The following is a 288358-nucleotide window of genomic DNA, read 5'->3' as shown; positions in this document are numbered from 1 at the left end:
ATGTGAGTTAGGGACCTTAGATTGTAAGCTCCTTGAGGGTAGGGACTGATGTCAGTGTATAATTGACAGTGCTATTATAAGTAACTGAAATAATAATAATCCTTTTACTGCCCTCCAGCCACCTGTGTCTGCAAGCCCCTAGAAGCCCACTGTCCACCAATGTAAAGGGGCACATTAGGTATGGATTACCAACATGAGTGGTTATGCTGAGCACCAATGTAAGAGGAAGCACTGGGCAGCTAATGTTGTACATAGTCCTAATGCCAAAATTCAATATGCTACCTCAGTCCTGCAACGGATCAAAAAACTCACGGATCGGATCGATCCTCGGATCAGAGTCACGGATCGGATCATTTTCGGATCAGCAAAAAAAACGGAAAAAAAAGACAAATCTTGTTACACCCACCGGAGTTTTAGATTTAAAAGCTATTTTCCACACAAAACGGAGTTTATATGCATAAATACAGTATTTGTAGATCGGACGGACTGTTTAGATGTTAGATTTTAAAAGCAACAGCAAACCTGCTGACCTTACATGGTTGCTAATGTGACAGAACACCTCTGATTTTCACATTTAACATTAAATGTGAAAATCAGAGGTGTTCTGTCACATTAGCAAATACTGTATTTATGCATATAAGCTCCGTTTTGTGTGGAAAATAGCTTTAAAATCTAAAACTCTGGTGGGTGTAACAAGATGTCCGCTTGCCCCCTTCTAACTCTATCATTACAGTACTGTGCAAAGGAGTGTGGGGTGTAGCAAGATGGCGACGACGAAACGTCACTTCCTGACGATACAGCGGCTGCCGCCGGGTGTACCAAGATGGCCGCCGCTCCGGAGCTAGGCCGAAGCCGCGGCCTTTCCTATGGCCGAGGCAGGCGAGCTCTCCGCGGATCGGCACATCCGCGGAACGCTCGCCTGCCTCGAACGGATCATGGATCAGTGACGATCCGTTGCACCCCTAGTCCTGACCTTCATCATTGCATATGCTATGTTATATGACTTAATGAAGAGGGCACACAGCATAGTCCTCGCTGCTCTACTCCTAATGCTCTGTTGTATGTTAAGTAGTCCTGAATACTGCACCATATATATTTTGTACATTATCATGTTCTGACATGTACATTATTTACACTGTTGTATATTGCATAGTATTGATCACTCCATATTCTATTTTGTTTGTTATAGTCCAAACAGCCATGCTGTTTATTCAAACATAGACGGAGAAACACATTTGGCAGAACTAACTCTGTGACGTCATCACGCTGAGGTTCACTGGATGACATTGCGGCCAATCTGCAACAGTGTTTGTGAAATGGCTGTTTCCGAATCTGTGTAAGTGCAATATCTTATGGAATAAATTGAGTATTTTTGTTGCGCTATGAGACTTCTCCCTTTTTAAATTTGATGCATCTGTGTGTTGGAGCTTGTTGCTGGAGTGCTTGCTAATATTTTTCATTAAATTCGGTGGACTTTGCTGCTAATTCTGTTCATTGGGGTCATTGAGCTGTGTGGAGATTCAAGGAAACGTTGGCTCCTCCAAGCCAAACAGAGTTATTACAATTATGCAGCGTACATGCGGCTGGACTTCCCGACAGAAAAATACTTTTTCTGTCTGCATTTCCGACGGACTCAGATATAGGACATGTTCTAAATCTTTCCGTCGGAAATGCCGACGGAGTTTAGCCCATTGGCAAGTCCGGCCGTGTGTACCGCGGCATTAATCTCTATAATTTGAGATAAGGTCTGGTAAGAGGCCCCATTATCTTACTAGCACTCTGTGCGCTAGAGCACTTTGTATACTGGAACACAGAGCACTTTGTTTTGCACGTGGATGCACTCCATCTCCATAAGACTTTTGATTTATAAGTATGAGTGGTTTATGAACGATTTGTTTTATACCAATACATTTTCATTTTTGACACGTTGGTAATGAATTGCATTTTTCACTGATTTCACATTTTTAATTATTTTGCTTGATTTGCGCACTTTTGGGTTATTTTTTTTTTTTTTAAATAATGTCTTTTTTTATATGCATGAAAGTTCAGTTTGATTTTTTTTTTTTTTATCACTTAGGGACAGGGTGGATATAAATCAATGATTTTTCAAAAAAAATCTATAAAATCTGATTTTTTTTATTTAAATGTTTTTTTTTTTTATATCAAATTTATTTAAATAAAATTCTTTTGAAATAAAATCGATCTAAAAAATGTTTTCTATTTAAGATACATGAATAATTTTGTTTAATCAGCATGAAATGGAACTTAGTTATGTAGCATACGGCTGCATATTCTGCAATATTTAACCACTTTACAACCGGCCCTTAGCCGAATGACGGCTTGCAGGGCGGTTGCTTAACTCTGGGATCACGTCATATGACGTCTTCCCAGAGTTCCCCTCTTGCGCGCCCCCTGGGGCGCGCACCTGAACATATCCGTGACCGCCGGGTCTAGAGGACCCGGCGCATCACGGATCCCGGTAAATGGCCGCTGATCGCGGCCGTTTACCATGTGATCGCTCCGTCAAATGAGATGACGCCGGTTTGTTTACATGTGATCGCTTCGTCATTTGACGGAGCGATCACATGGTAAACGGCCGCGATCAGCGGCCATTTACCGGGATCCGTGATGCGCCGGGTCCTCTAGACCCGGCGGTCACGGATATGTTCCTCTCCTCCCCTCCTGTGTACCGATTGGTACACTGTGAGCGGAGAGGGGGATGGATGGCTGCAGCGCTGTGGGCTGGTTGTGTAGTGCCCAAAGCGCTGCACAGTGACATCCAACCATCCATCCATCCATGCTCAGCCATCCCTAACGCTCTGCAATGCCCTGCAATACTCTGCAATGCCCCAGAATAATGTGCAATACTCTGCAATACCCCGCAGTACTCTGCAATACCCCGCAGTACTCTGCAATACCCCGCAGTACTCTGCAATACCCCGCAGTACTCTGCAATACCCCGCAATACTCTGCAATGCTGTGCAATACTCGGCAATACCCCCGCAATACTCGGCAATACCCCGCAGTACTCTGCAATACCCCACACCACTGTGCAATACTCTGCAATACCCCGCCATACCCAGCCATACCCAGTCATACTCTGTGATACCCAGCCATACTCGGCAATACCCCACAATACTCTGCAATACTTGGTGAAACCCAGCCATACTCTGCCATACCCTGCCATGCTTGGCCATGCTTAGCCATACTCGGCCCCTGTATGTGGCCAGGCTGTGGAAGTCTCACACATGTGGTATCGCCGTACTCAGGAGGAGGAGGAGAATCTATTTTGGAGTGTCATTTTTGGTATGTACATGCTATGTGTTAGAAATATTGTATAAATGGACAACTTTGTGTAAAAAAAAAAAAAAATTCATTTTCTTTACACATTTTCCAAAAACTTGTAGAAAAAAATGACAAGTTCAAAAGACTCATTATGCCTCATAGATTATACGTTGGGTTGTTTTCTATCCAAAATAGGGTCATTTTGGGGGCGTTTCCATTGTCCTGGTGCTCCAGGACCTTCAAAAGTGTAAGAGGTAGTCAAGAAATTTGATGTGTAGTTTATGCTCCTAGAACGCCTGATGGGGCTTCCTGCATGTTGGTCCTCTGTATGTGGCCACGCTGTGTAAAAGTCTCACATGTGGTATTGCCATATTCAGAAGGAGTAGTAGAATGTATTTTGGGGTGTAACTTGTGGTATGCATATGCTGTGTGCGAGAAATAACCTGATAATATGACACTTTTGTGAATAAAAAAAAATCCTGCTTTTTCAAAGAATTGTGGGAACAAAATTACAACTTCAAAAAACTCACCATGCCTCTTACTAAATACCTTGGAATGTCAACCTTCCAAAAAGGGGTCATGGGAGGGGGGGGGGGGGGGTATTTGTATTGTCCTGGCTTGTTAGGGTCTCAAGAAAGGAGATAGGCCGTCAGTACTTCAGGTGTGATCAATTTTCAGTGATTGGCACCACAGCTTGTAGACTCTATAACTTTCACACAGACCAAATAATATACACCGATTTGGGTTATTTTTTACCAAAGATATGTAGCAGTATAAAATTTGGCCAAAATGTATGAAGAAAAATTCTTAATTTGCAAAATTTTATAACAGAAGCAAAGAAAAATTTATTTTTTACGGAATTTTTGGTCTTTTTTCGTTTATAGCACAAAAAATAAAAAACCCAGTGGTGATTAAATGCCACCAAAAGAAAGCTCTATTTGTGTGAAGAAAGGACAACCATTTCATATGGGTACAGTGTTGCATGACTGAGTAATTGTCATTCAAAGTGTAAGAGCTCTGAAAGCATAAAATTGGTCTGGTTAGGAAGGGGGTTAAAGTGTCCAGTTGTCAAGTGGTTAACTTGGTTTCTTGCCCTGACACCTTGCTAGGGGTTATCGATGCTGGCTCTGACACATGCTGGGCGTTATTACTAGCCCCTCTCACTTGCTGGGGACTCTCATTGCTGGTCCCAGTAAAGCATGTTTTACTTCCACAATCTCTTTAGTATACCTGAAGGCCCTGTTCAATCTATACAAAGTGGAATTGACTATACCAACGGGGTAAACATGGCACACTATGAGATATAGACTGGGAAGAAACACACTTTTTGGAGCACACCCACATGCAAAAAGTGGGTGGCATCTTGTGCGCATTGCATCAGTTCACCCTCTCATGCTTCTGTGAGTGCAGGTGCATAGCACCCTCAAACGATTTGGTCTGGAGCAACTGTACCTTCTAAAGTGCATTTGGTAGTGCCAGGCCTTCATGGTATGTTGGAAAAACACTTCACTTTCTTCTGGGTTATGTTGCACAAGCCAGAAAATCTCTTGTAAAATGAAACTTTTGGATTCTAGTAATTATAATAAATTTGTAATATTTGTTTTTTAGATTAAAAAAGTTGAACGTTTTCAGCAGTTGATGAAGCAGAACTTATGGATGTTCTTGATGATTATGGATGTCGACGTAAAGTAACATCGACCAGTTACAGAGCTACACTGTTTGAGATAGCACACAAAGAATTAATACAAAAACCAATGTTTGTCATTGATGCCTGGAAAGAGATATTACAGGAAATGCAGTTTATTACAGTCGACCTATTATCACAACAATACACAGAACTCCAGCCAACATGTCAAAAAGTTCTGAAGCAGTTAGAATTCCCTATTGCCATGTCGCCAAAGGAAAATGAGGTATCAAAATATCTTAAAAAATACATTAGAGAACTCACTAAAAGCAATTTGTGTAAGTTTCTGAGGTACTGCACTGGCAGTGATTTAAATATGCCTGGGATCATCTACGTGCAATTTGAAGAAATGCCTAGTTTTTCCAGAAGGCCTATTGCCCGTACATGTGGTAGGGTCCTGCATTTTTCTGAAAACTATGAAAATTACCCTGATTTTCGATCAGAATTTAATGGCATACTGGATTGCAATATTTGGGTAATGGAAATTGTCTGAATGCTTTCCATTATGTCTTTCATTTTTTTTGGTCGTATACATCTAATTTCTGCCTTTTTTTTTTTTTTCGTGATTTTTTTTTTTTTTGGGAGGACTACTTTATTTTAATTGCCTAGCTACTTCGGTCCAGTTTGGCACAATGTAAATATGTATATCTGAGGGACTGCAGGAGAAGAAGACATTCACTGTAGTAGTTGGTGCTACTACAATGCTTGCCACTTCTGAATCCTGTGCCAAATGGCTTTTCAGTTGAATAGTGAACTCAGGGGGGTGCTTGCTAGGAAACAAGCTGCCGTTCACAGAGCACCTTGCTTTTTTTTATAACATGGCATTCTCTGATTGGATTAAGTGCATATTGTGATGTCCAAGACCCAATTCTTCATCTACTCCAATCAGAGAATGCTATGAATTGATAAAAATACTAGCCATTTTATAAATGGCAGCAGTGCCAGTGAGCAACCCCTTGTGTTCACTATGTAGAAGGTAAGCTGCTTGGTACAGGTCTCAAAAGATAAAAAGCAGTGCTTGCTTCCACAGCAGTCCCTCAGATATGAAATATGCATACTTATGTTGGTTCAAGTTGGACCAATGTAATAATGAAAATAAAATCATACCTTGTAGGTGTGTCTGAGCAGTTATGGACCTTTATTTAAGATGAGTGCCAACTCCACTGTTTCAGTTTTCACACTTTAGCTTATTCCTGCAGAAAAATATCCAAATGGCAGTATTCTGCCACCGGATCCAGAATGCACAATTGCTTCAAGATGACTTATTAGTTGGTGGACAGTGAGGACAGGCATGCAATTGCATTGATATGTGCTCAGACAATTCCTGCTTCCTCCTAAACCTCAAGAACCATGGCTGTTTTCCTCGTCCCCTGATTCTGAGTCCAGTGGATTTGATGTGAACAACTTCCACCTGGAATTGCCAATTGGGCAGTTTGAGTAGAACCTGACCCAGCCTTTGTCTTGTGTAAAATAGGTGAGGTGCTTAAGTGCACCAATTATAGAATTACAAAGGCAGATGTTGAGGCCCTGATTCATCAAGTGCATGATTCTTAACAAAAAGGCTCTAATGTAAATCCACAGTGACTTTTTCCAAGTTACTGAAAGACTAGATATGGGAGAGTCTACAACTTCAACGATGAAGTCCAGGATTGTCCCACTAGAACAATTTCAGAGTTCACAAACCGTATATTTGTGCACTCTCCTGCTGCACACTAAGGACTTAGAGGACATAAGTCACTGGAAAAAAATACAACTATGTTCACTTGCTGGAGGCAACTGAAGCTGAACATTTCCAAAACACTACAAAATTCATACTATTTTAACTACTGGACAACACTACAGACACCTTTTAATGATTGACTTGCTCCACAGAAGTCTGTACTCACAGTCACCTGACCCTGCCAGAACATGTGATGTTCTTGGTTGTATCCATTATTAATCTCAGAAAAATGAGATCTTATGTCAGGCATGGATTAAGGGTCTGGGAGAGTTTGATGGTGCACAAACAAATCTTGAGGATACTGATCCTTTAAATCTGACTGACTGAAACCTCTGTTAAATGTTCTAGTTCACCCGAAGCTCTCTGAACCCTGCAATCTTTTAGTTCCCACCTTCTCTTGTTCTGCATACATGTGAACTTTATCCTCTTTAGACTACCATTCCCATCTCACTCCTGAGAGAGATGTAAACCCACCTTTGCCCCTTGTTAACACCTGTAACCCACTCAGAAAAACATGGATGTCCTACATGGAGCTTGTATCGTCTATCCCCCTTTGACATTTTCAGCTTGCCTATACAGACTATAGTGTATAGGGGGAGGCAATCTTTTATTGGAACCCCCAGGATCTGTCAGGTTACCACTTTTACAACCTATTGGTGTTCTTCAAAGATTTTGGTGATGTTGCTATCATTCCTCTTTGGACTAGATTGTGGCTAACATGGTATGTCTTTTACAGTGCTTGCAGATGTATTTTTGTAATACTCTTAACATCTGATAGAAACCTTTGATGATCAATGCTTTAATCACATTAAACAATACACATTGGATTTCCAGGGGTTAAGGAGGGTACTTATGTTCATGCTTTGTGTTATGTGGCTATTTTCCGCCATACATTCAATGTTGGGCTCATAGATGTGAATGTGATCTTTTTGGGGAGATGTACTGATGTTTGTGTCTGGCCTGCTCTGATTTCATGCACACGAGTACTTTGCAGTGGGCCTGGCCTTTTGCCTTGACTGTTTTGGGTAGCATTATGCTGGAAATATGGAGAGTTGTAATTTTTGTTTTGTCCTCTGCAATGTCCTTTTATATGCTTATTTTCTAGCATCAGCAGGCAAAGGTGAAGACTTATGTGTGGTGAATGAGTTTAGGGAGATGTCTTTGCATTTGCAAGGTGTGTTTTGGGCTTTTGGACTGATATTCCTAAGACCGTGGTGCTTCAACAAGCAGGTTCCATCTTTATACCTCAGGGGACCCTTTAATTGCCCACGGCTTCTACCTTTGTTCTTTTCATTGTCAGTTATAAATGTTGTCAGTTGATTTGTTGTTCCTAAGTGTGCTTTAGACACTAGTGACCCTTAGACCCCATACACACCATTAGATTTTCTTGAGGTCAAACATTAAGAGTTTCAATTTGTATGCAGTCAGGCAGGCCCTTGCACTACGGGGTCTTAAGTTGACCATAGTTGATTAGAACCATCTGTTAGCGAGCTGATTGTACCCAAGTTGATCCAGCAATCATCTTGTGTACAACCAGCATGTTTACATCCAGTTATTGCCAGCGGCTATAGCCACTAGCAATAATTACTGTGTATTACCAGCACTGACTGTGTTGGAGGAAGTGAGCGTTTTAATTTACTGCAACCCATGGTTTCAGGAAAGAAAATTGCATCATCTTTGGCTTGCCTTAGTTTAAATGTTTCATTAAAGTTGTATTCTGATAAGATGTCTTGTTCTGTTTTGTTCAGATATTGCTTAAGGTCATTTGTACCTATGATCCTGTATGGAATACTGGGAGGGGGGGAATGGAGAAGGCTAGTTCTTGCTGAGCTCCAAAGCACCCTCACCATAGGTCGTCACCCACAGGGTAGTCCTTTTAAATTTAGTGAAGTGGGAGTAGACTCCCACTTATACCCTGCCCACGTTCCACAGCATTATCCTCTGTTTGAACCCCACCTTTCCTAGATCCCCACTTAACTTTTAGATCATTGCTGTCACTGTTCTGTCCCCCCGCCCCCCAAATCTTACTTTCCCTAACCTTTCACCTTTTCTTCTTTTTAACACATTTCCACCAGGCTTCAGCTCACGTTATTTGCCACTTTAAGTTGGAATTTAAAATCAATTATGCATCATTTTGGTAAAATCTTCTCAATCTGTGTGAAAACAGACTACACTTGAAAAGATGGGGGGGTTGAGAGTTAGAGAAAGGTGTTAGCAAGTTATTTAATAGATCCAAAAGGTTATCTGCAAGGTTCTGTGAGGTAAGCATTTTATCACTGTAACTTGTAGTCACTTTAGAGATATCGGAATGCTATTGCTGAGCGCAAATTGCTTCATCCAGAGCAATACCACACTTGTTACCATGCTACCTGTATTTATAGGTACCATCTTTCTCTGACTGTGCTCCTGTATCTCTTTAGTTGGACCTTACCAACCAACCCATGAGATCATGGAACTGGTGACTTAATTTTTCACTTGTTCAGGATCCTGTAAGTTGAGGATCAAGAGGATTTTCATTAAATGTGGCCCTCTACTTAAAAAAAAAAAAAAAAAGAAAAAAAAAAGGACATTCCAAATAGAAAAACACTTGGGGGATATCCATAACTTAGAGTCTACCCATAAGAAAACATTAGCCCAATCCATTCTTGGTAAAGTAACCATGTTGCAGAAAAGCTTTAGATCGCTTGATTTATATAGTACCAAAGCAAAACAAACAAAATGTAAGGTACTACTAGGAGCATGGTAACAACTGTGGTAAATTGACTACAAGATGGAGGGGATAAAGAGCCTACCTCACAAGATATTGAGGAAACCTTTTGAGTATAATATATGCAGTAACTTGCTAACACTTTTCTCTGACTCTCAGGCATTTCATAACATGTATGTTCTAAACAGTTTTGGACATCTGTTAGAGATATGGTTCTTCTGGTACGGTCTGATTAGGTCCTTTTGAAAGCAGGTAAGGCATATTTTAGGCATATTCATGTTCCAAATGACCCTGCCTTCTTTCTTTAGAATAATACTTATGTAAGGAAAACATATGTAAAGTCAATACTTTCCTCACAGAAAGCAACTAAGAGTTATACTCAAGATTTATAGAAACAACCTTGTCCTCTTTCCATTGCTGTGTGGTTAAAAAAAAATAAACAACCTTTAACAAATGGAAGACTTTATCTCCTATAGCAAAGATAATAAAGAACATTTTGATAGGTGTGGTTCTATTGGTGAAAATTCTGTACTGCCCAGAATACAAATTGCTTCTATAAGACAGTATTCTATATTACTAAATAAATATCCGTTATTGGGCCTTGTCCTACATGCGAGTTGGAGCCTGTCGGAGGAGATCAACCTTCAGCTGTGTGGACCATATTTTTCCCTTGCATTCCTTGTGTTTTTCTTCTCTCTCCTACCTGCCTCTACATTTAGATCCTTTTACCCCCTCCCACATCTTGTTGGGTTCCACCTTGCTTCTTCCTCCCATATGTTGTTTATTTAAAAAAACTATACTGGATTGACATGGTTCATAGAACATTTGCATTTCATGCTTTCCTGTTTGATGGACTAGCAAATACATGTTTTTATGGACTATGATTTATAACTTACTGATCTCAATGTTGTCTGAAAACTATTATTTTTGATTTTGTCTCATTTATCTTGTGAATGTTGTATAACTTTGATTATAAAAAAATTAAAAACATACCTCGAGTTGTAATCTAATGTGTAGACTTTTTTTTTTTTTTATTAATTATTTTAAATTATTAAAATTCATTTGACTTAGTTGACATTTTTCATTGTAAATGGGAATCAGCTAAACTGCCCTGGGTTCATTTGAAACAGTTTGACTTTAAAATGATTTAGGTTGAGCAACTGAACTCCTTTGAAGTTGCCCAATGTTAGGGATTTATCAAAACTGAAGCAGACAGAATCTTGAGCAGTCATGCATAACAACCTATCATCTCCAGCTTGTTAATTTTTGGAAATAAAATAAAAGATGATTGGTTGCCATGCACAACTGTTTTATATTCTGATTACGCCTGTATTGATAAATTCTCCTCAATCCTAGCTGAATCTGTCAAATCCGAAATGCCCATTTTTTTAGGCAAATAGGTAAAGGGCTGTCTAAAAAATAACGTGGTGTGTTGGTAATGCCCTGGAGAACTTGTAGCAATGCAGAATTTTAAAAATACATTGGGCCATTGAGAAGTGTTTTTTTTTTTTTTTTTTTTTTTCAATGCGCCAACATTTACATTTTTTATGTAATTTGCCAGCAAATGACATTTCCCTCCTGGCGTCTTTATTCACTTCCCTACTGGCCTATTGCAGAATGACGTCCACAAGGTGGCTCAGTTATCCAAACTGGGCATCAGATGACATCTAGCAGGATAAGCTGCTCCTGGTCCCCCTCGGGGCATGCAGAGCAGCGATTGGTGTTGCAGTGTATCGATCTGACACACCGCATCTCCGAACTTGGTAAAGAGCATATGACATACAGTAGGCTCTTTATCATGTGATCAGCTGTGACCAATCACAGTGGTAACCAGGAAGTGCCGGTAATCGGCTTTCCTCAGTTCACACTAACAAGACGCGAGCCCAGCCAAACGGCAGCTCTCCTGACGGGGGGTCTGCGCTGATAATCACTGCATTGATTATCAGCGCAGCCCCATCAGTAATGCCTATCAGTGCCAATCAGAAATATGCATGAGGTGCCCCTAAAATTCAATACCAGCCCTTTAATCTGAGCATGCAGTCAAGTTAGCCAGAAAAGAGGTTGACATGCATGCACCCTACCCACCCTGAACCATACTGGGCCACATGCCCTCAACATGGGGAGAGTATCTTGCCAGGGGGAACCCTTGGTAAAGCTCTATGTCCTCATTTTAATGAGGACAAGGGCCTTTTCCCACAGCCCTGGCTAAGTGATGTTGGGGGCTTTTGGCTTCTGGAAAACTTTAACAATAAGAGGGCACCCAGATACTAACCCCATTCACCTATGTGTATATATTATCTCTAATCATAAGGAAAAAAATGAAAAAAGTCTCACAATGTACATTAACAATGACCGAAGAGCTTAACTCCATGACATCACTTGCCAAATAACATCTCCCTGATCGTTAATATACGGGGAAGGCAGTTGCCATATTCAGGCAATGATGTAACACCTCGCATTCCCTGCCCATTTAGTTACTTGGCTGGGGATTCCTGCCCATGTAAGTGAAATGGGCTGAGTAACATCAGTGGTTGGTAAAGATTTGATGGGTGCTAGCCTCTGCTGCTTCCTTAGTAATCATTGACAGCCAGAAGCTGCCACCTTTGTTCAAACTGCCTTAAAGTGGTTGTAAAGTCAAGGTATTTTTTTTTTTTTTTAATGCATTCTATGCATTAAGATAAAAACCTGTGTGCAACAGCCCCCCTAAAACTTGCCTGATCTTCCAGCGATGTACACAAGCTCTTTGGCTGTCCAAGACTCTCCCTCCTGATTGGCTGAGACACAGCAGTGGTGCCATTGGCTCCCGTTGCTGTCCATAAATTCAGTTAGCCAATCATGAGAGGGGGTGGGGCAGAACTGCAACCCCATGTCTGAATGGACACAAAGAGCTTCAGCTCAGGTGCCCCCATAGCAAGCTGCTTGCTGTGGGGGCATGTCACAGTAGGGAGAGGCCAAGAGCCTGTGAGGGATCTGAGAAGAGGATCTCTGCTGCTCTGTGCAAAACCACTGCACAGAGCAGGTAAGTATAACATGTTTGATATTTTTCAAGAAAATAAAAGGAAACTTTACAATCATGTTTTAATTTGTGAAAACATCTGAACACTGAGCTCATCCCTAATTGTGAACAGGTTTCACGTTCAGATCACCGTAACTCATCCACTAATCAATTACCTCTGAGCAAATGTGTTCTTGGACACTATTTAAATAATCCTGATTTGAACTGGTAAAGTTATGAAGCACCAAATTGAAACCTGACACAGTCCTGGATTGAACGTAGCTCACAGGTCATCTCTAAAGCTGCGCATAGACTAACCATAAATTGAAATGATTCTGAAGGGACTGACTATATTTTGATTCAGGTGTCGCCTTCCCCTGTTTGACTGAGGTCGATTGTTAGGTCAAGTTCTGTTGAATCATGTGCAAGCAAAAATGCTGTTTTTATTTTTCCTTGCACGTGATTGGGTACTCTGCAAAGTGAAGCTTTACCTCATTTACTAAGCGCTTGAGCAACTGCACTTTGCAAAGTGCACAGTCCATTTGCCTTCATTAAATCAACCCTGTTGTCTGACCGAATTTCTAAATGTAGTGGTATTGTAAACCATTTAACCCTGTCCATTACCTAATATGCTTGCACAATGAAAACATACCATGAGAACAGGCCATGATTGTCAGGTGACTGCAATGAGGCCCATTAACTTGAATGGGTTGTGTCCTGCACTAGTGTATGTCAAATATTACAGGGGCTATAATTGCTGCTGTGGAGCAGATCATCAAGGATTTTGCATGTGTACTCATTCCTAGCTGCTGCGTTGTCAGCTAAAGAGGGAGCAGTTTGGGAGCCCTTATAACACAGCTCAACCATGTGGTTAAACAGCCCCCCCCACCCCCCAAGTGTGAATGAGCCCTTAGCGTTCAGATAATACTTGCTACAGTTTTTTTTTTTAACCAGTTCCTGACCATGCTATTGCCAAAAGATGGCTACAGCATGGTCGGCTAGTTCTGGGAGGGCATCCATGGACATCTGCTGCACTCTGTGATCGCAGTAAAGGGCCAATCACAGTGGCCTTTTACCATGCGATTGGCTGTGTCCAAACATAGCTGATCACAATGTAAACAAAGTTATCAGTTATCAGCATTTCTTTCCTCACGTGATTTTACAGGGTCAGGCGTGAAGAGCCGTTAACTGGCAATTCTGACAGGGCACATATACCGTATTTTCCAGTGTATATGACAACCTTTTACACCAAAAAAATGGCCAAAAAGCGGGGGTTGTCTTATACGCAAGCCGCCTGCTCGATGACAGCCCTCCAGATGCTTGCTGAATGTGCGGTAATACTGTATACATTATACACCGCTGAGCTAATCCCGGCAAGAGATGTATTCTATTAATGAATACAAAGTCTGCTCGGATTGGAGTAACAACCTCTGCCAATCCGAGCAGACTACATACAGTAGTCTGCTCCGATTGGCTTTGAGAGTCAGAGGCGCGGGCTGATGATGTTACAGCCTCTGCCAATCCGAGCAGTCTTTGTATTCATTAATAGAATACATTGCTCGCCGTGATTGGCTCAGCGCAGTAGACTTTGAGACAGTATGTTACCTGTTACCAAAGCTACTGAACATACGGCATTACTGCACATCCAGCAGGCTGACAGACTGGTCGGGAGGGGGTCGTCTTATACGGCGAGTACAGCAAAAAGACAATTTTAAATGGAAGATTGGGGGGGGCGTCTTATACGCCTACCCGCCTTATACGCCGGCAATTACGCTACGTTGATAATCAGGATACCGGTTGTAAGTGCAGCCTCAACAGTACACATCAGTGAAGGAGAAAAATTGCTTGTTTGCAAAAAATTTTAACATAAACTGAGAAAAAAATAAATAAAAATTTTACATTTTTGGTCTTTTGTTTATCAAAAAAAATGGTGATTAACTACCATCAAAAGAAAGATCTATCTGTCTAAAAAAAATAAAATAAATATGAGTACAGTAAATATGACCGCACAATTGTCATTCAAAGTGCAACAACGCTGAAAGCCCAAAATTGGACTGGGCAGAAAGGGGGTGAAGATGACCAGTATTGAAGTGGTTAAATGTGCTGCCCTCAATGAATGTGGAAAACCAGCAGATGCTGCCCACTGAAGTAACAAAGACGGCTGCCCTGTGTGTTAAATCGTACACCCGCTGCCTGTTGAGTGCAGGCTCCATGCCACTGAGCTAAGCTCCTTGCCGGACCTCTGCGACAGGCAGCTGTGGCTGCACTGTACCTGCCATGAATGCTGTCACAGAGACCACTCCAAGCAGTTGGACAGGGGACTCAGCTCAGTGACATGGAGCCTTAACTAAAGCATTGCCCTGATTCACCATGTGAAGCCGGTGTTCTGTCAAGATGTGCCTACCCATCGAATAGTGCCCGGGACGAACTGCGCATGCGTTGTACGTCGAAGCACAACAGCTGTTTTGCCTATCAGCTGGGCTGACGTAACCATGGCGCATGCGCACATCGTAGGAGGTATTTCTCGATGGGAGATACCACAATTTAAACCTATACAAACAGCAGGGGTAGACAGAGGTTCTCAGATTGTGCATCGCTGCTGCTGGAGGGTGGCATGTGGCTGTGTTGAAGAGCTGGTTTTGTCTGTGTTGCAAACCACCGTTTCACACAGGCAAAACCGGCTGTTCAACACATGCAAACCCGCCCTGCAACATAGACAAAACCAGACCATCAGCACACTGTAAAGCCGCCCCGCGAGGCACAATGTGAGAACTATGGTCTCCCCCCCCCACTGTTTGTATAGGTTTCAATCATGGCAGTGAAATGGTATCTCCCATCGAGAGAGACCTCCTAAGATGTGCACTTGCACCCTGGTCACGTCACTCCAGCTGATCGGCAACTCAGTTGGAGTGCGGCTCTGTCCTGCGCATGCGCGGGCACTATTTGATGGAGGCCACTTCTTGACAGAACACCGACACTTGAAGTCACCTTATGGGAATTAGGCACCCCTGACTTTCACAGAAGTTGGTTGAGTCTAGATATACAGCTCTCTGCATGACAGGAACACCACTGACACAGATGATTTCAAAATAATAACTATATTATCTCCACATTTTTCAAATCTTGAAAAAGTGACATATTTATATACCAGTATTTGATTTGGGTAACAAATCCAAATTCTAATTGTATTATTCAAAGGTTTTGAAGAATGTTATTCCTCAACTGAAGGTATAGATCAACAGCTGAATATGGGTCTTCTGGTGCATTCCAGGAATTCTCTTCCATAATGAGACAACACAACTCAAAAACAGTTTCATCACATGAGTATCGACCTTTTGGGAGGCATTCCTCCTTGCATATGGCTACTTCATCTGCATCAACAGGCATTATTCTATTCACTGTGCCACGAGTTTCTGGATACAGATATAGTAAAATGGGCCTTCCACCTGAGCTGTCCTGTCTTTTGCATTTTCGCATATTGTGAGAATTCCAAATGTATACAACTTCATCAAGTTCAGCCTGAAATAACAATACTGAGAATTAGGGTCTACGAGGGAAATAAGAAATATTAAACAAAATGTTCCCATACTTCTTCATTGAAGAAAATTACATTGCTAGCTTGTCAAAGAGATCTATACCTAATTGTGATGGAGCAGTAATTCAAAGGTCCTGTATATATTTTAATTTAAAGGATAAGTTCACATCACATTAAAAAATCAATAAATACATTTTTTGGCAGTTAAAAAAGTGTATTTAATGTGTTTTCCATAGGAGCCTGAAAACATTGCACCCGGGATCAACAGATCAAGGGTGCAGTGTCAGGCTCCTGCAGACTGTGTAACTATCTGCCCATGTCTTTAATATGGACAGGCATACTCAGTCCAAGAAGAATCAATAAACTCCAAGGATGCTCACCAGCTCCCTCATTGTGCACTAAAAGCTATCAGCTGCAAAGGCTGTTGGTGTTTGGAGTTTATTTGTTCACAAAATGAATGATGTGACCGTGTGGGCGGAGCCCTGCATGGCTAGGTTCTTTTCAAATTGTAAAATTAAAAAAGCTGCGCTAAAAAAAGGTTTCAATCAGTGAGTCCAATTAAACTTTAAAAGACAGGAAAGTCAATATAAGCCACTTGGAATTCTTGATATCACCGCAATGTGCACACACAAACAAGAAAGTGCCCGATCACCGTATTTATATAGTCTGCTTACCAGATGGCAAGCATAAACGGCAGGTGGCTATAACCCAGCCATGGCCTTTAGCTTGTAGATGATAACAATGGTAGAGGTAAACCGGATCATTCAGATCACTCCCTCTATTCAACTATGATGTCCGTTATGGCTCAATGGATAGCGTAATTTAGTCTAGATAACAGTTTATTAAAATGAGGTATTGCACAGTTAGGAAGAAATGGATATGCATATAAAAGAAATGCCGGCCAGCACAAACACATGAAGCCCGTCCTCCTAGTTCAATCGTGTGGTGACGCCACTACGATGTCACGCTTTAAAATTGCTCACACTTGTGGTATGACGCAAAAGTTCAGTACTCAAAAATCTTCATAGGTGACGCTTTACATTTTTTTACAGGTTACATTTTTATAGTTGCAGAGGAGGTCTAGTACTAGAATTGTTACTATCGCTCTAACGTTCATGCTGATACCTCACATGTGTGTTTTGAACATTGGTTACATATGCGGGCGCGACCTACGTATGCATTCGCCTCTGCGTTCAGGGACAGGTGCGCTTTAATTTTATTTTTATTTTTTTACACTTTCCCTTTCAAAAAAATGGTTTTGATCACTTTTATTCCTATAATGTAAACATGCCTTGTAATAGGAATGGTGCGTGATCCGTCCTCTTAATGGAGAGATGTGGGGTCTATAAGGCTGGAAAGCATCAGATCAACAAAAAAACATGAACGATCTAATGCTTTTCTGCCGTGTCCCAGGCTTTTACTTACGCCGGACTGGACATGACGTCATGTCACGCCCGGGCCCCCGAGAGTCATAGAGATTGCCTGGGACCATCTATCCCTCAGCGCCAGATTCTTTCTCCGCGACGCCGATCGTACGGGTGACCCGGGAGAAGCACCGGAGGGCGACGGGAGGGGGGGGTCATCCCCTCTCGCCAGCTGTAAGAATGATCAAGTGGCTGAATAGCCGCTATGATTTTGCTTACGGTGAAGGGAATCACCGGCAGGAAAAACAACATCTGAATGATGGTTGCAGCTGCAGGTATCATTCAGATATAGGGTTGCCACCTGTCCAGGATTCACCTGGACAGTTCGGCTTTGGAATCATGCGTTCGGGTTTCAGACTGCCTGAAACCAGGACACATTATTTAGACTGGACTATTACTTCCCAGCAGCTCCCCCCCCCCCCCCCAAACACTCCTACCCCTCTGTGTCTGCCCACACTCCAATCCCCAGCGCTGTGCCTCAGAAAAGGAAAGTGGGGGCTGGAAATTTGAAGTCCAGCAGCCTCAGATACATCTGGATGAGAGGTGCCGACTGCCAAGGGGTGAGTGAACTCACCATCCATCCCTGTCTGTGTCTGAAGTCTCCCCCCTTCTCTCTCCTGCCTCTGAGTGAGTACACTAAGGCAAATCAGGGTTCTCAGAGCACCCCTTACATCAGAGTTCCCCTTTACACCAGAGGCCACAGTGTTTCCCCTTACATCAGAGTCCTCTCTGTACATCAGAGTTCTCAGTGTTCCCCCTTACATCAGGGTTCCCAGAGCATCCCTTATGTTAGAGTCCCCAGAGTTCTCCCTTACATCAGAGTCTGGACAGTTCCCCCTTAAAGTGAAAGGGGACTCTGCGAGTTCAGATGTAAAAGGGGAACTCTGTGGATTCCGATGAAAAGGGAAACTCTGTGGATTCAGATTTAAAAGGGGTACTCTGTGGACTCTGATGTAAAGGGGGACTCTTGTTATTAACTTCATATGAATAGAAATATTTAATAGCAAAATATATGTATAGTTTATACTATAAAAAAAATTGCTGTGCGGTGCTAAAGTGTTTGGGTTTGAAAAGGTGGCAACCCTATTCAGATATCACCACTGAAAGACCAGGACGTCATATGATGGCCAGCCGTCGTCAAGTGGTTATAGACAGCTTACACATTTAATTGCATGTATGACATCCTGTGTCACTAAAATGTAACCAAAGAAGTATGTTTGGATAAATATGCTAGCTATTTTACATTAGGAATGAGACAAACATACCCAGGTTGGATTCGATGGCCATTTGGGGAGCATGTCATACATTCTGCTGAAAAATCCGAACCCCTTTTGAGTTGATGGGAGTCAAATCTGTCAAACCAAGTATCGCCATTTTAAAAGCTAATGGCAAAAAGGGCATGGGGGCTGGACTCTGCCCTGGGGGACATGAACCAATGGAAATGTATTTAAAAAAAATTAAGAGTTTATTGGGAAAATTGATTTTAAGGCCTTGTTTACAAGGGCTCTGTTTGCCTGCACAGGGATGCACAAATGTTCCATGCACAGCCACTGCTCCCAATGTCACAGCCGTTTAGGTGCGGGTGTGTGTCCCTGAAGAAACACACACACAATGTCAAAATGGAAGCAGCAGCTGTATCCATGCAGCTAATGTGTCCCAATTGACATGAACAGAACTGCCTGCATAGGAATGCACAGTACGCCTGTACATCCCTGTGTGGGCAAACACGCCCTCACACAGGAATATACTTAAGTACACCCGTGTGAACAAGGACTAATAATGCATAAAGCAAAAATAAATAAATTTAAATAACATGACTGGGGGTGGCCTTAAAGCGGTAGTAAATGTAATTAAATAATTAAAAATCCAGGCCCCCTGCATGCTAATGTCATAATGTGCTAGTTTGCATCACACACTAGCACATTATGAAATACTTATCTTAAAGCGAAGCCCTCCTGGTTTGCGGTCTCTGACCATTTGGCTGAGCCGCTATGATGGCACTCCTGTGCGTGCGCACGGGAGTCATAGCCGTGACACAGAGCTCTAAAGGGACGGCATGAGCATGCTGTCCCATCAGAGCGCATGTACCGGTGATGTCATCAGCCGCAGAAACAGTGAATATCTCCAAAACAGTGCACATTTAGGCGATATTACTTGTATCTACAGGTAATCTTTATAATAAGCTTAACTGTAAGTACAAGTATCCCAGTGTTTACTATCAGTTTAGCCTGCCTGTGAGCAGTGTTAATTTTGTCGACTAAAACGACTAAAACCTTTTAGCCGACTAAATGAATACTATTTTAGTCTACTAAAATACGACCAAAACTAAAACAACTGAGATGACTAAAATACGGCTAAAACTAAAATGGCATTTTAGTCCTAAGACTAAGACTAAAACTAAATTGAAATTTGCTTCCAAAATTAACACTGCCTGTGAGGTGTTGCATCTGTATGATGTATAGAACCTCCTGCAGCAAAACTAATATTTGCAGCATTGCTGTATGGTGGTTTAAATTGCAAGTAATTTACTTTTTAATGCCAGTTACCTTTATTTTAAAACAAAATGCATAGATACCCCACTAAAATACATTTCAAACTGTCAAGAGACATAAGGGTCTAGTATGCATTTTGGGGGGTTCCTGTGCACCTTTTTTGGGTACGAAATAAAAGAGGTTTACTGTGAAAAGTAAATTACCCACTGATGTATTTTTATATCTAAAAGGGGGGGGGGGGGGTTGTCACAGAAAATCTATACTAGACCTCTCAGAACAGATTTTAAGGGGGTAGCCTGTGCAAAGTACAAGAAAAGAAAAATGACATAGGGTTCCCCCAACTCTATACAACACCCTTGATCCTAGCACACAGCCTGGCAGGCCAGGAAAGGGGGGATGAGTGTGCGTTCCCCCTTCTGAGTGTGCGTTCCCCCTTCTGAGTGTGCGTTCCCCCTTCTGAATCCTAACAGGCACCTGCCTTCAACATAGCAAGATTATGTTGCCAGGGCTATGATTGACCAATGCAATGATGGTTCTAGACATGCATTTTTGGGACAAGTTATTCCCCCAAATGTCCCTAAGGTTCGGATCAGTATCAAAATTCCAAACAGACAATGTTCATCTCATCCCCATTACACATTACTGAGGTTTTTTATTATCAGCTACTGCAGTCAAATTTAACATGTACCTGTTTTGTAATTCTCAAGAATAAGCCAAAAAACCAAGCATGCATGTGACAATCATGAATTTAATTGGCTGTAAATACTTGTAGAATATATGTAGTCAATGAGCAACTCTTCAATGGTAATTTTATAGTCCTGCCCTGCTTCCAGTGGTGTACCTAGCACACCTGACACCCGGGCTAGACATTTTTTTTCACCCCCCCAAGAAAAATGGTATGTGGCAATATAACCAAAACTGTGGGTGTGGTCAGATTGCATCAACAGTGGGAAGGGTTTAAAGGGCCATATGCTTTAAGACTGTGCCACAAGCGAGTATGTATCAGACAGTACAAACCTCAGTATACTCATTTTAATAAAAGAAAACTGTTCTATTGCATATCCTTTACTACACACAGCTAACCATAAAGTGATATTATAGTCTTGATTTTTGTTTGTTTTTTCTAAATAATAAACATGTTATACTTACCTGCTCTGTGTAATGGTTTTGCACAGAGCAGCTTGGATCCTCCTCTTCCTGGCCCCTGCCTCTTTCTGGGTGCCCCCACAGCAAGCACCTTGTGTCTATTCACACACAGAGCCATGGCTCGACTCCACTCCCTCCGTCTTCTGATTGGCTCACTGGCTGTGATTGACAGCAGTGTGAGCCAATGGCTCCCGCTGCTGCCAACAGCCAATTAGGAGTGTGAGTCCCCAGACAGCCAAGGCTCTCGTAGACATCGCTGGATTGAGAGGGTTGGGGAGGCTGCTGCACACAGAAGGTTTTTTACCTTTGTGCATAGAATGTTGCACCTTTACAACCACTTTAATAAAGAATGCGCTGTACTTAGAATGCTGTAGTCAGGATAGGGTTGCCACCTTTTTTTCAAGCCAAACCCGAACACTTTTGCGACGCACGGCAATTTTTTTGTAGTACATGCTATATGATTGTAAAATACCTTCTGTTACCCAAAGAGAGTAGTAATGAGGTGTGCTACAGTGAACAGTGGCTGTGGCCCAATTGCATTAACAGTGGGGGGGGGGGGACTTAAAGGGGCATGGTTAAATAAAACAAAAGCATTAGTGTACCCATAAAATATGATTCGATTAATAAAAGAAATGTCAGTTAAAATATGAAAATAGCCTACCTTAAAAGAGGACACTGTCAGCCAGTAGCACAGTGGATGGTGTCAGTAGAGCAGTGGACGGTGTCAGTATGGCAGAGGACAGTGTCAGTATGGCAGAGGACAGTGTCAGTATGGCAGAGGACGGTGTCAGTATGGCAGAGGACGGTGTCAGTATGGCAGAGGACGGTGTCAGTAGGGCAGAGGACGGTGTCAGTAGAGTGGATGGTGTCAGTAGAGTGGATGGGGTCAGTAGAGTGGATGGGGTCAGTGGGGCAGAGGACGGTGTCAGTAGAGCAGAGGACGGTGTCAGTAGGGCAGAGGACGGTGTCAGTAGGGCAGAGGACGGTGTCAGTAGGGCAGAGGACGGTGTCAGTAGGGCAGAGGACGGTATCAGTAGGGCAGAGGACGGTGTCAGTAGAGCAGTGGAAGGTGTCAGTAGAGCAGTGGACGGTGGCAGTAGGGCAGTGGACGGTGGCAGTAGGGCAGTGGACGGTGGCAGTAGGGCAGAGGACGGTATCAATAGAGCAGAGGACGGTGTCAGTAGGGCAGAGGACGGTGTCAGTAGGGCAGTGGACGGTGTCAGTAGAGTGGATGGGGTCAGTAGGACACTGGACGGTGTCAGTAGGGCACTGGACGGTGTCAGTAGAGCACTGGACGGTGTCAGTAGGGCAGAGGACGGTGTCAGTAGGGCAGAGGACGGTGTCAGTAGGGCAGAGGACGGTGTCAGTAGGGCAGAGGACGGTGTCAGTAGGGCAGTGCACGGGGTCAGTAGAGTGGACGGTGTCAGTATGGCAGAGGACTGTGTCCGTATGGCAGAGGACGGTGTCCGTATGGCAGAGGACGGTGTCAGTATGGCAGAGGACGGTGTCAGTAGGGCAGTGGACGGTGTCAGTAGGGCAGAGATTAGTGTCAGTAGGGCAGTGGACGGTGTCAGTAGGGCAGTGGATGGTGTCAGTAGAGCAGAGGACGGTGTCAGTAGAGCAGTGGACGGTGTCAGTAGAGCAGTGGACGGTGTCAGTAGAGCAGTGGATGGTGTCAGTAGGGCAGTGGACGGTGTCAGTAGAGCAGAGGACGGTGTCAGTAGGGCAGAGGACGGTGTCAGTAGGGCAGTGCACGGGGTCAGTAGAGTGGACGGTGTCAGTATGGCAGAGGACTGTGTCCGTATGGCAGAGGACGGTGTCCGTATGGCAGAGGACGGTGTCAGTATGGCAGAGGACGGTGTCAGTATGGCAGAGGACGGTGTCAGTAGGGCAGTGGACGGTGTCAGTAGGGCAGAGATTAGTGTCAGTAGGGCAGTGGACGGTGTCAGTAGGGCAGTGGATGGTGTCAGTAGAGCAGAGGACGGTGTCAGTAGAGCAGTGGACGGTGTCAGTAGAGCAGTGGACGGTGTCAGTAGAGCAGTGGATGGTGTCAGTAGGGCAGTGGACGGTGTCAGTAGAGCAGTGGATGGTGTCAGTAGGGCAGTGGACGGTGTCAGTAGAGCAGAGGACGGTGTCAGTAGGGCAGAGGACGGTGTCAGTAGGGCAGTGCACGGGGTCAGTAGAGTGGACGGTGTCAGTATGGCAGAGGACTGTGTCCGTATGGCAGAGGACGGTGTCCGTATGGCAGAGGACGGTGTCAGTATGGCAGAGGACGGTGTCAGTATGGCAGAGGACGGTGTCAGTAGGGCAGTGGACGGTGTCAGTAGGGCAGAGATTAGTGTCAGTAGGGCAGGGGACGGTGTCAGTAGGGCAGTGGATGGTGTCAGTAGAGCAGTGGACGGTGTCAGTAGAGCAGTGGATGGTGTCAGTAGGGCAGTGGACGGTGTCAGTAGAGCAGAGGACGGTGTCAGTAGAGCAGTGGCCTGTGTCACCCGGTGAGAACTGTATATATGGATGGTGTATGGGGGGGGTGGAGTACTGTATATATGGGGGGGACTGTATATATGGAGAGGACTGTATATATAGATTGTGTATGGGGAGAGGACTGTGTATATGGGGGGACTGTATAGGGAGAGGACTGTATATATGGGGACTGTGTATATGGGGGGGGACTGTATATATGGATGGTGTATGGGGGGGAGAACTGTATATATGGATGGTGTATGAGGAGGAGAGAGAGAACTATATGGATGGATGGTATATGGGAGGGGGCCGGCAGAACTGTATATATAGTGTATGGTGGGGGGAGGGGGGTGTACGTATATATGTATAGTGTATAGTGGGGGGAGGGGGGGTGTACGTATATATGTATGTATATTGTATGGTGGGGGGAGGGGGGTGTATGTATATATGTATGTATATTGTATGGTGGGGGGAGGGGGGTGTATGTATATATGTATGTATATATAGTGTATGGTGGGGGGAGGGGGGGTGTATGTATAGTGTATGGTGGGGGGTGTATGTGTATATATGTATGTATAGTGTATGGTGGGGGGAGGGGGATGTATGTATATATGTTTGTATAGTGTATGGTGGGGGGAGGGGGGTGTATGTATAGTGTATGGTGGGGGGGAGGGGGTGTATGTATATATGTTTGTATAGTGTATGGTGGGGGGTGTATTTATATATGTATGTATAGTGTATGGTGGGGGGGAGGGGGGGGTGTATTTATATATGTATGTATAGTGTATGGTGGGGGGAGGGGGGGTGTATGTATGTATGTATGTTTGTATAGTGTATGGTGGGGGTGTATGTATATATGTATGTATAGTGTATGGTGGGGGGAGGGGGTGTATGTATGTATAGTGTATGGTGGGGGGAGGGGTGTATGTATAGTGTATGGTGGGGGGAGGGGTGTATGTATAGTGTATGGTGGGGGGAGGGGGTGTATGTATGTATGTATAGTGTATGGTGGGGGGAGGGGTGTATGTATAGTGTAAGGTGGGGGGAGGGGGTGTATGTATAGTGTATGGTGGGGGGAGGGGGGTGTATGTATAGTGTATGGTGGGGGGAGGGGGTGTATGTATGTATAGTGTATGGTGGGGGGAGGGGTGTATGTATAGTGTATGGTGGGGGGAGGGGTGTATGTATAGTGTATGGTGGGGGGAGGGGGTGTATGTATGAATGTATAGTGTATGGTGGGGGGAGGGGTGTATGTATAGTGTAAGGTGGGGGGAGGGGGTGTATGTATAGTGTATGGTGGGGGGAGGGGGGTGTATGTATAGTGTATGGTGGGGGGAGGGGGTGTATGTATATATGTTTGTATAGTGTATGGTGGGGGGGGAAAGGTGAGAGTACTTTGAAATCCTGACATGGATGGTAAAAACCTACCTTACAAGCTGGGCTCCAGTCCCAGCGTGATCTGTGCACACATTCCAGCAGGGAATGGGGAGGCTCCGCCCACCTCCTTGTCCCTTCTGCTGTCAGCCAGAGGATTGGAGAAGAGCACCCGGCCGGTAACATGGAGGCTCCGCCTCTGTGTCCCGACTCCGTCCTGCACTCAGAGTCAGACAGTTGAGCACTGCAGGAGCAGAAATCAAGCAGCGCTAAGGCGGCGCTACGGAACGGAACTCCACGGTCGCACTGATGACACAGCTTCGGCACAGGGAGCCACGGGTCTGAGATGAATAATGTGTCCGGGTCTCAGGCGGGCAGAGACCTGGGCACATGTTTCAAAACCCATACTGTCCGGGTGAATCCCGGACAGGTGGCAACCCTAAGTCAGGAGTAAGAAATGTAAAACACAGTGAGGGGAATTCATCAAAACTGGTGCAGTCAGAATCTGGAACTGCTGTGCATGGCAACCAATTAGCTTTTATCTTCAGCTTGTTCAGTTTTAAAAATGAAAGTTATGAGCTGATTGGTTGCTATGCACAGCTGTTCCAAATTCTGTCTGCTCTAGTTTTGATAAATTCTCCTAAGGCCTAATCAGACTGGTCCTGTATGCTGAGCCACTTTTTGATGCATCTGCGTCTACCAGAGAGCTTCACCTATTGAAGTGGGTGCACAGATCCGAATTCAGACACTGTGCGTTTGGATACATGCATCCCTTCCTATCTGCATGTCAAATTTTGATACTCGACTGTCCATGCAGTTGCTGCATCCCGATTGACTTTGACAGGAACTGCCTACACAGGAATGCACAGGACACCATGCATCCCCATGCGTTACACAAGGCCATCACACTGGGCATGGATGCATATGCTCCATGTAAATGAGGCCCAATTGCCATGTGGGCCAGATAGCAGGAAAGATGATATGTTGGGTAATTAAAAGAGAAGTACAGGCAGTCCCCGGGTTACAAACAAGACAGGGACTGTAGGTTTGTTCTTAAGTAGAATCTGTTTGTAATTTTGAACTGGTACAGTTTTTTTTTTAAAGTGTAGCTCCAGCCAAAAAATCTATTTTTAAGCTTTTTGGAAAACATAGGGAAGGGTTATCACCCTGTAACATTTGTTTTGCTGTCTGTGCCCCTCTTCAGAAGATTTCACCTAACCTAGGTGGATGCTGCATCTGTCCCCCACTGGCTCTAAGGCTGAGAAACAAGTAACCAAACAACCGATCACTCAGTTCTCAGAGATACCTAATCAGAGAGCTGGGGGCTGCCAGTCTCTGGCTCTGCTCTGCCACCCCCGGTGCTCACTGAAACACTGGGTTGTGGAGGGGGCTGGAGTGGCCAGCTCAGGCTCTCAGCAGCTTGCTGAGAGCCAGAGCTGGGTGCCGGTCCAGGCATGTGAGCAGATCACAACCATATGGTTGCGATCTTTCCCCAGCACCAATTCTGTGACATCATCCGACAGCAGGCTTAAGCCAGATGAAAATGGGTCACAGGAGTGCAAAACAATCTGCACTGCTGTGATCGACAGAAGAAGTACAACCAAACAGGCTTTGGCTGTACTTCTCCTTTAATAAATCTATCACACGACCTGTCTCTCTGGTCCTGTTTGGCATTACTTAAAACAATTGATACATTTTGCCATTTATGTTGTGAACTCACCCTCCAGGGCCCAGACAGGCTTTTCCTCAGCCCAGGCTTTAAGGCCCCATTCACACCTGAGCTTGGTGTTTTCAGGCAGAAAATCGCGCAACTTTACAGCGCTTTTACGGTGTTTTTTGCAGCGTTTTTATACAGCGATTTGCGGCGTTTTTTACCACGATTTTCCAGCGATTTTGTGCAGGGCAAAAGGTCACCAATGTAAAAAGCAGAAAAACGCCTAAATCTGCCCAATTTGCGTGACAAAAAAGGGTCCAGAACTTGTTTGAGCTTCAGTCGTAGGGCTTCAGGCATTTTGGAGTGGAGATGTGAACTATCTCCATAGAGAATAATTGATTTTTTCCCCTCCAGCGTTTTGTAGCTTCAGGCTTCAAGCTACAAAACGCTCAGGTGTGAATGGAGCCTAAATCCAGTCCTCTCTCTCCCTGAAGCTGGAAGGTCCTTTAGGCACCCTCTTTCCTAGTCCAGAGGTCCTCCACGATCCCTCTCTCATAGTCCAGGGCCTCCATATACCCTCTCTCCTAATCCGGGACCTCTAGGCACCCGCTCACCTAGTCCAGTATCTCCCTTGTCCTCCACCTAGCCAAGGGCTTTTGCCACACCACCCCCTTCCTAGTCGGGGGGCCTCCTCTGCTAGTCCAAGGCCTCCTTTACAGCCTACCCCAAAATAGGAGCCGCCTCTGCACCCTGCTCTCCGAATCCAGGTCCTTTATCAACCCCACTTTTCAAGTCCAGGGCCTCCATTGTACTCCCCTCCTAGTCCAGGGCCTCCTCTGCTAGTCCAAGGCCTCCTTTACAGCCTACCCCAAAATTGGAGCTGCCTCTGCGCCCTGCTCTCCGAATCGAGGTGCTTTATCAACCCCACTTTTCAAGTCCAGGGCCTCCTCTATACCCCCCAGTCCAGGGCCCCCATTGTACTCCCCTCCTAGTCAAGGGCCTCCTCTTTATCCTCCGGTCCAGGGCCTACTCTGCACCCCTCAGTCAAGGGCCTCCTGTGTACTCCCCTCCTAGTCCAGGGCCTCCTCTACACCCCCCACACTCCTGCACCTCCCTCCTATTCCAGCACCTCCTCTGCACAACCCCAGTCCAGGGCCCCCTCTGCACCCCCCAGCCAAAAAGCTCCTCTGCATCCCCCAAGTCCAGGGCCTCCTCTGCACCCCTCAGCCCAGGGCCTCCTCCGCACTCCCCAACCCAAGGCCTCCTCCGCACCCCCCATCAGCCCAAGGCCTCCTCCTCACCCTCCATCAGTCCAGGGCCTCCTTAACCCCCCCAGCCAAGAAGCTCCTCTGCATCCCCCAAGTTCAGGGCCTCCTCTGCACCCCCCATCCCACAAGGAACTCCTCTGCACCTCCTCTAACCCCCCCAGTGTGGGGTCTTCTCTGCACCCCCTCAGCCCAGGGCCTTCACTGCACCCCCCAGCCTGGGGCTTCCTCTGCACCCCCCCAGTAGAGGGCCTTCCTTGAAGCCCCCCCTTCTCTGGGATACATCACGCAGAAAAGACATAGGCTGTTTGGGGACTGGGCAGGAATAGGAGGGAAACCGGCCTGTCCATTACACTTGATCGGGTGGCAGTGACACCCTTAGAGCAGCGGTTACCAGTGTGGGTGGGGGCAGCACCCCCCTAGATGTGTCACCCGGGGCAGGCGCCAACCCTGCACCCTCTAGTTTTGGCCCTGCCTGCTTCTGACATGTTTTGGAAGTAGAGTGGGAAGAACATTTTGTTAAATAGCAGTAAATGTATTCTATTAAAATTGCATTTTACAAGAGCTTATAAGGTAATCACTCTCATATATTTAAAAACACTTACCTGTATGATGTTTAAGAAGCAAAACTGGATGAGGTTTTTATCGATAAAGTCTCCAGTAAAATAGCCATCATTCTGAATATTTCTTAAAAGGTTAATCCAGAACTGCACATTCTGTTTCCTCAGTACACCCCACCATCTTTCAATTCTTTGATTTGCTGTACTTCTTCCATACAAAAAACTTTTCTCTGCAGCCCAATTGTCTGAGTGTGAGCGCCTTAGAAATTTCTGCATTTGTTCCATATGTCCATTCTCTGTGCCAAGATCAGCACGTATCCTTTCTGGGCAACCTCCAATCATAGATACAGCATCAATAAAATAATTAGCAACTATTTTGGGGTTGCTATTAGTAGTAAAGGCTTCCATCCATACAATATAACGACTGTAACCATCAATGCAGCCATTAATTGCAATGCCATAGGGTTTTAATTTGTCATAAGAATCTACATGCCAAACTGCATTTGGACCTTCAGTATGGTAGCGCCGTCTATGCAAGCGTCGAGCTGTTCTTAATTGAACTCCTTCTGGGTCAAGGTATTTTACCATTTGCCTTATCGTTTTCTGTGTAACAACAAATCCTTTTTGAAGTGCCCTTAGATGTAGCCATCTATATCCCTGCATTTGCCCAGATTTGAAAATTTCAGCTTGTAGAAAGCTAAAAACTTCAGGCAAGTTGGAAAAGTTCTTCTTTCTGTAAAGACTAAATTTGCTGCAGATTCTCTTCAGTGTTCGATAACTAATAACTATGTTATGACTGGCTAAAACTGCAAGTATTTCCTTATTATTAAATCCAAGTCTAAAATAGAATTGAACAAGTTCTTCTCTATTTGCCATGCTTCACTGACAGCCACTGAAGCTAAAGAAACCTCTACTGGGCTGAGTCTCCTGTAACATTCCTTTTATACTGTGTAATCTCAGAATTCTGACTTTTAATCTCAGAATTTTGTTTAATACATTTTAGGATGGATAAAATTTTAAACAAAAAAGTTACTTCTGTTGTTTGCAGCCTCCTCCAAATCTACGGCCCTGCCCTTATACACTGCTCACTGCAAATGAAATACTGTTCCTTGTCACCAAACACTGCTCACTGGTAGATATTAGGTAATGCCATTTTATAAAGCTTCCTTCACTGACACAATATAAAGTTGCATTGCCAGACATCCCAACCTGCAAAAACTCATTTCAGGGAGGTGGCAAACCCATTTCATTCTCACTCGCTCCTGGACTCACTCCTCCCTCTGTTTGAATCCGACACAAGCTCCCTCCACACAGCTGCTGCTCACCTCCCATTGGCTGCCCTGGCTAACTCTCTCTGAGCTGGATTGGCAGAGGGCAGGCGCTCAGTGATTGGGGGAGCTGGAGGGTTATAAGAGGAGGGCGGAGTAACAGTCTGGGACACATAGGAAGTCCTATACTGCACCCGCTTTCATACAATTGATCCCCATAGCGATGCCACTGCCACCCCTGGCCCGGAGGAGGGGGTGACTCGGGCTGTTGTGGTTGACAATCGGAAGATGATGCTGCACTCGCAGGTGTCTGTGAGCCCGCCGTCAATTATGGGAGACTTGGGATGTCAGCATTGCCATCATATACTGCTGATTGAACAGAACTGCTATTACACTCTGCTCACTGCCCTGACACTACATTGTGTTTAATCATCACCCTGACACTGCCAGTACATACAGCTCATGGCCTGCACTGCACTGCCACTATATACACTGGTTACTGTGCCTCCTCCCCCCTCTCAGGTGGGGATTCTGGGAAAATAGTGGCATGCAGAGCAAAATACTGTATCTGTGTGTATATATATATATATATATTTGTAGTATGTTAGACCCCTTTCACACCGAGGGCGATTTGCAGGCGCTATAGCGTTAAAAATAGCGCCTGCAATCTGCCCTCAAACAGCTGCAGCATTGTCTCCAGTGTGAAAGCCCGAGGACTTCACATTACTCTACCTGAGGACTTTCACACCGGAGCGCTGCGCTGGCAGGACATCAGGAAAAGTCTGCGCTATTGCGGCGCATTGCGGGCGGTTTTAACACTTTCTTGGCCGCAGGCGGGGGGGGGGGGTAAAAGCACACCGCCAGCGGCCGAAATGTGCCACTAATCCGATGGTAAAGCACCACTAAAAATAGTGGCGTTTTACCGCCGACGCTATGGGCGGCTCGGTGTGAAAGGGGTCTAAGAGTTTAAAACTGGTGCACACATAAGGGACTAACAGTAGTGAAGAAGAAAAATGACCCTGCATCGGTGGTGTCACTGGATGAAAACAAAATGACCCTGCATCGGTGGTGTCACTGGATGGAAAAACGACCCTGCATCGGTGATGTCACTGGATGTAAAAATGAACCTGCATCGGTGGTGTCACTGGATGGAAAAAAATGACCCTGCATCAGTAGTGTCAATGGATGGAAAAAATGACCCTGCATCAGTAGTGTCAATGGATGGAAAAAATGACCCTGCATCTGTGGTGTCACTGGATGGAAAAATGACCCTGAATCGGTGGTGTCACTAGATGGAAAAAAATGACCCTGCATCGGTGGTGTCACTAGATGGAAAAATGATCCTGCATCGGTGGTTAAGTTATAAGACGTGATGGTTATCATGCAGCTTCCAGGGACAATCTCCTGAAATTTAGAACTGGCCCCATGTCACCAAAATCATCCCAATATATACACAGATTTGTAAAAAAATCCCTACTCTCTAATTTATAGTAGTCAGCTTATATAACAATTTTATCAATATGTCTTTGTTAATATGCCTTGAAATCAATTTGGATATATCAATAAAATACAATTTAAGTTCTCAGTAACGTATAGTTTAAAATATGTTTAATATAAAATCAATATATTGAAAATACATATATAATTAAAAACGTGCTCTGAACTGGATAAGAACCAGAACTTTCAACACCATAAGCCTGGTATTCTACCCACTATACTATCACTTAAGGGTTTTGAATGGTTCCTTTCTATGTTTAATATGAGGTTAATTCTCTGTGAAATTACTGTTTTAATCCAGACAAGTGATTTATGATCGATTCGTTATGACCAGTCTCCTAAATTGTGAACTGCCCCCGGGGAAACTGAAGATGACACCCTAATGATCCTATCTGATCACCCTAATAATATATACACAGTTTTTTCTTTGAAATCTCTACTCTCTATTTTATAGTAGCCAGCATATACTACAACTTTGTGTGCTCAATATATCAGTGTGTCTTTGTTAATATACCTTGAAATAAATTTTGGATATATTGATAAAATAAAATTTAAGCCCTCACTATCTCATATTTTAAAATATATATATATAAAAAAAATTCCCACACCTGGATTAGAACCCACAACTTCACCAATACAAGTCTACTGCTTTAACCACTAAGCTATCTTTCAGTAGTGGTCAAGAGCTGCTTTTATGATTAATATGAGGTTAATTGTATGTAAAACACCTCTATTAGTCCAGACGAGTAATTGCTATGATCAATCCGTTATGACCATAGACACACATTGTCCTGCTGCCTTCTAGTCATTCACAATTCCCCAATGTAGGGGCAATAGTGCAATGTGTCCTACAAGTTGGGGTGCAGAGCTGTGCTGTGCTGGCCATTGTGTTCTATTGGGATCAGTTTGGATATATTAATAAAATACAATTTAAGCCCAAATACAATTTAAGCCCTCGCAAATCTCTTATTTTAAAATATATTTAGATAAAAAACATAGTCTCACCCAGATTAGAACCCACAACTTCACCACTGTAAGCCTGCTGCTCTAACCACTACACTAACTCTCATTAGTTGTTTGAACATGCTTTTACGTTTAATATGAGGTTAATTGTGTGTGAAACACCTCTATTATTCCAGACAAGTAATTGCTATGATTAATCCGTTATAACCATAGACACACATTGTCCTGCTGCCTTCTAGCGATTCACAATTCCCCAATGTAGGGGCAATAGTGCAATGTTTTCTACAAGTTGGGGTGCAGAGGGGTGCTGGCCATTGTGTTCTGTTATCTATGGAAGCTGTGTCCCCCCCACTCACACACAATACACGTTTTCAGCATGGCTCTTTATGTTAGAGCAGATCACAGAGAAGAAGGATAAGACAGCAAACAGAGGAACTATTAGTACAGTCATAGAACCAGAGAACCCAGCACTGCCTGCTTCCCTGTACTGTGTGCTGTTAATAAGATAGATTTACATATCCATATACAGAGCAGAAGACATGTATGTCTGCAGAATGATGATCTGTGGGTGTTACTACATTATTGCTCATTGGTCCTAAAATCTTCTTAATAGAGACTACTATATTTATAAACTCAGAATTCTGACTTTAAATCTCAGAATTCTGACTTTAAATCTCAGAATTCTGACTTTAAATCTCAGAATTCTGACTTTTAATCTCAGAATTCTGACTTTAAATCTCAGAATTCTGACTTTGAAACTCAGAATTCTGACTTTAAATCTCAGAATTCTGACTTTAAATCTCAGAATTCTGACTTTAAATCTCAGAATTCTGAATTTAAATCTCAGAATTCTGACTTTTAATCTCAGAATTCTGACTTTTAATCTCAGAATTCGTTAGATTTTTTTTTTAAACTCACGATTCTGACTTTGAATCTCAGAATTCTGAGTTTGAAAGTCAGAATTCTGACTTTGAATCTCAGAATTCTGACTTTCAAACTCAGAATTCTGACTTTGAATCTCAGAATTCTGTTTTTTTTTTTAAACTTACAATTCTGAATTTCAATCTCAGAATTCTGAGTTTCAAAGTCAGAATTCAGTTTTTTTTTTTTATGATGGCCCCAGGGCTCTTCCATACACGAGTGCATGATTTAAGAATATCTTGTTTGGGATTTGTATATGGGCCTTCTGGAAGGCTGTCTATTTCTTTTTCAAGTCCACATAAAAGCAATTGTCTCCCCAGACAACTATAAAAAGATAAATGTGATCACAGGAATTCTTTAGTTTTTTCATTTGCTTATTATTCACTGTTTACATTCTTCAAAGCTAGCTGCAGTACTTAGATTTGAAGACAGTAGTTCTCAAGTCAGTTTATAGGAATATTCCGTACTTAATTGTCAGTCTTGTTTTCTGTCAAAACAAAAGACTGGGTTATTGTATGTATAATTCTATAAATTCTAAGGTATGTTTGTGGTTCCAATACAGTGAAAAATATTACATTTTTCAAAACAAAGAACAATTTTTATATAGTATTTGTTTACTTTTGATATAACATTTTATGTTACAGAAATTGTCCCCAATTCGTTAAGCTGCAATGGTAGTTAAGGTGTGGCAATAATACTTAAAGTGTATGTAAATTCCAAAAACAAATGTTTTTATTGTATTGCAGTTTACCAATCCTGGTGAAAAAAATAGTTTTCTTTTTTCTGTTTCAATATTTTATTGACTTTTCTAAGAACTATAGATCAACAGAACTATCAGTGCAGAGGCTATATCAAACTGTCAAGACCATACAGAGCAGTATAAGGAAAAATGCCTATGAGACATTAGCATGAGTAGTTAAAAATAATGCAAAACATTTGGTACAATAGAGGAGTGACCCGTGTTGCCTACCCAGCGTGCCATCTTTTATGCAAATAGTAGGGGCCCCATGGTGGCAAAGGAGGAGGAGAAAGGGGAGGTATAGAAGTGAGTAGTATGTAAGAAGAAGAAAAAAAAGATCTAATGCCCCAAAGGGCCCAGAACAAAAGACAAATAATACACTTATAATCAACTGAGGCTAGATAGATAAGTTCAAGGTAGAAAGGACATAGTCAACCCAGTATCATTGAGGATACTAGAAGCAGCACTTTCATAGGTGTTTTACTTTCTTGCAAGGCAAGTGTTAAAAAAAACAATATGGAGGTTCCCCAGATTGCATAACATGCCCTTCAGGTCTGGTATGAATTTTAAGGGGGACTCAACACTGAAAAGTGCCAAAAAAAGTGTGAAATTCCCCCCAAATCACCTATCAGACCCTTATCCGAACACCCCAGGATGTACATCAATCACAAGGAAGGACACCCGCTGAAAAAAAAAAAAAATAGATGCCTGCAGAGATATGTTCAGTACTGCTTCCTCCTTTGTGCTGATTGACATCTCCAGGTCCCCATCACTAAAATAAACAAAGGGATGGGATCACCAAGGGAAGTCATTGCCCAAATATTGACCATATGTCGTGGGGGGCAGAGGCCCTTGTCTTCATCAACATAAGGTATGTTGAAAGCAGGTGGCCTGCTATGGTTCAGAGGGGGTGCACTTTCACGTCTCCTTTTTTTTTCTGGGGTCTGGTATGAATTTTGGGAGGCATATCACGCCCTTTTTTTTGTCTTTTTTGAGGATAAGTCCCCCCTAAAATTCATACCAGAGGACCTGATATGGACCCTATGCAATTTTTTTATTTAGCACTTTCCGCCTCTTTGTATACATTCAACTGTCAGCCAGGAATCCCTAGCTGACATCTGAACGTGAGCAGGGATGAATCACTGGTTGTTAGGATGTTGGCAGGTGCCAGCTCCCTGACAACCAATATCCCTGAGCTGGAGCTGTCACATTTAGCAGTGGTAATGATACTGCTGCTAAATATATAAATTCCTCTTTTGTATGTATATTCGTGAATAGTGACTGTCCAGACCAGGAAATGATTAATGAATGTAGTTTTTTTTTGTTAATCAGCTTTTCGATGTTTACCACAGGTAATTACCGAATTTCTGGTATTTACTGCAAAAACAATGTTTAAATGTATCACATATTTGTAGAAAACACAGATATTGCATGCGATAAATGTTAGTCAATTGAGCCCTCTATGTTTAATCAGTAGGTATCTATAGTACCCCTGAAGAACACTGTGGTGCTTTTGTAAGTCCAAATGGATGTGGGAAAAACAATGGTCAATCCACCAAGCAAAGAATCAATGATGCCTGGTTGTAAAAGTGGATTGTTGACTATCGGCAATAGGGTTAATAAAGGAAACAATAATTTGCAGATGTATCACAGCAAATCCCATTCTTTTAAACTATGAAGCATCAGGGGGCTGAAAAAGGATGTAAGAGCTGAATAGGGGAGCCAAAGCAGGGCTGATATCAGGATTTGGTCATAGCTCAAAAGCCTTAGAAATACCCAAAGTGGAGTGTCCTTGGTTGAATGTAGCAAAAGTAAGTTGGGAAATCCAAGCATCCTGATAGTATTTTTCTATGTTACTGATGCTTAAACTGCCCTGCAATTTATGTGTGCGGGGAGGGGATCATGCAAACCTCAGATGTTTATGAACCCAGATAAATGTAAGATGCGCCTCTGAAACACTTGCAGATAGTGTGGTGGAACTCATATCGGTAATGTCCTAAAGCAGTTGATGCAGTCTATCTATAATAGGGAAGGGAAGTCCCGGTTTCTCAGGTGAAAAGATAGGAGTCTAAGCCCCCAATCACACCGGTGTGACTTGTCATGCGATTGTCGCATGACAAGTCGCACCCTATTGTCCGCAATGGAAGCAGTCAAATTGGTGCGACTCCAACTCCATTGGAGTTGCACTGATTTTGAAAGTAGTTCTTGCACTATGTTTTGAAAGTTCAGGTGCGACTTGCATAGACATCTGTGCATGAAGTCGCAAAGATATCTTCCAAGTCGCACCTGAAGTCGCACTGACATGCAGCTTAGAAATCATGCAATTTTAAGTGATTTCAAAGCATTTGGTGTGTCTGAAGTCTAAGTGAAGGTTGAAATTTTTCTTAGAAAATGGAGGCATAATGCAGTTGAGCTTGATCCCTTAGTAGTCCAGTGATAAACTTGCTCAGGCAAAAGGAAATTGCAATTAAATATGATATATGATTTCCAAAGGAAGGGAAACATTTACAGCAGTGGATTTGGCCTGATTAATCTTAACCACTTCAATACCAAGCACTTTCCCCCCTTACTGCCCAGGACAATTTTTATCTTTCAGCGCTGTCGCACTTTGAATGACAATTGCACGCTCATGCAACACTGTACCCAAACTACATTTTTATAATTTTTTCCCACAAATAGAGCTTTCTTTTGGTGGTATTTGATCACCTCTGGGGTTTTTATTTTTTGCTAAACAAACTAAAAATTACTTAAATTTTTGAAAAAAAAAGTATTTCTTTGTTTCTGTTATAACATTTTGTTATCTCCTTCACTGACAGCACTGATGAGGCAGCACTGATGGGCACTGATGATTTGGCACTAATAAAGTGGCACCGATGGGCACTGATGAGAAGGCACTGATATGTAGAATTGATGGGCACTGATAGGCGGCACTAATGGGCATCAATAGGTGGCATTGATATGCAGCACTGATGGGCACTGATAGGTGGCACTGATGGGCACTAATAGGTGGCACTGATGGGCACCAATATGTGGCACTGATGGGCACTGACGGGCAGCACTGATGGCCACTGACAGGCGGAACTGATAGGCACTGACAGGCGGCACTGATGGGTACTGATAGGCGGCACTGATGGGTACTGATAGGTGGCACTGATTGGCACCGACAGGACACCAACTGGACACTAATAGATGGCACTGATGGGCAGCACTGATGATGAGATACTGACAGGTTTTACTAATGGGCACTGATTGGCACTGTGACGGGCAGTAATTTGCACTGTCCTGGGCACTGATTGGCACTGTTGTGGGCACTGACAGGTCATTTCTGATGGGGCACTGACTGGCAGCTTATGGGCACTGATTGGCATTGTTGGTGGCACATCTGATGGGGCTGTGCTGATAATCAATGTGCTGATTATCAGCACAGAAACCCCCCCTCTGACAGGGAGAGCCACTGTTTGGCTCTCCCTGTCAGAGCGAACCAAGGAAAGCCGGCACTTCCTGGTTCACGCTGTAATCAGCTGTGATTGGTCACAGCTGATCATGTGGTAAGGAGCCTCTGTCAGAGGCTCCTTACTACAATCGGAGATGCAGTGTGTCAGGGTAACACACCATGGCTGATCGCCGCGCTGCACGCCCCTGCCGGCGCGCCGGCATTTTATCCTGCTGGACGTCATATGACGCCCAGTCAGGATAACTGAACCACCGCCCGGCTGTCATTTTGCTATAGGCCGAAGGAAGTGGTTAAAGTGCATGAAGTTCCACCCTAAAAAAAAAATGTCATTAATGTGCATGAAAAAAATAATAAAAAAAACATTTGGAAAACATTTTTTTCTAACTTACCCTTTTATGCCTGTTGCTATGTGGTTCCTCAAAATCTGCCTCCTTCAGGGCCTGGGCCCCTGACGTCACTTCCCTCGGCGCAGGAAGGAGATCACCTCTCCCCCCTCCCTCTAGGCAATCATCTGGGACACGTGACAGGTCCAAGACGATTGCGCGGCCTGTCGCTGCGTGCATGCGCAGTGGGTGCCTGGCTGTGAAGCCACAGCCGGGCGCCCACAGTTAAAATGCTGGCGCCGCGAGACGAGTGGGCTTCAATCCCCCGCATCGCTGGACCCTGGGACAGGTAAGTGTCCGATTATTAAAAGTCAGCAGCTGCAGTATTTGTAGCTGCTGACTTTTATTTTTTTTTTTTTAAGCGGAACTCTGCTTTAAAGAGGAACTGCAGTCTGCTCACATAATTTGTAATAAAAACATCTTTGCCAGTCTGAAGTTTCCCTCCAACCACTTTGCTTATTATTTTATATATATTGTGATTCTGTACTTGCCAAATATGCTGCAGAAATCTCCCTCCACTAAGTCTGACTGCATCCATTTTAACTGTAGGCAGCTGAAGCTGCTGCCTGTTCACTTCCTGGATTTACACAGACACACATAGAGGCACACCTCCAGCTCTGAAGCCCTGCAGCTCTCATTGGCCCTCCTATGACTCTTCCCTCCACCCTTCCCGGCAAACTCTCATGAGAGTGAGAGAGAGAGCTGTGCATGATGTCATAACCCTAGGCTAATGACCAGACAAGAAACAGGAAGCGGGCTGTATAAGGTATTTACTGGCAGAAAAAAAAACATGTTTTCCTATCCAAAGTTAAACCAACAAGAAGATTTAATAGATGGAAAGTTGAAAAAATGCTTGAAAGTCTGCTTTGAGGTATGAGACCAGCTTCTGTTAAACAGACAGGGGTACACATATACCAAAGTTTGTCCAGTTCCTGCTGAACTGGCTGTACCTGTAGCTTAAAGGAGTAGAAAAGAGGGAAGAAAACAGAAAGGGAAGGGGGAAATGGGGAGAGAGTCCTAAGACATAGGGAAGAAGGAGGGTGTGTAGAGAATGGAGATCTAGGTAGGTAGTGAATGGCTGGGGGGGGGTCGAGTGGGGGGCTGCTGCATACTGAAGGTTTTTTTTGCCTTCATGCAAAAAATTCATGAAGGTAAAAACCTTTCAGCTTTTACAACAACTTTAAAGGGATAACCCCATTTGCATTTAATATGGTTGGCAAGTTGGACTGTAATAAAGGAGTTTTTTAATGTGATTTGAATTAAAAGGGGTGACAATTCTGCATAAAGTTGGTACTGATGGCCCTGGAAGCAAAGATCCAGTTTGTCCCAGGCTGCTTGGTAATAAATACAGGTGGACCTTTTGATTTTTGAATCCCAATGCCCTGTAAATGCGGTCACATTCCAGATGTTTATTGAGGATAACTCGAACAATTTCTTAAAAGAGGGCAGTGACTGCCAAGGTCAGGTCAGAAATGGTTTTGGGGAAACCTCACAGCCTAATGCCACGTACACATGATCAGATTTTCCAATGGGAAATGTTGGCTGTGAGCTTGTTGAAGGTAAGTCCAACCATGTGTATGCTCTATCGGACATTTGTTGTCAGACTTTCCGCCAACAAATGTTGGCTAGCAGGTTCTCAAATTTTCCATCAACAAATGTTTGTTGTCAGACTTTCCGATCGTGTGTACACAAGTCTGTCGGACAAAATTCCACGCATGCTCGGAATCAAGTACGAGCCAGATGTGTTCGGTCTAGTAAAATTAGCGTTCGTAATGGAGACATCACGTACTTCTTGTACGTCACTACGTTCATAATTGTTGCCCAACATTTGTGTGACCGTGTGTATGCAAGACAAGTTGGAGCCAACATCCTTCGAACAAAAATCCACGGTTTTGTTGTCGGAAAGTCTGATCGTGTGTACGGGGCATAAGGCTGTCCCTAAGTGAGCAGTTACTGGCACGGTAATGCTTGGTCAAGCTTGCTTTTTAGGTTATCAATAAAAGTGATAGTGTCATCCATCTTACCCTCTAGGGCAGTGATGGTGAACCTTGGCACCCCAGATATTTTGGAACTACATTTCCCATGATGCTCATGCACTCTGCAGTGTAGTTGAGCATCATGGGAAATGTAATTCCAAAATATCTGGGGTACCAAGGTTCGCCATCACTGCTCTAGGGCTTCTGTGTGGTTGCCAGCTGTCTGATTTCCTGCATAAGTTGAGGAGTGAGTCTGTCAGTGGCTGGTTTCAGTTAATTTTGCAGCATTATTTTACATTTCTTTTAAAAGGAGTGGCATCTTGGAGCAGTGGTGCCTTATGATCCCGCAAAGATGAAGATGTATTCTCACCTTCTGAGGATGGGTCCAGATCCTCAGTAAGGTTGAACGGAAGGTGTGATGCGATAGGTTGGTGTCCCAAGCACTGAATGGCCATATGGTGCGACCAAATTTTTGCTTATTTGCTTATGTTCAGGTGCTTTAAATAGCCTTGTAGGATTTAAATGACATTTTTGTATGTGTGCTCTATAATATTTTGTTCTGTTTGTTTGGTCTTATGGCGGCACCATCTTTAATGCGATGCATAGTTAGGGTGTGCCCCCCAAGTCTTTGTCTGTTATATGTGTCCTGACCAGACCCCTTGGGATGGAGCACCCCATCATCCCCCACCAGTACTTGTAATCAATGTTTACCTGAGTTATTGGAGGAGTCCTTTTAGTTCTCCCATAAAGAGGAGTGTATTTCTCCCATGGTTGAGACGTGGGATCTCTCATTCTATGAATAGTGTAGGACCCACTGAAAATGGGGTATTTTGACGCAGTAGTGGGCTTAAGCACTGTATGGACATATGGTGCAACAAAATACCCATATTTGCTTATTATGTTCAGGTGCTTTAAATAGCCTTGTAGGATTTAAATGACATTTTTGTATGTGTGCGATATAATCTTTTGTTCAGGTTGGTGTCCCAGGCGCTATGTCCTCTGCGTAGGCTGCCCCACATACGGAGCTTGCATTCCAGGCCACAGAATGGCACACAGGCTGCCATTTCTTGCCCATTTCAGTCTCAAAAGTTTAGAGAGGCTGAAAGAAAGTAGTAATAAAGCTTTCAGTCTTCTGTGGAAGATGTGCTCACAAGCACTCCCATGTTTTTTCTTGGATTTAGCGAAGGTATACTTAAATGACATGCTATAATCTTGATTGAGAAGTCATTTAAGTTTGTCTTAAAGTGGTTCTAAAGGCTCAGGGTGCCCCAAAGCTTCTCCCCATGTTGAGGACATGTGGCCTGGTATGGTTCAGAAGAGGGGGGCTTCTCGCTCTTCCCCTCCTTTCATGACCTGCCAGGCTGCGTGCTTGCATAAGGGTCTGGTATGGATTTTGGGGGAACCCCACACTATTTTTTTTTATTTTGGCATGGAATTCCCCTTAAAATCCATACCAGATCCAAAGGGCCTAGTATGGACTGGGAGGGGGGACCTCACAACGTTCTGTTCTTTTTTTTTTCAGTACCTGGGTTCGGCAATTGCAACCGCGATTCATTTTAAATGTGATTTGACTCATTTTTTTTCTTTAGAAATGTCATTTTTGCTGCAGCATGTTCTATATATGCTACAGATGTGCCACTTTACAGGCAGACTAAGGGGACCCCCCAGGCACTATATTTAATGGATTTTTTTGTTTTTATTGTTGCACTTTAAGCATTAAAATCACTGCTCCTGAAAAAACTATAGTTTTTAATTTTGCATTGATACATGTCCCCCAGGGCAGTACCTGGACCCCCATACCCCTTTTATGGCCAGTTACTTGCATATAAAATTTCAAAATGGGCAGTTTTGATTTTTCCTGTTCGGCTCCCATAATCTTCATTGGGGTTCGCTGCTCGGGTTAGAACTTTTCCCCTGTTCGGCCCATATCTAGTGGGGACAAATTACACTAATACAGTTATCAGTGCTAAAAGTATGCACTGTCACTGTACTAATGACACTGGCTGGGAAGGGGCTAAACATCTAGGGCAATCAAAGGGTTAGCTGTGTGCCTAACCTGTGTTTTTGTGTCATGTGTGTGCTGCTTTTACTCAGGGAAGTGATTCATTTTATTCCCTGCTTTGTAGGGACACAAAATCCATCCCTTCCTCCCTTTCAGAACAGAGCTCTGCCCTGTTTACATAGGCAGAACTCTGTTCTGTGTCTCTGCCCGACGATCAGAGGGTGCCAACGGAATCCAGTGCCCGGTAACCCGCAAATCGTCTTCTGCTGTAAATATTCACAGTAAAAGCAGCCGGTGGAGGCGTGCGCGTGCCCGCTGTAGGCGGAAGTGCAGAATCACATGTATATATATGATTCTGCACAGGAGGGCCGCCCTGTAGCAATAATTCTGTCCGTCAGTAAGTGGTTAAGACACGCAGTCTCATTGAAGCCTGCGAAAAACTGAGAAAAAGAAGTCTAAAGCAAAGTCCAAAGGGTGAACTTAAAAAACTGAAGCACAGTCCTAAAGTCAAATATCCAAGTGACAAAGGTTAGCCAGTAGGTTATCATATAGATGTAGAGACCAAAAGCCAAAGAAAGATCCCTCCTCCGGAAAGTTTTACACCCAAGGTGAGCATGTAGTCTCCTTACCGACTTAACCACTTGATATCCGCGCTATAGCTGAATGATGGCTACAGCGCGGACCTGAATTCCCAGGAGGCCGTCATATGACAGCCTCCCCTGTGCACGCGCCCCGCACGCCCTGTGGAGCGTGCGGTGATCACCGAGTCACTGAGACTCGGGTGATTACCGATCCAAGTAAGGGGCCGGTCCCGGCCCCTTACCATGTGATCAGCTGTCAGCCAATGACAGCTGATCACATGATCAAAACAAAAGCTCTGTGCCATCTGACATTGCCACCTGACAGTGCCCACCAGTGCCACGTATCAATGCCCATGAGTGCCACCTATCAATGCCTACAAGTTGCCACCTATCAATGCCCACAAGTGCCACCTATCAATGCCCACCAGTAGTGCCAATCAGTGCCACCTAGCAGTGTTGCCTATCAATGTACCAGATCAGTGCCCATTATTGCCACCAATCAGTGCCCATTACTGCCACCCATCAGAGCCCATCACTGCCACCTATCAGTGCCCATCAGTGCCGCCTCATCAGCGTACATCAATGGAGGAGAAAAATTACCCCTTTTAAAATTTTATAACAAAATATAAAAAAAAAAAAAAAAAAAAAAATTTTTGAAATTTGGTCTTTTTAAAATTTTTTAACAAAAAATAAAAACCGCAGAGGTGATCAAATACCACCAAAAGAAAGCTCTATTTGTGGGGAATAAATGATAAAAATTTTATTTGGGTACAGTGTTGTATGATCACGCATGAAAATTGGTCTGGATAGGAGAGGGGTTTAAGTGCCCGGTAAGCAAGTGGTTAAATGACCACCTAAGCGGTCTCACCAAGCCCAGGGAATTCGGTCTCCCAAAAACCAGTAAGGACGTTTTTTTTGTTTTTCTGTGACAGCAAACAGCGAGCAGAGGAAGCTCGAGGAAACGCCGCTATTTTGGCACACCGCGCATTTAGACGTTTCATCCTGTAAGTGCAATTCAGCGTATTAAACTTTACTTAAATACCACACTATGGGAGCCTTTTCTGTTTATAGTTTTGAGTGACATGGATATAGCAGCTTCAAACATCCTTATTGGTTTTTCAGGAGACCAAATTCCCTGGGCTTGGTGAGACCGCTTATGCCACGTACACATGGGTGGACTTTTCGACCGGACTGGTCCGACGGTCTTTCCGACTGACTTTCGATGGACTTTTGATGGACTTCCAATGGACTTTTGAACGAACGGACTTGCCTACACACGATCACACCAAAGTCCGACGGATTCGTACGTGATGACGTACGACCGGACTAAAATAAGGAAGTTCATAGCCAGTAGCTAATAGCTGATAAGGGATAGAAGTAGATATGGCGCTGTTTCCAAGCCTGATGGATTCAGGTGTGCTACTCCCTTAATGGGAGAGCAATATAGAGTGGGGAAGATGTAAAGGTGTTGCCTATTCAGTGAATGTCTATACAATGAAATTGTGTGTAAAGGTCCTAAATGTGCATGACTCAAATTGGTTACCTGACTTAATAAAGTGCAGTGTGTGCTCTAGCTTAATCCATACAAATATCTATATATATATATATATATATATATATATATATATATATATCCATGAAAATGAAAATAAAAAATTTAAAGTTAAAATTAAAAATTAAAGTGCAATATTCATATGATTAATAACATAAATCGATAGTATAAATATAAAGTGAACAGACGAATGAACTAATAAATATATAATTAAGTGCTTTCAGTGCCGCTGAAAAAATGCCCTGGATTCTGGTGGATATTCCAATGAATAAAACATTCAATGCGTGGTTTAATCCGTGCTCTAATAGTGATTGCACTCACCAGATCCTTCACCCCCTCTTGGGGTCTTACACTTCCACAGTATATGCCACTGTGTAGCACTGCGGGATAACACAGGGTACCTCTGTCCTGTAATGCTGAATTGCTATGATCAGTGTTGGGGTCACAAGCCAAGGTCGGTACAAGAAAGGGTTTTTATAGTCGACATCACAAGCCAGCAGGAGGAGAATTTCGTAGTCAGGGGCTACCGACCTTGGCTTGTGACCCCAACACTGATCATAGCAATTCAGACTTTCCTATCTCTCGCAGACCTGAGAATTGAGCTTGCCTGACGTTGTCAGCCATTGGTCTCCACTCATTACAGGACGGAGGTACCCTGTGTTATCCCGCGGTGCTACACAGTGGCATATACTGTGGAAGTGTAAGACCCCAAGAGGGGGTGAAGGATCTGGTGAGTGCAATCACTATTAGAGCATGGATTAAATCACGCATTGAATGTTTTATTCATTGGAATATCCACCAGAATCCAGGGGATTTTTTCAGCGGCACTGAAAGCACTTATTTATATATATTTATTAGTTCATTCGTCTGTTCACTTTATATTTATACTATCGATTTATGTTATTGATCATATGAATATTGCACTTTAATTTTTAATTGTAACTTTAATTTTTTTAATTTCATTTTCATGGATATATATATATAGATATTTGTATGGATTAAGCTAGAGCACACACTGCAATTTATTAAGTCAGGTAACCAATTTGAGTCATGCACATTTAGGACCTTTACACACATTTTCATTGTATAGACATTCACTGAATAGGCAACACTTTTACATCTTCCCCACTCTATATCGCCCTCCCATTAAGGGAGTAGCACACCTGAATCCATCAGGCTTGGAAACAGCGCCATATCTACTTCTATCCCTTTTCTCATATCTTACTCCACCTAGTGGAAGTAATCGGTAGTGGCAGCAGTTCCAATAACACTTTTATTCCATTGCATGCATCCCATTGCACGGGTGTTTCTTCCTCTCTTTCAGTAGCTAATAGCTGCCCTAGCGTGGGTTTTCGTCCGTCGGACTAGCATACAGACGAGCGGATTTTTTGATCGGACTCGAGTCCATCGGAAAGATTTGAAACATGTTCCAAATCTAAAGTCTGTCAGATTTTCGACCGAAAAAGTCCACTGCAGGTCCAATGGAGCCCACACACGGTCGGATTGTCCGCCGGATTCGGTCTGTTGGACCAGTCCGGTCGTGTGATCCTCTCCAGTCCTGTCAGGTTGGATGGTAAACGTTGGTGGACAGCCATTTTTAGGTCTCTCCAGAGATGCTCAATTGGGTTTAAGTCAGGGCTCTGGCTGGGCTATTCAAGAATAGTCACGGAGTTGTTGTGAAGCCACTCCTTCGTTATTTTAGCTGTGTGCTTAGGGTCATTGTCTTGTTGGAAGGTAAACCTTCGGCCCAGTCTGAGGTCCTGAGCACTCTGGAGAAGGGTTTCATTCAGGGTATCCCTGTACTTGGCCGCATTCATCTTTCCCTCAATTGCAACCAGTCGTCCTGTCCCTGCAGCAGTGCCTGGTTTTCTCCACACATACCGCTTAGAATTAAGGCCAAAAAGTTCTATTTTGGTCTCATCAGACCAAAGAATCTTATTTCTCACCTTCTTGGAGTCCTTCAGGTGTTTTTTAGCAAACTCCATGCAGGCTTTCATGTGTCTTGCACTGAGGAGAGGCTTCCATCGGGCCACTCTGCCATAAAGCCCCAACTGGTGGAGGGCTGCAGTGATGGTTGACTTTCTACAACTTTCTCCCATCTCCCGACTGCATCTCTGGAGCTCAGCCACAGTGATCTTTGGGTTCTTCTTTACCTCTCTCACCAAGGCTCTTCTCCCCTGATAGCTCAGTTTGGCTGGACGGCCAGCTCTAGGAAGGGTTCTGGTCGTCCCAAACATCTTCTATTTAAGGATTATGGAGGCCACTGTGCTCTTAGGAACCTGAAGTGCAGCAGAAATTTTTTTGTAACCTTGGCCAGATCTGTGCCTTGCGACAATTCTGTCTCTGATCTCCTCAGGCAGTTCCTTTGACTTCATGATTCTCATTTGCTCTGACATGCACTGTGAGCTGTAAGGTCTTATATAGACAGGTGTGTGTCTTTCCTAATCAAGCCCAATCAGTATAATTAAACACAGCTGGACTCAAATGAAGGTATAGAACCATCTCAAGGATGATCAGAAGAAATGGACAGCACCTGAGTTAAATATATGAGTGTCACAGCAAAGGGTCTGAATACTTAGGATCGTGTGATATTTCAGTTTTTCTTTTTTAATAAATCTGCAAAAATGTCAACAATTCTGTGTTTTTCTGTCAATATGGGGTGCTGTGTGTACATTAATGAGGAAAAAAAATGAACTTAAATGATTTTAGGAAATGGCTGCAATATAACAAAGAATGAAAAATTTAAGGGGGTCTGAATACTTTCCGTCCCCACTGTATATATATATATATATATATATATATATATATACATATATACAATCAGTGCTCTCAGAACTCTCACCTCCAAAACAATAATGAATTGCGTGAATATAAAACCACTAGGGTCTCTTAACTCCTTAAATTGGATACATCAAGGCCTAGGTAGAATCAACAATGCCTCCAGGGAATAAAGGGTGTGGTCTCTTTATATCTCTATAGTATTTATGTGGCCATTTGCCTTGCTTTTTTGTGCCTTTCCATGTTGGGATATCCTTTAGTTTGATAAAATCTTTTACGCCATAGTGCTCCCATCTCATCTTCTTGAGACCTTTTAGAAAGTCCGCCGAGAGGGTGTTACAGGCACTCATCAGGAGTGCACAACTATGCCCAACCATTGAAGATCTCCTCTTTTACTCCATTGCCCACGGCATCTCCTCAGAAATCCTCCTTAGCAACTGCTCCTTCTTTTTCACTGTCCCTCGGTGCTACTATTCCATCAGCTGCGCCCCCTCCTCACAGCCCTGCAATCACATGCAAAGCTTCAGTGGCTAAACCCAAGAAGAAAGGGAAGTTTTTTCCAACTTGCACAACTCTGCCACTATCCACTCCTGCCTCCACACCAGATGATCCGCTCCAGTCTGCTTCCACACCAACTGATTGCTCTAGTCTGCTTCCATGTCAGCCGATCTGCTCTAGTCTGCTTCCATGTCAGCCGATCTGCTCCAGTCTGCCTCTACGCCAACCAATCTGCTCCAGTCTGCCTCCACACCAGCCGACCTGCTTCAGTCTGCCTCCACACCAACCAATCTGCTCCAGTCTACCTCCACACCAGCTGATCTGCTCCAGTCAACATCCACACCAGTTATTCTGGTCAAGCCTCCCATGAGGCCTGTTAATCCGATTCAGCCTATACCAGCTGAGTCTTCTACTTTTTCATATTCAGGACTTTCAATAACCTGGTCTTAGTCTACTGCAATGCCTTTGTTCAAACCTGAAGAAGTTGCATCCTACTTTGGACAGACTGCCTCATTCAGCCAGGTGGGGCCTTCGTCCTTTTCTCCAAGCATCCAGCCTGTGTTCCAGCGACCCAGCTTAACTTCAATGATATGTCACCTGCTATCCAGCCTGGCATTACTGGTTCTCTGTCCACTGTCCAGTTTGGCTCCATAGACTCTTTGCTTGCTAATCAACCTGACCTCGCTGATTCCCTGACCGTTGCTCAGCCTGATGGTCTGCTGCCTACTGATGGGGTCCAGTCGTAATTCATGCTGGCTGCTGATGGGGTCCAGTCCTCCTCCATTCTGCCTGCTGATGGGGTCTAGTCTTCCTATATGCTGTTTGCTAATGGGGTTAGGCCTGCCCCTGGTGCCCTGCTGTCCGCTGCCAAGGCTGCCACTGTTGCCCTGCTGTCTGTTGTCAAGCCTGCTGCTGGTGCCCTGCTGTCCACTGCCAATCTTGTCTTGCTCGCTTTCTGTCTGATGCCCAGCCTGGTCGTCCTGTTCCTGATACCCAGCCTGGTGGTTCTATTCCTGATGCCTAGACTGGTGGTCCTGTGCTAGCCTGCCTGCCTCTGATGGTTCTGTGCTTGACGATTTGTCTGCCTCTGATGATCTGATTCCAGATGTCTAGCCTGATAGTCTTGTGCTTGATGTTCAGCCTGCCTCTGATCCCATGCCAGATGACCCATCTGCCTCTGGTGATCCTGTGCCTGACAGCCTGCCTGCCTCTGATGGTACTGTGCTCAACAACCTACCTGCCTCGGGTGGTCCTTGCCCGATGATCCTCTTGTTTCTGATGTTCCTGTTCCTGATGACCCGCCTACCTCTGGTGGTCCTGTGCCCGATGACCTACTTGCCTCTGACGGTCCTGTGCCCGACAACCCGCTACCTCTGGTGATTCGGTGCTCAAAAACATGTCTACCTCTGGTGGCTTGCTGCATGATGGCCAGCCTGCCCCTGCCTCTGATCCGGTGCTTGATGTCCAGCCTGCCTCTGATCCTCTGCCCAATGACCAGCCTGATCTTATTAATCCTCTGCCTGCCACCCAGCCAGGTTTTACTGACTTTGTATATACTGCCCAGCAGTATTCCATTGATTCCATTGATCCTATGTCTGCTGCTCAGCTGGATTTTAATGCAAAAGTTACGTGTCCACCTGCTAATGGGTCTGAAACCTCTCAGTCTTCATGTGCCTTATATGGGTTACTTATATAAATGGTTGTAAAGGAGCAGCGCTGTGACAAACCATGTAATACGAAGGCATACAATAAATATTCTCAAAAGTTCATTATTTGTATAATAAACAAAGTGTAAATAGGTATAGAAAGTCCCATTCAAAGGATCCTAGACAGCAGATACGTGGGTAGGTAGATGGCAGTTAATTCTTAGTCCTTCACCGCACCACTGTGATAATAATACAAATGCGCGCTTACCAAACAGCAAGCTTAGGAAGCTTGTGACCTTAACCCGGTCGGGGCCTTTCCAGGAGGGACCATCAAAGGAGAAACAGACCACCTTCGCTTGGGATAAGCACGCTGTTCAGCAGTTATCACTAATAGGAGAAATACCCCTAGCTAGGGATAAGCCTCAGGAGAAGTATGGCAAGAAAAGAAGGAGGGCAACATAGCGTGATCCTGCTTTCAATGTTTAATAAAATCAAATGGAAATACACTTACATTTGGATGATAAAAACAAGCACATAAGCCGGCCGGCTAGAAACAATCGCCCGTCCTACAGACGGTAATGCAGCACGTCAGCACGTCAGCGCGCCCGACGTACGTTTCGTCACACTCTGACGTCGTCTGGGGCACGGACGACGTCAGAGTGTGACGAAACGTACGTCGGGCGCGCTGACGTGCTGACGTGCTGCATTACCGTCTGTAGGACGGGCGATTGTTTCTAGCCGGCCGGCTTATGTGCTTGTTTTTATCATCCAAATGTAAGTGTATTTCCATTTGATTTTATTAAACATTGAAAGCAGGATCACGCTATGTTGCCCTCCTTCTTTTCTTGCCATACTTCTCCTGAGGCTTATCCCTAGCTAGGGGTATTTCTCCTATTAGTGATAACTGCTGAACAGCGTGCTTATCCCAAGCGAAGGTGGTCTGTTTCTCCTTTGATGGTCCCTCCTGGAAAGGCCCCGACCGGGTTAAGGTCACAAGCTTCCTAAGCTTGCTGTTTGGTAAGCGCGCATTTGTATTATTATCACAGTGGTGCGGTGAAGGACTAAGAATTAACTGCCATCTACCTACCCACGTATCTGCTGTCTAGGATCCTTTGAATGGGACTTTCTATACCTATTTACACTTTGTTTATTATACAAATAATGAACCTTTGAGAATATTTATTGTATGCCTTCGTATTACATGGTTTGTCACAGCGCTGCTCCTTTACAACCATTTATATAAGTAACGTGTATCTTACTTTTAGCAGCTGCTTCTGTATATTGTTTTTGATCATTGATTGTTCTATGGTTTCATTATTTTTAATTTGTCCTTGCACAAGTATCATTCACTAATATCCCTTCACAGCGCGGTGTTTTCCTTTTGTTTTCCCTTATATGGGTTACCTGCTTGGAGACTATTTTTATGTTTGCTTTGGGTTGAGTCCCTTTGGCAGTGTGTTTCTCCCATGGTGCTAAAGCCTGGTGCTCCTGACATACCCTTGGTAACTGGTAGCTGCATTTGCCTTTATGGCCCTGGTAGTCCTGAGCTCCCAGGGAATGGCAGAGTACCATCTGTGCCTTGCAATGATCCAGGTGTGACTGCCATGGCTCCAGGTGCACTAGGGGACCCAGGTCGGTTAACCGGTGCCTTGAAGAGACCTAGGTGGCTGATATGTGGATCAAGTCCTGGAAACCAGGCAAGCTATGTGGTTGTGACAAGACACTTCAGTGACAGTGTGCCGGTATTGTCACTTGACCCCAGGGCAATGTTTGCGGAAAACCCATGGGACCCCAGCATTGGGGTACCTGCAGCTGTTTTAAGGGACTAATGCCCCGTACACACGGTCGGACTTTGTTCGGACATTCCGACAACAAAATCCTAGAATTTTTTCCGACGGATGTTGGCTCAAACTTGTCTTGCATACACACGGTCACACAAAGTTGTCGGAAAATCCGATCGTTCTAAACGCGGTGACGTAAAACACGTACGTCGGGACTATAAACGGGGCAGTGGCCAATAGCTTTCATCTCTTTATTTATTCTGAGCATGCGTGGCACTTTGTCCGTCGGATTTGTGTACACACGATCGGAATTTCCGACAACGGATTTTGTTGTCGGAAAATTTTATCTCCTGCTCTCCAACTTTGTGTGTCGGAAAATCCGATGGAAAATGTCCGATGGAGCCCACACACGGTCGGAATTTCCGACAACACGCTCCGATCGGACATTTTCCATCGGAAAATCCGACCGTGTGTACGGGGCATTAGAGTATTGAATGTTGTACATCTCCAAGAATTTGGCCAACAGGACACCCAGCCAGTTTCTTGACCCCAGCGGTGGGGTACCCAGTACCCAGTCAGTCACCTGACCAAGGCAGACACTTTGCCTGTTAATTGATTTTGGCAGCAGGGCAACTCACTTGGAACCTGGCAATTATTCATCCTACGAGGAATTTTTTCTCTGGACTCGTTCAACAGATGGTTATCTTTTATGGTCTTGTTCAGCTATAGCTGATTGAAGTGTCTGGGGACTCCTTAGAGGGGGGAACTGTCAGGAAGGGGTCTCACCTGCTGGTGCCACTGTGGCTCCCAGACCTATAAACTGCAGTTCCGGTATCCACCAGTGGTGTCTCTCAGCAGCCAGAAGTTCATGGTAATTAGTCATCACCTAATGCTCATTGCAGGAAGTGTATTTAAAGCGGAGGTCCGCATGCAAAAAAAGATAAAACAAGAGTCAGCAGCTACAAATACTGCAGCTGCTGACTTTTAAAATAAGGACACTTACCTGTCCAGGGTGTCCGCGATGTCCTCACCTGAAGCCCACCCATCCCTCAGCTCTGGGTGGAGGTGCTGGCATCTTCAGTAAGGGAATCAGGAAATGAAGCCTTGCGGCTTCACAGCCTGTTTCCTACTGCGGGGCAGGACATGGCGTAGTTTGCCGCAGATTCTGCGGTGCTCTTTTGCCAGAAGTGGGAGCAAATACCTGGATTAGACAGGTATCTGCTCCCCCTGAAAGGTGCCAAGTGTGACACCGGAGGGGGGGAGGAACCGGATCAGCAGAATTTCCATTTCTGGGTGGAACTCCGCTTTAAGCCCTGCCTGTGCTTCTCCTCTTTGCCTTGGTGTTTGTCCATGTGTCTCTGACCTGTGTTCCTGCATCCTGGTCCTGAACCTGCAGCCTGATCCCTTACCTGTCTGCCTGTGCTCTCTCCTGTTTACCCTCTCCCTGTCCTGGCTCGCTCCCTGTTTCTTCTGCCTGATCTCCCGTATATGACCCTGGCTCTGACACCGACTACACTTCTCATATCCTGCTATCTGTATATATTTGGTTTGGGCAGTTGTTTATTGTGTGTTTACTCTCGTATTCGATTCTCTGGTTGATTTTTGCATCTCTGGTATATTGGAGGTGCGTTTATATGTTTGTTATCCACTTATTCTCAGTCAATTACATTATTTTACATTATACTTGTGCCTGGTGTTCTTTGTGCCCACACATTTCTGGTCATGCTTGTTTCACAGGATACCAGCACTTGGTATCCCTGCCATACAGCTACTATGAATGAAACAGGATCTATGAATGCAGGGAGGCGGATCTATCAATCATCTGCACATCCTCTATTCATAGATCCTGTTTCAGTAATAGAAGCTGTGGTAATTACTGCTATAAATAGAGCAGCTGGTCAGAAATTGCAGGCATAGTCAGCTACTGTTGATGAGTGCCTGTCACAGCCCCTTAGTTCTTTTAACCCTTGCGAGGAGATTTTGGTGGCGAGGATGGGGGGGGGGGGGGGCATTGGAGGAGAAAGATTTTGGCAAAAGGAGGATAGAGCAGCACAAGGGACACATCTCACTGAAGTTAAATAATTTCCCTTTGTCAGTACCTGGCTCACCTGCCGGTGGTACTGTGCTTCTCAGAGACAAACGTTGTAGATCCACTGTCCATCAGCTGGTGCCTTCCAACAGCCAGCAATTTCTAGCATCAGTCTCCACCTGATGCTGGTTGCTATAAGGGTAATTAGTCTCTCCTTTGCTAGTAGACTTCATGTCAGTGTTTTTGCTTTACTGTGCTAAGTCAAATATTGCTTGCCATTTATCCTGATCTTGCTTTTGACCTGCATCCTGTACCCTGCACCCTGCTGCCTTTTATCTGCTGCCTTGTTCCTGATCCCAGTCCTGTCCCCCCCCTCCCTCCCTTGCATCCCTGGTATTTCCTGTGACCTGTGTTCCTCAACTTGTCTTGTATATATTGTATTGTAGTTAGGTGGTTAGTTATTTTTTAGTTAATAATAATAATAATAATAATAATAAAATATGAGTTTATAGAACATTTGTTTAGCTCATTATATGAAAGTAAGGTTAATAATATAATTTAGATTACAAAATCTTCAGTTTTACTCAAATTAGTTGATGCAAAAATGAATACACACCATAACAAAAACCACTATATCTAGTATTTTGTATGACCTTCATGATTTGTAAGGACAGCATCAAGTCTTGTAGGCATGGAATGAACAAGCTGACAACATATTGCATCATCTATCTTTTTTTAATTCTTCAAGAACAACTTCTTTTAGAGCCTGGATGATGGATGGAGAGTGATGCTCAACTTGTCTCTTCAGAATCCCCCATAGGTGTTCGATTGGGTTCAGATCAGGAGACATACTTGGAAATTAAATCGCTTTCACCCTGTTCTTCAAAAATGGAACAGTGGCCTAAGATGTGTGTTTTGGATCATTGTCATGTTGGAAAAGTGCGCAACGACCAAGGGCATGGAGTGATGGTAACATCTTCTCTTTCAATATAGAGCAGTACATCTTTGAATTGGTGATACCATCAATGAAATGCATCTCTCCGACACCAGCAGCACTCATGCAGCCCCACAGAAGGACAGTGCCACCTACATGTTTCACTGTAGGCACCATGAATTTTTCTTTGTACTTACTCCTTACCTTTGCAACGCCATACAGTTTTGAAGCCATCAGTTCCAAAAACATTTATCTTGGTCTCATCACTCCAGAGTACAGTTCCAGTAGTCTTCTTCTTTTTCAGTATAGGCACTGGCAAATTCTAGATGGGCTTTTTTTGTGCATGGGCTTTATGAGAGGCCTCCTTCGGGAACGACACCCATGCATGCCATTCCTCTGCAGTGCACGCCGTATTGTGTCACAGGAAACAATCACCCCAGTTTGGCTTTCTACTTCTTTAGCTAACTGCAGTGAACTTGCATGGCGATTTTCTTCAACCCTACTCATCAGAAGATGCTCCTGTCGAGGTGTTAACTTCCTTGGATGGCCTGGACGTCTCTGTGAGTTGTTACTTTTTTGTGTGTGCAAATTAACAAATCTTGGTTGCAATTAATGGCCCGCATTTGTGGGAGTATTTTGTAGTAAAGTAGTATATAGTGTAGTGTCCCATAGAAAATATTGATTCTGAAAGGAAAGTAAAGTTTTTCTGACTTTCTGAAAAATCTGTTGGGGTGTACTAATTTATGCTGAGCACCATATAGTTTTGGTCTCAGTTTCTAAGTGTAGCTTTGCAGATCTAGTAACCTCTGCTGCCGATCCTGACACCATTGTGCTGGTTTTTTTTTGTTTGTTTCTGAAAACTTAGGCAATACATAACATGCTTGGGAGATATCGTACTTTTGAAGTGGTGCATCTTTATAATCTATCAACCAACAAAACCAACAGTGAAATCTAGAGAAAAAAGCTGTTTAAAGTGATTGTAAAGGTTTTTTTTTTTTTTTTAAATAACATGTCATACTTACCTGCTCTGTGCAAGGGTTTTGCACAGAGCATCCCGATACTCTTTTCCTGGGGTCCTCAGGTAGTGCTCCTGGCTCCTCTTTTTCATCGAGTGCCCCCACAGAGAGCTGCATTCCATCGGGGCACCCGTGCAAGCGCACTTCTGAGTCCTGCTGCTGCGCCCATTGACGAGGACAGCAGGACTTGACCCCGCCCCCGGCTCCCATGTCACTGGATTTGATTGACAGCAGCGGGAGCCAATGTCTCCTTCTGCTATCAATCTATCCAATGAGGACCCGAGACAGCGGCTGAAGCTGTTGGGCTTGTGCTCATCGCTGGAACGATCAAGTTCAGGTAAAAAAAACAGGGGCTCTGGAGGGCAGCTGCAGCACAGAAGGTTTTTCATCACGAGACTTTACAACTCCTTTAAATTCCTGCTAAATGATGTTCTGTTTGCTAACAAACGCCCAGGGATTGCCTTCATCCATACCAGACCATTATAATTGATAATGGGTCTGGTATGGATGTGAAAGGGACCTCCTGAAAAAAACAAAACGATGTGGAGCCTTCCACATTTCACACCAGACCCAAAGAAAGAATCCCACATAAAACAGCATGCCCCCAAAAATCCATACCACCCCCCCAGATGTCTGCCCTCCCATACAAGACAGAGTAAGGGGTACATTTTCAGTGATCTACACAAGTTTGTACACCTGTGTTTTATCTTATGTTTTCAGTCAAAATCTTCTCAGTGCTCCAGACTACAATTAAAAATCTGATAGAGGCTCTAAGCCTTTCCCACTTTATTTCAAATGAAATTACATTTTCTCTGGAGCTTTTTTGTTGCAGTCAGAAAAAGTCAGGTAAGTAGTATTTTCAAGAAGCCAGTAATGGAAGTATTCCTCCCAGTACAGGTTTCTTTTAAAATGCAATGTTGCATTTCCAGCTATTTTCCTGAATCAGGCTATTTTTTTTTGCTTGACCTCTCTATCAGACATTTGACAATAATTGTAATATGTTCTTTGATTTAAAGCTCAGCCCCAAAAGATTTCATATCTTTTGCTTTTTTTTTATTCCCAGTACCATTTAATTTCCAAAAAATATTTTACACTGCAACATACTGAGATTTTTAGTCATTGTAGATTTTAAGACTTACTTTAATACCAAATTGTACAATTATATGATCATGGCTTTTTATGATTTTAAGATTGGCACTTAAAATTCTGATGAATTAATGAAAGATGTTGAGTCAGGAACACTTAGGCATAAAATTTATGGAATCAAAGATATTGCAGTAACTTGCGTGGGTTTTTTTTTTTTTTACAACCAAGAGTTCTCAAGATTCTGCTGATAATGAAAATCTAAGAAAACATCTTACAGCTCAGTTCTATCAAATGATGTTACATGAATTGTCTATCATTAATTATCTTCATACATGTGGAGACACTTTTGGACATATTAATGCTTTATGATCATACAAAGATTTATAGCATGTATTTGGTAGTTAGCATAAAATAGCTATTCTATCAACTGTTGTCTTTCTATTTTTTAACACTTATGTCGCGTACACACGATCGGAATTTCCGATGGGAAATGTTCGATGTGAGCTCGTTGTCGGAAAGTCTGACCGTGTGTATGGCTCCATGGAACATTTGCTGTGTTAATTTCCGCAAACAAATGTTTGAGAGCAGGTTCTCATATTTTCATACAACAAAACTTTGTTGTCGGAAATTCTGATCGTGTGTACAGAAGTCCAACGCACAAAAGTCCACGCATGCTCAGAATCAAGTATGAAATGGAAGCGATCGGTCTTTCAAAACTAGCGTTCGTATTGGAGATAGCATATTTGTCACGCAGCAAATTTTTAAGTCTTTCAATGCAGCGCATTCTCTTCTTCTTTATAATGCTAGAATAATGAAGTTGCTTTACTGCTGATATTCACACAGAGTTCTGACAAACTGATTTTTTAGTATTTCTCGTGATCTCATGAATAATCTTTGTTTTTGTTTTTTTTTTTTTATCAAAATCTCCAGAATAATCTTTATTTACTTTTTATAGTGATCTTTTTTTTTTTAATTTCTCCAGATCTCCAGAATAACATTTTTTTTCTAGTGATCTCCATAATATTTTTTTGTCGTTTTGTGTGTCAAGTTACCACAACACCATTATTATCTTGTATTTTTTTACCTCAAATAGGTTGGTTGGTGTTGGTGTCCCTTGTTAATTTGACATTGTATTTTTGAAATGTACCTGCCTACTCACTGTCTTTTTTGAAGTAAAACACATAGTCAAGTATTTGTCTAAACCAAAAAATGTAATTTATTAGGTGTCCTAACAAAATAAAGAGGAAGGCAACGCTGGAGAAACAGTTGGAATTGGTGAAGTCTTTGTACCCCAGGGCAGACATCAATTATTTGACAGGCCAAATTGGTAACCTGAGGAGTCCATTTAATAGGGAGCACAATACGGTCCAGGACTCCGAGAGATCGGGAGTAGCAGCAGATGACTTATATGTCCCGAGGCTGTGGTCTTCCAACAGCCTGCGTCTTTTGCCAGACCACACAAAACCCAGGCCATCACTCTCAACACTTCCTTCCACGCTTCCTTCCAGGCTGCTGTGGTGGGTTGGGTGACTGTGTTGTTGGAGGTGTTACTGGAGGTGGTGGAGGAGTAATATGGTCCAACTCACACAGATGGGTTTTAGTTGTGAGTTGGCCCCTAATCCCCTTGTTTAGGGCCTGAATTATTATCTCTTCACACATGAAACGTTGGCTCGCCTCCATTTTTTACAGTTTACTGGCTGTCAGACAGCCATATGACTTGCCACCAGGGGTTGTTATGAGGACCGCAGTAGCCTGCCGAATCAAAACCGAATCAAAACAGTCGCTGACTCCTCCAGGTTCTTTGCCTTCCTGGTCCTTTTTGTTGGAAGGCAGAGGGGAGGAACCTGGGATTTGGTCAGGCTGCTGGGCACGGCCACCTCCTGGCTGCCACTTTCCATGGCCACCTCCTGGCTGCCACTTTCCACGGCCACCACCTGACTGCCACTTTCCATGGCCTCCTCCTGGCTGAGACTTTCCTGTGTATGAAAATTGTACATAGTTTTAGTTTTTTGGTCATCAATCACAGACAATTTTGAGCTCATTACTGTTGCAAATTGAACAAATAGAAAAGACTATCATTCTGACCCCAGCATTTTTCATTCTTGTCCCAATCATTTTTGGCTACTATTATCTATTGATATGTAAACCACTTTGTTAAATCAGAAATTAGTGATCAATAATAATATCTAGGTAACATCATTCAATTTTTGACAAAAAATATGTTGAACAATGCTATACCTGGCTCAAGCTGGGCTCCTCCACATCTTCTTCCTGGGTGGAAGGCCCAGGTTGGACTTCGGAAGCCTCATCTGATGTGGAAGGAAGTGTGGAAGGAAGTGTAGATAGTGATGGTCTGTCGTAGTACCAGAGCCTGGGGACATAAACGTCATCTGCTGCTGCTCCTGATCTCATGGAATCCTGGACCTTTTTGCACTCCCTATTATATGTGCTCCTCAGGCCACCAATTTTGGCCTTCAAATAGGTGATGTCTGCCGTGGGATATGCAGGCTTCACCAATTCCAACAGTTGCTCCAGCGCTGCCTTTCTCTTTAGCTTGTTGGAGTATTCCCTGTGTTTGACATGCCACAGACTTGGCAGCTCCCTGTACATGTCTATGAAGTTTGGCAGGAAGTCTGGGTCAGTAAATTTATCCATTTTCTCTGCAAGACACAACACAAGACAAACCCTAATGACAGGCTCAACTCTCCTAATCGTGTCCCAATATAGGCCTCAATCTATAAGTAGTATAGGCTACTAACCACTGATGCCCCAAGTTAAAATTGTACCTTTGTTTGCGCGATCGGCACTTACGCTACTCCGTCCTCCGCTCACAGATCATACATGTGAAGCACGCGTGTTATGCTTTATATACACTGCACATGCGTGAAACTCTGCCCCTGACCTTCTTTCTAGTGTATTTCCTGCCCCTTCTCTTTCGGCGCAGTTGGAGAGCACATAGCGGAGAGACAGCAGGTGCGTGATAATAGCAGCAATAAGGAGGACGACGAAAGCCTGGAGCAGTTCCCGATCCATGAGGAGATATAAGGCCTCAAATATGTCCTTTGTACAGATGGAGGAGGTGGTGGACATCTTCAAGTGGGACGACTATGATGGGAAGTATGGACCGTACAGCAACCCAAATGTGAGAAAGGCTAAGATCATGACTAAAGTTGTGAGAAGTCTGCACAGGAATTTTGGGGTATGAAGATCCAAGGAGCAATTGAGGAAACGCTGGTCAGACCTTAAATTGAGGGAGCACGATCAGTACTGAAGGATCAAAAGAGTGCTGCAAGAAAGTAAGTATTTGTCATGTGTTCCTATTATTATTATTACATTAGTGCTGCTCCATGTGCTTTTCTTTACTGTTGTACAGTTTAAAATGGCAAGTTTCAGGTTCGTGGGCACAGTAATCGTTCGTAGTAAACATAGTTGGTTCGCCCACTAATACAATGTTTTTGGCAGATGCAGGTTAACTACATTTGTTCATGCCTACTTGTATTAAAAGAAGTTTAGTACATTGTTGTCTAGATGGGTTTGTAAACTAGAATGAAATGAAAACTAGATTCAGTGTAAGGAGAGGACACTTAACAGCTGTTTACACATCTGGTCCGTAGGAGTACTAGAGTGGGACACCAGAACACCCTTTTTAGGGTATCCCACGCAGGTGCTCCAGTGGATACTAGGGGTCTCTCCATGTGTGAAACTTTAATAACAAAAAAGGTAAGTATTCCAGCTTTAGAAAGGGAAAAAACATATTTTCAGCTTGAAACGCTGCCAAAACAGACAATTGTACGACACTTCCAAGCAATGTTTCAAATTCCAATTTCTTGCCTCAAATATCTGTGTGCTAAGTATCATTTTTTTTTTTATTCACATAGGGGAGAAAAGAATCGGGACATCTGAGGACACCACGAACCCCACTACTCATGAAGAAGGGGAAATCCCCACACACTATGAAGAAGATGTGGAGGGAGAGATTCATAAAGTGGGCGAAATAGTGACCACAACAGGTCTGAGACTACAGCTTTAGGTAATAGATGTATGCCTGCATATTTATGATACATGGTGTGTTTTTGTATTTTTAGGTGATGTGGATGTTGTGGAAGAAGAAACTCATTTCAACAGTGCAAGTGCACAGATCCTCGTCGCTGAGATCATGGTGTGCAATCAGGATTTAGAGAGGTCAAGCAAAACATCAATGATGTCCAAAAAAAAAAAAAATGACCAACACCATTGATGTTTTAGGCAGAATCTAAAAACAACAAAAATTGTAAATTTGCTTGTTGTATTTTATATATTTTTTTTTTAAATTCAGTAATTTGAAAGTCAAATTTTGAAGATGCACATAGTGTGTCAACATGTGCTATCTGCCAATACAGGATATCAATGTATGCGTTTTGTGGGTGCAACCCTTTCCTTGCAACTAAAGTAGATGAGAGGAAGGGGTTGCACCCCAGAAACACGTCCATTGATCCCCCATGATGAGAGCTAGCACATGTTGTTGACATTAGGCATGGGATCAGGAGGAAAATCCACATTTTGACTCTAAATTTGTGTGTATCTTCAAAATTTGCTAAATTTACAGGGGTGAGATCACCTCATCTGATGAAGGCAAAATCAACACTGTTATGACATACTAATGTCACATATTGCCTTCACTTTATCAAAGTTGAACTTTGTAAGTTCCTGAGTTGTGTATGTTATGGTTTTAAACATGCCTGTTTAGCCAAAACAAGGCTATATCTACTGTCAAACATAAATGTTACAAAACAAATGTTGGTTTGCAGACCCACAACATAATACCCTGTTTCCCCGAAAATAAGACCTAGCGTGATTGTCGGTGATGGCTGCAATATAAGCCCTACCCCCCCAATAAGCCCTAGTTAAAGTCCTTGTAGGTCTTATTTTCGGGGTAGGGCTTATTTTTGGGGAAACAGGGTAGGGTTTATTTGGGGGGGTAGGGCTTATATTGCAGCCATCGCCGACAATCACGCTAGGTCTTATTTTCGGGGAAACAGGGTAGCTGAGGAAGAGATTGTCACCCCATGTATCAAATAAGTAACATTTGCACTATTGAAGAAACTGGCCAAAAATAAAAGGCCATTGGAAAACCTAGGAGACAGATAAGAAATACAAGCAGTAAATCAAATGAAGTATGAGTTCAGTTTCTAAAAAAATGTATTTTAAACATGTTTATAGATTCTCTGGCATATCAATGGCCCCCCTTACCCGCAAAGTACTCTAGATACTTTTGGTGAACTTCACGGGCGCTTTGGAGGGGGGCAAGCCAGGATGGCCAGGTTCAAGAGCCATCAGAGTTGTTTGATCCGGTAATAAGCTGGCCTCAGTCCCAACCGAGGCCACATAGTTTGATGCATTTTTTCGCAAAAAGTTATGTAATATGCAGCATGCAAGAACAATGTGATTGATTTTATATTTCGCCATGTTGATAGCTGTGAGAAATAGGTGGAACCGGCTGGTCATTATTCTAAAGGCATTTTCCACCACTCTTCTGGCTCTGGCCAGCCGGTAATTAAAAACCCTCTGGTCCGGGGTGAGGGTCCTCATTGGGAATGGCTGCAGAAGATGATTCCCCAGCGCAAAAGCTTCACCCGCGACGAAGACGAATGGGAGTCCTGCCACATTATCTTCAGGAGGTGACAATTTCAAGCTGCCATTCTGGAGCCGTCTGAAGAACTCCGTCTGGGAGATAACTCCACCATCTGACATCCGGCCATATTTTCCCACGTCCACATACAGGAACTTGTAAGTCGCCGACACCACCGTCAACAACACAATACTATTATACCCCTTATAATTATAATAGTATGACCCTGATTTGGGGGTGGGATGATGCGGACGTGCTTCCCATCTATTGCACCACCGCAGTTGGGTAAGTCCCACTGCTGGGCAAACTGGGAGGCCAGAGTCTGTGGGTTTGAAGGAAAGTGTGGAGTCAAACAAGAAAAAAAAAAAAAATTGTACTTTTGCACATAACACATAACATTGCAAACAGATTAAACACAAACATTCTTGGCCAACATGAGTATAACATTTCTTGAAATGAGTATTTAAAGACAAAAGTATAAAGTACACTTATCAGATCCCCCCCACCCCGATGGCCCATTGTAAAAATTTTAGGGGGGGGATGTTTTGGACAGGTAACGGTCTCCACTTCATTGAGAGCTGAATGCATAAATAATGTGTGTTACTTTGGCCAGCCCCTCCTTACTTACACAATTCTTACCTGCCCACTGGACAGGTAAGAAGTGTCATAATACAAAATTATGAATACACACTGTACAAATTGAAGCACATTTTTACATTCTTCAATTACCTATCAAGATAATAAGAAAACAAAACTTTAAACAATACCATTTGAAAGTATTCAGGCAGGCCCTTGCACTACATGCTTTGGTGAATTCATCCATAAATATGAACACAAAAGAACACAAAAGAGGTAGGTATAGTGTGTATGGGTTTGGCAAAGTCAGCAGATAGAGGATTGGTATCGGCTGACTTAGTGGTTGGGGGGAGAGGGAGGGTTCCAAATGATTTTGGGCCCAAAAAAAAGCCTCTTGCGCTCTGCCTGAATTTAAGGACAACAATAAAACATTTGTACACATTTTAAGGGGTGTTTAGGGTAAGCACTACAATGGAGGTGACAAAATACATTGTTAAGTGACTAGGCTAGGTGTGTATGGGCCCAGGATAGCATGCTGGGGAGGTTAGTGAAAGCAAATATGAATGAAGGAAAAAAAGGAGCATTAAAAGCTTCCAGCATGCATGAGGACAAAGAGGACATTCACAGCATATTACTATCATGGTAATTAGGGAATGATGACATTAATATAATACATTAGCAAACATTAAGTACATAGAATGTGATGTTAAAGGATAAAACTTACCTTAATATAGTCCTTCTGCAGGAATTGTATGATGGCAGAACAGGTCTCTGGAATAATGATTTCCAGAGCCTGGGGGGAGATTCCAGTTGTGAACTTGATATCCTGGAGACTTCTCCCTGTCGCTAAGCAACGCAAGGTGGCGACGAGCCTCTGCTTGGGAGTGATGGCTTGCCGCATGCAGGTGTCCTGCTTCATAATATAAGGGCACAGCAAAGCCAACAGACGGTGAAAAATGAGGTCCGTCACCCGGAGATAATTCCTGAAATCAGGATTATGCTCCTGGATCTCCCGCAGCAAAGGCATATGTGAGAATTGGTCACGCTGGAGCAAACAATTCTTCGTCCATGAACTCCTCCTCGCCCTGTTAATGGACCAGACTTGGGTCAAAGCAAGAAATACTGTAGCTGTTGACTTTTAATATTAGGACACTTATCTGTCCACAAATCCAGCAATGTCTTCACCCAAGCCGATTTTTCAATCAGCTCTCGGGTGCTGCCGCCGCCATCTCAGGTAAGGGAAATTGTCAGTGAAGCCTTGCAAACTTCCGGATGAGTTTGAAGCGGCATAGTCAGCCGGAAGTGGGAGCGGGTACCTGTCAAAACCAGGAGGAGGAGGCAAATAAGTGGAGCTTCCCCTTTTGGGTGGAGCTCCACTTTAAATGGGGATCATATAATCATCTCAAGCTTATCTCAGCATCCTCAACTTTATTGCAGGAAACTATGCCCATGTTAGAAAAACAGATGGCATGACATTTGTAATAAGATATTCCATTGGCAAAAGGGATCTATAAATCATAAGGATAACAAGTTCTCTGAATAATGAATGCCTTTTTATCACCATGGGATGTTCCCTAAATGGGAAAATCAAGTGAGCATATTTACCGTACATGGAGGATGTCATGTCAATGGAGTGTGATGGAGAAACTTTGTCGATTGGTAAGTCCCCATGGTGGCAGGTTAACATTGTCAGGCAGTAGGTTGTCATGCTTGACCATAGATTTACATGTTGGATTATGAATTTACATGGGGGGCACTATTTACATTTCTGCTTTAAATCTGCAGGTTGTACCCCCGTTGCAACTCATTTCAAATCTAAACAGCTAAAACCTAGCAATATTTTGGGGAATTACATCTGAATTGGCATAGTGAGAAAGCCCCCTTAAGCTCCAGCCTCTGCATATATGCATTTTATCATGACTTTTGTAAATAGGTATGTTGTGTAATTGTTTGATTGTATTGATAGTGATGCTCTGCAAAGACTTAACTAAAATATTCCTAATCTTAGTTCTTAGCAAGTGTCATGGCAAGAAGCATAGAGACACCTAGGTCAAGAGTAGATCCTAAACAGGACACTGTTCAAATATACTAAAGCATTCATTATTGAAGAGCCCAGTCTTGTATTTCTCTACTTTGTACTGTAGTTACTTCTATATCTTGCTCAAGAGATAGTGAAACTATGCTCCAGCTTTGCAAACATCCAAACCTTATTGACTGCATTGAGTTAAGTGATTACCTTATGGACACCTTTTACTTGATAAACTACTGATAGGTAAAAAATATACAACTCTATCAGGTACAGAGCACAAAAACTGGTATTGTTCAAAACCTCTCTTCTGGACCAATAGTTCAAAGAGGAATATATTCAGTTCTAATATAATTTTTTTAAAAATCCAGGGGCTTCAAATGTTATAAAAAAAAATGTAAAAATTAGTCCAATTTAAATACATCTGTAACCTATTTAATATAATTACATTGCTTGTAATGAAGTGGCCATTTTCTCATGAATACACAAATATCTGTAATTAATTTGCACTTCTCTCTTTGAAAACACATAATAATATATATAATTAAGAGGTCTATTTTTCTTTCTACATAAAAAGCTAGCTCTGTAAATGAATAGGACAGCTAATCCTTGAATTAAAAACAAATAATGTCATAAATGATTTCTTAACATGATTAAAATCAGTGATAAAAGGCTAAAGAAACACCTTGACAAAATCAATATTAATTAGTAATAGGCCAGGATAGAAGCTACTCTAGAATTCTATCAAACTTAATGAGGTCAGTAAAAAATGCAATATGTTTTAACTAGGAAGAGTATATTGTAAATTGCACAAGCATTGACAGGCTGGACTAGACCAAGAAATTAGTGTTACGCTGAGGAAAATAATTAAACTCCTGTCTGGCAGTTTTGAACATTCTTTATTTGTATACAGTCCGCTACATTTTCTAAAGTATTAACCATCTTGAGCTTATTTGTTTGGTTATTATGTGTTTACCACTGACATGTTTCTAGCACATTCAAACAGTAAGCAGGTTAGTCAGATACCCTAATGCCGCGTACACACGAGCGGACTTTCTATCCTACTTGGTCCGGCACACTTTCCGACGGACTTTGTCCGCCAGGTGCGCCGGACTTTAAAACGGACGGACTTGCCCACACACGCCGGGACTTTCCGGCGGGCTAAGTCCGCCCGTCTTTCCGACGGACTTTCGCCGGAGTTCCGGCGGACTTTCAGAATGAACGGACTTGCCCACACACGGACAAGTCCGTTCATTTTGAACGTGACTCAGGTGCGACGGGACTAGAGAAGGATGTCAATCTTGCCGCTTTTATCGGCGAGATTGACACCTTGCTAGCCCCGTCGCGGGGCATACCAGGCCCTTAGGTCTGGTATGGATTATAAAGGGGAACCCCGCTACGCCGAAAAAACGGCGTGGGGTCCCCCTAAAATCCATACCAGACCCCGATCCGAGCACGCAGCCTGGCCGGTCAGGAAAGGGGGTGGGGACGAGCGAGCGCCCCCCCCCCCCTCCTGAACCGTACCAGGCCGCATGCCCTCAACATGGGGGGTGGGTGCTTTGGGGGAGGGGGGCGCCCTGCGCCCCCCCCCCAAAGCACCTTGTCCCCATGTTGATGAGGACAAGGGCCTCTTCCCGACAACCCTGGCCGTTGGTTGTCGGGGTCTGCGGGCGGGGGCTTATCGGAATCTGGGAGCCCCCTTTAATAAGGGGGCCCCCAGATCCCGGCCCCCCACCCTATGTAAATGAGTATGGGGTACATGGTACCCCTACCCATTTACCTAGGAAAAAAGTGTAAGTAATAAAACACACTACACAGGTTTTTAAAATATTTTATTAAACAGCTCCGGGGGGGGGATCTTCCTCCGGCTTCGGGGGTCTTCTTCCGGCTTCGGGGGTCCCTCCGCTTCATCTTCTCCCGGCGTCCGGTTGGTTCTTCTCCGCTCTCCGGCCTCTTCTCCCGGTGTCGCAGGTCTTCGGCCGGCCCCTCCGCTCTCTTCATGTAGCTCTATTGCGAGCGGAGGTCCGGACTTCTGGGCTTCTTGGCTTCTCTTCTCTTCTCTTCCCCCAGATGTTGACACGACGCTCTCTCCGGCTGGACTGGTCTCTGAGGGCTGCGTTGTGACTTATATAGGCGGAGACCCCGCCCCCATATGATGTCACAGTCCTTGGGCATGCTGGGACTGTGACGTTTTAGGGGGCGTGGTCGACCACGCCCCCTAAAACGTCACAGTCCCAGCATGCCCAGGGACTGTGACATCATATGGGGGCGGGGTCTCCGCCTATATAAGTCACAACGCAGCCCTCAGAGACCAGTCCAGCCGGAGAGAGCGTCGTGTCAACATCTGGGGGAAGAGAAGAGAAGAGAAGCCAAGAAGCCAAGAAGCCCAGAAGTCCGGACCTCCGCTCGCAATAGAGCTACATGAAGAGAGCGGAGGGGCCGGCCGAAGACCTGCGACACCGGGAGAAGAGGCCGGAGAGCGGAGAAGAACCAACCGGACGCCGGGAGAAGATGAAGCGGAGGGACCCCCGAAACCGGAAGAAGACCCCCGAAGCCGGAAGAAGACCCCCGAAGCCGGAGGAAGATCCCCCCCCCCGGAGCTGTTTAATAAAATATTTTAAAAACCTGTGTAGTGTGTTTTATTACTTACACTTTTTTCCTAGGTAAATGGGTAGGGGTACCATGTACCCCATACTCATTTACATAGGGTGGGGGGCCGGGATCTGGGGGCCCCCTTATTAAAGGGGGCTCCCAGATTCCGATAAGCCCCCGCCCGCAGACCCCGACAACCAACGGCCAGGGTTGTCGGGAAGAGGCCCTTGTCCTCATCAACATGGGGACAAGGTGCTTTGGGGGGGGGCGCAGGGCGCCCCCCTCCCCCAAAGCACCCACCCCCCATGTTGAGGGCATGCGGCCTGGTACGGTTCAGGAGGGGGGGGGGCGCTCGCTCGTCCCCACCCCCTTTCCTGACCGGCCAGGCTGCGTGCTCGGATCGGGGTCTGGTATGGATTTTAGGGGGACCCCACGCCGTTTTTTCGGCGTAGCGGGGTTCCCCTTTATAATCCATACCAGACCTAAGGGCCTGGTATGCCCCGAGCTCGCCGCAATAGGAAGATTTGTTTTTCCTATTGCAGCGAGCGCGAGATGCAATACCATCCCCTCGTGTCGTATTTGGTCTGTCGGACCAGCCTACACACGAGCGGGCTTTCCGTCGGACCAGCACACACACGAGCGGACTTTCCGCCCGAAACTGAGTCCGACGGAAAGATTTCAAACATGTTTAAAATCTAGGTCCGGCGGGCTTTTGGGAAGAAGTCCGCCGGAAAAGTCCGCCGCCGCCCACACACGGGCGGATTGTCCGGCACACTCTGGTCCGCCGGACCAAGTATGCCGGAAAGTCCGACCGTGTGTACGCGGCATAAGAATTACAAACCTTCTTTCCTCTCCATAATGCTGCACCCCTATACCTTCTCTGAGTGCAGGACATTGGGGCTCTATGGCAGAAATGGCATTTGAAGTTCATAACAGAGTGTAAGAATAATAAATAGAGGATTGAACTTTAAAGAGCAACTAACTCTGGACGTGATGACAAAAAAGACAGGCAAAATGCAAAAGACTAGTCAACAGCTGATCTTTCCCCATTACTGACTTACTGTGCCTTGTTTCATACTGTGTTTCTGTGTTGAGGCAGCCATCTTAGTAGAGGCAGGGCTTTTGCTTTCTTATGTCAGAGTCTCCAGCAAAGAGAATAGAAGCACAGTAGTGACAGTACCAAATCTGACTCCAAGGGGTGGATTTACTTAAGACAAGGGAATTTTCCACAGAGCTTAGTAAAAGTAATTGCATTTCATTTGGCACAGAATACCCAATCATATGCAAGGTAAAAAAACAGCATTTTTGCACTTGATTGTATTTATGGAAGTTAGCAGAGCTTTAGAGACAAATATATCTATATTGTTTTACAACGTAGCAGAGAAGTAGAAGGATAAAAGCCACGTCATGGTATGAGAAGGTCACAAATAAGATGTACAATCAAAATGGACAAAATACACGAGTAAAGAACATTGGACTGAAGATGGTAAAAAATATTGGTATGACTTAAAGAAACAAAGCAAAAAGTACAGTGGCTTAAAGAATATAGAGGGAAGAGGGGGAAGAAAAAGAGGAGAAATAGAGGCAGGGGACCAAGGATAGTCGAAAGAGCAGGGAAGAAGAGAAAGGGGTGAAAGACTAAGAGAAAGAGACAGGTCAACAGAGCTTTAGTTAATTCACTAAGCTCTGGGTAAAGCTCTGGTCACGTAACCCCTCCATAAAGCCAAGCCTGACCACATAACCCTTGAAGTGCAAAGGCTAGGTCAAATAACCCTCCACAAACTTATGCCTAGTTATGTAACAGCTGGAGAAATTGATTGAATAGAAAACAGACCTGGTTTTGTAACAGTTCAGAAAAACATGCTTAGTCAAGAAGCCTTCCGTGAAAATGACTACGGTCATATAAAGCTGAAATAGCACAAGTCTGGTTAGGTAACCATCCAGAAACACAGACCTAGCCTTCTGGGAACAGGTAGCTTTCTGGGAACATGGTCAGGGTCATGTAAAGTTGCAATAACACAGGTCTGGTCAGGTAACCAACTAGAAACACAGACCTGGTCATATAACAGCAAAAAACCTGGGTATGTACCCTCCAGTCGCATAGCCTGAAAATATAACCCTTCAGAAGCACAGGCAGCGTAATGAAGAAATGAAACCTGGTCATTTCACAGTTCAAGAATATGGGTCTGATAATATAAATTGTGCAGGAACGCAAAACTGATGATACAACACTTCAAGAACATAGGTCTGATCATATAGCATGTATAAGAATCGAGGTCTGGTCATTTCACCTTTAGGCCTCATGCACACAGGACGATTTTACAGCTTCTTTTACCAGCATCAGATGTTTTTTTGGCAGCTTAAAAATGGCATCCATGTCATTCTATGGCCTCATGCACACACAGGCTTTTAGGAGCTGTAACTGGCATAGGCGTTTTCAAGCTGCAAAAAAACCCGAGGGCCAGCGCGTTCTGAGGACCGACGTTAAAGCTATAAAAATGTCTGAAGCTGCTAAAGGCTGCTAAATGCAGCACATGTCAAAATCAATGGTTCCCCATGAGAGCCCATTGATTTGAATAGAAGTCACATGCAAGTCGGATCATCATCGTGGTGTGACTTGGTGCGTCACCGCCTGGGGCATGATGGGGCTGTGACGTCACAGGGGGCATGGTCTCTGGATGACATCACTGGATGGCCACGCCACATGGCTATATAAGTAATGGCACACACCTGACCTAACACAACAGTGGGAGCTAGAATGGGGAGAAGACATCAAGAGGAAGAAGAACTGGAGGCAACAGAAAAATCAGAGGAAGAAGACAGCCAAGGGAGAAAAACCGGAGGAAGAAGACATCACTGGAGAGGGGAGAAGACTGGAGGGAGAAGACACTTTGGAGCTACTTTAATAAAGGACTTTGTCAAAAACCTGTGTACTGTTTTTATTTATTTTTGATACTTCTTTGGGTGAATGAGTAGGGGTACAATGTACCCCGCACGTTTTCATATAGGGTGGGGGGCCAGGATCTGGGGGCCCCCTTCTTAAAGGGGCTTTCAGATTCCGATAAACCCCCTACCCACAGACCCCCATAATCACCACCCAGGGTTGTGGGGAAGAGACCCTTGTCCCCAGCAACATGGGGACAAGGTGTTTTGGGTTGGGGGATGCAGAGCACCTCTGCCCCAAAGCACCCACCCCCCATGTTTAGGGCATGTGGCCTGGTATGGTCCAGGAGGGGGAGCACTCGCTCGTTCCCCCCCTTTCCTGACCTGCCGGGCTACATGCTCACATAGGGGCTGGTATGGATTTGGGGGGGAAGTCACATCGGATCATGATAATCTTGAAGGGGAACCCCATGCCAAAATGAAAAAAAAAAAACAGCGTGGGGTCCCCCCCAAAATCCATACCAGACTGAAGGGTCTTTGTATGGTCTTGGGGGACCTTACGCCATTTTCTTTTTTCATTTTGGTGTGGGGTTCCCTTTCAAGATCCATACCAGGCTCAAAGGGCCTGGTATGGATGATGGGGGGGACCCCACGCCTTTTTTTTTTCATTTTGGCATGGGGTACCCCTTCAAGATCATCATGATCCGATTTGGATGCGGATTCTATTCAAATCAATGGGCTGAAAGTTGGATCATCTAAGACTGCTCTCATAGGGAACCATTAATTTTAAATAGAGGCAGAGAAACACTGCTAAAAGGTAATGTGGCTAAACGCACATTAACACCAATGCAAAAAGCTACTAAAAGCACATTTTTACAGCCACTTTTTCCTGGTTTTGGTAGTGGCTTTGTAGCTTGTTTGTTCTAATGCCCTGTGTGCATAAGGCCTTAACCCCAACAGAAATCCATTACAACCCAATGGTCAGTATTTGCTTGATGAGCAGGTGCACCACATTCTAATTTAATCAGGAAAATTACTTGCTGGAAATTTTGTAATTGTCTGTCTTGTCTTTTGTAAATGGTGTTTTATTGACAAAAGGGCCACCATCTTCAAAGGGTTTGCATTACCATGGGCTTCTTTCAACAGAGGTATGTTATTTGGCTTCTACCTTCTTAGATTTTAGACTGTACAGTATATACAATACAGTATATGGACATATGATAAGCGCCGCAGGAACTAATTAATTCCTTTTCATTTTCTGTACATTTTGTATGTAAGCAACACATGTAAGTAGTAGTATTTGGATTATACATACTTTACTTTCAATTACAGTACCAATAGCATTTTTACTTGCCATTTAACTAGAGTTTTGTAAGGCACACAGAAAAAAAAAAAAAAAAAGAACGTGTTTTACTTGATACTGTGTCCATACCATGTGCTTATTTAGAACAGTGTTCTTCATTATCAATTCTCAATGCATTCCTCTTTTCAAAAACTGAAAATAAAACAACCAGCAGCATATTGCCCTGTGACATTAGAGACAAAATTGGATACAGTTTGTAAGAAAAATACAATATCTTTCCACTGTTGGTGGTCTTTACTTCATTCAGTAGTGAGACTGATAGTGTAAATCAGTAATCCAGTTATGTACAACTTCTACATGATCCTCATTCCACAGTTTGCAGATGATGCCTATTATTTGCCAACCATGTCCAAAGAATATGCTGTATTATAGATTAGTGTTGTAATTAGATAAGTAATGCTTTTCGGAACTTTGTTATGCTATACCAACATTGATTGGAGCCTAAATCGTCTAGTCATAGTTGTAGCAAAGTGTTCAAATGATCTTGTCTTCCAAACTAAAATCCAGGCAAACTCTCAATCTTTCCCATCTCACATATTCTAAATCTTAAAATACTAATATCAAGTAAAATATTCTATTTTGAATTTTAACTAAACATCTTGTCTTCGGTTGCTCTCTATAAGTGGAATCAGACAAATTGTTCCTATGGACATCTACATTACAACACTTTTCCCTTATTATCCAAATGAGTATGTCTATGCGGGATTCTGATGAAATAGAAATCTATTACATGCAGACTAAACAGTGGCCATGAGGGGAAAGGAGGGCACTACTAAAGTACTGTTTAGCCGGCATCTGATAGGTGTGTAAGCAAGCATGCTCTCTGTATTAATTATCTTAATCAGCCAAAGAGAACTTTTTATACTAGACACATGCATTCTACACTATATTGTCAAATGTATTGGGATGCCTTCCTTTACACGCACATGAACTTTAATGGCATCCCAGTTTTAGTCCGTAGGGTTCAATGTTGAGTTGGCCCACCCTTTGCTGCTATACCAGCTTCAACTCTTATGGGAAGGCTGTCCACAAGGTTTAAGAATGTGTCTATGGGAATTTTTGACCATTCTTCCAGAGGCACATTTGTGTGGTCAGGCACTGATGTTGGACAAGAAGGCCTGGCTCGCAGTCTCTGCTCTAATTCATCCCAAAGGTGGGTCGGGTTGAGGTCAGGACTCTGTGCAGGCCAGTAAAGTTCCTCCACCCCAAACTCGCTCATTCTTGTCTTTATGGACCCTGCTTTGTGCACTGGTCCAAATCATTTGGTGGAGGGGGGCTTATGGTGTGGGGTTGTTTTTCAGTGGTTGGGCTTGGCCTCTTAGTTCCAGTGAAGGGAACTCTTAAGGCGTCAGCATACAAGACATTTTGGACAATTTCATGCTCCCAACTTTGTAGGAACAGTTTGGGGAAGGCCTCTTCCTGTTCCACCATGACTGCGCACCAGTGCACAAAGCAAGGTCCATGAAATTGTCCAAAATGTCTTGGTATGCTGACACCTTAAGGGCTTGTTCACACTTGCCTAAATTTCTAACGTTCAACAAAGGCTCCTATAAGGTTTGTATGGCATTAGTATGGGCGTCAGACAGGCGTCAATGAGCTTTAGTATGGGCATTAGACATGCCTTTTTTTTTTAAAAGCATTAATGAGGAATTAAAAATGCTCCCCAAACGCCCTATGGGCAGTTTTGAAGCGTTTGACGAGCGTTAAAACTGCTCCACAAATGCCTACTCCATTACAGTAAATGAGCAAATCTTAATGCCCCGCAACTGCCTGCCAGAGCTTTTGAGAGGCGTTACCATTAGGGATGAGCCGAACACCCCCCGGTTTGGTTTGCGGCAGAAAATGCGAACAGACCAAAAATTTGTGCGAACACGTGAACCCCGTTAAAGTCTATGGGACTCAAACGTGAAAAATCAAAAGTGCTAATTTTAAAGGCTAATATGCAAGTTATTGTCATAAAAAGTGTTTAGGGACCTGGGTCCTGCCCCAGGGGACATGTATCAATGCAAAAAAAAGTTTTAAAAACGGACGTTTTTTCAGGAGCAGTGATTTTAATAATGCTTAAAGTGAAACAATAAAAGTGTAATATTCCTTTAAATATTTTGCCTGGGAGGTGTCTATAGTATGCCTGTAAAGTGGCACATTTTTCCTGTGTTTAGAACAGTCCCTGTACAAAATGAACTTTCTAAAGGAAAAAAAGTCAAATAAAACTGCTTGCGGCTGTAATGTAATGTTGCCCCCCCAGCCCATTACCAGGCCCTTTGGGTCTGGTATGGATATTATGGGAACCATACACCCAAATAAAAAAAAAAGGTGTGGGGCCCCCAGGCCCTATATACTCTGAACAGCAGTATACAGGCGGTCCCCGGGTTCCAAACAAGATAGGGACTGTAGGTTTGTTGTTAAGTAAGGATGAGCTTCAGCGTGTTCGCACAGCCCACGTGCAGAACCCGCCAGGAAGTCGTCACTGCGCTGCGCTAATCACAGGCAGTGAGACATTTCCTGATCTCTGCAGCCGTGCATCGGGACAATGTCTCACTGCTTGTGATTAGCGCAGCACAGTGCCGACTTCCTGGCAGGCTCTGCACATGGGCTGTGCAAACACACCGGAGCTCATCCTTGTTGTTAGGTTGAATCTGTTTGTAATTTGGAACAGGTACATTTTTTAAGTGTAGCTCCAGCCCAAAAATCTAGTTTGAAGCTTTTTGGATAATATAGGGCAGGGTTATCACCCCTGTAACATTTTTTTGCTGTCGTTGCCCCTGTTCAGAAGATTTCACCTCACTTTCTGTCCCAATGACAATTGGATTTTGAAAATTTTGGGTTATTACGGAAACAAGGATTGGTGATAAAGCATCAGTGGAGACACTTTTTTCCCATATTAACTCTTACAGGAGAGAATTTCCCTTCCTAGGGGTAGATTTCCTCTCACTTTTTGTTGTCTCCCTCCATTTGTAAGTAGGAGTCATTTGTAAGTCGGATGTTTGAAAATAGGGGACTGCCTGTATATACTATACGGCCTGCCCTATACACTCTGCGGAAAATTGGGCCTTAGGTGTTGGTGGTACCAGAACACTATAAGTTACTCTTGGTGAGTGCTGGAACGGGCCCTGCTGTGAAATATTATATCAAAAATTGTAATTACATGCCCCTGTTAAACAGGGGAAGAAAAATTGGGCCTTAGGCGGCGATGGTGGTGGTGGTGGTGGTGGCACAACACTGTAAAGCCTCACAGATACTTTTGTTGAGTACAGGAACAGGCCCTGCTGTGAAATATTAGATCAAAAATTGTAATTACGCGCCCCTGTTAAATAGGGGCAGAAAAACTGGGCCGTGGTGGTGGTGGTGACACAACACTATCAAGCCTCACAGATATTCTTGTTGAGCGCAGGAAAGGGCCTTGCTGTGAAATATTAGATCAAAAATTGTAATTACAATACAGTGCAGCCGTAGTGCAGTTGCTACTACTTTTCTGGTGGTGTACACAGTACACAATACAGTGTAGTGCGGTGTTGCAAAACAAAATATACATCATGTCCAGAAGGCCACCAAGGAGAGGCAGACGCTCACAGGCCACTAAAAGAGGCCAAGCAGGCTCTGTGTCTACAGTCAAAAGTGCTGGTCATGGACATGGTGCATCCTCTGCCGGTGGCTGTGGGGCACACTTGTCCTTTTTTTTTGCTATAAATATATCAACAGATCCACGCTTACAGACTAATTTACACCTGCAGCCCCCCTATGTGTGAAGGGACACCTAAGTGATCCCCCAAAAAAATGAAAATCAAAGTATAGGGAGTGGCGCTGTGTTAAAATTAAGGGTGTGGCTTGTAAATTAAACAAGTGCTCAAGTGTATAATATAATTACTATTTAGAAGTGAAAAAAAAAATTTTTTTGCTGCTGGCCGTGTTATTAAGCCAGAACATGCAGAAGAGTTGGTGGAGTGGATAACAAAGCCGTCCTCATCCTCCTCATCCTCTGTCACTCAGGCTAAGAGTAGTTTTCCTTCCTATGAGCTGCCAAAGTGGCCTATTCCACCGGCTCCATGTCCACAGTCACTCCTTCCGTAGCCCAACCATCAGGGCACAGAGGAGTCCCCCGAACTATTCGACCACAGTGTCGGGTACATGCTGATGGAGGATTCACAGTGATTTGAAGGCTCCAATGTTGGTTCCCAGGTTGAGGAAGGGAGTAACGTGAGCTTAGAGAGAGGGGGTGCCCAAGAAGGACAAGAAACTGGAAGTCATGTTCCCCCAGCTGCAGCATAGTGCCAAGTTTGCTCCAGTGACGAGGAAGGAGGGGATGATGAGGTCACTGACTCTACTTGGGTGCCTGATAGAATAGAGGAGGAGTAGGCACAACTCCAACGAGGCAGGATGTCCTCTAGGGGGCAGCTTAAGGGCAGCCACCCTACTGCATCACACCGCAGAGCTCCGCAGGTGCAGGGCACTGCTGACTCCCCGCTGATTTTGAAAAGTTCCTTGGTGTGGGCCTTTTTTGGACACGTGTGCAGCAGATCGCACCGTTGCTGTTTGCAACCTATGTCTGAAGCGGATCAAGAGTGGTCACAACAGCAGCCGCTTGGGCACCACATGCTTGAACAGACATATGACGACCTCCCATGCTGTCCTTTTACCGTATACTATATTTGAGATTTAATATCTCTCAGATATGATCTGGTTTAAATGAGAGTTATTTCACCATGAGTGAAAGCTTTAACACAATAACAACATTTATTGGTGAGTAGTTGAAAGTATCTAATACACAACCATCTATCTATAGTCTACACACCAAGGAAGAAAATATTAGGTTAAAATAAGAAAATTACATGAAGGAATACAGAGTATATTCCTGAAAACATTAATCTGAATTTGCAAACATATTTAGTTACAAGTAAAATGCAGACCTTTCCCATAATTACCCTTTGCACCAAGGTTCCATTCTGATGGTTGCTCTCCCATAAAAGTGTGTGTTTCCCTCCCATCTAGTCTGTGTATATCATTACATGCTGATGCCTCATTGGTTGGCATAGCGTGGCTCTGATTGGGGAGCTTCCCTATTCCTGGCTAAGGACTGGCTACATCTCCAATCCCTATACTTTGCATAAGGCAGCCCCCTATAATGCAAATCCTTGTGACTATTCTGAGCAGGAGCTTAACTTGAATTTTACTGGGAAGTTAAGTATTGATTATGGATTGGCTTCCCTTCATTACATATCCCAACATGGGATCCTTTGAAGTAAGTATGTGTAAAACAATTAAGTTTGGATCCCATTGTTTGTATACACAAGCCTAGGCACCGCCTTGTCTGGTCTACCAGAAATTTCTGTGAATATAATATGTTCCGCCCTACCTAGATAAAAGCTAAATTAAATTCATTCATTAAATATAAATATATTAAATATATTCATTAAATATAAATAAATTAAATATAAATTAAATATATTCATAATTACAATATCCGTTGGCAACAGCACTTAAAAGACCCACATCAAAGAAAAAGGCGGACTTCTCCTTGCTCCTCATCTGGGATCTCCAACCCTACTCCAGTCCTCTCGAAAACCTGCACTGAGAGGAATGAAGGTACAGCAATAGGTGTCCCAAGTACTTGCAGCCAATCTGCTAGCAGTACACCACCATCTGATTTTAGCAGGCAAATTTCCCTACCCCAGTTGCTAAACCATAAAAAGAAATTCAGTCCCAGCCATCCACATGCTCACAGTCTGAATGCTAGCTTGAATGCCAGCTTGGCCAAATTGCTAGCACTGCAACTACTGCCTTTTCAGCTGGTGCCCCCTTTCGTGAATTTGTGGAATGTGCTGTACCTCAGTTGCAGGTTCCAAAATGCCATTTCTTTTCACGGAAGGCCATTCCAGCTCTCTACCGGCATGTGGAGGGCAATGTTTTTGTCTTGTTGGACAGGGTGGTCAGCAGTAAGGTGTATATTACCGCAGACTCATGGTATACCAGGCATGGGCAGGGATGGTACCTTTCCTTCTCGGTGCACTGGGTAACTCTGCTGCCAGCTGGGAAGGATGCAGGACAGGGTTCAGTATTGTTGGAGCTTGTTCCACCACCATGCCTCCAAAATGCTAGTGGTGATTCTGCCACAGCTCTCTCCTCCACCCCCTCCTCCTCTTCTTCCTCTATGGCCTCTTCTGCAGATTTGCTCTCTGAACCAGCGGTGCTCCATAAGCATTCAAGGTGCTACGCAAGCACTCAGGCAAAAAAAGATGCCATGCGGTGCATGAGTTACATAGTTACATAGTAAGTGAGGTTGAAAAAAGATATAAGTCCTTCAAGTCCAACCTATGTGTGTGATTATATGTCAGTATTACATTGTATATATGTTGCGGTCGTTCAGGTGCTTATCTAATAGTTTCTTGAAACTATCAATGCCCCCCGCTGAGACCACCGCATGTGGAAGGGAATTCCACATCCTTGACGCTCCTACAGTAAAGAACCCTCGAGGTAGTTTAAGGTTAAACCACTGCTTAGGGGACAGGAGCCCCACAGGGGCAGAGATTATGTCAGCTCTGCAGGGGCAGGCTCAGAGATGGTTGACACCACGCCAGCTTCAGCCAGGAATGGTTGTATGCGACAATGGCACCAACCTTCTCTCCGCCCTCCGACAGGGACACTTAACCCATGTTCCATGTTTGGCACACATCCTGAATTTGGTGGTGCAGCGGTTCTTGAGCAAGTACCCAGGCTTACAAGATCTCCTGAGGCAGGCCAGAAAAGTCTGTGGTCATTTCCAATGGTCATACAATGCCAGTACTTGGCTGGCTGACATTCAAAGGGAATGCAACCTGCCCACCAACCGCCTCATTTGTGATATGTCCACCCGGGTAAAGTCAACATTGGCAATGTTGTAGCGGCTGTACATGCAGCAGAGGGCCACCAATGAGTACCTGTGTGATAATGGCACCAGGACAGGGTCAGGGGAGCTTGGCTTCTTTTCGTCATGCCAGTGGCTACTGGTCAAGGATGCATGCACTGTCCTGTCACTATTTGATGAGGCCACAAGGATAGTGAGCAGCGACAATGCATGCATCAGTGATACTGTCCCTCTTGTCTTCCTGTTGGAGCACACACTTCATGGAATAATGGACAGGGCACTTGAGGCAGAACAGTGTGAGGAAGAGGAGGACTTCCTTACCTCTCAAGGCCCCTTTATCCAGATATTATTCCTGCTGGCCCGCCAAACACACAGGAAGAAGAGGAGGAGGAGGATTGTGTCAGCATGGACGTGGAGGATAACACTCAGCAGCAGTCTTCGAGGGATGGTTTTCAGTCCCCAGAAACCCAAGCAGTTGTACGTGGCTGGGAGGAGGTTGTTATGGATATGTGATCCTTAGCGACCCAGAGGACTCAGAATCAAATGCCTCTGCAAACTTTCGCTATGCAGAATCAGGGAGACCATGCAGCGTAAGGACCCTAGGATTCGTGGTATTAAAGAGAAGGAATCATTTCTGGCTGGCAACCCTTCTTGATCAACGTTACAAGGGTAAGGTTGCAGAACTCATCCTGCCTTCGCAGAGGGAGCAGAGGATGAAACATCTTCAGGAGGCCTTGAAGAAAGGTTTGTGCAATGCATTTCCAGACCCTGTGAGGTTACAATTTCCTGGTGCTGGACAATGTGTTGCTGAGGCTTCTCTCAGGTCACCTGAGGCCAGGTGACAGATGCACTCCGTTGGGGTCAGGAGTATTGTGTACACCACCATAAAAGTAGTAGCAACTGCACTATGGGTGCACAGTATTGTGTACACCACCAGAAGTCTAACAGAAACTATGGGTGCACTGTATGTATTATATACTGTGTACACCACCGGAAAATCAGTAGCAACTGCACTATGAGTGCACGGTACTGTGTATACTAACAGGAGTGTAATAATAACTATGGGTGTACTGTATTGTGTACACCACCAGAAAAGTAGTAGCAACTGCACTATGGGTGCACGGCATTGTGTACACCACCAGAAGTCTAATAGCAACTATGGGTGCACTATATGTATTGTGTACTGTGTACACCATCAGAAAAGTAGTAGCAACTGCACTATGGGTGCACGGTACTGTGCACACCAACAGAAGTGTAATAGCAACTATGGGTGCACTGTATGTATTGTGTACTGTGTACACTAAGAGAAAAGTAGTAGCAACTGCACTATGGGTGCACGGTACTGTGTACACCAACATGGTCATGGACCACTTAGAGCTCTGCCCCGGACTGCGGAAAGCCCCAACCCCACCCCCAGACCTCTAAGAGCGGGAGGTGAGCCCGCTGGCCAATACACACTGCCTGTAGAATCACTGTTATGTTAAACCCTCCCTGACAGTGTTGTTTACCCCCCTGTATAGCTGTGCATTGCTGAAAGTTAGAATTTTAAAAATGGCTACTTGATCATCTCCTGTAGTATGTCGCATCTGCAGTCTCTGGTCATTTCCTGTAGTCACAGCCGCAGTCACTGGTAATTTCCTGTAGTCGCAGCCTCAGTCTCTGGTCATTTCCTGTAGTCGCATCCGCAGTCTCTGGTCATTTCCTGTAGTTGTAGCCGCAGTCTCTGGTCATTTGCTGTAGTCGCATCTGCAGTCTCTGGTTATTCCTTGTAGTCACATCCACAGTCTCTGGTCATTTCCTGTAGTCACATCCGCAGTCTCTAGTTATCTCCTGTAATCCATCTGCAGTCTCTGATTATCTGTGAATTTGGCTTGTGGCTGCGGCTACTGTGATATCAATGGGCAAGTTTAATGGTGGCACCGTGAAGCTAAGCATTGATGTCATGGCAATGCAGCTGCTATTTTCATTTAGAGGTAGGTGGTCAAGGGGTAGTTCTGTTAAATCATCCCCTTTATGTCCCCGTTCACATTGACTGCGGCTTTGAAATCATGCAACTTCATCTGAAATCACATGATTTCAAAGCCTCACTTCAGGTGTGACTTGAAAGACATCTGTGCGGCTTCAAGCACAGATGTCTATGCAAGTCTGACCTGAAATCACCATAAGTAGTTCAGGAACTACTTTTTCAAATCAGTGCAGCATTTGAACATGGCCATTGCCAGCAATAGGGTGTGACTTATCATGCGATTTGACAGGTCAAATCGCACAAGTTGCTCCAATATAAATGGGGGTTTAGGCCATTCTTATACCCAATCTGGTCATGCTCACTACTTTCTGGGGCATGCTCAACGGAATTTGTTTTTCAACTGTATCCCAGGAGGGCTGGCATTTTGTCACACTGATGTAATCTCTAGCAACCAATCAGTGTGCGGTAATGATAAGCAGTAATCTATCACTACCAATCAGTGAGCAGTAATGTGCAGTAACCTCTAGCAGCCAATCAGTGAGCAGAAATTATGTGCAGTAACCTCTAGCAACGAATAAGTGAACCATAACGTGTGCTGTAACTTCTGGCAACCAATCACAATCGCTGCCTGATCTGTCGCAGTAAGCTTATTTTGAATATGTTTGCCCAGGGTCCATTTAATTTTAAAGAGGGTCCTGGCTCTCGCTGCTCTGCCTCCGCACCTCAGTGCCTCCAAGCTCCTTTATATGAGATCATGTCTTCTTGAATTGTCAAGCTGCAGCCACCAGGACAGAAGGAAGCACTGAGCAGAGTATGAGCGACTGGCACCTACCCGCCCACCGGTCCTCTCTATTTTCATTGGCTCTGCCTCCTTGCAGTGCCACTTCCCACCTTTGAGTGCCGCTTGGGTGAGGAGCTGGACCCTCAAGCGTACTGTTAGCTGCCAGCCTGCCACGTGGACATGGATGTGGATGATGTTTTGAAGTAAAAATATTAAATATTGATGCGCTCTAATTACTTCTTAATCAGTGCACAACTCACTCCAACTTATATTCAAATATGTGCGAATATAACCAAAATAAACGTGCATGGAGTGCATGAGAATATGACCAGTGATAAATCCACTAAAAAAGTGCTTAACTGTGCATTTTAAATAGTGCCAATAAAAATTAATTACATAATTAGCATACAATTACATGTGATAAATGCCCTAAAATTAAAATCAATAAGTGTGTGTTAGCAATTGCCAGCTATTAACATTTACATGAGCCATACACATTGGAAAAATGAAGAAAATTAATTAATCACAATTTCTCTAAATAAGACTGATAATATTATTAACCCAACAGTCCATCCATCATTGACAGTACTGTAAATTATAAACAAATATATACCGCACTGGCTCAAAAAAAAAAAAAAAAAAAAAACTAAAGCAGCCAGCACAGCAGTGGATAAAGTTGCAAAAATGACAAATTGGGTGAAATGTGCAGCGCTTATGTGATCATTTAAACCATAACAAATAATATGAGTACAAAAAAACGTGAATAATAAATGATGTGCTCAAAAATACTCCAAGCAGTCCTCTATTATGACATGTGATGTCTATAAACAGAGGAACTTGGACGTGTGATGTCCAAAAAAGAAAAAAGTCAGTGACAAGCTTCAATCATGTGTGATGATAATCCTCAACCACATGTGGATATAATATAGTGACAGTCTTTAACTTCAAATATGTATGATGTAATAACAGTTAATAGTAGGTCCACCACCAAAGACACCAGAAGCTTCTTACCAGAGGGACTGAACTCAAATAGGTGTACACCTACTGAGTCAATCAAGCTTTGTGGTATAATATACCAGATATGACCTCCAGATGGACCTCCGAACAGGTGTAAGGTATGGATGGACTCAGTAGATATGGGTGGTCAGCCCCATCATTAAAAGAAAGAGGAAGGCACATAGTGTAACTCCGTATGGAAATTTTAATACATAAAAAGCAAAGGAAATACACTCACGTGCAGTAAAATCAAGCGCTTGTATAAAAGAAGACAGTGGTCTCAGCATATCCTCCCGATGCGTTTCGACTTAGAAATCATCATCTGGGGGGATAAGCTGAGACCACTGTCTTCTTTTATACAAGCGCTTGATTTTACTGCTAAACACGTGAGTGCATTTCCTTTGCTTTTTATGTATTAAAATTTCCATACGGAGTTACACTATATGCCTTCCTCTTTCTTTTAATGATGGGGCTGACTGCCTATATCTACTGAGTCCATCCATACCTTACACCTGGTTTGAGGTCCATCTGGAGGTCATATCTGGATAGAGCATCTGATCCCCTTGGTATATTATACCACAAAGCTTGATTGACTCACTAGGTGTACACCTATTTGAGTTCAATCCCTCTGGTAAGCAGCTTCTGGTGTCTTTGGTGGTGGACCTACTATTAACTATTACATCATACATAGTTGAAGTTAAAGACTTATGTCTATTAACTTATTACATCATACATAGTTGAAGTTAAATACTGTCACTATATTATATCCACATGTGACTGAGGATTATCATCACATATGATTGAAGCTTGTCACTGACTTTTTTCTTTTTTGGACATCACACGTCCAAGTTCCTCTGTTTATAGACATCACATGTAATAATAGAGGACTGCTTGGAGTATTTTTGAGCACATCATTTATTATTCACGTTTTTTGTACTCATATTATTTGTTATGGTTTATATGATCACATAAGCGCTGCACATTTCACCCAATTCATCCATCATTGAGACAATGGGGTTAAATTATGTGGCAATTAGCAGTCCTTTTAGTAACTTCAGGCATCGGGTCTTTATTTCCAATTCCCTTCCCAGATAAATAAGTGATGAATTGCGCTTTGTTTCACTATATGTTAATCTCAGCAGGAGATGGATATGCAAAACAAAATTAAAAATGTATCATTGCACAGTGAACTAAATAAACAAGAGAAGAATAAGCACCATAGTGATACACTCACAAAGGCCCGGTATACGTGCGGCACAAAAGGTTGCAATCAGCCGCTGTGAACAAAGCTCTTTCAGAGAGCCGCTGCTGTCATACTGTTGAGTCGTAGCAGCAGTTTGCGTCACTAGCTCCTCCCACGCGTTACATCATAGACATGTGACTTTCTCAAGTGCTGCTGGCTGCTGCTGCTGTCTGTTGACCCAGTCCACCTTGAAACACTAGGTGTGTCCCTCTTTCCCTTGTGTCCTCCTCAGTCAGGCTAGCTTAGAACTGCAGTGCTGCAGAATTTTTTACTGTCATTCTACTGGTATCTGATATTGTGGCAACTGCTGGCAAAGTTGGTGATTGAGGCGCTGGACTGAGTCTTCCATAATTGCTGTTGTGTTAGCCTGTTAGGAGCATGTAGCGATTTAGGATCATGGGCAGAATATTGCTGTGATTCTGCCCGCCACCACGCCCTGATTCCAAATCACACTGCAATGCTGGCAAAACACAGCCCACAGGTTTGTGGTCCATTCATTTTTACTGGCACCACAATGTGGTGTCTTTTTGCTGTGATTGTTGAGCGACTTATCGCACATCAAGCATCCAAAACCACACTGTGTTTTGGTACCACTAAAAATTAATGGAACACAAACACATGTGCTGCGTTTTGCCAAAACTGCAGTGTGATTTGGAATTGCGGACAGAATCACAGCGATTCTGCCCACGATCCCAAATCGCTACATATGAACAGGCAGTGCCTAACAGGCTAACACAACATAAATTATGGAAGACTCAGCCTCAGCATATTTTATGGGTACAAGGAAACCCAGGTTTTGTTTAACCATGTCCCTTAAGACCCTCCCACTATGATATTTGGCCACACCCACTTTTTTGCAGCGCCGCAGGACACTGCTTTCCTTTCATGCCCTTCATTCTCAAGCTCAAAAGTTTATAGGTACGTTCTGTATGTATGGACTGTGCACAGTACCACTTCTCTTGTCTAGTATCCTGGGTTAACAAAAAAATCAATGAGTGTGCTGCCTTCCACAGGATGGTGCCCTTTGCACCTGCCCAGTAAGATTGGCTGTTACAGTGCACCACCCTGTGATAGGCAGTCCAATGGCAGAGACCACTGACCGCTGTCTTCTGGGGGAATAGAATACAATAGCACAGCAAGGAGATCACTGTACTAACACCGACTGTGTTTAGTACATTGATCCATCAGGTTTTTTTTTTTTTTTTTTTCTTTTTTCGTTCAGCCAGTACCAGGTTTTAGACTGGACAATAGCCAACCTCACTGGGCAATGTTCATAAAAACTGTAAGAAGGGACAAATGAAATCAGGTTCGGTTTTCAAGAGGATCTGAGAAAATAGAATTAAGGATGTGATTGCTTACTATGAGCAACACATAGCTTTTCCTTTTTCCAGTCTTTATGAATTTGGCGCAATTTGTTTTGTTCAAAAATATTTTTACTTATTACCTGCTGCTGACCCCCCCCCCAGAGCAAAAATATATCTACGGCCCTGCATACAAGACCCCGTTTAGTAAGTGTTTCTGTGCACAATGATCATATAAGTAAACCTTGACAGGGTGACTTGGTACCATCAAAAGGGGTGCTTCTACTAAATACTGAGCAAAGGGTCTGAATACTTAGGACCATGTGATATTTCAGTTTTTCTTTTTTAATAAATCTGCAAAAATGTTAACAATTCTGTGTTTTTCTGTCAATATGGGGTGCTGTGTGTACATTAATGAGGAAAAAAAATGAACTTAAGAGATTTTAGCAAATGGCTGCAATATAACAAAGAGTGAAAAATTTAGGGGGGCTGAATACTTTCCATCCCCACTGCATGTTGCGGTAGAACGGATGAACAGCAGCCAGCCCAGCGCGGCCCCCTTAGGAACATTTCTTGAAGTTATGCTATGGGAATGGCCAAAAGCAGGAAGGGAGGGGAAACAGAAAATGTCCATTTGCTGAACTTACCTAACTAGAAGGTACACAGAGACAGACAGAGAGAACCTGCAACAGCAAAGTGCTATTTTTGGTCCACTACATGATAAAACACATTTAGTGAAATTAAGTGTCAAAAAATTAAAGTTACACCCAACACTTTACAATCCCCCCCCATGGGGTGGTCAAAAAATTGACCACCCCATGTACATGCACATATGAATGGAAATACGTTTTGGGGATGCCCACATATGAAAAGGACAATTCTGCAACACGTTACATGTCACCACGCACGCAGTGAGAGCAATAAATCTAAGGTCATTAGGCCATTATTAACAGTTAACTCAAAATTTATAACCTGTAAGAGCTTTTAACCACTAGAGATCCGCGCTATAGCCGAATGACGACTACAGCGTGGACCTACTTTGCCGGGACTATGTCCATTGACGTCGTCCCGTGCACGAGCAGCCTGCGCGCCCCCTGCAGGGCGCGCGCAGCGTGCTCTGTGATCAGCGAGTCTTTGAGACTCGCCTGATCACAGATCGGAGTAAGGGGTCGATCCCGACCCCTTACCACATGATCAGCTGTCAGCCAATGACATCAACAGAGCCTGTAATCGGCTATTTTTTCTCCTCGGGCTGACAGCGTGAAGAGGAAAAAAAAGACGATCACCGGCGGCCGTGAGAGGGACATCACGGCGAGCATCACCAGATCATCACTGCCCACCTGTGCCCTCTGCCAGTGCCACCTAACAACAGGCAGCAGTGCCGCCTACCAGTGCCCACCAGCGCCACCCATCAGTGCCCACAGTGCCACCCATCATTGCCCATAGTGCCACCCATCAGTGCCCACAGTGCCACCTATCAGTGCCCACAATTGGTGCCTCAACAACAGTGCTGCACATCAGTGCCACCTATCAATGCCCATCAGTGTCACCTACAAGTGCCCATCAGTGCCGTCAGTGCCACCCATCAGTGCCACCTATCAGTGTTACCTATCAGTGCCCATCAGTGCCACCCATCCGTGCCACCCATCAGTGCCACCCTTCAGGGCCCATCAGTGACCATCAGTGCCGCCTTATCTGTGCCCATCAGTGCCACCCCTTCTGTCCCCATCAGTGCCGCCTTATCTGTGCCTATCAGCGCCCCCTTAACTGTGCCTATCAGTGCCGCCTTAAATGTGCCTATCAGTTTGTGCTTGATAAACCACTGTCAATTTTTATGACATAAAAATTGGAACTACCCCCATTTTATTCTCCAGGGTCTTTGCTGTCAGAAAATATATAATGTTTAGGGTTTTAATTGTTTTTCAAGCCTGAAATTATTTTCTAAACATGTGTGCAAAAATAAAAAACAGCTCCGTCACCGAAAGGGTCAAACCATTCTCCCACCATGCTTTTTTAAGGCAGACCATTATGCCGCATACACACGACCGGACTTTCCAGCAGAAAAGGTCAGACGGAATCATTCCGTCGGACATTCCGATCGTGTTTGGGCTTTTTCTTTCTAAAATTCTGACGGACCTAGAAATAGAACATGTTTCAAATCTTCCCGGCGGACTCAATACCTATCTGGAAAACCGTTCGTCTGTATGCTAGTCCGACGGACCAAAAACGATGCAGGGGCAGCTATTGGCTACTGGCTATTGAACTTCCTTTTTCTAGTCCCGTCGTACGTCATCGCGTTCTAAACGAACAGACTTTGGTGTGATCGTGTGTAGGCGTGTCCGTTTCAGCGGAACTCCATCGGAACTCCGTCGGAAAGACCGTCAGAGTCTACTCTGATGGAAAGTCCGGTCGTGCATACGTGGCATAAGAGATTATACCTGGATGCAGACACTTTTAAAACACAACGTTAGTCTGATGGGCAGCAGGAGCTCTTGTGTAATGTGCACATATGCACGGCATGCCTGGACACTTTATTTTCCTTTTGCCCTCTCTTTTTCTCTTGCCCTCTCCTTTCCTTTTGCCCTCTCTTTTTCTCTTGCCCTCTTTTGCCCTCTCTTTTTCTCTTGCCCTCTCTTTTGCCCTCCCTTTTTTACTTTTTCTGTTTGCCCTCTTATTTTTTTCCCCTCTTGCCCTCTTTTGCCCTTTATTTTTCTCTTGCCTTCTTTTGGCCTCTCTTTTTTCTCTTGCCATCTCTTTTTCTCTTGCCCTCTCTTTTACCTTCTCTTTTTCTCTTGCACTTTTTTGCCCTCTCTTTTTTTTCTTGCCCTCTCTTTTGCTTTCTCTCTTTTTCTTTCCTTCTCTTTTTTGCTTGCACTCTTTTTCCCTTTCTTTTTTCCTCTTGCCCCATTTTGCCCTTTTTTCCTCTTGCCCTAATTTGCCCTCTCTTTTTCTCTTGCCCTCTTTTGCCCTCTCTTTTTCTATCGCCCTCTTTTGCCCACTCATTTTCTCTTTCCCTCTATTGCCCTTTCTTTTATTCCTCTTGCCCTTTTTTGCCCTATCTTTTTCTCTTGCTCTCTTTTGCCCTCTCTTTATCTCTTGTCCTCTTTTGCCCCCTCTTTGTCTCTTGCCCTCTTTTGCCCTCTCTTTGTCTCTTATCTTCTTTTGCCCTCTCTTTTTTTTGCCTCTTGCCCACTTTTGCCCTCTTTTTTTCCTTTTTGCCCACTTTTGCCCTCCCTTTTTCTCTTGCCCTTTCTTTTTTCCTCTTGCCCTTTTTTCCCTCTGCTTTCCTCTTGCCCTCCTTTACCCTCTCTTTTTTTCCTCTTGCCCTCGCTTTTTTCTCTTGCCCTCTTTTTGTTTGTTTTTATCTGACCTACCTCACACTTTGCTCTTATCCAGTGCTGACAGTTTTGTTATCCCTGTCATTACTATATTGCTATCTCTGTCATCTTCTCTGACACTTCTTCCACAACTGCCATCTTCTCCCTATGCCCACCGATAATATAACTCGCATGCTTGGATTCACATTGTCCTGACACCTGGCTCCATTCTTGATATCTTACACATGCCTGGAGTGGTCAGGAATGTACACTGCACTGTGCATGCACTGCTAGCAGTGTACATAATAAGAAAGAAAGAGAAAGTGTATTCTGCCAAAAAAAGCTCTTCTGTCTAGCAATTATTTTTCCCCGACTTTAGTACTGCTTTAAGCACAAGAGGTCAAATTTTAAAAGGTGATATGTTTTTAGATCAGTGTATCTTAGGCCAATTATATCAGAATGGATGGTTGCTAGGGTTAAATTGTCTGAATAGAACCAGCAATGGTGAGAAAATAATTGAATGACAACAATGAATGGGAAATGGTAGTATCTTTCAGAATTCATAATACCAGATTATCCACCATTTTACCCTCTCTCAATTGGTGTTTCCCACATCTATACTCCCTCATAATGTGGAAGAATGCCAGCCATATACCGTATTTATCGGTGTATAATACACACTTTTTCCCCCTGAAAAGTGAGAGAAAATATATGGAAAGAAAGGTAAATCCGCTCTTAGGGTTCATTCACACCAGCTCCCATGCTAAGACAATGTGGGCTGGTGTGCGTTTTTGAGGCTGCAAGAGGTTGTGCAATGTGATGCTTTACTTTTTTTTTAACTTTATTGAAGTGTCACAAAATGACACTTCATTCAGCATGCTGTGATGCATTGGGATGTATTGTGGTCAGTTGTGCTGTGTAAAAATGCAGACATGCTGCATTTTTATGCAGCATACCGCACCTTACCTCACCTCAGCATTGTGGTGTGAACGGGGCACACAGAAAACAAGTGTTTTCTATGGGGAAGATTTACAAAAATTGGTTTACACAGAATCTGGTGTAACCGTGCATAGTAACCAATCAGCTTTTAACTTCAAATTGTAAAATTAGGCTTTGACAATAAAACCTGATTGGTTATAATACAAAGTTGTACCAGATTCTGTGTGCACCAATTTTAGTACATTTCTGCCTATGTGTCCTAGCTTTGAGCCTGTGTTTTCTGTGCAGGCTCACAGATGGTCTGAAGGCACCCTAAGCCTAGATTCACATTGGTCCGATTTGGCATGTGATTTGACATGTCAAATTGCATGGCAAATCGGCGGCTATTGCCGGCAATGGCACTGTTCGAATCGGTACGACGCTGACTTTGCGGTGCCACACCAATTCCCAAAAGTAGTTTCTGTACTACTTTTTGCTAATTCGGGCGGCGATTTGTATAGACATCTGTGCAGGAACTCACACAGATGTCTGTCAAATCACCCCCAAAGTCGGACTGCATTTCCGGTTTGAAATCCTGCGAGTTCGGCTTACACAAATGCAATATAAGTTACACAATTCATGTTACACACTAATGGAATTAAATAAATATGTAAGATATGTTTAAAGTGTTACTAAACCCACAACAGTAAAATCAGTCTGTATATGCAGTACAGCATGCTTGTTATACTCATTGTGAAACCTAAGGGGTAATCCTCTGCATTGAAAAAAACCTTTACAATCACTTTAATATAATTTTGTCAAATCATGAAAACAAAACATATGCTAAACAGTAAATGGTAAATGGACAACTTACAATAAAAAACTTTGCTTCATTAATCCTTTAGCATTATACTGAAGTTATAACACATACACTATTGTTTACCTAATGTGTGCAGTGTTACTTTATGTGCATAACATAACATGGGTTTCATGTATGGTTCTGTATCTTGATTGTGTAACAAAGGACACAGCAATGAAGTAGGTCTGCAGATCCAAGTGAGGACATGCTATCCGATGCATCTGAAAGCGTCAGATATCAGCATTGCCCAGAGCTATGCAAAAGAGCAAAGTCTTAACACTGCCAGAAAGGTGAAAAAAATTACAGGATTTTTACAGGATGCTGCAGTTTATCTTTTTTATGATGACGAGGTTGGTTTAGTAAGGTTAAGGGTTCGATGGTAAGGCATACAGTATTTTAATGACTACATGATCTAAGTGGCTAAAAATAATAGTGTATCTAAACACAAAAATAAAACATTTATTTGTGACAGCTTATCCTTCACTGCATCTGTTTTGTATATTGCTTTGCCTGGTAGCTTCAGAGCCATGTATGGAGCATGCAATTTAAAGCTTAATACAGTGCTTTAAAAATCAGTTTAGGTTAAAGGTTCAGGTAGGGATAGGGTTAGTTGTTAAGGGTTGCATTTAGTTTAGGCACACCTTACAGCAGAGTGACACTTAGAAGTTGTTCACAGCATTGATAACTCTGCACCCAGCAGAGGTGCTGCCAATAAGATAAAATGTTCCAGTGCGGCTGGGATTTACCAGAAGCAGGGTTGCTGTGGGAACTTAAAAGTGTTTTAATAAGGATATACACCATATAACAACAACAGGACTAATGGCTTAAGTCTTGTGTTTTCTACAATATAACATCTTTAAATCTGTATTGCATTTCATAAAATGATCATTTAAAGCTTAGGGAGTAAGGAAAATGTGTGCATGTATACAAAATGTGTGTATAGAAAATGTGTGTGTATATATACAGTATGTATATACAGTAAAACCTTGGTTTGAGAGTAACTTGGTTTGAAAGCGTTTTGCAAGACATGCAACATTTTTTTATGAAATTTTGATTTGATATACAAGTGATGTCTTGATATACAAGTAGCGTCATGTCACAACTGAGTATAAAAGAGAAGAGAGGCACCTCTAAGTGTAGCATTATGATTACATTTAATGAAGGTACAACAATTAGCAACTCACATGGTTGATGATTAAAAAAGGGACATCTAAGTATGCAGGCAACCGGGGTACAGCTGTCCACATAGACTGTCCTCCTCACCGCCATCGATGTCATCCCTTCCACGCTGCACCCCATGAGTGCTTCAAGCCTCGCTTTCAGATCGCTCTACTGCGGTGAGAGCCAGCGGTGCGGGGGATAGTCTATGTGGACAACTTTACCCCGGATGCCTGCATACTTAGATGTGCCTCTTTTAATCATCAACCATGTGAGTTACTAAATGTTGTATCTTCATTAAATGTAACCATATTGCTACACTTAGAGGCACCTCTCTTCTCTTTTATATTCTGTAGGTTCTGCTGGATTTTGCTTCTAATCCCCTTGTGGAGGCTTCCATTTGTGGATGGACATTTTATGGTTACACAACCGTCACATTGCTATAATATTTTTAAGTGGACTATAAACTGAAGGACTTATGAATAAATGGTTGTAGAGCAAATCATTTGAGTTTCCATTATTTCCGATGGGGAAATTCTCTTTGATATACAAGGGCTTTGGATTACAAGCATATTTCCGGAACAAATTATACTCGCAATCCAAGGTTTTACTGTATTATAGCAACAAAGCATAGTGATCAAATCTGTTACAGCTGCAACCTGCAAGCAGGACTACAATGATTTTTACTATTCTAAACAAAGTACCATCACAATTTAAGTCTATCTCCACCCAACACATTTTTCTGGATATAATGGGAAAAGTTTAGAAAATAATTTTCTTAAAGTGAGACTAAAGTCTAGTTTTTTTTTTTTTTTTAAATCAAAATAACAAGCATTTCATACTTACCTCCTATGTGCAGTGGTTTTGCACACAGCAGCCGAGATCCTCCTCTTCTTGGGTCACTCTTTGGCACTCCTGGCCCCTCCCTCCTGTTGAGTGCCCCTACAGCGGGCAGCTTGCTATGGGGGCACCCAAGCCGAGCCACAGCTCTGTGTGTCCAATCAGACACGGAGCTGTGGCCTGGCCCCCCCCTCTCTCCCTATTGGCTCACTGAGCTTGATTGACAGCAGTGGGAGCCAATGGCGCTTCGCTGCTGTCTCATCCAATGAGGATGAAGAGTCCCAGACAGCTGAGTCTCTCCTGCCACATCGCTGGGCGGAGATGGGGCTCAATGTGAGTATTAGGGGGGCTGACAGGGGCTGCTGCACACAGAGGGTTTTTTATCTTAATGCATAGAATGCATTAAGATAGAAAAAAACTTCTGCCTTTACAACCACTTTAATGTTATCTCTGTAACAATTGAGGATGTTTTCATGTTAGATTTAAATGCTGTTTGTGAGACCATATAGAGACCATATAATGCTGTTTGTGAGACCATCTCACGTATTTTCCTAATAAGGCCATTAGTACTTGGTGGTGTTGCTCCAGGCTGAGGTGTACAGCCTGACACTCAGGATAGTAGGGATGCTAACAAAATAAAAACTCATCTAGTGAGAAATGGACATTTAAACATAGACCTATAAGTTAAGCCCCGTGGGCGGGGTGAAACATGTCAAGGGTCGCAACCAGAGGAGTGGCATTGCCTGAAGCTTTTACATGTATGCTAGGGTTGGCTATGGTGGGCAGCAGTTTTATGTTTAAATGTTTACTGTTTCATCAGACATCATTTACCTTGAAAGGAAGTGAGGGGAAATCTCCCTCACTTAGGGGACATAGACAGCAAACAATGAAATTACTTCCCTGAAATAAATTTTGCTTAGTTCTAAATAATATTGTGTAACCCTCTAAATTGTCACAGAAGCAAATGATGAAAATAATTCTGTGGTAAATTTATCTTCTGAAATATAATATAGATTCAAGTAAGGCATTTAGTGGTTGATTTACCATAGGTTCCAAAGAAACTGTATTGTTGCAGTTAGCTTAAAAAAGATCCAAAGCTATATACTTTCTAAACTATGGAATACAAGGGTTAATTTACTAAAACTGGAGAGTGCAAAATCTGGTGCAGCTCCGCCTAGAAACCAATCAGCTTCCAGGTTTTTTGTCAAAGCTTAATTGAACAAGCTGACGTTTGAAGCTGATTGGCTACCATGCACAGCTGGACCAGGTTTTTCAGTCTCTAGTTTTAATAAATGAACCCCACAGTAACAACTACTAAATTAGATAATCTATTATATAATTATTTCTAATTAGGGCATGGTTACTTAAACATGTAGTGTAGAAAGCTAAACTAAGCTAACTGCCAGACAGTTGGTAACTTAAGATGCCTGACTGTAATTTTTGTTTACCAAAGGTGAACTCTGACGTTCCTGTGCAAGTACAGATATTCAGTATTTAAACAGTAATTGCATACATTTAGGCCTGCCCCCTTCACCTCACATGTGGCAGTGTGTAGGCCTGGCGAAAGGTCTGTAAGGGATCCGGTGCTGCATTGTGGGGTGGGATGTGTGCTTATCTTATTTACATCCCAGAAGCTGGGATATTTCAGGGGCTACAGTAGTGTTGTTAGGAGGATGACTACAAACATTGCTGACACCTTATTGTTCTTGCTATCCAACTGTTATCTTAGTGTGGTGCAGTTTTCCCTGCTGTACCCTTATATTTTAAAACTTTGTAGGTTTATGGTGCCTGTGTACTAAAAATATGTAGCTCTACCTATAACATGGAGTACACCTAAACATACCAAATATATTATGATGTATCACAGTAAAGCATGAACAATTCTATGACATCACAATTCTAGCTTTTTGCTAACTTTAAGAAAGAAAAATAATATAACACATTGGGGTTAATTTACTAAAACTGGAGAGTGCAAAATCTGGTGCAGCTGTGCATGGTAGCCAATAAGTTTATACCTTCACCTTATTCAATTAAGCTTTGACAAAAAAAACTGGAAGCTGATTGGTTTCTATGAAGAGCTGCAGCAGATTTTGCACTCTCCAGTTTTAGTAAAGCAACCCCATTGTGCTTAACGTTTAACTAGTCATTAACTAGTCATTATAATAACAATGTGTTACTTTCCATACGTATCCATAATTCGAACACTACCACCAGTCGCTAATGTTGCATTTACAATAAGTTGCTCCAAGCAGAACATTAACACCCAAGGGAAATGCTGAACATTTTTAGACTTTAAGACCTAGGGCTACTTAGGAATACATAGATGTAACAAGTCACAACTCATTATTTTTGGTATATGGGAACATGTCTTGTTTGAAGAGGGAGGAGTTAAAATATAAGTGGACCAGAACAGAGGCAAAAAGTAGGAGGGAGTGGGATCAAGAGAGCAAGTAGTAGCCAGAGAGGATGATAGCAGCAGGGACACTTATTCTTCTGTAACAGATGGAGCCAAGGAAGGCAGGAGAAGAGTTTGAAGAAGAATGATGGAAAGGAGAACATACAATAATTCACTGTCCTCTGGAACTCCTCTAAAGTTTTAAACAGTAAGTATCCATTTGAGGATTTACAGCGAGGAATTGAGTAGATTGTAGAATCATTTATATAGACAATATTGGGTTACAATTGTAGGCTTTATGGATTAAACATATGAGTTATTTGTAAGGACATCCATCAAAAAAGTTTTTGATAATATGCATATGGAAGGAAATTAGCAGGTCAATAAAGATTCTTTCGTCTGCAGGAACAGACCACGTGAGTTAAGCCAAGTTCTAGACATGGATACACTGAAGCAGTAGGAGAACATGAAGCACAAAGTGTGGACCACTGTTTGCGTGTTTTGATAGTAAAAGGGTTTGTGAATGTTAATGCATACATTATAAACTGACTATTGCAACGGAAATTAGGGAAAGATGTTTAAAAATAAACAAGCCACCCCTTCACAAAAAAGAACAACAATTTAAGTAATGTATGTAACAGGGAAACAATTGATATATTTGTTATGTATTGTCCGTGTTGGTTATATAGCTTTTTAGTATCTTTTACTATATATTATTTAGCATTAATAGAATTTTACATAATATTAGACATTAACAAAATATGTGTTCATTGTGCACCTTTTTGCATGTTCCCTATGTATGGATACTGTACGATTAAATAAATACAAATAACTACATTTTATACATGAAACCACTAAAATCAATTTAAGGGACACAGTCTGAAATACAACATTTCATGTGCTGAAGAATAATTTTGCTCTTTATGGATTTTGCTGTATATTACATAGCAATATCTTTAAAAAAAAACGTTACCATAATGTGTAATGTATACCTATCAATAAATAGACATAATTTAATTTGCAACTGTAATTTGTATGGTCCCAAAGCACAAAATATAACTAAGGCAATTAACAAAAGCTATTTTTGTCTCTAAATAGTAAACTCTAACACTCTTACAAAAATTAGTATGATTATGATTATGATTATTATTATTATTAATGATAATAATATTATATACATAATCATTTGTTTGCTCTATAAATTCATAAATTATTATATTATTGCATTTACCTATATCAGTTCTCCTTTCATTTTTACAAAAGCACAGTTTAAACATCATAAGAAACAGACTACCAATTCCTTAAAAATATCTTAATATCATAATTCAACAGTCTTTTTTTCTAATTTGCAAAAAAAATAAATACATAGTCAGGAAAAATATTTATTTAAATGATACTTTTTGACCTGTAAAAATACATTACTTTAGGCTGAAACAGCCATGCAAGCAGTTACTTCGAGGATTTATACAGGTATAACAAAACTTTTGAATTCAGTTTGAGTAGAGAGAGAGGGAGACAGAGAGAGAGGGAATACGAGAGAGAGAGAGAGAGAGAGAGAGAGAGAGAGAGAGAATACAGGATTTAAACAGTTCATGGAGCATTTAAATAATATAATAATAGTGTTGAATGGTCACTGTGGGTGAGCTTTCCTTTAAAGAATTTTAATCTACTTTTCCTTAACTTCTTTAGTTTGCTACTTCATATCAGCTTTAACTACAGGCTATCAGCCTGTGGAGCTTTAATTCTGGTTGCCTTCTCTTCCATTGTTATGTTACAGCAGTTCAGGCTGCAGTGCATTATGCTTCCATTTAGCCAAGCTTTTATGATATACAGAAATATATTTTCATCCTCTTCACAATGAAACATTGTAGCACATACTGTGTATTGTTTACTAATCCAAGCACACAGCAATCTTATATTTTTCAATGAATTCTAAGCCTCCTGTGTTTCAGCTGTGAGGCCTGCTTAATGGTCTTCTGAACTCTGGCACTATATTTGAAGCCCTCTCACTATGAGCATGGGCAGAAAAGAAAAAATAGTCAAGGTAGGCTTAAAAGTTGGTGGTTCATCATTAAGAAAATGAGATAGGATCAAGCTTCACTTTCCTTTACACCCCTTTAGTCCCATTATATCACTTTTTGTAGACCTGTATTACAAACGATTATTTTTAGGTAGGACAGACCCCAGGAAAGATTAAAATGGGTAAAAGACATCCTGGTTCTTGATCTTCTTTTCTTCTAATCTCAATCTTTACAAAGTCTTTATAGAAGAACACAAGCAACAGCAGGATGGTTTGTTGCAGACCTTTGAGACCTCCTTCCAATCAGATCCCAGGGGAGCGAAAATGGTGTACCTCTGAGGTTCAAAAAAGTCTTTGGACCAGAATAGGGCCCTTTATCTACCAACATATCAAACATATATAATCAGATATTGATCTGGAAAATCACGCTCTTCTTTTGTATGTAGAGGAAATTAAATTAGTACCTGCTGAAGATCTAAAAATGGTGTTCCTCAAGATGATGACAGGGTACCGCAGGCAATGCCACGGTTCAAAGGCATTTATATGGACACCAAACTGATTTAACATTCTCTGTAATGCATGGAGAAAAAAGAGCTACATATCTCCTTGCCAAATGGAATGCATTGGATACGATCTCATGTGGCGAGACCTTGTATCAAGAAGTCAGGTTACGGTTTCAAATTCATCTCATCTTTGACTTAAAAAGAAATAGAATACATTTTATTTCTTCTTAAAAAAAAGGTTTTTATAACCCAAAACTTTTCATAGTGCCCCCTCACACAGTTAGGCATAGCACCCTCTGGCTCAGGTATATTTTATTATTTCTTTTGTGCTTGGTTTTCCTATATTTTTTTGTGAAAAAAATGGATACATTTTTCTTGTGTTTTTTTTAATTTGTAGCTTTTAGTAAGTTGAACATTTCTTGTTATCATGAATAACTTTTTTTTTCTGTCTCTCTGCTTTTATTAAAATAATGAGCAGCCATTTAGAACATACACCATGCAAAGAAATCTGATTCAGTGTTGGGAATCAGGATTTGTATCAGCGTACACTGAAGAGAGGTAACAAATGTAATTCTTTGCGGTAAGTTAAATGATTATAAATGACTTTTTTTATATATAGGGCTTCTGACAAGCACTACTGTGTCAAAAATGTACTATTTAGAAAAAAAAAACATTTTATTTAGAATCATTTAAAAAAAAAAAAATAAATAACAGCTATGAATTTTCTTTGCATTTTTCCACACTCTTCATGGCTAAAATTTTAGAACTATTTGTAAGACCCATCTATCGTAATGTGCAGTGTATGCAGTCTTAATTTGTACACCATTTTGTAATGAAGTATTTATTTTATATAGATTGCATTCAACTTTATACGTTTTTAAACTAGTAACTCCAGTAATGGATTTCTATTGTTATAGGATCATTTGTGTTTTTGTGTGATAGTTGTGAAACTCCAAATATTGTTCTCAATAAAATTTAAATGCGAAAGTAGTAGACTGCTAAAAAAAAGTTTCTGGAAACTAACATGTGGGTTGACTTTAAAGTTTTTTTTTTGTTTTTTTTTTTTTTTTTGTAGTTATGCTCAGCACCATATTTATTTCTGTATATCTTGGCCATAATGTGAAATAAATTTGACAGCAGTATGTGCAGATGATTTATACTTAGTTATCAAAATATTTTATATACATTAACAAAATGTAATTTTTATGTGGTGAAATATGTGCATTATTTTTAGATTGCAAATTTTTGGTAGATTTCTCATTGTTATTGCTTTATATTATTGTGGATGTTATAATACTATTACTACTTCTTGAGTTATAGTTGTCCTTTAAGAAGCATAATGCATCTTATTAAGGATTTTGGTAGCAAATTATATTATTGCTATTTGAATACAATCACTTTTAAAGTGACAGATGTATTTATAATTAAATCTGAATGGTTAAGGAGATTTAAACTGTCTGGGTTAAAACAGAATAAACAGACAGTACCTTTTTGCTTAAGAGTGTATTAAAAAATAAAAGAGAGACAAATAGATAGAATAGCTATTTTACAATATATTTTTTATATATTTATTGTTGAGCATGAATTGTGGTTTATATGAACTTTTATTTTTAAATATTTCTGTTATTAATAATATGTCTATTCTCAAATGAATAAAGTTTGTGTACTTTTATTATTTTAAATTCAGCCATAAAAATACAGGAACTCGGCTTCATTATGAAAATAAAAAATGTACTTTCATTTTGCTAACAGAACAAACTCTGCAGGCTTAGAATAACTAGTCTGTGTGTTATAATACATATTATAGTGTCTTCTTTGTTATGTGCATTGCGTATAATGCATTCTCACTTTAAAGAAACTCACAGTTACACAGCACATTATGTCTCTTATTTTATTACATTAAACAACTCCAAAGATTATGATACCATTTTAAGAAGTTGATGAAGCTTAAAAAAATGGTCCCGTCATAAAAGCATTGTATATTAGCTATTAACATTTTATAGTACAACAGAAACATGTTTTTTTCTAGTTGACTATACAGAATGGAGAGACATTTCATCCTAAATGGATTGCATACTTGATAAATAACAATATTACTTCATGGCATAATGATGCCACGTGTGTTACTTTTAATTGTTATCTACCATTATGTGGAACAATTAAACTTGATCTTACCCAAGTTGTGTACTTACAAATATAAAGTATCAGCATAAATGTAAAATGCATTAGTATAGCTGTACACTATGCAGACTAATTAATCTACCTTACAGCTTTAGTCTAACCATATCAAACAATAAACTATAGTGCTACAGAAGAAACTGTTAATGTGTCTTTAAATGTTTTACATTGTGTTATAGATATACCTAATGAACTGTAATAGTTACAGTAAGTGATAAAAAAATTCAGAGTAATGTTTGTATCAACAAAAAGTTGTGCCATTCAGAGCAGTGAGTTCACACCAAATACACATAAGACCTCAGGACTGTTAGATCTAATCACAAAACTTTTTGCTTTTGAAACCAGTACTTTAGGCACCTTATCAAGGTAAGTGTAGAATTATAGGAATTACTTTAAAGTTAAAGATTAGGCTAGTATTAGGTAAAAATTAAGGCTATGACCAAGAGCTTGGAAATTAGGGTCAAATTTTAAGTTTTGGATATAGCAAGGATCACTTCTATTTATATATGTTTATGTTGTTGTTTTTGTTCTCCATTTGGGAGATTCCACTTCATTGGTTATTGACAGAATGGGTTTCCACATTAGAAGATTTTTTCCTCACCTCCTGTTCCTGTGACAGCATAAAAATTGCATTTTTCCCATTACATTCTGTAATAGTCAATGGTCACCAATACCAATAGTAAGGGTAAATCCCTTCAGCGGGGAACAGACAGACATTAAAACCTGGCATGGGTTTTGGGTTTACATACATTTTAGGGTTAGGATTGTTTTAATAATAATGTCTAGTTGAAGGGTTAGGTTATAGGTTGCAGGTTAATTTAAATGGTAAAGTTAACTTAGAACACCATGCCTTTGATCATTCTCAAAAGCTTACACTGGATCAGTCTATATCTAGACTGCAATATACAGGACCCAATTTTTTTTTTAGTTTTAGATTGGGGGAAGTAGTGTTGAAAGCCCTCTTAGTTTTTTTTTGCTGTTTACGTTCCATTAGCAAAATGTAACCTTCTGTTTGCCCAGGTGACCATTGTCAAAAATGTTATAGTTGTCATTGTAACAAGAATAAAAGGGCAATCATCCAATGAGGAAAGTTGTTTTGGTGACAACTGTCTAAAACTGGGGTTTTCCCCCTCTCTCTTCCTGCTGTGTCTCTGGGGCACAAAGTGCCGTGAAATCTCCCCAGCTGAACACAGTAAAAAAAAAAAATGACAGGGTTAATGGTTAATTTTAAACAAGAACAATTTATTTTTTGTTTTGTTTTAGTTTTAGATGGTATGTGAAAGGGTTAGAACCTATGTTAGAGTTTTTTTGGTGTCTGTGTCCCCATTGGTGAGATCTTCCTTAATTTGCTGTTTAAGCCTCCATTCTCACAGGTTGCTACTCGTGAGAATCTTGCAAGTGGGGAAACTAGCCCCTTGCATATGTAAGTGCATGAACAGCCAGGGCTAGCAGCTGCACAGCCAGATTTGTACCCTGTACAAATCACTGGCTGGCGAAGCTGCTCTTCATATAGTCACTTTCATTTTCATTTTCACTTTATTTCACTTTATTTTTTTATTCTTATTTTCATACTTATTATTATCATTTTATTTTAATTTCCATTCATAATTCCATACTAATTTTATTATTATTTTTATTTCCCATTTAATTTTTAGTCTTTATCTTCATCTTCATTCTCATTTCTATTATTAGTCTCTATCTTCATTTTTATTTTTATTTTAGTTTCATTTTCATTTTTATTTTTCACTTTTTTTTTACTCCCCCCCTCCTCTTTTTTATTTCCTCTTTATTTCCTTTTTCTATTTCCCCCTTTATTTCCTCTTTTTTAGTTCATTCTTTCCTTTTCCCTTTTACACTCCATCCTGTCACTTTATTCACTCTTAATCTTAATCAAACAACAAGAACCAGCAATTGCACACACCCGTCAGCCCTTTACATATTTGAGTGATTACCAATGATGTTCAAATACTCCCCACATGCATGGGATCTCCATCCCCATGATTAGGCCGGGGGTGTCGAGTGAAACATGTTGGAGTTGGAGTATGGCCTGCTTGGAGTCCAGGCTGAGGTTGTCACTCTCATCACCACTATAGGACTACACGGATGTGTGGCATCAGGGATTACCTATTCCTTCTTCTTTGCGCTCTTTGCATATTACTGTTCATCTGAGCAGTTGCATGCAAACTGAGGTTCTAAATGGCCCTGGGCGCAGACAGTGTGCATCCAGGGCCAGCTTTTCTAGCCACTTACAAACTGGCCAAAGCTAATCATCCAGTTTTATAGTGGCCATAGCACAGAGTACTGCTACATCAAGATGCGCTGTTTAGCTGTATCTGAACACTGCAGCCTATTTGTGCTCATCTCCTATCTAAGTAAGGCCTTAGGGATGGTAGTCATTGGGACAGGAAATCATTTCAATGGGGACACTTCAAAATAATTAAAACCTTTGTCCAAGAGGGAAAAGGAATATAACTTCTGCCATACTTTTACTCCTGTGCACTTGTTGGAAGGATTGCTGGGTGACAAAGAGCTTCAGGACAGTGAGGGACTAAAAATAAAAACTTGACAAAAATTCCTTTTCCTCCCTACTCTCTCCTGGAATTATGCTTTAAAGGGTATCTCTAACTAAAATATTTTGGGGTTAATCTAGAAAGTAATAGAGTATGTTCACTTTCAAAGTGAATTTTCACTTATCTTACAAAGGGAGGTGAAACAAAGTGAAAATGTACAAAGAAAATTAAAAAAAGATTTTTTTTTTGTTTGAATATTATTAGATTCATTAACTGAATATTATTGGATAGCTTCACCCCATTCACTAAGCAATATGTATTTTCTCTGAATGGCACCCTGACTCAACTTGCCGATGAATGCTTGTTGCAATGCACTGCCAAAAATACTACTAAAAATGTACTTTTTCTGGTGTATTAGGTCCCTTTAAATACATGATATGCATTAACAAAACTTAAAGTAGAAGTTTCACTCTAAAAGTAAAATCTCTGCATCTATAGACATCCATGAGCTAAGACTAACCTATCTAGCCCTGTAAAGAAAAAATCATTATAAATACCTTTTTTGATGCCACTCTGACCCTATTCCACGCTGAGCTGTCAGCCAAGGCTTCGCTGTGAAGGCGCGTGCAAAGGACACATCCGACAACGGAAGCCCCATAGTAACTCTTTGGGTGACGCCACTTCCCATTCATTTCACAGCTGTTGTCAGCTGTGTCCTCTATAGAGGTTCCGCCACTGGAGATCGATTTGGATCGTCTTCAAAAAAGGTATGTTTACAGATTTTTTTTTACAGGGCTAAAGTTAGTGTTAGCTTGTGGATGTCTATAGATGCAGGGATTTTAGTTTTAGGGTGGACTTCTACTTTAATTTAAGGTGTAGCACAAAGTGTGTTAATACAGCAATACAGTATGAATGGTCCTTAACCTCTCTGGCGGTATGATTATTTCAGATTTTAGGTGCTGAAAGCGGTACCATTATTTTGCATGGAAATTTGGCGTTTTATATTGTAGGCCTGTAATTCTTAGGAATAACTCACTGAAAGGTCTGCTGGAAATTTTTCTGAATAATTTGATATACTTCCCAAATCTTTTTCAGTTTTGGAGTTTTGGAGCTGGATGAAAAGTCTCATCAAATTCTTCATTATTTTGAAAGTGCAGATATTTCGTTAAAATTTGTACTCCGACATGATGGTGCCAAAAAAAGGAGTGGCTAGTAATTTGTTGGTTGTCCAGTACCACTTCTGCAGGGGTTTCCCCACCACTCCCTGAAGAACAATTAGGCCCAGAAACTTCCAGATGTCCTCTTTGGTCACTGGTTCCCACTTTCTGCTCCTTGAAAACCTTTGAGGTATAGCAGCTTGTTGCTCCTGGTACCAATTTGTCTCCGTAACAATTCTTTCTATTACCTCATCAGTCAAAAAGAGTTGGAGGTATCCCAAGGGGTTGTCATCTTCAACCTCCACTTTGTTACCGGGTGCTCCGGTAAACGGGAATCTTGGGGGCGCTGCGTGCTCCGTACCGCAGTCAATCGAGCACCTAGTCCGCACGTTACTGGGCACACTCGCAGGATCATCGCGGAAATCGCTTTCCGTGCCTGATGATGAACTTCCTAAAGAATCGCTATCACTCACTTCTGCAAGCGATTCTGTATCGCTGTTGCTGTTTTCCAACAGGTCATATGTCGCTTTTGAAGTAGAGGCGCGCTTTTTTGATGCCATGGTCGCTCTGCAGTTTCCAGACAGAAAGTACAATAAAACTGCAGGCAGGGGCACTGGACAAAGCACTGGGGGGGCAAACTAAGGTCAATTTTATTTTATTTAGTAATGTAATCCAATAGGATTACAATGTATCAGTGTGTTTGTGCTTTATACATTTTGAATTTGCCGCTGGTTCCACCCCCCTGCGTCGCGACACTCGCAGGGAACGGAAGCCAGAGCACGCAGAGCACACAGTGCATCGGGAGGAAGATTGGGCCACCGTACACAGCGGGAGTACATCGCGGGATCCCGGAGACAAGGTAAGTAACCTCTTCCAGGAGCCAGTGATGCGATCCCAACTGTGGCTCGGGGTTACCGCTAATGGTACTGAAATCTCACCCCAAGCCACACTCGGGAATAACGCCAGGGGGGTAATGTGAAGCATTGTGCACGGGATTGTTAATCTACAGATGGTCACTTGAAAGGTGATGAACTTGCCTACTGGGATGTAACCAACTTTTCTAAATAGAATTTACTTGCAGTACTTGAGCTAGCCATAACAAAAATTCCTACCATTGTGATCAATGTCGGTAGAACTTGTTCTGCTTTTCCAAATTTTCACAGTGTGCTAATATTGTTGAAAAAGCCAGATTATACATATTAACCACAAATCAATTACCTCTTTAGCCCTAACATCCATAATAGTTTTAAAGTCTAGGTGCTGTGCTTGCATACGTTGCTTGGAGTCTAATTAATGATATTCACTTAGGCGGCATATATAGTTTATTGCCTTCACAAGTCAATGTGTCTAGCGCTTGATTGCGATATAGTTCTTTTCATTTCTGCATTTAGTCCTGCTTTTGCCACAAGCAGATTTTCTTCCATCGAGTTACAGAGACATTTCCGTGTTTAGGCCTAAAATTGCATTTGTCTCAAGGTTCATGCTCCGTCCTTATAGTAATTTAATGAAAAGTACTTTAACACTAAATTAACCTTACATGTGGCTAATAATCTATTTAATGCAGGAGAAATAACATGTAGGTTTTGATGCTTCATTGAGGACTCAATTAGCTTTTATACATAAAGAATGAATATTCACACTAAAAACAAGGCAATAAATGAAAATAATCATGGTGGCCATTTAATTGAGCCTAATTAGCGCAAATTTTCATTGCTTGCAATATTTGCAGGATTTATACATGCTTATGACCAACAAACTAAGTTTTAAACAATTAGCAAGTGTGGTTTTGTCTGGTTCTTAGGAAAATACATGTTTATTCCTAATAATGGCTAATGTAGAACTGTTAAAATATGCATGCGGATTTCACTAGCAACTTGCTATTCACTGGGGACATTCAAAGAAGGCTTATTGTTAACTATTTCACATAGCAAAAACATTTGAATAGCAAATGCACTTAAATTCTTAGCATGAAACTAAGTTCAGTGAACTGAGAAATCAGCTACGATCTCAACCAAGGATGTTCTAAAATTCCAACCCTTTTATCCAGCCATAGATTAATGAATAAAATAAAAATTGTATATGAGGTATTAAAAATATTCATTTAAAAGTTACAAGAACATTAAGGCATATTTAAGGAGGTTCTTCAGTTACCTGTACAAAAACTGTAGCTGCTGACTTTCAATAAAGAGACACTAAGCTGTCCCAGTGTCAGAAACCATGAATCAGACTGAGACCGAAGTACAGTTAAATCACACTTGTTTAATAATAATAAAAAAGGTAAACAGCGTAAAGGTAGTCAAAACATAGCCAGAGTTCAGTCACCGGAACGGATAGTCAGACAAGCCAAAACCTCAGGGAGCCAGAGAACAGCGTAGTAGAACAGCAAGCAGGATCTGGAGCCAAAAGGAATGTCAGCCAAGCAAGTCTTTAACAGGAACACAGGAGAGTGTCTCTAGAGATGAGACCAAGGCAAAGGCAGAGATAATCTGGACTGGACGACTTAAGTAGGCAGGACTAACGAGCAGGATCATCAACAGGTGAGTTACTGTGGGGAGAGATAGGAGCTGGCAATTAGCCGACAGCTGAGCTGCCAGCTCAGAGAAGGAAGGGCTGGGCCAAGCCCAGACAGTGCCCCCTCCTCAACGACCCCTCCCCCTTGGAGGACCACAGGCTTGAGGGAAAAACGTCTATGGAAAACACGGAAGACAGAAGCATGTACATCCGAGGATGGGACCCAAGAGCGTTCCTCTGGATCGTACCCTTTCCAATGCACCAGGTACTGTATGCACCCACAGAACCTACGGGGGACAACAATGGACTGTACTGCATACTCCTCATGGTTCTCAACCTGAACAGGGTGAGGACGTGGCACCGAGGTGGTAAAGCGGTTGCAGACCAAAGGTTTTAATAAGGAGACGTGAAACATTTGAGATACACATATTAGAAGGAAGGTCTAATGCATAAGCCACTGGGTTAATCCTGCAAAGAATACGGAAAGGCCCAATGAACCGAGGTACGAACTTCAGAGAGGGAACACAAAGTCGGAGGTTGCGAGATGACAGCCAGACCCTGTCCCCAACCTGGTAGGAAGGTGAGGCAGGCGTCTGCAGTCAACATGGAGTCTGAACCTATCAATAGCATGTCGCAAAGCCTCCTGGACTTGTGCCCAAGGGGAATGAGGACCACAGAGATGCTCCTCTAATGCAGGAATTCTCTGGAACAAAAGAGTCAGGCTACATGGAAGGTTGGAAACCATAGTTCGCCATAAACGGGGACAATCGGGAAGCAGAATTCAAGGCACTATTGTAAGCAAACTCTGCCCACTGTAAGAGGTCTGACCAGTTGTTATGATGGTCAGAAATATAGCAACGTAGGAATTGCTCCAAGGACTGATTGGCTCGTTCTGCAACCCCATTAGACTGCAGGTGATACGCAGAGGAGAAAGCAACCTGAATTCCCAACTGTGCACAAAAGGTTCGCCAGAACCGGAACACAAACTGACTACCCCTGTCTGAGACAATCACCTTGGGTAGCCCATGTAAGCGAAAGATCTCCTGAGCAAAAATGAAAGCCAGTTCCTTAGAAGTGGGCAACTTCTTAAGTGGAATACAATGAGACATTTTCGAGAACCGGTCAACCACCATAAAGAAAACTGTGTTGCCCTGGGAGCTGGGTAACTCCACAATGAAATCCATAGACAGGTGGGTCCAGGGCCTCTCTCCATTGGGTATGGGTTGTAGGAGACCCACTGAAAGGTGTTGTGGAGTCTTACTCTGAGCACATACGGAACAGGCAGCTACGAAGGCGGTTACATCAGCACGTATACTAGGCCACCAGAATTGTTGGGAAATGGCCCAAAAGAGTTGATTTTTCCCAGGGTGGCCAGCAGCCTTGGGAGAATGGTAAGTCTGGAGCATGGCAGTACAGAGACTCACTGGGACAAAGCAGGGGTCACAAGGTTTCTCAAGAGGAGCATGGACCTGAGCAGCAAGAATTTCATCACCCAAAGGAGAAGTGAGACTGGTGCGAACCGTAGCCAGAATACGATCAGGAGGAATCACAGGAATGGAACCGACTCCATCTTGGAAGTGGAGGAAAATTTCGTGACAAAGCATCAGCCCTTACATTCTTAGTACTGGGTAAGAATGAGACAATGTAATTGAAACTTGACAAGAAAAGAGCCCATCGCACCCTTTTGGGAGAGAGGCGTTTAGCCTCAGACAAGAATGTGAGATTCTTATGGTCAGTAAGAATGAGAACCGTCACAGTGGTACCTTCGAGGAGATGTCTCCATTCTTTCAGGGCTAAAATGATTGCTATCAGCTCTCTATGACCAATCTTGTAATTGCACTCCGCAGGTGACAATTTCTTGGAAAAGTAGCCAAAAGGATGCATAGCGCTCTCAGAGGTAGGACTTTGAGACAGACTTGATGTCTGTTTACCTGCGCTGTCTCAATTGTAGGGGCCTCAGAGCATTACTTTGCCCAGGGGCCCATGATGCTATTAAGACAGCCCTGCACTGCATCTGGTGTGAACAAGCCTTGAGCTGGATTCACAATTGAAATGGATGCGGCTGACGGCAGGGATCCGGGGCCTCCCTGTTCTCTGTTTCAGGGATGAATCAGGCCCGAAATTTTGCCTGAATTTGGACCTGAAATGGAGCCAAAGACGCACAGGACTCCTGTGCAAGTTGCTCCACAGCCACTCCGGAGATGCTCCATAGAGAGTCGGTCACAATCTCCTGTCATGCGAATTGGATGCCGGAAACATCCAGTCTCCTCCATTTACGTACTCAATGCCAAAAATGAATGGTCCTTAAACAAAAAGAGAATTCTGGAGTTTGCTTAACTGCTTCCGGAACACCCACCACATATATACTGTGGCAGGGTGGCCCGGCTGCGCAAAATCACACGTATCATAACGTAATTTTGTGCGCGCGGTGTAGGGGGTAAGCGTGCGTCACCAGAGCACCGCTCCCGCTGTGATTGGACACAGCGGGAGCCAATCAGCAGGTCCGGTGGCTTGCGATGGCTGACATGACCTGCCGATTGTTCTGTGAAAAGACGGAGCATCGATGTGCCTATGTAAACAAGGAAAACCGCTGATCTGTCAGGGAGCAAAAGAAAGATCTTGTGTTTTCCGCTAATCTGAAACACAATCTCTTTTTTCCTCCTGTGTATCCACTCCCCCCAGTGTTAGAAAGCACCTCCTAGGCACGCACTTAACTTCTTGATCGCCCCTGGTGTTAACCCCTTCCCTGCCAGTGTCATTTATACTGTGACAGTGCATTTTTTTAGCACTGATCACAGTATTGATGTCACTGGTCACCAAAAAGTGTCACTTAGTGTCCAATTTGTCCGCCGCAATGTCGCAGCCCCTCTAAAACTCGCTAAGCGCTGCCATTACTAATAAAAATAATAATAAAAATGCCATAAAAATATCCCATAAATTGTAGACATGATAACTTTTGCGCAGACCAATAAATATATGCTTATTGGGATTTTTTTTACCAAAAATATGTAGCAGAATACATATTGGCCTAAATCGATAAAGAAATTTGATTTTTTACATTTTTTATTGGGAATGTTTTATAGCAGAAAGTAAAACATATTTTTTATTCAAAATTGTTTGTCTTTTTCTGTTTATAGTGCAAAAAATAAAAACCGCAGAGATGATCAAATACCACCAAAAGAAAGCTCTATTTTTGGGAAAAAAAAGACATCAATTTTATTTGGGTACAGCATCGCACAACCGCGCAATTGCCAGTTAAAACAATGCAGTGCTGTATTACAAAAAATGGCCTGGTCAGGAAGTGGGTAAAACCTTCCGGAGCTGAAGTGGTTAAAAATACAGTGTTTGTGAACTCATGGATACAAGACTATTTACCGGTATTTATGGTAGCCACTTGTGTCTTGACTACATTCTAGGAAGGTGACTGCTGAATACCCATGAATGCTGGTTTAGGTCAAAAATGGAGTTTAGGTAAAAGATTTTTTAATTTTAAGAGGAACAGATAAAACAGGAGCTGTACTGTCACTGGTCAGTTATTCCCCATATAGGAAAAGAAAGCTAGCCATGACTGCCCTGGACCTTGGTACTTCAACAAGCCAGCAATGGAGACTCCCAGAGCTCTGTACCGTCAAGTTTGCTTTTGAAGCACGAATTTATGAACACTGAAATACATTCAAAGTGGTTCTATGTTCCACTCTTTTCACTCCAGTTTATATAAATCATTCTCAGTCTTTTTCTCCTAAAGCAAACTATCATAACAGAAGGCAAGGCACACAAATCTGTACAGAAGACATCAAAATGTGCTCATTTCTCACTTTACCATTCTGTCCGGTAGACATGTGGAATTCCTTTTGTTCCGAATTTGTTTTTTAAAGAATCTCGACAAATTTGTTAATTCGTAAATGTCCGAATTAACGAAAACCAGTTTAACAAACTTTTTAGAATATTCGTAAATTCAAATATTCGAAAATTTGTAAATTAGAAAAATTCTGAAAAATTCGTGACTTCGGGAATTAGAAAAAAAATCGTAAATTTAAAAAAATCGTAAATTAAAAAGAAATCACAAATTCGGAAATTCAAAAAAATTCGGAAATTAAAAAAAAAATCGTAATTTCGGGAATTAGAAAAAAATAGTAAATTCGAAAAATATCATAAATTTGGGAATTCAAAGAAAATCATAAATTTGAAAAAAATCATAAATTCAAAGAAAATCGTTAACTTAAATAAAAACCTAAATTCGAAAAAATGTCATAAACTCGTAAATAAAAAAAAAAACGTAAATTTGGAAACTGGAAAAAATGTAAATTTGGAAATTTGAAAAAAAAATCGTAAATTCGGGAATGCAAACAGAAACCGGAAAGGTATTGGAACTTCCTTTTAAATTTGGCTGTTAGTGAATGTAACGAATACGAATTTATCCAAAGTTACAACTGATCCAAAATAAAGAATGCCTCATTTAAACGAATGGAACGTAACTAATTACAAATAATAAATTACAATAATAATAATAAAAGCGTTTTACTATTATTGATTTGTTCCGTTCCATTTGTTTATATAAGGCATTCGTTATTTTAGATAATTCGTAACTTCGGATAAATTCATATTCATTACGTTAGAAAACTCTGTGGGGTGAACTTACTCAGGTCCCCCTCCTTGCCCCCCCAGTTCTGCTGACCTGGACTGCCACAATCTCCAGTTCTAAGCCCCGGTATATCCCCGTCAGGAGTCCGGGGCTTAGAAATCCTCTCTGCAGCCCTTACCCTTTAATAGTAGTAGTTAAGTTATTATTAGTTAGTTATTATTTTCGATTTTCAAATTTTCAAATTTCCAAGTTTTTCGAATTACCGATTTTTTTTTAATTTCCGAATTACCGATTTTTTTCAAATTTCTGAATTTCTGATTTTTATTGAATTTCCAATTTTTTTTAATTTCCGATTTTTTTTTTATATTTCCAAATTTTTTTTTTTTTCCGAATTTCCGATTGTTTTTCAATTTCCAATTTTTTCCTGAATTTCCGATTTTTTTTCACATTTTTTCAAATTTCTGGGTTTTTTTTTGAACTTACAAATTTTTCCAAATTTTTTCAAATTATCAATTTCTTACGAATTTTTTCAAATTTCTGTTTTTTTCGAATTTACAAATTTTTCCAAATTTTTTCAAATTATCAATTTCTTACGAATTTTTTCAAATTTCTGTTTTTTTCGAATTTACGAATTGCGATCATAATGAATGACCCAAAAAATGAAAAACAAAAAAAATGAATAAAACGAAAACAAACGAATTTTTCGGCAGTGCGCATGTCTACTTTCTGGTTCCCCAGTGGTCTATTGGAGCATAAAAACCTGGACTTATGGGTATGGGTTGCACATGTCTAAACATCTGCCCTCCAATCTAGGACTTGGGGCCTGAGACCCTAATATAATTTCATGTAGAGGAAGTATTTATTTTGGACTTTTGGTGCATTCATTTGCACTTGATAAAGGGTTCAGAGACCACAAACTTGAGGCTGATGTTTACTATGATGGTTTTACTTTTTTTTAATGTAATGTAACAAAAACCTTTTAAAAAACGTGACCATAAAATGTTGAATGCATATATTTTAGATTGAGGGTGTGTATCAACTGTCTGGTGCCTTCATTTCTGAAGGAACCTTGCCATTTTTGTGGATGACTTCAACTTGTCTTAATGCCTAACTGATAAGACAGCCCCACGTTTCTGGTCTGTTGGCCAATTCTCCAATATATTCAGTATATCTCAAAACTTTTAGAGGAAGGAGGGAAAAAAGAATGCAGAAAGTAAGCTCTGTCCAAACTTCTAAAATGTAGCAATTCTGAATCCAGCCTCATGGAGCACAAACACAGTCATAGCTTTGCTCAAGCTAGCCATCTATCAGTAGAATTTAATTTGGACCTTTGTAAGAAAAATTAGCAAAATTGTTTGTCAGAGTATTTGATGGACTCAATAAGTTTTATATATTTAATTCGACTGCCATGCCAAATTCTAACCAAATGGTCTTTCATATATTCCTATAACATGTACAGTAGTTTTAAGAAAGTAACAAATGTTCATTATAATGAAAGTTCTACTTTCAAATAATATTTTCCAAGCACATTCTTGGTTGGGAACCACATTCACAGTTATGCCCCGTACACACGGTCAGATTTTCAGACGGAAAATGTGTGATAGGACCTTGTTGTCGGAAATTCCGGCCTTGTGTAGGCTCCATCACACATTTTCCATCGGATTTTCCGACACACAAAGTTTGAGTGCAGGATATAAAAAATTCCGATCGTGTGTACACAAATCAGACGGACAAAGTGCCACGCATGCTCAGAATAAATAAAGAGATGAAAGCTATTGGCCACTGCCCCGTTTATAGTCCCAACGTACGTGTTTTACATCACCACGTTTAGAACGATCGGATTTTCCGACAACTTTGTGTGACCGTGTGTATGCAAGACAAGTTTGAGCCAACATCAGTTGGAAAAAATCCTAGGATTTTGTTGTCGGAATGTCCGAACAAAGTCCGACCGTGTGTAAGGGGCATTAGAATTGCGTTCATTCAAGAGAAATTTTCCATCCATCTCTGTGATTTTCACTATGGTCAAAAATGATTGTCAATTTGTCCCCCATTTAACCCTTATGCCGCGTACACACGATCTGACTTTCCGACAGGAAATGTTCGATGTGAGCTTGTTGTCGGAAGGTCCGACTATGTGTATGCTCCATCGAACATTTGCTGTCGGAATTTCCGCACACAAATGTTTGAGAGCAGGTTCTCAAATTTTCCGACAACAAAACTTTGTTGTCGGAAATTCCGATTGTGTGTACACAAGTCCGACACACAAAAGTCCACGCATGCTCAGAATCAAGTACGAGACGGAAGCGCTCGGTCTTGTAAAACTAGCGTTCGTCATGGAGATTTCACATTCGTCACGCTGCAAATTTTTAAATCTTTCAATGCAGCGCATTCTCTTCTTCTTTATAATGCTAGAATAATGAAGTTGCTTTGCTGCTGATATTCACAGGGTTCTGACAAACTGATTTTTTTATTATTTCTCCTAAATAATATTTGTTTTTGTTGTTTTTTTCCTCAAGATCTCCGGAATGATCTTTATTTTAATTTTTTTATAGTGATCTCCTTTTTTTTTTTTTCTGAAGATCTCCCGAATTTATATATTTTTTTATAGTGATCTCAATAATAGTTTTTGTTGTTTTGTGTGTCAAGTTACCACAACACCATTATTATCTTGTATTTTTTTACCTCAAAGAGGTTGGTTGGAGTTGGTGTCCCTTGTTAATTTGACATTGTATTTTTGAAATGTACCTGCCTACTCACAAACAAACTGTCCTTTTTGAAGTAAAACACATAGCCAAGTATTTGTCAAAACAAAAATTTAAAATTTATTAAGGGTCCTAACAAAATAAAGAGGAAGGGAACACTGGAGAAACAGTTGGAATTGGTGAAGCCTTTGCACCCCAGGGCAGACTTCAATTATTTGACTGTCAAAATTGGTAACCTGAGGAGTCTATTTAATAAGGAGCACAATTACGGTCCAGGACTCCGAGAGATCAGGAGCAGCAGCAGATGACATATATGTCCCAAGGCTGTGGTCTTCCAACAGCCTGCGTCTTTTGCCAGACCACACCAAACCCAGGCCATCACTCTCAACACTTCCTTCCATGTTTCCTTCCAGGCTGCTGTGGTGGGTTGGGTGGCTGTGTTGTTGGAGGTGTTGCTGGAGGTGGTGGAGGAGTATGGTCCAACTCACACATGTGGCTTTTAGTTGTGAGTTGGCCCCTCACCCCCTTGTTTAGGGCCTGAAATATTACCTCCTCACAGATGAGACGTTTTACTGGCCGTCATACAGCCAAAGGACTCGTGGACACTAGGGGTGGTTGTGAGGACCGCAGTAGCCTGCCGAATCAATGTAGTTGCTGACTCCTCCATGTTCTTCGCCTTCCTGGTCCTTTTTGTTGGAAGGCGGGGGGAGGAACCTGGGATTCGGTCAGGCTACTGAGCACGGCCACCTCCTGGCTGCCACTTTCCATGGCCTCCTCCTGGCTGAGACTTTCCTGTGTATGAAAATGGTACATAGTTTTAGTTTTTTGGTCATCAATCACACACAATTTTGAGATCATGACTGCTGCAAATTGAATGTTAACAAATAAAAAAGACTATCATTCTGACCCCAGCATTTTTCATTCTTGTCCCAATCATTTTTGGCTACTACTGTCTATCGATATGTAAACCACTTTGTTAAATCAGAAATTTGTGATCAATAATAGCATCTAGTTAACATCATTCAATTTTTGACAAGAAATATGTTCAACAATGCTATACCTGGCTCAAGCTGGGCTCCACCACATCTTCCTGGGTGGAAGGCCCAGGTTGGACTTCTGAAGCCTCATTTGATGTGGAAGGAAGTGCGGAAGGAAGTGTAGATAGTGATGGCCTGGGTTCACTCTGGTCTGACGAAAACAGCAGTCTGTCGTAGTACCACAGCCTGGGTACATATATGTCATCTGCTGCTGCTCCTGATCTCATGAAATCCTGGACCTTCTTGCGCTTCCTATTATATGTGCCCCTCAGGCCACCAATTTTGGCCTTCAAATAGGGTATGTCTGCCGTGGGAGTCACCAGCTTCACTAATTCCAACAGTTGCTCCAGCGCTGCCTTCCTCTTTAGCTTGTTGGAGTATTCTCGGTGTTTGACTTGCCAGAGACATGGCAGCTCCCTTTACTTATCTATAAAGATTGGCAGGAAGTCAGGTCAGTAAATTTATCCATTTTCTCTGCAAGACACAACACAAGACAAACCCTAATGTCAGGCTAAACTCTCCTAATCTTGTCCCAATATAGGCCTCAATCTATAAGCAGTATAGGCCATTAACCACTGATGCCCCAAGTTAAAATTGTGCCTTCGTTTGCACTCCGTCCTCCACTCACAGATCATATGTACAATGCACGTGTGTTATGCTTTATATACACTGCGCATGTGTGAAACTCTTCCCCTGACCTTCTTTCTAGTGTATTCCCTGCCCCTTCTCTTTCGGTGCAGTGGGAGAGCACATGGCGGAGTGACAGCAGGTGCATGCAGAGAGCAGCAACGATGAAAGCCTGGAGCAAAAAACGCCCCGATCCAGGAGGAGATATAAGGCCTCAAATATGTCCTTTGTAGAGATGGTGAAGATGGCGGACATCTTGAAGAGGGCCGACTATGATGGAAAATATGGACTGTACCCAAACCCAAATGTGAGAAAGGCCAAGATCATGACTAAAGTTGTGAGAAGTCTGAACAGGAATTTTGGGGTACGACGATCCAAGGAGCAATTGAGGAAGCGCTGGTCATACCTAAAATTGAGGGAGCAAGATCAGTATCGAAAGATCAGGAAAGTGCTGCAAAAAAGTAAGTATTTGTTGTGTGTTCCTATTTTTATTATTACTTTTGTGCTGGTCCATGTGCTTTTCTTTACTATTGTACAGTTTAAAATGCCAAGTTTGAGGTTCGTGTGCACAGTAATTGTTCGTATTAAACATCGTTCGTTCGCCCACTAATACAATGTTTTTGGCAGATGCAGGTTAGCTACATTTGTTCATGCCTATTTGTATGAAAAGAAGTTTAGTACATTGTTGTCTAGATGGGTTTGTAACTAGAATGAAATGCAAACTTGATTCAGTGTAAGGAGAGGACACTCAGCAGCTGTTTAAACATCTGGACACAGGAGCACTAGTGTGGGACACCAGAATAACCTTTTTAGGGTGTCCCACACAGGTGCTCCAGTGGATACTAGGGGTCTCTCCATGTGTGAAACTTTTAACAAAAAAAGGTAAGTATTCCAGCTTTAGAAAGGTAAAAAAAAATGTTTTCAGTTTGGAACGCTGCCAAAACAGACAATTTTACAACACTTCCAAGCAATGTTTCATATTCCTATTTCTTGCCTCAAATATCTGTGTGCTAAGTATACCTTTTTTGTATTCACATAGGGGTGAAAAGAATCGGGACATCTGAGGACACTGGGTACCCCACTACTCATGAAGAATAGGAAATCCCCACACACCATGAAGAAGATATGGAGGGAGAGGTTAATGAAGTGGGCGAAATAGTGACAACAGGTCAGTGTCCGAGACCAGGGATTCAGGTAATAGATGTATGCCTGCATATTTATAATACATGGTGTGTTTTTTTATTTTTAGGTTATGTGACTGCTGTGGAAGAAGAAACTCACAGATCCTCATCGGTGAGATCATGGTGTGCAATCGAGATTTAGAGATGGTCAAGTAAAATATCACTGATGTACAAAAAAAAATGACCAACATCATTGGTGTTTTAGGCAGAATCTAAGACCACCCAAAATTGAAGTTGCTCACTGTATTTTTTATTTTTGCTAAAGTTTTAAAGTAATTTGAAAGCCAAATTTTGAAGATGCACACAGTGTGTCAACATGTGCTATTTGCCACCACGGGATATAAATGTACGCGTTTTGTGGGTGCAACCCCTTCCTCGCAACTAAAGTAGATGAGAGGAAGGGGTTGCACCTCCGAAGCACGTCCATTGATCCCCATGATGGAAGCTAGCACATGTTGACATTAAGCATGAGATCAGGAGGGAAATTCACATTTTGACTCCCAATTTGTGTGCATCTTCAAAATTTGGCTTTTACAGGGGTGACATCACCCCATCTGATGAAGGCAGGATAAACACAGTTTTGACATACTAATGTCTCATATGACCTTCACTTTATCAAAGTTTAACTTTGTAAGTTCTTGAGTTGTGTATGTTATGGTTTTAAACATGCCTGTTTAGCCAAAAAACGGCTATATCTACGGTCAAACATAAATGTTAACCGGTTCAATACAGGGCATTTTCACCCCCTTCCTTCCCAGACCAATTTTTAGTTTTCAGCGCTGTCGCACTTTAAACGACAATTGCGTGGTCCTGCGACATTGTACCCAAACAAAATTGACGTCCTTTTTTCCCCACAAATAGAGCTTTCTTTTGGTGGTATTTGATCACCTCTGCGGTTTTTATTTTTTGTGCCATAAACAAAAGAAGAGCGACAATTTTGAAAAAAACACAATATTTTTTGCTTGTTGCTATAATAAATATCCCAACTTTTTAAAAAAAAAAACTAATTTTTTCCTCAGTTTTGGCTGATACGTATTCTTCTATATATTTTTGGTAAAAAAAAATCGCAAAAATCAGATATTGATTGGTTTGCGCAAAAGTTATAGCATCTACAAAATACGGGATAGATTTATGGCATTTTAAAAAAAAAAAATATTTATTTATTTTTTTTACTAGTAATAGCGGCGATCGCGATTTTTCTTCATGACTACGACATTATGGCGGACACATCGGACACTTTTGACACAGTTTTGGGGACTATTCACATTTATACAGCGATCAATGCTATAAAATTACATTGATTACTGTATAAATGTGACAGGCAGGGAAGGGGTTAACCACTAGGGGGAGACGAGGGGTTAAATGTTTCCTAGGGGAGTGATTCTAACTGTAGGGGGTGGGGACGCACAAGGGGAGGAGACCAATCTGTGTTCCTCTGTACTGGGAACACAGATCGGTCTCCTCTCAACTGACAGGACGAGGATCTGTGTGTTTACACACACAGATCCAGGGTCCGGCCCGGTTAACGGGCAATCGCGGGTGCCCAGCGGACATCGCGGCCGCCGGGCACACGCACCGGGTCGGGAGGATGGGAGATCCCATCTGTGGACGTCATATTACTATGGCCGGGTAGGGAAGTGGTTAAATACATCAAAGATGTTGGTTTGTTAAAAAACCCTTTTATAACGCACATGAGAATGTGCTTGGACTAAAATGTTTTATACTCAACATTGTGTGGCTTCTTCTTTCAATGCTCAATACCAGTTTTTGGAGTAAGTTGGTGTAGTTACAGTGACAATGGGGGTTATTTACTAAAGGCAAATCCACTTTGTACTACAGGTGCACTTTCTGTGCAGTTTCAGTGCACTTTCAAGTGCATTTGCAGTGCACTTGTATTGCAAAGTGGATTTGCCTTTAGTAAATAACCCCCACCGTGCTCTAAAATTTGACCCATTCAGGCCAATTTAGGGACTCAAAGCAATTAATTCATGGAGCTGAAAAGGATAATTATGTTTAGCATTAATGCATTACATACATTAACAACAAAAACAATGTGTGTGTGTGGCAGACCCACAACTTAACATAATAGTTAGCTGAAGAAGAGATTGTCACTTCATGTATCAAATAAGTTATGTTTGCACTATTAAAGAAAATGGACAAATAGAAAAGGCCATTGGAGAACCTAGGAGACAGCTAAAAGAAACACAAGCAGTAAATCAAATGAAATATAAGTTCAGTTTATAAAAAAATATATATTTTAAACATGTTTTGATATTCTCTGGCATATCAATGGCCCCCCTACTCACAAAGTACTCTAGATACTTTTGGCGAACTTCCCGGGCGCTTTGGGGGGGCAAGGGAGGACGGCCAGGTTCAAGAGCCATCAGAGTTGTTGGATCCGGTAATAAGCCGGCCTCAGTCCCAACTGAGGCAACATAGTTTGCTGCATTTTTGCGCAAAAAGTTATGTAAAATGCAGCATGCAAGAATTATGTGATTGAGTTTATATTCTGCCATGTTGATAGCAGTGAGAAATAGGCAGAAGCGGCTGGCTATTATTCCAAAGGCATTTTCAACCACTCTTCTGGCTCTGGCCAGCTGGTAATTAAAACCCTCTGGTCCGGGGTGAGGGTCCTCATCGGGGATGGCCGCAGAAGATGGTCCCCCAGCGCAAAAGCTACATCCACAATGAAGATGAACGGGAGTCCCGCCACATTGTCTTCTGGAGGTGGCAAGTCCAAGCTGCCATTCTGGAGCCGTCTGTAAAACTCTGTCTGGGAGATGACTCCATCATCCGACATCCGGCCATTTTTCTCAACGTCCACATACAGAAACTCGTAAGTCGCCAACACCACCGCCAACAACACTATACTATTGTACCCCTTATAATAGTATGACCCCGAGTTGGGGGGGTGGGACAATCCGGACATGCTTCCCATCTATTGCCCCACCGAAGTTTGGGAAGTCCCACTGCTTGGCAAACTGGGAGGCTACAGTCTGCCATTCCTGTGGGTTTGAAGGAAACTGTGGAGTCAAACAAGAAAAAAGATAGTACTTTTGCACATAACATTGCAAGCAGATTAGACACAAACAATCTTGGCTAACATAAGTATAACATTTATTAAAATGAGTATTTAAAGACAAAAGTATAAGGTCCACTTATCAGCTTCCTCACCCCCTCTGATGGCCCATTATAAAAATTATATGGGGGGGGGGGATGTTTTGGACAGGTAACCCTCTCCACGTCATTGAGAGCTGAATGCATAAATAATGTGTTACTTTGGCCAGCCCCTCCTTACTTACATTATTGACAGCCCACTGAACAGGTAAGAAGTGTCATAATCCAAAAATATGAATACACACTGTACAAATTGAAGCACATTTTTACATTCTGCAATTACATATCAAGATAACAGGAGAACAACACTTTAAACAGTACCATTTGAAAGTATTCAGGCAGGCCCTTGCACTACATGCTTTGGTGAATTCATCCATAAATCTGACCACAAAAGAGGTATAGTGTGTATGGGTTTGGCAAAGTCAGCAGATAGAGGATTGGTATTGGTTGACTTAGCGGTTGGGGGGTAGGGAGGGTTCCAAATGATATTTGACCCCCCAAAAAAAGCCTCTTGCACTCTTCCTGAATTTAAGGACAACAATAACATTTGGACACATTTTAGGGGGTGTTTTGGGTAAGCACTACAATGGAGCTGACAAAATACATTGTTAAGTGCCTAGGCTAGGTGTGTATGGTCCCAGGATAGAATGCTGGGGTGGTTAGTGAAGGCAAATATGCATGAAGGACAAAAAAGGAGCATTAAAAGCTTCCAGCATGCATGAGGACAAAGAGGATATTCACAGCATATTACAATCATGGTAATTATGGAATGATGAAATAAATACAATACATTAGCAAACATTAAATACATAGAATGAGATGTTAAAGGATAAAACTTACCTTAATATAGTCCTTCTGCAGGACCTGAATAATGGCAGAACAGGTCTCTGGAATAATGATTCCCAGAGCCTGGGGGGAGATTCCAGTTGTGAACTTAATATCCTGGAGACTTCTCCCCATCACCAAGTACTGCAAGGTGGCGACGAGCCTCTGCTCGGGAGTGATGGCTTGCCGCATGCAGGTGTCCTGCTTCGTAATATAAGGGGACAGCAAAGCCAACAGACGGTGAAAAATGAGGTCCGTCATCCGGAGATAATTCCTGAAATCAGGATTATGCTCCTGGATCTCCCGCAGCAAAGGCATATGTGAGAATTGGTCACGCTGGAGCAACCAATTCTTTGTCCATGAACTCCTCCTCGCCCTGTTCATGGACTGGACTTGGGTCAAAGCAAGAACTCCAACACCAAGCCCAATCACAGCACGAACTCTACGACGAGTACGTACCCGCAACATGGCTTGAAAATGGTCGGCTGGTCAGAACGAGCTAACAGAATGCAGTGAGAATCAGAAAGGACCTGAGAAGAACAATCTGAAAATCAGAAACGAGCGGACAAGAACGCACTGAAAAACAGAAGTGAACTATTAAATGGAACGCACTGAAAGACAGGAACGAACTGACAACACGCACTGAAGAACAGATACGAACCCACAAGCACAAACTGAAAAGCACGAGGCTAAAAAGCACGAATCGTCTCTCACCAAACTTCTACTAACATGAGATAAACATAAGATTAGCAGAAGGAGCCCAAAGGGTGGCTCACTGGCTATTGAACTTCCTTTTTATAGGCCGCCGTACGTGTTGCACGTCACCGCATTCTTGACGTTTGGAATTTCCGACAACATTTGTGTGACCGTGTGTTCCTTCGGAAAAAATCCACGGTTTTGTTGTCGGAAAATTCGATCGTGTGTACGGGGCATTAGATATCAAACAGATGTTCTGAAAATGAAAGCTTTCAAACACAATTCTACTGGTATATGGCTAGCTTAAAGTGGATGTAAACCTGATTCATGAAATTTAAGCTAGGCACATATATCTGCAGTGTTTTCTTATATTTTCTTATCTCTCTCCAAAGCACTCTGTCCAAAGAATCCCATGGCTTTCTCCTGCTCCGTAGCTCTGCCTGAAATATGTGTAATGGGAGGTTGCTATAAATAGATTAGCAGACAGCTTGACTTGTCAGAGCACAGCTCTGCACATCTCTTTCTTCCTTTGCCTATGTGAAGTGGGGGTGTGTGCCTTTCCTCCAATCAGCTGTCTTGGCTGTTTGCCAATAATCCACTCCCAGTGCTGAACAGGAAGAGAAAAATCTGTAACACGATGCACACTTTCTAAAGGATATATACAGCTAAGACAGCAGATATACATGTAAAACTTATGTAGGGAGATTTGTTTTATCACTGTGTATCATCTAGGGCTGTTCACTTTACTGGGTATATGTGAGGATTTACTTCTGCTTTAAGGGTTTACCTGTTCACAAAAAATTAAAAGGTGTATCAATGTGGTTGTAATCCTAAAAATAAAAAGAGAGTTCCTGTTCCCTTATAGCAGATTAAACAGTACAGTTGCTTGTGCTGTTTAATCTGTCCCTTTCTAAGCTGTAAAAAGCCTGGCTGATCCTGCCAGTTCCTGTGCCCCCCTTTCTGTGCTGACCACGGTAATCAAGGCTGCTGAGCCCTGATTACCGTGGTCAGTTTATGTGTTATAGGGATGAAACTTGTGCGTTACTATGTATAATCTAAAGTGAAATAGAACATTAAACTACACTGAATATAGTTACAATATGGAAATAAGTACAGCGCTGCGCCAAACAATATTAAAAAAGAAAATTGTAGCATACAGTTAGCAGCTGACACCTCTAGACACAGGTAAAGGCAAAAAATAGTAAAAAATAGTGTAGCGCTATGTGTATATATAGATTATAACATAAATAAACAGTGAATCTGTTCTTCCTTTGCAGGACAAAAAACGTTAATAAAACACTAGGTGATACAAATTAGCATTTAGAAGTGGCTACAGTAAATAAGTAATGTGAATCAGTAATATAAAAATAAGTAGTAGATCTAAGAAAACGTACATATGTGACAAATCAAATAATATAGTCCATGAGAAATTGACAATTATATTGGTAGTGACTAGTGGAATAGAAAACCACCACCAAAAGTCTATAAGAGTTGAGTGCTTGAAAAATAGAAAACTCCAAGGGTTTCCTCATAAACAAAATTGTTCACTTCTGGCAGATTAATAAATAGGTAAGAGATCACAAATGGGTAGAGGGTCAAAATAAGTGGCAGGACCATCACCGGAGCATCAAAAGAGGCTTACCAGAATCAGATGACTTGTAAAGACATACGTCTTACAAGTCTAGGAAAGCTTAATGATCACCAGGTCTGGCGAGATGAAACGTCAGGTTATCCTTGGCTTCCAAAAGGGGGGAGGGGTCTCACCACAGCTTCAAACGTCCCCAAGACAGTCCAACAGGCCCAATGGATGTTTCAAATATCATGCGAGAAGAAAAACTCACATGGCATAATAACGTTTAAAAAACATCAATTTATTAAAATAGTAAAAAAAGAACACTCACATGGTAGGAGATCAAAAAAAGCTCATATAGAATCAATCGCGGTAATCGTGAGGGGTCCACCCGACATGTTTCGGCTACAAAGCCTTCATCTGGGGTATGGAGCCCCCCCACCTCACCGCTATTTAAACAAGAAATTACCCCCACTGGGAGTGTCACAATACCGGAAGTAACGAAATTGATGTCACTTGGTTATTCAGAATAATAATATTTAGCTACATATATATACAGAGTGAAAGGGGCAGTAAGCGGTATTATACCGCTATCACTTGACATGAGATCCTGTCATGTTTGTTTTATTGTCCATTTTGTTATGCGATGCCCCTCACTGGCAGTGTCATTCTAATTTCTATTCAATACTTCCAATTACTATTTGGTCATGATTGATGTCCTCTTATTACTTTAACTAGTCTTGCCATCTATTTGACGATGTTGTGACATCATCTAAACACCATTTTTATTTAAATCCATCTTTGCTGACACTTGCATTGTGGTTTCAGATCATCATGACCGTTCCCGGCCCTCTCCAGCCTATCAGTGCCTTGCTTTCTATACTGGAAGTGTTGTGGTTGCTGATGTGGGAGAGAGGCTTGGTCTTAGGAGTGGAGCGCACTAATACAGCGGATGACGTCATTGCGCACACTCGGATCACGACGCCGGATCTATTGGGCGGCGCGTGACGGCGCTTCGGCCAATGGGTACCGGCTGTACCGAAAGAGAGGCTTGGTGCGCACTCGGTTTATTTCCGAACCAGCTGATCAAGTGGCCAGTCTAACCTTTATCATACGATCTTGATTTTTCATCTGCTAGTGATAGCGGTATAATACCGCTTACTGCCCCTTTCACTCTGTATATATATGTAGCTAAATATTATTATTCTGAATAACCAGGAAGTGACATCAATTTCGTTACTTCTGGTATTGTGACACTCCCAGTGGGGGTCATTTCTTGTTTAAATAGCGGTGAGGTGGGGGGGCTCCACACCCCAGATGAAGGCTTTGTAGCCGAAACATGTCGGGTGGACCCCTCACGATTACCGCGATTGATTCTATACGAGCTTTTTTTGATCTCCTACAATGTGAGTGTTCTTTTTTTACTATTTTAATAAATTGATGTTTTTTAAACGTTATTATGCCATGTGAGTTTTTCTTATCGCATGATATTTGAAACATCCATTGGGCCTGTTGGACTGTCTTGGGGACGTTTGAAGCTGTGGTGGGACCCCTCCCCCCTTTTGGAAGCCAAGGATAACCTGACGTTTCATCTCGCCAGACCTGGTGGTCATTAAGCTTTCCTAGATTTGTAAGACGTATGTCTTTACAAGTCATCTGATTCTGGTAAGCCTCTTTTGATGCTCCGGTGATGGTCCTGCCACTTATTTTGACCGTCCACCCATTTGTGATCTCTTACCTATTTATTAATCTGCCAGAAGTGAACAATTTCGTTTATGAGGAAACCCTTGGAGTTTTCTATTTTTCAAGCACTCAACTCTTATAGACTTTTGGTGGTGGTTTTCTATTCCACTAGTCACTACCAATATAATTGTCAATTTCTCATGGACTATATTATTTGATTTGTCACATATGTACGTTTTCTTAGATCTACTACTTATTTTTATATTACTGATTCACATTACTTATTTACTGTAGCCACTTCTAAATGCTAATTTGTATCACCTAGTGTTTTATTAACGTTTTTTGTCCTGCAAAGGACGAACAGATTCACTGTTTATTTATGTTATAATCTATATATACACATAGCGCTACACTATTTTTAACTACACTGAATATAGTGAAAATAGAAACTCAGAATAAAAAACAATCAATGAAAGTGAACAGCTGCAATCACTGCATAAACTAATGAAAAAGAAGGGGGGAGTGGTGCACTTATTCAATATAGTGTGCCATTAACACACAAATCAAAAATAAATAAAGTGCAAAAAAAGTCCAAGTAAAAACAAATTGTAGAAATCAGTTTATATATAAATAGATGTCTCATAGAACAGTAGCCTGATAGAAGGAAAACAATGCATCAGTCCGACATCGATTGTAAAATTTATATATTGGCCGCTGACCTCCAACAATGACCTAAGGTCAAACAAGGCTCATCACATAGCAAATGGGGAATACTGCTGGTGGATCTGCGGAGACATTCCGGTCCCAAGCGAAGACGAGATGCTGCATGGAATCTTAGCCCCAACACATCCTGTGCTCACCACTGGATAGTTCCATATATAGAGAAAAACTTGCTCCAAAAAATGACTACTTCTTGTGTAAAGGGCACTCAAAAAACAACCATAGTGCAATATTGCCAAATAAAGTAAAACTTGTTTGATAAAAAAACTGCTTACATCAAGTAAGAACAAAATCCACAATATAAAATGAGAGTAGTGACACACTCACTTCCTCACCACGCTTCCGCTCTCAATAGACACCGGAAGTGACGTCACAAGGCTCCATCTGACATGTTGCATCACTGGTCACGTGACTTCCTCAGGGACTTCCTCTGTCAGTCACTGCTCCATCCGACGCATTGTGTCACTGGTCACATGACTTCCTCAGGGACTTCCTTCGTCATCCACTGCTCTCCTCTTTCCCTCTGCCCCCCCGCTACTATTAGTATGTCAAGTAAAAGTAAAGAACATTACAGCCAGCTCCTCTGTCATAGTACTCTCTCCTAGACTGTATAATTGTTTTTTTAAAATGAAGCCTGCAAATACCTTATCTTTTATATCTTCTGGCCTCTTACAGTGGTCACGTGACCTTCCCAGTTGATGTTGAATAGAAGAGCCAGAGGTCACTTGACAGGCCATAAAAGAGCAAAGATAAGGTATTTACAGGCATTATTTTAAAAAAGCAATTACACAGTGTATGATAGATTAAAAGACTACGAGGAACTGGCTGTAACTTGTTCTTTACCTTTGCAATCACTTTAACTCCAAATATCCTGGTCACCCCTCTGGACCTCGCTGCACATAGCAGCCATGTTTCCCTGTGCTGCCAGTTCCATACACAGAAGCATGGCAAATTACTCTCACAAAAGCACTAAAAATGTTAAATAGCTGGTGAAAGGCAGAGCCTTTGTGTCCTCCAATGGTGGTAGAGTTTTGGAACTTTCAAAAAGATTTGGTTATTATACATGATATGATCTTCAGTGTTGAACGCTTGGAGAAACAGGGTTGGTAACTTCTAAATTATGGACACCTAGATACTACATGGTAACCCCCCCCCACCTTTTTTGTGGTTAAGAAGAGGAAGGCAATCCAATAGAAAGACTAGAGCTATAAGTCAGCCTTCAGGCTAATGAAGGCTATTAGGCATGCTGAACATCATATTGCAACACAGAATTCTACGTCTAAAATTGCAGGTGCTAATGAACACAGAAAAATTTGTATTTTAAAGTGATTGTAAACAATCACCTGTAAAACAAACCATTCAGTTTAAAATAGAAGTGAAATGCAAAACATCTGTGTATAGATACATATAAAGAAAAATTATATAAATACCTTTATTTTCCTTTTTTATAACAAAATAAATCCCTTTGTTCCTTCTGTTCTCAGCTGCATAAGAGCGGGGGTCTTCCCACTGAAAGACTGTGTGTGTGTGTGTGTGTGTGTGTGTGTGTGTGTGTGTGTGTGTGTGTGGGGGGGGGGGGGTCATGTCAGGACAAAGTCTGATCATTGGAGGAGAGCACACTGACTTTCCAGCACAGCTAGAGAGTTGACCATGATGTGTTCTCCTGCTCAGTGTGGTCAGTTTTTAAGAGGAAAACAGAGGGACTGTCTGGAACATCCGGGATTTCACACAAAGGAAGCAATACAAAGAGAACAGGACACTTTTTCATACAAGTACATGGTACAGTAGGCACATATCAGGAATATGAAATGTTGGGGTAAAAAACACTTTAAGTAAGAGCTTAGAAAAGAAAATACCTTTAACATCTTATAAACATTCCTTTTTGTGGGATGTGATTGTTCTTCATCAATCTATATTGCTAAAACATCGACAGTTCCCAACAAGACTAATTAACTTGCCCTTACAGGTTTGGTACCTTGTATTATCCAAAAAGGTAGGTGTTCCCTGTTTACAACAACAGGAGGAACACATTTGAATGATGTGCTCCCTAGACCATTCTTCCATATGCCTCACATAGTTCATATACACATTGCTTTCTGCATGTTTTTCTATGTTTTCCCTAAAGCTGAACTCTGGACACATATAAAAGATACACATTAATGCAGATTTGTAATTATTAAAACATCATTGAATGACTTTTTTTAAATGCAGTGTAAGGGCCTGGATTTCACCTGATATCAGCCTTTCAGTCCATGTATAGCAGAGCTGGGGTGTGTGAGATAGAAGCAGTCCAATGAGCCAGTTAGTTCATGTGCTGACAGGTTGACAGCAGCAAGATGTGAAGTGAAAGGAAAATGATCAATGGTTTTCAAATTTTTAAACAAATAAATATGTGAAAAGCATGGCGTGCATTTGTATTCAGCCCCCCTAAGTCAATACTTTGTAGAATCACCTTTTGCTGCAATTACAGCTGCAAGTCTTTTTGGGTATATATCTCTACCAACTTTGCACATCTTGAAATTTTGCCCATTCTCCTTTGCAAATGGGACTTCTTATGGCTTTCTTTCAACAATGGCTTTCTTCTTGCCACTCTTCCATAAAGGCCAGAATTGTGAAGTGTACGACTAATAGTTGTCCTGTGGACAGATTCTCGCACCTGAGCTGTGGATCTCGCAGCTCCTCCAGAGTTATTATGGGCTTCTTGGCTGCTTCTCTGATTAATGCTCTCCTTGCCCGGACTGTCAGCTTAGATGGATTGCCATGTCTTGGTAGGTTTGCAGTTGTGCCATACTCTTTCCATTTTCGGGTGATGGATTGAACAGTGCTATATGAGATGTTCAAAGCCTGTAATATTTTTTATGACCTAACCCTGCTTCAAACTTCTCCACACATTTATCCCTGACCTGTCTGGTGTGTTTCTTGGCCTTAATGATGCTGTTCACTAAGGTTCTCTAACAAACCTCTAAGGGCTTCACAGAACAGCTGTATTTATACTGAGAATTACACACAGGTGGACTCTATTTACTAATTAGGTGACTTCTGAAGGCAATTGGTTCCATTAGATTTTAGTTCAAAGTAAATGGAGCTGAATACATTGTGTTGGTCTATCACATAAAATCCCAATAAAATATATTTAAGTTTTGGGTTGTAACATGAAAGATATTGAAAATTTCAAGCGTTTGAATACTTTTTCAAGGTACTGTATGTAACTTCCCCTCATTCACTAAGCTAATAGACATTTCCCTTGGCTTACTGATTAAGCAGAATTTCTGCTAACTTTATCTGTAAAAATAATACAAACCTTTTTTGTACCTTATTCACTAAAATCACTTTATAAAGTAAACATGTTTTACTCAATAAATGGATCATTACCAGCAGGGGTGAGGTTACAATCCATGGTGCCCCATAGCAGAATTATGATGGAGCTTCACACCATCTTCTCTGGTTGAAACTTAGCAATGTCAATAGGTACAATAGTGTAATTTACCCTAAAGTGTATGTCCAGCAGAATTTATTTTGCTTTAGTTTGGGATAAGGTGGGCAAAGAATTTGAACCTAGGCCTGGTTTTACTCAGTTGAAGAGATTTCACCTCCACTCCTGTCCTGCTGACATTTTAGCAGATAAAAACTGAGACAAACAGAAACAAATATACAAAATAACAAAAATAATTTCCTTTAAGATAGTAGGAGAAGGATAAAAACACTGTGTGATTGTTTTGTTTTTCTTTGTGTATTCCTGTTTCAGATTTTATTCTTATTGCTTGGTAAAAAGTTGTAAGCTAAGCAGTGAGAGAGATGGCATCTTAATGGAGACTCAGGTAGCAGTAGAAACCACTAAGAAGTTTAAATGCGTCTTCACTCTATCCAAAACTACAAAAATATGTCTTTCCTTGGCATACATAAAGTAGGTAGCAGTCAGTCTGCTATTAGGGATTATTGCTGTGGATAGAAGTTCCAAGGGAAGATCAGGAGAGCAGGAAATCAACTTAACAGCTGAAAGCCTGAAAAAGCAAATCATGTCAAAATACAAGGCTGTTATGGCTGTAGCCATGCCATGTGGTGAACAGGGACAAAGAATTTAGAAAAAGAGTAGAGGTTTGTAAGGGAGACACTAGTGGAGTAGAGCAGCGTGTTCACTTGGAAAATTGATTAACTGATTAGTGATTGTCACATAATTATTCACATGTAATCTCCAAATATATAAAATAATATACAATATACTAACCACGCCAGCCCCGGAAGAATTTACCCCCCTCCTGACCAGGCCATTTTTTGTGATATGGCACTGCGTCGCTTTAACTGACAATTGCGCAGTCGTGTGCCGTTGTACCCAAACTAAATTTATGTCCTTTTTTTCCCACAAATAAATTTGGTGGTATTTGATCACCTCTGTGTTTTTTATTTTTTTGCGCTATAAACAAAAAAAGAGCGACAATTTAAAAAAAAAAAAAAAATTTACTTTATGCTATAATAAATATCCCCAATTTAAAATAAAAAAAAAACGAATTTCTTCCTCAGTTTAGGCCGATATGTAATCTTCTACATATTTTTAGTAAAAAAAATTGCAATAAGCGTATATTAATTGGTTTGCGAAAAAACTTATAGCGCCTACAAAATAGGTTATTGATTTATGGCATTTTTATTATTATTATTTTTTACTAGTAATGGTGGCGATCTGTGATTTTTATCGGGACTGCGGACAGATCGGACACTTTTGACACTTTTTGAAACCATTGACATTTATATAGTGATCAGTGCTATAATTAGCCACTGATTACTGTATAAATGTCACTAGCAGGGAAGGGATTAACACTAGGGGGCGATCAAGGGGTTAAATGTGTTCTCTCACTGTGTGTTCTAACTGTGGGGGAATGGGACTGACTGGGGGAGGATACTATATACTTATATACGATCTGTCTTCTCTCCCTTGACAGGATGTGGATTTGTGTGTTTAAACACACACATCCACGTTCCTGCTCTGTCACCAGCGATCGCGGGTGCCCGTCGGACATTGTGGCCGCCGGGCACATGCATTGGCTCCTCAGTGACGCGGCAGGCATGCGCCCCCTATACCCCTTAAAGCGCCCACTGTACAAATACGGCGATTTGCGCAGGGAAGCCATTGTGCCGCCGTCAAACGGCGGTGGGCTGTTGGCATGTGGTTAAAGGATAAGTTCACCTTTGTTAACCTTTTTTTTTTTTTAAATTCCAGCTCCCCTATGTACCAATATACCATTATTGTCTTCTTTTGCAAAAATAAAACAGCTTTCCATGTATTCTACGCACGCTTACCTCACTGGCTTTATGGCTGTTTCAAAACACTGCTCGATTACTTCTGCATTACTCCCTGGACAGACTTTAGTTCATGACACAAGAAGGAGTTGATCAACTGATCTCATTAGCACACATCCTGCATCATCTACCCTCATCTTGAAATCAATGGGCAGAGCTGCCGAAGCGCCTGCAAAGCCTGTTTCACCGTTAACTCGGCCCGCACCCAGTGTGAAATGGGTCTAAATCACTTCTGACGTTGCATTCTGTTGTACAAGAATTTTCTGTAACTTTGGTAGCTTCTTAATTTTCGATATGAGACTAGCATGCAAAAAAAAGTCTACAAAACCAATTATTTTTCCTGCTCCTAAACGCTGAACCTTGAAAAACGACTCTAGCATAAAATAATGTGCATGGAGACATAGGATAACACTATTAGCTTCTAGGAGCGGAAAAAAATGCTCATTATAGTTTCTAGGAGCTAAAAAAGGAGTTCCGACACTTACCTGTCCAGGGTTCCCACGATGTTGGACCCCAGCTGATTTTCTGATCGGCTCTTGGTTGCTGCCGCCACTGTTCATGATAAGGGAAACCGGCAGTGAAGCCTTTCGACTTCACAGCTGGTTTTCTACTGCGCATGCGTGAAGCACGCTGTGCTTTTTAACTGGCCCGGCAGCAGGGGGAGGCAAACTTCTGAGGGTCAGTGCCATGGCTTAATCTCCCAAAAGTGGGGATGGGCACCTTGGTACCCGTTCCCCCTTCCCCCCTGAAAGGTGCCAAATGTGGCACCGGAGGGGGGGGGAGAAGGTAAGCTTTTGGGTGAAACACCGCATAAAAAAAAAGCTAGTGTGCATGGAGCCTGAAGGTTTACAAAGAAGAGAAGAGAGCAATAACAACTTCCCTTCATTAACAAGAGCATAAAGTTATATATGTATTAAAAGAAATACCCAACAACACAGTATGAGTATTTTGTAAAACACAAAAAACCCACAATAGTAGTGGCCATAGCAGTATTAAACCCAAAAACAAACATTTATTATATTGCAGCTTACCAATTCTTAGATGTGATGCCTGCATTTGTTTTCTTTCTTTCACACGGCAAGCCTGCTCGGATCCGCCTGTCCGTTTTTCAGGGGGATCCGAGCGGCCATCCATTGACTCCTATGGGGAGACGGATATCAGCGGAGATGTGTTCGCTGATACACGTCTGCCATCCGATCCGCTAAAATTAGATGTATGGCGATACGTTCGCCATCCATCTTGGCAGATCAGATCGGCTGAGATCTTATGAAAACGGACATGCTGTTCTATGGTCCGATCTCTCCATAGGAATCAGCTGCGCTCTGACAGGCCCCTCCACATTCAGTTAGCAGAGACGCACCTGTCACCCCCGGCTTAGCGGAGATCAACGGAGAGATCTCCTGCTGAGCTGGCGAACTCCGCTGAGTGGATCCGCCTCATGTGGATGAGGCTTAAGGCTTTCTTTCATTTATATTCACCTGGTGATCCATCCAGTAAGTCTGTTGTTTTTTAACAATATAAGCTGTCCTGCAGATGTCGAAGTTAGCGGGTTGAGACACACCATTTAACACTGAAAGGGGTGCTTACAATGATAAGCTTTTATTATTTATGTAAAACATGTATGCCAAAAGGAACAAAACTGTTTCTGTGACTGCCTAAAAAGTGTTACCTGGAATTCATCTTCAATTTGTTTAGTATATCCAAATCTGCTAGCCCATCTAACACTAACCTGCCCCCAGACTGACAATGCTGCTGTCCAAACGTGTCTCTGCTGCTCCTTCACCCAGTGTGTAGACACGCTAATACAGGGAGGGCATTACTGGCCGGATTATCAGGTGAAAACAGAGGGAAGAAAGCGTAAAAACAGAAAACTAATACAGCCACTACATCTAATGATTGGTAATCGGCAATATATGAATTTTGGGTTTTGGAGGCTTTTGCCTCCCAAGCAGCCCTGACCTGTCAGGGCATGGACCCCACTAGACCTCTGAAGGTATAATGTGGTATCTATCACTAAGCTGTCAGTAGCAAATCTTTTAAGTCCTGTAAGTTGTGAGTAGGGATGAGCCGAACACCCCCCGGTTTGGTTCGCACCAGAACCTGCAAACGAACCGAAAATTTGCGTGAACTTTAGAACCCCATTGAAGTCTATGGGACTCGAACGTTCAAAATCAAAAGTGCTAATTTTAAAGGCAAATTTGCATGGTATTGTCCTAAAGAGGGTTTAGGGACCCAGGTCCTGCCCCAGGGGACATGTATCAATGCAAAAAAAAGTTTTAAAAACGGACGTTTTTTTCGGGAGCAGTGATTTTAATGATGCTTAAAGTGAAAAAAAAGAGAAATATTCCTTTAAATATCGTACCTGGGGGGTGTCTATAGTATGCCTGTAAAGTGGCGCCTGTTTCCCGTGCTTAGAACTGTCCCTGCACAAAACTACATTTTTAAAGGAATAAAAGTCATTTAAAACTGCTTGCGGCTTTAATGTAATGTCGGGTCCCGGCAATATGGATGAAAATCAGTGAAAGAAACGGCATGGGTACCCCCCCAGTCCATTACCAGGCCCTTTGGGTCTTGTATGGATATTAAGGGGAACCCCGCACCCAAATTAAAAAAGGAAAGGCGTGGGGCCACCAGACCCTATATACTCTGAACAGCAGTATACAGGCGGTGCAAACAAGACAGGGACTGTAGGTTTGTTGTTATGTAGAATCTGTTTGTAATTTGGAACTGGTACATTTTTAAAGTGTAGCTCCAGCCAAAAAATCTATTTTTAAGCTTTTTGGAAAACATAGGGAAGGGTTATCACCCCTGTAACATTTGTTTTGCTGTTTGTGCACCTCCTCAGAAGATTTCACCTCACTTTCTGTCCCACTGAAAAATGTTTTTTAAAAATTTGGGGTTTTTAGTGAAACAAGGATTGGTGATAAAGCATCAGTGGAGAAGAGACACATTTTTCCCATATTAACTTTTACAGGAAAGAATTTCCCTTCCTAGGGGTAGATTTCATCTCACTACCTGTTGTCTCCTTCCGTTTGCAAGTAGGAGTCGTTTGTAAGTTGGATGTTTGAAAGTAGGGTCCTGCCCTATATACTCTGCAGAAATTTGGGCCTTAGATGTTGGTGTTGCCACAACACTGTAAGCCCTCGCAGTTACTCTTGGTGGGCGCAGGAACGGGCCCTGCTGTGAAATATTAGATTAAGAATTGTAATTACATGCCATTGTTGAACAGTAGTAGAAAAATTGGGCCTTTGGTGGTGGTTGTGGTTGTGGTGGTGCTGATGTCACAACACTGTAAGTCCTCACAGTTACTCTTGGCGGGCACTGGAATGGGCCCTGCTGTGAAATATTAAATTAAGAATTGTAATTACATGCACCTGTTGAACAGGGGCAGAAAAATTGGGCCTTTGGTGGTGGTGGTGTTGCCTCAACTCTGTAATTCCTCACAGTTACTCTTGGTGGGCGCTGGAACGGGCCCTGCTGTGAAATATTAGATCAAGAATTGTAATTGCATGCACCTGTTGAACAGGGGCAGAAAAATTGGGCCTTTGGTGGTGGTGTTGCCACAACTTTATGAGTCCTCACAGTTACTCTTGGTGGGTGCTGGAATGGGCCCTGCTGTGAAATATTAGATCACGAATTGTAATTACATGTCCCTGTTGAACAGGGGCAGAAAAATTGGGCCTTAGGCACTGGTGCCACAACACTGCAACCCCTCACAGATACTCTAGTTGGAGTGCAGGAATGAGCCCTCCTGCAAAATATTGCATCAAAGATTGTAATTACACGCCCCTGTTAAACAGGGGCTGAAAAATTGGGCCTTTGGTGGTGGTGTTGCCACAACTTTATAAGTCCTCACAGTTACTCTTGGTGGGTGCTGGAATGGGCCCTGCTGTGAAATATTAGATCAAGAATTGTAATTACATGTCCCTGTTGAACAGGGGCAGAAAAATTGGGCCTTAGGCACTGGTGCCACAACACTGCAACCCCTCACAGATACTCTAGTTGGAGTGCAGGAATGAGCCCTCCTGCAAAATATTGCATCAAAGATTGTAATTACACGCCCCTGTTAAACAGGGGCTGAAAAATTGGGCCTTAGGCACTGGTGCTGGTGCCACAACACTGCAACCCCTCACAGATACTGTAGTTGAGCGCAGCAATGAACCCTCCTGCAAAATATTGCATCAAAAATTGTAATTACATGCCCCTGTTAAACAGGGGCTGAAAAATTGGGCCTTAGCCACTGGTGGCGGCGCCCAGAACCAAAAATATTCTTACAAGCTATCAGCATGATCATTGAGGAGGAAGGGGATAGTCACTCAGCATAACAGGATAGTCACTCAGCATCAGCATAGGCAGTCTTGAAGGGATCTGACATTTCAAAAAAAATTATTCGGTTACATCAGCATCAGGTGCTTGGTATCTGGTGGTAATCCAAGACTGATTCATTTTTATGAAGGTCATTCGATTGACCGAGTCGGTGGACAGGCGCACCCTGTGATCGGTTACAAAGCCTCCAGCAGCACTGAATGTGCATTCCGAAAGAACGCTGGATGCAGGACAGGCCAGTAGCCCAATTGCATACTGTGCAAGCTCTGGCCAGTGATCCATCCTCGAGACCCAGTAACCAAGAGGATTTTCGGTGGGAAAGGTGTCCAAGTCAGATCTTGCCCCTAGGTATTCCTGCACCATGTAAAACAGATGCTGGCGATGGTTGCTGGAACCGATCATACCTTGGGGTTGCGGACTAAAAAATTGTCTGAACGCATCGGTCAGACGGCCACCTTCTCCACCACTCCTTCTTTGACTGACCGAAGCCTCAGCAACACGTCCAGGAACAGGAGTTTGTAACCTCCCAGTCTCTGGGAACGCGTTGCACGATCCTTCCGCAGGCTTTGCAGGATCAGGGAGACCATGCAGCGTAGGTTTGCTGAGGCATTCGGTTCGGAGTCCTCTGGGTCACTAAAGACGACATGATCCGCAGTCACCTCCTCCCAGCCACGTACAAGTCCATGGGTTGCTTGGGACTGTAAATGATCCCTTGAAGACTGCTGCTGATGCTGAGTGCCAGGCTCCACCTCCATTCTGATACAATCCTCCTCCTCCTCCTCTTCCTGTGTGATCGGTGGGCATGCAGGAACACTGTCTGGATAAAGGGGGTCTTGAGAGGTAAGGAAGTCCTCCTATTCCTGCCTCTGTTCTGCCTCAAGTGCCCTGTCCATTATTCCATGCAGCGTGTGCTTCAACAGGTGGACAAGGGGGATAGTGTCACTGAGGCATGCACTGTCACTGCTCACCATCCTTGTGGCCTCCTCAAATGGTGACAGGACAGTGCATGCATCCCTGATCATGGACCACTGGCGTGGGGAAAAAAAACAAGCTCCCCTGACCCTGTCCTGGTGCCATAGTCGCACAGGTACTCATTGATGGCCCCCTGCTGCGTGTGCAGCCACTGCAGCATGGGCAACATTGAGTTCCACCTGGTGGGCATGTCACAGATTAGGTGGTTCTTGGGCAGGTTAAATTAGTTTTGGAGGTCAGCCAGCCGAGCACTGGCATTATATGACCGGTGGAAATGCACACAGACTTTCCTGGCCTGCCTCAGGACATCCTGTAGGCCCGGGTACCTGCCCAAGAACCGCTGCACCACCAAGTTAAGGACTTGAGCCAAACAGGGCACATGGGTCAGTTGTCCCTGTCGGAGGGCGGAGAGGAGGTTGGTGTCTTTGTTGCAAACCACCATTCCTGGCTGAAGCTGGCGTGGCATCAACCATCTCTGAGCCTGCCCCTGCAAAGCTGACAGAATCTCTGCCCCAGTGTGGCTCCTGTCTCCCAAGCACACCTGCTCAAGCACCGCATGGCATCTTTTGGCGTGCATACTTGCGTATCCCCTTGAATGCCTACGGAGCACCGCTGGTTCTGAGGACAAAGCACAGGGAGAGGCCATGGAGGAAGAAGAAGAGGAGGGGGTGGAGGAGAGAGGTGTGGCAGAATCACCAGTAGTAGCATTTTGGAGAAAACTATTACCGCTCCAGGAGCATTTAGCAGACCAAAAGTGAATCGATCTTGGTTCGGAGGTCGTAGGTGCTGGCTAATGCTGATAACCTTGGACATGAATGAATTTCTGGACAGCCACACTCATAGATAGCCTTGTTTATTCAGAAGGTGCACATCAAATACAAAAATCACAGCAGACAGGGAAGAGCTGACGTTTCGCACTAGCATTAGTGCTTACTCTGAATAAACAAGGCTATCTATGAGTGCGGCTGTCCAGAAATTCATTCATGTCCAACAGTAGCATTTTGGAGGCGTGGTGGTGGAACAACCTCCAACACTACTGCACCTTGTTCTGCATCCTTCCCAGCTGCCAGAAGAGTCACCCAATGCACCGTGAAAGATAGGTAATGTCCCTGTCCATGCCTGCTGGACCATAAGTCAACGGTAATATGCACCTTACCACTGACTGCCCTGTCTAGCGAGGCCAAGACATTTTCTTCCACATGCCGGTAAAGAGCCAGAATCGCCTTCCATGAGAAAAAGTGGCGTTTGGCAACCTGCCACTGAGGAACCGTACATTCCACAAACTCACGGAAGGGGGCAGAGTCTACCAACTGAAAAGACAGCAGTTGAAGTGCTAGCGATTTAGCCAAGCTAGCATTCAATCGCTGGGCATGTGGATGGCTGGGAGAGAACTTCTTTCTGCGGTGCAGCAGCTGGGGCAGGGAAATTTGCCTGGTACAATCTGACGTTGGTGTACCGATAGCAAATTGCCCGCAAGTACTTGGCTGTGACACACCTAATTCTACACCTTCATTCCTCTCAGTGCAGGTCTAAGAGAGGACTGAAGGTATAGTGGGATTGGAGATCCCAGCTGATGAGGAGCAAGGAGAGGTCCTCTTTGGTGTGGGTCTTTTAGGTACACTTGCCAACGAACTGCATGGCAGGTCAACATATGTCTGGTCAAGCATGTGGTGCCCAAGAGGGTGATGTTTTGGCCACGCGAGATATGCTTGAGACATATGTTGCAAATAGTAGCAATGGGATCTGATGCACTCGTCTCAAAAAAGGCCCACACCACAGAACTTTTAGAATAACGCTCAGAGACAGCAGCGCCCTGCACATGCGGAGATCTGCGGTGTGATGCGGTGTGCTGCCCTTTAGCTGGCCCCTGGAGGGCATCCTGTGTCATGGGTGATGTTCCTCCTCCTCCTCCCCTCTCCTATCAGGCACCCACATGGAGTCAGTGACCTTATCATCCTCTCCCTCCTCATCACTGGAGCAAACCTGGCAGTATGCTGCAGCTGGGGGAACATGACTGCCAGATTGCTGTCCTTCTTGGGCACCCCCTCTGTCTGGGCTCACGTTACTGCCTTCCTCTAGCTGAGTACCATCATCGCAGCCTTCAAAACACTGGGCATCCTCCTGGAGCATGTACCCAACACTGTGGTCAAACAGTTCGGGGGACTCCTCAGGAGGACATGGTGGGGCTAGGGAAAGAGTGACTGATGCCATTAAGCCGAGGGAAGAGGCCGCGTTGGCAGCTGCTTTGCCAGACAATGTACCCTGAACCTGGGTGGGAGAGGATGAGGAGGATGAGGACGACTTGGTCATCCACTCTACCAAGTCTTCCGCACGTTGTGGCTCAACGCGGCCAGCTGCCGAAAAAAAGGACAAGCATGTCCCACGGCCATGTGCTGATCAGGATGCACCATCTCCATGACCAGCACTGTTGCTTCTAGACACAGAGCCTGCTTGCCCTCTTTTATTGGCTTGTGACTGTCTGCCTCTCCTTGTTGGCCTTCCAGACATACTAATGGCCTGCACTGCAGTGAGGTGTAGCTGCACAAAACTGGGATGTATATATATACTGATTATACAGCAGGTAGCAGAATGCCTGCCTGTGGTATTAATAGGATCAGAAGAAGCACACCAGCACTTGTCTTCAGGTAGCTATAGGTGCAACTGTGCAGGGTACACAGTACACTAACTGTAAATACTTCAAGAGCCTGCCTGTGCTATTATTTGGATCAGAAGAAGAACACAAGCACTTGTCTTCAGGTAGCGATACTGTAGGAACAACTGTGCAGGGTACACAGTACACTAACTGTAAATACTTCAAGAGCCTGCCTGTGCTATTGATAGGATCAGAAGAAGAACACAAGCACTTGTCTTCAGGTAGCTATACTGTAGGAGCAACTGTGCAGGGTACACAGTAGACTAACTGTAAATACTTCAAGAGCCTGCCTGTGCTATTAATAGGATCAGAAGAAGAACACAAGCACTTGTCTTCAGGTAGCTATAGGCGCAACTGTGCAGGGTACACAGTACACTAACTGTAAATACTTCAAGAGCCTGCCTGTGCTATTAATAGGATCAGAAGAAGCACACAAGCACTTGTCTTCAGGTAGCTATACTGTAGGAACAACTTTACAGGGTACACAGTACACTAACTGTAAATACTTCAAGAGCCTGCCTGTGCTATTAATAGGATCAGAAGAAGAATACAAGCACTTGTCTTCAGGTAGCTATAGGTGGAACTGTGTAGGGTACACAGTACACTAACTGTAAATACTTCAAGAGCCTGCCTGTGCTATTAATAGGATCAGAAGAAGCACACAAGCACTTGTCTTCAGGTAGCTATAGGTGCAACTGTGCAGGGTACACAGTACACTAACTGTAAATACTCCAAGAGCCTGCCTGTGGTATTAATAGGATCAGAAGAAGAACACAGGCACTTGACTTCAGGTAGCTATACTGTAGGTGCAACAGTGCAAGGTACACAGTACACTAACCTGTAAATACTTCAATAACCTGCCTGTGCTATTAATAGGATCAGAAGAAGCACACAAGCACTTGTCTTTAGGTAGCTATAGGTGCAACTGTGCAGGGTACACTAACTGTAAATACTTCAAGAGCCTGCCTGTGCTATAAATAGGATCAGAAAAAGAACACAAGCACTTGTCTTCAGGTAGCTATACTGTAGGAGCAACTGTGCAGGGTACACTAACTGTAAATACTTCAAGAGCCTGCCTGTGCTATTAATAGGATCAGAAGAAGAACACAAGCACTTGTCTTTAGGTAGCTATAGGTGCCACTGTGCAGGGTACACAGTACACTAACTGTAAATACTTCAAGAGCCTGCCTGTGCTATTAATAGGATCATAAGAAGAACACAAGCACTTGTCTTCAGGTAGCTATACTATAGGAACAACTGTGCAGGGTACACAGTACACTAACTGCAAATACTTCAAGAGCCTGCCTGTGCTATTAATAGGATCAGAAGAAGTACACAAGCACTTGTCTTCAGTTAGCTAAGGTGCAACTGTGCAGGGTACACAGTACACTAACTGTAAATACTTCAAGAGCCTGCCTGTGCTATTAATAGGATCAGAAGAAAAACACAAGCACTTGTCTTCAGGTAGCTATACTGTAGGTGCAACTGTGCAGGGTACACAGTACATTAACTGTAAATACTTCAAGAGCCTGCCTGTGCTATTAATAAGATCAGAAGAAGCACACAAGCACTTGTCTTCAGGTAGCTATAGGTACAACTGTGCAGGATACACAGTACACTAACTGTAAATACTTCAAGAGCCTGCCTGTACTATTAATAGGATCAGAAGAAGAACACAAGCGCTTGTCTTCAGGTAGCTATACTGTAGGAGCAACTGTGCAGGGTACACAGTACACTAACTGTAAATACTTCAATAGCCTGCCTGTGCTATTAATAAGATCAGAAGAAGCACACAAGCACTTGTCTTCAGGTAGCTATAGGTGCAACTGTGCAGGGTACACAGTAGACTAACTGTAAATACTTCAAGAGCCTGCCTATGCTATTAATAAGATCAGAAGAAGAACACAAGCACTTGTCTTCAGGTAGCTATATTTGGAACTGTGTAGGGTACACAGTACACTAACTGTAAATACTTCAAGAGCCTGCCTGTGCTATTAATAGGATAAGAAGAAGCACACAAGCTTTTGTCTTCAGGTAGCTAAAGATGCAACTGTGCAGGGTACACAGTACACTAACTGTAAATACTTCAAGAGCCTGCCTGTGCTATTAATAGGATCAGAAGAAGCACACAAGCACTTGTCTTCAGGTAGCTATATGTGCAACTGTGCAGGGTACACAGTACACTAACTGTAAATACTTCAAGAGCCTGCCTATGCTATTAATAAGATCAGAAGAAGAACACAAGCACTTGTCTTCAGGTAGCTATATTTAGAACTGCGTAGGGTACACAGTACACTAACTGTAAATACTTCAAGAGCCTGCCTGTGCTATTAATAGGATCAGAAGAAGCACACAAGCACTTGTCTTCAGGTAGCTATAGGTGCAACTGTGCAGGGTACACAGTACACTAACTGTAAATACTTCAAGAGCCTGCCTGTGCTATTAATAGGATCAGAAGAAGCACACAAGCACTTGTCTTCAGGAAGCTATTGGTGCAACTGTGCAGGGTACACAGTTAACTAACTGTAAATACTTCAGGAGCCTGCCTGTGCTATTAATAGGATCAGAAGAAGCACACAAGCACTTGTCTTCAGGTAGCTATAGGTGCAACTGTGCAGGGTACACAGTACATTAACTGTAAATACTTCAAGAGCCTGCCTGTGCTATTAATAGGATCAGAAGAAGATCACAAGCACTTGTCTTCAGGTAACTATACTGTAGGAGCAACTGTGCAGGGTACACAGTACACTAACTCTAAATACTTCAAGAGCCTGCCTGTGCTATTAATAGGATCAGAAGAAGAGCACAAGCACTTGTCTTCGGGTAGCTATAGGTGCAACTGTGCAGGGTACACAGTACACTAACTGTAAATACTTCAAAAGCCTGCCTGTTCTATTAATAGGATCAGAAGAAGAGCACAAGCACTTGTCTTCAGGTAGCTATAGGTACAACTGTGCAGGGTACACAGTACACTAACTGTAAATACTTCAAGAGCCTGCCTGTGCTATTAATAGGATCAGAAGAAGAACACAAGCACTTGTCTTCAGGTAGCTATATTTGGAACTGTGTAGGGTACACAGTACACTAACTGTAAATACTTCAAGAGCCTGCCTGTGCTATTAATAGGATCAGAAGAAGCACACAAGCACTTGTCTTCAGGTAGCTAAAGGTGCAACTGTGCAGGGTACACAGTACACTAACTGTAAATACTTCAAGAGCCTGCCTGTGCTATTAATAGGATCAGAAGAAGCACACAAGCACTTGTCTTCAGGTAGCTATATGTGCAACTGTGCAGGGTACACAGTACACTAACTGTAAATACTTCAAGAGCCTGCCTATGCTATTAATAAGATCAGAAGAAGAACACAAGCACTTGTCTTCAGGTAGCTATATTTGGAACTGTGTAGGGTACACAGTACACTAACTGTAAATACTTCAAGAGCCTGCCTGTGCTATTAATAGGATCAGAAGAAGCACACAAGCACTTGTCTTCAGGAAGCTATTGGTGCAACTGTGCAGGGTACACAGTTAACTAACTGTAAATACTTCAGGAGCCTGCCTGTGCTATTAATAGGATCAGAAGAAGCACACAAGCACTTGTCTTCAGGTAGGTATAGGTGCAGCTGTGCAGGGTACACAGTACACTAATGCCCTGTACACATGGTCGGACATTGATCGGACATTCCGACAACAAAATCCATGGATTTTTTCCAACGGATGTTGGCTCAAACTTGTCTTGCATACACACGGTCACACAAAGTTGTCGGAAAATCCGATCATTCTGAACACGGTGACGTAAAACACGCATGTCGGGACTATAAACGGGGCAGTAGCCAATAGCTTTCATCACTTAATGTATTCTGAGCATGCATGGCACTTTGTGCATCGGATTTGTGTACACACAATCGGAATTTTCGACAGATTTTGTTGTCGGAAAATTTTATAGCAAGCTCTCAAACTTTGTGTTTCGAAAATTCCGATGGAAAATGTGTGATGGAGCCCACACACGGTCAGAATTTCCGACAACAAGGTCCTATCACAGATTTTCCGTCAGGAAATTCCATCCGTGTGTACAGGGCATAACTGTAAATACTTCAAGAGCCTGCCTGTGCTATTAATAGAATCAGAAGAACACAAGCACTTGTGTTCAGATAGCTATAGGTGCAACTGTGCAGGGTACACAGTACACTAACTGTAAATACTTGAAGAGCCTGCCTGTGCTATTAAAAGGATCAGAAAAAGAACACAAGCACTTGTCTTCAGGTATCTATACTGTAGGTGCAACTGTGCATGGTACACAGTACACTATCTGTAAATACTTCAAGAGCCTGCCTGTGCTATTAATAGGATCAGAAGAAGCACACAAGCACTTGTCTTCAGGTAGCTATAGGTGCAACTGTGCAGAGTACACAGTACACTAACTGTAAATACTTCAGGAGCCTGCCTGTGCTATTAATAGGATCAGAAGAAGAACACAAGCACTTGTCTTCAGGTAGCTATACTGTAGGTGCAAAGTAATACGTAAAAAAACACTGCGCTCTATAAAGAACAAAGGTGAGTAAGCAGCAGCATACGTTGTGACAAACATCTAGAGATATAAATAAAAAAATGCAGTGCTAAACAATAATACAACTAAGGCCACATACATAAGTCCATGTAGGGGTATTGGTTGAACAATGTGGTGGAAAATTAATAAGTCCAAAATTAAAAAATGGTAAGTGAATCGAGGGTTAACTCATGTCCATACATAATAAGCAGGATGGTAATGGATAGTCGGAGACCCACAGGACTCGGTGAATGTAGTGTAGATCCGTAGGGCTGAGCTGACATCAACAATATTAAACATCCAAACAATAAAGAAGATGGGTACTCTTACCGAAAAAGGTGGACTCCCCTGTCAGCGACATGGAGTCAATCAGGCAATGAGCCCCATTGGGCTAGGAAAGGAAATCCAAGGCGTAGAAACAGGCCAGAAGAACTTCCGTCACCAGGAACGCCAAGGAACACACGGTGGGTGCCAAAGATGGAAGTTTCCGAGTGTGGAATGGCTGGACAGCACTGGTCATCCAAAAAGAAGGTAATCTTGTCTGAAGATCATGTAAGAGAAAAAAATCACTGCTTCCGCATGGTGCAGGTAAAAACAAGGGGATTTTTATTGCTAAAAAGCCACAAACAATAAAAATAGTGATTACAAATTTAAGAACAAAGGCAGCATGGAGTAGGGGTACCGTTCAAAGCGTTTCGACCCAATGGTCTTCAACTGGGGCATGGACAACCCTCTCCACACTGCTCATATTTATAAAATGAAGGTAAATTACAAAATTAGCGAGAAGGACGGTCAAATCGCATCCCATTGGACAAGGAATAACCTACAACACCAAAGTATATAATCAAATCTCCGATCACCTGACAAGAGACACTCTCTGTGGCGGGCTTTCCACCGCTACATCATGTCCTTTTTTTGACATGTGGGTGGAGGATCCCAGAGAGTAGTTCTCTTCTGGTCATCCTTTGATTGGATAATATACTTGTCAGTCTTTCCACTAAGTCATCTGATAGGTCATTCAGGATTTGATTATATACTTCCGGTGTTGTAGGTTATTGCTTGTCCAATGGGATGCGATTTGACCGTCCTTCTCGCTAATTTTGTAATATACCTTCATTTATAAATATGAGCAGTGTGGAGAGGGTTGTCCATGCCCCAGTTGAAGACCATTGGGTTGAAACGCGTCGGGCGGTACCCCTACTCCATGCTGCCTTTGTTCTTAAATTTGTGATCACTATTTTTATTGTTTGTGGCTTTTTAGCAATAAAAATCCCCTTGTTTTTACCTGCACCATGCGGAAGCGGTGATTTTTTTCTCTTACATGATCTTCAGACAAGATTACCTTCTTTTTGAACGACCAGTGCTGTCCAGCCATTCCACACTCGGAAACTTCCATCTTTGGCACCCACCATGTGTTCCTTGGCGTTCCTGGTGACGGAAGTTCATCTGGCCTGTTTCTATGCCTTGGATTTCCTTTCCTAGCCCAATGGGGCTCATTGCCTGATTGACTCCATGTCGCTGACAGGGGAGTCCACCTTTTTCAGTAAGAGTACCCATCTTCTTTATTGTTTGGATGTTTAATATTGTTGATGTCAGCTCAGCCCTACGGATTTACACTACATTCACCGAGTCCTGTGGGTCTCCGACCATCCATTACCGTCCTGCTTATTATGTATGGACATGAGTTAACACTTGATTCACTTACCATTTTTTCATTTTGGACTTATTATTTTTCCACCACATTGTTCAACCAATACCCCTACATGGCCTTAGTTGTTTTATTGTTTAGCGCTGCATTTTTTAATTTATATACTGTAGGTGCAACTGTGCAGAGTAGACAGTACACTAACTGTAAATACTGTAAAAACACCTGCCTGCCTGTCAGTATATTAGGAAGAGAATAACAGGAATGGATCTAGCTAAACTAAATACAGTGTATATATATATATATATATATATATATATATATATATATATATATATATATATATATATATATATATATATATATATATATATATATATATATCTCTATACACACACACACAACACCTGGGATGCATATACACAATACACTGTAAGTGCAGCTAACTGACACGACCTGCGTACTCTATCTAACTTAAATCAAATGACATTGCCTCTCTGTCTATCTCTCTCTCTCCGCCGCCGCAACACACTACACAAGGCTGCCACGCAGGCGTGTACTAAACCCCCTGAGCCATAATTGGACAAAGCCACCGTGGCTTTGTCCGATTACGGCTTTCTGTACACACGGTGCTGTGATTGGCCAAGCATGCGGTTCATAGTCTATGCTTGGCCAATCATCAGCCAGCAATGCACTGTGATGCCACAGTGAATTATGGGCCCATATCATTCGCAATTTGACGAACGGTAACAGCCACAAGTAACAGCCACCCTGATCTAAACTGTTTTATCTGCCATCTATCTCATAGCCTGACAGTAACATCCACACAAATAGCAGGAGCCAAGGTTTCCCAGCAGCACATGCTTTCCCATAGTGCATCCTGATGCGATCTTTTCCCCAGGTAAGTGACACATACTTACCTGGCTATCCACATGATGTAAAAGAAAATGTAATTCATGAGACCAGGCCACCTTCTTCCATTGCTCTGTTGTGCAATTCTGATGCTCATGTGCCCATTGTAGGCCATTTTGACTGTGGACATCAGTCAGCATGGGCACCCTGATCGGTCTATGGCTACACAGCCCCATACACAACAAACTGTGATGCCCATTTTTTTCTACTTTCAACACGTCAACTTTATGGACAACATGTTTACTTTCTGCTTAATATTTGCCACAGACTTTCAGATGCCAATGTAATGAGCAATTGAGCTTAATGTTATGACTGATTGGTGTAGATCAGTGGTCTCCAAACTTTGGCCCAGGGGCCAGATGTGGCCCTTTGCTTGCTTTTATCCGGCCCTTGGGGTGCTATTTTATTCACTGACACCAATGAAGGGCACAATTCCTCCCAATGACACATACAATGGGGCCCAATGACACCAATGATGGGGCACAAGTCCTCCCAATTACACGAACAATGGGGCTCAATGTGACCGATGATGGGGCACAATTCCTTCCACTGACACCAATGATGGGGAATTGTTTACTTCTACTGATGCTGGGACATTTTGTACTCCTGATTGCCACAGTCCAGCCCCCTAAAGTCTGAAGGGCAGTAAACAGGCCCTTTGTTTAGAAAGTTTGGAGACCCCCTGTGTAGATCAACATTAAAGCGGAGCTTCACGCAAAAGTGAAAGCTCCGCTTATCTGCCCACCCCCCTCCGGTGCCACATTTGGCACCTTTTGGGGGGAGGGGGAGTGGATACCTGTTTTTGACAGGTACCCATCCCTACTTCTGGGTGATCTCGCCATAGCATAGTTCAACCGTCCTCCTCCTTCCCCTGCCTCCGGGCTATTCAGAATGCATAGTGCACTTTGCGCATGTGCAGTAGGGAACCAGCTGTGAAGCCACAAGACTTCACTGCTGGTTTCTATTAGAAGCAATGGCGGTGGCAGCACCTGAGAGCCGATGGAAAAATCGGCTGGGGTGCTGACATCGTGGGATCCCTGGAAAGGTAAGTGTCCTAATATTAAAAGTCATCAGCTACGGTATTTTTTCTGAAGGTGGCTGGACCTCCTCTTTAACAGCTTCTGGACCACCCACTGCACATTTACTGCAGCAGGGCAGCCCGGCTGTGCGAAACAACGTACCTGTATGTTATTTCCTGATCGTGGTCCTGGGTGCCCGCACGCGCTGTCGGCGACTGGCTTCTGCTGTGATTGGACACAGCAGGAGGCAATCTGATCATTCGCTGGAGAGGCACAACAGTAGTCTGCCTATATAAATAAGGCAGACCGCCGTTCTGTCTGAGAGGAAGAGAGAGATCTTGTGTTCTGCTAATTAGGAACACAGATCTCTCTCTTCCTCCAGTTAAGCCACCCCCCACACAGTTAGAAAGCATTCCCTAGGAGCACACTTAACTCTTTGATTGCCCCTGATCTTAACCCCTTCTCTGCCAGTGTCATTTATACAGTGACAGTGCATTTTTTTTTAGCACTGATCACTGTATTGGTGTCACTAGTCCCCAAAAAGTGTCACTTGGTGTCCAATTTGTCTGCCGCAATGTCGCAGTCCCGCTAAAAATCTCTGATCGTTGCCATTACTAGTAAAAATAAAAATGCCATAAAATATCAGATAGTTTGTAGATGTCATAACTTTTGCGCAAACCAATCAAAATACGCTTATTGGGATTTTTTTTTTACCAAAAACGTAGCTGAATACATATTGGCCTAAATTGATGAATAAATTAGATTTTTTTTTACATTTTTTTATTGGGTATGTTTTATAGCGAAAAGTAAAATATATTGTTTTTTTTCAAAATTGTCCGTCTTTTTTTGTTGATAGTGCAAAAAATAAAAGCTGCAGAGGTGATCAAATACCACCAAAAAAAAGCTCTACTTGTGGGAAAAAAAGGACATAAATTTTGTTTGGGTACAGCGTCGCATGAATGCTCAATTGTCAGTTAAAGCAATACAGTGCTGTATCGCAAAAAAATGGACTGGTCATGAAGGGGGTAAAACCTTCTGGGGCTGAAGTGGTTAAGGAGGTAAGCAATGGCATAATGATCTCATATAGTAAAGCTAAAAGTGATTCTAAAATGAAAAACCACCATTTGAACAAATAGAGGTCTATAAGACTTTCAAATCAAAAGATAAAGCAAAGTATTAAACAAAAGGCTTCCACAATACCTTTTTTCCTTCCTTTAGTTCCAGGTCACATAAACTGTTTGCCTGCCAGCCTGCCCTGCTGAGAAAGGCAAAGATGAGATGAGCTGCTGTCAATTAATCTTACTTGTCCCATCAGACTCCGAGCTGCCTACATCACCACCAGCACCACCTGATGGGGCAGGTAAGAGTCTTTGATTGGCAGCAGCTCCTCATGCTTTAGCAATTCACTGCAGGGCAGGCTGGTCCTGCCCACTTTTCACATCTGAATAGAGCATAGGCACAGTAAGCTGTAGACATGGGTGCAGGGACTAGTGCGCAAAACCACAACCTCATCAATAAAAAATCCAACCTAAGCATTAAAAGATGGTACCAGAGGGGGTTATACGGTGTTATTTTTAATATATATGCACTGGGCACTTGGAAGTAAGAAGTCATAGGGTAATTTTGTGGTAGCAATCTTTTTTCCGGTATTTGGAGTGGTCTTAAGGCTTATTGCTACACACTTGTATTTGTAATAAGAAGAGTGTATTCAAACTGATTGGTGCAACATTGGTGATCTTGTTTCCGTAATTTGGTACTTGAGGATAGATCAGCGCCACATACTATACCTGATTTCAAGCTGTAGACATGGGTTTTGGAGCATCTGCACACTGCACAGGGTAGATGAGCCTACAGATCATTGCCACCACTAACAGCAAAAAGAGGCCACTGACAAGATCAATTTTTTTAGCTTTAGGACACTTTGGGACCACACTCTACAAGAGTAAATTATATCCATAAAGGCCATACAATTTAAATGACAGCACATGATTTTGCCCTCAGGAACACCCTGCCACCCGATAGGCTTAATCAGCTGTCATGTTTGTCTAAAGGAAACATGAACACTTGCACTCCTTTAAATAAGATGGCTGTGACTGTGCTTTACAGCGTTTGTCAGAAAAATACCTGGTGAAAGACGTAATGATGCTAATCCAACGCCAACAGTGCTTAATGAGCTAGCCACATGCTCGTTTTGGGAATAAACTTTTTTTTGTCTTGTTCACAGCCTACATTTATTTGACATCATTTGTGGTAAATTATATGATTCATAGGCCATCACACTATAGATTTAGGCACATGTGTACAAAAAGTGAAAGTATATCTAAAGGCCAGTTTTATTTATTTATTTTTTTCTTTTATAGATTTGGTAATGAGGTTTGTATTGCTGTCTCCCTAGGGAGATTCACTCACCAATTGTCCTGATCATGGCAATAAACTCAGCAGGAAGTGGGAGCGGGTACCTGTCAAAATCAGGTACCCACTCCCCCTTCACCCACAAGGTGCCAAATGTGGCATTGGGGTGGGGGGGAGGGAGGAGGCAGACAAGTGGAGCTTCCCTTTTTGGGTGGCGCACCGCATTAAGCCTACATGTAAGGATAAAAGCAAATCTCATAAATGAAGCACAGTTGTCAAAAACAAAACAAAAACATGACAGGTGTTTTAACCAATCCACTCTCTATCTAAAAAAGGAAGAACAAAATTGTCTTTAGATATACTTGGATATCATTTTTAACACTCCAAAGTGGGCAGGGTCTACCTATTTATATACTGCCATGAAGTACTCATAAGAGTTTTGTCAACAAAAAAATTGTAGCCGGGTGCCCCTGGCTATGGTTTTTTGCTCACCTTTCCCACCACTAGGGACAGAGTACAGCAGCAGTGGGCGATCTGTGTGTGTAAAAGTCCCCCCTATTCTCTAGCAGTGTTACCCTGGCCAATCAGTAGAAAGAGGAAGGTGTGACTGTTGCTCCTCACCCTGGGAGATGTAGTTTGAAAGGACAAGGATCACTGCACTGTGTGGGGCTGAAAAACTATATACAGGTATTTTTCAGAGCCCTCACAGACTGGTGCTCCTTCAGGGGGTTGTTAGGCCTTGAATTTTTTATGCCTGGCAGCCAAAAGTCTTTGAATGAGCAGGAAATTCATAGCTTTGTGTGAAGAGTATCATATTCTCACAATCATGAAGGATTAGATCACTAATGGATGAAGAAAATATTGTTATCTATAAATAAATTATTCAAATGATCAGTAATAATATTCTAATTAGAATGAGTTGTTTCAAAACATTTCCTAACACTTTTAAGGAATGTAATTACAGATATTGAAAAAGGCACCATATTTAAAATAAGTAGTTTAATCAATTATGCAGATAATGGTGTCATCAAATTAGTTCAACATAATAACGCTGTTAATGGTAAACACTGCAGTTACCCCTTGTATACTATGAATGTGAATTTGATAACTGAATTTTTAGCTAGACATCTGACAATTGCTGGGAAATCTCTTTAATCTGAAACTCAAGCAAAACTTTTTTTTTTCAGTTTAGAACCTTACCTACTTTAATTTTTCTTACTTCTGGGACTAGAGAGGAAGTAAGAGGATCTCCCCAAGGGCAATAAAAACTGAGAGGTTCTTAGGGGGGCTAGGTATAAAAAATCTGCTTAGAACTTTGCCCAGTAAAAGTGTGTGCACATTCATTCTGTGTGAATTGGTGTGAAAATGAACATTATTAGGCTATTTCCAGTGCTTGTTGAATGTTTTTCATGTACCGTATATACTCGAGTATAAGCCAACCCGAATATAAGCCAAGGCACCTAAGTTTACCACAAATTACTGGGAAAACGTATTGATTCGAGTATAAGCCTAGGGTGAGAATGCAGCAGCTACTGTAAGTGGAAAAGAGGGTCAACAATGCCCATCTGCAGCCTCACTGTGCCCATTTGCCACCTCATTGTGCCCATTGCATGCCTCATTGTGCCCATTGCAAGCCTCACTGTGCCCATTGCAAGCCTCACTGTGCCCATTGCAAGCCTCATTGTGCACATGTACCTTATCTGCTGTGTCAGTATTGATGCAGAGGGAAGGAAAGCCATATTATGCCGTACATTGTCCCCTCCGATTCACAGCAGGGGAGGGTAGTGGCAGCCCACAAGTATTTTTTGTAAATATCACAGTTTCATTGATTGCATGCCGTAGCAGGAGCTCAATATAACTATCAGGGTCCTCTCACCAATGTGAAAATGAACTCCAACAATAAAAAGCACCAGGAGAACAACTGATTTCCATAATTATCCCCTTAATTCATATTATAGCATCAAAACAGCTTCAAGGTATGAGAGTTCACAATGCTAATGTGCAGCTCTGAACAGACTTCTGTAACTGGTTCTACATTGTAGCATCAGAGGTATGCATACACTTGTAATAACAGAACTTAATCAAAGAATATCTAAACTCTAAAAAGTGGGGGCCATGGCCAAGCTGCAGATGTGAGTAGGTGCTAGCCTCTGACCTGCCGCCAAACATCTGCTATCAGCTTTGGACATATCTTCTGAGGGCTGCTCTTCTCTTACCTGGCTGTATAATCGGTGCACCTCCCAGTTCACGCTGCACTGCCTCCTGGTCACCAGAACCGCGCCGTCCACTGTAACAAAGCTCCGCCTCCTCCTCATCACGGACGAACGAGGAGGAGGAGGCGGGATGGCGCAGACTTCCTATACACACAGCCCTGCTGTGAATCGGAGAGGACAATGTATGGCTTAATATGGCTTTCCTTCCCTCCTGGTCACCATAACCGCGCCATCCACTTTCCTTCCCTCCTGGTCACCAGAACCATGCCGTCCACTGTAACAAAGCTACGCCTCCTCCTCGTCATGGACGGATGAGGAGGCGGGATGGCGTGGACGTCCCAGACTTCCTATACACATAGCCCTGCTGTGAATTAGAGGGGACAATGTACGGCGTAATATGGCTTTCCTTCCCTCCACATGAATACTGACACCTGATAACCTGACTCGAGTATAAGCCGAGGGGAGCATTTTTAGCACAAAAAAAGTGCTGAAAAACTCGGCTTATACTCAAGTATATATGGTATATAAAACATAAAATACCACATTTAGCCAATAGCTGGCAGAAAGTACAATAGGAAATTACAATTATACTATTATATTATGGCCAAATGCAATATTTTCTGTTTGGAAAGCCTGAAGGTTTTTTTTTTTTTTTTACTTTCATGCATTCTATGCATGAAGGTAAAAAAGGTACTGCATGCAGCCCCCCCCCAACCCCCCCCCCCCCCAAATACTTACTTGAGTCCAATCTTGATCCAGCGATGTGCACAAGATCTTTCGATCTTTCAGAACAAAGTCTGTGCCATGTAGGAAAAAATTACCAATACTAGTAATATGCAGCTGTGGCCACTCATAAAAATGAATGTTTAAAATCTTACAAATAATATTGTGACTGTGCTATAATTCAAAGATAACCATGTGAATTCATATATGATTCAATTAATAAATAAAATAATCCTCAATACGTTATGTTATAAATAACTAAAATATACAATTTATTAAAAGTTTCTTCTATCATCCAATGCATTTAATGCAATTAAATTCATCCATCAGTGTCCAAATTCATGATTCAGTGTATAAAGAGAACCATGCAAGAATTGTGCAATACATCCAGTGTTCAACACACATAAAATGCAATGGTGTGACAAAAAAAAAGTGCACAAAATTACCTCCTCGCCACTCGTTTTCACTCTAACCATTCACCAGATTTATAATCCATCAGCCTTTACTCTCACACATGTTCCCTGCGAAAAAAAAAGCCATATACATACAGTTGTGCTCAAAAGTTATATACCCTGGCAGAATTTATGATTTTTTGGCTAGTTTTCAGAGAATATGAATGATAACACAAAAACATCTCTTTCACTCATGGGTAGTGTTTGGCTGAAGCCATTTATCAACTGTGTTTACTCTTTTTAAATCATAATGACAACAGAAACTACCCAAATGACCCTGATCAAAAGTTTACATACCCCAGTTCTTAATATTGTGTATTGCCCCCTTTAACATCAATGACAGCTTGAAGTCTTTTGTGGTATTTGTGAATGAGGCTCTTTATCTTCTCAGATGGTAAAGCTGCCCATTCCTCTTGACAGAAAGCCTCCAGTTCCTGTAAATTCTTGGGCTGTCTTTTATGAACTGCATGTTTGAGATCTCCCCAGAGCGGCTCAATGATATTAAGGTCAGGAGACTGAGATGGCCACTCCAGAACCTTCACTTTATTCTGCTGTAGCCAATGACAGGTCAACTTTGCCTTGTGTTTTGGATCATTGTCATGTTGGAATGTCCAAATATGTCCCATGGGGGACATATAAAGGGAATGAGAGGGGACATATAAAGGAAATTAAGAAAAAAGGGGGAATGGGGAGGTGGGGGAGCATCACAGAAAGATGGAACATATACCTTCCTCTTTAGGTAAATGGGTTGGCTATTCATAGGTCTAATAAACGCTGGTCAAAATCCAAAGGAATAAATTTGATGACCCATGGGTCCCAGGTTTTATGTAAATTGCACATGGAATTGGTAAACTTAACCGTCAGCTTATCATTTGTGAATATCCAATGTACTTTGGATTTTATTGCTTCAATAGAAAGTGTACTTGTCAGCCAAAAACATTAATGTTTTTTAATGGTGCCAAATACAAAATGCTCCATGCATTATTAATGCATGGCATTATTTTTCCCTTATTATGATTTGATCCCTTATGTGCCCAGATTGGGCAGACATTTGCAATAACATATATGAATATTAGGTAAAGGTTCGGGATTATTCGGGAATCCTGTTAGTTTGAAATTTGAAGTCGCACGTGTTTTTTGTGCAGATTCACCTAGGAGAAGTTTTTAACAAAATATAATACACTGAATGGCCTTTAAACTTTGGCCAATTTGGCCATTTTTGATAAGCTGGCCTCTTTATTATAAAAGGGGGTACAGAACAGCCACAGTGTTAGTGAATTGTAAACTGTTTTAGGAACATCATAGGAAAAGCTGACAAATTGCATAGGGAGTGGTTCGGGTCAACAAAAAAAGTGTAGATTAGAGTCAGGACCACACTACACAGAGGGGACTTGATGAGGAAGTGTAGCTTTCACATACACTGATCAGCCATAACTTTATGACCACTGACAGGTTAAGTGTATAACATTTATTATCTTATGATTATCTTATTACAATGGCATCTGAAAGTCCGTAGGATATATTAGGCAGTAAGTAAACATGTTGTTCCTGAAGCTGACGTGTTGAAAGCAGAATAAATGGGTATTGCAGTGCTTTTCTGGATTAGACATCAGTCCAGAGCAGAGTATTTTTAAATTGTACCAGCCACAGCCTGATCTGTCTGTGCACCAGAGCTGTCAGCTGGATACTACAGAGTGCGGTGAGCCACGGGAGTGATCCTGCTCTGAGTACAGATGTCCTGCCTAATCTTTTAGCTTTACTTGTGAGTGCTGTTTTATTGTTTAAATAACGTAACCTAGATTTATATACAGAGAGCACTATTGGTCTTCTTCTTTTATATCCTTTTATGGGCTATACTTATGTACCTTGGAGCTGTTTGAACTGGAGAAGAGAAAAAAATGCAGCCTATGCCATGATGATATCAATATCCATGCCATTTAGCACTGAGTGGGTACCTTGAGAGGGGGTCACAAAAAGGGGATATCTCTTAAAAGCACAGGTGCCTGATGCCATCATTTTTCAGTTCCAGTTTTCAGGAGAGGATGCCGGCAAGGTTGCTTTTTCTTTATTATAATATATTATTATAAAGGATTTATAACAGTTTATGCAGTGCTTTACAAAACAAAAGCAGACAGTGCAGTTACAATACAATTCAATACAAAAGGAATCACAGCGCCCTGCTTGTTAGAGCTTGCAATCATATGGGGGGGGCAAGGATAAGCTGACAGAGACAGCAAAAAAACCACTTGATTAGAACCAGGATAGATTTCTCTAAAGAGATGGGTTTTGGGGATCATTTAAAAGTGGATAGAGTAGATAGTCAGACAGATTGGGGGAAGGACTAGGGGGTTATGTCCGTTGGACTCTTACCAAGCACATTGTGAATGCGAGTCAGTAAAAACAAAAAACACACATACACGTGAAAAAAATAGATTTAATGTCATCAATTTAATTAATGCTTACATTTCAGATTCCAGATGTGTCTGGTCACTTCCAACGAAAGATCCAAAAAGAGGGAGCATCCATTTCCCCTTTATCATGTCAACCTAAATTAGGGGATCACAGAAAACATAGAAACATAGAAACACAGAAAAGTGATCGCAGAAAAAGACTAAGTAGTCCGTAGAGTCTGCCCATTTTTTATTTTTTTGGGGGGTATGCTTTTTTTTGGGATCCTACCACTACCACTGATCCTACCACTAGGGTGGCTTAATGTGTGCCGGAACTCTGGGGAGGTGTCTCCCCAAGAGTCCCTGATTCACTGCCTAAAATTCCATATTTGGGGTAAGTTCAAATGTGGGAAATTATGTCATTGTGATCAGAATTCTTCTAGCACACTTAGAAGGTGAAATAATTAAATATATTAAAAAAAAAAGAATGGAGCACCGTTTGAGGACTAGATAGAAGACTGTATAATATTATTATGCAAAAATTTCTCCTGACTAAAGAAAAAGATGCAACTGTTTGGAATGATTCATATTTTTTAGCCCTTAATAATATAATAAAGAAAACATGTCCAAAATGACCATAGATCCCCTTTAAATATTTCAGATTGGCCCTGTTTCTTGATAATATATTGGCAGTAATGTGCACTAATGTCCAGAAGGGTCTCTTCTTGCCCTTTAAAATGATAATTGTTGGAAAAACTGTGCACTTTAATGTGAATATTATTATTTTAAAGTATTATTGAATGAATTATGAAGGCTATTGCTACTCCTACTGTATCACCATTTCTTTATTTCTCTTACTAGAGATAATCACTAAATGATATCTAAATGAGTTCAACCTTTCAAAGATTACTTCTTTTTAAGAGAAATATTCATTGAAGTAGACTGCAATATAAAACCATTTTGTTATTTGAATTGCTAATGCAAGTTACATCATTTAATCATAAAATGTATTCCACGGTGTATAATTTCTTTTTAACACTGGATTACTAAGCAGAAATCAGACCTATTCAGGTACAAGAAGAAAATAAACCATGCAGACAGCACTCTGGTTAAACTAAAACAAATCTATAAATTCAGCTGCCAAACTTATTAGACATCATGAAGTTTGGTAGCTTAGGCCCAGTACAAATGGACATCAAAATAAGATATTCAGCAAAGCACGCTATCCCTTTTTTCACCCTTGTTACTGGAAAAAATGAAAACAAAATATAGCATGTGATTAGAAAAATAAAATGATCAGAGGTGTAGATTCATGTTGCCAAAAAATGATAGGGGTCAGGGTTGGTACCTTGGATGCACAATTATTTCTGGCATTATGATTTAATCATGTCAAAGCTTAAAAGGTTATATCATTGTGAAGGAACCTTTTGAGAAAATCTGGAATAGGATCGTTTTTACTGTGCATATTTTCCTATTGCATTGAATGGTTAGACCAAAACTTGAGTTGGAAAAGTACTACATATGGACATCAGAATAAGGTCTTCAGCAAAGCACGCCATCCTTTTTTTCACCCTTGTTACAGGAGAAGATAAAATAAAATATAACATGTGAGTAACAAAATAAAATGATCAGTGCCAGTGGCGTCGCCAGGGGAGGCTATAGCCCCAAATCTCTGACCCATAGCCCCGAGTCTCTTACCGAGTGCAGCGGTCAGGGCCAGACTTGCCTACCAGAATACCGGCAAGGCCGTCTGCCCAGGGGCTGCTTTGAGGGCAGCAGGGCCCATAAAAGATATGTTTGTGGGCTTGGGCTGACATGTCAACTGCACATGCGTCACCGCAGCTCGGGAAAGCCTGTACACACTCGGCCCTTTTCGGGCAAGCGGTTGCATGCACAGTGACGTAATGGTGCCGGGCAGTACCACTTTTAAATGTAAAGCAGCATTGTCCGCAGCCTCTGACCATTTCCTCCTACACCATGTACGCAGCTTCTGACCATCTCCTCCTGCACCACGTCCGCAGCCTCTGACCATCTCCTCCTGCACAATGTCTGCAGCCTCTGACCATCTCCTCCACCATGTCTGCAGCCTCTGACCATCTCCTCCTGCACCATGCCCGCAGCCTATAATATCTCCTCCTGAACCGTGACTCTTGCTTTATTTTCTTCCCGCATATCAGATTTATTTAATTTATATATGGTAAAGGTGGCCAACAGTTGGGTTTCTATATTCCTCAGTCACATATGTGGGTACAGATCTCATTAGTAGAAATGTTAAAATCTGAAGTGAGATATATCATGTAAATATTGTTTAATTTTATATATGTGTATATATATATATATATATATATATATATATATATATATATATATATATATATATATATATATATAGATGGTATTTAATCACTAGTGGGTTTTTTATTTTTTGTGCTATAAATAAAAAAATTTTGTGAAAAAAATGCCTTTTAGTTACTCGGGTACTCTGGTATTTAGGTACTCTGAAGGGTGGTGACAGGTACTCAGGTACTCTGTACTCATATGAGCTGTGACAGGTACTCAGATGGACTGTGACAGGTACTCGGTACTCAGATGAACTGTGACAGGTACTCGGGTACGCAGATGAATTGTGACAGGTACTCGGGTACGCAGATGAACTGTGACAGGTACTCGGGTACGCAGATGAACTGTGACAGGTATTTGGGTACTCAGATGGACTGTGACAGGTACTTGGGTACTCAGATGGACTGTGAAAAGTACTCATATGGACTGTGACAGGTACTCAGGTACTTGGGTACTCATATGGACTGTGATGGGTGGTGACAGGAACTTTGATGGGTGGTGACATGTACTTTGATGGGTGGTGGCAGGTCCTCTTTCTTAGGGGGGGCAATCAGTGTGTGTTGGTGTACACTGTAAGCGGTAACAAGATGTTATGACAATCTCCTTCTCACACATGATCGTTGTGTGAGGAGGAGAACCCGGTAACATCTTGTTACTGCTCTATGTTTACATTTAATGACCGGCTGTGAAAGGATCACAGCTGATCACGTGGTAAACAGCCGCCAGCCAATAGCTGTTTACCAGCGTCGATGACGAGTAGTGTTCCCGGGAACACGCCGCCACCGACGTGATCACGCGCATGCGCCATACAAAGTGGGGGCAGTACCATCTGTGATCAGCCGTGACTTCATCACAGCTGATCACGTGGTAAACAGCCATGCCTAATGGCTGTTCACCCCCCTCGGTGGCGAGAGGTGTCTCCGTGACACGCCGCAACTGAAAGTACAGGGCTGCGCGCACACGATTGCGTGCATGCCCTGTTTAAATGGACGAACGTCATATGACGCCTGCCCAGAACAAGAGCCGCCTGGCCATCATATGACCGCCGGCGGGCGGCAAGTGGTTATACAGTTGAATCCCTCATTACAGCCTACACTCTATTGGCTATCTATAAATAATGCATCAAAAATTTAAATGTTAACTGTACTTTTAAAACACTTAAAGTGGTATTAAAGAGTTGTGGCCCGGCCCCACCCCCACTTTTCCCTCATTGGCTCACTGGCTGTGATTGACAGCTGTGGGAGCCAATGGCTCCTGCTGCTGTCTCTACCAAAGAGGAAAGGGAGTCCCAGGACAGCCGAGGCTCACATGCACATCGCTGGATGGAGAGAGAGCTCAGGTGACTATTAAGTGAGCCTGTGGGGGGAGCAGCACACAGAATGCTTTTTACCTTAATGCAAAGAATGCATGTAGGTAAAAACCTTCAGCCTTTACAACCACTCTAATTCATTTCAAAATATCAAGACCTACTAAACAATTATGCAAGCCAAGTACCTGACAACGAGTCCGAAAAAGGAAGACATCTGTTCCTCATTCCTGTTTAATTTAATGGGGTTAGTTTACTAAAGGCAAATAAGGCTATTTACTTTACAAGGGAATTAGCACTTTGCAAGGGAATTTTCACTTACCGTAGTGGTGAAAATTAACTTTGCAAAGATCACCCAATCATGTGTAGGGAAAAAAAAACTGTATTTTTGCTTGCATATGTTGAATGATGGAAGTCAGCACAGCTTTCCCACATTCACTAAGCTAGGGGAAATGCCCTTATAAGATGAACAGCCTACTTGCCTTTAGTAAATCAACCACAAAGTCTTGACAGAAAACATAATGATGATTTCTATGCTACACTGAACTTATGTAATCCGATGAGACCACAAGCTGTTAATAACAGGCACACCCTGCATAGGTTTAGCTATGCCATTTCTATACTTTGATTAGGTCTGGTTCAAGACAATTTATTGTATAAGGCAGAATGCACATCTGTAGAGAATCATGATCCTTCCTTGAATCAGAGATACGTATTCATAGATTATTATCAGTGTGTGGATCTCATCATGTAGGCCTCCTGGTAGTAAAGAGATTTACATTCACACTAGGAACTGCATGTGAATCACAAAGGTATGCTGTGTGCTGTTCCTGTGCGACTCACATTCATTTCTGTGCAGTGCAATTTCAGCCCACTCATTTTGAATGGGCTGAAATCACACTGCACCGCACCAAAAGCAGTGTATGCACTACTTTTGAAAATGCACTTTAATGCTAATAGGCAAACTATTTTTTTAAAAAGTATGATTAACTGGGCAGTGCCATGCACATGTACCAATACAGTAAAAATACTGTAAAGCGGGGAGTAGGTTTTTACATGCAGCTTCGAGGGCAACATTGAAAATATACAAATACTTTAAATAACATCCTTGAGCAATGCTTGAAATCTTTACAAATCTTACAGAACAGTATGATTTTCAGACACAGACTCTGCAGCAACCTACACTGGCAGAGCATATTTGGCTGCAGGATTTATTTATTTTTTGTTTTTGCTCTGTGCTGCCTCTCTGATTAATGTCCTTCTTGCCTGGTCCGTGAGTTTTGGTGTGCGCCCGTCTCTTGGCAGGTTTGCTGTTGTGCCATGTTCTTTCGATTTGGTTATGATAGATTTGATGGTGCGCCTAGGGATCATCAAAGATTTGGTTTTTCTTTATAACCTAACCCTGACTTGTACTTCTCAACAACATTGTCCCTTACTTGTTTGGAGAGTTCCTTGGTCTTCATGGCAGTGTTTGGTTAGTGGTGCCTCTTGCTTAGGTGTTGCAGCCTCTGGGGGCTTTCGAAAAGGTGTGTATATGTAATGACAGATCATGTGACACTTAGATCATGTGTGCACACGGGTGGACATCATTTCACTAATTATGTGACTTCTGAAGGTAATTGGTTGCTCCAGAGCTTTTTATGGGCTTCATAACAAAGGGGGTGAATACATACACACATGCCAATTATCAGTTTTTTATTTCTGAAAAATAGTGTTATATATATATTTTTCTAATTTTAATTCACCAACTTAGACTATTGTGTTCTGATCCATCACATATAATTCAGATTAAAAAAAAAAAACATTGAACTGAAGGCTGTAATGTAACAAAATAAATAAAAAGCCAAGGGGGTGATTACTTTTGCAAGGCACTGTAATTAGTTTCAGTTTGACTTTTTTCCAGGTAGTTTTGATAACAACACATGCTTTTTATCATATGGCAACAGATGCGTTTTGACCAGTAGATAGGAATTGGCTTAGGAATTTGCTATGACTCTCCCTGTTTTCACTGATGTAAAACCAATTTCTATCAAGCTCTCAAAATTAATGAGGCTGAATTAGCCAAAATGTACAAGAGAAAAAGAGTACAGGGAAGTGTTTTATTACATGAATAAAGAGACTGCAGATAACACACCAGTTTAAAACTGACCAGCTGCAGAACAGGTTTAATCAGGGATAATAGGCCTACCTGTTTTACATCTAACTTTTATTTTATCTATGGTGGTATTGGATGCGATCAATTTATACACTTCCAATTCACTGATACTATGGCTGCTCTGTGCCCCCACCACCACCTTTTATTGTGAAGATGGTGGCTTAACCAAAAGCCCTCTTTTTGGCCTTTTTAATCCTTCTGGCCACAGTTCAAAGACTGTTAAATACATTAAAGCAGAAGTTGGCCCCAACACAAAAATACACAGTGCATGAAGTACTGCATGCCCATCCATGTCATTTGTACACTCAGAATATTTTTTGGCAAACTTACATTTTATTTGTGTACTATTTGGTTTCCCTGAGACACAAGGTCTTGTATAGTGCATATTCCATAGGCATAAAATCAGGTGCAACATCATCAGGGGGCTGGCGATGATGGTGTTATGATCATATGAGGGGAGGGAGAAAGGTCTGTTATAAGGTTTAAGAAAAATTCTCCTGGGCAAATATGCACATACATTCACCACTCAGCAGTACCGCAAATTTCTAATCCACAGGATTTAACTTGAACCTATTGTGGCAAACCCAAACCTAATCCCTAGCAAATCCCTGTGCCTCAGTCCCCAGGAACCAATCATGTGTGATGTAGTAACCATGTGATATTAAGAAACATGCTAACAAGTGAAGAGGTCAGAGTGAGCAGAGGGATGAACTTATCAGTTTGTTTCCACTTCTCCTAATCATAGGCTTGGAGCAACAAGGTTGCCTGTATTTGGAGGGTGGGAATGCTATTGCGCTGTCCGCGACTCATGGGTGGGAAGGGTGTTGGAATCCAGAAAGTGGGAATGGGTATGAATGCCAAAGGGAAACAAAAGGAAGAAGATAGGGCTGCTCCCCTATAATAAGTCCTGAGTTACCCATAGCACAAATATAAAACAGACAGAAGGGGGTATACCCATCTAAATGTAGACTGTTATGTAATGGAATACAATTAAAAGAGTTATGCACTCACTCTGTGTCCGGTGAAGGTAGGCGTATCGATGTGTAAGCAGGTCTCAGTGGGCTGGCTTCTTCTGTAGAGTTGGGCGGGTAGACAGCTGGCCTGTGTGGCAAAAGGTGGCAGTTAAGCAACTGTGTACATGGTGCAGGAGTGGGGTGTTGATCTGCGCAGCAGAGCTGTCAGGCTGTTGCAGCTGTGGTCCCAATGTGTTGGATGCTATTGCAGGGGCCCGCAGGCTAGCAGCTGGTCTGTGCGGTGGGTTGGTCACTGGGCTATGAAGCAGGGACCAGCTAGTAAGCAGATGTGTCTGCGGAGCAGTCCGGAGATGTAGTTGGGCTTGAGCGGGATAGCTGTCACAGGCTGATGGAGCGTGAGTTGGCAGCCGGCCAATTAAAAACCACTAAAAAACAGCCCACTGGGACTCTACAGTTTTTCTACAATTTGACAGGGATGTTCCAGTGTTGCAAGAGCATCCAACACATCGAGACCACTGCTACAACAGCCTGACAGCTCTCCCGCCCAGCTCATCAACACCAGCCATCTAACCGCCCAACTCTGACGGAGAAGCCTTCCCACGAGACCTGCCTACACATCAATATGCCTAACTTCACCAGCAACAGAGGGTGCATAACTCTTTTAATTGTATTCCATTACATACCAGTCTACATTTAGATGGGACTGCCCCCTTCTTTCCATTTTGTTTCTGTATTGCTTAACCCTTTCACTGCCAGAACCACTTTTGCAATTTATTTTCACTCCTGATAAAATTCACATCTTGAGACTGAAGATTAGTTAAATCCAACAAACATTCTATATTTTGTGAAAGCAGAGACCCTGTAGAATCACGTGGGGGTAATTGTATTTTCTATGTCACATTATATTAGCACAGCTGTCTATGAAGCCCAAATTTTCTGTAAAAAATACACAAAAGTTAATTTTCAGTTCACACAAACGCAATGGGTTTGATTTACTAAAACCGGAGAGTGCAAAATCTGGTGCAGCTATGCATGGTAGCCAATCGGCTTCTAATTTCTGCTTGGTTAATTAAGCTTTGACAATAAAACCTGGAAGCTGATTGGTTTCTATGAAGAGCTGCACCAGATTTTGCACTCTCTAGTTTTAGTAAATCAACCCCAATGTGTACCAAACCAAATGTTCTTATATCCACATACTGTATGTAGAGATAGACAGCTTTAATTTATTTTTTCAATTGATTTTATTTAACCTTTTGTTAGGATTACTCTCCTCTTGTGTTCAGTCGAACTCCAGATGTATTGAAAAGCAGACAATTTATTTCAGATGTGTCACACAAATGGATGATGCTTACAAGTCAAAAGATGCAGTAAGAATCATACAAAGAGATGAACATCCCCCCTCCTAATACCTACAATAATATAGGGATAACGCTTCTATTGGCTGAGGAAACACACATAGCGTGCCTGGTACAAAATGGTACTTTATTTGCTAATTAGTGTTTCCTGTACATTCTTGCTACCATATATGGTTAAGCCTAATCATCCTACAACTTACTATGGAGTTAGTTAAAGCAAACGATACAGCAAGTTAATACAACAATGTGCTCAGAAGTCATCTTAAAAATAATCTCAAGGTTATTGTTTTTCTAATAGTTTTTCTAATAGTCACACAATAAACATTTAAAACTTTTCTAACATTCCCTCCTCTTGTGTGACTATTTTATCTCAACACATTTCGATGATAGTCCCAGTGTTATACACTTTCGGTCTGTATGTCATTCAGTTGAGCTTCAATGTCCACAAAGGTCTCCTCAGAGGTAGGAAGGGCTTGATACATCATTCTTTAGACTGCGGTTTCAGTCAGTTTTTGTGAAAGTCCTCGAATACAGGCAATGCAGCAGCATCCGCAAGTGACCAAAACGGCCAAAGCCTCAGCAATTGAGATCAAACATGATGTGATAAGTCCAGTCCACTTACCAAACCATCCTTCAAGCCAGTTTGTTAATGGATCATTAATACCTGAGTTTTCCGCTAATTCATTCAATAGAGCAGTCAGTCCTTCCAAGGCTCTGGTCATGGTCCCTCCAGGAGCTGTATTAGGGATAAAGGTGCAACACATGCTACCAAACATTTTGCATACCCCTCCTCTTTCAACTAGGACCATATCTAAGGCCATTCGGTTCTGCCATGCCATTAGAGATGTGGTGGCCAACTGTTCTGTTAGGCCCTTCACAGCGTCCCTAGTATAGTTTACAAATCGTTGTTGGTTATAGTGTACGTGTGTGTGTGTGTGTGTGTGTGTGTGTGTGTGTGTGTGTGTGTGTGTATATATATATATATATATATATATATATATATATAATCCAGTCAACATTTTTATCTATAGTCACCCACCAGAGAAGAGACTCAAACCCAGCTGTCACCTGATTCCTGGCCCTAAACTCATCCAGCACTCCGCGAGGAACCCCAATCTCATCTATGTAGATCCGAGAGTCAAATGACCCTATGGGGGAGGGGTTCCTTCAATACCGTTGGTGACTCTTAGTCCACGGGTGTTCTGACAGGATCCTCAGGGGCATAGCCAGCTGGACTATAGCGCAATCCCCTCGGGCATTGGCCAGTATCCTAGCTTACAGTTTCTTATCCCCACACATCCACCAGACATCAGCTCTCTGAATGTCATGTTCAACCCAGTCACCATTGCCCATGTTAATCCTCTCCCTACAATAGTCATCGGGTAGCGGCCCAAGATCCACCCCGCTACGGTTCCCTGGGAGTGCAAAACAAGCAAAGTTGCCCGTATAAGCAGTAACCGCTGGAGGTATCTGAGGTCTCTGTACTAGGGAAAACAGCAAACTCAACGTGTGACAGGTAGAATTTGTTTCAGGTTTATAGCTCTTATTATACAATCACAACATACATTTTAAACCTTCTGGATCTGTATTGTGATCTAGAGGAAAAGGAATAGTTGCTAAATGTAGTCTTGCTCTGGCACAAACTAAACAGTTTTCCTTTTTTTTTAAGTTTTAACCGTGTACCTCAACCATTCTAAACACTCATTTTTTCCCCTGGTATCCTGTCTCCAAAGCTATGGCATCTTCTACTGTTAGGTTAGTAAATCTTATAGTTTTACTCAGAACTTCTATTTTAGTATGGCGTCACTTCCGGTCTGAGCGGCGATTGTTGTTTACACAGCGCCGGCTCTTGTTTTATCATGTGAGTATATCTCCTAAACTTTTTAATAAATAAAGCCTTTTTAAACAATATCACACTATGGGAATTACTCTTTCCCCTATGTGACATCTCGGTGGTAAAGCCAGCAAAACGTTTCTCAGATTGCCCAGCAAAACCCAGTGGCTCACACTGTGAAGGCATAACACCCCTGGGGGGTAATGTCATCTGGTGAGTGCAATCACATTATCAACACGGATAATATCACCTGGCACCACTGTCACTTGAAAGAATAATCAGCACCAAAATTTGATGAAGCACTGTTTTTTTTTTTTTAAGCACGTCACTTTATTTATTGTATGGACTTAGCTACTAATAATTTAGTGTTTGCAACAATTTCATCATTTGTTTTGGTTTTGAATGTGGTCTTACTGTGGTGTAACACAGAGACGTATATTGAATTGTGCATTCACATTTTTGTTGTTTGTTTCTTTTTTTAATTTATTTTTCACTTCTGCTTAAAGTTTATCTATTGGCATAATTGGATTTTTATTCACTTACCAGATTTTTGATACAGCAGACATCCATATTTATCACTTTGCCAACTAGGGATTAGATCACTGCATTTCTACAGTTCCAGATATTGTAGATCATGGATTTTAGTTTGCGGACTCCAGAGGGTGTAGCACATCAGTTGGACACCCTATCTGAAGTTCAGCACCTTCAACACACACACTCTGATATCCATCAACAGGGGGTGTAACACTATCACTTGTATAGGTTATTTTTAATTCTTGCCCCCAAGGGGTACAACACAAAAGTGGTTTACTGCATCAGAGGTTTAATACATAAAGTAGTTGCATTTGTTTAGATGTTTGGTACTTATATATATTTTTATCTGTTTTTTTTTTCAAACACATTTTGAGACCAACAGACAGAGGATGTATCACACTTCATTTTATTTGAGGCATACCTCCCCTAATATTTTACATATATATATTTTTTAATTTGAAGGGAAATAGCGCCACGTCTACACTTCCATAATCTACCTTTTCCTGTTGTCAGATTTTATTAGGTGGTAATACCTTGAGGAAAAATTTGCCTGAGGGTCAGTTCCTGACACCCATTCTCCCATAAAGTACAACCGCTGATCTTCCTTCCTCGACTCCTTTAATGTTATCAATAATTGGTTACAGTTCTTACTATGTGTGCAGGGGGAGTTGGCCGCTTTTGTAATTATGAGTCTTTCCTTTATTCCACTCTTTTTAGGCCCTGGTAGATTATACCCCCAATCTTGATGTGCTGTGGTCCACAGGGCTTGATCCCATGCTTGACATCCTGCCCCATCCCAGAGCCAGCAAATGTATTTATCTGCCCATAGAAGTCCTCTAGCCCCAGTTGTATCCCCACAATCTGCAATCTGACAGAAGTCTACCAGTATAGTGCTAGTTATTCCCTCTATAAAGGTTAGATTCAATGCTTTTCCTGTTCTTTCCCAATCCAAAGGTTCCTCTACTCTTCCATAACATCTCCCCCCTGTTATGGACGCCTCTCCTAGAGTCACCAGTAACCCAAGGATAATTACTGTCCCTTTCATCCTAACCAGCTACAGAGTTCCAGCGGATAGGGTAGGGGAGACTTCACCGGTTTGAGACAAGTCCCACCTTGTGCAGGACCTCCCTTTGTAGCCGGACTTTCTGAACCTCTTGTAGCCAACTGGCCCTACTCTACCTGTAAAACCTTTTTGCAATGGGACTGGTGAATCCAGGTAGACCTCTCTGCAATCCTTATCGCAGTAGGGGTAGTTAGGAGGACTTTGAAAGGGCCATCCCACCTTGGGAAGTACCACTGCTTTTTCTTATTACTTTTTGTTAAGACCCAATATCCCACATGCACCTTTTCGTCTTCTCGAATTGGACCTTCTAGAACAGAACAAAAATCATAAGTACGTCTTTGTCTTAACAGCCTAGACATGTATTCTGCTAGTGTGTGCTCAGACTCCTCAGTAGGTGTTTCATTTGGTTGTAAGGGTATCTTATATTGCCTTCCATGTATCATTTCAAATGGGCTTAAACCTTCTTTTGTGGGTGTGATATGCATACTGGTCACAGCTACTAGTAGGCAGTACATCCAATTTTTACCTGTTTCTTCCATAGCTTTCCTCAGTTTGCTTTTTAGAATGCCATTATGTCTTTCCACTAGGGATGAGCTTCGAGTTCGAGTCGAACTCATGTTCGACTCGAACATTGGCTGTTCGCAAGTTCACCGAACAGCGAACAATTTGGGGTGTTCGCGGCAAATTCGAATGCCGCGGAACACCCTTTAAAAGTCTATGGGAGAAATCAAAAGTGCTAATTTTAAAGGCTAATATGCAAGTTATTGTCATAAAAAGTGTTTGGGGACCTGGGTCCTGCCCCAGGGGACATGGATCAATGCAAAAAAAAGTTTTAAAAACGGCCGTTTTTTCAGGAGCAGTGATTTTAATAATGCTTAAAGTCAATCAATAAAAGTGTAATATCCCTTTAAATTTCGTACCTGGGGGGTGTCTATAGTGTGCCTGTAAAGGGGCGCATGTTTCCTGTGTTTAGAACAGTCTGACAGCAAAATGACATTTTGAAGGAAAAAACTCATTTAAAACTACTCGCGGCTATTGCATTGCCGACAATACACATAGAAGTTCATTGATAAAAACGGCATGGGAATTCCCCAAAGGGGAACCCCGAACCAAAATTAAAAAAAAAAATGACGTGGGAGTCCCCCTAAATTCCATACCAGGCCCTTCAGGTCTGGTATGGATATTAAGGGGAACCCCGGCCAAAATTAAAAAAAAAAAATGACGTGGGGTTCTCCCTAAATTCCATACCAGACCCTTCAGGTCTGGTATGGATTTTAAGGGGAACCCCGCGCCAAAAAAAAAAAAAAAAAACGGCGTGGGGTCCCCCCAAAAATCCATACCAGACCCTTATCCGAGCACGCAACCTGGCAGGCCGCAGGAAAAGAGGGGGGGACGAGAGTGCGGCCCCCCTTCCCTCCTGAACCGTACCAGGCCACATGCCCTCAACATTGGGAGGGTGCTTTGGGGTAGCCCCCCAAAACACCTTGTCCCCATGTTGATGAGGACAAGGGCCTCATCCCCACAACCCTGGCCGGTGGTTGTGGGGGTCTGCGGGCGGAGGGCTTATCGGAATCTGGAAGCCCCCTTTAACAAGGTGACCCCCAGATCCCGGCCCCCCCCCTGTGTGAAATGGTAAGGGGGTACATAAGTACCCCTACCATTTCACGAAAAAAGTGTCAAAAATGTTAAAAATGACAAGAGACAGTTTTTGACAATTCCTTTATTTAAATGCTTCTTCTTTCTTCTATCTTCCTTCATATTCTGGTTCTTCTGGCTCTTCTGGTTCTTCCTCCGGCGTTCTCGTCCAGCATCTCCTCCGCGGCGTCTTCTATCTTCTTCTCCTCGGGCCGCTCCGCACCCATGGCATGGGGGGGAGGCTCCCGCTCTTCTCTTCTTCTTTTCTTCTCTTCTTCTCTTCTTCTCTTCTTCTTTTCTTCTCCGGGCCGCTCCGCAATCCATGCTGGCATGGAGGGAGGCTCCCGCTGTGTGACGGCGCCCCTCGTCTGACAGTTCTTAAATAACGGGGGGCGGGGCCACCCGGTGACCCCGCCCCCCTCTGACGCACGGTGACTTGACGGGACTTCCCTGTGACGTCACGGGGAATGCCACAGGGAAGTCCCGTCAAGTCACCGTGCGTCAGAGGGGGGCGGGGTCACCGGGTGGCCCAGCCCCCCGTTATTTAAGAACTGTCAGACGAGGAGCGCCGTCACACAGCGGGAGCCTCCCTCCATGCCAGCATGGATTGCGGAGCGGCCCGGAGAAGAAAATGAAGAAGAGAAGAAGAGAAGAAAAGAAGAAGAGAAGAGCGGGAGCCTCCCCCCCATGCCATGGGTGCGGAGCGGCCCGAGGAGAAGAAGACAGAAGACACCGCGGAGGAGATGCTGGACGAGAACGCCAGAGGAAGAACCAGAAGAGCCAGAAGAACCAGAAGAACCAGAAGATGAAGGAAGATAGAAGAAAGAAGAAGCATTTAAATAAAGGAATTGTCAAAAACTGTCTCTTGTCATTTTTAACATTTTTGACACTTTCTTCGTGAAATGGTAGGGGTACTTATGTACCCCCTTACCATTTCACACAGGGGGGGGGCCGGGATCTGGGGGTCACCTTGTTAAAGGGGGCTTCCAGATTCCGATAAGCCCCCCGCCCGCAGACCCCCACAACCACCGGCCAGGGTTGTGGGGATGAGGCCCTTGTCCTCATCAACATGGGGACAAGGTGTTTTGGGGGGCTACCCCAAAGCACCCTCCCAATGTTGAGGGCATGTGGCCTGGTACGGTTCAGGAGGGAGGGGGGGCCACACTCTCGTCCCCCCCTCTTTTCCTGCGGCCTGCCAGGTTGCGTGCTCGGATAAGGGTCTGGTATGGATTTTTGGGGGGACCCCACGCCGTTTTTTTTTTTTTTTTTGGCGCGGGGTTCCCCTTAAAATCCATACCAGACCTGAAGGGTCTGGTATGGAATTTAGGGGGAACCCCACATAATTTTTTTTTTAAAATTTTGGCCGGGGTTCCCCTTAATATCCATACCAGACCTGAAGGGCCTGGTATGGAATTTAGGAGGACTCCCACGTCATTTTTTTTTTTTAATTTTGGTTCGGGGTTCCCCTTTAGGGAATTCCCATGCCGTTTTTATCAATTAACTTCTATGTGTATTGTCGGCAATGCAATAGCCGCGAGTAGTTTTAAATGAGTTTTTTCCTTCAAAATGTCATTTTGCTGTCAGACTGTTCTAAACACAGGAAACATGCGCCCCTTTACAGGCATACTATAGACACCCCCCAGGTACGAAATTTAAAGGGATATTACACTTTTATTGTTTGACTTTAAGCATTATTAAAATCACTGCTCCTGAAAAAACGGCCGTTTTTAAAACTTTTTTTTGCATTGATCCATGTCCCCTGGGGCAGGACCCAGGTCCCCAAACACTTTTTATGACAATAACTTTCATATAAGCCTTTAAAATTAGCACTTTTGATTATTCATGTTCGTGTCCCATAGACTTTAACGGTGTTCGCATGTTCGAACGAACTTTTTTCCTGTTCGCATGTTCTGGTGCGAACCGAACAGGGGGGTGTTCGGCTCATCCCTACTTTCCACCAATCCAGCTGATTGGGAATGATAGGCACAATGGTATTTCACTTAAATTCCCATCACTTCTCTCAAATGTTGTATAGTTTTATTTACAAAATAGGGTCCATTATCACTGTCTGTGCATCTGCACTTCCTGTCTGGAATTCTCCACCCATTTGGTCAGGGTGTCTATGATTAGCAAACAATATTTCTTCCTTTCACATTCGTCCAATTCAATAAAATCCATGCAACTGTGTTGGAATGGATATTGCGGTGTGGGGAACTTCCCTTTCCGTGGTCTTATGCCTCCCTAAGCATTGCATCTTGCACATATAATCCATTGAGAGCAAAAAGTTTTTTAGTAGTTAGTGAAGCCATAGGGTTTACATACCTTATTTAACATCTCAGTCACCCCCCGTTTGACACATGTGTTACTCCATGTGTCAATACTGCTGCATATCTAAATAAGGATTTTGGCAATACCGGTTTTCAATCAGGTGACATGTAAATGTTATCTATACTTGTGCAACCTTTTGTTTTCCAATATTGTTTTTGTCTCTAAGGACTGTGTAGTCTACATTATTTCATACCTTAATTTAATGTTCTAAACTCTAAAATACCTCTAAAGGTTCAATTTTGTACCCATTCATATAATCACTAGACACCCACCCCATAAAAAGGAACTCGCCTCATTCTTCAGTTGTGTAGAAGGAGGAGGGGAGGGGTGTCATATCTGCACTTGAATTGGGGCTAGGGAAAATAGATACTCTTTATCTAACATGAATGAGCGCAGGATCACACATCAAACTACCAAAGAAAGCCTTCCTTACTTTGGAGTTGTTAAAAACAATATTCTTTCATTTATTCAAATATAAGTCCATAAGTCCACCAAGTATGCAGACATAAAATGTTTCCTAGTGGCATTTACATTATTTGACATATATATTCAATATATATCAAAATATTTTTCTCAGAACCCGATATTTTAGCAGAATTGAATAAAACATGAATCCTCTTTTATATTGTTCTCCTTATTCTCTGGTCCCAAAACATTTTTTTTTTTATTTAACCCAAACACATATTCTTTTTTTTTTTTTTTTTTTTGCCACCTCAGTTAACTTTATCCAGAGACTGTTTTCAGAGTAGTGTTCATATATGTCTCTAATCCAGTCACATCATTGTGGCCTTTCCAAGTTTACCCCTTTTTTTTTTTTTTTTCTTTTTCTTTTTTTTTTTTTTTTTTTTGTGGCTTATAAATATTATAGCGGTGTACATTTCGGTATATATGTAAATACAGTAGTGCCACGTTGCAAAGTGCGTAGCGTACGTCTTGTGTCTCAAAACCGATTAACCGCATACCCTCATATTGCTACTATACATATTATGAATTGGTGCTTTTCTTTATAAAGAACCCACCCCCCCACCCTCCTGTGACCCTCCCCCCTTTAAACCCCTATAGTTCCAAGGCACGTCCGGTAATCGTCATAGGTTCCATACATTATTCTCTCTCGGCTCTAGACTCTAAACTGCTCCTAACTCAGCCTCTCCCCATTAGTGGGAAGACGGATATTCTCAGCATTAGGATAGCACTGATAACGGGCAAGGCATTGTTTGAACCCACAGGTTCCACATTCTCGCAAACTTATTATAGTTGCCGGACCTAGTGTAGAATGTTCTTTCGTTCCACACTGTGGAATTGACAGCTCCTATCCAATCTTCCGGGGTAGGGGGGGTCCTAGATTGCCAAGACTGTGCAATTAGTTTTCTAGCTTGGAACAGGCATCTTGCTGCCACTACCGCCGTGCTACTGTCTCTCGGTCCGTCAGTAACATATCCCAGCACACAGGTCTTGGGGTCTAGCTCTAGGTTAATTTTAAACGTGGTGTTTATTTTCTTTAGGATCTCAGGCCAATACCTGACTAGTTTTGGGCACCTCCAGAACATATGGATCAGATCGCCTGTTTTTCTACATCTGGGGCACTCGTCATTGGTTCGGCGACCGAACGTAAAGAGCTTTTTTGGTGTGTAGTAGGATCTGTGCAGCAGCATCAGGTGGGAGGCCTTTTGTGAGGGAGAGACCGACACCTCTGGTCCAAGTTCCAGAATCCTTTTCCACTGTGTGTCCGTTATCTCCCCCACATCAGCCGTCCACCTGTCCCTGCCCCCGGAGGAGCCCACCTGTGTGTTTATTTTCTTTAATAGCTGGGTATATATCTCTGTGATTAACCCCTTGGAGGTCTCTGATTTAATTATTGTTTGTAGTAGTGGGATCTTACACCATGTGGGGGGCTGCCTTCCAAACTGCTTTCCCAAAGCATGTCTAATCTGTAAGTAGCTATAGAATACGCGATTTGGCAGCCCGTACTCGTGCCTCAGTTCCTCGAAGGGTTTCAAGGTGTCCCCTTCGTATATCTGTATCAACCGGCATATCCCGTTCCTCTCCCAAAGCTTGTTCCTGTCAACAGATAGTAGTTCCTGCAAGTTCTTGTTGTTCCAGATTGGTGAGTATTCTGAGATTCCCTTATACCCCATTATTCGCTTGGCAGTCTGCCAAACCCTGGTGATCATTTTAAGTGTCGGAATCTCTCTTTGTAATGAATCTGCCTCCAGAGCTTCAACTAATGAACTATGTGGGTTTCCCTGTAGGATAACCTGGGCGCTCTTACTGCCCCCTTCATCAATGGCGCATCCCCCAAGTTGTTGTAGCTGGGCTGCCAGGAAGTAGGCGAACGGGTGGGGGACCCCCAGTCTCCCCTCCGTGGCGGGGCGCTGCAGTTTTTGTAGGCCTATCCTGGCCTGCCCTTTTTTCCAAATTAGTTCCCTAAAGAGGGATTGGGTTTTTTGAAACCACTTCTCCCCGATCCACACTGGGGAGTTGTGGAGCAAGTATAACAACTGAGGCAGCCATACCATTTTGATCAGGTTGGCCCGGCCCGCCACAGAAAGGGGGAGTCTACTCCAAATATCGCATTTTTTCCTAAATTTTAATAGGAGAGGGACCAAATTATCCTCAATAAACGCACCGGGGTCCTTGGACAACACGACACCGAGGTACTTCATTTTCCCCGTGACTCTCAGTTGGGGTAGGCTCATTAAGATAGGATTGGCCAATGGATCGACCGGCAGGAGCGATGATTTCTCCCAGTTAATAGTCAATCCTGAGAATTTTCCGAAGTCCTTCACCAAGTGCATTACTTTCTCCAATGAGGAGGTCGTATCCCCAAGGAAAAATAGGACATCGTCCGCGAAAAGCGCTATTCTCTCCTCCTCGCCCTTCCTATGAAAACCCTGCAATTCAGATGATGATCTCACCGCTCCAGCCAATGGCTCCATGGCCAAAACAAACAATAAAGGAGACAAGGGACAGCCCTGTCTAGTCCCTCTTTCAAGGGGGAAGCTTTCCGAATAATCGTTATTTATCTTTAGTCTTGCCTTTGGGTGATTATATAGGATTTTTAACCAGCTGATAAATACGGGGCCGAATCCAAACCTCTCTAGCACCCACCAAAGATATTCCCATTCCAGGCTGTCAAAGGCCTTGGCGGTGTCCAAAGACAATATGGCTCTAGATCCCACCTTCTCCGCTGGAACCTGGAGGTTCAAGTACGCCCTTCTAATATTAGTGCTGGTGGACCGACCGGGGATAAACCCCGATTGGTCTGGGTGTACAAGTTTTGCAATGCACTTGTTTAGCCTGGACGCCAACACCCTTGCTACGATCTTGGCGTCCGAACACAGTAGTGATATCGGTCTATATGAGGTGACTTCCAGTTGGTCTTTCCCCTCTTTTGGTATCACCACTATATCAGCCTCCAGCATTGATGGTGGTAGCCTTCCGTCCCTTGTCGCCTGCTCCAATACCTTTAAAAGCTCCGGGAGTAAAATCTCCCCATACTTCCTGTAGATCTCCAATGGCAAGCCATCCGGGCCAGGAGATTTCTGGCCTGACAGCTCTGCGACAGCCTTTTGCAACTCCTCCAGGGTCAGGGGAGACTCCATCTCACTCCTGTCTCCCTCCGAGAGCACAGGCAGAGCTACCCCTTCCAGAAATCCATCCATATCGCGCCGGTCCGACCCCCGGCGCGACCTGTACAGGTCCCTATAAAACGTAGAAAAGGTCTTTAGGACCTCGGCGGGGTCTGAAGTAATCTCTCCGGCCGGTGTCCTAATTGAGAAAATGGCCGATGGGGATAGGTTAGACTTGGTTATAAGTGCCAACATCCGACCTACTTTCTCCCCTTCGCCATAGTAATTTTGTTTCTGGAAGAGTCTTTTATTTTCTGTTCTTCTATTAATTAATTCTCTGTACTCTTGTTGTCTACTGAGCCAGACCTCCTGTTTCTCAGGGGTTGGGTCCGCCACGTATTGTGCTTCTGATTCCATGGCTTCTCTGCTAGCTCTCACCTCCCATTCCCTTGACGTTTTCTTAATTATAACGACCTGCTGGTGTAGCAATCCCCTAAGGAATGCTTTTAAGGTGTCCCACACTACCCCCACAGGGGCTGTACCTGAGTTAAATGTTACAAACTCTTTTAGTTTAGATGTAACTTCTTCTGGGCTACTTATTAAGTCCAACCATAGTGGCTTTATTGTCCACCTTTTCCGGCTTGGTCTAGCACATAAGTTCAAAGTCAAGGTCAAGGGAGAGTGATCTGAGATACCCCTCAGCTTGTACTCTATATTCCCTATTAGTTGCAAAGCCTCACTGTTGCCTACTGCCATATCTATACGCGAGAGAGTAGAATGTGATCCTGAGTAGCAGGAATACTGCCGGGTTTTTGGGTTGCGGGATCTCCATAGATCGCACCACCCAACCTCTGCCAGAAGTTGGCCTAGTCGGCCCTCCGATAACCTTTCCGCCCGATTCATAGGCGGAAACCGGTCCATTTTATTATCCAAAACTGCATTAAAATCCCCCACCAATATTATCGGTACGTCTAACTTACTTTCCACAAATTCCAACAAATCCAAGATGGTCTCTGTTTTAAACGGAGGAGGAATATAAATGTTTGCTATTACCAGAGGCTTATTTTCCACAACGCAGTTCAAAAAAACATATCATCCCAGCGCGTCAATTCTGGCTTCCCTGCAGGAGAACGAGACACTTCTCCCCATCAATATGCTCACCCCTCTTGAGTATGAGGTGTAGACTGAATGATACTGTTCTTGGAATTTGTGGTTCCGAACAAGTAATTTAGTATCATTAGTAAGGTGAGTTTCCTGCAGGCAAGCCAGCTCAACGCCATGCGCTTCCATTGCCATAAAAACTGCTGCCCTTTTGGCGGGATCAGCCATGCCCCTGATATTCCAGGAGCCTATCTTTAGCGTTTTAAAAGGCATCTAGAAGAAAAAGGCAAGAAAAGTAACGAAAAAAGCCAAAAAAGAAAAAGGGAAGAATGCCCCAAAAAAAAAAAAAAAAAAAAAAAAAAGGGCATTTCCTTAGTGCATTTGTGGATACCAAATTGATCATGGGCGCTGTGGTAGTGTATACAAAAGAAAAAAAAAAAAAAAAAAAAAAAAAGGAATAATAAATAAATAGAGTGGGGAAGGGCGGGGGGCCCCCGCGTCCAGGGACTCCCCCCCCCACGTTTCCTAACTGTGAATGCAAACCACCTGTGCTAGTATACTTTACTTTTGTTATTGTGAACCCGCCCTTCGTAGCTATGTGCGCCTTACAATCACCCCATTGCCTAGCCCTATGACTCGCTGTGAATCCCCCATCCCCCCCACCCTCTGGTTTATGCAACCCCCTTCTTACCACCCTTATTCGTGGCGCCCCCTCCTGCCTACTTAGGCTAGCCCTAGGGGCTGTGCTTGTGACCTTTTTCCCCCCTTCCAACCACACAGAAAATACCTCCCCACACATATGCTGAAAAAATACAATGTGACTCACTGCCATACTCATCCCCCCCTCCCCCCCATCCACTACCCTCCCCCCCCACCCCCAAAACAACACTTAGAACATACAAAACTAGTGGGATCACATTTTTCATCCGTGCGTCAATCACGCATGCCCCCCCCATCCCCCCTCCTCCGTGTCAGCTGCTCATTACTGTGAGAAAGGAAGAAGAAAAAAAAAAATCGCATTTTCCTCCTTTCCTATCCAAGTCTAAATAGCCTTGTTTAACCCCTGGCTCTGCAGGTCCGCTTTGTTATCCTCCAGCCACTTTATTGCCCCTGCTGTTGTGTCAAAAAAATGGGTAGACCCTAAGGCAGTGACGCGTAGCCGTGCAGGATACAGCAGGGCGTATTCTATTTTATAAGTCCGTAGGTTACGCTTTATATCCCTGAATTCAGCCCTCCGCTTCTGGAGGTCTGGGGAGTAATCGGGAAAAAATAAAACCTTGACTCCGTTGTGTAGGATCTCCCCCAGCTCCCTAGCCCTACGCATCAATGTTACCTTGTCTCTGTAGTTAAGAAGCTTCATTATTATTGGCCTAGGATGCCCCCCTGACCGTGAGGCCCTAGTTGGCACCCTGTGGGCTCTTTCGATGACAAAGAGGTGAGAGAAGGTTTCTGTCCCGAATATTCCCTTGAGCCACTTCTCCAAGAATTCCTCAGGGTGGGGGCCCTCACACCGCTCCGGTAGGCCTGCCACCCTCACGTTCTTCCTGCGGGACCTGTTTTCCATTTCCTCCATTTTAACTTTATGCAGACCCATCTGTGTTTTTAATGCCTTAAGTTCTTGCTTCAGTGGGGTTAATTCGTCCTCAGCCTGGCTAACTCTCTCCTCCAACGCAGTTGTTCTAGCATTAATCCCTTGCAATTCTTGGCTTACTATAATTAGCTCTTCCTTTAGTCCCGTCAGCCGGTCGCACAGATCGCTTAGGGAGGCCTTACAGGAGTTAACAGCACATAGAACATCTTTCAATGTGGGTTCCACTTCTGCTGGTGCGTCTTGCGCAGCAGCATTGTTAATTGCTAATCCCGCGGGCTCACCCGCGGAGCTTTTACTGCTTGTCATTTTTACTGTGTGCATTGCTGCTGGTCCTTTTCCAAGGCTCTTCCTGTCCCCTGAACCCCCCGCATGCGGTCTGTCCTGCTGCTGCTGGGTGTTTTTAGATGGTGAAGAGGTGGAGGGGTGCGCAAATTTTTCCAGTTTGGCCGCTGCGGCGGCTGCTGCCTGGTTCACCTTTTCTTTTGAAGTACGGGTCATTTGGGAGCTAGTGTTGTCCTGCTGTTGCAGTTCCTCACCCTTTTTTCTAGTCATGGCTATTTACATAGACATAGATAAAGAAGAGTTGAGCCGCTCGTGGGGTGGTACCTGCCCCCCCCTCTCTTCACCCCTCTCTTCACCTTTCCCTTACTCTTCCTCCCTTCCCCCAGTACCGCCTCAGCCCCAGCAGTACCCTTCTAGTTTGCAGCTGCCCCTGGAGTACTTGCCCAGTTTAAAATGGCCTGTATTTCAGCTCGATTGAGATTATATAATATGACAAAAGATTAACGTCTTTCTCATTAGTGCAGCCCTCCACCAGCCATCAAGGGGTATCTTCTCCCTGGTGGACACAGATCGCTGTGTGTCAGTGTGTCAGGCTGCCCAAGCCTGCCTAAGCCCAAGGACAGATCATTAAGAAACAATGTGGCCGGCTGCCTGGGCCCACCTGTGCCTCCACCCCCCCTCGTCCGTGGCAATAGACTAGACCTTGGGGAGAGGGGATAGGCAGTCCACCTCTGAATTAGCTGCAAGGGTTGATACCTTGATGCTGCCGGGTGCCTGGGCAGCACAGGGACGCTTCTAGTAGCGAATCCTCCCGCTGGTGACACACGCCGCCTCTTCCTGTTGAAGCCGTTGCCGTTGCCAGGGTAACTGCTTAGAAATAGTAGCCCGAGCTCCTCCTCGCCGCTCCGAGGGCTCTTGTCCGTTTCCTTTCCCGAGCAGCTGTACCGAAGCGCCGCCGGCACGCTCCGGGCTGGGCGGTGATGAGGGAGCCAGGCAGAAGCAAACACTGCGGGGGAGAGAAGGCTCGGTCAGCCAGGCCAGAGCATTAAGTTAGCTCCGCTGAACACGGAGGCATCAGGCAGGGGGACGCTCACTCGCCTCTCCTCTCACTCCTGCATCCGGTCACGCCCCCACTTTTCGAATTTGTCTTATCTCACTTTGCTATCCCAAACACATATTCTAATTCAGAACTCAGCCTTTTAATTTTATAAATGTACCTAAATATAAACAGCATTGCATCATTAACACTTTACAGTTGAAAATCTGGGAGTTCTAAAAGACTTTCTTTCCCACCGAAAATCCTAATATTTTTACAGATGCACAAATTAACCTCTGTGTGCTCAAAGGGTTAATGCTGCCCTACTAGTCATCCATCATCATCTCCCTCTCTCTTCTGCTATGTCTGTCAGGCAATCTGCATTTTCTTGTTTCTGAGAAAAAGCATCAAGTCTGTATATTCCCTTCTCTCCTCTCTCTGGACTTCAAAACTACTGCACGCTTCTCTTAGCAAAGCCCATTCAAATCCCTATTTCCTTATGGCAGTAAAATTAGCACTCAGTCACATACTGTCTCTGGACTGGACACATTTAAAGTAATCACAACATTCTCAGCCTTTTTTTTTTTTTTTTTTTTTTTGCCACTTCAGTCAACCTTTTGAGGGGATTGAATCAATTTTGAGGATCATATTCTGAACCATCGCCCTCTCGGTGTCTCATCATCGTAGCCTTTGCCAAAATTTAATCAAGAAACTTACAAAGTATGCATCTCCTGGGGGTTAAACTATCTCAATAACCCCTCTAGATTTCCAAACTTCATTATTATTAACCCCCCCCCTCCCTCGTCCCCCCTAGACCCTCCCCCCACCCCTTCTCTCCAAGGTCAGCTCTATTTTACTCTTACTGGCATTAATCTAGGGCCTTCAATTCTTTCACATATCTCCAAGTTTTTTTAAATTGTTTCCACTGTTCCCAGACCGCCAGAGTCCCGTTGTCTTTCTCTTCTAATTTATTTACAAGTTCCTCATTGTTATATGTTTCTTCTATCGCATCAAACCACTCCCATGTCTCAGGGCTTTCCTTCCTCTGCCATCTCTTAGGTATTAGTCTCTTAGCAGCGTTTAAGAGGAAGGGAATCAATGTTTGCTTGTATTTTTTTGTATCTCCTTCCCATCCATGAAATAACACCACCCATGGGTCCTCTGCCACCTCTATGTTAGTGATGATCTTTATTAATGCAAGAGTCCTCTTCCAAAAAATTTGTATTTTGGGGCAACTCCACCAGATGTGACCCATTGTTCCCAGCCCATGACAGCCCCTCCAGCAGAGTGCTGTTGTACCGGTCTGGTATTTACTTAATATCTCGGGGGTTAAATAACTTCTACTTAAACATTTATAATTCATTTCTGCGGACTGTGTATCAAGTGTTAAGTTAAAAATCCTATTTAATATTTTGCTTATTGTGTTTTTATCTTTTTTTGTGCCCAGGTCCCTCTCCCATTTCTCTATGTATGGCGGTATCTCCACTTTTTCAGCCCCCATCAGAATTTTATATAATTTGGAGATGGTGTTTCTCGAATTTTCTGAATCACATAACCTTTCCATTTCTGTCAAATCCTCCCCAGATCTAATGGGTTGGGGTAGTTTGCTTACGAAGTGTTTCAGTTGTAGATACCGCCATTCATCTATCCCCCGTGATTCCCTATCTTGTCTAAGCTGTTGGAGTGTAATTATTTTTCCATTTTTAATTATATCTCTCACCTGTGAAATCCCCCAAAATGATTCTTTCCCTCCTACTTTTTCAGTGCCTGGTGCAAAATATTCGTTGTCTTTAAGTGACAATAGTGGAGAATTATATTTCCCAATCACTTTTTTATAAACCCCATCCCATACTTTAAATACCATCTGTGTGATTACGTGAGTATTTTTAACTAAAGTTCTACTATGTGGAGGGTTCCAAATTATATTTCCTAAGTGCACTTTACTAATTGTATTCTCTATTTTCACCCACCATTTTTCATTACTTTTTTTAACCCATTCTGTTAATCTTGATAAAACTATGGCCTTGTAGTAATTTCGTATATCTGGTACCGCCAGTCCCCCGTTATCTTTACTTTGTTTTAATATCTGGAAGGGGACTCTTGCTTTTTTATTTTTCCAAACAAAATTCATCATTATTTTATTCAATTTCCTTAGATAAAACTGGGGCAGAGGGACCGGGATCATCTGAAAGTGGTAGGTTATCCTAGGGATGAGTGTCATTTTCAAGACATTTATTCGCCCTATCCATGAGAGCGGTTTGCAGGCTAGTCTCTTACAGTCCGTTCTGATACTATCCAAAAGAGGTATGTAGTTTATGTGGTAAATTTTATCTATAGAGTTTGTTAATTGAATTCCCAGGTACTTAAGCTGCTTAGTCCACCCAAAACCAGATACCCTCTTCACCTTATCTACTTCTGCCTTTTTCAAGTTGATGTTTAATATTTCCGATTTACCCAAATTTATTTGAAAGTTGGATAAATCTCCATATTTCCTCAGTACTACATTCAATTTCTTTAGGGAGGCAGCTGGGTCAGTTATATATAATAACACGTCATCTGCAAATGCTGCGATTTTGTGCTCATCCTCCCCTACCTTAATACCTTTTATCTCAGGGTCTCTACGTATCGTTGCTAGGAGTGGTTCCAGGGATAGTATGAAGAGCAACGGCGACAGAGGGCAACCCTGCCTCGTGCCGTTCCACATCTCAAAAGGTTGGGACATTAACCCGTTAACTTTTATTGAGGCCGTGGGGTGATGGTATAATGTCCTTATCCGGTGAATCATTTTGGGTCCTATTCCCATAGCCTCCAGAGTCTGAAACATGAACCCCCAGTCTACCCTGTCGAAGGCCTTTTCGGCGTCCATCGACAGCAGTAGCCCTGGGGGTCCATCCTCCTTCAGCTTTTGTAGCAAGAGGAGCGTCTTAACTCCGTTGTCCCTCCCTTCTCTTTTGGGGACGAACCCCACTTGGTCCGGATTGACCAAGAGGTTCATATGTTCCTTTAATCTCTCTGCCAAGACCTTCGCGTATAGTTTTGTATCGGTGTTGAGCAGAGAGATTGGCCTATAGCTGGAGCAGAGTGTTTTCTCCTTTCCTTCCTTTGGGATAATTGTGATAGATGCCTGAAGGGCTTCTCTGCTCATTTCATAACTATCTCCTAGTCCATTCATGTAATTACAAAGCCTAGGGATTAATATTTCTTTGAATTTTTTGTAATAGAACAATGTGAACCCATCCGGGCCCGGACTTTTCCCTTGGGCTCCGCCTATTAGAGCTTTCCCAATTTCCTCCTCCGTAATTGGATCCTCAAGAAGGGCCCTCGCTAGATCTGATATTCTAGATAAACTAGCGTTCTTCAAATAAATATTGTTAGTCTCTCTCCAATTTTTAGATTTGGGGTCGTGCGCTTTGACTGAATACAAGTCTTGGTAATATTCCCTGAAGGTTTCAGCTATCTTTCTAGAGGAATGTTCCATAAGGCCGTTTTTAGTCTGAATCTTCTCGATGAAGTTTCTGGCTTTCTTTTTTTTTACTATTTTAGCAAGTACCTTACTAGGTTTGTTTCCCCAACAATATTGGTCTCTTATCCTCCTCCCATATGTAGTTTTTGATTCTAGCTCCAGTGCCTTTTTTAGCTCTATCCTTTTGATTGTCAGCTGTCTATACGTCTTGCTAGATGGCGAGCCTGTTTGTTTTTTGTGTTCCTGCTCTAGCTTATCTACCTCCCTTGTTAAGTTCTGGATGACCTCATGTTTTTCCTTTTTTCTCCGGGCTCCCATCTTAATCAAGACCCCTCTAATATATGATTTGTGCGCCTCCCAGAGTGTGGATCCTGAGACTTCTCCATTATCATTAACTGCAAAATATTTTTCCAGTTCCTTTCTAACTAATACAAAACCTTCCTCCTCCCTTATTAACTCCTCGTTAATGCACCATTGATCCCTGGATCTTATCTCCCCCCTTATTGTCATTTCCAAGACCACAGGGGCATGGTCTGAAAACGTTACATTACCTATCTTGACGTCTACCACCTCATCTATTTCCTTGTGATCTATAAGCCCCACATCTATACGGGAGTACGAGCCATGCACAGGGGAGTAATATGTATAGTCTCGCATATAAGGGTGAGTCACCCTCCATATATCCACCAACTGGTGTAAAAATAATTTTTGTTTCACCATTTTTAATTGACCATTTTTCGTTTCCTGTGTGCGGGCCGTACTGTCTATTTTTGGGTCCATACAGAAGTTGAGGTCTCCCATCAAGATTAGTTGTCCTTTCCTAAATTCTATTATTTTTTCTAGAATTTGGGTGAAATATTTCATAGGGTTTTGGTTTGGTGCGTAGATGTTGGCTAGGGTATACTCCCTTTCGTTTAATCTGCCTCGGAGAATGAGGAATCTACCTTCTGGATCTACCACTCTATCATCTAATACAAATCTTGTTGTTTTTGCAAATCCTATAGCGACCCCTCGGGTTTTACTCGAGATGGTGTCTCCTTGGTACCAGAGCGGAAACTCGCTAGAAAAGAGCTTTAACTTAGACTGATGGGAGATATGCGTCTCTTGGAGGAAGACTACATCAGGGCCCAATATTTTAAGTTCATTAAGAACATTTCTACGCTTTCTTTTCATATTTAGACCTCTGACGTTGTACGTAATGAATTTTAGGGTGGGCCTAGCTATCATTCAGTACGGGTAAATACCTCATCTTTCCTTTGACCTTGGAGAGAATCCCCCTTAAAAAATTACGACCCCCATTCCCCGAACCCCCTCCCTCACACTCCCTCCCACCCCCCCCTCCCCCCACGTGGTCCTTATTGGACCCATATACCATTGAGGAATACCCAACTGTGAGATCCTCTCTTGGTCACCACCTCTGAGGGTGGAGCTCTTGGTGTGCTACTTGGCAAGCCATCACCGGCTCGGTTCCCAGGGAGCGATCTCGCTCCCATTCACTTCTATTGACTTTACCAAATTGCCTCCCACCTCCCCCCCCCCACCCGCCCCCACCTCCAGATAATTATATGTATCCTATTCCCAAATCCACCCACTTTTCACTGGCCCAGTCCGGTAGTGAGGGGGCCTGAATGTCCAGTTTTCCACAGAATTTTTCCAGGTCTCCTGGGAATCTCAGTTTTGCTGTTTTTCCTTCTCTGCTTCCTATCAGACAGGCCGGGAACCCCCATGTGTATTTAATGTTTTGTTCCTTTAGTAGGTCTAAGAGGGGCTTCAGATGGCGTCTTCTGGTTAGGGTATCTCTGGCTAGATCAGGGTAGACTGATATCCTGGCATCTTCATATAGAAGTGGTGTTCTTCCTCGAAGTTTTGCCCATAGATTATCCTTATCTACAAAATACCTGAATTTCACTATAATGTCCCGGCTTCTCTCCGTGCGACTTGTGTCCCGTCTACCTATCCGGTGGATCCGCTCGATTTTGGGGAATTCCCCACCCCCTAGTTCCAGGATAGGACCAAAGATGTCTACCATAATCTTTTTTAAATCTTCATCCTTCCTCTCTGGGACCCCTCTGATTCTCAAATTTTGTCTGCGATTTCTGTTTTCTTGATCTTCTAATCTGTAGCAAATTTTTATTTGATTTTGGTGTATAATTTTAAGTTGTTCTTTTATATCTGAGAGGTCCTGTTCTTGTTTATCTATTATGTCCTCCGTTTTTTCCACTCTAGCAAGAATACCCCCTAGGTCCATCCTTAAAACATTTATTTCCGTTTTGATTGCTAGTTCAAGTGATTTAAACATTTCTATTATCTCGTTTTTTGAGGGGGGTTGCATATCCTGACTACATTCCTCCATTCGGGTAATTTCTAGGATACTATCAACTGAGGAGTCCTGTCTTGAGTGTTCAGGGGTCTGTGCAATTTTTCCAGTCCCCCCCATTTTTTTTCCGGTCATGGTTGACTTTTGGGTCTCGGGGCGGGGGTTTCCCGGGCTGGCTCCGCGATTCATATACTGCTTAATAGTACTCCCAGAGGCGGTACCGCTTGCGGAGCTATCTTTAGGGGTTTTGCGTACGCCCCCCATCCCCATCTTGGGCGTCGCTTTACTTGTTGTTTATTTTCCGTTTTAAATTATTGAGCTTATGCAGAGGTGTTTCAGCCGATGGTACAAAAAGGATAAAGAGACAGGTAGCAAATAATCGTGTATGTTATCTTAAATGGTTCTTACCCACCGGGGATTATTCCAGGACTGGCAACACTTATATATCACAATGACTTTCACCCTTTGTAATTACGCATATAGGGAGAGCTATGCAACACATGTGAAGACAGTTATATCAACCAGGGTATTTGTGTATCAAAGATCAGAAGGGGACATTTTCTTAAGACCCTATTTGATTTTCCATACCTTCCAGCGGTCTTCATCCCTTTTACAGCGGGACTGCTGTTCCACTCTTACCTACACAGTCTTGGCTCTAGGGGTTCCTTTCCACCCTCCCTGAGCTGGCAGGGGATTCGTCTGACCGATTGCCTAAGAGTGGGTAGACACAGGCTGTTTCGCTATTCCCTCTGCACATCCGACAGCAGTGGATGCCGGGGCATCCAGACGCGACGCTCCGACAGCTGCCCGGATAGAAGAGCGGGGTGGGGGCGAGGGGGGCGAGGATGGGGGACGCGAGCGAGGCAATCAGGGGTTATGCCTCCGTTCCTCTCCTGGGACTGCGTACCGCTCTCAGAAGCTCCCGGCTGTTCATCCGGACCAGGGATCCCGTAGCTCTGCAGACGGCGCTCCGTGCTCTATCCCGTCCTCCCGACCTCCCATCTGCAGAGCTGCTTGTTCGTTTAAGCACGCGGCCGCTAACGCTGGCCGGCCAGCACACCTCCTTCTCCTCCCCTCCCGTCAGACGTCCTACGTCATGACCAACTCCCCCTTGGCTGCTTCCCTCAGCCTTTTCTTTTCTCACATTCATCAAACCAATTGACAACTTCACAACATTCTGTTCACTCCACAATGTAATCCACCTCCATGTCTCCCATCTACCTCCTCAAAACCATCAACAATTTCTGCCATGTGCTTCCTTTAACACCATGGCATGCTAAAATAATAAAGCAGCCTGGTGTTATCAGTGTACCTTTTTTTTTTTTTTTTATGCTCCGTTTCAATATTTACAATATAACCCTTCTGTTTTGTCATAGCTGGTCAAGAGTTAACTTTTTTTACAGACACAATCTCTCACACAGGAATTTGAAATGGAGGAGCAATTCACTCCCTCCTGTAATACAGGAGATTCACACGAGGGGAGGGGTGAGAAAAAACTACAGGCTTTAATCTCCCTGTGATGATTTCTCGCACTTATTTATTTATTTTTTACTCAGTCATACTTCGCTATTTTTCTGCTTCTCAAATATTTGATAAACATTTAGATAACATTTGCGTCTGGTCTAATTCTCTTTTGCTAGACCCATCAGTGATATGGCTATTGGATTACCTTTACCTGAAGTTGCAGCGCCAACTGTTTGGTTCCTATGAGTCCGACCGAGGGTTGTCCCCGAGCAGGCGGCCCAGATGTAGCACAGTCTCCCAGACAATGTTGTCCAGTGGTACCTGAGACGGTGCAGTAATCCAAGATGCCGGCTCCGGTCCAATCCCCATGGGCCATATAGTGCAATGTCACCTGATATTTTACATATTTATCTGCTTAATACATTGGCGGCTAGCAAGGTGTTGGCTGCCTTACAGAGCGAAGCCATAAGACAATTAAACCAAGTATCTCTTTAAGCTTTTCTAAAGTTCCCTGCTTCTCTGCCAGCTCCCAATCTGTCACTGATAGGCAAGCAGGCTACAACACAAATTTTACAAACACACAGACCATGAGGTGTGAAGAGAGATTTTTTGCTGGTTATTTAAACTCCTATTATCATCCCATACCTTTGTTGATCTTTGGGTTCTAACAATTTAAATTTAACCATCAAATCCTGACACTTTTACAGTTAGTTTACTATTGAATCCAAACTTCCCTATAAAGCCCTGTGTCCCTAAAGAGCAGTTCCAGTCTCCCACTTGGCACATCAGGAACACAGCAGCCTCATAAGCAGGCACAAAACATTCTTTTACAGAGACTATTCCCCATTGTCAATGCCAGACGGATCTCTCATTTACCTATAAAACACTGGTATAGTGACCCTCAGCCCACGGTAACAATAGGAATACAAGAAGTGTAAAAATATCATCACTCCCCACACTATAGGGAAAATCAAAAAATAATTAACTTGCCTCTGCAGTACTGTTGTTTTTTTGTTTTTTCTTTTCAATAAGGTTACAGCATCAACAGAAAGGTTAACCATGAGAAAGGAGAAACTAAACACACAAAAGAAAGTTAGTCTTGTGATCTACCTAGATCACTTAAGCGCTTACATCGTCGGGCAATCCACCTCCGACGATGACGTCAGGCATTCACCCTCTGACGTTCGGTATACCTCAAATCTTTTTTTTATCTGTCCTGGACAGCGGGTAACGCTATTTTTTACCTTAGACAACGCTCCCAAGTGTCTCTGTCTTCGCACACTGGATTATTAAAATATTATACAATCAATACCAGTGTCGGCAATTACAACACATTAATCAAACAGAAAGAGAAGAAAAGACTCTTAGAGAGTATTAAGAATAAGTTAAATTATCTTACCTCTCAAACACCAGGAGGACTGGATCACGAAGTTCGAAACCAGACAGTGGATCTGGGTCTCAGGCCCCCGCCCCTATTTCACCACTAACGTTGAGTGGGGGGACTTCTAATTCTCAGTGAGCTTTGAGGTCCAATACTCACCAAAGTTTTTGTCGGGACCATCTGACCCGAAATGCACTTGTTGGTTCGGGCTCGGAGGACCAAAGATGTTAGGATTACTCTCCTCTTGTGATCAGTCGAACTCCAGATGTATTGAAAAGCAGACAATTTATTTCAGATGTGTCACACAAATGGATGATGCTTACAAGTCAAAAGATGCAGTAAGAATCATACAAAGAGATGAACCTCCCCCCTCCTAATACCTACAATAATATAGGGATAACGCTTCTATTGGCTGAGGAAACACACATAGCGTGCCTGGTACAAAATGGTACTTTATTTGCTAATTAGTGTTTCCTGTACATTCTTGTTCTACCATATATGGTTAAGCCTAATCATCCTACAACTTACTATGGAGTTAGTTAAAGCAAACGATACAGCAAGTTAATACAACAATGTGCTCAGAAGTCATCTTAAAAATAATCTCAAGGTTATTGTTTTTCTAATAGTTTTTCTGATAGTCACACAATAAACATTTAAAACTTTTCTAACACCTTTTTTTTTTTTTACTTTTTGTTGTAACTTACCTTTGTTGCTATTGCATGGGATGGGGTGGGGGCTGGTAGCACATGGTGGGAAGAGGGGCACCTTCTTGTGTATGGAAGTGATTGGGTGGCTGTAATCACCAGGAATCCATTTATAGGATTTATAGGGATGTGCTGCTATGGACATAGCACTTATGCTTCTCGCAGTGAAAGAGCTAACTGGAGCAGAGAAAGATCAGGTCACAAGGCTGGCTGTACTTCCTATCAGGAGGAATGGGTAGACAGAACTAGAAAACCTTTGACAGGTTAAACAGCTGTTATATTTGCAGCTCAACTGGAAATCATCTTCAAAGTTTAACTAATAGTTACCAATATTATTTAAAGTGGACCTTCACCCTCCCTCGGTACTGTCCTCCTCTCCATCCTGCTCCCTCTCCACAGTGCCAATATCGGGTTTCTTTGTTTTTTTCCCATCAAAAGCTAGGCCCGCCCGCTGGTTTCTTGAATTCTCCTAGGCAAATGACATGGTGCCTCCTGGCGTGCAGTCTCATTCAGCAAAGAGGATAAGGGCGGGCCAAGCAGGCCCCTGCAGCTGCTGCAGAGAGGAGGATCCCAGTGGCTCAATGCTGGACCCGCTGGCGAGGTGAGTATGCTTATTGTGCTAAAGAATGTCAAAGGTAACAAAATGGAGGGGGGGGGGGGGGCGAAAAGGCCTCAGTTCCTCCTTAAGTTAGACATAAAGGGGTTTGTCTAAATTGAGAATACTTATGCATTTTCATGATGCACAGCTCTTTGAATAGGGATAGGCTACTTTTTAAATTAGCAATAATGTTATTTATGTTCTTTCTGTTATTTATGTTCTTTAACTAGATGTGATTTACAGTAATTATGTTGGTACAACTCTGCATACATGGTCACATAAACTACAACTTGGTGGACCATAAATGCATATGTGGTGACCTTGGACCCCAAAGAAAGACTAGTAATGGGGGAAAATGGTTTCTTCTTGTTCTTCCAGCTTTCTTTGCTCCTTGCTTTCTGTGTAGAGATGAGTGAAATGGAGAGTTATCACTTTCTGTATGATTTAGCTATTTTGGCAAAACACGTTGAAGACATGGGGAAGGCAAAATGAAAGCGTTCTTTTAATGTTTTTAAGGGTGCAATGGGATTTTAAAAATCTCCCAAGAGTTAAAGAAACTTGTTTTACCTACCCTGGACCTTTGCTTATGCCAAAAAAGTCTCCTGATTATCTTTATTATTTATGCATCTTTTAGAAAATTACAGAAAGAAAAAGGTAAAATAAAAATATTAAAGCAACAGTTCACAAATGACGATCCAATGCACAATGGTAAAGAAAACAAATAATGAACACCAATACATTAAAAAAAATAAATGGCTCTAAATACACTCCCTCCAAAAAACACAACATTTAAAGCAAATGTCACCTAAACAGCTCAATGAGTGAAGAATTTAAAATTCCAGCATCATTTCACCAATATAGAAATTGGTAATTCTGAAGCGAAATCAGTTATGCCAAATTTATTCCTCTCATCCTTGTTTCTGTGTATGCAGAGAGCAAGGAAGGTCTTTTCTAACACTTTACTCATACCTTGCCCTTTCATAAACATATATATATATATTCTTAATAAAATTAACCAATAAACTTGACAAGAGAAAAAAATAAAATATAAACAATTAGTATTTTTCAAAGCCAAAAGATTTACTAGTTAATTTGTGTTGCTTTAAGATGCATTAATTGTTTAAATATACTTCTATTTTCTGTGTCCTCGAGATAGGAGAACCATTGTGAATTTCATGAGCCTGTGCAACATCAATAAAATGTTGCATGCATGACCTCCTTGATATTAATAGCAAGAATTAAAAGCTTGATGGGTTTTTGGTAAGTTAAACGGCATCACTTTTAATTTTATTAGGCTCAGCATGGGCTTGTTTCTTCTACATATTATAAGTCTTTATGAGGCAGGCAGTATAAAAAGAGAATTTCAGACCATTTTTCGGTCAAGAATTAGGTTTAGCTTAATGGATCAATTCTTTTCTTATTAAAGTGAGTCTGACCAGTGGCAAGTAATTCATTCAGCATTGATCTTTGTCTCACCCTGAAGTAGCTTGCATTCTCTTATGTACATGAAAAATAAGGTGCTTCAATAAAAACAATGCCAGTTTAATACAAATATAGAATTTTTCTCCAATTTACATTGTTCCCAATGCCGTATGTTTTGGTCTTTTGATTTCATCATATGTGTGGTATAGATAAGAAAAATGAAAGATTTAAATTACTTCACTAGTCTTTTATAAATTAATTTAGCTCAGCTGGAACAAGTCAAAACCATTGTTTGGATCACAATCTATTAAGAAAAAATAGAACAAGAAAAAATAGAACAAGAAAAGGTAAATTATAATTAAGTATACAATCTAAATAATGTAAAAATAGAAAATAAACCATGTACTATTAAAATACAATAATTGCAAAGAACAATAAAACATAATGTCTCTTGTTTTTGAAGCACGTGTCATTAAATTAAATATGTTTTTAATATTTTAGTTTCTGTGTGTGCCTTTCTATTACATTTATTATTTTGCTGTGCAACAGGAAGGGGCAGAGCATGGCAAAACATTTAAAACAATAAAGTTAAATGTTGAGCAGCTTAAAGTGAACCTGTCCTTATTTCTGCAAGGATCTAGATTAAAAATATACATTATTTACCCATTTTTTTTGCAAATGTTAGTATTTTGAAGAATGTTCTATAGTGTGTGGACACAAAACATTGTCAATAGCTCTGTGGTGGAATGCCATTTTATTCACCATGTTCGAATGCAGGCATAAGCCTCTTTAACTCTTTTGCTCACAGCTCTCTTGCTAATACCTAGACAAACCTGGGGAAATTAGATTTTTCTGCTTCCCTCACCAGCTCAAGGAGGCCACACCTGATGAAGTAAAGGTAATTGGATTGAAGATCTGCAGCCAGGTGAGAGGACCTCCACTGTCAGAAAAGGCATACAGACAGCCGGGCCAGAGCCTAAGAGCATGCAACATCTTCAAAAGACCCAGCTACTGTGGCAAGACCCTCCACAATTGCTACCAGAGTATACCAGAGTATTCCAGTTCTAATGGGATGGCCCTTTGTCTTTTGACGTTGGCTTCCTCATGATGTTCATTGTTACTAGAGCTGCCCTGGAGTTCACTGTGAGGCATGCTGTCTATGAGATTGCAAGAAACTTTTTTTCTGAACTATCTTATCCAAGTAGGATTCTCAGCTTGGCTCTCTGTTGTTATAGGGACTATGCTATGCAGCCACTAGGGATGGGCCAAACGGACCCCTGTTCGGTTTGCACCAGAACTTTCAAACACCGCGAAAGTACGGACCCAAATAACGAACCCCATTAAAGCCAATGGGACCCGAATGTCAAAAGTCAAAAGTGCCCATTCTGGAGGCTTATATGCAAGTAAATGGGCATACAATGGTTATAGAGGTCCAGGTCCTGCCCTGGGGGACATGTATCAATAAAAAAAAGTTGGTGAAAAACGTAATTTTTAAATGAGCAGTGATTTTAATTTTTAACGTGAAAGCATAAAAATGAAAAAATCCTTCCAATGTAGTGCTTGGGGGGGGCCTTAGTCTACCTGTAAAGTGGCAGATCTGTACCATGTCTAGAATCTGCTGCAGCAATAATTGCAAGCTGCCTTTATTTTGCTCAGCAACAGCTGGGGAGCCAGTGTGTATGATGAGGCCACAATGTAGTGCACTGGGAACAAGATTAGAGATTTTTTTAATACATTCTGGTGTCACTTTGACTTTGGATAGAAGTAATGGGTGCATAAAAATTGGTCTTTGGGTGTTGGCGGCCCCTTCCCACTGTAACCCTATAGAGGTAATCTTGATGAAAGCAAGAATTGGCCTTGCTGTAAAAAATTGCAATGATATGCAGCTGTCAAACAGGTGCTGAAAAATTGGTCTTGAAACCTATACCAAAAACATTGTTCCAGATGAAATGATTAAACGCCCTCAAAGCTAGGCAGCCTTGAAATCCTGCAGAGATTCCACATCCCAAAAAGACTTAATCAGTGACATCGGCATCAGGGGCTTCATAGCTGGTAATCCAGGACTGATTCATTTTTATAAAAGTCAAATGGTCCACGGAGTCTGGATCAGTAATGAATCCTCCTGCAGTACTGAATGCCCATTCTGAAAGCACGCTGGATGCAGGGCAGTTCAACAACTCAGTAGCATACTGGGCAAGTTCTGGTCAGTGGTCTATTTTCATGACCCAGTAAGTCAGTGGATCGTCAGTTGGAAAGCTCTCCATCTCTTTTTTGGCCCAGAGGTAATCGTTCACCATGTGATGTAGACGCTGCCGATGGGATGAAGAAGCTGACAGCCCTGGGCAGCGAGTACTAAAAAAATTCCAAAATATCTCACTTAGGCAGACACCTTCTCCAACGCTTCTCTCTTGACCAACAGAAGACTCAAAACTATGTTTTCCACGACACTGTAACCTACTGGAGTCAGGAAAAATTTTCAATAAAATCCTCTTTAACGTCTCCTCAAGAGATGTTATCTTCTGCACTCTCTGTGGGGACGGGATGAGTTCTAAGACCTTCCCCTTATAACAGTGGTCAAGGAGGGTTGCCAACCAGTAATTATCCTCCTTTATGCCACGTATTCTTGGATCCTTTTGCAGGCTTTGAACCATGAGGTTGCCCATGCGCCTCAAATTTGCTGAGGCTTGAGAAGCAGACTCCTCAGGGGCACTCAGTATGACAGCATGTGGAACTTCCTCCTCTCAGCCACGTACTACTCATAAGGGTCCTGGGGTTGAAAAAGCCATTGCTTACAGATTGACGCATGTCTTCCTCTTCCTCGAAGCCTATGAAAGTGTCAGAATCCTCCTGCTCATCTTCCTCCCCTCTCTCCTCCTGTGTGTTCTGTGACACAGGAATTATGGTGTCTGGATAAAGTGGGCCTTGAGAGGAAAGGAAGTCCTCCTCTTCCCCCTGCTGCTCTGCCTCCAGTGCCCTGTCCATAATGCCACGTAGAGTCTGCTCCAGCAAGAACACAACAGGGATTGTGTCACTGATGCATGCACTGTCACTGCTCACCATCCTTGTGGCTCCTCAAATGGTGACAATACAGTGCAAGCATCCTTAATGATCATTGGTGTGGGGAAAAAAGCTGAGGTGGCCTGAGCTTGTTGTTGTGCCGTACTGGTACAGGTACTCGTTGATGGCCCTCTGCTGCATGTATCGCCGCTGCAGCATTCCCAAAGTTGAGTTCCACCTGGTGGGCATGTCACAAATCAGACGGTTTATGGGCAGGTGGAATTTCCGCTGAATTTCCTGTATATGTATATGATCGCCTGAAATGGCTACAGACTCTTCTGGCCTACATCTTGCAACCCTTAGGAAATGCTGCACTATCAAATTGAGGACATGTGCCAGGCAACTTTCTCTGTTAACTTTCCCTGTCTAAGGGCGGACAGAAGATTTGAACCATTATCGGACACCACCATTCCTGGCTCCAGCTGGCATGGTGTGAACCACCTCTGGGCCTGTCCCTGCACAGCTGCAAGAATCTCTGTTCCGGTGTAGTTACTGTCCCCTAAACACACCAGCTGAAGCACTGCATGGCACCTTTTAACCTGACTCTGGGAATAGCCCTTTGAACGCTTAGGGGTACCTAATGTTCATAGGACAATTCTGCAGAGGAGGGCATGGAGGTGGTGGAGGAGGAAGGGGAGGAGGCGGTAGAGCTCACAGGTCTGGCATCATCACCGTCAGCTGTATGGAGACGGGGTACAACAAGCTGCAGCACCGAGCCCTGTCCTGCATCCTTTCGAGCAGCATTACCCAGTGTGCTGTGAACTAAATATATTGTCCCTACCCATGCTTGCTGGACCATGTGTCAGCAGTAAGGTTGATTTTACGGCTGACTGGCTTGCCCAACAATGCCAGAACATTCCCTTCCACGTGATGATAGAGAGATGGAACGGCCTTACGTGAAAAGTAGCAATTAAGAACCTACCATTGTGGTACAGCACATTGTGTGACTTCACAGAAGGGGGAGCCAACAGCTTTGACAAGCTTGCATTCAAATGCTGGGCATGTGGGTGGCAGGGACTGTATTTTTTTTTCCGCTGCAGCAGATGGGGCAGAGAAATTTACCAGCTACAGTCTACAGCTGGTGGTGTGCTGCTGGCAGATGTGCTGCTAGGACCTGGGATACCCTGTGCTATACTATCATCCCTGTTAGTGGAGGGTGTTAAAAGGTAATGATTCGGTATCGCAGGGGCAGACTGAAGTGGGTAAGGAGGAGGGACAGATTTGTGCCCCTTTTGTGTGGCTTTTAGGTGCTCTTGCCAACAGGTTGAGTGGTTGGACGTTAAATGAATTGTTAAGCATGTGGTACCCAAATGGTTGGTGTTTTTGCCACGTTTGATGTGCCTGAAACACAGTTTGCAGATAGTAACAGTGCGATCTGCTACAGATGTGCTGAAAAAGGTCCAGACAGCTGAGCTTTGGGGAGTGGGCTGGGAGATAACAGCTGTAGAATGTGATGGAATAGGGTGGCTGCTCTCTACTCTTTCTTGATGTCGGCCTCCTTGGGGTTGTGCCGCCTCACCTCAGTTTCCTCCTCACATCAGTGACCTCCTCCTCATCATCATCTCCATCTCCTCCATCCTCATCATTACCACTGGAGATAACTTGGCAATACGCTGCGGCTTGGGGAACATGAATGCCAATTTGTCTACCAGTATTCCTCCCTCTCTCTAGGCTCATGTTCCTGTCATCCATAACCTCAGAACCAACATCTGAATCCAGTAATGGCTGGGCATCATCAAGGAGCAAGTGGCTAACGCTGTGGTCAAATAACTCAGCTGACCTCTCAATGGCTGATGTTGGGGCTATGGCAGGAATAGATGTGGACAAGGAGGCAGGTTTATCCACTCTGGCAACTGCAGGGGACTGCACACTTGTCTCTGCTTGCGTGACAGAGGATGAGGAAGGTTTAGTAAGCCAGTCCACCACGTCCTCTGCATGCTGTAGCTGCATAGCGTGGCAAAATCACTAAACAGAGGAAATTATGCCCTGCGCAAGGACTGACACATTTGTTGCTGACCCCCTTACAGTGCCAAGGGAACGTTTGCCTCTCCTTGTTGTCCTTCCAGACATTATTGGGAGGGAGGGGACAGTGCTTATAAACAAATGTAAAGAAGAAGTTAAAATCTGTATGAAGCACTTACCCCCGAAGGAGCGGCGAAATAATTGTTATATCCGTAATTCACGTTTACCACCCAACCCTCGCAGCCCATAGATTTAAAAGTCACAGTCCTTAGTGCTTTTTCTTAATGCTTTATTCATCAACATAAACTGGGATGGGAGAAGGACTTTCTTTGAGATGCTCTTTGGTTGATTTAGGATCTTTTCCTCTGCTTCACTTGCAAAGACTCACAGCATTGCAGGAGACAGCAACATAAAACTGGATGATGACTTTATCAGGGAAGAAGGAAGTAAATTTCTGTCCCAGAATAAACAACAAGAATCACTCTGAGTGACCTCTCCCGCTTGACTGATTGGAATCCCGGGGCAATGTTGAACCCAAAGTCACAGGCCACAACCACCTGTCTTGCTGACTTATGTACTAACATCCCTCAGCCTCTGGACAGTACCTCTCCCTTGGGCTTTTCACTCACTTGATCAATAGCCTGTGTGCTGCTCCTAAGCGATCAATCACCCAGTTTCCTTTCGCTTGACTCTACTTCTCCCACAAGGATTCCTAGTTCCTCTGCTCCTTTGTGGCCCGTTCCCCTCCCCGCAGGGGCAGCCAACGACATCAGCGACTACATGCTGTAAGATGTCGTCTGTTCCTCCATGAGGACCGGTTCTTCACCCATCTAGGAAGGGTGAAGCTCCGTTGGCTTCCCGGAGGGGAAAAACTTCCACCCCCCCTCTGGGAACCAGGCTGGCTCCTCGCTCCTCAGAGCAGGACTAGACTCCAACTCGAACTCCCAACTCCCGGAACACCACGTGACCCCCTTTTTATATGAGAGTCCCGGGCATTACCAAGCAAATCAATGATTGGTTGAGACTATCACATAAACTACCTGTCACTCAAATGGTAATTTGACAACAGGCCTGCTGTAATATCACAAGCCTGTCTAAATTTACCTAAAAGTAGGTGCCCGCTACATGTACGTAGATGCACTTTAATCAATGTAAAGATGTTTTTGGTGTACTTTAATTTGAGTACTCACACTACACAGACACACTCCACGAATACACTATAATTTACTGCAATATAATGCGCCAAACATACAGTGATGCACAGAACTATATGGCATTAAACTGGCAGTAACGCACACAGAACTATATGGTGTTAAACTGGCAGTAACGCATGTAAAACGATATGGCGTTAAACTGGCAGTAACGCAATCAAATAGACGGTGTTCAACTGTCACTACACTGACACTATCTGAACTGTCCCTACACTAGCTATACACTAATTTCAAGATTACTGGCACGGTCTCACTACACTACACTGAAACTATATGAGCTGTCCCTACTCTAGCTGCACACTATGCAAAGCTGAATGATGGTCCTCCTCACTCCCTGGACTGACATTAAACTAATATTCTACACTGACAATTGAAGCAAAATAGCACAGTATAGCACACTAACTAACTGACAGCACTGAACAAAGCCCTGTTCTATCTCTTTCTATGCCAAAATCACACTGAAAATGGCTGCCATTGAAAGAATACTTTAATACTGTGGGGCGGGAATGAGCCACGATTGGATAAAGTCATGATGACAGTGTCCAATCATGACTCTGACAGTGCTCTGTGCCCTGATTGGCTGGAGCTTTCACTGTTTCAGCCAATCAGGGCTTGCAATGCACTGTTCAGTGCCGCAATGCATTGTGGTCGGTTTGGGGGGGTGGTGAACAAACCGGTTGAACAACCCGAACAACCCCAACAACGAAAGTTCGGCCCAAACTTATGCTCGGGCCGAACCATTCACCCGTCCCTAGCAGCCACATGTTACCCCACTGTGCCACAGAGACATTGCTGTGAACATTGTTTGCTTAACCTCTTAAGCTGTGGAAGGTTTACCCCCCTTCATGACCAGACCATTTTTTGGCGATATGGCACTGCGTTACTGTAACTGATGGTCATGCAATGTAGTACACAAATAAAATTGGTGTCCTTTTTTCCCACAAATAGAGCTTTCTTTTGGTGGTATTTGATCACCTCTGCGGCTTAATTTTTTGCGATATAAACTAAGAAAAAAAACAATATTTTTTACTTTCTGCTATAAAACACATCCAATAAAAAAAAGTTAAAAAAAATCTAATTTCTTCTTCAATTTAGGCCAATATGTATTTTGATACATATCTCCTGTTACACAATGGTGATCTGGCTTGTTTACACGGGCAGACCGCCGTTCTGTCTTCCTCATGAATGATCAGCTGATTGGCTTCCGCTGTGTCTAATCATGGCGGGAGCTTGGTCACCGGTGGCGTGCGCACGCTACAGATCCAGGAAATGAAATCATGTACAGGCACACGATTTTACGCTGAAAGGCCACCCTGCCACATTATATATGCGTGGGGTGGTCTGGAAGCGCTTAACTACCTATTCACCTAGCGGGTCACAGCGCAGGTACAGGGACTAACTTCCAGGCACTGCATTTACCATTGTGCTGTGTTGAGAAATATGAGTGACGATGTAGTTTGTGACTGGGCATCTCCTGCTCCCCTCTCAACATTTTGTATACTATGTTTCATGCTTGGTCAAGTGTATGTTCTTCTTAACCTCTCCCCTCCCTTCACCTCTTTGCTGTATATGCACAGCCTCTCACTTTCTCCCCACCTTGCGTAGCTGTGTCACTCCATCCTCTCACCTCTCCCCCTCATGTGTGGATGTGTCTCTGCAGCCTCTTACACCCTTCTCACTTCTGTGTAGCTGTATCTCTGCGGCCTCCTACCCCCTTCAATTTCCTATATGATTGTGTGGGGCAGCTCAGAGTCACCTCCCCCACTGACATGAGCATGCCAACTAGAGCAAAGAGATAGATGGACCATGCTTACAGACAGATAGCAGAACAGTCTGTAATTATGGCAATATGTTGAAATTCTGTAATTTATTGTCCCTGAAGATGATTGTCTTTCTTTTGTTCAGGTCAATATCTATCTGTTTAATAGAGGACAATTAAAAAAAAATTGTACATTACCCCTTTGTGTACCTATGTTACACTTCACAGAGGTGCTGAATGCGGAAAAGTATTTATTGTCATTTTTAATTATTTAGCACGTTTGCTAGTTGGGAGTCATTCAGTCTGACTTGTAAATGTCTTGTTGGCCTACCAAGGGATGTAATGCAAATAAATAAGCATACATTATGCAGTATGAATAACACATGGCAAGTAATGTTAAAGTCATCCTAATACAAAAGTATAGCTAAGGCTCCATGCACACTGAAGCTCAAAAAAGCTTTTTCTGGACGCCAGATTGCTGACAGAAAACACTGGTTGAAAAACGTGCTTTTAACAGCGTTTATGAGCGTTTTTTAGCCTTAGCGTTTATGGGCGTTTTTAATAAAAATACACAGAGGACACTCCAAAAATCCCACAATGCATTCCAAACTCCCACAATGCATTGAAAAAATAGAACGCCGAAAGCTAATTAACGCACGTTTATGAGCATTTATGAGCATTTATCGGTCTTTGGCGTTTTTTTAGTGGTGAAAAACGGCACTTTGAACGCGAATTTCTGGCATTCAGAAAAAAGCCCATAAACTCCACTGCTCATTAAACCTAAAAAATGTCCATGTGTGCATGGACACATAGGTTAACATAGAGTGGAGTTTATGGGCTTTTAAAAAAAAAACGCCCAAATGCCAATAAACTGCAGTTTATCAGCTCCAGTGTGCATGGAGCCTAATACTTGTATGAGTGATGGTGTGCACTGTTCCCAGTTCACTTAGATTTTTCACTTCAACGTAAGAAGGGTACTGACATGGGGGGCAGTTAGTACACCTTTCCAATGTTAAAAATCTATATTAATCTGAAATATTTAGCAATAGTCTTCGGGGCCATTAGTAGGAACTTTACAAGCTGCAGGTTTCCTACATGTGTCTACTGTAGACAGAAGGGATAACTCATTTTTGGTGCCTAGTTTTTGGTTATTTCCATTAATATTAGGCATTAGACTAAGGGTTAGATTAGTGTTAGTGTTAACCACTTCAGCCCCAGAAGGATTTACCCCCTTCCTGACCAGAGCACTTTTTGTGATAGGGCACTGCGTCACTTTAACTGACAATTACTCGGTCATTCGACGTTGCACCCAAACAAAATTGACGTCCTTTTTTTCCCACAAATAGAGCTTTCTTATGGTGGTATTTGATCACCTCTGCGGTTTTTATTTTTTGTGCTATAAACAAAAAAAAAAGAGCAACAACTTTGAAAAAAAGGCAAAATTTTTTAATTTTTGCTAAAATAAATATCCCCCAAAAATATATAAAAAAAACTAATTTCTTTCTCAGTTTAGGCCGATATGTATTCTTCTACATATTTTTGGTAAAAAAATGGCAATATGTGTATATTGATTGGTTTGCACAAAAGTTATAGCGTCTACAAAATGGGGAATAGATTTATGGCATTTTTATTATTATTTTTCTTTTTTATTAGTAATGGCGGCGATCTGCGATTTTTATCGTGACTGCAACATTATATTGGACACTTTTGACACTATTTTGGAACCATTGTCATTTATACGGTGATCAGTGCTATGAGAGTGCACTGATTACTGTGTAAATGACACTGGCAGGGAAGGGGTTAAACACTAGGGGACGATCAAGGGGGTTAAGTGTGTCGTAGGGAGTGATTCTAACTGTGGGGGGGTGGGCTACCACTGACATGACAGCGATCACTGCTCCCGATGACAGGGAGCAGTAGATCTCTGTCATGTCACTAGGCAGAACAGGGAAATGCCTTATTTACATAGGCATCACCCCGTTCTGCCGCCCTGTGACACGATCATGGGCCCCCGGCGGACATCGAGTCCGCAGGACCCGCGCGCAGTACCTGTACGCCCATTCGCCCAGCCGTGCCATTGTGCCGACGTTCATCGTCGTGTGGTGGACGGCATGTGGTTAATTTGTTACTAAACCCACAACAGTAAAATCAGTGTGTATATGCAGTGAAGCATGCTTGTTATACTCACTGCGGAACCTAAGGGGTTAATCCTCTGCATTGTGTAAAAAGGCTGTTTGACCCTGTCTCCTCTGATGATCTTCTTCGTCCACTGTCTCCAAAAGATTACCTGATATTTACATAGCCAGGAGACAGACTGCACATGCTCAGTTTGGTGTGTATTGCTAGCGAGTTTTTTTTTCCTTGGGAGAGGGCCAATCAGCACTGTCCAGACAGAGGATAAGGGATCCTGCAGCCTCATAGGACAATCAGGGGAGAATGAAAATCCCTCCTACAAGCTTTAACCAGACACTCATAGAAGTCACAAGACTGCTCTAACTGCTGATGAAAAAAGTTATTTAGCAGTTTATTTACTGTTACTGCAGTTTTATATACTGCTTAAAAATAATTTTTAAGCAGTACATGCTTTTTCATTAACTACTTAAAGTGGTTGTTAACCCACTTATACCGCTTTACATAATCCTGCTGGTTCCCTAATGACAGCTGCTCCTATGTGTGTGTTTTATTAAAAAAATTACTCCTTTACCAGGTTTCAGAACAGCTCCTTGCAATCACGTCCCCGACCGCTGACATCAGCCGGGACACAAGGAGGAGAGGAGAGAGAAAGTCGGTCAATCATGTGATCGCGGGGAACCGCTCTGAAACCTGGTAAAGGAGGCATTTTTTAATAAAGCACAGAGATAGGAGCAGTGGTCTTAGGGAACCAGCAGGGTTATATAAACTTTAAACTGTTATGAGAGCATGAGGAGTTGCATGGGGCGGGCACTGACACACTGGCAGACAGGCAGAGAGGGGAGGGGGGAGGATTACACAAGAGCACGTAGGAGGAGAGCTGTGGCTCATGGAGGCATGTAAACTGACCATGGCTAAGCAGCCATGATACACCGTGGTCAGTTTACAAAGGGGAGGGCAGAAACTGGCAGGATCAGCCAGGTATTACAGGTGATACAGGGGGCCAAACAACACAGCACAAGCACTGTGCTGTATAACATGCTTTAACCCCTTCCTGACCAGCTGCCAGAGTTATACTGCAGCAGGTTGGCTCCCCTTGGCGAACCATCGTAGCTATACGTCGACTCGCCTTTTGACCACTAGGGGGCGCGCGCTGCCGCAGCCAATGCGTGTGCCCGGTGCTCGTGACGGCCACACAATTGTCAGTTACAGTGACTCGCAAAAAATGGCCTGGTCATTAAGGGGGTAAAACCTTCCAGGGCTGAAGTGGATAAACAATGGGACCAATTAAAATGGAAGATATAAATTGGCCAGGAGTTTGCTGTTGCTGTTTCTGCTGGCCAATTCCTATCAAGCTCTCATTAAGAATGAAGAGACTGCAGATAATACAGCAGTGTAAAATTGGCCAGCAGCAGGACTAGAGGAAAAGAATACAGGCAAATGGTTTACACCATAAATTAAGAGACAGCAGATAATTCATCAGCAGCAGGACAATTTTAACCCCTTGTCTAAAAAGGTATGTTTATAAACGTCCTGATATTCAAGGGCTTAAAACAATCCCATGGCTACTTCTGCAGCCATAAGCTTGGTATTGTTTTGTAGCTGGCTCCTGGCTTTCATGCATGGCTTTCAAAAGTTACAGATTGGACTTTAAACTACAGCACTTTTGAACACATTCACTAAATAAACAAAATTTACAAAAATAGCGAAAATTATTCATATATATATATATAAGATAGTCAATGCATTTTATAGACATGTGCATGACGAAAACATTTGTTTCGTTTTCATTTTGATTAGTTAAACTAGTTATTTCATTTAGTTAAATTTGGTTGATTCGTTCAATTTGTTTTCAGAATTCGTATTCGGAATTTTCGAATCTACTGTTTTTTTTAGATTCGAAACAATCACATTTTTTATTTTCAAATCAGTCGAAACGAAAATGTTTGTTTTTGATTCGAATGCAGCAAAGTGAACAAACAAAAGAAAAATCTTCATCAAATTATTACAATGACTCTTTAAATTACCTTTGGCTTAACAAAAACAGCATTATTTCGAAATGGTACTCTAATAACCCAGACAGTCTTTGATTTCAGCAATATGTGTAGTGAGAATTCAACTGGAGTTCAATGTAAAATTTGATTCGAATTTCCAAAACTCGGACGAATTTTGTTATGTTATTCGGAGCATTTGGTAAAATTAGTTTATATTGTAATTCGGATATATCCGAATCTCCGAATAACAGAAATTTGTCTGACTATTAATTCGGAATGAAACGAATCGCACATGTCTAGCTTTTTGCGTGCTCCCATGCTTCATCAGGATTGTTGGTGAATTGCATACCCATCAATGTGATAGTAACATGTTCTAGAAAAACAATAAATACAAATAATAAATTTATCTTGCTCTCAATAAAGAAAAAGGGGGAGCGATATAGTAGTCCCCCTGAAAAATGGCCTCCAAGAGAAACATTAAACACAGCTATAAATAGCATATGCAAAAGTACTCTGCAGACTAAGTTAACCTGTATTTTTAAAGTACAGTTATTCTTTAAGTGTGTGAGTCATAGTATTTTTGCTTTCTGTTATTTACAGTATTTTCCAAATGTAATACCATTATTTTCATTATTTTGACAAATTTCATTATAAGTGTATGCATATATAATCTTGACACTTAGAAATATATATTTTAGACAATTATATTTATTACTTAAGCTTGTACCATATTTGCTAACTGACCTAAAGCCTTTCAAAGAGATATCAGTGAATTTGATTTTGAACGCAAATTATATATTTTAAAGAAAAGGTCATACTGAGAAATGACAAATCCATTAGCACTCATATAATTGCATAAAACTGTCATAATCTACCAGTTTAAAACTATAATTAATTAATGTGGCCTATTTCTTCCAAGTTCTTCTATGGAATTTTATTGAATAGACATATTTCTAAATCCAAAATTGTGACATTTTTTATTATAGATTAGAATTTTTTTTTACATTGTGCTACTTCCATACTTAACATTAATTGTCAAATGCATAAAAAGTATGATATTTTAAACAATATGGGAAGTCTAACCCAGTAACTTGACAATGCCACGGACAAAGTACAAGTCATTGTTTTAGTTTCATTTATTAAGTGGTTTTTGAAAAAAATAATAATGTAAATTTTACAGATTTTTACAGCTAGTATGAAACTGTCACTAGAGTAAAAGCAGTTCTTTCAATTATTTATTAATAGCATAATAGGGTTTTAAGAATACCCACTGTTCTTATGAAAGGGGAAAAAAAATGAAGTTTAAAGGCAAATATTAGTTCTTTTGAAACTGGTGTAGCATACAAAACTGTGACTGGAGGGGGGACTATCATCGTTTTGTTTCAATAGTTTTTATTGAAATATCAAATAGAAAGGAAAAAGTACAATTTGCCATTATATAAGCATAAGATAGTCAAGAAATAAAACATTAGTGTGGTAGAATTATGTAACAATCATCTAACCACAAATATTATACATGCAAAGTGCAATTAAATGACTGTAGCAAAGAATCTTGTACTAAAAGGAAAAGATGTCCCTAAAAGAGACATCTCCAACACAAACAAAAGGAGTGGAGAAAAGTTCAATAAAGAAAGAAAACAATTGAAAATAGAGAGTATTGAGAAAGGAGTACATATTAGGGAATCAATACAAAACTGATTAATAGTATATTATAAAAAATCTGATAAATATTCAATCCAGGGTTTCCATATTTTGTCAAAATAATATTGTTTGTCTACTATTATTGCTGAAAGACGTTCACTAATCATTATATATGACAATTTATTTTTAACCAACCAATGGGAACAGTAGGAGATTTCCAGGATTTGGCTATTGCAATTCCAGCAGCAGTAAAGATGAATGCTATAAATTTTCTCGTATGTCCCCGAGTATTTTCAATTGGGCATCCCAATAATGCTTGTTTAGAAGATTTAATAAGGTTAATTTGGGATAAGGAGTGGATGAAATTATAAACGCGTATCCAAAATCTATTTATTATAGCACACGTCCACCAAATATGATACATAGTGCCATCTATGCCACATCCCCTAAAACATAGTGGTGATACCTCCGGGAAATATTTGGCTACTCTAGTCGATACCATATACCACCTCAGTAATGCCTTATAATTAGCTTCTATCAGGGAAGTATTAATATAGGATTTAGAGGCGTAGTGTGCCAATTTGAACCATTCATCAGTTACAATTGTTTCATCTAGATCTTGTTCTCATATAAAATCATTTTTCTGAATTAGAAATCAAAATAGAATACATTTTTGAAATGTGACCAGTATGTTTATTAAAAGATCTACATAAACATTCCCATTGAAGTGGAAAAAGTCAGGTCAAATGAATGTTGTAAAGTCTGTATATAACGCAAAATCTGGGAATAATGTTGCATCTCAGAATCAGGAAGTTGAGATTTCTCTCTGAGTATTTGTATTGTTAAAATACCCCTATGGTCATAAAAATCAGCAATTCGTAATAAACCTTTATTCGTCCACCAAGAAAAAAACAGGGGATTGAGACCCGGGCCAATGTAGGATTACCGGTTAAGGGAGCAAAAGGAACATGGGGAGAAATACAGTTATGAGCTTTACTTAGCCTGTCCCATAAACTGAAAGAAAAGGAAAGTGGACACATTATAGGTGGCCAATTTATGTTTCGTAACCACATTAAATGGCTAATTGGTTTTGATGGATAAAGAGATGATTACATTTTCATCCACAAGGGTTATGGTGTCTGTGAATGAAAACAGATTAGTTGAGCCAACTATGTCGCATGAAAATATTTTACCAAATCCGGTAGCCCCAAACCCCCTTGTAATCTTGGTGTATGTAAAGTGCGTGCATTAACCCAAGGTCTTTCATACACCCAGATAAAGTTTGATATTTTTAGTTGAAGCAATTTGAGATCTGGCATATGGATCAAAATAGGTAATGTCCTAAACAGATATAATAATCTTGGTAAGACATTTATTTTGATTGTGTGTAGTCTATTGCACCATGAGGGTGGAGAACCTGCCCAGCATTAAAGATCTAGTGACAGTTTTTTATATAATGGGGGATAATTGGCTCTATTCAAGGTGTGGAGGGAAGGAGTAAGAAAAATTCCCAGATATGCAAGAGTTTCCTTTTGCCATTTAAAGGGGAATAAGTTTTGTATCATTTGGACAGTATCTGCATTAGGGGGATGTTTAAGGCCTCTGCTTTCAAGTGATTAATTTTAAGACCAGAAATGTTGGTAGAATATTTCAATGTTTGGTATAGATTGGGTAGCACAGTTATCGGGGAGGAGAGGAGCAATAGAATATCGTCTGCAAAAGGGGCACATTTATGTTCTCTGTCACCACAATATATGCCTTTAACATCAGGGCAATTTCTGATTTTTATTACCAAGGGTTCCAAAGCTAAGATGAACAATATGTTAGAAAGGGGGCATCCTTGTTGCATACCTCTGTAAATATTTATAATTTGTGAACTATAACCCTTCACAATAAGTTTGGCCGTGGGTGTACTGTATAAGGTCTGTAGTATAGTCAAGAAATTGTAACCAAACCCATAGTGCTTTCATACATAAAATAAGCAGTCCCAGGACACAGAATCAAATGCCTTATGAAGGTCCAATGATAATAGCATTCCCTTCCGTATGCCATAATTGTCCCAATTAATTAACGCCAAAATTATATTTATCAGTCTCCGTGTTTGATCGGGAGCTTGTCTAGTAGGAGCAAACCCAACTTGGTCCGGATGGATATAATGAGATAAAAATGAGTTCAACCTTGTTGATAAAAATGTAGTCATTATTTTAAGATCCACCTTAATAAGCAAAATTGGGCGATAATTTGCACAGTTGCTATGATCTTTTCCAGACTTAGGGATTACGTGGATAAAAGCCTAATTTTCTTGGGTTGGCAACGGAGAGCCCTTTTTCAAACTATTGAAAAAAGACCATAAATGTGGTACCAATAAATCTGAATATTTCCGATAATAGTGACCAGAAAATCCATCGGGACCAGATGCTTTTGACTGTTTTAAGTTTTTAATTGCCGTCCTAACTTTGTAAAATCACTTTCCATCAATTCTGTATGATCTTTCGTAACTCGTGTCAGGAAAGGTTCCCTCTGCTGGTAATATCTATCATTTGGCGTGCAGTACTAAGGTCCGCCAGTAGGTGTCTCCTGGCAGTTTGGAACTGTCAGAGTTTTCTCCTGCTGGTATTATGTCATCTTTGGCCCGCAGTACTGGCGTCCACCAGCGGATGGATCCTGGCAGTGTGGAGCAGGCATTACCTTCTGCAATTAGGCATCACCTGACTTTGATAGCAGCTATAGTATAAATACCCCGCAAGTGCACACACACCTTGCCCTGGTATTGTCCTTGTGCCCTGACCTGCAGCCTGTTTATCTGTGATCCTGATCCTGGACCTGAACCCTGATTCCTGTATCCTGAACCCTGAACCTGTTTGTTTCTGTTCCTGTATCCCTGGATCCTTGCCCTGCAGCCTGATTCCTTCCATCTTGTTCCCTGTCTGTTTACTCCTGCCCCCCCATCTGCTGATCTCCTGTTTATGACCCTGGTCTGGCTTGACTACAATTCTGGTACTCCCTTTTGCTATATATATATATACTGTATATATATATATATATATATATATATATATATATATATATACTGGTTGGTTTATTATCACTGTTTGGTTGTTCAGTTTGTTCACTCTGTATTGGTGGTGTGTTCACATTTATATGCATTTACTTTAATAAACTTTCATCTGTTTATGTCTGGTTCACTCTGTCGCAGTCACACAGTTCTGGTCGCATCTGGTTTATGACATCTTGGGAGCGAAAGATCCTGAAAGAACTTATCAGCATGGATGGTGGAAAATGAACCCGGAGAAGCATAAAGTTTAGAATAAAAATCATAAAATTCACAACTATAAGCTGCAGATTTTGGGTTGAATTACTATTTTTCAAATATAACTTTGGCATAGCTGGGTTAAATGAACGAGGATTGAGTTTTCTAGCCAACAATGTGGATGGTTTGTCTCCAGCAGAATAGAATCAGTGTCTAGACCATCATAGATACTTCTTCCCATTTGTAGTAAGGCTAAGATTTAGAATAGCACGCGTTGCTTCAATTTTATGTCGCAAATCCAAATGAGAATTATTTTTTTGTTCACGAGTGATACTCTGCAGTTCTGCTTCCTGTTGTAATATGGTATGTTCACAGGTTTGCTTCGTTCTAGAGGCTATTTGAATTAATTTGCCACAAATGGTGGCTTTATGTCCTGCCCAAATAACATTCGGGGAAATACCATGGGAGTGGTTATAATTAAAATATTGTTTGGTGACAGATTCTATTCCATTATAGACAAAAGGATCATTAAGTAGAGAGGCATTTAAACGCCAAGAGGAGGGTTTAGGTTTGAACCATATATCTGATAACGTGAGCCGTACTGGGGAGTGATCAGACCATGAAGCAATGTTGATAGTGTAAATAAATGATCTATTCTTGAGTCATTTTTGTGTACATGAGAATAAAAAGTAAAATCTCGAACTGTGGGGATGAGATCTCCCCAAATGCTTATAAGATTGTAGAAGTATACTTGAGACAAATTATTGCTCTGTTTTTTAAAGTAGGGTGAAGATTTATCAAGGGTTCGGTCTAGAGGCATGTTATCTCCTCCCAAAATAACATGACCATCTATATGGGGCATCAAAGTATTTAGCATAGATTCAAAAATTTTCACCTGTCCTACATTTGGAGCATAATAGGAGATCAGAGTAATGGTCTGTTCATAAATTTTACCAGCTAACATAATGTATATCCCTTCCCCATCCTTATATTTACCGCCACACCTCTTTTCTTCTCTGGTCTATTAGAGAGATAGAAAGTGGGGTATTTGGCATGTAGGTATTTAGGGGTTGAAGATTGGGAAAAGTGAGTTTCCTGAAGGAATAACAAATCTATATCCAACTTATGGTAGTACTAAAATGCTGCAGTGCATTTCGTCGGGGAATTAAAACCTTGTACATTGTGTGTTAATATGTGAAATTTGGAGGAAGGAGCAGTTAACATGAAAGATTTATGTTCTGTACTCGTAATTGGAAAATCTCCTGCATTGTGCATAACATCCCATTACATATCTTGGACACAATAGGTTTTAAGAAGGTACTCAAGTAAAGAAATAACAGAAAAGAAAAGAATAGAGAAAGGTTAGTAAAAAAACAAAACACAGAAATCAATAGTGTATCAAAAGGTGTAAATACAGAGATCTTAAATGTTTGGGAAAGTAATATTCCCATAAATTGGTGTGAGGTTACCACTCTTAATCGGGTAATTGTAAGCTCACTTAGAAATGGCATGCATAGCCACACCAAACCTTTTTCTTCAGAAAATGCATAAAGGAAGCGTACATATTCCCGAAGTAGGCAAAACCTAAGAATCAAAATAATATAACCATTTTCTTTTTTTTTTTTCCATGAAAAAGCTTTACTTAAGAAAATATAGTGAACATGCACAAGTACAGATTAAGGCATAAGTAAATCAAGCATTTAATAAACAGTTAACAAGCTAAACTCGAAAACAATGCTTCTCTGTAGGTAGGTAGAAGTTGTAATTTTAGCAAATTACACAGCAAGTATTGAGGTTCTTCATTTAATCAGAATTATGCCTGCCTATTCCTGTCATCTCAAAATCTATACTTGTCGCGGGATAAAGTGAAGATAAAAGGAAGAAAAGAGTGAAAAGAAAGAGAAAAAAGAAAGGGTAGAGTAAATAAATACGATGGTTATTGTGGTTTGCGATAATGATAAGGGTATTGTTGCGCAGGGAAATATCATTAGCGATAAATCAAAAGCAGCATATCTGAGCTGAACAGATTGTTTCTAAACTTTTATGTGCCATCTAAAGGCGGGGTGACTGAAATGTTCGGTATTATTCAATCAAGTTCTCATAATATTGAGAGTGTCTATACGTGAACCAGGGAGACCATGTTTTGTGGTAGTGCTCCACATTTTCTTCTGCTTGGGCTAAAGTGTCTTCCATCACACATATATAAGAGATCATATGCAGCCAATCTTTCATGGTGGGAACGTTTGTTGATTTTTTCAAAACAATGGGATGAGGGATTTGGCTGCATTTATCAAATGCCGAGACAGAGAGTTTTTGTATCTCTTAAAGGTGAAATTTGAGATGTGGAGTAGGCAGCATGCCGTGTCAAGTATGAGTTTGGTCTCCGTGATATGATAGACAACCTCTTTGACTTTAGACCAGTATGATGCTATACGTTCACATTGCCACCAGATATGCAACATGGTACCTTTCTCTTTTTGACATCTCCAGCATGTATCAGGGGACTGGGGATACCATTTATGGATCTTCTCCGGGGTAGCGTACCATTGAGTGAGGACTTTATAGGACATTTCCTGCATTCTTGTGCTCAGGGAACATTTATGTGCCAGAATGCAGGCTCTTTCCCATTGGGTATCTGTGAATGTTGTATCCAGACTGTTCGACCATCTCTCTCTGAACCTGTCCACTTCTGATTCTTTCAGGTTTAGCAACCACGAGTAGACAGTGCAGGTGGTTTTTAAGGCCTGTTCCCTTTTCAGGCACATCAATTCCAACTCAGTGAAGTCCCTTGTAAAGTGCCTTTTGCGCGTGGAATTATTGACATAGGTACGGATTTGGAAGTAAGACCAAAGGGGTAGAAGAGGCATATTGTTGTCCGACTTAAGGTAGGTTAAATCTTTTATCGTCTTTTTTTGGAAACATTGAGATGCCAAGAGGGGTGTTTTTTTGTCAGGAGAGCTTAGAAAATGATTCCTGATTCCAGGTGGAAAATCAGGATTGTTTTGTAGTGGGGTAACAGGGCTTAGAGGAGAGGAAAATTTTGGGTGTTTAGTTAGATGGTGAAAGATTCCTAGCGTAGTGCCTATGAGGGGATGAGTTCTCAGCTCAAGTGGATATTTTAATTTTGGAATACACGGAGAGAATAGAAGGGGGATGGGACTTAAACTGTTTTCCAGCGCTATCCAGTCTTTAAGATGGGCAAGACAGTGCCAATCAACGATTTTGGCAATGTGTGTGGCATGGTAATAAGATTTAAAGTCGGGAACGCCCATCCCGCCCATTGCCTTGGTTCTCATCAGGAGTGAGGATCTGATACATGGTGGTCTATGGGCCCAGATAAATCTGTTAAGTTGAACCTTAAAAAAAGGACATCAACGCCAATAGAGCTGCATTCGTCTCATGTATGTTTACTTCAGAATACGCACTGTACATACAGAGGATCACATCTTCCAAGGGAATGTGATACAGGTTACAGGGCAGTACAGCTTTTATAGAGAATGATTATACAGTAGTCTATGGCGGGCACAAGCCCAAAGTTACACATCACAAAGTACGTATTTTACTAAATATTTCAACATAACTTTTGGTCAGCTTGACCTTACTGATTTATGGGTGACAGTTAGTTTGACAAAAAGGAAGATTGATTATATCAAGGGATTTAATTTGACTTTTAAACGGGGACTTTACATATCAACATCTTTCCGAGAATTGTGTCATGTCATTGGCAGAACATTTCATGTCAACTGGAGGCCAACCAAAACAGCCACATGTGTTGCAATACCAAAGAATTCAGAAACATTTTACTCAAAATTATAAGAAATACATTTTCATGTTGAAGAGGAACTCTGGATGCATAGCAAGATATAGCTCATACATTTCATATCTTCACAGCCCCTCCTGTGTTTAGAATTCTTTCGGTATCCTTTTTAAGCTTCTTCTGTGTCTTTAGGCTGATCTCCAGGTATACGGACCACCATCTCATGAGCAGTTCTGACTCGAGACCTTGAGGGCTCAGAAGAACCAATATTAGTACAAGCATATGTGGTTATCTTCAAACAGCATTTGAATAACATAGGTGCGCATTTAACTATTAAGATTATGAGGACTATAATTCCAACAATATATAGAATACCATGTAAAATACCAGAAAACCAGTTGAGTGGATTGAGCCAGGAGAGGCAGCCTTCCCAGCCACCCTCAACCCAAGCAGTTTCGGGTATCCTCTTTATGAAAATTAACCTTCATTTGTTGTACCTTTTCAACATGTGAAATGATGGCATCTTCAGGCTTAGTTTCATTTCCAATGTAGTTACAACAAGTAGTTCCTACTATGGTGCATATTCCTCCTTGACTGGCCGTGAGATAATCCAGCACCAGCCGGTGCCGCAGAACCTCTTTTTTGATCATCTTTAATTCTGTAGCAAGAGCTATAAAGTTTCTATCATACAAGGCAGTAATGTTGTCCATCAGGTCTGCCAAATCAATGATGAAACTGAAAGCCTTTTTAATGCAACATCTATTTACCCAAGGAATAGAGAACAATGGTTTAATTTCTCTATCATGTGATTCAATATTTGTAAAATTATTATTTGACTCAGGATAAGATGTAGGCCTATTAGGATAATTGTCATCTTTTACATTAACTTCAGAGTCTTCTTCTTCTTCTTCTTGTCCTAGGGGTTCATCTGCTCCTGGAACTGACTGACCAGTGAGGTCCCTTTTGCTAAGATGCACAAAGTCTTTTTTAAGAAAGTGTATAGGTATTTTGTGGAGCTGTGTTTCTTGAAAGTCATTATCCTCCATATACCAAGTAGCAGGTATGACTCTACCAAAGTAACAAATCCCTTTAGAATTCAAAGGAACCCAAGTATATGCTTTCTTTCCACATATGAAGTAGTAGCCTGGTGGGGCAGCACAAGCTTTATTGAAATTATATCCTTGCAAACACATCAATAGTATCATATTGTTCTGCCGGGAATGTTGATGATGTGTGTAGTCATGTAATTCCTGATATCTGTCAGTACTCCATACAGTATCCTTATCATCAAACCATTACCTGATATCAACATTATCCATGCAATTGGAGTTCCCAATCGGTCGGGTAGTACTCTGATAACCCTGGGAGAGTAACTCAGGTGTATAAGTTCGAGTAAAGTTAATGCAGACTGCTGGTTTTCTCAATGGAGCATTTGTGAACAGTAAAAGTGAAATGGCTCAGTCAATCATTGTTCTACTGACTTCACCAAAGTGTGCACTGTCCTCTATTTCAGTCAGAGTGCTAGGTATTCCTAACAAAGGTATAGTCTTATGAGAAATAGGTGCATGTGTGCATATCCAGCAATTAGTGATATTCAGTTTTTTGGCAGCTTGCAGGTGCATAGATACAAAAGAGTTATGGAAAGGCTCTGCTAGTTTGGCATAATATTTATGTGCTGCTTCCCTCCGTGCTCTTAGGTCAGCATCTGAAACCGGTTCAAGTTGTGACATTTCTTCCATTACAGTAGCATTTAAAAGGAAAGTGTCTTGTATCTTACCCTTTTCCTTCTTGTATGTCCATTCATATGCCATGACTGTAATCCATACCACCGCTCCACCGCAGAGGATAACACGCTAGAGCTTCACATTTGTCTTAGGCCCTAGGAGATTCATTCTGCAGTCTTCTTGCTCGAGCACGAGTCAGTGGAGGAGACCTGAAAGGTAAAAGTACAGAACAATACTTGCCGGTAGCAGACCAGCTTATATTCTCTTTTGGAACCACAGACTTCTTACAGTGTGAACCATGCACCCAATACTTATAGTCTTTCAGCTTCACTGCAGTAGGAGACACAAGAATGACCTGAAACAGTCCTTTCCACTTAGGGGACAAAGTAGTCCGGGGTGTGTGATTCTTGATATACACCCAATCTCCTGACTTTAGTCCGTGAGTTCCTTCACTCGTGTCCACAGGTTGTCCTGCTTTTGCTCTGGAAAAAGTATCAGAAAACACATTTGCCAATTTGCGAACATATTCTATCATGGAATCTTGACCATTTATTAAAGTCACTGTCTCTGGCTGCACAAGAGATGAATGTAGTCTTTTAGGCGGTCGCCCAAACAATATGTCAAAAGGTGACAGTCCATGTTTCTCCTTAGGGGTGGTCCTAATGGTTGCCAAGGCTATAGGTAACGCTTCTACCCATGTGCTTTGTCCATTAGCAGTTATTTTGGCTAAATACCTCTTCAGGGTTTGATTGCTGCGTTCCACCATTCCACTAGCCTGAGGTCTGTAAGGAGTATGCAATTGCTGTTTCATACCCAAAATGTTCACTACTTCTGCCATGAGTTTGTTATCAAAATGTGTCCCTCTGAGGAAATTATTGACCCCATACCAAACCTTGGGATCAATTCCCTCGTTAGACATTTTACCCCAGTTCTGGCATCATTTTTCACCGTGGGCCAAGCTTCTGGCCAACTCGAAAATTGATCAATGCAAACCAAAAGATACTTAAATTGACCACAAGGGGGCATATCTGAGAAGTCAATTTGCACAATTTGAAATGGCTCCTCAGTATGTGGAATATGCTTCATGGGAGTGGGCACTGACTTTCAAATCTTATGCATTTGACATATAGAACATTCAGTAACCTGTTTAGCAGCATATGCAGGAAAACCTGGAGCCCACCAATCTCTGGCTACCACCCGACACATCCCTCCTGTTGAGACAAGGCAAGGCCCATGGCTCAAAGCAAACAAAGAAGGGAACAAAGTCAGAGGAGCAACCAGTCTGTTTTTTAAACTCCATAGGCCATCTGCCCCACAAACAGCTCCCTTTGTGATCCAAAAGGATGTATGAGGCAAGCTTGCCTGTAGGGCTGATAGGATGTCCAGATCCACCTGAAGATCTGTGAGCAGGAATGTTGGAAGCACTGTAGTTGGCTCATAAGAATGTATAGCATCTTTAGTATACCTATCAGCCAAAGCATTCCCAAGCGATATACCATCATCTGCTCTGGTATGTGCTTTACATTTAATCACTGCAACTTTAAGAGGCAGCTGGACTGCTGCCAATAATCTGACAATTAACTCTTTATGCTGTATTGGAGTTCCTGCTGCTGTCAGATAACCCCTCTCTTGCCAGAGATGTGCAAAACTATGCACTATGCCTACAGCATAGGCTGAGTCACTATAAATATTTACAATAGCCCCTTCTGCTTGGGGTTAATAAATTGCTGGCATAAGGAGCAAATCTAAAGTCTCCCTTTACTTCAAGTATGTTTTACTCCCATTCCTTCAGTGGTTAAAACTATAGTTACTCCTATATTTATTAGTATACCTCTGTCTAGCAGACTGCCAGGGGAGTATGGCAATAAAACAAAAGAACATTTATGACACTGACATCCCATTCTTACCTATAGAGGCTCAGTGATTTTGGCAGTCATTACATCATTACTTACCCCGACCAAAACACAGGATAGATAAACCATTAACTGACACATCAATCATTGGTTCTATATTTTGTCCCAAATTCAAGACAGCAAGCTCAGGGAAGGAATTAAATTTTCATTAATCAAATCACCACACTCCACTATCTGCTGAACCCGAGCCCCCACTCTTGGGGCATTTCTAACATACATCTTAGTTCTGCTAGACTTAGCTTGTCTTTCCCTTCCAATTTGAACAGCCAAGACCTACACCTCAATACTTTCCATATGCAGTGCTGCTTTCCCCGGTACGGGAACTTGTTATACATTCATTATTGCTTATTTTTATCTCTATCCTTATTAATCTCTCAGATTCTGTAAAATTCAATATTCATTAGTTCTAGCAATAGCTTCTTTCTCCATTCTCTAACTTCCTGTAACAATCCTCCCATGAAACTGTCAACCAGACCATGTCTTGGACAAAGCAGTTTCATCTAATGGGATCCAATCCGTATGCTTTTGAATAGCATCTTTAAATCTATTCCAATAATCTAACACATCCTCACCTTTCTTCTGAACAACATCCATCAATGATCGCATATCTTGCCCCTTATCAAAGGTGGTTGTTACCCAATCTTTTAAGATTTAATCTGCTAATTTCAATCTGCTAATTATCTCTTCATGCACAACCGGGTCTAGTGGTGGATCTTCCACCTTCATTATCTCTTGATCATATGCTGCCTTATTTCTTGCAAATACATTCCATACATCCACATACTTTTCTGGCACAGCACAATCAATCAAGATCCACATATCAATATATGTAGCTTGTTGCGTTTTCTTTATCCACATCCACTTTTTATACCATTTCTTTGGACATTTCTCTAAGCTGAGTAGGTCAGCAACAATTGCCCTAATTTCATTGGGTTTCCAGGGGACATAAACTTTTCCTATCCTTGCTGTATAATTCTCCCGGGCATCTGCCTTTCCTGGCAAAGCTACCTCTCTCAAGGGCATTTGTCCAAATGGTTCTAATTTGGATTTAAAATATTCCTTTGTCCTCTGTCTATCTTCTGGGGTATGCTGAGGCACTAATCCCAACCGTTTTGCCTGTTGCCTAGTTAGTACCGGTGAGGCAGGATCCCTGGATCCCCTTGCTGGGGGAGTACTAGTATCATATTTACTTAGTTTAAAATCTTGCCAAGGCATCTGCTCTTGCTGGAGTGTATTGCCATAACTCCATCATTTTCAAACGTCATTGTACCATCTGTATCATAGAATGGTTCCTCTCTACGGTAATGTGGGGAATACTGTTTGGAAACAAGCTTACCTGTGTGTCTAAACTTCTGTCATAACACTTGGAGTGGCCTACTGGTAACCAGATGCTTCTCCTATATCATCACTAGCTGACTCCCCTCCTGTAGTTTCCACTTGCTCTACCATAGGTGCAGACGCTGCTGCCAATTCCCTTCTTATTAAGTCATAAGGGGAAGCCCAGGCTCTGGGCATCTCATCCTCTACATGTAAAGCAGCTTTCTCTGAGCACATTTTTTAGGGGGGTGGATTTATATCCTTCCTGGATACTTCTTCCCAGGCTGCTAAACATTCAATCCCCCCACAATCAGACATTTTAAAAAGCAGGTTAAATAATGCATCGATTGTAGGTGTATTAAGGAACCCTCTGGTGGCCACCATTTAGATGGGTCCTCTTCATACTCCTTCTTTGTAAGTCTACACCATTTCACATGATGTTTCAGGGCATCTGGGTCTCCACTCACCATCATTCTGATGATAGGAGCACTTGGTTGTAATTTGGCAATACTTAGCCCTGTTGCCTTTGCTATTTTTAATAACTTTTTTGCCCTATCTTTTGTTAACCCAAATGTATTCATGACAGGTAAAATATTTTTTTCAAGCAAATTTCCCATATTTATCATAATTTCTTGTTACTCTCTTCAGAAATAACAATAATTTGGAACTCCAGGACAGAGTGTTCCAGCCCAGTACAATAATCTGAGATCTCACTTGTTCTATTCTCAGAAGGACGTCTCCTTTCTGAGTGGAATAGACTCGCCTCTATCTAGACTACCTACCCCAAAGAACATACAGCAGGTCATTCACCCATTTGTGGCTATCCGCTGAAGGCAAACCTATCCTCCTTAGGATCACAAATGTTCAAAAAATTATACATACAAAAAATTCAACAACCAGCAACTTCTACTCACTCTTTAGAAATTGTGGTACCTGCATTTATACATCCCTTTACAAAATATATACATTGTCATTTCTGGGGATAAGGAGAAAAGGCAAATGCTTAAAATGATCATTCTTTAGCATGCTTAAATTGTAATAGGTACCTTTAACATTCTCAGTAATCATGCAGAGACAGAATGCAGGCAAAATCAAATAGGAAACGTGTTAACCTTCTGTGGCTGTACTGCCACACCACCTACCACCTGGCACCTCAACACCGCACAGAAAAGACAGTATTTAATATGAGAAAATAAAAGTTTTCTCACCTGAGGCCTCTTTGCTGCTGTCCCTCCTGGTGTGGGTGGAGAGCCGGTGGTGGAGATGCAGACAAGAAGACACGAGTAGGGGTCACCAAACTGTTAATGGGAATGACCATCCCGCCCATTGCCTTGGTTCTCATCAAGAGTGAGGATCTGATACATGGTGGTCTATGGGCCCAGATAAATCTCATTTGTAGATTCTGGAGGATCTGAAAAAGCTTTGATTTGAAAAGTGGGATTTGAATGGGTAATGTGCGTAGCAGATATAAGATTTTGATTAATACTGACATTTTGCAGATGGTTGATCTGCCAAACCATGAGAAAAACTTGGCATGCCAGTTCTGCAAATCTCTCTCAATGGTCTTATGAAGAGGGAGGAAATTGCGGGAGAATATTGAGGCGAGTTTAGGTGTCAACCACACTCCAAGGTATTTAATGGCTTGTGATTCCCACTTGAAGGAACTGTTATCTCTAACTTTATTTAATGTAGGTTCTGATAATGTGATGTTTATTGCCTCCGATTTTGAGTAATTTATTTTGAGGTTGGAAATGTAACCATATAGAGTGAATTCTTTCATGAGGGAGGGGATGGATGTGAGTGGTTCAGTTAAGAAAGAAAGGAGATCGTTGGCGTAGACAGCGATCTTGAATTCCCTCCCCGATACCCGGAAACCTTTTATGGCACTATTTCCTAGGACTAGTCTGATAAAAGTATAAACATAAAAACCAGCGCTCGCAAATAATAAGTGATAAAGTGATGATCAAACTAGCCTGTTGCAGCAGCAGAAACAAAAAGTGCTACACTTTTAGTGATATATATGACCAAAAAAAGACTGCGCTAGCAACAAAATAAATTAAATAAAAAAGTGTCAAAACCAAATGCACTATAAAAAGGAATGTGGTAAATAAACAAAAAATTAAATAACATAAAATGTAGAATAGGATATATATCCAACACAACACACCATGTGCTAAATAGAAGCATGCGCGGATGCACTAACAAAATAAATGACTTATGTTATCATAAAAGGTGTACATAATAAACATGTGCAACTGTGGAGTGCTAAGGAAGAGCCTATCAATGCACTTAAACAAACAAAAAATATTAAATATATAAATGCATATACTCTCCTGGTTTTACAAACGACAATATAGATAGCACTGATGCGGACTACTAGGACAATGCTAGGTGGAATAATAAACGAAAAAAGTCACCAATAACAAGGTTGCAAACTAAAAGTATTAAGTTAGATGAAACTCTTCCATATTGGAGACAATTGGCAGACTACCAGCTATCCAGACCATGTAGTAAGCAGGACAAACGGTGGACTGATGTTGGAAATGCCCGGAAGAAATCTTTGGAGGACCACAAAGACTCGCGTTCTCAGATTCTGGCTGAGTCTCCTGTCTGTCTATGGATGTGCTGTCCTGGCTCCCCTGCTATGCTGTGTACTTCTGTGGGTTTGACAGTCTGACTCTGACTGTGTCTGCTGTCTGCCTTTGGCAATGCTGCCTGAAGCTTCAGGCAGCATTGCCAAAGGCAGACAGCAGACACAGTCAGAGTCAGACTGTCAAACCCACAGAAGTACACAGCATAGCAGGGGAGCCAGGACAGCACATCCATAGACAGACAGGAGACTCAGCCAGAATCCGAGAACGCGAGTCTTTGTGGTCCTCCAAAGATTTCTTCCGGGCATTTCCAACATCAGTCCACCGTTTGTCCTGCTTACTACATGGTCTGGATAGCTGGTAGTCTGCCAATTGTCTCCAATATGGAAGAGTTTCATCTAACTTAATACTTTTAGTTTGCAACCTTGTTATTGGTGACTTTTTTCGTTTATTATTCCACCTAGCATTGTCCTAGTAGTCCGCATCAGTGCTATCTATATTGTTGTTTGTAAAACCAGGAGAGTATATGCATTTATATATTTAATATTTTTTGTTTGTTTAAGTGCATTGATAGGCTCTTCCTTAGCACTCCACAGTTGCACATGTTTATTATGTACACCTTTTATGATAACATAAGTCATTTATTTTGTTAGTGCATCCGCGCATGCTTCTATTTAGCACATGGTGTGTTGTGTTGGATATATATCCTATTCTACATTTTATGTTATTTAATTTTTTGTTTATTTACCACATTCCTTTTTATAGTGCATTTGGTTTTGACACTTTTTTATTTAATTTATTTTGTTGCTAGCGCAGTCTTTTTTTGGTCATATATAGTCTGATAAACGGGTTCCAGCGAGATGATAAATAACATGGGTGATAATGGACACCCCTGTCTTGTTCCGTTGCTTATGGTCACCTTATTAGACAGGGAGCCATTTATTTTGAGTCTGGCCGAGGGGTTCTGATATAGGGAAGATATCCAGGCCATCATGCGCGAGCCTAGGCCTATGTGCCTGCAAGTCTCATGCATGTAATCCCAAGTTACTCGATTGAAGACCTTCTCCGCATCGGTAGACAGGAGAAGGCCCCCGATCTTTCGCCCATGGGCTGCGTGAATAAGGTTCAAAGCCTTAGTGACATTGTGTCTGGCCTCTCTGCCAGGCATAAAACCAGCCTGGTCAGGTCCTATCAAGTCATGCAATAGCAGTTTCAGTCTATTAGAGATGATTTTTGCCATTAATTTGACGTCAAGGTTTAATAAAAATATTAGCCTGTAGCTGGCACAATGTATTGGATCCTTATCAGACTTAGGTATTACTGCGATGAACACTGATAAAAATTCAGAGGGGATTGGTTTAATCGTTGAAAGAGAATTCAATGCGTCTGTGAGGTGTGGGACTAATATATCCAGGAACGTCTTATAATATATGGCCGTGAACCCGTCAGGGCCAGGGCTCTTGCCTGTTTTCAGAGCTTTAATCACCAGTATGAGTTCAGAGAAATCTATGGGATTTTCAAGTTGAGTAATATCCTCTGCCCTGAGAGAAGGAAGGCCTGAGTCCTTTAGAAACTCTTTTATTGCCTGGAGCCTATTGTCGGGTAATTCTGGTGGCTTATAAATGAAAATAAATCAGCGCGTGTATGCAAAAAACAACAAAGCAGCTGTACACCAGGGTCAAACATTCAAATCCCTTAGATCAAATATATAAAAAGAAGGTGCAGCGCTAAATACATAAATAAAATAAAATCTTCCAGGGACAAGATATGAAGATAGCAATATAACACAACATATAGTCCTTCAGTTGATAAGTGAGATAAAGCAATAATATTGTCCAAGTTATTCAGTGAGGTTTCACCAAACGTGACAGCATGCCAGTAAAAGTGACTGATGAGTGTGCCCTTCACCGATAAACTGAGTGGCTTCTCACCTGATGACCAGGACCCTTTAATTACAGAGGGTCAGTAGAGCATTCCCATAAGGGTCAAACAAATGGAGGTCCAATTTCAGATGTTAAGGATTCCGTCAGATGACACTGGGCTGTAGGTCAAGATAACTCTCACATGGCATCTTGCACAGATTTTTCTATTCCTTAAACTTCAGAACACAAATATTTTTGTTTCACCACACAGCAGCTTTGGTTTAAAATGATGCCACCTGTGGCACAACAGCTGAGATGCTCATAGGGCTGGAGATCCAAAGGCTCAGGGAGGGGTCCTATCTTGATGCAAGGCAGACAGGATGAAAGAAGGGGGTGGGGCAGTGCTGTCAGCAGGTCTAACCTATGTTCTGTGCTTGCTGGCCTGTCATGCTGCAGAACCGACAGGCCAGCAAGCACAGAACATAGGTTAGACCTGCTGACAGCACTGCCCCACCCTGTCATGCTGCAGAACCGACAGGCCAGCAAGCACAGAACATAGGTTAGACCTGCTGACAGCACTGCCCCACCCCCTTCTTTCATCCTGTCTGCCTTGCATCAAGATAGGACCCCTCCCTGAGCCTTTGGATCTCCAGCCCTATGAGCATGTCAGCTGTTGTGCCACAGGTGGCATCGTTTTAAACCAAAGCTGCTGTGTGGTGAAACAAAAATATTCGTGTTCTGAAGTTTAAGGAATAGAAAAATCTGTGAAAGATGCCATGTGAGAGTTATCCTGACCTACAGCCCAGTGTCATCTGACGGAATCCTTAACATCTGAAATTGGACCTCCATTTGTTTGACCCTTATGGGAATGCTCTACTGACCCTCTGTAATTAAAGGGTCCTGGTCATCAGGTGAGAGGCCACTCAGTTTATCGGTGAAGGGCACACTCATCAGTCACTTTTACTGGCATGCTGTCACATTTGGTGGAACCTCACTGACTAACTTGGACAATATTATTGCTTTATCTCACTTATCACCTGAAGGACTATATGTTGTGTTATATTGCTATCTTCATATCTTGTCCCTGGAAGATTTTATTTTATTTATGTATTTAGCGCTGCACCTTCTTTTTATATATTTAATTCTGGTGGCTTGTGTTGAGTTGAGAGATTGTAGAGATTAGTATAAAACTCATGAAAATGTTGAGCTATTTTGTCAGTTGTCCTGTCAATTTTACCCCCTTTATTCTGGATTCCCATGATGTTCAGGTGTGGCTATGGTGCTTTTCAGGGCCCTAGCTAGTAGGTGGCCAGGCTTGTCTCCCTGTTCATAGTAAATTCTTTTCCGAAAGAAAAGGAATCTTTTAGTTTTTAATTCTAAAATCTGCTTGAGTTTCTTTCGGGTCTCTAGAAGGGTCGTTGCGGATTGGGTTGTTAAGGATTGTTTGTGGAGGGTTTCTAAGGTGGAATTTCCCCCGTTAGTTGTGTAATTTCTCTATCCTGCTCTCTCTTTCTTTGTGATCCCCACCTGATCAGTTCACCTCTGATGGAGCATTTGTGCGCTTCCCAGACCGTTATTGGGTCCATACCGGGAGTCACATTAATTCTAAAGAAGTCTTTTAAGGCTGTGTTCAATTTGGGGAGTATGACGGGATCCGTTAAGAGGGAGGAATTTAATCTCCACATTTCTGATTTTGGGGGGGCGTTTGCAAGGTTTAGAGCAATGGAAACTGGAGCATGGTCAGAGATTGTCTGAATCCATATATACGCTTCTGAGACCAAATGTAGGTCCCTTTGTGTGATGAATAAATAATCAATCCTTGAGTGTCGATTGTGTGGAATTGAATAAAAGGAGAAGTCTCTGCTATCTGGGTGCAAAAAGCGCCAAGTGTCCACCAGGTCTAATGAGTGAAGAAGGGATTTGATTATCTTGAATATTTTAAAGGTGATGAGGGTCTTCCCTGTCGAGGTGTCTGTCAGCGGGTTTAGAGGGATATTGAAATCCCCTCCTACAATTAAACGGCCTGAGCTGAAACCTTCCAGTTTTTTCACTAATTTTTGACAAAATGAAAGGTGGGAGGTGTTAGGGAAATAAACATTGGCTAGAGTAATGGGGATACCGCCACAAGACCCTTTGAGGAAAATGAACCTCCCCCCAGGGTCTACCAATTTGTCTGTTATTTCAAACGCAGCGTCCCTACTTAGCAAAATTGAGACCCCTTTAGATTTTGATGCATCATTAGTAGCGTGGTGAGCTTCAATGAAGTAGGAATCGGTTAGCCTAGGGACATGATTTGTCTTAAAGTGTGTTTCTTGTAAAAAAAACAAACTTAGGCCTACCTTTTTTCAATTCCCTCAGAAGGGTAGATCTTTTCTCCGGTATATTCAGGAGACCACTGTGGGCGTCCGCCCAAGTGTGGAATAGGCCATCGTTCAGGAGCAGAGAGAGATAATGTCCGTCACCTGTAACCACAACTTCAGGAGGAACTGATTAATTCCAAAAACCAGTATTGCCCCGTACACACGATCGGATTTTCCGACGGAAAATGTGTGATAGGACCTTGTTGTCGGAAATTCCGACCGTGTGTAGGCTCCATCACACATTTTCCATCGGATTTTCCGACACACAAAGTTTGAGAGCTTGCTATAAAATTTTCCGACAACAAAATCCGTTGTCGGAAATTCCGATCGTGTGTACACAAATCCGACAGACAAAGTGCCACGCATGCTCAGAATAAATAAAGAGATGAAAGCTATTCGCCACTGCCCCGTTTATAGTCCCGATTACGTGTTTTACGTCACCGCGTTTAGAACGATCGGATTTTCCGACAACTTTGTGTGACCGTGTGTATGCAAGACAAGTTTGAGCCAACATCCGTCGGAAAAAATCCTAGGATTTTGTTGTCGGAATGTCCGAACAAAGTCGGATCGTGTGTACGGGGCATATGAGTTTTACCACTTAAACCAACAGCAATAGTAAACAGAGTGTAGAAAATAAAGAGATTGGGATATAGAGAATAGACAGAAGTAAGAGTGGAGAGGGAAGTTAACTACCCTCCTAGATGGCAGTACCGTCCGAGAGGGTCAAGTCTTAGTGAACGGGAGTGGGTCCAAAATCTCCAAACCTGCCCACACTGTGGGAATGAGGGAGGCTCCCGACAGAGTTGGGAACCCCTACTGCTCCAAAAGTGAATAGGGTAAAAACATATAAAATTTTATAGAACAATCAGACCACAACCCTTATGAATAGTATGATAAGTGCTGTAGAGTCTGTACTGCCATTTGTGAGATTGATATGTGTCTTAAACCGAAAACATTGAACAAGCAATAACTGTAGTAAATGTAAAAAAAACAAATAAGGTGAGATCTAGGTGAAGAGTTCAACATTAGAATAATAATATAAATGAGAAGCTGCGCTGACCTAAATAAAACTAAGTGAACACAGTAATGTGTAGCAGCTAGCACACAAACAAACCAAGTTATATGAAATATATAAAAATAAACGTGCAGCGCTAACCAAAAAGGAAAAATAAAACTACAACAATAATAAAAATGAATACAGTGAAAAAGCTCAACACAATATACACCTGTGAGGTATAGCAAAAAGTCCAAAGTGAATACACTAAGTACAAAAAGTGTCCAGAAAAATTCAAACGTATTAAAGCCCAGAAAAACAGTGTTAATAGGTGTGCATGGAAGGAGTCTTCTCAGACGAGAGAAATACTGGAAAATAAGATGTTGACTGAAGACTGGATATCACATCAATCAGAAGTAAAACGGCATACACTTGTAGAGTAAACACTCTTACCAGATCACGTGGGACATATCTGCCATACGGCAGTACATCTATCCGAGCTTGTGGGAATGGTCTCCCATGTATTCTCCCCGGAGGTTCTCCCTGGGTCGCGATCTCCAGTGGGTGAAGTTGGCCTGAGTCACAGTCACCGATAGCCAGGGCAGTCGCCGGTGGAGGTGATCAGCTCACTCGCACACTCTCCCGCTCTCGGCAGATTCAAAGGGTCAAAAACGCCCCATCATAAAAGTATTCATGGAGGAAAAAGAAAAAAAGGAGGCTCCACATGGCGTAGGTCAAAAATTTTTTAAAGGGATTTATTGGATAAAAACCTTACAAATAAAAGTGATCACTGAATAAAAATCAATGGCAATGTGGGAAGCTCAAACGCCCTACGCGTTTCGACTCAAAAGCCTTCAACAGGGGCATAAAACAGCAACCCCACATTGCCCATATATATAGACTGTAAAACCCCATGCCAGGTAATTAGGTCCGCCCCCATCATGGCGGGACCGGAAATAGAGGATTAAATGTTGTAAACACTCTAAGCTGGCTTAAACTATGATTGTACCAGTATAAACTAGAACATATCCAAGGCCCTGAATAAACCATAAGTTGGGAGTTATATCTACAAGGTTACCATGAGAGGGGATCGTGTATATTAGATAACAAACTCGGCTTGCGTTCCAAGCCTCAAGTTCATACCAGGGCTTGCGTTCCACATGCCGGAAACACGTGACCGGGGAGGGACACAGCCGGCGAGTACTACGCCGCTGCGGCCACCCACAGCCATCACGTGAAGCGTGCGTCCCGAGCCTCGGGATTGCGTGTAAGAAACCAGCCTACATCCAATGCGCCGCTGGCTTCTCTCTCAAGGAGCATGCGCTCCAAGCCTCTGAGTAGAGAGGGGCGGGTGGCCACTTGAAGCCCAACTAATCAATGATCAGGGCCAGCCGAACCAATCATAAATGCATTAGGTGTCTGGCCACTCCCCTCCTGTCATTGCTACGTTCCCCCTATAATACACATTACCATGGCAACAGCCAATGTCCGTGCCAGGATAACGTAACTACAAGGGGAAAATTATATTAGACCCCCATAATCCTAGCCACAAAAGGGGCCTATCAGACTCCTACTTACCAGACCGGTGAGTCCGCTTGGGCAGAGAGTAGGCTCCCTTACGCGTCCGACTCGCGGCCCCTGGTAAGGTAACAGGAAGCACAGGAGTGCGGAGTGGTATGAGAGCCTGTGAACTAGAGTCCAGATGCTTGTGGAATAGCAGTCTATGAACAGCAGGTGCAGGCTGGAACACAGGCGATGAGACTGAGCAGGATGGTCAGGAGACAGGCTGGGTTCGGCAACAGACTGGCAGCAAGGTACAATAGGAGCAGGCAGAAGCGGAGTCAAACAGGCCAAGGTCAGGTACAGGCAGCAAACAGGGGAATCCAAGGGCAATCCGGGTCATCAGGAAATCAGGTAAACAGGAAGACAAGACAGGAAACAGGAACTACGGCACAGGAAGCTGATGATCAGGCAGCACTGAACAGAGTGCCTGACAAACTTAAATAGGCCGGCTTGCTCACAGGCACTCCCTCTGGTGGCCAATCCCATGACCAGCAAGGTGAGCTCTCTGACAGTGCCCCCTCCCTAAGGGCAGCCTCCGGATGCCCAGCCGGGCCAACTTGGAGGCATGAACATTTCTGAAAGTCTGTAAAAGTTCCGGGGCATGTAAATTGTTTTCTGGTTCCCAGGAATTGTCCTCCGGACCATACCCCTTCCATTTAATAAGATACTGTATTTGATTGCGCCTTTTCCTACAGTCCAGGATAGCCTCAATTTCAAACTCCTCCTCGTTATTGATCATAACAGGCTCAGGAGGACTGGTACTATGGTTGGGGAAAGGATCAGGAGCGACCGGTTTCAGTAAGGAGACATGGAAAACCGGGTGTATTTTGAAGGAGTCCGGCAGACTGAGCTCGTACGCTAAGTTGTTTATTTTTCTTCTCACCGAGAAGGGTCCCATGAATTTAGGCCCTGGTTTCCTAGAAGGGCAAGCCATTTTTAAGTTAGTTGTGGACAGCCATACTTGATTGCCAGGTTCCAGGATAAGCTCCCAGCGCCTCTTCTTGTCGAACGTTTTTTTATAAGAAGCCTGGGATTGGGCCATTGTTTCCTGCAGAAGTTTGTTGTTGGTAGAGAAGAATTCCAATGTCTCGGTCACTGCCGGGAGGGAGCATTCAGGTATTGAGCTGGGTAGTAAGGAGGGATGAAATCCATAATTGGCAAAAAATGGCGTCTGGTTGATGGCTGAGTGCAGGGAGTTATTGTATGAAAACTCCGCAACTGGTAGCAGAGAAACCCAGTCATCCTGGGAAAAGGCCGAGAAACAACAGAGGTACTGCTCCAAGGTTTGGTTGGTTCTCTCCGTCTGGCCGTTTGTCTGAGGGTGATAGGCTGAAGAGAACGCTAACTCAATTTCGAGGGAACCACATAATGCCTTCCAGAACCTGGAGGTGAATTGGACACCCCGGTCCAAGACGATATTAGAGGGAACCCCATGTAATCTCACAATTTCTTTAATGAAGATCTTCGCCGTTTCCACGGCTGAGGGTGTGCCTTTCATAGGCAAGAAGTGAGCCATTTTTGACAATCTATCAATTATGACAAAGATGGTGGAGAAGCCTTCGGATGGGGGCAGTTCCACAATGAAATCCATCGCGATCATTTTCCAAGGTCTGTCAGGGATGGGCAAGGGTTTCAGTAAGCCCCAGGCCTTCGTCCGAATATTCTTGCTTCGGGCACATGTGTGGCAGGAACTGACGTAATTCCTACAGTCCTCGGCCAACTGTGGCCACCAAAAGGTGCGCTGCACCAGTTCGGTTGTCTTCTGAGCCCCGAAGTGCCCAGCCAACTTGTGGTCATGGCAAAGCTCTAGTACTGGTACCCTAAGGCTCTCAGGAACCATGATCTTCTCCTTATGCCAGAGTAAACCATCTCTTAGGCTGGTCTCAGTGGGTTGGGGTATAGTTGTGGAAGCTTGCCTTATTCTGGAGATTAAATCCCCCCGAAGTAATAAAAAATTTCCTGCAGGCAGGATAGTGTCCGGAGGGCTTCTTTGGAGTCATGGAACATTCATGAGAGAGCGTCTGGTTTGATGTTTTTGGAGCCGGGTCTGTAGGTTATATGAAATTGAAAGCGAGAGAAGAGCGCCCATCTGGCTTGTCGCGGTTTTAGTCTCTTGGCAGATCTCAAGTACTCCAAGTTCTTGTGGTCCGTGTAGATTAGAATAGGATGTACAGCACCCTCCAAAAGATAGCGCCACTCCTCCAGAGCCGTCTTGATGGCCAGAAGCTCCCGGTCTCCTACATCGTAGTTTCTTTCAGACACTGATAATTTGCGAGAAAAAAAAGCTATTGGAAACAGAAGGGCCTTGGGGCCCTGACGTTGGGAGAGTACAGCTCCTACTGCGACCTCTGAGGCGTCAACCTCCAACACGAATGGCAAGGCAGAGTTAGGGTGTTTGAGGATGGAGGCCGACGTGAATAATCCTTTTAATTTTTCAAAGGCCAATTGAGCCCTGGGGGTCCAGCAGAATCGGGTTCCCTGTCTTGTTAATTCAGTAATGGGGGCGATGATCTTGGAAAAGTCTCTGATGAATTTCCTATAGAAATTGGAAAATCCAACGAAGCGTTGGACCCCCTTCTTGTCCATAGGTGCGGGCCAGTCCAGGATGGCGGACACCTTTTGAGGGTCCATTTTAATACCTTCCACTGGAATGATGAGCCCCAGGAATTGGATGCATTGGAGTTCAAATTCACATTTATCAAGTTTAGCATACAGCCCGTGTTGCCTGAGCCGGGCGAGGACATTCCGGACGTGCCTGCGAAGATCAGTCAGTGATGATGAGAAAATGAGAATGTCATCGAGGTAGACGATGACGTAGAGATCCAAAAATTCCCGGAAGATGTCGTTCACAAAATGTTGGAATGTGGCTGGGGCATTGCATAGACCGAAGGGCATAACGCAATACTCTAAATGCCCAAAACGAGTGCGAAAAGCGGTTTTCCACTCGTCCCCCTCCCGGATATGGATTAAATTATAGGCTCCGCGAAGATCCAGTTTTGTGAAGACAGTTGCCGTTCCTAGCCTCTGGAATAATTCAGGCACCAGGGGTAAGGGGTAGCGATTCTTGATCGTTATCCGATTTAATTCCCGGTAGTCGATACATGGCCGAAGGGAATGATTTTTTTTTTCCACAAAGAATATACCTGCGCCGGCCGGAGATGTGGACGGGCGGATGAACTTTTTCTTTAAATTCTCATCAAGGTATTGTTTTAGTGTATCCAATTCCTGCTCAGTCAATGGAAAGATCCTACCGAAGGGTACTTCGGTTCCAGGTAGCAGCTCTATAGGGCAATCATAGGGCCTGTGTGGCGGTAGAGTTTCAGCACCTTTCTTGCTGAATACATCAGAGAAATCTCGGTAGGGTTCTGGGATGGCTTGGTGTGAGTTGGTTTCAGGGTATAGGCCGAGGAGTTGAGGTATCTCATGGGCCATTCTTGGCAGGCAATGTTGTTGGCAATAATCAGAGAGAAACTCCACTTTCCCAGAAACCCAGTTGATATGGGGGTTATGGCCCAGCAACCATGGCATGCCCAGGATGACATGGAACAGGGGAGAGGAAATGACATCTAGACGGAGGAATTCCTGGTGTTGAGAGTTTATAGTAGCTATTATAGGGATAGTCTCTTGAATGACAGGACCGGAACGGAGGGCGGAACCGTCTGCAAGGTGGACAGCCAGGCTCTGGGTCTTAAGTCGGAGTGGGATATCCTGCTGAGCTGCAAAGGCCTGGTCCATGAAGCAGCTGCATGCTCCGGAATCAACGATGACTGGAACTTGGATAGCCTTTCCGGGAAGCTGCAAAGTGACAGAGATGGTAAGGTGAGTACTAGGTTTTGGCATGATAGTAGCACATATACGAGCATAAGAACGACACTTACGCATCTTGTTGGGGCAGACGCTGGCGTAGTGCCCAGGTTCCCCACAGTAGAGGCATAGGTTAAGGTTACGTCTTCGTAACTTCTCTTCAGGAGTCAAGGAAGGACGGAGCAGACCAAGCTGCATAGGCTCTGACGTGTCGAAAACTGGAGAGGTTGGAGGAGCCAAAGGCCTACTAGGAGGACTGGGAACCTGTGGAAGCATCCAAGTGGGTCGATAGGCACTGGTAGATCTTTCGGTGCGTCGTTCTCTCAGACGACGGTCAATTTGGATTGAGAGGTTAATTAATTCTTCCAGGGTCTGAGGTATCCCAACCCGTGCTAACTCGTCCTTGAGTGGATCGGACAAACCCATTCTAAACTGATGACGCAGAGCCGCGTCATTCCATGCCGTATCGGAACTCCAGCGCCTAAATTCAACAGCATAGTCCTCCGCTGCCCTGCGGCCTTGCCGAAGGGAGTGCAGGGAAGCTTCAGCAGAAGCTGTTAGTTGAGGATCCTCATAAAGTTGAGACATCGCCAAGAAGAAGGCGTCCAGACTTTCCAGGGCATCTGACTTTTGTTCCAGAAGGTGATGGGCCCAGGTTTGAGGCTCACCGGACAACAGGGAAATAACAAAGCCCACCTTGGTGGCTTCTAGGGAGAAGGTCCGAGGCTGTAGAGCAAAATAGAGACTACATGCATTCCGGAATGCACGGTATTTACTACGGTCTCCAAAAAATCTCTCCGGTATAGGTACTTTGGGCTCTGGAGGGAGCATGACTACGGAGGGTGCCCCGGTTGCAGACGAAGTCCCCTGAGGATTGGTAGGTGCAGACAGGGCCTGAACACGTTCCTCTAGTCGGGTATAGCCATCCTGTAAACTTTTGACTGCTTGGGTTAATCCTGCCAAGTGTCTGCAAAGTTCGTCCATAGGGGAGGCCCCCTGCCCGGACTCGGTCATGGCTGCCTGATACTATCAGACTCCTACTTACCAGACCGGTGAGTCCGCTTGGGCAGAGAGTAGGCTCCCTTATGCGTCCGACTCGCGGCCCCTGGTAAGGTAACAGGAAGCACAGGAGTGCGGAGTGGTATGAGAGCCTGTGAACTAGAGTCCAGATGCTGGTGGAATAGCAGTCTATGAACAGCAGGTGCAGGCTGGAACACAGACGATGAGACTGAGCAGGATGGTCAGGAGACAGGCTGGGTTCGGCAACAGACTGGCAGCAAGGTACAATAGGAGCAGGCAGAAGCGGAGTCAAACAGGCCAAGGTCAGGTACAGGCAGCAAACAGGGGAATCCAAGGGCAATCCGGGTCATCAGGAAATCAGGTAAACAGGAAGACAAGACAGGAAACAGGAACTACGGCACAGGAAGCTGATGATCAGGCAGCACTGAACAGAGTGCCTGACAAACTTAAATAGGCCGGCTTGCTCACAGGCACTCCCTCTGGTGGCCAATCCCATGACCAGCAAGGTGAGCTCTCTGACAGGGCCTGTCACGAGAGCCCGATAAGTGACAACATTTAGATTGGACCTCGCTAAGTAAGTGTGAATAGGGGAAAAAGGGAGAAAATGGAGCCACCTACAGAGCAACCTGCATTAGGCCAATAGACTCTCCCAACACTATACCCAAGCTGATGCCTATAGCTCAGACACAGTGAAACACGCTCAAGCCCTCACAGTGGGGACCCCACAATGACACCTACCTAACCGTCCCAAGAAGACCAAAAGCCCCAAAATTGAAAGGGTTGTGTTATGATTGGCACAATGTAACCTACATTAATCGGTAGGTGACAATATTCCTATGGGTCAGGACAACTAGGACAGACTCAGACAAACTGTCATAGAGGGAGAGATAAGGATAAAATAAAAGTATGGAAATATCAAACCTAAGGATATATTAAATGGCATCCCATAATAACTTACACCTGATGTACTGGTATATCTAAATAGACCTTTGCCAAGGTGAAATGTCAGAACATGATATAGTATAATCTGACTTGATGGAACAAGGCCCAAAAATTATAACCTACTATAACTGGACATAATAAAACATAACCCAAAAATGTTCAAAAGCTCCAAAAGAAAAAGAAACGAAATAAACACATGGAGTATGAACATTAACATAATACCAGACAGCCTTAGTAGCATCCCAAAAACAAGATAGGGGGTGTGTCGCGGCTCGAGTACCCACAAACCCCTCACGCACGGTTAATGAAACTATTAATGTTCCACTCGACATTCATACCGTGCGGCGAGAAGCATCTGAGTTCATAGATCCAATACGTTTCGAGCCGCGACACACCCCTCAGACGAGACTCACCCCTCCAATGAGGAACGAATTTGTCTATAATAACAAAGGAAGTACCCTTAGGGTCCCTATTGTGACTTTCTAGGTAATGACGGGGAACAGTGTGCTTAATACAGCCCTTCTTAATTTTGGCAATATGTTCATTGACCCTAATCGAGAAGGTTCTGGTAGTACGCCCGACATATTGTCTACCACATGGACATGTGATAAGATAGACAACATATCGGGAAGCACATGTCGTGAAATGTTTCATACTGTACTCTCTGGATGTAACCGTAGACTGGAAAGTCGTTGTTTTACATCTCCCACTTGTATTGTGCACACATACGTTACACTTTCTACAGGGAAAGTATCCTTTACAGTCTTGAAAGAAAGAAACAGTCTGGGGGGAGTCTATAACATTGGGGGCAATTTCGCCTTGTATCGAACGTGCCCCCCGAAAGATAATACTAGCCCGGTCCGGTAAAACAGGACCTAGAATCCGGTCATTTTTCAGAACCTTCCAGTGCCTATCCAGAATCTTTTTGACCTCTTTATGTTGGGAGGAGAATACAGTAAAAAACGACCATTTATAAGGGTTATCGCCCTGTGTTTTGGGGCGATCACTCAAAAGGGAATCCCTGTTCACTTCCCTAACCTCCCTAATAGTATCATCGAGATCGGATGGTCTATATCCCTTTTCTACAAATCTTTCTCGAAGGATTTGGGACTGTGACTGGAAATCCTCGATGTTACTGCAATTACGCCGTAACCGAAGAAACTGCCCTTTGGGGACCGATTTCAGCCACTGATGGTGATGGCAGCTGTCTGTCGGGATATACCCGTTACGGTCCGTAGGCTTGAAAAAAGTTTTAAGGATCAGTTGTCTGTTGACTATGGACACTTCAAGATCAAGGAAGTGTATAGTTTTAAAACTTGCCTCAAAGCACAGAGAGATGTATCTATCGTTGTTGTTCAAAAATTCCATGTACTTTTCAAACGAATTGAGGTCACCCTTCCATAGGAGGAGGATGTCGTCTATATACCTAGCCCACAGAACCAACTGAGGTGGCCTGTAGGAATAGACGACATCCTCCTCCCATAGGGCCATGAAAAGGTTGGCCAGACTGGGGGCATATTTAGCCCCCATGGCCACACCCTTGATCTGGGAATAATAAACACCCTGGAACCAGAAGTAATTATGTTCTGTTGCGAACCTAAGGAGCTCCATAACATAATTACGGTGAATAAGAGGAAGACCAGAGTCCCTGGAAAGGAATAGGTTCACGGCTGCTAGACCTTGGTCCAACGGAATGGACGTGTACAATGCGGAAACATCCGCCGTGGCCAAAAGTAGGCCATCTTGGTATTCCACTTGTTCTAAAAGATTGATCACTGCCCTTGTGTCCTTTACATAGGAGGGCATCTGCTTAACCAGGGGTTGGAGATAGAAGTCAATATACCTTCCAATTCGTGAAGTGACCGAATCTATCCCACTTACAATGGGACGACCGGGAGGATTGGTGGGTTTCTTATGTACTTTCGGAAGGTAGTAGATGACCGGTATCCGTGGTGCTGTTGGTACAAGAATATCTCTCTCTTTTTGATTAAGTATATTGAGGGAAAAACCCTCATCAATGAGGGCCGTGAGGGCTCATTTGTAATCGTTCGTGGGGTCCCTGGAAAAGATGCTATAAGTAGTGCGGTCATCTAATAAGCGTCTCATTTCTGTGATATAGTCATCCTTATCCAGGACCACTATCCCACCGCCTTTATCGGCCGGGCGGATAACCAGATTGTTTCTGTCACAAAGAAAATCTATCCCTGCCTTAATGGCAGGATCCACATAAGTGCGTTTGTCAGAAATTTTCTCAAGATCATGTAAGACTAAATCTTTAAAAACATTAACAGAATGGGAAGTACTATTAGGGGGATTGAAAAGTGAGGGCTTTGAGAGACCAGAGTGTCTAATATCACTCTGTCTCATATTAATGGGATTAGCTGCTGGTTGAGATAAAAAGTGCCTTTGTATATTTAACTTGCGGATGTATTTGTGTACATCCACAAATGTGGAAAATGTGTTTAATTTTTTAGGGGGGACGTATTTAAGTCCCTTATCTAAAGTGTACTTTTCATGGTCAGTGAGACTGACCTTCCTCAAATTGTAAATGCCAGCACCTAGTGTGACCTTTTTCTTTTTCCTCCATTGTAGTCGCCACCCTCCTCTACATCCTCTCTTATTCTTGGGCTTCTGCCACCCAAAGACCAGACCATTTTTATAATCGGAAACGTCTCTATTATACTTTTTTTGCTTCTTGTTCCGTTGGTCCTTTTCCTCCTTTTCTAGAAGGGTTCTAAGGTTAGTAGAATGGGAAGTGTATTCAGGCAATCCATTAGATGGGAGGAGCTTATCCTTAAGATCTCTAATTTCTAAATCCAATGCAGTAAGTCTACTGCGCTTCCTCTCCACCAGAAAGCCAATCAACTTAATACCAGCTTCGTTGAAATAACGAAACCATGGTTCCAAGTCCGAATCTCCCTGTTGGGGGAACACATCCCACCGTAAACCCGTAAAATTAGTTGGGCTTCAAGTGGCCGCCCGCCCCTCTCTACTCAGAGGCTTGGAGCGCATGCTCCTTGAGAGAGAAGCCAGCGGCGCATTGGATGTAGGCTGGTTTCTTACACGCAATCCCGAGGCTCGGCACGCACGCTTCACGTGATGGCTGTGGGTGGCCGCAGCAGCGTAGTACTCGCCGGCTGTGTCCCTCCCCGGTCACGTGTTTCCGGCATGTGGAACGCAAGCCCTGGTATGAACTTGAGGCTTGGAACGCAAGCCGAGTTTGTTATCTAATATACACGATCCCCTCTCATGGTAACCTTGTAGATATAACTCCCAACTTATGGTTTATTCAGGGCCTTGAATATGTTCTAGTTTATACTGGTACAATCATAGTTTAAGCCAGCTTAGAGTGTTTACAACATTTAATCCTCTATTTCCGGTCCCGCCATGACGGGGGCGGACCTAATTACCTGGCATGGGGTTTTACAGTCTATATATATGGGCAATGTGGGGTTGCTGTTTTATGCCCCTGTTGAAGGCTTTTGAGTCGAAACGCGTAGGGCGTTTGAGCTTCCCACATTGCCATTGATTTTTATTCAGTGATCACTTTTATTTGTAAGGTTTTTATCCAATAAATCCCTTTAAAAAATTTTTGACCTACGCCATGGGGAGCCTCCTTTTTTTCTTTTTCCTCCATGAATACTTTTATGATGGGGCGTTTTTGACCCTTTGAATCTGCCGAGAGCGGGAGAGTGTGCGAGTGAGCTGATCACCTCCACCGGCGACTGCCCTGGCTATCGGTGACTGTGACTCAGGCCAACTTCACCCACTGGAGATCGCGACCCAGGGAGAACCTCCAGGGAGAATACATGGGAGACCATTCCCACAAGCTCGGATAGATGTACTGCCGTATGGCAGATATGTCCCACGTGATCTGGTAAGAGTGTTTACTCTACAAGTGTATGCCATTTTACTTCTGATTGATGTGATATCCAGTCTTCAGTCAACATCTTATTTTCCAGTATTTCTCTCGTCTGAGAAGACTCCTTCCATGCACACCTATTAACACTGTTTTTCTGGGCTTTAATACGTTTGAATTTTTCTGGACACTTTTTGTACTTAGTGTATTCACTTTGGACTTTTTGCTATACCTCACAGGTGTATATTGTGTTGAGCTTTTTCACTGTATTCATTTTTATTATTGTTGTAGTTTTATTTTTCCTTTTTGGTTAGCGCTGCACGTTTATTTTTATATATTTCATATAACTTGGTTTGTTTGTGTGCTAGCTGCTACACATTACTGTGTTCACTTAGTTTTATTTAGGTCAGCGCAGCTTCTCATTTATATTATTATTCTAACCTTTGACCTTATAGTAGCTGCAGCGACCCATATTCACCTCATTGGTTCACTATGGATGTGTTTGAATACAGGACCACTAGGTCCATTAATACGGAAGGTGTCTTTGTGTTCAATAACATCGATACTGAAATGAGTGGACTATTTTTAAGGCTTAAAAATTTAATGACCACTGAACTTCACCTACAGTGGGATATTGCCTTTTTAGAGCAGTACATTAAAGAAAAAATGGTTCCGAGGGGTTTACGGTGGGATGTGTTCCCCCAACAGGGAGATTCGGACTTGGAACCATGGTTTCGTTATTTCAACGAAGCTGGTATTAAGTTGATTGGCTTTCTGGTGGAGAGGAAGCGCAGTAGACTTACTGCATTGGATTTAGAAATTAGAGATCTTAAGGATAAGCTCCTCCCATCTAATGGATTGCCTGAATACACTTCCCATTCTACTAACCTTAGAACCCTTCTAGAAAAGGAGAAGAAGGACCAACGGAACAAGAAGCAAAAAAAGTATAATAGAGACGTTTCTGATTATAAAAATGGTCTGGTCTTTGGGTGGCAGAAAAAGATAGCACAGGGGGTCGACTCTGGGCCTACCAGCATATCCATGGAGAATGTTGAACAAACTGTCCGCCACCCTGATAGGAGGTTGACTTATGATCCCCCCCTACGTCCGGTAGATCAATTGAACCTGGGCTTGATCCCTCTGCCCCCAGGCTGGGGTTACAAAGGCACCAGTCCCCTAGAAACAGGAGCCGTGGGAGATATCCCTCGGGCCCTGGAGGGTATACCCCGGTACCCTATCGTGGTGGGTATCCCTCGGGTCGGAGGGGCAAACATGGCAGAGGTAGGGGCAATAATGAAAATAGAGGCAGAGGCCCATATCAAGGCCAGTATGACTTCAAATCCAATACCAGAACTGACCATTACAATTATGGTTACAGTCATGGTACTCCTGTCCATACTAGTAATCGTTTTGCTGCTCTTGGGGAAGGACAGTCTCGAGATACGCAGTACAATTACGCGTATTATGATGATAGAGGGAATGATGAGTATAATAGAATGTTGTACCCATATAATCCCTCCGGCCCTTCTCAAACCTCGGGTTTTCACAAACCAGGACACAACCACCCCCCTCGAAGCCCAAGAATAAGAGAGGATGTAGAGGAGGGTGGCGACTACAATGGAGGAAAAAGAAAAAGGTCACACTAGGTGCTGGCATTTACAATTTGAGTAAGGTCAGTCTCACTGACCATGAAAAGTACACTTTAGATAAGGGACTTAAATACGTCCCCCCTAAAAAATTAAACAAATTTTCCACATTTGTGGATGTACACAAATACATCCGCAAGTTAAATATACAAAGGCACTTTTTATCTCAACCAGCAGCTAATCCCATTAATATGAGACAGAGTGATATTAGACACTCTGGTCTCTCAAATCCATCACTTTTCAATCCCCCTAATAGTACTTCCCATTCTGTTAATGTTTTTAAAGATTTAGTCTTACATGATCTTGAGAAAATTTCTGACAAACGCACTTATGTGGATCCTGCCATTAAGGCAGGGATAGATTCTCTTTGTGACAGAAACAATCTGGTTATTCGCCCGGCCGATAAAGGCGGTGGGATAGTGGTCCTGGATAAGGATGACTATATCACAGAAATGAGACGCTTATTAGATGACCGCACTACTTATAGCATCCTTTCCAGGGACCCCACGAAGGATTACAAACGAGCCCTCACGGCCCTCATTGATGAGGGTTTTTCCCTCAATAACTTAATCAAAAAGAGAGAGATTTTCTTGTACCAACAGCACCACGAATACCGGTCATTTACTACCTTCAGAAAGTACATAAGAACCCCACCAATCCTCCCGGTCGTCCCATTGTAAGTGGGATAGATTCGGTCACTTCACGAATCGGAAGGTATATTGACTTCTATCTCCAACCCCTGGTTAAGCAGATGCCCTCCTATGTAAAGGACACAAGGGCAGTGATCAATCTTTTAGAACAAGTGGAATACCAAGATGGCCTACTTTTGGCCACGGCGGATGTTTCCGCATTGTACACGTCCATTCCGTTGGACCAAGGTCTAGCAGCCGTGAACCTATTCCTTTCCAGGGACTCTGGTCTTCCTCTTATTCACCGTAGTTATGTTATGGAGCTCCTTAGGTTCGCAACAGAACATAATTACTTCTGGTTCCAGGGTGTTTATTATTCCCAGATCAAGGGTGTGGCCATGGGGGCTAAATATGCCCCCAGTCTGGCCAACCTTTTCATGGCCCTATGGGAGGAGGATGTCGTCTATTCCTACAGGCCACCTCAGTTGGTTCTGTGGGCTAGGTATATAGACGACATCCTCCTCCTATGGAAGGGTGACCTCAATTCGTTTGAAAAGTACATGGAATTTTTGAACAACAACGATAGAAACATCTCTCTGTGCTTTGAGGCAAGTTTTAAAACTATACACTTCCTTGATCTTGAAGTGTCCATAGTCAACAGACAACTGATCCTTAAAACTTTTTTCAAGCCTACGGACCGTAACGGGTATATCCCGACAGACAGCTGCCATCACCATCAGTGGCTGAAATCGGTCCCCAAAGGGCAGTTTCTTCGGTTACAGCGTAATTGCAGTAACATCGAGGATTTCCAGTCACAGTCCCAAATCCTTCGAGAAAGATTTATAGAAAAGGGATATAGACCATCCGATCTCGATGATACTATTAGGGAGGTTAGGGAAGTGAACAGGGATTCCCTTTTGAGTGATCGCCCCAAAACACAGGGCGATAACCCTTATAAATGGTCGTTTTTTACTGTATTCTCCTCCCAACATAAAGAGGTCAAAAAGATTCTGGATAGGCACTGGAAGGTTCTGAAAAATGACCGGATTCTAGGTCCTGTTTTACCGGACCGGGCTAGTATTATCTTTCGGGGGGCACGTTCGATACAAGGCGAAATTGCCCCCAATGTTATAGACTCCCCCCAGACTGTTTCTTTCTTTCAAGACTGTAAAGGATACTTTCCCTGTAGAAAGTGTAACGTATGTGTGCACAATACAAGTGGGAGATGTAAAACAACGACTTTCCAGTCTACGGTTACATCCAGAGAGTACAGTATGAAACATTTCACGACATGTGCTTCCCGATATGTTGTCTATCTTATCACATGTCCATGTGGTAGACAATATGTCGGGCGTACTACCAGAACCTTCTCGATTAGGGTCAATGAACATATTGCCAAAATTAAGAAGGGCTGTATTAAGCACACTGTTCCCCGTCATTACCTAGAAAGTCACAATAGGGACCCTAAGGGTACTTCCTTTGTTATTGTAGACAAATTCGTTCCTCATTGGAGGGGTGAGTCTCGTCTGAGGGGTGTGTCGCGGCTCGAAACGTATTGGATCTATGAACTCAGATGCTTCTCGCCGCACGGTATGAATGTCGAGTGGGACATTAATAGTTTCATTAACCCTGCGTGAGGGGTTTGTGGGTACTCGAGCCGCGACACACCCCCTATCTTGTTTTTGGGATGCTACTAAGGCTGTCTGGTATTATGTTAATGTTCATACTCCATGTGTTTATTTCGTTTCTTTTTCTTTTGGAGCTTTTGAACATTTTTGGGTTATGTTTTATTATGTCCAGTTATAGTAGGTTATAATTTTTGGGCCTTGTTCCATCAAGTCAGATTATACTATATCATGTTCTGACATTTTACCTTGGCAAAGGTCTATTTAGATATACCAGTACATCAGGTGTAAGTTATTATGGGATGCCATTTAATATATCCTTAGGTTTGATATTTCCGTACTTTTATTTTATCCTTATCTCTCCCTCTATGACAGTTTGTCTGAGTCTGTCCTAGTTGTCCTGACCCATGGGAATATTGTCACCTACTGATTAATGTAGGTTACATTGTGCCAATCATAACACAACCCTTTCAATTTTGGGGCTTTTGGTCTTCTTGGGACGGTTAGGTAGGTGTCATTGTGGGGTCCGCACTGTGAGGGCTTGAGCGTGTTTCACTGTGTCTGAGCTATAGGCATCAGCTCGGGTATAGTGTTGGGAGAGTCTATTGGCCTAATGCAGGTTGCTCTGTAGGTGGCTCCATTTTCTCCCTTTTTCCCTTATTCACACTTACTTAGCGAGGTCCAATCTAAATGTTGTCACTTATCGGGCTCTCGTGACAGGCCCCTTTTGTGGCTAGGATTATGGGGGTCTAATATAATTTTCCCTTTGTAGTTACGTTATCCTGGCACGGACATTGGCTGTTGCCATGGTAATGTGTATTATAGGGGGAACGTAGAAATGACAGGAGGGGAGTGGTCAGACACCTAATGCATTTATGATTGGTTCGGCTGGCCCTGATCATTGATTAGTTGGGCTTCAAGTGGCCGCCCGCCCCTCTCTACTCAGAGGCTTGGAGCGCATGCTCCTTGAGAGAGAAGCCAGCGGCGCATTGGATGTAGGTTGGTTTCTTACACGCAATCCCGAGGCTCGGGACGCACGCTTCACGTGATGGCTGTGGGTGGCCGCAGCGGCGTAGTACTCGCCGGCTGTGTCCCTCCCTGGTCACGTGTTTCCGGCATGTGGAACGCAAGCCCTGGTATGAACTTGAGGCTTGGAACGCAAGCCGAGTTTGTTATCTAATATACACGATCCCCTCTCATGGTAACCTTGTAGATATAACTCCCAACTTATGGTTTATTCAGGGCCTTGGATATGTTCTAGTTTATACTGGTACAATCATAGTTTAAGCCAGCTTAGAGTGTTTACAACATTTAATCCTCTATTTCCGGTCCCGCCATGACGGGGGCGGACCTAATTACCTGGCATGGGGTTTTACAGTCTATATATATGGGCAATGTGGGGTTGCTGTTTTATGCCCCTGTTGAAGGCTTTTGAGTCGAAAACGCGTAGGGCATTTGAGCTTCCCACATTGCCATTGATTTTTATTCAGTGATCACTTTTATTTGTAAGGTTTTTATCCAATAAATCCCTTTAAAATTTTTTTGACCTACGCCATGTGGAGCCTCCTTTTTTCTTTTTCCTCCATGAATACTTTTATGATGGGGCGTTTTTGACCCTTTGAATCTGCCGAGAGCGGGAGAGTGTGCGAGTGAGCTGATCACCTCCACCGGCGACTGCCCTGGCTATCGGTGACTGTGACTCAGGCCAACTTCACCCAATGGAGATCGCGACCCAGGGAGAACCTCCGGGGAGAATACATGGGAGACCATTCCCACAAGCTCGGATAGATGTACTGCCGTATGGCAGATATGTCCCACGTGATCTGGTAAGAGTGTTTACTCTACAAGTGTATGCCGTTTTACTTCTGATTGATGTGATATCCAGTCTTCAGTCAACATCTTATTTTCCAGTATTTCTCTCGTCTGAGAAGACTCCTTCCATGCACACCTATTAACACTGTTTTTCTGGGCTTTAATACGTTTGAATTTTTCTGGACACTTTTTGTACTTAGTGTATTCACTTTGGACTTTTTGCTATACCTCACAGGTGTATATTGTGTTGAGCTTTTTCACTGTATTCATTTTTATTATTGTTGTAGTTTTATTTTTCCTTTTTGGTTAGCGCTGCACGTTTATTTTTATATAAGAGTTCAACATTACCTCCCTTCCCAATTATCCCCACCTTTGGGAGACAGAAGGATGGGAGACACATAATGAAACCAGCATTATTAAATTAGGGTATTAGGTGGTTCAAAGACTGTGGGGAGCATCTAAGCAGGCCTGCTTATCAGAGGAAAACATCACAATACAGTATAGTAGCTGGCCTGTAAGTTTGGGAAGCTTTTCACTTGAAATAAGAATGAATCCATATTATCTATTGTGGTCTGGTGATTGATGATCCAACATTCTCGTATCATTCTAGTGTCATTGCAAGCAGCATTGGTTATGTCCAGAAGGGATATTATAAAGGGCAGTGGGAGCAAACTAGAAGATAACTGGGATGTAATCAAATGTGTTTCTGCTAGGTTGCATTAACACTGCTGTCGGAATGTACGTGGAACCACAGTTCGTGTGAAAGCCAAACATGGAGGCGCAAGCCGAAGGACAAGACCCCATAACAAATGAGGTATGAACTCCTTTATACCAGTAAGAAAGCTGTGTTAACAGTTAGTCAATGTGTAAGACCTTACTTGCCATGTCCCGAATTCCAGTGCTCAGGCATCTGATAGATTCCTAGAAAAATGTGCCCTGCTATTCGGAGTGCCTGCCAAATGACCCTCTTGTTGGTTCTGTTTCTTGGAGTGATGCTTCTGTTTGACACAATTTGTTTGGGGTAATGTGTGGGTACGGGCATTGGTGGACAGGAACTATGGACTAACTTCGAAGTTAACCCATCTGGGGTCTCCTCCTGTGTTGGTCTCCTTCCAAAAGGGAAGAGATGTGACTATAATTTCTGGTGTCTGTCCAAACTAGAGGAAGCGATATACCGACGGAAGAACCAAAGCTGGGTGCTGGGGCGGTTTCGTCATGGGGAGGTGTTGTGCTGGAAGGAGATATTTGGGGGAGAGCATTTGTGCTGCAAGTGTGGAGAGGCTGGAAGGGGGCTTGAGGATAGGATTGGGGAAAAGAGGATTTGTGCTGATGGGGTTTTGAGGAGGGGAAAGACACGTTTATGCTTGAACGAGGTGGCGGGGTGGATTTGTGCTAGAAGTGTGGAAAGGATTTGTGCTCAGAGGGGGGATTTGGTGGGCGGAAGAAGATTTGTACTGGGAGGGCTTGGCGGAGAGCTTTTGTGCTAGAAGGGGAAAATTATTTATGCTGGGGGGAATTTGTGTCGGGGGGATTTGGAGAGTAGAATTGGGTGGGGGGAGGATTCATACTGGAATAAAGGGTTGTGCTGAGAGGGAGGATTTGGGGAGTGGAAGAGGATTTCATCTGGTAGAGGGGATTGGGTGGAAGGAGGATTTGTGCTGAGAGGGGAAGAGGATTTGTGTTGGAAGGAGGAATTGAGGTGGGTGGGGATTTGTGTTGGGATGGGGAAGAAAGGGGAATTGTGCTGAGACTGGGGATTTGTCAGGGTGGAGCAGGAATTGTGCTGAGGAAGGGTGAAGAAGATTTGTGCTGAGAGTGGGTATTGGGGTCGGGGGATTGTTCTGGGAAAGGGAGGATTCTTGCTGGGGGGACAAAGATTTGTTCTGGGAGGGATTAGCATGCAGATTAGTGTTATTTTTTTTTGTTGGAGGGGAGGAAGTTTGGATTTTTACTGAAAGGATAACATAGGGGAGAGTATTGCTTGCCAGGGGAATTCACACTATCCTGGCCCATACATGCTGAGTTACACACCCTTGACTCCTGAACTCTTTATTTTTTACTCCCGGTTCATACTATGAAATATATACTCCTGAATTCTGTGCATTACACACTCCTTTCCTCTGTATTTTGTGAATAACACTCCTGCCTCCTGCATTTTGTGCATTAGGTACTCCTGTGTTGGAATCTGCTAATATCCTGGAACCTGCTCTCTGTGTGTCATGTATTTCTAAACCTGTCACTGACTGCAGCACATGTGTTACATACCTGACCCCTGCACTCTTCCTTACAAATTCCTGTACTGTATACACTATCACATGAAATAAATGACTAGTAGATCATAGGTATATGCCAACATCCTTAACTACACATGAGTCTCATAAGACAGTGAACTCATGCATAAAATCACGTTTCTTTATTTATATTCAATTAATACACATAATCAGTTTCATAAAATACACAATGTAATGGCTGCTACATAAATACAAAGTGTTTGTACATTCCAGAGTAAAAAAAATCCCTGATAGTGGGAAGCACCCAATGTATTTCAGTTCTTCTTCTTTGGGGGTTGAAAGGTAGATCGTATCTGTGGTGTAATCATACATAAATGAGTCCATGGAAAGATATCACCAAAGATTACAGTAATGAAGGAATCATCCTAGTCAATGTGGATATGGAATCTTTATGTACTAACAAACCCCACGATGACAGTATTGCAGTTTTTCACTTAATTAGGGATATTTGATTATCTGGACTGCAAACAAAGGAGGATCTTCTCCAATTTAATTGGAAAATGAACAACTTCTACCCCTTACTAAAACTTCAATTAAATCACTCACAAACAGAAATGAACTTTACTGGCACTACAACATGTATTATAGGAACAAATTTGCAATCACCCATATACAGAATCCACAGACCATCCCACATTCCTCAGGCATGATTGCTTTCTTCCCAGACAAATAAAAGTACCAGTCATCTACAGGCAAGCCATACGTTAAAATCTGTTCAGACATCACAGAAAGAAATGCCCATTTTTACCGCCTCAGGGGGAATTTCATAAAACAGGCATATAAACCAAAGACACATATCAAGAACGCAGCCAACATCCACAGAACCATCATTTTACATTATATACATATAGAAATTGAGAATCAGGTTCCTCTAGTGGTCACCTACAACCCATACCTGTAGAAGAAAACTAACACATCCAGAATTACAAGCATAAAAGGGTAAGAACTAATCCTACCAAAATGTTGGGCTTTGATGGCATCCACATGAGACAAGACACTTGAATAAAGAACTAGAATCTTTATTTACATCTCATAATAAAAACATTTTGCGCATATAACATATTAAAATAGAGTCACCAGTGCTCCATGTATAAGGGTCTGGTTGAAAATATACCCCAATGGGACAAGAACAAAATCCCCTATATACAATAACCTGACCAGGGTAGGTAAAGGCGTGTGGGTCCAAATCAACAGGCCAATGTGTTTTGCATAAAACGTAACTTCCTCTGAACCATATCATATGAGTATCAAGCTATAGCAAACAAATAGAGAAACATTACTTATTTCATCTAGATACACAGTAATCTACTAAAAATATGACAGATAAATAGGAAGTATGCTTACATCCAAAATGGCAGGATGACATCATGCGCAACAAGTCTTGTGGGTGGACATAGAGCCTCAGGCCCCAAAACCTTTCCTGAAATGGCCTGGATGTATGGCAGGACTATATACAGTATGATGTTCCCTTATAATAATAATTGATTAGCACCAATCTAAACCCCTATACTCTACAGATCCAAGATATGTAAATAAATACTTAGAATTGGATATTAGTAATATGTCCCCATATCTGCTGCCAACCATATAAATGTCTACCACATAGGTGAGAGGTTGTGCCAGTAAACCCAGAATAAGAGCAGACAATTGAACTGTATCAAACTTAAAACCATAATATACATATAATTGAGCATAATTAAATATAATTCAATATAATTGAGAGTAATTTCATATAGCAAAACTACCCTGCTATATTCTTGGCCATAGGGAGGAAGAAAACTAAACTGCATACTTAAAAGTTAAAGGCTGTGTATAGCAGCAATAATAAATGCAGCGAACCATCCCTCCTCAAATGTGGTGGGGCTAGGATCTGTCCCTCCACAGAGCTTATATATCTGCAAATGTCCAAAGAGTTTGCATTACAAGCCTGACACTGGGACTACTGGAAAAACAAAACTTCCCCTGGAGCCTATAGATTTACCTTGTTGAATCAGATTTGGTAAGGTGCTGCCATTTCTAGGCAACACAACCCATACCTAAAGCTCCAAGAAGGATCAGAAAGAAATCCAGCCTTTTCTGAACAAAGATAAGAGCTTTAAAAAGGGAAATAAAGGGACAGGCACCAGTTTTCTATAAACTGCTGTTACTGCTCCTAAGATGGAAGATGTGGTAAAAGCCCTTGGTTGGGCTATGGCTGCACAGCAGGAGGCCACCCTGGTGCAGCTGTGAGTCTTAAAGGAAGCGAATATACACATAGCAGCCCAATTGGGAGTGCAACAGAAAGCCAGAGAGGGAGACAACCTTAGCATAGTGGTTCAACTGGAAGCTCTGTGGGAGGAATTCACTCATACAATGGGACCAGGGCCAGACTTACCATTGGACTTGACTGGGCTCAAGCCCATGGGCCCCAGCCAATAGGGGGCCCCGCGGGCCCTGCCTGTTTCCAAATCCGCCGAGAGCGGCCAAAAGCCGCCGAGAGCCGACAAGAGCCGCTGAGAGCCGCCGAAAGCCGACGAGATACACAGGACATCCGGCTCTGTATCTCGGCGGCACCATTTTTAAACTGAAAGGCTGCAATGACAAAGCAGCAATGACACTGGAGCAAGGCTACACTGACAAGTCTGCAAATGACACTGGGGCAAGGCTACACTGACAAGGCTACACTGACAAGGCTACACTGACACTGACAAAGCTGCAGATGGACACTGATCAGGCTGCATTGATGGGCATTTAAATGTAAGTTTTTTTTCCTTAAACTTCCCTACTAAAAGTTTTTTTCCTTAAAATTCCCTCCTAAACTTGGGGTGTGTGTTATACGCTGATAAATGCGGTAATGATCATTTTATCCATTTTTATTGCTTTTATTAATCGTGGACCCAGGAGGAACACCAGTACAGTATCGCCCACTTATACGCTTATATATTATCTACTTTTGTGAGTAGCCATTTGGCTGTTTTGTCTTGTCCAATTAAACAGAAGTTCTTTAATAATGCACTGAGTCTAGCACACCTTCTCCTTTTCTATTACTATTACTCTATGACTCAAGCCCAGGGGCTCCCACCACCCTAAGTCCTGCCCTGAATGGGACCCCATGGCAGTGGGGAGCATCCTAGCATCACTAGGGTTGACAGACTAGCCATTTCCTCTGGAAGCTGATTCCACCTGATATGCAGAAACATTTCTTTATACTTTTGTGAGAGTTGCAGACCAGGACTGGTGCCCCTTGATGCAGCTGACAGGTATCATGTCACCTTTACTAGTTGAAGACGCCAAACAGGCATATTTTGTCCTGGCCACAGAGATAGCTGCAAGATATGAAAGCTTGAGGACAGAGATCCTCCATCAGCTAAGTGTGATGACTGTGACATGGGTGCAGCAGATAAATGGAGAGTAACCCCAGGTACAAATGTATGAAATGGTGCATCTTGAAAGGAGTCATGGAGCCAGACCTTGTCTGCCAAGGTCACAGAAAAGGAATCATGGACTGTTTCCTGTGGGTTGGTCGAGCAATTCCTAAAACAGCAGATGAGCTTGTGGTGAGTATTGAAAGCTACCATACTACCGAGGACTGTCTTCTGCACTGCACCAGAAGCTTTCATCACAAGGAAGACACAAGCAGCAACTTACTTGTCTGAGGCCAGAGACGGCTGTCCAGTGCCAGCCTGTTGAGGCTCAGAACTAGTCCCGATCCTGTAGGTAATGTTGGCATTGTGGTAAACAAGGTCACTTTGCTGCCTCCTATCCAAACTGGGTAGATCCTAAAGGACTGCAGCCTTACAAGATGCTTTGCCCTGTTTGTCAATCCAGTGTGTACTTGTGAGCACTATGAGCTAGACTGTGTGGTAAAAATTGCCAGGAAGTCTGCCCTGGCACAGTTGGATTCTAACAGTGTAGTCATCTTAGTCAGGGTGGGCCTGGGTAACCTGATAGACTTTGAAAACCATAGCACTGGGTTGTTTGCATTCATGGCAACAGTTGGGGGTATCCCACAGCACTACTAACTTTGGAAAGAGCTGTTGGAAAAGTGATCCATGAAGTAGCTGTTGTACCAGACTTGCTATATAAAATAAAAGAACACATCTTGAGACTTCCACAAGATGGTAAGTATGCAGTTTGATGCTGAGACACAAGTGGAGTATCCACCATATTGACAGGTGTGTAATGGTATAAAAAATATGGTGTTCACCGACCCCTGACATCAACTGGTTTGGCTTGTAAGGGGCCCTCCAACCCTTTCAAAGGGCTATTAATGAGATACTTTGCCCACACCAGGACTATGCAGCTATCTACCTAAACAATGCGATCATTTTTATTACACACTGGGAAAGTAATCTCCCCAATTTCAAGCTGTCTTGGATGCCATACCTGACAACTAAGCCAAAAGAAATGTTCTATAAGCATTGCTGAAGCCCAGTATTTGGGCTAGATCATTGGCAGATGCCTTATTAAACCCCAAACCCACAATGTTGAAGCTATCAAGGAGTGGCCACAGCTGTGGACTAAAAGGCAGTTCCAAAACTTTGTGGAAATGATTAGTACTTATAGAACTTGGATCTTGGAGTCCCTGAAGTGCTACGTCTTTGGAATGAAATTCTACCTTGTTAAAGCTGAACTTTACTCTCTCAATCAAAATGGACTATTTTTAATCATTATGCTGCTAGCTATAGTAAATAAATAGAACTATCATATGTACTTGTTTTAAACCTTTTTTTTTTTACATTTTGCTTAGTTATTACTGGTTTACAGGCCAAGGCAAATGATGTCATACATCCCAGGAATATTCAGGAGAGAAGGAAGCGTTTTTTTAGCTAAGCACACCTTCCTGCCTGAGCTAAGTGCTGATGGATTCCAGGAAATAACTGATAAATAAAGCACGGAGACATGGATGGATTGATGAGTTTGCTATGAATATCAAAAATAAGTTCAAAAGAGGAGAGAGGCAAGTTAGAAGTACGTAGTACAAGTGTTGGATAAAATATGTTGAAAATTAAAGTGGTGTTCCGCCCCCCCCAAAAAAAATTTAAAAGCCAGCAGCTACACATACTGCAGCTGCTGTCTTGTGACAATAGGACACTTACCTGTCCTGGAGTCCAGCGATGTCGGCACCGCAGCTGATGTTTCCATCAGCTGTCGGGTGCTGCCGCCGCCATTGCGGTTAAGAGTACCTGGCAGTGTAGCCTTACGGCTTCACCCCAGGAACCTTACTGCGCATGCGTGAGGTCCCACTCCTCTCTCCTACTGGCCCGGCGACAGGGAGAGGAGGAGGGAGGAGGAGGGAGCCCCGCTGCCTGGACTCCCAAAAGTGGGAACAGGATACCTGTCAAAGACAGGAGGAGACAAATGAGCGGAAGTTCCACTTTTGGGTGGAACTCCACTTTTAACCGTTGCCGACCAGCCACCGTTATTATACTGTGGCAGGTCGGCGGGGGTGCCGATGCTCATGGCCGACGGTCACGATGACCGCCGGCCACGAGCGATCGCGAGCACGAGGGACAGAACACTAAAGTGTGTGTGTAAACACAGAAATCCGTGTTTTGTTCTGAGGAATGACAGATCATGTGTTCCTATTAGCTAGGAACCACAATCTGTCACTTCCTCTAGTCAGCCCATTCCCTCTTCAGTTAGAATCACCTCCCAGGGAACACAGTTAACCCCTTGATCGCCCCCTAGTGTTAACGCCATCACTGCCAGTGACATTTTTACAGTAAATACTGCATTTTTATAGCACTGATCGCTGTATAAATGCCGCAGTTACGATAAAAATCGCAGATCACCGCCATTACTAGTAAAAAATAGAAGTAATAATAAAAATGCTCTAAATCTATCCCCTCTTTTGTAGACGCTTTAACTTTTGCGCAAACCAATCAATATACGCTTATTGCAATTTTGTTACCATAAATATGTAGAAAATACTTACCAGCCTAAACTGAGAAATTTAGCTTTTTTAAAAAAAAAATTGGGGATATTTATTTCAGCAAAAAGTACAAAATATTGTTTTTTGTTTTTTTTTTTTTTCAAAATTGTTGCTCTTCTTTTGTTTATAGCGCAAAAAATAAAAACTGCAGAGGCGATCAAATACCACCAACAGAAAGCTCTGTTTGTGGGAGAAAAAAAAAGATGTCACTTTTGTTTGGGTGCAATGTCGCACGACCGCACAATTGTTAGTTAAAGTGACGCAGTGCCGAATCGCAAAAAATGGCCGGTCATTCTGCAGCCAAATCTTCCGGGGCTGAAGTGGTTAAAGAGAGAAGGCTTGATTTGACAGATTGAAAGGATTGTTGATGTTCATGTTTGTGCTAAACCATGTCTTCTACCAAATTTATTACAACTTTTAAATGTAAGGTTTATATGATAATTGGAGAATCCTTGTAATAGAGGTGAACATTACAATTTATTAATTGAAAAAAAATAGTGAAGCTGCAAAACTGTATTGTTGGGGAGAATTACAGTCACATAGATGTCTTCCTATGTGACTGCAAATGAATGCATTTTAGTAAATACGCCATAGCCTGCATTAGAGCACCTTATAAAGTTACATCAATCTTGCATTTATAACTTATTATAGATCACTGTAACTTTTTGTTAAAAATTCCCTTTATTTGATTAGTTTTCTGTGTTTAAGCTGACTTAGTGTACACAACCTGGGGACTGGCCAAAGAGGGATCACTTTGATTCAGGTTTCCAGTTCAAACATGTATAGCAAAATATGCAAACCGAGTATCCCCGTTTTTCTGTAAAAGTTTGTGGGACACATAAAAGGTTGTAAAGCAGTGTGCATAGGGGTTAATTCAGAAACTTTAGTGTCACACCCCTGTGTACAGTATGCATTTTGGATTTGAGCAAAGGGATATCTCAGTTTCTATTATTTTCATTTCATGGCATATGAATTGCTGGTATTCCCATTTATTTTGGAAACTGAGTTTGTAGAGTAAGCAAGTTTTTAACTTAACACTATGCTGGTTTCTGGAAATGTAGTGGACTTCAAGAGCACCATAGGGAAAGTCAAAAACATTGAAAAGATGGGATTTTAGCTAAATATCAAGGTTATGTCAAAAGTAAAAACACATAACTTTTAAATGTTGCCTTGGATCAATTATTACCAACAAAGGATCCAGCAGTCAAGAAATACAACACAGAGTTGCTTTTGGAAGAGCCCGGATAAAAGTCTTATGTACACACGAGCGGACTTTACGGCAGACTTTGTCCTGCAGACTTTGACGGACTTTACGACGGACTTTCCGAATGAACGGACTTGCCTACACACGATCAAGTCCGATGGATTTGTACGTGATGACGTACGACTGGACTAAAACAAGGAAGTTCATAGCCAGTAGCCAATACCTGCTCTAGCGTCGGTTTTTGTCCGTCGGACTAGCATACAGACAAGAGGACTTTTCGACTAGACTGGAGTCCGTCTAAAAGATTTGAAACTTGTTTCATTTCTAGGTCCATTGAACTTTTGGGGAAAAAAAGTCAGCTGGAGCCCACACACGATCAAATTGTCCGCCGGACTCCAGTACACAGGACCAAGTATGCCGTAAAGTCCAGTCGTGTGTACGCGGCATTAGAAAAAATCTTTAACAAACCCTTCAACAAATCAAGCCCAACCCTTCACTAGAAGCTCAGATGACCATTTTGAACATACAGTATTATGGGAAGAACCAATTCATTGTAAAAGACAATGCATGAAGCTGAAGTGAAAAGAAGGTGACAAGCAATACAGGTTTAATTAAAAAACAGATCACTTTGGAAAAAAATCGAATTTTTGGAACTTTGGAATGGAAACAAACTTAATGACAAAAAATAATAATTATGATTATTATTATTTATATTATTATTTGTATTATTATTCCAAAGGCATTGGAGTATGAGAGGGAAGTTGGGAATAAAGGGAGTTCTACCAGAATATTCTGAGAATTTTGCTAATTTATTATGAGAATAATTGTCATGAGTCTGCAGTAATGTTCATGTCTGTCTGCTTACCTCTCTGTTGTGTTCAGCTTAGAGACCGACCCTGTTCACCTGTCTGCTTAAGTAATCTTCCCTCAAGCATGGCTCCACCCCAGCCTCTAACAGGGAATACTATATTAAACTGTGCACTGCAGCCAAGCCTCACTGATCAATATTTTGTGTTAGGCTTCCTGTGTGCTTCTTGCCATGTGCTCTACGTCTGATTCTTTTTACCGTCCTTGACTTGTTCTTGATTATCCTTGTCTGCTTCATTCCCTGACTTTTGCCTTGTTCTTTGTCTACCCCTGTCTGCTCAATGCCCAGACCTTTTGGCTTATCCCTTGACTATCCCTTGTGGTCCCGGTCTGCTGCTTCCTCTCTATCTTCCAGTAGCCTACCGTGAGTGTGAGCTGGGAGAACCCGGGGGGGTGCAACCTGGGAGCAAGTTGCAGCAAAGTCCATCCCCACCGCTAGGGGCTCTGGTGAACACCTGCTGGCTCTTAGACTCCGTGCCCTGGAGAATCTCATGCTTTAGCTCCCAGTGGGATCCGTGTTGGTGCTCCAGAGAACCTGCTTTCTCGAAGGTCCACTACCTTAGTGGTGCACTCCTGACCCCAACAGCGTGCATCTGTCACCTGGCCTCAGGTGACCTGACAGCATGATAAGCCATGGACCCGGCTGATCTGCCACTACCCACAGATGATCTGTTGCAGGGCATAGTCTGCAGACTCGAGACCGGGGGGTATCTAATCAGACTCTTGCAGGATTTGGCTTCTCACTCCAAACAGCTTCAGGCCTCTTCAGGAACCCCGATTTAGCAATCTCAATCACAATCAGCGGCTGTACCTATTCCGGTCACAGTTGCAGCCACACATTCACTGCAACTGCCATCTCCCTCCCGTTTCTCTGGGGACTCCAAGGCCTGAAGGGGTTCCTCAGCCAGTGCACCATTTACTTCAAACTCCAGCCTCAAAACTTCTTGTCTGATCGGGCAAAGGTAGCCTATATTTTTTCCCTCCTCTCCGGTGAGGCTTTAGCCTGGGCTGCCCCTCTGTGGGAGAAGAATGATCCAGCAGTTTCTAGCCTGCCTGACTTCTTAAAGCTCTTTCGTAATATCTTCGCGGAACCGGGTCGGGTTTCTTCAGCGGCCAGTGCCCCTTTACATCTTCTTCCATGGGACAGTATGCCCTTCATTTTTGTATACTAATAGCTGAGTTGTGCTGGAATAATGAGGCCTTAATTGCAACCTTTTTACATGGCCTCTCTGACCGAGTGAAGGATGAATTAGCGGGAAGAACCATCCTTGCCGGTCTGGATGATGTCATCTCCTTGTGTAACCAGATCGATATTCGCTTTCAGGAGAGGTCCCTAGAAAAAAAAAAAAAAGATGCCAGTACTCCCTGGTCCTTAGCCAGCCTCAACTCCACTCCCTCCATCCCATGGAGCATCTTCTGCCAGCTGAAGAACCTATGCAGTTGGGCCGGACCAGGCTTTCCTCTGAGGAACGTGCTAGGCGCAGAACTCTGGGCCTGTGTCTCTACTGTGGGGGCAAAGGTAATTTTTGTGACTCCTGCTCGCTTTGTCCGGGAAACGCTCGGGTCTAATAGATCTGGAAGGTGGAGTATTGGGACCCAGAAATATCACCTTCTCGTCTCCTTCTTTCTGTGTTCCTTCATGTGGGTGCTTCCCTTCAATCAGTCTTGGCATATCTGTATTACGGTGCTGCTGGCAATTTTATGGACTGGAGAACTGCATATTCCATGAAGCTTACCCTTTCACCCCTCACCTTGTCACTGGTGGTCTCAGCTTTTGATGGCACTTTTCTTCCAGGGGGCCCTATCTGCTTCCCGACTCTCCCTGTTAAGATGTCGGTAGGGATACTCCACCAGGAGTGTATATCCTTCCTTATCCTACCTAAGGCCTCAACCCCCATCGTATTGGGACTTCCTTGGCCACAGCTCCATTCTCCACACGTAGACTGGACTTCTGGACAGATTCTGGCTTGGAGACCATCCTGTTTCTCGTCCTGCCTATTCAAGGTTGTCCCAAAGGAGAGACTTCCGGTTGCAACCACATCTGTATCATCTGCTCTTCCTGCTGCATATAACGATTTCTGGGTTGTGTTCTGCAAAAAATCAAACGAGGTGCTTCCACCTCACATGCCCTTTGACTGTTCTATTGACATTGTTCCTGGAGCAATTCTGCCCAGGGGCCGTACCTACCCTCTGTCTATCCCAGAGACCCAGGCCATGTCAGAGTATATCGCTGAGAATCTTGAGAGAGGGTTCACCCAGAAATCCTTATCACCTGCAGGAGCAGGGTTCTATTTCGCTGCCAAAAAAGATGGTGCCTTAAGACCCTGCATTGACAATCGAGGCTTAAACACGGTAACAATCAAAAATCGATACCCCTTACTATTAAGATCTGAGCTATTCGACAGGTTGAAAGGTGCCTCCATTTTTACCAAATTGGATCTCAGAGGTGCATACGGGAAGGTGATGAATGGAAAACCGCATTTAATACTAGAGATGGGCATTACGAATACTTGGTTATGCCTTTTGGTTTGTGTAATGCCCCAGCTGTGTTCCAAAACGTTGTCAACAAAATCTTCAGGGATCTGCTTTACCAATTTGTGGTCATCTATCTGGATGACAGTCATCTTTTCTGAAAATCTGCTTGTTCACAGAAACCATGTCCGGATTGTACTTCAGCGCCTTAGAGAGAATAATCTGTATGCCAAGCTGGAGAAATGTTCTTTTGAATGTTCTGAGGTCCTGTTCCTGGGATGCTTTGTCTCTAGTTTGGGTCTTCGTATGGATCCTGGAAAGGTCTCGGCCATTACCAACTGGCCTCTTCCTGCCAGCCTCAAGACCACAAAGCGCTTTCTTGGGTTCACAAATTATTATAGGCAGTTCATTAAGAATTACTCTTCCATTGCTGCGCCTATTATCGCCTTGACCAAGAAGGGTGCGAATGTCAAGGAGCGGTCTCCTGAAGCTGTCTCTGTATTTTTTCTTGCAATTAAATTGGCGTTAGAAGAGTGGCATCATCTTTTGGAGAGTTCCCCTCACTCCATAACGATTTTCACTGATCATAAAAATCTGCAGTGCTTGCAGAATGCCAAACGACTGAATTCCAGACAGGCCAGGTGGAGCCTTTTCTTTTCCTGTTTTAATTTCACGATTACGTACAAATCTGGTTCCTGCAAAAGTGCTGAAGGCACTCTCTAGGTCATTTGACACTTTGGATGAGGAGCCCACCCCTGAACCTGAGCCGATCATTCTGACCTCATGCATTCTTGCCCATTCCACCACCCTGGAATCAAAAATTCCACCTGGCAAGACCTTCATCCCCACTGAGCTAAGAGCTAAGATCCTTCGTTGGGGACAGGATTCCAAGGTGGTAGGTCATGCTGGGTTCCTCCGATTCTGCCTGCTCTTTCCTCAGATGTCAAAGACTACCTTAAGGCTTGTCATGTCTGTGCTCAGTCTAAATCCTCCACACAAGCTCCTGCTGGTCTTCTCATGCCCTTGCCCATTCCTTAAGAGCCCTGGTCTCACATTGCCATGGATTTTATCGTCGAACTCCCACTGTCTGAGAATAATACAGTCATTTGGGTGATAATTGATCGGTTCTCCAAGATGGCTCATTTTGTTAATTTTCCTGGTCTTCCTTCTGCTCCTGATTTGGTTCCCAGTTTTGTTTGAGAAATCTTCTGCCTCCATGGGGTTCCTTCTCATATTGTTTCCGACAGGGTGTTCAATTTACTTCTCATTTTTGGAGAGCCTTTTGCAAATCCCTCAATATCGTTTTGGATTTTTCCTCTTCATACCACCCTCAATCCAATGGACAGACTGAGAGGGTTAATCAGGAGTTAGAGGCCTTTCTCCGCACCTTAGTCTCTGCTCATCATGACGATTGGTCCTCTCTACTCTCATAGACAGAATTCTCTCACAATAATCATGTAAACACCAGTTCTCAGAAGACATTAATTTTTACATTTTATGGAAGACACCCTCAGCTCCCTTTTCCTATGACCTGTTCTCCAGGCATTCCAGCTTTTGCTACGGCTCAGGAATCTTTCAATTCTATTTGGGGTGACGTTTATGATTCCCTCAGGGCAGCTGCTGACAGATTCAAAGGTTTTGCCGACTGTCGCAAGCGTAAACCGCCTTCTCTACAGCCAGGGGACAAAGTCTGGCTTTCCACCAGAAACATCAAGCTCCGAGTTCCTTCTCTGAAGTTTGTCCCAAGATTCATTGGCCCATACTCTATAGCTTCTAAGCTGAATTTGGTTTCTTTCAAATTTCAGATTCCTAAAAGCCTCAAAATCTCAAACTCCTTCCATATTTCCCTTCTGAAGCCTTCACTCCTCAATAAGTTCTCTCGTCATCTTCCTACCGCGGCCCCGGTTTCTGAGGATAATCGAGAGTACGAGGTTTGTCAAATTCTGGATTCCTGGCTCTGTAAAGGCATTCTTCAGTACCTTGTGCATTGGAAAGGGTTTGTTCCTGAGGAGAGGTCTTGGATCATTGCATCTGATGTCTTTGTGCCTCGTCTTTTGAGGAGGTTTCATCTGAGGTTTCCCTCCAAGCCTGGGCCCAAGCGGGGGAGGGGGAGGCTTCATAAGAGGGGGGTACTGTCATGAGTCTGCAGTAATGTTCATGTCTGTCTGCTTACGTCTCTGTTATGTTCAGCTTAGAGACCGACCCTGTTCACCTGTCTGCTTAAGTAATCTTCCCTCAAGCATGGCTCTACCCGAGCCTCTAACAGTGAACACTATATTAACCTGTGCACTGCAGCCAAGCCTTGCAGATCAATATAGTGTGTTTGGCTTCCTGTGTGGTCTATGTATGATTCTGTTTACCGTCCTTGGCATGTTCTTGACTATCCTTTTCTGCTTCATACCCTGACCTTTGGCTTGTTCTTTGACTACCCCTGTCTGCTCATTGCCCCGACATTTTGGCTTATCCCCTGATTATTCCTTGTTGTCCCGGTCTGCTGCTTCCTCTCCTTCCTCCAGTAGCCTACCATGAGCAGGAGCTGGGAGACCCTGTGGGCCAGTTGCAGCGAAGACCATCTCCACCACTAGGGGCTCTGGTGAACACCTGCTGGCTCTTAGACACCGTGCCCTGATGAATCTCATGCTCTAGCTCCCAGTGAAATCCGTGTTGGTGCTCAAGAGGACCTGCTTTCCTGAACCACCCAGATTGTCATGGTTATGCAGTAATGTGTGTCTCTCAGCTCACCTTTACTTCTGTGTTCACCTTTAGAGGCCAGCCACCCTCATTTGATTGTTTAAATAATCTTCCCTCAGCATAGCTCCACCCTGGTCTCTAATTAGGAACACTATATTAACCTGGGCATTGCAAGCCAACCTTGCTGATCAAACATTGTGTATTCATTGTGTGTTTGGCGTCCTGTTTCCTGCTTGCCGTGTGCGCTTCGTTTGTCTCTGTTACCAACCTTGGCATGTTCTCGACTATTCCTGTCTGCTCGTGACCCTGACCTTTTGGCGAGTCCCTGACTATCCCTGTTTGCCTGTGACCCTGAACCTTTGGCATGTACTCTGTTGTTCCTGTCTGCTAGTCGCCTTGACCTCTGCCTTATCCCTTTACTATCCTTGTTGTTCCAGCCTGCTGCTTCCTTCTCCTCTAGTCTACTGTGAGCATGAGCTGTGAGACCCTAGGGGCCGCGACCTGGAGCCAAAATGCAGCACAGTCCATCCTTGCCACTAGAGGCTCTGGTGAACACCTGCTGGCTCTTAGACTCCACGCCCTGGGGAATCTATTCTCTAGCTCCCACTGGGATCTGTGTTAGTGATCCAGTAGACCTGCTTCCTGAACCTCCCTGGGTACTATCCGCAGCAGTCAGTCCTAGGGTCCACTATCTTAGCGGTGCACTTCCATCTCCTACGGAGTGCATCTGTCACCTGGTTTCAGCTGACCTGACAGTTTGATCAGCCATGGACCTTGATGTGCCGCTACCCGCAGATGATCCATTACAGGGTCTAGTTCGCACACTTGAGACCCAAGAATCGCTTCAGGCCCAGGTGATGCGATTCCTTAAGGATTTGGCCTCCCTTTTTGAACAGGTTCAGGCCTCATTAGGATCCCCGGTTCAACAACCTCAACTGCTATCTTCTGCTGCACCTATCGCACCAGTCGCAGCCACACATTCATTAGAACTGCCAGCTCCAGGCTGCTTCTATGGGGACTCCAAGACCTACACAAGTCCTTAGCCAGTGCACAATTAATTTTGAACTCCAGCCCCAAAACCTCCTGTCTGATCGGGCAAAGGTAGCCTATATTATATTATATTTCTCCTGTCCGGCAAGGCGTTAGCCTGGGCTGTTCCTCTGTGGGAACTGAATGATCTAGTGGTTTCTAGCCTGTCTGATTTCTTGAAACTTTTTTGGAATACCTTCGAGGAACCAGGTCGTGTCTCCTTAGGGGCCATCGCTCTTTTACCTCTCCGTCAAGAGTCCGCTTCTGTGGGACAGTATGCTCTTCAGTTCCGTATCCTCACAGCTGAATTGAGCTGGAATAATGAGGCCCTAATTGCAATTTTTTACATGGCCTCTCTGATAGAGTGAAGGATGAATTAGCAGGAAGATCGCTCCCTGCCGATCTGGACGGTGTCATCACCTTGTGTAGCCAATTTGATATTCGCTTTCAGGAGAGGGCCCTGAAAAAAAGACGCCAGCATTCCCCGTTCTTTAGGCAGCCTGAGCTCCCTGTCCCTTCTCTTCCATCTGAGGAGCACCCCCTGCCTGCTGAAGAACCTATGCAGCTGGGCCGGACCAAGTTATCTCCTGAAGAACGCACTAGGTGCAGAACTCTGGGCCTGTGCCGCTACTGCGGGGTCAAAGGTCATTTTCGTGACACTTGTTCTCTTCGTCCGGAAAAATGCTTGGGGCTAATACATCTGGAATGTGGAGTATTAGACCCTGAAATATCACCTTCACCTTCTCGTCTTCTCCGTTCTGTATTCCTTCATGTCGGCACTTCCTCTCGTTTGGTCTCGGCACATCTGGATTCCGGAGCCGCTGGCAATTTCATGGATTGGGAAACTACGTCTTCCATGAGACTTACCCTTTTGCCCCTTTCAATGCCATTGCTGGTCTTGGCGATTGATGGTACTGTTCTCCCAGGGGGCCCTATCTGCTTCCAGACCCTCCCTGTTAAGATGTCGGTAGGGACACTCCGCCAGGAGTGGACATCCTTCCTTGTCTTACCTAAGGCTTCATCTCCTATCATATTAGGTCTTCCTTGGTTACGGCTCCATTTTTCCACACATTGACAGGACAGATCCTGGCTTGGGGTTCCTCCTGTTCCTCTTCCTGCCTACTCAAGGTTACCCCAAAAGAGAAAATTCCTATTGCCACCATCCCAGTATCTTCTGCTCTTCCCGCTGTATATAGCGATTTCTGGGATGTGTCCTGCAATAGTCAGACTGATGCACTCTCTAGATCATGTGGCACTCTGGATGAGGAGCCCACCTATGAACCTGAGCCGATCATTCACTCCAGTTTGCATAACTATTTACCTCTGCCTGTCCCTAAAATCCCTTGGACGCACAGCCAGGCTAACTTGTCCACAAGTTCCACAGTCGCTATGCCCTATGATGCGATTGAGATAGTCGCTACACCTGTTGAGGAGGTTCCATCTGGAGTTTCCCTTTAAGCCTGGGCCCAGGCAGGGGGAGGGGGAGGCCTCCTGAGAGGGGGGGTACTGTCATGGTTATGTAGTAATGTGTGTCTGTCAGCTCACCTTTCCTTCTGTGTTCACCTTTAGAGACCAGCCACTCTGCCATGACTGTTTAAATAATCTTCCCTCAGCATAGCTCCACCCCGATGTCTAATTAGGAACACTATATTAACCTGGGCATTGCAAACCAACCTTGCTGATCAACCATTGTGTATTCATTCTGTGTTTGGCGTCCTATTTCCTGCTCGCTGTGTGTGCTTCGTTTGTCTGTTACTGACCTTGGCGTGTTCTCGACTATTCCTGTCTGCTCGTGACCCTGACCTTTTGGCGTGTCCCGACTATTCCTGTTTGCCTGTGACCCTGAACCTTTGGCGTGTACTCTGTTGTTCCTGTCTGCTAGTCGCCTTGACCTCTGCCTTATCCCTTTACTATCCTTGTTGTTCCAGCCTGCTGCTTCCTTCTCCTGTAGTCTACTGTGAGCGGGAGCTGTGAGACCCTAGGGGCCGCGACCTGGAGCCAGACTGCAGCGCAGTTCATCCTCACCACTAGAGGCTCTGGTGAACACCTGCTGGCTCTTAGACTCCACACCCTGGGGAATCTATGCTTTACCTCCCCCTGGGATCTGTGTTAGTGATCAAGTAGACCTGCTTCCTGAACCTCCCTGGGTACTATCCGCAGCAGTCAGTCCTAGGGTCCACTATCTTAGCGGTGCACTTCTGACTCCTACGGAGTGCATCTGTCACCTGGTCTCAGGTTACCTGACGCAGTCAGCCATAGGATCCTCTACCTTTAGTGGTGCACTCCTAACCCCAATGGCGTGCATCTGTCACCTGGCCTCAAATGACCTGTCAATAATGCTAAATCTGGCTGTACTGGATTTTATAACACTCAGATTTAATTAAATTAAGATATAATTCTAACGTTAACATACAGTAGTTGCAGGATTTGCTTGATAGTGTATATTTGCTGGACAGTGGCTGATTTACTTCCTGGTGTTACTCCTACAATAGCTAGAACCATTGTCTCACTGCAGTTACTTGTAGTTCTGTCTGTGTAGCTTGATAAACAATTTACATGAGCAGTTTTATTCCTAGAAAGGTTTTAACATGCTATTTTCATTTGTATTGTTCTGAAAAATTAATTTCAATGTAATCTGCTTTTTTGTCTGGTATGTAAGATTCCATTCAAAGTTCTGTTGGTTCGGAGTGTCAGGTCACCTGGGACCAGGTGACAGATGCACTCTGTAGGAGTCAGAAGTGCACCGCTAAGATAGTGGACCCTAGGACTGACTGCTGCGGATTGAACCCTGGAAGGTTCAGGAAGCAGGTCTATAGGATAACTAACATGGATCCCAGTGGGAGATAGAGCATAGATTCCCCAGGGCGTGGAGTCTAACCGCCAGTGGGTGTTCACCAGAGCGTCTAGTGGTGAGAATGGACTGCGCTGCAGTCTGGCTCCAGGTCGCAGCCCCCAGGTTCTCACAACTCATGCTCACCGTAGACTGCAGGAGAAGAGGAAGGACGCAGCAAGCTGGAACGACAGGGAAGTAAGGGGTAAGCCAAAGGTCAGGGCGACTAGCAGACAAGGATAAACATAACACGCCAAAGGTCAGGGTAACAAGCAGACAGGGAGAATCGAGAACAGGCCAAAGTCGGTAACAGGAATCAGACATAGGAAACACAGCAAGTACACACGGAGGCTAACATACAATGGTTGATCAGCACTGCTGGCTTGCAGTGCACAGGTTAATATAGGGTTCCCAGATAGGGCCTGGGGTGGGGCCATGCTTAGAGGAGAGGTTATAAAACCAGTCAGGTGAGAGGCAGCTGGTCTTTAAAGATGAACACATGGAGACAGGTAAGCTGACAGAGAAAACTCTATTGCATAACCATGACAGTACCCCCCCTCTTATGAGACCTCCCCCTCCCCCACCTGGGCCCTGGCTTAAAGGGAAACTCCAGATGAAATCTCCTCAACAGACGAGGCGCAAAGATCTCAGATGCAGTGATCCAAGACCTCTCCTCTGGACCAAACCCTTCCCAATGTATGAGGTACTGAAGAATGCCTCTACGGCGCCGGGAATCGAGAACTTGACTAACCTCGTACTTAAGATTATCCTCAGAGACCGAAACCGAGGTAGGGAGTGGACGAGAGGACTTATTGAGGGCTAAAGGCTTCTTAGGAATGGGTAAAGGCATAAGAAGACCATCAGGAGTCTGAGCAGGGTCCCCAAGACACTTAAAGATGAGCTGGACATCCAACACAGGATCATCAGACTGGGCAGAAGTCAGTGGATCCCTGAGACCAGATTGGTTAGAAAGTGATGTGTCACAGAAGTCACAGCTTCACTGGGCATAGACTGAACTGGTGCAGAGGCCGACTGAACAGCATTGCCAGGTGCAGGGACCACCAGAATCACATCACAGGGCATAGCGACTGTGGAACTGGTAGACAAGTCAGCCTGGGTGTGCGTCCAAGGGGGTCCAGGAACAGGCAAAAATAAATGACCATGCAAACTGGAGTGAATGATCGGCTCAAGTTCACAGGTGGGCTCCTCATCCAGAGTGCCACATGACCCAGAGAGTGCCTCGGCCCGACTATTGCAGGAGACATTCCAGAAATCGCTATATGCAGTGGGAAGAGCAGAAGATACTGGGATGGTGGCAACAGGAAGATTCTCTTTTGGGGTAACTTTGAGTATGCAGGAAGAGGAACAGGAGGAACCCCAAGCCAGGATCCGTCCAGCAGTTCAGTCAATGTGCGGAGAATGGAACCGTAACCAAGGAAGGCCTAATATGATAGGAGAAGAAGCTTTAGGCAAGACAAGGAAGGATATCCACTCCTGGTGGAGTGTCCCTACCGACATCTTAACAGGAAGGGTCTGGAAGCGGATAGGACCCCCTGGGAGAACAGTGCCATCAATCGCCAAGACCCACAATGGCGTTGAAAGGGGCAAAAGGGTAAGTCTCATGGAAGATGCAGTTTCCCAATCCATGAAATTGCCAGCGGCTCTGGAATCCAGATGTGCCGAGACCGAACGAGAGCAAGCACTGACATGAAGGAACACAGAAAGAAGAAGACGAGAAGGTGAAGGTGATACTTCAGGGTCTAATACTCCACCTTCCAGATGTATTATCCCCGATCGTTTTTCCGGATGAAGAGAACAAGTGTCACGAAAATGACCTTTGGCCCCACAATAGAGGCACAGGCCCAGAGTTCTGCGCCTAGCGCGTTCTTCAGGAGACAACTTGGTCCAGCCCAGCTGCATAGGTTCCTCAACGGGCAGGGGGTGCTCCTCAGATCGAAGAGAAGGGACTGGGAGCTCAAGCTGCCTAAGGAACGGGGAGTGCTGGCGTCTTTTTTCCAAGGCCCTCTCCTGAAAGCGAATATCGATTTGGTTACACAAGGTGATGACACCGTCCAGATCAGCAGGAAGGGATCTTCCTGCTAATTCATCCTTCACTCCATCAGAGAGGCCATGTAAAAAGGTTGCAACTAGGCCCTTATTATTCCAGCTCAATTCAGCTGTGAGGATACGGAACTGAAGAGCATACTGTCCCACAGAAGCGGACTCTTGACGGAGACGTAAAAAAGTGATAGCCGCTGAGGAGACACGACCCGGTTCCTCAGAGATATTCCGAAAAAGTTTCAAGAAATCATACAGGCTAGAAACCACTGGATCATTCAGTTCCCACAGAGGGGCAGCCCAAGCTAGCGCCTCGCCGGACAGCAGGGATATAATATAGGCTACTTTCGCCCAATTGGACAGGAAGTTTTGGGGCTGAAGTTCAAAATGAATCGTGCACTGGCTAAGGAACCCCCTGCAAACCTTGGAATCCCCAGAGAAACGGGCCGGAGATGGCATTTGCGACTGGTGCTGTCATGAACAGGTATGACCAGAACCGTGTGATTTGCGACAGAGGACACCAAAAAGTATATAAGTGAAAATATAATAATTTATTAAAGTAAGTGAATAATACAGTACAACCAACTCCAATATGACACAGTGCAATAACCAACCACAGACAGAGACCCACAAATAACAACAGACAGATAAGTACAATAAATGGGAAATACCAGGATCATAAACAATAGCCAGGCCAGGGTCATACACAGCAGATCAGCAGATGGACAGGGGATGTTCCAGAGACATAAACGTAAGCCAGGCCAAGGTCATACACAGGGAGATCAGCAGATGGGGTATGGAACACAGGACAGGGAGAGGATGGATGGATCAGACAGGCAGGGATGCAGGGTAACAGGTGGGACAGGATAGGGATCGGGACAGGGAGACAGGATCAGAAATACGGGTCACAGGTTCAGGGCACAGGAACAGGAACAGGTTCAGAATCAGGATCAGATCACAAGCTAGCAGGTCAGGGAGCAATGAAGAAACCAAGGCAAACATGTGAGTGCTTGCCGGGTATTTATAGGCCTGTGATTGGCCTCAAGTGACACCTGATTGTAGGAGGTACCGTCTGCTCCACACTGCCAGGATCCATCCGCTGGTGGACGCCAGTACTGCGGCCCAAAGATGACATAACATCAGCAGGGAAAAGCTCTCTTGACAGTTCCAAACTGCCAGGAGACACCTGCTGGTGGACCTCAGTACTGCATGCCAAATGACAGATATTACCAGTGGATGGAAAATTTCCTGACAGGTGCGATAGGTCCTAATGAAGCCTGAACCTGTTCAAAACGGGATGCCAAATCCTGAAGGAATTGCATCACTTGGGTCTGATGCGATTCCTGGGTCTCAAGTCTGCGAACTAAGCCCTGCAACGGATCATCTGTGGGTAGCAGCACATCAGCCGGGTCCATGGCTGATCAAACTGTCAGGTCACCTGGGACCAGGTGACAGATGCACTCTGTAGGAGTCAGAAGTGCACCGCTAAGGTAGTGGACCCTAGGACTGACTGCTGCGGATTGAACCCTGGAAGGTTCAGGAAGCAGGTCTACAGGATAACTAACATGGATCCCAGTGGGAGCTAGAGTATAGATTCCCCAGGGCGCGGAGTCTAAGAGCCAGCGGGTGTTCACGAGAGCCTCTAGTGGTGAGGATGGACTGCGCTGCAGTCTGGCTCCAGGTCGCGGCCCCCAGGGTCTCATAGCTCACGCTCACCGTAGACTACAGGAGAAGAGGAATGAGGCAGCAGGCTGGAATGACAGGGAAGTAAGTGGTATCCCAAAGGTCAGGGCGACTAGCAGACAAGGGTAAACATAACACGCCAAAGGTCAGGGTAACAAGCAGACAGGGAGAGTCAAGAACAGGCCAAAGTCGGTAACAGGAATCAGACATAGGAAACACAGCAAGTACACACGGAGGCTAACACACAATGGTTGATCAGCACTGCTGGCTTGCAGTGCACAGGTTAATATAGGGTTCCCAGATAGGGCCTGGGGTGGGGCCATGCTTAGAGGAGAGGTTATAAAACCAGTCAGGTGAGAGGCAGCTGGTCTTTAGAGATGAACACATGGAGACAGGTAAGCTGACAGAGAAAACTCCATTGCATAACCATGACATGGAGGAATGACAAATTAAAGAGAACATGTACTTTTCTCATTCCAGGCTAAGGTACAAGTTCATTGGATAGCAGGCATAGTAAGAAACCTGTGCTTTTTTACATGCATTTCCTTCCATTCCATTCATCCTTTTGAGACCCACAAAACTCCCATATATTTTCCAACCATATGCTTGGTTTAAGCTTGCACAAGACAAGGAGTCTGCCATCATCCCCATGTGACAGTATTCTGGCCTGGTGATAGGCTGTTTAGGCAGCGAATAGCACAAAGTGGGAGGCAAAATACAGCATCATGTTAATTCCAACACCCAGAAACATCAGGGTTTTCTTGGGGCTTCAGCAGATAAATGGAACAACACACAAGCGTGTTCAAGACTCAAACAGGCTCTGTCATGCCCACTGTCCAGCAAACCCTTACTGATTCCAAAACAGACTTTGCTTTTATTAAGATAATCATATTGTTTTAGTAGGCAGTAAACATCTATGTCTTTGAAAAACCAATGATAAAACTATATTCTATATTTTTAGTTGTATGCCACTTGATATATGTTACAAGATTTGAAATTACAGAAGTTACTTCAGTGCCAGGCATCCTGTTTTAAATTTAATTCTCTGGTCTCCAGAAGCTCTTAAACCAACCATAAAATATTTTCTAATCATTAATACAGAAATGATTAATACTACAATACTAATTACATCCCATTAGGCTCAGATTCACATACTTATTGTCTTGGTGCCATAATGTAACATTTAACAGCTAGAACGCAAAGGATGGATACTAGTTCATTACAAAATTTTCTTGGCCTTTGCGTCAACATAAGGCTTCTGTTTGCTGTTTGCTGGATCACATTACATTACATTGGATAAGATTGATGATTAAAACCAAATAATTGGTATTTTATTCCTAAGCTAGCACTGTAGTTTAAATATGATCATGTACTGGTTAAAAGGCGGCGATTGTTGCCCAGAAAAGTTGTCACTTTTTTCATTTGCTTAAACTTAGAATTATTACTAGTTGTGTGGGTTTTTAATGAGAGGATGTAATATTATTTAGCCCCTGGCTTTTTATTTCCTAAGAACACAGCCAAAGCCACTCTGATTCCTGCTGTTTTGTAGCTGTAGCGCCTTAAAGACTGGCATTAAAGTAGCTGATGAACAGTTTGTCCCTATTCAAATGGCTGCTGTGATGACCCACATGGGAGGTAATGGTTAGGCGGTGCTAACAATGTGACCAGGTGCTATAACATAAGCATTTCATTAAATATTGAAAGAATGATTTTCTGTTATAGCAAAATGAAAAAAAGAAAACTTGCTCTCTATCCAAATACGTGATTGTTCTTTTTTTTCCCTTCTTGTCCTCATTTAATCACTTTTTTTTTTTTCTTTGCATGACCTTTATGTAGCTAATTATCTTTCTTCTGCAGAGGCATCATGGGTAATACTGTCTATGATAAACCAGCATTATTTCATGTTCTATGTTGTTCATTCATTCTTAATGTATTGTATAAATAATGTATTGAATGAATCATTTTTCTGTGGATATGAACAAAGCAAACCATTTAAAACAGTCCTTGCAAGACTTAAGCTGGATTTTGGTAGTATGATGGCTTAATAGGAACCATATAAACAAATTTCAATAGAAGATGTCAACAGAATTATTACAGAAAGATTAAATTCTTGTAAATAGCATAGAAACAAAAAAGATTAACAAGGTTGGGATACTTTAACCCCCTATGGACTAGTCACTATATATATACTACTGCATACACAGCAGATCTGCTTCCCTATTGGTTTCGGAGGACATACCATTATGTCCTCCACGAGCTGAGCTTTTGTGCATCACTGCATGTGCACAGTCCTGTGATCGTTTTGTGACTGAACACAACGGATCACAGGAAAAAGTTACAGAGCCAATGGGAGTTGTTCTGCACCACATGATCACTGTGACCAGTCACAGCATCGCAGGCTGCAGGTAGCACCTGGTGGTGATCAGGAAGCACAGTTGCACCAGCAAACACCTATGCAATACAGTACAGTGCCAACAATAATAAAACACACCCCTCTAATGTAATTCACCCCTCTACACTATATATCAGCCACATCCTCTCCCTGATCTGACCTGTATATTAACCCATCATCTCCAATTATCTTGAACAGCTCTACATTAACCCCTTCATCTGCATCCTCCCATTGTATATGACCCATACATTAGCCCCCTAATCTCCTGATCCCTGTATCCCATCTGTACATTGAATGTACTGTACGTTGTGCAGCAATACCAAGCATCATGTTTTAACCCCCTCAATACCGACATGTTTCTTCATTTCAAAAAAATTGTGGGGTGTCTACTTTCCAAAAAAGGGGTAATTTTAGGGATTTTGGGGAGGAGTCTTGGAATTTGTGTTTGCTATGTTTTAAACAGAAAACAAGGGAAACTGTTTTTTTTTCAAATGTTTTGGTCTTTTTTGCTTCTTTTATAGTAATAAAACAGTGGTTATTAAATACCACCAAAAGAAAACTCTGCCTATCTCAAAAAATGTATAAAAAAAGTAATTTGGGTAAAGTGTTGTATGGCCAAGTAACTGTCAGTCAAAGTATTACAGTGCTGGAAAATGGCCTGGTAATTAAGTGGATGAAATATTTGGTATTGAAGTGGTTAAATTGTAAAGAAGAAGAATGCACCTTTTGCCTAGAAACATTTTTTGCCTAGAAACAAAGTAGAAACTGGTAAGTGCAGTTGCAATTTAATTTATGTTCATCATCATTTTGTTTGACTCTTCTAGCAAGATATTAAAGTATAATTTATCATACATGCATTTTTTGACTCAGAGTGCTTTGGAATAAAAAAAGAATATGATTAAGCCAAGTCAGATTCTACAATTTTACATTTTTCTTTCCCTTATTTTTTCTTGTGTTATTCAATATTTATTTTTGTCAAATAGCCAAATAAATGACATCTACAGTGGGGACGGAAAGTATTCAGACCCCCTTAAATTTTTCACTCTTTGTTATATTGCAGCCATTTGCTAAAATCATTTAAGTTCATTTTTTTCCTCATTAATGTACACACAGCACCCCATATTGACAGAAAAACACAGTATTGTTGACATTTTTGCAGATTTATTAACAAAGAAAAACTGAAATATCACATGGTCCTAAGTATTCAGACCCTTTGCTCGGTATTAGAAGCACCCTTTTGATCTAATACAGCCATGAGTCTTTTTGGGAAAGATGCAACAAGTTTTTCACACCTGGATTTGGGGATCCTCTGCCATTCCTCTTTGCAGATCCTCTCCAGTTCTGTCAGGTTGGATGGTAAACGTTGGTGGACAGCCATTTTTAGGTCTCTCCAGAGATGCTCAATTGGGTTTAAGTCAGGACTTTGGCTGAGCCATTCAAGAACAGTCACGGAGTTGTTGTGAAGCCACTCCTTCATTATTTTAGCTGTGTGCTTAGGGTCATTGTCTTGTTGGAAGGTAAACCTTCGGCCCAGTCTGAGGTCCTGAACACTCTGGAGAAGGTTTTTATCCAGGATATCCCTGTACTTGGCCGCATTCACCTTTCCCTCGATTGCAACCAGTCATCCTGTCCCTGCAGCTGAAAAACACCCCCACAGCATGATGCTGCCACCACCATGCTTCACTGTTGAGGCTGTATTGGACAGGTGATGAGCAGTGCTTGGTTCTGTCCACACATACCACTTAGAATTAAGGCCAAAAAGTTCTATCTTGGTCTCATCAGACCAGAGAATCTTATTTCTCACCATCTTGGAGTCCTTCAGGTGTTTTTTAGCAAACTCCATGTGGGCTTTCATGTGTCTTGCACTGAGGAGAGGCTTCCGTCGGGCCACTCTGCCATAATGCCCCGACTGGTGGAGGGCTGCAGTGATGGTTGACTTTCTACAACTTTCTCCCTTCTCCCGACTGCATCTCTGGAGCTCAGCCACAGTGATCTTTGGGTTCTTCTTTACCTCTCTCATCAAGGCTCTTCTCCCCCGATAGCTCAGTTTGGCCAGACGGCCAGCTCTAGGAAGGGTTCTGGTCATCCCAAACGTCTTCCATTTAAGGATTATGGAGGCCACTGTGCTCTTAGGAACCTTAAGTGCAGCAGAATTTTTTTTGTAACCTTGGCCAGATCTGTGCCTTGCCACAATTCTGTCTCTGACCTGCTCAGGCAGTTCCTTTGAACTCATGATTCTTATTTGCTCTGACATGCACTGTGAGCTGTAAGGTCCTATATAGACAGGTGTGTGGCTTTCCTAATCAAGTCCAATCAGTATAATCAAACACAGCTGGACTCAAATGAAGGTGTAGAACCATCTCAAGGATGATCAGAAGAAATGGACAGCACCTGAGCTAAATATATGAGTGTCACAGCAAAGGGTCTGAATACTTAGGACCATGTGATATTTCAGTTTTTCTTTTTTAATAAATCTGCAAAAATGTCAACAATTCTGTGTTTTTCTGTAAATATGGGGTGCTGTGTATACATTAATGAGGAAAAAAATGAACTTAAATTATTTCAGCAAATGGCTGCAATATAACAGAGTGAAAAATTTAAGGGGGTCTGAATATTTTCCCTCCCCACTGTAGATTTTATATATATTAACTAACTCTTTAGTTATTGGGACATGTACAATAACAGAAAACAGCTCCTGTGGTCAGTTTATATCATTAAAGGTATATATAGAGATAAATAGCGCTACATACTAGGGATAGCTGTTAGCAAGAGGAAATACACAAGCTTCGAATAAAAATAAAAACAAAATTGCAGCGCTAACAAAGAATTTATATCAATCAGTTTATATCATTGCTTCATATCATGCGTATATGCTTTTTTTTATAATTACAGAAGGGGTGCAAAAAGGGTGACAATAAGCCTTTGTTAGATGCATAGTTATCTCCTATATATGAGCACATAAAAAAATATACTGATTTTAAAAATGCCAGTTCCCAACTAACTTGAGTCTTGCTGTCACACAGGAGAATAAGGAAACCTGACACTTGGCTAAGAGACTCATGGACAGAACAATATGAACAAATTCAAACCTCCTATAGGGACCTCCGGTACCATTAATTTAATCAAAGCTAGACTTTGAAAGGTCTCCTACAAAACCACTCACTTTTTAAAACTGAGAGAGGAATTGGGTATTATGCAAATTATCATAGATCTCTCTACTCCGAAGATGAGAGATCAGTAACAGGGAATAGAAATTAACCCTACGAGTCTTAAACTCCATTGAAACTTTACACGCCCATATAACCTTGTCAAAATATACCAAATATATGACTAACCACAAATCTCCAGGACCACGTGCACTTTCTGTTAGATGTGATAAAATGGCACAGGAATTCACTTCAAGCACTCTTACTGACCTATATAATGCCATTTAGGAGGGTGGCTACAAACTCGGAAGCATTTATTAAACTTCTACCAAACAAAGCAAAAGATCCCACATCTCTGCCTTATTTATTCCCATCTCACTTTTGAATCTCAATGCTAAAATACTTTACAAAATTGTAGCCTCCTATCTGGGGTCTACTCCCAAACATGGTCCCACCTAATTGGGAATTAAAAAAGGGAGATCAGCTGTTCCTAACATCCGTAAAGTAATCTCTGTCCTGGAGTATGCTATACTACACCAAAAGGAAGATAGCTTTTTGCAGTATCAAGTGATATTACTGCTATCAATGTCAATTTTAGATGGCTTCTTAGGCCCCATCCTTAATTTTCTTCAAAGCATGTACCAATCCCTTTCAGCTAGGATTCATGTCATGAAATACTTATCTTAGTCAATAAAACTGCTTCAAAGAACACGGCAAGGTTGACCACTCTCACCACTTTTATTTTAGCTAGCATTAGAGCCCTTATGAAGAAATATGCACTTCTCTGCCCCCTTGCATGGTATAAAAAATCAGGAAGAGTTTAAAAACTCACTTTTTGAGGACATCTTATTCTTTTCCCCACAACCTGCATTAGATATCCTGGGGATCCAAAGGGTATTTGAACAATATAGCAAATTTTCAGGACTTTGCATACATTTCAGCAAAAGTGAAATCCCTACACTTATGCCTGTTCATCCTGGTTATGCCACATTGCATTTGCCATAGCTAGGAATATATTACTTGTTTGGGGATAAAAATACTAAGTCTCTTTATATAGTTTTAAATATCCACCCCTGATAGCTAAAACTGTCGAAGAGTTGGTGACGTGGTCAGATGTTCCGTTATCACTCTTTGGGAGAAGTCATCAAGTTAAAATGTTGAGTTTCTTTCGAGGTCTGTACCCACTCCAAGCTTGGACTTTATGAACAAAAGGCATGTCTATGTTCTTATGGCATGGCAAGAGTCCATGCTACATTGCTACATCTAACCTGTATTTCCCGAAGAGTGGGGGGTCCCAGCCCCCCCAATATTAATGTCTACAATGTATCGTGTTTAATGATGCATGTCTTGGACTGGTTGTCTTACTCCTCAAGATATTCTAATATGGACATAGAATTTGGAATTGTCTCTCCTTGTACCTTATCAGCTCATATTGCATGACAAAAAGAGCAATCTACCAGCCTAAATAAAAAAAACTATTTACTATACCAAGACACAATTATTGCTTGGAATGAGATAAGGAAGAGATTAGGATTGCCCTCACACATTTCCAAATATCTTCCAATTCACAACAATCCAACATTCCTACAGAGCAGGGATTATGCAGCATTTCAATATACAACATGGACTCACCAAGGTCATTTAGCTCTTTTAAGGCAGTACCAAAAAACTTTTCAAAGGTTTTCTCAGGAATTTAATATTCCTGGCCTGGGAGAGGGAGGTTAACACAAATCTTGGTGGGGCACAAGAATGAAATCTACCCTACAGCCTGAAGAAATCATATTGAGGATGAAGGGTTTCTAGCTATTTTTTACCACTATAGGAGGAAGGCCTTCAATCTTCCCTCCACTGGTAGGTTAATGCACTTTGGGGTGGCCTTTGCAATTCTTGTTTCTCTAACTCTTGCTTGGCTTGGAAATGTTAGTTATGAAAATTATTTTCCCCTGTTGTTTTTTTTTTGGAGCTAGCAACAAGAAAGCCCTTCTTTTTGTCAAATAAACTGTTCAAGAAGGTTTCCAATTCAATAGAGCTCCATGTCCAAGCACTGAATGGCAACAAAAAACGCTTGGACATTAAGGCCATATTTCCTGACCACGTCTTCAGCTGGAACACCTTTCTGGAAGCATTGATCTAAGCTGTGGTTGTTGCTGGGATTTCCACTGACTCAGTGAAAGCTTCAGCTATATAGGCAACTGTTTTTAATAAATGTGTACCAATAATCAATCTGCCCAATCAAATATAGTATGTGAAAATAACTAGTGCTAAATGAGTTGCTAGCACCCATAAGTGATTCAAAACTTATTAAGCCAAACTATTACCCAAAAATTATGTAGCGCATCTCTCATAAAAATGACATGTATATAAATAAATACCTCTTGCCCAAAAACACTTTCATAATATGTAAACAAAAACACTATGCATAAAAGACTGTGCATACATAAAATGATTTAATATCTCTAAATAAAGTCAAATAAATGTCCAAACGTGTAGAGTGTTGAAAAAAAAAAGAAATGATCAATGATATCCAGCTTGAATCCACTGAAATCACGACTGCGACATGTAAATATGCAAAGTGAATCCACCAACTATGTAGATAAGCCTCTCACCTCATTGACATGACCCCATGCATTACCAGTAGGTTTCACCATGCAGTTTTCCCTCTCTGGGAATGAATAAAACAGCTAATATCTCCAATCTTCACTGCCTCCTATTCAGATGGATGGATGGGTAAATGGATCTCAGATTCCAACACTATGCTTGCAGAAAGAAAAAGCACATAACCCTAGTGCTCTCTGTTTAAAAATCACATTTAATAAAAGGATAAAATATTGCACTTACAAAAATGGCACTTTAGGCAGTGCTAACCGTTAATCGCTTGTCTCTCATTAACAATGGCAGAACAGCTAGATGCAGAGATGGCCATGGAATGACGTCATGAACATGATTCCTCATCCTATATGTACGTTATGTCCAATCATCGGGACTTCCTCAGTAGAGCCCCTACCGTTGTTCTTTGGTGGTACTTGTGCCACCACACAAGTTGTGTAACAATAGGAAAGAGCTTACTAGAAAAAAGCCTCCAACATATTTTGGAGCCACTGGTGCTTAGTTCTGGACCTGAAGCAGTGAAGGATGGTGTGATGGCAGAATTTGACTGCTTGATGGCATACTCCAAACTTCCAGGCTTCACCCATGGCTCCATTCCACACTCAGGATTGTTCCCTCCCAAGTGTCTGTGAATTTCCAAAAAGCCTGAAAATCTTGTTCCACAATGCCATCAACCATTAGAAATGCTTTTTTCTGGTTCATGGAATACACACCGATCCAGAACTACATCACCACCATAGCCCAGGAAGTATGTCACTTCCCAGAAGCACTTCATATCCCAAAGCAGTGTTTCTCAAACTTTAATTTTTTGCACAATCCTGAGGCACCTCCTTCTAAAATGTAAAAAATGTACAGTACCTTGCAAAAGTATTCACCCCCTTGGCTTTTTACCTATTTTGTTACATTACAGCTTTTAGTTCAATTTTTTTTTAATCTGAATTGTATGTGATGCATCAGAACACAATAGTCTAAGTTGGTGAAGTAAAATTAGAAAAATATATACAGAAAACTATTTTTCAAAAATAAAAAACTGATAATTGGCATGTGCGTATGTATTCACCCCCTTTGTTATGAAGCCCATAAAAAGCTCTGGTGCAACCAATTACCTTCAGAAGTCACATAATTAGTGAAATGACGTCCACCTGTGTGCAATCTAAGTGTCACATGATCCGTCATTACATATACACACCTTTTTGTAAGGCCCCAGAGGCTGCAACACCTAAGCAAGAGGCACCACTAACCAAACACTGCCATGAAGACCAAGGAACTCTCCAAACAAGTAAGGGACAATGTTGTTGAGAAGTACAAGTGAGGGTTGGGTTATAAAAAAATATCCAAAACTTTGATGATCCCTAGGAGCACCATCAAATCTATCACAACCAAATGGAAAGAACATGGCACAATAGCAAACCTGCCAAGAGACAGCCGCACACCAAAACTCACGGACCGGGCAAGGAGGGCATTAATCAGAGAGGCAGCACAGAGACCTAAGGTAACCCTGGAGGAGCTGCACAGTTCCACAGCAGAGACTGGAGTATCTGTACATAGGATGACAATAAGCCGTACACTCCATGGAGTGGGCTTTATGGCAGAGTGGCCAGAAGAGCTATTACTTTCAGAAAAAAACAAAATGGCAGGTTTTGAGTTTACGAAAAGGCATGTGGGAGACTCCCAAAATGTATGGAGGAAGGTACTCTGGTCTGATGAGACTAAAATTTAACTTTTTGGCCATCAAAGAAAATGCTATGTCTGGCGCAAACCCAACACATCACATCACCCAAAGAACACCATCCCCACAGTGAAATATGGTGGTGGCAGCATCATGCTGTGGGGATGTTTTCCAGCAGTCGGGACTGGGAAACTGGTCAGGGTTGAGGGAAAGATGGATGGGGCTAAATACAGGGATATTGTTGAGCAAAACCTGTACCACTCTGTGTGTGATTTGAGGCTAGGACGGAGGTTCACCTTCCAGCAGGACAATGACCCCAATACACTGCTAAAGCAACACTTGAGTGGTTTAAGGGGAAACATGTAAATGTGTTGGAATGGCCTAGTCAAAGCCCAGACCTCAAACCAATAGAAAATCTTTGGTCAGACTTAAAGATTGCTGTTCACAAGCGCAAACCATCCATCTTGAAGGAGCTGGAGCAGTTTTGCAAGGAGGAATGGGCAAAAATCCCAGTGGTAAGATGTGGCAAGCTCATAGAGACTTATCCAAAGTGACGTGGAGCTGCGATAGCCGCAAAAGGTGGCTCTACATTGACTTCAGGGGGCTGAGTAGTTATGTACATTGAATTTTTCTGTTATTTTTTCCTATTTGTTGTTTGCTTCACAATAAAAAATAAAAAAACACATCTTCAAAGTTGTGGGCATGTTCTGTAAATTAAATTATGCAAATCCTCAAACAATCCATGTTAATTCCAGGTTGTGAGGCAACAAAACATGAAAAATGCCTAGGTGGGTGAATACTTTTGCAAGACACTGTAACAAATAGTTTTACATATAGTAGCCACATCCACACATGTAAGACAAGTAACATTAGAGGTGATGTATTCTTTATAAGCAAATACACTTTTGCACACTGGTATTGACTAGTAATCCAGCTTTTTTTCTTCATCAGCCAATGTGATTCCAGTGCTGGCAGAGAGGAGCGGGGAGATCAAACAAGGATACTGTGCAGGAGCCTGATTTCCTCCTTTTCGATTGGTGATGCCAGCAGTTATCAGGATGCTGGCGGCTGGCCTGTGCAGTGCCTAAGGTTGTAATGTTGCACAATGGAAACCTGTGGCTTTGTGTAACAAAAAAGCAGGTTTGATCCACCCACTACACAAAATTGGCTCTCACAGGCATCACAGCCTCAAAGCAACCACATCACACGTGACCAAGTGGCATACAACCTATTAGCAAGTGCAATGAAACTTTACTAGTACAAAAATAGCTCACAAGAGCATTAAGATATACACATTCCTGAAGAAAATATATTAAATTATCAATGAAATGTCTAGTTAGCCTTCAAAATGCATTATCAATTCTATGACTAGTTATTCAAATGCATTAAAATACTTCCCATAGCCTAATCTGAAACCATAATTTTGATCAATTACCATATATCAATATCTTTAGTCAAAGTTTCCTAGACATTTCAAATAGTCACAGCAAATTCCACTTCAGTAAGGTTGTCACAAGTTATCAAAGCATTTCAAGTCCAGCAAGTTATTGCAAAGCAAATGAAGGTATAAGCTAAGCATGTGCATGAATGGGTAGCAAATAAAGCTGGAATTAATATACAGACTTATTAAGAAACCTCAGTAGCATATAGTAACCAATGGTTGCTGGGAAAACAATATATTTGCATAAGTTACACTGGTTGAAATTTCAACACAGGTGCTAAACAGCAGCCCAAATATCAGTGCACATTAACTTCAGTCCAAAGCTAATAAAGAGTAGCAGATGCAAATAAAAGCTGGAGATAGCTGACCAGGAACCCACATTACAATTAAGAACCCACATTGGTGAACCCCTTCATGACATTAATACGAAAGAAAAGGAGAACCCCTTAGCATAGCATTTGCCTCTTTTCATAATGCTAAAATTGAAGGATTGAGAGAGGGGAATATTTGTTTTAAATCTTTCCTCTAGGTGTGGGGATTTTACTACAGTTCTTTTGAAAAAGGAGAAACACCTTGGCCCCTATGGGACTAAATACTGAATTCAACCTACAGGTTTTCTTGGAAAGGTGACTGTAGCTTTATCGTAGTAGAAACAGGATTTTTTTTTCCTGGTGTTTTTCTCATTAAGAGATATACCCTAGTTCATTTATAATATTTAAATTTAATGATTTTTGATTATCGATCTCCTCCTGTGATTGTCTGCTCTCTTCCAAAGTAGCTGAAGGAGAATGTAAATGTACAGCTGGTGAATTTGTTTGTAACACATGGAGGGTTTACCTTCGAGTATAAGGGTGCTGTGTTGAACATGCAATTTTTGCAGGTAGAAATAGGTGAGAATCAGCACCTCCTCCAATGTCCTGATGAAACCAGATACAATACTACATACAATAGACTCCTCCATTTCACCTCTTTTCTGGAGAGGATGTGGATCTAGTGGTACATTCTTACACATATTTTGGTCCTGTAAAATCCTGTCTGTTTATTGGGCCAGTATTTTCCAACTAATCCAGAATGTCACCCATACTCACATCGACACTTTGTCATAACTCGCTATTTTGAACTGAGGTATAGAGAAAATTCCCTTCCCACTCAGATGCATAGTTATTTATATCCTTTTATCTGCCAGATTAGTCATCACTTGCGATTGGCTTTGTAACTTTTGCCCTTCTTGCTCTGAAGTAAGTCTGAAGTAATAGCCCTCACTCAGTTGCATTGTGTTTACGAATGCATGTCGCCTCGAGCAAGGGCCACCTCTGCACAGCCCAAGCAGAATGGTCCTAGTAGTCTACTAGGTATAAAGACGTGTACAATACTAATAATTACTATAACATTTTTAAGAGATTATAATTCCTCCTTTAAGATTTGTGAACATAATACTGATCTCTCTACCGCTAATCTATGTTCCTATTGAGTATATCATTTATGGTTCTGCTGCCACAACTATACACAAGAAGTGTTATGGTATTATTTGCAACAGTTGATATACTTCCTTTCCAGTTCTTTTCGTTTATTTACTTACCATTGAACTGCATTGTATTACTGTATACATCAAAATTTACAGAGAAGTTTACAGCGTTTAATAAAATAATTGTGATCTTGCAATAAAGATATTTTTAGGCACTTATTATAGTGGTTATAGGGTGACAATCCTGTCCCTAAATTGGGCTTCATTTTTGTCACATGTGCTTCTGATAGAGATTGGAAGTGGTCATTTCAATACACATTAAACATCATGGTCCACTGTTGTCCTTTAAGAAATTTCATGCAACCATCGCTGGAGTGCATACATACAGACAGGAAAAGGCTGCAAGAGATCAGCAGCACTAAGATGTAATAAAGAATAAAAAAGGCCAAATGGCCATTTTAGGTCCACAACAGTATAAGATTCCACTTCCCTTTGTGCAAAGGTGTGAGGTGGGAGATGTCCTGGCTGCAGCTGATTGGACAGGTGGGGATGCAATCATGTGACAGGTTCCCATGAGTTCAGATGAACAGGGTTTGGACTGAGTTTGGACCAAACTCAGCTTATCTTAAATAGGGACCCTGCCCTGAGCAGTGTTATCCCTAGACTAAATTTAGTTCTGCTAGGCTGTAGTCAGCCAGAGCTCTGATAGTTCTGCTTACTGTTTCTCTCTCTGCTGTTCCCATAATTATAGGTATAGTGTAAAAGGATCTAATATTTAGCTTTATGAATATTTATGTCTCCCTGGTCAACTGCTAGGAGGTTTATGGTCAGTGGTGCATGCTGGAAAACTATATAAATATTTAGAAGTGACCTTGGAAAGCTCTCTTGCCTTTGACACTCTGCCTGGGCTGGGTGTGTGCTACTGTGCTTTTATCACACCCAGACTTGCTGCCTGACAAGGGTGTTCTGTGTTACAGAGAAGCCCAACCTGGGGCCTGCAGCTTCCTTTTGTCCTGCTGAAGTGCATATCCAAAGTCAAAGAAACAGGAAAATGTTTACCTGGATTGGAGCACCAGGGGTGAAATTTTGTCTGATACAGAAAGTTTCCTGGATAGCTTGGTAGAAGCTACTGCCAGTAAGCATTGTGGGAAATTCTGGGGGGCTCAGCCATGGAGTAGGTGTGCTGATTTGAAGCTGCTCTACAAAGTGCTTTCTGACTTAAAGGTCTTTTTTCTGTATTGACTGTGAGTTCTGATAGGAAGTCTGGATTTTCATCTTATTGGGTATCCTGGTACCCTAAAACCTTCTCTCCTGAGTCTATTCATTGTTTAATTAAAATGGTTAAAGTTTTTGTATACCTCAGTCATGAACAAAGCACATATATCTGTAGTGTTTATGTATCTCTCTCCAAAGCTCTAAGGCTCTGTTCACATACACTTATTGGCCACTTTATTAGGTACACACCTGTTCAATTGCTTGGTAACACAAGTTGCTAACCAGCCAAACACAGGGTAGCAACTCAATGCATTTAAGCATCTAGATGTGGTGAAGATGACTTGCTTGTAAGGAAGAAATTTGCATGCAGGGTCTATGAAGGATAGAGTTATGCTTTAGTTAAGAACTATGTTTTAAATATTATTATCATTTGTATTTTTCCTGATTATCCAGATGATTGTTGCACAACAGCACATGAAATCAGCAAGTATTTCTGGGAAATTATAGTACAAATGACATAAATAGTTCTAGGAAAACAGATAATTAAGATGATACTCAATATCCCAGTGGTCAGTGTGGCCAAAATGTTTTATTAATACTGTATATTCAAAAACATGTATTCTTGCCAGTATGATTACCTTGTTGTCATATAACTATCTTATCATCTTATTGCTTAAAAACTATAGACAATCCTCTTCTCTACTTTCTGTACATTTGTATATATGACTGAGACATTATTAAAAATCTCTGAATTTTGGGTGAAGCACGACTCTGTGTGACTCCATGTTCCCAAGTGTATTTTAAGGTACCTTTAAGCAACACGGCATCATACTGCAGTTACTAAATTCTATAGGAAACAGTTTATAGAAACTTTAACCCTTTCCTACATTGCTGAAGTTCAAACCGAGCATCAGAATGGGGAAGAAAGGGGATTTAAGTGATTTTAAACGTGGCATACTTGTTGGTGCCAGATGGGCTGGTTTGAGAATTTAAAAAACTGGGATTTTCACACACAACTATCTCTAGGGTTTACAGAGGATGGTTCAAAAAAGAGAAAATATCCAGTGAGTGGCAGTTGTGTGGATGAAAATGCCTGGTTGATGTCAGAGGTCATAGGAGAATGGGCAGACCGGTTTGAGATGATTGAAAGGCAACAGTAACTCAAATAACAACCAAGGTATGCAGAATACTATCTCTAAACGCACAACACATTGAACCTTGAAGCAGATGGACTATAGCAGCAGAAGACCACACCGGGTGCCACACCTGCCAGCTAAGAACAGGAAACTGAGGCTACAATTTGCACAAGTTTACCAAAATTGGACAATAGAAGATTGGAAAAACATTGCCTGGTCTGAAGAGTCTTGATTTTTGTCGCAGATGGCTGCAGGGATCTTTTCTGCCCACATTCACGCTGTTATTTGTTATTGCTATATTCCTCTTTGTGTTACATTTTTGAGAGACTGTTTTCTTGGATTTGCCCAAAGCCTATTCTTAGTTTGTTTAATTCTGAACAATACATGATCATTGAAAGAGCTGGCTACATTGGCCTCTGGAGACAGATAGTCTGGTCACCTGGGCTGCCTTAAAGTGTACAACCACTTTTACCTACAGGTAAGCCTATATTGGGGCTTACATGTAGGTGCTGGAAATATCTCCTAAACCTCCACGGTTTAGGAGATATTTCCGAAAAAGTCAAGCGCTGATGACTACAGCGCATGCTCCAATTTCATCGGCACATGCACACTTTAGAAAGGAGTGGGGACAATGGTGACATCACAGGCTTCGGTTTCAGGTAAGTGACTCATAATGGGCTACTATGCGATGGATAGTAGCCCATTACTTTACCTTTGTAGGGAAAAAAAGAGGAAGTAAAACCCATTAGGGTTTACTTCCTCTTTAAATGCTGTGTTAATTAACATGTTAATTATATAGTTGTCAGCTAAGTTGTTGATGGGGGGGGGGGTAGCCATGAGTCAGCCCTACCTCGTTATCTAACCCCTTGTGTTAAAACATGTCTAAAAAAGGCTGTATTCTGTGTAAGTCATTCAAGATTCATACAAGCTATTACTGGCTAGCCTTGTATTCAATGCAGCTATAATTAATATATCTCTCTGATGGTTAGACTAGAGGAAGCGGCATTACTGACGGAAGCACTCAGCGAAGTGTGGGATAGGATCCGTCACAATTTCAAATGGTAGGGTCAGAATTCGGCGTTAACATAAATTCATGGATCCATCCTGCCTTGTATCAACAATTCAGGCTCTTGGCACACTTTGGGCCCCTTAGTATCAATTGAGCATTGTTTAAACACCATGGCCTATTGAGTATCTTTGCTGACCATGTCCATCCCTTTATGACTACAGTGTACCCATCTTCTGATGGCTACTTCCAACAGGATAATGCACCATGTCACAAAGCTCAAATCATCTTAAACTGGTTTCTTGAACATGACAATGAGTTCACTGTACTTCAATAGCCTCCACAGTCACCAGATCTCAATCCAATAGAGCCCCTTTGGGATGTGGTGGAATGGGAGAGCAGCATCATGGATGTGCAGCCGACAAATCTGCAGCAACTGCATGATGCTTTCATGTCAATATGGACCAAAATCTCTGAGGAATATATTGAACACCTTGTTGAATCTATGCCAGGAAGAATTAAGGCAGTTCTAAAGGCAAAAGTGGTCCAACCTGGTACTAGCAAGGTGTACCTAATAAAGTGGCCCAGTGAATGTATATGCAAATTGGATGCGTTTGAACTGCATCCGATTCGCATGATATGCCTTTTCTATAGAGCCGGTTCACATATATGAGGTGCAGCGGCAGTGCAAATTTGCTGCAAAATTTTCCTGTCCTGTGCGTTTTCTGAGCACAGTAGCACAGATGTGAATTCCAGGCTCAATGCCTTCTATGGGAACATTTTTTAAAAGAAATGGTGTGGGGTCCCCCCAAATCCATAACAGACCCTTATCCGAGCATGCAGCCTGGAAAGACCAGGAAAGGGGGGGAATGAGTGATCGGCCCCCCTCCTGAACCATACCAGGCCACCCCCAAAGCACCTTGTCCCCATGTTGATGTGGACAAGGGCCTCTTCCCCACAACCCTGGCTGGTGATTGAGGGGATCTGCAGGCAGGGGGATCTGCAGGGTTGTTGGGGAGAGGCCATTGTCCTCATCAACATGGGGACAAAGTGCTTTGGGTGGGGCACAGCCCATTGGAGAAATTATTCCTTCACCTGTGCGCTGTTGCTAGATCTGAGTTGTATCTTTTTACACGTAACATCTGTGCAAGGGATGCCTCTTAACAATAAAGCGGATGATTACTCCTTGCATGCATTAGCATATTCCTATCAGTATCTTTTTTGGCATAGTTTAGTACCCAAAATGATACTTTGTGGTGTATGATGTTTATAAATATTAAGACCCAGGAAATATTTCTTACGCTCAGAGCATGTAAAAGTTAGTTTGACAAACAGTTGTGTAACATTCAGCTTATCAATTTGAGTGGCCAACTCACCCGAGATGCCAGTCCTTAAAAAAACAGGTAATTTTAATGTTTTATCAATACAGTAGTATTGTACTACTGACTAAGATGGGATAATAACACAGTGGGCTCCATTCACAAAAGCATCTTGCATGTGGTATTTAGGTGTCTGGACACATTTTCCCTAAATATCACATGCAATCCTGCAACTGTCAATTCACTATACCGTTTGCGCTAAATGCTGCATGAAAAGGCATTAAACTCAATTCACACATGTAAATAATTAAATAAATGCATACAGTAATTAAGTAGTAGTCCAGACATGCGGTAATGATGAAAGTGATGACTTTGGTCATCACACCTGAATGGGCAGAGCATGGACATGTTTAAAAAATGGTGCCAAATCACAATCCAATGAGCATTTGACTAGTCTAACCTCATTTGCCAGATATCCCCTAAATCCATAATGGAGCTATTTGAGGCCAACTTCTTGGAGTTTCAGGCCATTCTAAGGATTGCCAGGAGTAGGGATGAGTCGAACACTCCCCTGTTCGGTTCGCACCAGAACATGCGAACAGGAAAAAAGTTCGTTCGAACACGCGAACACCGTTAAAGTCTATGGGACACGAACATGAATAATCAAAAGTGCTAATTTTAAAGGCTAATATGCAAGTTATTGTCATAAAAAGTGTTTGGGGACCTGGGTCCTGCCCCAGGGGACATGGATCAAAGCAAAAAAAAGTTTTAAAAACGGCTGTTTTCAGGAGCAGTGATTTTAATAATGCTTAAAGTCAAACAATAAAAGTGTAATATCCCTTTAAATTTCGTACCTGGGGGGTGTCTATAGTATGCCTGTAAAGGGGCGCATGTTTCCTGTGTTTAGAACAGTCTGACAGCAAAATGACATTTTGAAGGAAAAAACTCATTTAAAACTACCCGCGGCTATTGCATTGCCGACAATACACATAGAAGTTCATTGATAAAAACGGCATGGGAATTCCCCAAAGGGGAACCCCAAACCAAAATTAAAAAAAAAAAAATGACGTGGGAGTCCCCCTAAATTCCATACCAGGCCCTTCAGGTCTGGTATGGATATTAAGGGGAACCCCGGCCAAAATTTAAAAAAAAAAATGACGTGGGGTTCCCCCTAAATTCCATACCAGACCCTTCAGGTCTGGTATGGATTTTAAGGGGAACCCCGCGCCAAAAAAAAAAAAAAAAACGGCGTGGGGTCCCCCCAAAAATCCATACCAGACCCTTATCCGAGCACGCAACCTGGCAGGCCGCAGGAAAAGAGGGGGGATGAGAGTGCGGCCCCCCCACCCTCCTGAACCATACCAGGCCACATGCCCTCAACATTGGGAGGGTGCTTTGGGGTAGCCCCCCAAAACACCTTGTCCCCATGTTGATGAGGACAAGGGCCTCATCCCCACAACCCTGGCCGGTGGTTGTGGGGGTCTGCGGGCGGGGGGCTTATCAGAATCTGGAAGCCCCCTTTAACAAGGGGACCCCCAGATCCCACCCCCCCCTGTGTGAAATGGTAAGGGGGTACAAAAGTACCCCTACCATTTCACTAAAAAACTGTCAAAAATGTTAAAAATGACAAGAGACAGTTTTTGACAATTCCTTTATTTAAATACTTCTTCTTTCTTCTATCTTCCTTCATCTTCTGGTTCTTCTGGTTCTTCTGGCTCTTCTGGTTCTTCATCCGGCGTTCTCGTCCAGCATCTCCTCCGCGGCGTCTTCTATCTTCTTCTCCTCGGGCCGCTCCGCACCCATGGCATGGGGGGAGGCTCCCGCTCTTCTCTTCATCTTCTTCATCTTCTTCTCTTCTTCTTTTCTTCTCTTCTTCTCTTCTTCTCTTCTTCATTTTCTTCTCCGGGCCGCTCCGCACCCATGCTGGCATGACGGGACGGGACTTCCCTGTGGCATTCCCCATGACGTCACAGGGAAGTCCCGTCAAGTCACCGTGCGTCAGAGGGGGGGCGGGGTCAACGGGTGGCCCCGCCCCCCGTTATTTAAGAACTTTCAGACGAGGAGCGCCGTCACACAGCGGGAGCCTCCCTCCATGCCAGCATGGGTGCGGAGCGGCCCGGAGAAGAAAATGAAGAAGAGAAGAAGGAAGAAGAGAAGAAGAGAAGAGGATGAAGAAGAAGATGAAGAATAAGAGAAGAGCGGGAGCCTCCCCCCATGCCATGGGTGCGGAGCGGCCCGAGGAGAAGAAGATAGAAGACGCCGCGGAGGAGATGCTGGACGAGAACGCCGGAGGAAGAACCAGAAGAGCCAGAAGAACCAGAAGAACCAGAAGATGAAGGAAGATAGAAGAAAGAAGAAGTATTTCAATAAAGGAATTGTCAAAAACTGTCTCTTGTCATTTTTAACATTTTTGACAGTTTTTTAGTGAAATGGTAGGGGTACTTTTGTACCCCCTTACCATTTCACACAGGGGGGGGCCGGGATCTGGGGGTCCCCTTGTTAAAGGGGGCTTCCAGAATCCGATAAGCCCCCCGCCCGCAGACCCCCACAACCACCGGCCAGGGTTGTGGGGATGAGGCCCTTGTCCTCATCAACATGGGGACAAGGTGTTTTGGGGGGCTACCCCAAAGCACCCTCCCAATGTTGAGGGCATGTGGCCTGGTACGGTTCAGGAGGGGGGGCGCACTCTCGTCCCCCCCTCTTTTCCTGCGGCCTGCCAGGTTGCGTGCTCGGATAAGGGTCTGGTATGGAATTTAGGGGGAACCCCACGTCATTTTTTTTTTTAAATTTTGGCCGGGGTTCCCCTTAATATCCATATCAGACCTGAAGGGCCTGGTATGGAATTTAGGGGGACTCCCACGTCATTTTTTTTTTAAATTTTGGTTCGGGGTTCCCCTTTGGGGAATTCCCATGCCGTTTTTATCAATGAACTTCTATGTGTATTGTCGGCAATGCAATAGCCGCGGATAGTTTTAAATGAGTTTTTTCCTTCAAAATGTAATTTTGCTGTCAGACTGTTCTAAACACAGGAAACATGCGCCCCTTTACAGGCATACTATAGACACCCCCCAGGTACGAAATTTAAAGGGATATTACACTTTTATTGTTTGACTTTAAGCATTATTAAAATCACTGCTCCTGAAAAAACGGCCGTTTTTAAAACTTTTTTTTGCATTGATCCATGTCCCCTGGGGCAGGACCTGGGTCCCCAAACACTTTTTATGACAATAACTTGCACATTAGCCTTTAAAATTAGCACTTTTGATTTCTCCCATAGACTTTTAAAGGGTGTTCCGCGACATTCGAATTTGCCGCGAACACCCCAAATTGTTCGCTGTTCGGCGAACTTGCGAACAGCCAATGTTCAAGTCGAACATGAGTTCGACTCGAACTCGAAGCTCATCCCTAGCCAGGAGGAGAAGAAGGGTGGTTGTCATGCATCTATGATCCTTTAAGTAGCCCACTACGCTTGAGGGTTTCCTTGAAACAGAAGTGCTCTCTAAATGCTGCGTAGTCATGCCATACCACCCATGACTGAGTCTGGCTGTCCTGAACTTTCTGGGAAAGGCCTCCTATCAGATGGTAACAGGAGAAGTAGTGTAGGTATCATAGCCACTTTTCTCCCATTTGCTTGCTAAGGCCTTGCAGGGTTTCAGGCAAATTGTCCCAAATACAGTCAGGTCCATAAATATTGGGACATCGACACAATTTTACTCTTTTGGGCTCTATACACCACCACAATGGATTTGAAATGAAACGAACAAGATGTGCTTTAACTGCAAACTTTAAGCTTTAATTTGAGGGTATTTACATCTAAATCAGGTGAACAGTGTAGGAATTACAACAGTTTGTATAGGGACCAAAAGTAATGGGACAGATTAACAATCATAAATCAAACTTTCACTTTTTAATACTTGGTTGCAAATCCTTTGCAGTCAATTACAGCCTGAAGTCTGGAACACATAAACATCACCAAACGCTGGGTTTCATCCCTGGTGATGCTCTGCCAGGCCTCTACTGCAACTGTCTTCAGTTCCTGCTTGTTCTTGGGGCATTTTCCCTTCAGTTTTGTCTGCAGCAAGTGAAATGCATGCTCAATCGGATTCAGGTCAGGTGATTGACTTGGCCATTGCATAACATTCCACTTCTTTCCCTTAAAAAAAATTTTGGTTTCTTTGGTTGCAGTATGCTTCTGGTCATTGTCCATCTGCACTGTGAAGCATGGTCCAATAAGTTCTGAAGCATTTTGCTGAATATGGGCAGATAATATTGCCAGAAACACTTCAGACTTCATCCTGCTGCTTTTGTCAGCAGTCACATCATCAATAAATACAAGAGAACCAGTTCCATTGGCAGCCATACATGCGCACACCATGACACTACCACCACCATGCTTCACTAATGAGGGGGTATGCTTTGGATCATGAGCAGTTCCTTTCCTTTTCCATACTCTTCTTTTCCCATCACTCTGGTATAATTTGATCTTGGTCTCATCTGTCCATAGGATGTTGTTCGAGAACTGTAAAGGCTTTTTTTAGATGTTGTTTGGCAAACACTAATCTGGCCTTCCTGTTTTTGAGGCTCACCAATGGTTTACATCTTGTGGTGAACCCTCTGTATTCACTCTGGTGAAGTCTTCTCTTGATTGTTGACACACATACACCTACCTCCTGGAGAGTGTTCTTAATCTGGCCAACTGTTGTGAAGGGTGTTTTCTTCACCAGGGAAAGTATTCTTCGGTCATCCACCACAGTTGTTTTCCGTGGTCTTCCTGGTCTTTGGGTCTTTTGGTGTTGCTGAGCTCACCGGTGCGTTCTTTCTTTTTAAGGATGTTCCAAACAGTTGATTTGGCCACACCTAATGTTTTTGCTATCTCTCTGATGGGTTTGTTTTGTTTATTCAGCCTAATGATGGCTTGCTTCACTGATAGTGACAGCTCTTTGGATCTCATATTGAGATTTGACAGCAACAGATTCCAAATGCAAATAGCACACTTAAAATGAACTCTGGACCTTTTATCTGCTCCTTGTAAATGGGATAATGAGGGAATAAGACACACCTTGTCATGGAACAGCTGAGCAGCCAATTGTCCCATTACTTTTGGTCCCTTAAAAAGTGGGAGGCACGTATACAAACTGTTGTAATTCCTACACCGTTCACCTGATTTGGATGTAAATACCCTCGAATTAAAGCTGAAAGTCTGCAGTTAAGGTACATTTTGTTTGTTTCATTTCAAATATTATGGACCTGACTGTATATCTACCTGCCTACCACACATCAGAATTGGGATCAAATCGGGAATGATTTCTATGCGATAGCTGGGATACCCAATGTTATGGTAATAGGAAGGGGTGCCAATCCCTAAACATATAGGTTGTCTGCAATGCAAATATATTCATCAGAAATGTGGTTACTGGCTTCCCAGGATCTGTCTATGATGCCCACATATTAAGGCAATCCCAGCTCTGCCACCATTTTGACACAGAAAACAGAGTTACCACTTTTTATAATCAAATATGTCTTAATGCATGCCATATACCTTATGCATGGAAGCATATGTTTACATGTTATACTCCTGTGTTCACTCCTCACACCTTGCACACAAAATATACACAACAACTTTTTAGCCTTGGCTCTTAAAGAAATGGCTAAACCAGATCCTCATCCTGGTGTACCCATTTCCAACTAAAGACACTTTACATATGGCCTAAGGCCTACACATTACAATAATGTTCAGCAATAAAAATAAAAACATAGGGAAGAAATGTTCCTGTTATTACCCACTCATCATGATACACTATTGAATGTTATAAAAATTGCATTTTCAAACTGAATGGTAGGTGATTCTGGCTATTCTTGTCTGCCCTGGCTGCTAACACAACTATTGAGGTGCTCAACATCTGCAGAATTTCATTACAATGCAGCAATTACTAAGACAAGAAATTTAATTGAGCAGACCTTTGGGGTTCTTAAAAGCAGGTTCCACTGATTCTCACTATCTGGTGATTTTCTGTGCTATGGCCCTGAAAAAAGTTGGTAACATGTTCTTATCCTGATGCATGCTTCATAACTTAGCCCACCGTGCAGGATTGCTCCTGGATATTGAGGTTCAAGACACTGATGAGGACCCTATTGCACCATTCCCTGAATCTTATCATGATGAGTGTGTCCATCAAGTCTGACAGCTCTTCATACAAAGCTATTTTGCAAGGTATGCATCAACTCTAATGCCGTGTACACACGGTCGGACTTTCCGATGGGAAATGTTGGATGTGAGCTTGTTGTTGGAAAGTCCGACCGTGTGTATGCTCCATCAAACATTTGCTGTCGGACTTTCCGCCAACAAATGTTTAAGAGCAGGTTCTCAAATTTCCTGCCAACAAAACTTATCGGAAAGTCTGATTATGTGTACACAAGTTCTTGCACAAAAGTTCACGCATGCTCTGAATCTAGCAGAAGGAGCCGCACTGGCTTTTGAACTTCTTTTTTATTGGCTCGTCGTACGTCTCGTACACCACCGCGTTCTTACGTTCGGAATTTTAGGCCAACATTTGTGTGACCGTGTCAAAATCCACGGTTTAGTTGTCAGAAAATCTGATCGTGTACACGCGGCATTACGCTATATATCTTACCATGTAGTTAACTCTGTTTTTGGTGAAAAGGCTGTGGTTGTTACAAATAAAGCTGTCTGTAACCCTCTCACTTCAGCACAAACTGCTCATTTCAGCAGCTTCTGTTGAAGCTCTGAGCACTTGCTTGAACATATGTGACATGTACTGGCAATACATACATTTTAAACCAAGATCTTGGAGATATCTTAGGAGAAAATGTACGCCACACAAATCCATTCTTGTACTTACCTCTCTTGTTGCGCAAGGTATCGAAACCTTTGGCCAGCCCTGTAACTTCATGGATGTAAGGCACCAGCATACAACATTTCAACAGAAGTTCCTAATCTGCCACCATTTTTTTAGCCTAGAAGAAAAGAGATAAGCAATGAAGCAAACAAGTTAGACATCCAAGATGTACAGAGGATAAAGTGTCATTTACTTGAGACAAATTCAAGACATTTGTAGTCATGCTTTCTAATGTCAGTACACGCAATCAGACTAACCTTTCTTTCCTGATCAACGCCAGTTTCTTCTTGATGTTGCCCTTGATGTCTTGCTATCTCTTTTTCACATTATCTTCACTATGGGGTGCTACTCCCACTGCAGTTACAGCTCTTGTAATTATTTTCCATTGCTTTTTCTTCCAAACTTGATCACTTTTAAGCATGTGGGAACCCAGCAACTTGACAAACACAGGAGACAAATTCTCGACCAAGGCCACGTTCTCTGCATACGTGAGCTCCAGAGTTTGTTGTCGACCATTTGAATGTTTCCTCTTGTTAGGGGTACTGGCTATTTGTTTGACACTGCTGTCACTGGAACATTCATGATGCCTGCTTTTCTTTCATCATGAGAGAGTGGTCTTCTTGCAAACATCACTGCTGTCAGTTGGGGGTTCCTCCACACAGGGCATGTAAGTTTGGTCCGCACCCTCATTAACCACTTCTGTACTGCTATCTATGTAGTTGACTTGGTTCAGAGTTAAATGGCAATTTGGGGCCTTTGGGATTCGTCTTCTTCTTCACTTGCCAAGATGGTGGGAAATTGTTAATGACAAATCTGCTGAGATGGTTTACTTGTTTGACTCCAGCATTCTCAGAGATTTAGACTAACCTTGCTTTTGTTTCTTCCAGATGAGAGAGATGGGTGACATGTGGATTCCATGATGGCTTGCTTTTGGGAGAACAATGTCTTTGGGGCACTATGAAAAATACAAAGATGCTTTTAAGTTGCTGATTATTTCACTTTACATTTGACATGCAAAAATACCACTAATTATTTACGATAAACATTGCTGATTTTACCAAGCCCATCCTTCCTGCATTTTTTGGGTTAATGCATCCTGCACAGCACTGTCTATTGATTATTTGCACCTTTTAGGTGAAGTGAGACCACTTGTTAGTGATAGCAGCTATTATTAATTATTCAAAATGAGTTTACACCACTTTATTTCACGAGATTGTGCAGATTGATATTTACTTTATACCTCCATAACATGCTTTCTTGTTTCCCTGCCTTGCTCCTGGCTCAAAATAGGATGTAGCATCTATTGGACACAATAAAAACATGTTACTCCCAATTTCTGAACATATGCAGGTGCACGTATGAATAATAAATATATACCCACATTGGACCATGGGTGCTTTAAGAATGAAGCAGGTAAATTGTGCTCCATGTTTTCATATTGTAGAAATGGAAAAAATACAATGTTTGGAAGGTGCAGAAAAAACAAATGAAGCACATTTAAGAACAAGAGAAAAACACTTTTCCAAAGGATGTCTTGAATACAGTAAAGAAAACATAAAAAAGGAATACATAAGCATTTGTATATGTACCTCTACTGTTAATAAGTCTGCCTCAAAGTTGGATGTTTGGAGCTGGAATAAAGAAAATTTCTTGTTAAGATTACATGTAGTGTGTGGTTATCCTCGTTACCTATTCTAACCCATATCAAACAAATGCACAGCAAACATTTTGGGGCATGTTACAAAAGTCCAAACAAATGGGGAAGAAAGGCTGAACATTCACACTGGGCATTTTTTGCCAAAAAAGCAGCAAACGTGTGCAGCAAGCAATGAGGGAAAGAGAAGTGTACTGCTAAAAAGGGGTCTAAGCATGCAGAAATTAGCCATTTAATACAGAGCAAACATGTGCCACATGCAAGGTATGCATCAGAAATGAGGCAAAAAATCTAGCAAAAAAACATACCACAAGCAGGACATGAAAGTGAATTAACTGCTAAGACAAGTGAGGCTGTTAAAAGGCTTACCATGTGCTCCACCAAATCCAGAATGTTTGGCTTTTCTTCTGCTGAAGTGTCCTCTACCATCGCTCACTTCTACCAGGGTTCTGAGAAGTGTGCACCGAAAAAGAAGCGCAGCCCACTGGATATGACGACACCTGCGGTAAATTAAAGCACACACGCGGTAAAATTCTGCACCGTTTCATGCGGGAAATATCGCACAACATGGCCAAATACCGCATACAGTATTTTAGTAGTGTTTTTTGTGAATGCCAAAAATGTTTTTGAAAAATGCTGAACTGTATTTTATCTCATTTCTTAAAGTGCTTGATACCGCTTCATGAATGGAGCTCAATATTCTCAAACTTGAACATGTATCATTTGGCAAAGGAAGTTGGCACATTGGAATCCATCAGAGTCCCTTTAATTTGTAAAATATAATTGTTTTTAAATTAAAGTTGTTTGATATAAAGTGGGGACGGAAAGTATTCAGACCCCCTTACATTTATCACTCTTTGTTATATTGCAGACATTTGCTAAAATCATTTAAGTTCATTTTTTCCTCATTAATGTACACACAGCCCCCCAATATTGACAGAAAAACACAGAGTTGTTGACATTTTTGCAGATTTATTAAAAAAGAAAAACTGAAATATCACATGGTCCTAAGTATTCAGACCCTTTGCTGTGACACTCATATATTTAACTCAGGTGCTGTCCATTTCTTCTGATCATCCTTGAGATGGTTCTACACCAGGGGTCTCAAACTGGTGGCCCTCCAGCTGTTGCGAAACTACAAGTCCCATGAGGCACTGCAAGGCTGACAGTAACAAACATGACTCCCACAGGCAGAGGCATGATGGGACTTGTAGTTTTGCAACAGCTGGAGGGCCGCCAGTTTGAGACCCCTGTTCTACACCTTCATTTGAGTCCAGCTGTGTTTGATTATACTGATTGGACTTGATTAGGAAAGCCACACACCTGTCTATATAAGACCTTACAGTTCACAGTGCATGTCAGAGCAAATGAGAATCATGAGGTCAAAGGAACCGCCTGAAGAGTTCAGAGACAGAATTGTGGCAAGGCACAGATCTGGCCAAGGTTACGAAAACATTTCTGCTGCACTTAAAGTGAAGGTCCACCCTGTAAAAAATGCACCAAAAAATACCTAAAAAAATGGAGAAAGGAAAAAAAAATTTTTTTTACTTACGTGAAATGGCTGTTGCTAGGCAGTCTTCCTAATCAGCCTCTTCCTACACCATGGTGATCATCAGTCCTCTCCTCCCCGCGTTGTCTTCTGGGGAATGGGGCACGGTGTGTTATGGGAACTGTGTATGTCCCACAACACATCGCGTCCCATTCACAAAGCGCCGCGCCGCTCGTGCATGCGCAGTAGGAAACTGGCAGTGAAGCCACAAGGCTCCACTGCCTGTTTCCCTTACCTAGGATGGCGGTGCCGGGACCTGAGAGCCGAGGGACAGGTCGGCCTCAGGCGGGCGACATCGCGGGCACCCAGGACAGGTAAGTACTTATTTGAAGTCAGCAGCTACAGTGTTTGTAGCTGCTGACTTTTAATTTTTTTTTTTAATGACAGAATCCCGCTTTAAGGTTCCTAAGAGCACAGTGGCCTCCATAATCCTTAAATGGAAGATGTTTGGGACGACTAGAACCCATCCTAGAGCTGGCCTTCCAGCCAAACTGGGCTATCGGGGGAGAAGAGCCTTGGTGAGAGAGGTAAAGAAGAACCCAAAGATCACTGTGGCTGAGGTCCAGAGATGCAGTCGGGAGATGGGAGAATGTTGTAGAAAGTCAACCATCACTGCAGCCCTCCACCAGTTGGGGCTTTATGGCAGAGTGGCCCGACGGAAGCCTCTCCTCAGTGCAAGACACATGAAAACTCACATGGAGTTTGCTAAAAAAAACCTGAAGGACTCCAAGATGGTGAGAAATAAAATTCTCTGGTCTGATGAGACCAAGATAGAACTTTTTGGCCTTACTTCTAAGTGGTATGTGT

At 42.7% G+C, this 288358-nt stretch overlaps 1 protein-coding gene and 2 long non-coding RNA genes across 3 annotated transcripts; 2 read left to right on the top strand and 1 right to left on the bottom strand.

Moving 5' to 3' along the window:
* Window positions 1-1095: 1095 nt before the first annotated feature.
* LOC141140687 (uncharacterized) lies at window positions 1096-10401 on the top strand. The gene is made up of 2 exons (XR_012243983.1): window positions 1096-1336; window positions 4894-10401. It is a non-coding gene; the product is annotated as an uncharacterized lncRNA (long non-coding RNA).
* Window positions 10402-15470: 5069 nt separating this feature from the next.
* LOC141141580 (uncharacterized) lies at window positions 15471-29196 on the bottom strand. Its single transcript, XM_073629167.1, has 2 exons — window positions 28350-29196; window positions 15471-15910 (listed from the first exon to the last, which is right to left on the bottom strand). Exons 1-2 carry the CDS (start codon window positions 29178-29180, stop codon window positions 15584-15586), a joined length of 1158 nt encoding a protein of 385 aa, XP_073485268.1. The 5' UTR covers window positions 29181-29196; the 3' UTR covers window positions 15471-15583.
* Window positions 29197-93138: 63942 nt separating this feature from the next.
* On the top strand, window positions 93139-285967 carry LOC141141579 (uncharacterized). Its single transcript, XR_012244139.1, has 4 exons — window positions 93139-93276; window positions 96070-96171; window positions 237770-237870; window positions 285236-285967. It is a non-coding gene; the product is annotated as an uncharacterized lncRNA (long non-coding RNA).
* The last annotated feature ends 2391 nt before the right edge of the window (window positions 285968-288358 follow it).

Source organism: Aquarana catesbeiana, linkage group LG04 (assembly GCF_042186555.1).
Source record: "Aquarana catesbeiana isolate 2022-GZ linkage group LG04, ASM4218655v1, whole genome shotgun sequence".
Lineage (NCBI taxonomy): Eukaryota > Metazoa > Chordata > Amphibia > Anura > Ranidae > Aquarana > Aquarana catesbeiana.
Note: the sequence above shows the minus strand (reverse complement) of the source record. Positions and strands in the feature narration are given on the sequence as shown.

Bases quoted from the DNA above. Each gene is read 5' to 3' on its own strand.
- LOC141141580 (XM_073629167.1), bottom strand. From the start codon at position 29,180: ATGGCAAATAGAGAAGAACTTGTTCAATTCTATTTTAGACTTGGATTT. The intron at 15,911-28,349 runs GTAAGTGTTTTT...TTGTTATTTCAG, and splicing joins GCTTCTTAAACATCATACAG to GCTGAACTTGATGAAGTTGT.